Raw genomic sequence first — 256,042 nt, 5'->3', positions numbered from 1 at the left:
TTTCGTTAATTTTTAAAACGGCTGGTTTAACGAGAAAACCAATGGCAAAATCAAATTAAGCGTTCAATTTCGAATATGCCGTGTGATTTTTGGAGAATTTCGAGAGATGTCGTTTTTTGCCGATTTTGACAAAAGTGGGAAGGCTATACCCTTCCCACTTTTTCATTTTTGGCCAAATTTCCAATTTGGCTTAAAATACATGATTTCGATTCAGAATTCAATGAAAATCACGAAAATCTGGTTTATTTTTCTATTGGTCTTATAGTTTTTGAATTAAACGTTAAAAACCATAATTAAGTTGGTGCGCTAACAGCACTGTCTTCGTTAATTTTTAAAACGGCTGGTTTAACGAGAAAACCAATGGCAAAATCAAATTAAGCGTTCAATTTCGAATATGCCGTGTGATTTTTGGAGAATTTCGAGAGATGTCGTTTTTTGCCGATTTTGACAAAAGTGGGAAGGCTATACCCTTCCCACTTTTTCATTTTTGGCCAAATTTCCAATTTGGCTTAAAATACATGATTTCGATTCAGAATTCAATGAAAATCACGAAAATCTGGTTTATTTTTCTATTGGTCTTATAGTTTTTGAATTAAACGTTAAAAACCATAATTAAGTTGGTGCGCTAACAGCACTGTTTTCGTTAATTTTTAAAACGGCTGGTTTAACGAGAAAACCAATGGCTAAATCGAAATCAGCGTTCAATTTCGAATATGCCGTGTGATTTTTGGAGAATTTCGAGAGATGTCGTTTTTTGCCGATTTTGACAAAAGTGGGAAGGCTATACCCTTCCCACTTTTTCATTTTTGGCCAAATTTCCAATTTGGCTTAAAATACATGATTTCGATTCAGAATTCAATGAAAATCACGAAAATCTGGTTTATTTTTCTATTGGTCTTATAGTTTTTGAATTAAACGTTAAAAACCATAATTAAGTTGGTGCGCTAACAGCACTGTTTTCGTTAATTTTTAAAACGGCTGGTTTAACGAGAAAACCAATGGCTAAATCGAAATCAGCGTTCAATTTCGAATATGCCGTGTGATTTTTGGAGAATTTCGAGAGATGTCGTTTTTTGCCGATTTTGACAAAAGTGGGAAGGCTATACCCTTCCCACTTTTTCATTTTTGGCCAAATTTCCAATTTGGCTTAAAATACATGATTTTCATTCAGAATTCAATGAAAATCACGAAAATCTGGTTTCTTTTTCTATTGGTCTTATAGTTTTTGAATTAAACGTTAAAAACCATAATTAAGTTGGTGCGCTAACAGCACTGTTTTCGTTAATTTTTAAAACGGCTGGTTTAACGAGAAAACCAATGGCAAAATCAAATTAAGCGTTCAATTTCGAATATGCCGTGTGATTTTTGGAGAATTTCGAGAGATGTCGTTTTTTGCCGATTTTGACAAAAGTGGGAAGGCTATACCCTTCCCACTTTTTCATTTTTGGCCAAATTTCCAATTTGGCTTAAAATACATGATTTCGATTCAGAATTCAATGAAAATCACGAAAATCTGGTTTATTTTTCTATTGGTCTTATAGTTTTTGAATTAAACGTTAAAAACCATAATTAAGTTGGTGCGCTAACAGCACTGTTTTCGTTAATTTTTAAAACGGCTGGTTTAACGAGAAAACCAATGGCTAAATCGAAATCAGCGTTCAATTTCGAATATGCCGTGTGATTTTTGGAGAATTTCGAGAGATGTCGTTTTTTGCCGATTTTGACAAAAGTGGGAAGGCTATACCCTTCCCACTTTTTCATTTTTGGCCAAATTTCCAATTTGGCTTAAAATACATGATTTCGATTCAGAATTCAATGAAAATCACGAAAATCTGGTTTATTTTTCTATTGGTCTTATAGTTTTTGAATTAAACGTTAAAAACCATAATTAAGTTGGTGCGCTAACAGCACTGTTTTCGTTAATTTTTAAAACGGCTGGTTTAACGAGAAAACCAATGGCTAAATCGAAATCAGCGTTCAATTTCGAATATGCCGTGTGATTTTTGGAGAATTTCGAGAGATGTCGTTTTTTGCCGATTTTGACAAAAGTGGGAAGGCTATACCCTTCCCACTTTTTCATTTTTGGCCAAATTTCCAATTTGGCTTAAAATACATGATTTTCATTCAGAATTCAATGAAAATCACGAAAATCTGGTTTCTTTTTCTATTGGTCTTATAGTTTTTGAATTAAACGTTAAAAACCATAATTAAGTTGGTGCGCTAACAGCACTGTTTTCGTTAATTTTTAAAACGGCTGGTTTAACGAGAAAACCAATGGCAAAATCAAATTAAGCGTTCAATTTCGAATATGCCGTGTGATTTTTGGAGAATTTCGAGAGATGTCGTTTTTTGCCGATTTTGACAAAAGTGGGAAGGCTATACCCTTCCCACTTTTTCATTTTTGGCCAAATTTCCAATTTGGCTTAAAATACATGATTTCGATTCAGAATTCAATGAAAATCACGAAAATCTGGTTTATTTTTCTATTGGTCTTATAGTTTTTGAATTAAACGTTAAAAACCATAATTAAGTTGGTGCGCTAACAGCACTGTTTTCGTTAATTTTTAAAACGGCTGGTTTAACGAGAAAACCAATGGCTAAATCGAAATCAGCGTTCAATTTCGAATATGCCGTGTGATTTTTGGAGAATTTCGAGAGATGTCGTTTTTTGCCGATTTTGACAAAAGTGGGAAGGCTATACCCTTCCCACTTTTTCATTTTTGGCCAAATTTCCAATTTGGCTTAAAATACATGATTTTCATTCAAAATTAAATGAAAATCACGAAAATCTGGTTTATTTTTCTATTGGTCTTATAGTTTTTGAATTAAAGGTTAAAAACCATAATTAAGTTGGTGCGCTAACAGCACTGTTTTCGTTAATTTTTAAAACGGCTGGTTTAACGAGAAAACCAATGGCTAAATCGAAATCAGCGTTCAATTTCGAATATGCCGTGTGATTTTTGGAGAATTTCGAGAGATGTCGTTTTTTGCCGATTTTGACAAAAGTGGGAAGGCTATACCCTTCCCACTTTTTCATTTTTGGCCAAATTTCCAATTTGGCTTAAAATACGTGATTTTCATTCAGAATTCAATGAAAATCACGAAAATCTGGTTTCTTTTTCTATTGGTCTTATAGTTTTTGAATTAAACGTTAAAAACCATAATTAAGTTGGTGCGCTAACAGCACTGTTTTCGTTAATTTTTAAAACGGCTGGTTTAACGAGAAAACCAATGGCAAAATCAAATTAAGCGTTCAATTTCGAATATGCCGTGTGATTTTTGGAGAATTTCGAGAGATGTCGTTTTTTGCCGATTTTGACAAAAGTGGGAAGGCTATACCCTTCCCACTTTTTCATTTTTGGCCAAATTTCCAATTTGGCTTAAAATACATGATTTCGATTCAGAATTCAATGAAAATCACGAAAATCTGGTTTATTTTTCTATTGGTCTTATAGTTTTTGAATTAAACGTTAAAAACCATAATTAAGTTGGTGCGCTAACAGCACTGTTTTCGTTAATTTTTAAAACGGCTGGTTTAACGAGAAAACCAATGGCTAAATCGAAATCAGCGTTCAATTTCGAATATGCCGTGTGATTTTTTGAGAATTTCGAGAGATGTCGTTTTTTGCCGATTTTGACAAAAGTGGGAAGGCTATACCCTTCCCACTTTTTCATTTTTGGCCAAATTTCCAATTTGGCTTAAAATACATGATTTCGATTCAGAATTCAATGAAAATCACGAAAATCTGGTTTATTTTTCTATTGGTCTTATAGTTTTTGAATTAAACGTTAAAAACCATAATTAAGTTGGTGCGCTAACAGCACTGTTTTCGTTAATTTTTAAAACGGCTGGTTTAACGAGAAAACCAATGGCTAAATCGAAATCAGCGTTCAATTTCGAATATGCCGTGTGATTTTTGGAGAATTTCGAGAGATGTCGTTTTTTGCCGATTTTGACAAAAGTGGGAAGGCTATACCCTTCCCACTTTTTCATTTTTGCCCCAAATTTCCAATTTGGCTTAAAATACATGATTTTCATTCAGAATTCAATGAAAATCACGAAAATCTGGTTTTTTTTTCTATTGGTCTTATAGTTTTTGAATTAAACGTTAAAAACCATAATTAAGTTGGTGCGCTAACAGCACTGTTTTCGTTAATTTTTAAAACGGCTGGTTTAACGAGAAAACCAATGGCAAAATCAAATTAAGCGTTCAATTTCGAATATGCCGTGTGATTTTTGGAGAATTTCGAGAGATGTCGTTTTTTGCCGATTTTGACAAAAGTGGGAAGGCTATACCCTTCCCACTTTTTCATTTTTGGCCAAATTTCCAATTTGGCTTAAAATACATGATTTCGATTCAGAATTCAATGAAAATCACGAAAATCTGGTTTATTTTTCTATTGGTCTTATAGTTTTTGAATTAAACGTTAAAAACCATAATTAAGTTGGTGCGCTAACAGCACTGTTTTCGTTAATTTTTAAAACGGCTGGTTTAACGAGAAAACCAATGGCTAAATCGAAATCAGCGTTCAATTTCGAATATGCCGTGTGATTTTTGGAGAATTTCGAGAGATGTCGTTTTTTGCCGATTTTGACAAAAGTGGGAAGGCTATACCCTTCCCACTTTTTCATTTTTGGCCAAATTTCCAATTTGGCTTAAAATACATGATTTCGATTCAGAATTCAATGAAAATCACGAAAATCTGGTTTATTTTTCTATTGGTCTTATAGTTTTTGAATTAAACGTTAAAAACCATAATTAAGTTGGTGCGCTAACAGCACTGTTTTCGTTAATTTTTAAAACGGCTGGTTTAACGAGAAAACCAATGGCTAAATCGAAATCAGCGTTCAATTTCGAATATGCCGTGTGATTTTTGGAGAATTTCGAGAGATGTCGTTTTTTGCCGATTTTGACAAAAGTGGGAAGGCTATACCCTTCCCACTTTTTCATTTTTGGCCAAATTTCCAATTTGGCTTAAAATACATGATTTTCATTCAGAATTCAATGAAAATCACGAAAATCTGGTTTCTTTTTCTATTGGTCTTATAGTTTTTGAATTAAACGTTAAAAACCATAATTAAGTTGGTGCGCTAACAGCACTGTTTTCGTTAATTTTTAAAACGGCTGGTTTAACGAGAAAACCAATGGCAAAATCAAATTAAGCGTTCAATTTCGAATATGCCGTGTGATTTTTGGAGAATTTCGAGAGATGTCGTTTTTTGCCGATTTTGACAAAAGTGGGAAGGCTATACCCTTCCCACTTTTTCATTTTTGGCCAAATTTCCAATTTGGCTTAAAATACATGATTTCGATTCAGAATTCAATGAAAATCACGAAAATCTGGTTTATTTTTCTATTGGTCTTATAGTTTTTGAATTAAACGTTAAAAACCATAATTAAGTTGGTGCGCTAACAGCACTGTTTTCGTTAATTTTTAAAACGGCTGGTTTAACGAGAAAACCAATGGCTAAATCGAAATCAGCGTTCAATTTCGAATATGCCGTGTGATTTTTGGAGAATTTCGAGAGATGTCGTTTTTTGCCGATTTTGACAAAAGTGGGAAGGCTATACCCTTCCCACTTTTTCATTTTTGGCCAAATTTCCAATTTGGCTTAAAATACATGATTTTCATTCAAAATTAAATGAAAATCACGAAAATCTGGTTTATTTTTCTATTGGTCTTATAGTTTTTGAATTAAAGGTTAAAAACCATAATTAAGTTGGTGCGCTAACAGCACTGTTTTCGTTAATTTTTAAAACGGCTGGTTTAACGAGAAAACCAATGGCTAAATCGAAATCAGCGTTCAATTTCGAATATGCCGTGTGATTTTTGGAGAATTTCGAGAGATGTCGTTTTTTGCCGATTTTGACAAAAGTGGGAAGGCTATACCCTTCCCACTTTTTCATTTTTGGCCAAATTTCCAATTTGGCTTAAAATACGTGATTTTCATTCAGAATTCAATGAAAATCACGAAAATCTGGTTTCTTTTTCTATTGGTCTTATAGTTTTTGAATTAAACGTTAAAAACCATAATTAAGTTGGTGCGCTAACAGCACTGTTTTCGTTAATTTTTAAAACGGCTGGTTTAACGAGAAAACCAATGGCAAAATCAAATTAAGCGTTCAATTTCGAATATGCCGTGTGATTTTTGGAGAATTTCGAGAGATGTCGTTTTTTGCCGATTTTGACAAAAGTGGGAAGGCTATACCCTTCCCACTTTTTCATTTTTGGCCAAATTTCCAATTTGGCTTAAAATACATGATTTCGATTCAGAATTCAATGAAAATCACGAAAATCTGGTTTATTTTTCTATTGGTCTTATAGTTTTTGAATTAAACGTTAAAAACCATAATTAAGTTGGTGCGCTAACAGCACTGTTTTCGTTAATTTTTAAAACGGCTGGTTTAACGAGAAAACCAATGGCTAAATCGAAATCAGCGTTCAATTTCGAATATGCCGTGTGATTTTTGGAGAATTTCGAGAGATGTCGTTTTTTGCCGATTTTGACAAAAGTGGGAAGGCTATACCCTTCCCACTTTTTCATTTTTGGCCAAATTTCCAATTTTTCTTAAAATACATGATTTTCATTCAAAATTAAATGAAAATCACGAAAATCTGGTTTATTTTTCTATTGGTCTTATAGGTTTTGAATTAAACGTTAAAAACCATAATTAAGTTGGTGCGCTAACAGCACTGTTTTCGTTAATTTTTTAAACGGCTGGTTTAACGAGAAAACCAATGGCTAAATCGAAATCAGCGTTCAATTTCGAATATGCCGTGTGATTTTTGGAGAATTTCGAGAGATGTCGTTTTTTGCCGATTTTGACAAAAGTGGGAAGGCTATACCCTTCCCACTTTTTCATTTTTGGCCAAATTTCCAATTTGGCTTAAAATACATGATTTTCATTCAGAATTCAATGAAAATCACGAAAATCTGGTTTCTTTTTCTATTGGTCTTATAGTTTTTGAATTAAACGTTACAAACCATAATTAAGTTGGTGCGCTAACAGCACTGTTTTCGTTAATTTTTAAAACGGCTGGTTTAACGAGAAAACCAATGGCTAAATCGAAATCAGCGTTCAATTTCGAATATGCCGTGTGATTTTTGGAGAATTTCGAGAGATGTCGTTTTTTGCCGATTTTGACAAAAGTGGGAAGGCTATACCCTTCCCACTTTTTTCATTTTTGGCCAAATTTCCAATTTTTCTTTAAATACATGATTTTCATTCAAAATTAAATGAAAATCACGAAAATCTGGTTTATTTTTCTATTGGTCTTATAGTTTTTGAATTAAACGTTAAAAACCATAATTAAGTTGGTGCGCTAACAGCACTGTTTTCGTTAATTTTTAAAACGGCTGGTTTAACGAGAAAACCAATGGCTAAATCGAAATCAGCGTTCAATTTCGAATATGCCGTGTGATTTTTGGAGAATTTCGAGAGATGTCGTTTTTTGCCGATTTTGACAAAAGTGGGAAGGCTATACCCTTCCCACTTTTTCATTTTTGGCCAAATTTCCAATTTTGCTTAAAATACATGATTTTCATTCAGAATTCAATGAAAATCACGAAAATATGGTTTATTTTTCTATTGGTCTTATAGTTTTTGAATTAAACGTTAAAAACCATAATTAAGTTGGTGCGCTAACAGCACTGTTTTCGTTAATTTTTAAAACGGCTGGTTTAACGAGAAAACCAATGGCAAAATCAAATTAAGCGTTCAATTTCGAATATGCCGTGTGATTTTTGGAGAATTTCGAGAGATGTCGTTTTTTGCCGATTTTGACAAAAGTGGGAAGGCTATACCCTTCCCACTTTTTCATTTTTGGCCAAATTTCCAATTTTGCTTAAAATACATGATTTCGATTCAGAATTCAATGAAAATCACGAAAATCTGGTTTATTTTTCTATTGGTCTTATAGTTTTTGAATTAAACGTTAAAAACCATAATTAAGTTGGTGCGCTAACAGCACTGTTTTCGTTAATTTTTAAAACGGCTGGTTTAACGAGAAAACCAATGGCTAAATCAAATTAAGCGTTCAATTTCGAATATGCCGTGTGATTTTTGGAGAATTTCGAGAGATGTCGTTTTTTGCCGATTTTGACAAAAGTGGGAAGGCTATACCCTTCCCACTTTTTCATTTTTGGCCAAATTTCCAATTTGGCTTAAAATACATGATTTTGATTCAGAATTCAATGAAAATCACGAAAATCTGGTTTATTTTTCTATTGGTCTTATAGTTTTTGAATTAAACGTTAAAAACCATAATTAAGTTGGTGCGCTAACAGCACTGTTTTCGTTAATTTTTAAAACGGCTGGTTTAACGAGAAAACCAATGGCTAAATCGAAATCAGCGTTCAATTTCGAATATGCCGTGTGATTTTTGGAGAATTTCGAGAGATGTCGTTTTTTGCCGATTTTGACAAAAGTGGGAAGGCTATACCCTTCCCACTTTTTCATTTTTGGCCAAATTTCCAATTTGGCTTAAAATACATGATTTTCATTCAGAATTCAATGAAAATCACGAAAATCTGGTTTCTTTTTCTATTGGTCTTATAGTTTTTGAATTAAACGTTAAAAACCATAATTAAGTTGGTGCGCTAACAGCACTGTTTTCGTTAATTTTTAAAACGGCTGGTTTAACGAGAAAACCAATGGCTAAATCGAAATCAGCGTTCAATTTCGAATATGCCGTGTGATTTTTGGAGAATTTCGAGAGATGTCGTTTTTTGCCGATTTTGACAAAAGTGGGAAGGCTATACCCTTCCCACTTTTTCATTTTTGGCCAAATTTCCAATTTTTCTTTAAATACATGATTTTCATTCAAAATTAAATGAAAATCACGAAAATCTGGTTTATTTTTCTATTGGTCTTATAGTTTTTGAATTAAACGTTAAAAACCATAATTAAGTTGGTGCGCTAACAGCACTGTTTTCGTTAATTTTTAAAACGGCTGGTTTAACGAGAAAACCAATGGCTAAATCGAAATCAGCGTTCAATTTCGAATATGCCGTGTGATTTTTGGAGAATTTCGAGAGATGTCGTTTTTTGCCGATTTTGACAAAAGTGGGAAGGCTATACCCTTCCCACTTTTTCATTTTTGGCCAAATTTCCAATTTTGCTTAAAATACATGATTTTCATTCAGAATTCAATGAAAATCACGAAAATCTGGTTTATTTTTCTATTGGTCTTATAGTTTTTGAATTAAACGTTAAAAACCATAATTAAGTAAAATCAAATTAAGCGTTCAATTTCGAATATGCCGTGTGATTTTTGGAGAATTTCGAGAGATGTCGTTTTTTGCCGATTTTGACAAAAGTGGGAAGGCTATACCCTTCCCACTTTTTCATTTTTGGCCAAATTTCCAATTTTGCTTAAAATACATGATTTCGATTCAGAATTCAATGAAAATCACGAAAATCTGGTTTATTTTTCTATTGGTCTTATAGTTTTTGAATTAAACGTTAAAAACCATAATTAAGTTGGTGCGCTAACAGCACTGTTTTCGTTAATTTTTAAAACGGCTGGTTTAACGAGAAAACCAATGGCTAAATCAAATTAAGCGTTCAATTTCGAATATGCCGTGTGATTTTTGGAGAATTTCGAGAGATGTCGTTTTTGCCGATTTTGACAAAAGTGGGAAGGCTATACCCTTCCCACTTTTTCATTTTTGGCCAAATTTCCAATTTGGCTTAAAATACATGATTTCGATTCAGAATTCAATGAAAATCACGAAAATCTGGTTTATTTTTCTATTGGTCTTATAGTTTTTGAATTAAACGTTAAAAACCATAATTAAGTTGGTGCGCTAACAGCACTGTTTTCGTTAATTTTTAAAACGGCTGGTTTAACGAGAAAACCAATGGCTAAATCGAAATCAGCGTTCAATTTCGAATATGCCGTGTGATTTTTGGAGAATTTCGAGAGATGTCGTTTTTTGCCGATTTTGACAAAAGTGGGAAGGCTATACCCTTCCCACTTTTTCATTTTTGGCCAAATTTCCAATTTTGCTTAAAATACATGATTTTCATTCAAAATTAAATGAAAATCACGAAAATCTGGTTTATTTTTCTATTGGTCTTATAGTTTTTGAATTAAAGGTTAAAAACCATAATTAAGTTGGTGCGCTAACAGCACTGTTTTCGTTAATTTTTAAAACGGCTGGTTTAACGAGAAAACCAATGGCTAAATCGAAATCAGCGTTCAATTTCGAATATGCCGTGTGATTTTTGGAGAATTTCGAGAGATGTCGTTTTTTGCCGATTTTGACAAAAGTGGGAAGGCTATACCCTTCCCACTTTTTCATTTTTGGCCAAATTTCCAATTTGGCTTAAAATACATGATTTTCATTCAGAATTCAATGAAAATCACGAAAATCTGGTTTCTTTTTCTATTGGTCTTATAGTTTTTGAATTAAACGTTAAAAACCATAATTAAGTTGGTGCGCTAACAGCACTGTTTTCGTTAATTTTTAAAACGGCTGGTTTAACGAGAAAACCAATGGCTAAATCGAAATCAGCGTTCAATTTCGAATATGCCGTGTGATTTTTGGAGAATTTCGAGAGATGTCGTTTTTTGCCGATTTTGACAAAAGTGGGAAGGCTATACCCTTCCCACTTTTTCATTTTTGGCCAAATTTCCAATTTTGCTTAAAATACATGATTTCGATTCAGAATTCAATGAAAATCACGAAAATCTGGTTTATTTTTCTATTGGTCTTATAGTTTTTGAATTAAACGTTAAAAACCATAATTAAGTTGGTGCGCTAACAGCACTGTTTTCGTTAATTTTTAAAACGGCTGGTTTAACGAGAAAACCAATGGCTAAATCGAAATCAGCGTTCAATTTCGAATATGCCGTGTGATTTTTGGAGAATTTCGAGAGATGTCGTTTTTTGCCGATTTTGACAAAAGTGGGAAGGCTATACCCTTCCCACTTTTTCATTTTTGGCCAAATTTCCAATTTGGCTTAAAATACATGATTTTCATTCAGAAATCAATGAAAATCACGAAAATCTGGTTTATTTTTCTATTGGTCTTATAGTTTTTGAATTAAACGTTAAAAACCATAATTAAGTTGGTGCGCTAACAGCACTGTTTTCGTTAATTTTTAAAACGGCTGGTTTAACGAGAAAACCAATGGCTAAATCGAAATCAGCGTTCAATTTCGAATATGCCGTGTGATTTTTGGAGAATTTCGAGAGATGTCGTTTTTTGCCGATTTTGACAAAAGTGGGAAGGCTATACCCTTCCCACTTTTTCATTTTTGGCCAAATTTCCAATTTGGCTTAAAATACATGATTTCGATTCAGAATTCAATGAAAATCACGAAAATCTGGTTTATTTTTCTATTGGTCTTATAGTTTTTGAATTAAACGTTAAAAACCATAATTAAGTTGGTGCGCTAACAGCACTGTTTTCGTTAATTTTTAAAACGGCTGGTTTAACGAGAAAACCAATGGCTAAATCAAAATCAGCGTTCAATTTCGAATATGCCGTGTGATTTTTGGAGAATTTCGAGAGATGTCGTTTTTTGCCGATTTTGACAAAAGTGGGAAGGCTATACCCTTCCCACTTTTTCATTTTTGGCCAAATTTCCAATTTGGCTTAAAATACATGATTTCGATTCAGAATTCAATGAAAATCACGAAAATCTGGTTTATTTTTCTATTGGTCTTATAGTTTTTGAATTAAACGTTAAAAACCATAATTAAGTTGGTGCGCTAACAGCACTGTTTTCGTTAATTTTTAAAACGGCTGGTTTAACGAGAAAACCAATGGCTAAATCGAAATCAGCGTTCAATTTCGAATATGCCGTGGTCTGTACTAACCCCGGACAAAGCAAATAATAATAAAAAATACACTTGTCCGGGGTCTGTACTAACCCCGGACAAAGCAAATAAATAAAAAAACACTTGTCCGGGGTGTGCACCAACCCCGGACAAAGCAAAATAATAAAAAATACACTTGACCGGGGTCTGTACTAACCCCGGACAAAGCAAATAAATATAAGAACACTTGTCCGGGGTATGTACCAACCCCGGACAAGGCAAATTAATAAAAAATGCACTTGTCTGGGGTCTGTACTAACCCCGGACAAAGCAAATAAATAAAAAAACACTTGCCCGGGGTGTGCACCAACCTCAGACAAAGCAAAATAATAAAAAATACACTTGTCCGGGGTCTGTACTAACCCCGGACAAAGCAAATAAATAAAAAAACACTTGTCCGGGGTGTGCACCAACCCCGGACCAAGCAAAAGAATAAAAAATACACTTGTCCGGGGTCTGTACTAACCCCGGACAAAGCAAATAAATAAAAAAACACTTGTCCGGGGTGTGCACCAACCCCGTACCAAGCAAAAGAATAAAAAATACACTTGTCCGGGGTCTGTACTAACCCCGGACAAAGCAAATCATTAAAAAAACACTTGTCCGGGGTCTGCACCAACCCCGGACAAAGCAAAATACACTTGTCCGGGGTCTGTACTAACCCCGGACAAAGAAAATAAATAAAAAAATAAAAAAACACTTGTCCGGGGTCTGCACCAACCCCGGACAGGACAAAATAATAAAAAATACACTTGTCCGGGGTCTGTACTAACCCCGGAAAAAGCAAATAAAAAAAAAAACACACACTTGTCCGGGGTTTGCACCAACCCCGGACATGGCAAAATAATAAAAAATAAAAAAATACACTTGTCCGGGGTCTGTACTAACCCCGGACAAAGCAAATATACACTTGTCCGGGGTTTGTACTAACCCCTGACAAAGCAAATAAAAAAAAAAAAAAGAAGTGTTTCTCCAGTTCATCAGTAGGAAGTCTAAACCGTCCTCTTGGGAGGACAAGAATTTCGGCCCATTCCTATATTCTTATAGTTTAGATGGGCCGGCTGTGGCTGAGCCACAGCCACTGGACACCTTTTGTGCAAGAAGAAAAACTAAGTTTAACGTTTACGGGAGGGCAGAAAAGATAAAGAAAGGGTCTTAGGATCTATTTAAGATAAACGGATAAGAAATCAGTGGGAACTGGGCCCTGCAGCCGAAGTTCGTCCACTTGTCTACCTGTCGTTAGATAGGAACCACAAAATCAGACAACACAGAAGGCTAACGGGAGGTCGGGTAGGTTGTGAACCGGGCTTGGCGGGTTGCGCTGTTTGACAACCCTCACGACTCAGATTGAGTGCGAGCCACAGTACCGGGTGCATTACTCAATGACACCCTCACGATTAACCTTTTCACTAGAGCGGTTGGACCAGCCTCTAGCTAGACCGAGAACCGCCAAACGGTTGTAAGGTGGTTTAAGAACTCACTACGAAGGGTTGCTGGTCAGACCAGGCCCGGCATAGCGGTAGCGTTTATCGATTACGCCAAACAGAATATTTGGTTTCCTAAACAGCTAACGGGAGGGCTAAGCTGACTTGGCCAGGATACATCACGTCTCCGTGGTCCATTTTTGCCGCCAGTTAAGCCAAGAACCGCTGAAAGGTCCCCAAATATTAAAGACGTTTAACGAGTACGTGAAACGAGCCTTATTACGTATACGCGCTGGAAGCCGCCGTATCGTCCCCCTGACGATTCACACGGGGCATGGGCGCATTGTATACGGTTGGGGTGCCAGGGCTTACTGGATGCTAGCCTTTAAAACATGCTTACATTTTTGTTGTAGAATTCCGAATGTGGGAAGGTGTAGTCGGCTCGTTGCGAAAGAAACCGGTGCTGTCGGTGCCGTTTAATCGAGAACAGATTAGAGATAGTTAAAAAATATTCTTTGTATTGGAAAACAAAACATATTGGCTTCGTAATTAAGGCCCAAACGGAGGGAAGTCTAGAGATTCTCCGTTTGGGCTGTTTAAAACTAGGGGTGTATTCAGTAAAAGTTGGTTTTGTGGCAGTCTGTTCGGCTAGCTTGATCTCGGGGCGTTTGATTTTAGCGGTGGTTGGCGGTAACTGAGTTTTAACAGGTTGGTTTGTTGTGTTTGACTCTCGAATCCGTTCAGGGGCTGCAATGTCGGTGACCTGTTGTAGTAGGGTGGGTGACGGGAGCCATAAGTATTGCTTTTTCCTAGGCATCGTCCAACCGCTAGGGTAGGGACGTACAATCATGGAAAGTTGCTTGGTTCAGATTGTCTCGTAGTGACTAACGTGGGGCTCGGCAAAGGAATCGAGGTTCCAAACTATCTAAGGACTGCGGAGGCGGCGTAAAATTTCGATAGGATCCATTACCTACGTCGTTGTTGATAACAAAGTGTCGTGGCACACAGGCAAGGTTGATACGTGACAGTGGAATTTGTCCAGTTATACTAATAACGATAGCCATAGTAAATAACAAGGCTTACAAAAATGTTAACAGTTAAAAAAGAGTTAACTTACAAGGGTAGTAGTTCAGGAGGGTCCTTAGACTGTTCCTATGTTGATGACGGCTGGCTGGAGACTGAATCCAGTATGCCGTTTGTGTGCTTTATATACCCCTGCCATAGAGGGGGTGTGGCTTTGTTATTAACAAATCAGCGGGGTTGGTGCAAACCACGGACAAGTGTTATTTTGCTCTGTCCGGGGTTGCCAATTTTGCTTAAAATACATGATTTCGTTTCAGAATTCAATGAAAATCACGAAAATCTGGTTTATTTTTCTATTGGTCATATAGTTTTTGAATTAAACGTTAAAAACCATAATTAAGTTGGTGCGCTAACAGCACTGTTTTCGTTAATTTTGAAAACGGCTGGTTTAACGAGAAAACCAATGGCTAAATCGAAATCAGCGTTCAATTTCGAATATGCCGTGTGATTTTTGGAGAATTTCGAGAGATGTCGTTTTTTGCCGATTTTGACAAAAGTGGGAAGGCTATACCCTTCCCACTTTTTCATTTTTGGCCAAATTTCCAATTTTGCTTAAAATACATGATTTTCATTCAGAATTCAATGAAAATCACGAAAATCTGGTTTATTTTTCTATTGGTCTTATAGTTTTTGAATTAAACGTTAAAAACTATAATTAAGTTGGTGCGCTAACAGCACTGTTTTCGTTAATTTTTAAAACGGCTGGTTTAACGAGAAAACCAATGGCTAAATCGAAATCAGCGTTCATTTTCGAATATGCCGTGTGATTTTTGGAGAATTTCGAGAGATGTCGTTTTTTGCCGATTTTGACAAAAGTGGGAAGGCTATACCCTTCCCACTTTTTCATTTTTGGCCAAATTTCCAATTTGGCTTAAAATACATGATTTTCATTCAGAATTCAATGAAAATCACGAAAATCTGGTTTATTTTTCTATTGGTCTTATAGTTTTTGAATTAAACGTTAAAAACCATAATTAAGTTGGTGCGCTAACAGCACTGTTTTCGTTAATTTTTAAAACGGCTGGTTTAACGAGAAAACCAATGGCAAAATCAAATTAAGCGTTCAATTTCGAATATGCCGTGTGATTTTTGGAGAATTTCGAGAGATGTCGTTTTTTGCCGATTTTGACAAAAGTGGGAAGGCTATACCCTTCCCACTTTTTCATTTTTGGCCAAATTTCCAATTTGGCTTAAAATACATGATTTCGATTCAGAATTCAATGAAAATCACGAAAATCTGGTTTATTTTTCTATTGGTCTTATAGTTTTTGAATTAAACGTTAAAAACCATAATTAAGTTGGTGCGCTAACAGCACTGTTTTCGTTAATTTTTAAAACGGCTGGTTTAACGAGAAAACCAATGGCTAAATCGAAATCAGCGTTCAATTTCGAATATGCCGTGTGATTTTTGGAGAATTTCGAGAGATGTCGTTTTTTGCCGATTTTGACAAAAGTGGGAAGGCTATACCCTTCCCACTTTTTCATTTTTGGCCAAATTTCCAATTTGGCTTAAAATACATGATTTCGATTCAGAATTCAATGAAAATCACGAAAATCTGGTTTATTTTTCTATTGGTCTTATAGTTTTTGAATTAAACGTTAAAAACCATAATTAAGTTGGTGCGCTAACAGCACTGTCTTCGTTAATTTTTAAAACGGCTGGTTTAACGAGAAAACCAATGGCAAAATCAAATTAAGCGTTCAATTTCGAATATGCCGTGTGATTTTTGGAGAATTTCGAGAGATGTCGTTTTTTGCCGATTTTGACAAAAGTGGGAAGGCTATACCCTTCCCACTTTTTCATTTTTGGCCAAATTTCCAATTTGGCTTAAAATACATGATTTCGATTCAGAATTCAATGAAAATCACGAAAATCTGGTTTATTTTTCTATTGGTCTTATAGTTTTTGAATTAAACGTTAAAAACCATAATTAAGTTGGTGCGCTAACAGCACTGTTTTCGTTAATTTTTAAAACGGCTGGTTTAACGAGAAAACCAATGGCTAAATCGAAATCAGCGTTCAATTTCGAATATGCCGTGTGATTTTTGGAGAATTTCGAGAGATGTCGTTTTTTGCCGATTTTGACAAAAGTGGGAAGGCTATACCCTTCCCACTTTTTCATTTTTGGCCAAATTTCCAATTTGGCTTAAAATACATGATTTCGATTCAGAATTCAATGAAAATCACGAAAATCTGGTTTATTTTTCTATTGGTCTTATAGTTTTTGAATTAAACGTTAAAAACCATAATTAAGTTGGTGCGCTAACAGCACTGTTTTCGTTAATTTTTAAAACGGCTGGTTTAACGAGAAAACCAATGGCTAAAATCAAAATAAGCGTTCAATTTCGAATATGCCGTGTGATTTTTGGAGAATTTCGAGAGATGTCGTTTTTTGCCGATTTTGACAAAAGTGGGAAGGCTATACCCTTCCCACTTTTTCATTTTTGGCCAAATTTCCAATTTGGCTTAAAATACATGATTTCGATTCAGAATTCAATGAAAATCACGAAAATCTGGTTTATTTTTCTATTGGTCTTATAGTTTTTGAATTAAACGTTAAAAACCATAATTAAGTTGGTGCGCTAACAGCACTGTCTTCGTTAATTTTTAAAACGGCTGGTTTAACGAGAAAACCAATGGCAAAATCAAATTAAGCGTTCAATTTCGAATATGCCGTGTGATTTTTGGAGAATTTCGAGAGATGTCGTTTTTTGCCGATTTTGACAAAAGTGGGAAGGCTATACCCTTCCCACTTTTTCATTTTTGGCAAAATTTCCAATTTGGCTTAAAATACATGATTTCGATTCAGAATTCAATGAAAATCACGAAAATCTGGTTTATTTTTCTATTGGTCTTATAGTTTTTGAATTAAACGTTAAAAACCATAATTAAGTTGGTGCGCTAACAGCACTGTTTTCGTTAATTTTTAAAACGGCTGGTTTAACGAGAAAACCAATGGCTAAATCGAAATCAGCGTTCAATTTCGAATATGCCGTGTGATTTTTGGAGAATTTCGAGAGATGTCGTTTTTTGCCGATTTTGACAAAAGTGGGAAGGCTATACCCTTCCCACTTTTTCATTTTTGGCCAAATTTCCAATTTGGCTTAAAATACATGATTTCGATTCAGAATTCAATGAAAATCACGAAAATCTGGTTTATTTTTCTATTGGTCTTATAGTTTTTGAATTAAACGTTAAAAACCATAATTAAGTTGGTGCGCTAACAGCACTGTCTTCGTTAATTTTTAAAACGGCTGGTTTAACGAGAAAACCAATGGCAAAATCAAATTAAGCGTTCAATTTCGAATATGCCGTGTGATTTTTGGAGAATTTCGAGAGATGTCGTTTTTTGCCGATTTTGACAAAAGTGGGAAGGCTATACCCTTCCCACTTTTTCATTTTTGGCCAAATTTCCAATTTGGCTTAAAATACATGATTTCGATTCAGAATTCAATGAAAATCACGAAAATCTGGTTTATTTTTCTATTGGTCTTATAGTTTTTGAATTAAACGTTAAAAACCATAATTAAGTTGGTGCGCTAACAGCACTGTTTTCGTTAATTTTTAAAACGGCTGGTTTAACGAGAAAACCAATGGCTAAATCGAAATCAGCGTTCAATTTCGAATATGCCGTGTGATTTTTGGAGAATTTCGAGAGATGTCGTTTTTTGCCGATTTTGACAAAAGTGGGAAGGCTATACCCTTCCCACTTTTTCATTTTTGGCCAAATTTCCAATTTGGCTTAAAATACATGATTTCGATTCAGAATTCAATGAAAATCACGAAAATCTGGTTTATTTTTCTATTGGTCTTATAGTTTTTGAATTAAACGTTAAAAACCATAATTAAGTTGGTGCGCTAACAGCACTGTCTTCGTTAATTTTTAAAACGGCTGGTTTAACGAGAAAACCAATGGCAAAATCAAATTAAGCGTTCAATTTCGAATATGCCGTGTGATTTTTGGAGAATTTCGAGAGATGTCGTTTTTTGCCGATTTTGACAAAAGTGGGAAGGCTATACCCTTCCCACTTTTTCATTTTTGGCCAAATTTCCAATTTGGCTTAAAATACATGATTTCGATTCAGAATTCAATGAAAATCACGAAAATCTGGTTTATTTTTCTATTGGTCTTATAGTTTTTGAATTAAACGTTAAAAACCATAATTAAGTTGGTGCGCTAACAGCACTGTTTTCGTTAATTTTTAAAACGGCTGGTTTAACGAGAAAACCAATGGCTAAATCGAAATCAGCGTTCAATTTCGAATATGCCGTGTGATTTTTGGAGAATTTCGAGAGATGTCGTTTTTTGCCGATTTTGACAAAAGTGGGAAGGCTATACCCTTCCCACTTTTTTTTTTGGCCAAATTTCCAATTTGGCTTAAAATACATGATTTCGATTCAGAATTCAATGAAAATCACGAAAATCTGGTTTATTTTTCTATTGGTCTTATAGTTTTTGAATTAAACGTTAAAAACCATAATTAAGTTGGTGCGCTAACAGCACTGTTCTTCGTTAATTTTTAAAACGGCTGGTTTAACGAGAAAACCAATGGCAAAATCAAATTAAGCGTTCAATTTCGAATATGCCGTGTGATTTTTGGAGAATTTCGAGAGATGTCGTTTTTTGCCGATTTTGACAAAAGTGGGAAGGCTATACCCTTCCCACTTTTTCATTTTTGGCCAAATTTCCAATTTGGCTTAAAATACATGATTTCGATTCAGAATTCAATGAAAATCACGAAAATCTGGTTTATTTTTCTATTGGTCTTATAGTTTTTGAATTAAACGTTAAAAACCATAATTAAGTTGGTGCGCTAACAGCACTGTCTTCGTTAATTTTTAAAACGGCTGGTTTAACGAGAAAACCAATGGCAAAATCAAATTAAGCGTTCAATTTCGAATATGCCGTGTGATTTTTGGAGAATTTCGAGAGATGTCGTTTTTTGCCGATTTTGACAAAAGTGGGAAGGCTATACCCTTCCCACTTTTTCATTTTTGGCCAAATTTCCAATTTGGCTTAAAATACATGATTTCGATTCAGAATTCAATGAAAATCACGAAAATCTGGTTTATTTTTCTATTGGTCTTATAGTTTTTGAATTAAACGTTAAAAACCATAATTAAGTTGGTGCGCTAACAGCACTGTTTTCGTTAATTTTTAAAACGGCTGGTTTAACGAGAAAACCAATGGCTAAATCGAAATCAGCGTTCAATTTCGAATATGCCGTGTGATTTTTGGAGAATTTCGAGAGATGTCGTTTTTTGCCGATTTTGACAAAAGTGGGAAGGCTATACCCTTCCCACTTTTTTCATTTTTGGCCAAATTTCCAATTTGGCTTAAAATACATGATTTCGATTCAGAATTCAATGAAAATCACGAAAATCTGGTTTATTTTTCTATTGGTCTTATAGTTTTTGAATTAAACGTTAAAAACCATAATTAAGTTGGTGCGCTAACAGCACTGTTTTCGTTAATTTTTAAAACGGCTGGTTTAACGAGAAAACCAATGGCTAAATCGAAATCAGCGTTCAATTTCGAATATGCCGTGTGATTTTTGGAGAATTTCGAGAGATGTCGTTTTTTGCCGATTTTGACAAAAGTGGGAAGGCTATACCCTTCCCACTTTTTCATTTTTGGCCAAATTTCCAATTTGGCTTAAAATACATGATTTCGATTCAGAATTCAATGAAAATCACGAAAATCTGGTTTATTTTTCTATTGGTCTTATAGTTTTTGAATTAAACGTTAAAAACCATAATTAAGTTGGTGCGCTAACAGCACTGTTTTCGTTAATTTTTAAAACGGCTGGTTTAACGAGAAAACCAATGGCTAAATCGAAATCAGCGTTCAATTTCGAATATGCCGTGTGATTTTTGGAGAATTTCGAGAGATGTCGTTTTTTGCCGATTTTGACAAAAGTGGGAAGGCTATACCCTTCCCACTTTTTCATTTTTGGCCAAATTTCCAATTTGGCTTAAAATACATGATTTCGATTCAGAATTCAATGAAAATCACGAAAATCTGGTTTATTTTTCTATTGGTCTTATAGTTTTTGAATTAAACGTTAAAAACCATAATTAAGTTGGTGCGCTAACAGCACTGTTTTCGTTAATTTTTAAAACGGCTGGTTTAACGAGAAAACCAATGGCTAAATCGAAATCAGCGTTCAATTTCGAATATGCCGTGTGATTTTTGGAGAATTTCGAGAGATGTCGTTTTTTGCCGATTTTGACAAAAGTGGGAAGGCTATACCCTTCCCACTTTTTCATTTTTGGCCAAATTTCCAATTTGGCTTAAAATACATGATTTCGATTCAGAATTCAATGAAAATCACGAAAATCTGGTTTATTTTTCTATTGGTCTTATAGTTTTTGAATTAAACGTTAAAAACCATAATTAAGTTGGTGCGCTAACAGCACTGTTTTCGTTAATTTTTAAAACGGCTGGTTTAACGAGAAAACCAATGGCTAAATCGAAATCAGCGTTCAATTTCGAATATGCCGTGTGATTTTTGGAGAATTTCGAGAGATGTCGTTTTTTGCCGATTTTGACAAAAGTGGGAAGGCTATACCCTTCCCACTTTTTCATTTTTGGCCAAATTTCCAATTTTGCTTAAAATACATGATTTCGATTCAGAATTCAATGAAAATCACGAAAATCTGGTTTATTTTTCTATTGGTCTTATAGTTTTTGAATTAAACGTTAAAAACCATAATTAAGTTGGTGCGCTAACAGCACTGTTTTCGTTAATTTTTAAAACGGCTGGTTTAACGAGAAAACCAATGGCTAAATCGAAATCAGCGTTCAATTTCGAATATGCCGTGTGATTTTTGGAGAATTTCGAGAGATGTCGTTTTTTGCCGATTTTGACAAAAGTGGGAAGGCTATACCCTTCCCACTTTTTCATTTTTGGCCAAATTTCCAATTTTGCTTAAAATACATGATTTTCATTCAGAATTCAATGAAAATCACGAAAATCTGGTTTATTTTTCTATTGGTCTTATAGTTTTTGAATTAAACGTTAAAAACCATAATTAAGTTGGTGCGCTAACAGCACTGTTTTCGTTAATTTTTAAAACGGCTGGTTTAACGAGAAAACCAATGGCTAAATCGAAATCAGCGTTCAATTTCGAATATGCCGTGTGATTTTTGGAGAATTTCGAGAGATGTCGTTTTTTGCCGATTTTGACAAAAGTGGGAAGGCTATACCCTTCCCACTTTTTCATTTTTGGCCAAATTTCCAATTTGGCTTAAAATACATGATTTTGATTCAGAATTCAATGAAAATCACGAAAATCTGGTTTATTTTTCTATTGGTCTTATAGTTTTTGAATTAAACGTTAAAAACCATAATTAAGTTGGTGCGCTAACAGCACTGTTTTCGTTAATTTTTAAAACGGCTGGTTTAACGAGAAAACCAATGGCTAAATCGAAATCAGCGTTCAATTTCGAATATGCCGTGTGATTTTTGGAGAATTTCGAGAGATGTCGTTTTTTGCCGATTTTGACAAAAGTGGGAAGGCTATACCCTTCCCACTTTTTCATTTTTGGCCAAATTTCCAATTTGGCTTAAAATACATGATTTCGATTCAGAATTCAATGAAAATCACGAAAATCTGGTTTATTTTTCTATTGGTCTTATAGTTTTTGAATTAAACGTTAAAAACCATAATTAAGTTGGTGCGCTAACAGCACTGTTTTCGTTAATTTTTAAAACGGCTGGTTTAACGAGAAAACCAATGGCTAAATCGAAATCAGCGTTCAATTTCGAATATGCCGTGTGATTTTTGGAGAATTTCGAGAGATGTCGTTTTTTGCCGATTTTGACAAAAGTGGGAAGGCTATACCCTTCCCACTTTTTCATTTTTGGCCAAATTTCCAATTTGGCTTAAAATACATGATTTCGATTCAGAATTCAATGAAAATCACGAAAATCTGGTTTATTTTTCTATTGGTCTTATAGTTTTTGAATTAAACGTTAAAAACCATAATTAAGTTGGTGCGCTAACAGCACTGTTTTCGTTAATTTTTAAAACGGCTGGTTTAACGAGAAAACCAATGGCTAAATCGAAATCAGCGTTCAATTTCGAATATGCCGTGTGATTTTTGGAGAATTTCGAGAGATGTCGTTTTTTGCCGATTTTGACAAAAGTGGGAAGGCTATACCCTTCCCACTTTTTCATTTTTGGCCAAATTTCCAATTTTGCTTAAAATACATGATTTCGATTCAGAATTCAATGAAAATCACGAAAATCTGGTTTATTTTTCTATTGGTCTTATAGTTTTTGAATTAAACGTTAAAAACCATAATTAAGTTGGTGCGCTAACAGCACTGTTTTCGTTAATTTTTAAAACGGCTGGTTTAACGAGAAAACCAATGGCTAAATCGAAATCAGCGTTCAATTTCGAATATGCCGTGTGATTTTTGGAGAATTTCGAGAGATGTCGTTTTTTGCCGATTTTGACAAAAGTGGGAAGGCTATACCCTTCCCACTTTTTCATTTTTGGCCAAATTTCCAATTTTGCTTAAAATACATGATTTCGATTCAGAATTCAATGAAAATCACGAAAATCTGGTTTATTTTTCTATTGGTCTTATAGTTTTTGAATTAAACGTTAAAAACCATAATTAAGTTGGTGCGCTAACAGCACTGTTTTCGTTAATTTTTAAAACGGCTGGTTTAACGAGAAAACCAATGGCTAAATCGAAATCAGCGTTCAATTTCGAATATGCCGTGTGATTTTTGGAGAATTTCGAGAGATGTCGTTTTTTGCCGATTTTGACAAAAGTGGGAAGGCTATACCCTTCCCACTTTTTCATTTTTGGCCAAATTTCCAATTTTGCTTAAAATACATGATTTCGATTCAGAATTCAATGAAAATCACGAAAATCTGGTTTATTTTTCTATTGGTCTTATAGTTTTTGAATTAAACGTTAAAAACCATAATTAAGTTGGTGCGCTAACAGCACTGTTTTCGTTAATTTTTAAAACGGCTGGTTTAACGAGAAAACCAATGGCTAAATCGAAATCAGCGTTCAATTTCGAATATGCCGTGTGATTTTTGGAGAATTTCGAGAGATGTCGTTTTTTGCCGATTTTGACAAAAGTGGGAAGGCTATACCCTTCCCACTTTTTCATTTTTGGCCAAATTTCCAATTTTGCTTAAAATACATGATTTTCATTCAGAATTCAATGAAAATCACGAAAATCTGGTTTATTTTTCTATTGGTCTTATAGTTTTTGAATTAAACGTTAAAAACCATAATTAAGTTGGTGCGCTAACAGCACTGTTTTCGTTAATTTTTAAAACGGCTGGTTTAACGAGAAAACCAATGGCTAAATCGAAATCAGCGTTCAATTTCGAATATGCCGTGTGATTTTTGGAGAATTTCGAGAGATGTCGTTTTTTGCCGATTTTGACAAAAGTGGGAAGGCTATACCCTTCCCACTTTTTCATTTTTGGCCAAATTTCCAATTTTGCTTAAAATACATGATTTCGATTCAGAATTCAATGAAAATCACGAAAATCTGGTTTATTTTTCTATTGGTCTTATAGTTTTTGAATTAAACGTTAAAAACCATAATTAAGTTGGTGCGCTAACAGCACTGTTTTCGTTAATTTTTAAAACGGCTGGTTTAACGAGAAAACCAATGGCTAAATCGAAATCAGCGTTCAATTTCGAATATGCCGTGTGATTTTTGGAGAATTTCGAGAGATGTCGTTTTTTGCCGATTTTGACAAAAGTGGGAAGGCTATACCCTTCCCACTTTTTCATTTTTGGCCAAATTTCCAATTTTGCTTAAAATACATGATTTCGATTCAGAATTCAATGAAAATCACGAAAATCTGGTTTATTTTTCTATTGGTCTTATAGTTTTTGAATTAAACGTTAAAAACCATAATTAAGTTGGTGCGCTAACAGCACTGTTTTCGTTAATTTTGAAAACGGCTGGTTTAACGAGAAAACCAATGGCTAAATCGAAATCAGCGTTCAATTTCGAATATGCCGTGTGATTTTTGGAGAATTTCGAGAGATGTCGTTTTTTACCGATTTTGACAAAAGTGGGAAGGCTATACCCTTCCCACTTTTTCATTTTTGGCCAAATTTCCAATTTTGCTTAAAATACATGATTTTCATTCAGAATTCAATGAAAATCACGAAAATCTGGTTTATTTTTCTATTGGTCTTATAGTTTTTTAATTAAACGTTAAAAACCATAATTAAGTTGGTGCGCTAACAGCACTGTTTTCGTTAATTTTGAAAACGGCTGGTTTAACGAGAAAACCAATGGCTAAATCGAAATCAGCGTTCAATTTCGAATATGCCGTGTGATTTTTGGAGAATTTCGAGAGATGTCGTTTTTTGCCGATTTTGACAAAAGTGGGAAGGCTATACCCTTCCCACTTTTTCATTTTTGGCCAAATTTCCAATTTTGCTTAAAATACATGATTTTCATTCAGAATTCAATGAAAATTACGAAAATCTTGTTTTTTTTTCTATTGGTCTTATAGTTTTTGAATTAAACGTTAAAAACCATAATTAAGTTGTTGCTCTAAGGGGCCGCAAAATACGTAACGCAATTTTTGGTCAATTTTTGAATCCCCCCTCCCCCCTTGTAACGGTCCGTAACAAAGTTTACTACCCCCCCTCCTAAAAATACGTAACAAATGTTCTAACCCCCCCTCCAAAACCAGAATCATATAATTGAGAGAAAATGACTGCAATGGAGAAAATACCATTTAGCAGACAACAGTTGTCATGACAACAACAAAAAAAGAAGCTAAACAGCATTTTTTTTTCTTTTTCTGCAGAAATTAAAAGTTCCACGAAATAATTGTTCTGGTACGTAACATTTTATGAAACCCCCTCCCCCCTTATAACAAAGCGTAACAAAACCAACGACCCCTCCCCCCTTTCGCGTTACGTATTTTGTGAATGATCCCTAACAGCACTGTTTTCGTTAATGTTTCTCTTTTTATCTTGAATTCTTGAGGCAATGTATGGACACTGGTAGTTTAACAATAATGGAAATTTGTTTCATGTTACATCATGAGAATTTTTTTTCATGCTTTAGGCGACATTAACATGTGCAGTTAAGTCACCATTAACAATATTCCATTTCAAATTTTTTTTTTTTAACAATACGGTTTTAAAAATTCGCGTGAATTCCGAAGTATGTAATTTTCTAAGGAATTTAACGTAGGAGGTAAGGCTCGCATTGGTCGAGAATGCTATAAATTTACATGACTGTAAAAAAATTAACACCGTGGAAAGCAATGCAACGAAAATTTTATTTCGCATTACAGGTTGCAAGTCTCTAACAACTTTAACTTTTCCATCATTAGATTCTTCACTTCTGAAACGGGGGACTGACTCAAGTTTTTGTTTATTTCATCTGTAATCGCATGTGCTGCTGTTTCGATATCTGATTCAGTTAATTTCATCCGGCTGACGCACACTTGGACGCCGAACTCGTCAATAAGAGCTTCCATCTTTTTCATGTTGGACGTTACACAGCTTACCAGGGTAGAAAATTGCTTTACCTGAATTATTAACTTGGATTTAAGTACTGACTTCCACGAACAGGAAATTTATGGTACATACTCTGTTAACTGAATCGTCATTATCCGTTTCTCCTTTTTTTTTCTTTTTTTTTCTTAACGCGTTGTTGTTCTTTATTATGGCATGAATAGTGGAGACGACCAGCACACACAAACATAATGTCTGTAAATTTAAAGAAATCCATTATTTTTCATCTCTTACTAACAATCAAGCAAATCTTTACCTCTACTGCATTGTAAACTCTTTCAAGTCGGACGTAATTCCTCCAGAAACCCTCGCTGGCAACGGATGATTGGGCAGATTCAACAATGCGGTTGAGGGCATTATCAAGCTGTCGGATTTCATCGTTGCCAATCGGATGACACTGGCCCTTGGAGACTATATCCATCAAAATCAAAATTGGTTCTAGAGAACCGTTCTCAACGTAGGTGTAAAGCCTTGGAGGGGGTGGACTTTGCACGGAGAACTACGAGGAAAAGTTTAAGCGTCAAACCAAATGTAGTGAGGACGCCTTTAATTTCCTTATTACCTGACTATGGCTCATCAACGACTCTGATTTTAATTCAGTTAACAAAATTCCAAGTTCTTGAAGCAATCCAGGTAAAATGCACTTATCTTTCGGGTGTTCTGCTGTTTGATCGTTATTCAAGTTTTCCGTTCTATTTTTCGTTTCTTGAACTTCAATCTGGAAAAGTCAATAGCTTGCTAGCAACTTGTTTAATAAAACTAAAGACAAAGCATCAAATGTTCAACCTGCCAAATCGGCGAAAGCGCAACAGTGGCAATAAGGGCGTGAACAAGACGATTGCGCAGCCGTGCGAATTTCATCTCGTCGTTAAACGTTGTCTTCACGATATCATCGTGCAAATTTCTGTAAGGAATAGCAAGGAGCACAGCGATCAGAGCAAAATATTAAAATGATTTGTTTTGCGGAATACTTGGACGGTGGATCCCAAGAAACGAAGACACCACAATCACGATTGTCGACACACGTTTTCCAATCTGGCTGATCTTTGTCAGGATCGGCGAACATACCTCCCGCCGTCTGCACTAGTTTAGAATGTGAGCTGCTATCAAGGAGCAGATCAAGCAGCATGCGTTCCGTAGTGACTGAGGCGAAATGGGCAGAGCTATCAAGTCGTTGGCAAAATTGGGTGAATTCCGGAATCTTCCCGAAGGAACCAAATTTATAGGCCGAGATCAAGCATTCAGATGTCTGGTCAGCAAGAAAGAACCAGCCTGTTTAAGAACTGACTTTTTATAAATAAAATGAGTGCCAATACTTCTCTGGCGTGTGTGGTGTAAAACCGTAAGGTGCTAGACAAAAGTGGCGAGGCTGTATATGGTAATCCCATCGAAAGCAGAGGTCGACAGAGCAAATGGCCGAGGGAATCCAATTGGATGTATTTAATATCTAACGTCTCGTAACGTTGAAAAGCTGCTCGTCCGTAACCTTTAGAGGCATTGGTTACAAATAATCGAAGTATATAAATTTATCACAACTATCTTGTGCTTACCAGCTAGGGTGTAAACTCTCGTGACGAGCAACTTGAGATGATAATTAGCTGGACTATTAGCAAGGGACGTTTCCAGCAACAACAGGCATTTATCAAGAACATCGGGATCATTATTCCACGTGTCTAACAAAAGGTGGGCCGCCAGTAAGGCATATCCATCATTTGGTCTATTCGTTTAAAAACAAATAAAGTAGCTTCGAAATTATGTAAGATTTAAAAAAATTAAAAGAAATTACCTGATATCCGTCGTCAATAGACCAGCATTTAAAAATTTGGTTCGCAGATAGTGGTCCCATAATTCACGAGACAGGAGAGTTTTCTCCTCTTTACCTAAAAGATCATGTTGCCCGAGAAAGCGGGTGAGTTGAAGTTGCAGCAAATGCCGACAGATTTGCTTAACCTTAAAGAAAAACAATAGTTCCTCTTATCCTTTATGTTATTGCCAACTATTACCGTTTTAGGTGACTGGCGACTGGGGTCGTCCAGGCCGACAGATTGATTAACGCAATCGAGAAACTCAGTAACTTGGTCTGCTGGTAAGCTGCTAATGAACGGTTTAAGATCCTGGAAAGCGCATGGTTTGTCTCCCATAATTTCCACATACTCTTGGGCAAACTCCCTGAAATTGCCTACAAACGAGATACGATAAATTTAAATTCGCAAGAGCCATATTCAACCGAACTTGGTTAAATGGCTAGAAAGAAATACCAAAAACGGCGGAGGCATCAAAGTTTCGCTGTTGAAGTTGCTGCCAAAAATACAGCATTGCCAAGTACGGACCTCTTAAATTATTGGCCGATTTGATTCTTTCTTGCTCCAGCAACGAGAACAAAAACGTTTTAACCCGATCAACTACGGTCACATCTTGGGATGAAATTTCAAACATGGTTTCTGCATAATGGACGTAATAGCTCCATTGATCGGGATTTGAACGTAAAAGCTCTTCAGTATAATCCATCATCTGATCCCAACGTTTCATTTGTTTGAGATATTCTTCTTTTTTAGTTTCGATTATGCCAGAAGCCAGCTTTTCGGAAAGCGGCCCCTGTAGCACTTCTAAGGCTTCATCGTATTTTCTCTGGATAAGGACATTGGTTGGTTACACACATCAGGCAATAAAAGAATGCAACTTAGAAATACCTGTCTCTCCAGAACCATTAAATACAACTGCACCTCAGCTTCAGCTTCTATTTTTTTTTCTTCTACGAACTTTTTAATCATTCTTTCTGCAAGTGGCAAGGTAATCGTAAGGCATACGGTATCGTCACTAACGTAGGCCTAGGAAGGAATAAAATATCCATCATGATCATGAACGTTCTAAGACAAACAGAAAAAGAAATTTACTTGCATAAGGATACTCATAACAGCCCAGAAATAGTAGGGATTTTTTGGTTTGACTTTAAACAAAGCCATAGCTGTTTGTTGCTGTTTACGATAGTCTCCAATACGAACATATCCCATGAAAAGGTGGGACAAAAACTCTTCATTTAATGGGTCTTTTTTCACGGCAGCTTCATAGATCTGGCATGTTAGTTCAGCTGTAATACAAAGTCACAAAATCCATTACAATTTGTGTAAATAAAGAGGTTTGTATTTGTCATTACGCCTATGTGTTTCCCGATAACAAATGGCCATGGCTTGAAGAGTAGCATCTTCACAAGGCTCCTCCAATTGTACATCTTTCAAGATAATCTGAGCTTCTTCTGATTTCCCAAGGCGTACCATTGCAAGTGCTTTTAATACCTAGATTTTTAAAAGTTGACATTTCCAATCAATTCAATGTGAAGTTTTATCAAGAATACTTTTGCACATTGGAGATTTGGTTGCTTCTTCAAAACTTTTTCAGCTTCCTGTAGGGCTTTTTTATTGTTTCCATTATCCAGCCAATCTATTGTGGTTACAAAAATTAAACTGGTAGCGCGGAAGTTTACTCACAGACTGGTTTACTCAAGACAATTACGAATCGAACAGGATCATTTCCCAGAAATGTAAGTATCTGAGGAGGGTCTACAATGATTTAGGAATTAATTACTTTGAGGTTATTTACCGTAAATTGGCCGTAAACGTCTCTCGTTGACGGAATTATCCACCGGTTTCGTTTTTGGAGCCATCTTCGACACCATTATGTGTGTGTGTGTGTCTGTCTGTGTATGTGTGGTTGTGGTGCCGTGGTGTGCAAAGGGCGCGGAACTTGTTCCGCGTAACTTCTTAAGAAACGCGCTAGATTCGATTTTGTTATTTTGCCATTCGTTTTCCGTTATTGGACGTTTTTTTTTAATTCTACGCATGCAACAGTTTCAAAAGACATGTTTTAGAAGGAACAATACTGGAAGAACGTGAAGTTCTAATAGGTTATGGGAAAGTAATCTGGAACTTCTTCATCAACATCTTCAGCACATATATTTGGACGATCGGCCACTAATCTTGCATAAGCAATTAAGCATCCCACTTCATGTTATGTGTGATTAATCTAATGTGGAGGGAATCTGTAAAAACCAGTGCCACAGCCTTTGTTTTCTGGGAGGGGACCATAATAAATAGAAATAAGACTACCTTATAAGAAACAGGTTTAAAAAAGTTGAAGGATACCAGTACAATTGCATTTGCTGGATAAATTGTGAGAGATAGATGAATAAAGCGACGTATTGTTGCTGAACCATTTTTTCGTTTCACTTGAAGATCGCATCTCCGCCTATGGAATATATGGCCATTTTCCACACACGACAAAACAAAGAGCAACCATATCGATCGGTTGATTCAATTCCATCCGTGTCTACAATGCCATCAAATGGACGAAAACAATAACTACATGTAGCTGTTTGCCGTTCAAAGAGAAAACTAAAGTTCGGCAATTGATTTATTTCTTCGCTTGGCAGTTGATTTTGTCATTTCTTCTTATTAGCAATATATTTTGTACGAGCATTTTAGAACCACCAATATGTTTTAAGCCACGCAGGCGCAATCCGTATGCCAAAGATATCCTAATGGGAAATAAAAACTAATAATAATAATAAAAAGAAGAATAACGGCTATCGATAGGCCTATTTTCGATAAACAATTTGTACGAGTGTGCAAGGAATCTGTGGCGCATGTGACGTGGCAATCTCCCGTGATGGAAAAGCGCCCGGGAGGAGGTGGCTAGGAAAATTCAGAATGCAGAACTCAAGAGCCATAAAGACGAGCGAGACTGTATGGATTTTGCTCTTCTTCTTCTTCTATATGAGCATCGATCGATTGCAAAAGAGGTTTCAAGTCATGCGTCCGTACTTCATAGTACTGTGGTAGTAACGTGGTACATAACTGTGTGTGTCTGTCAGTTGCATGCAGGATTGACGATTGGGTCTCTCTTTATATCTATCCCCTTTCTATTGTCACCGTTGTCGTCACGAAAGCAACGGCGATCGATATCAGCAAACGAATAAACAGAATACTCCACCGAATGGTCTTAGATACGATTATTGCATATATACAGTTGGTTGGGTTTGCATTCCCTGCCATCTACATGACGAATGACTTCTCGCGAAAAAGCCAAACAGTCAAACAGTAAACCAAGTTTTGTCAGTGCCTTTCGAATTTAAGAATTTACTTTCCAAGGATTTTGTGTTTTCTTTTTTCCTTTTTTAGGCTTTCTGTTTGTTGGATAGGTTTCATTTGATCTTTTTTGCGTTAGCATAAATATTGTAAGGCTCGAATGATGTAAGGCCCGGGACTGTAAGGCTCGAATGAAAGAATCATACTCGAGGAAGCAACAACATATGTATGAAACTAGAACAAGAAGAGGGAAAACAAAGTGGAAAGAAAGATAATCTTTTTAGTGTTGTTCTTACCTGAAAGATGATTCTAGAGTCGAAGCAGACGATGTTTACAGTATTAGAAAGACATGATGTCGGTTCTTCTGTTTTTTTTTGTTTTTTTTTCTGTATTATTATATTTGTTTAATACCACACACACAGAGCAGGAGAATGGATGAAGTGGCGAAAAACAAAACAACAATAAAATGAAAGAAGAACAAGTATAACTCGGGGACTGGAATCCACAATATGTGGCAGCAGTAGCAGCGTAGGAAGTCAATTGGGATTTGAGTTTTGGAAAAAAATTACCTATTTTAGGGACGACTTTTATTTGTTTACAAAGTGAATGATTAACCGTTTATAATAGGTAGTATGCACTAAATAATCGTCTACTAATGAAAACCCAAAAAGTTTTTAGCCTAAAATGTTGGTGTCATCAACTTGTAGCAGCTTTTACTTGGTAATTTTGTTTTGTTTTGTTTTGTTTTGTTTTTTTTTGGTTTCAAACATAACAAACCCCTTTCTTCCAGTGTGGGGAAATGCATAGATACATTGTCATCATATTTATATAAGTACCGAGCTGATTCAACATCTGACTGGTTCACATGCATGTGTCAACATTATATACTTACAGAAAAAGGGAAGAGAAAGAAAGTAAAAACCATTGAAATCGAGGCTACTGCGTGACGAAAAATGTCCATAAAATACAGGTTTAGCAGCTTTGAGGGACACAAAGTTATAACTAATGTTGTCATTTGGTTTTTAATTTTCTCAGTTGTGTGTGTGTGTGTGTGTGTGAGGGAGACTGGAGAACGAGGAGGCCGATAGATTGTGTGAGACAAAGAAGAATGAAGAGTACGAACAAAAACACCAGTCGACTGAACTAATAGAAATGGACTAGGTAACTGAAAGGAAATGATCAAAGCAGCAGAAGACTTTTTTTTAATAAATCCATTGAATTGGCGCTGTAAAACGAATACTAATTTATCTTGTAGTGACTGGAAATGAAAACCAATAACACACAGAGGATTCAAAATTATAAAATATCGAAGATGAACGAACGTAACATGAAGAGTGACTTGAGGGTTAGGCCCTTTTCGATTTCTGCTTAAGAAGGAAAAAGCCGTTTGTTTTTCTGGCTACTTTACAACAGATTAAAGTTATTGAAGGAAACGAAGAAGACGTAGGTCGTGCCTTTTCTTTGTTGCCTCGGCGTTGTCTGATTCAGGCTGGCGGACATGAAAAGCCTTTTGAGGCTTTTGATTGGACAGGTGGTGGGTTTTTTGTTTTTTTAATTCTTACAATCCAAAGTATCCTCCAATGGTAGAAGCCAAGATGACTCCCAACACGGCCAAACATATCATGATCATAATCTTCTTCTGCAAATATCCGCAACACGCGTAACAACAGAGCAAAACATACACGGACAGGTGTCGAGTATGTTTTGCCACAAAGGTAATAGAAAAAGAACAAGAAAAACAGAGAGAGACAGAGACAGAGAAGATTGGTTAGCTTTTTTTTTTTTTTTTTTTTATATTTGCTGGTTTCTACTGATAATTCTGGAAGCAAAAAGAAAATGAAATACTAAAATTTTTTCTTTGGAACTCCAGTCACGACAAACGAAACAAGGAAAGAAAACGGAAAAATAAAAAGGAGAAAATTAAGAGAAAAGGCAGTTTCCCGAGATATTAGTAGCGTCTGCGTCTTTTTATTAAAGAAAAATTAGAAGAAAAAATTGTCTTTTCAACTATTGGTCTGGTAGTTATCGTCAGTCAATTTGTCGCTGTTTTATACTTAAATGTACAGCAAAAAATGTACACAGGCAAAGGTTAAGATAGAAAGGAAAATAACAGCCAATATCAAGAGAGTGAAAGAAATTCATTTTCTGCTTCCTACTACAAGCCCCTTCTTCTTCTTCTACATAACACACACACACACACAATACATGCGCTCGGAAATAACTCGCTGGGGGCCACACTCATGAAAGAATTTTTGAATCGAAAACGAAATAAAAAAAAAAAGAAAGATATTTCAGTACATTACAGCCTAAATAAAATAGCGATGAAAACTGTGTGCATACACAATGCAGTTCAACTATAGCGAGCGAGAAATAAAATTATAAAAAAAAAAAAAAAAAAATTGAACGAATTGATTTCGCAGAATGTAACAAAAAAGGAATAATAATAATAATTCAGAGGGGAGGGGTGCTTTTATTTCTCGTCGCGTCATAAGTCTTGTTATCCGGTTTTGTAAATGTGTGTTTAATGCTTTTAAGTAATCTTTTTTCTTTTCATTGAAAAAGGAGGCAGACAGCGGAGTTTCCCCCATCAACAGATTCCAGCAGGCCGTTGCATCACACAACTTGTTTGGATTTTCAACCTCAAACAACATTTTTGTTTTGCTAATATTCAACACTTTTTTTTTTGTTTTCAATGGAAAACGCAACGTGGTCTTGTGTGTGGGGATTATATACAAGAAATTTCTAACTAGGAACGGTAACTCCAATGATGATTGCCAAGATGATGACCAACGTGACGCTGACGCAGATGATAATAAATATCTTTTTCTACATGGGAAAAGAATAAATGAATAAACAAAAGAGTTTGAAAACAAAAAACAAAATAATAATAAAATAAATTTAAAAAAACGAACAACAAAAACAAAATGAATAATATTTTAAATGATAGTAATGTAATAAAGCATTCTGCAAATTTCGGCATAGCCCATCTAGCGGCTGCTGTAAAAACTTTTAATCATTTTTGTTGTCGTGACTCTTTAAATATGAAATCTACATAAGTTTCTGAAACATGCCAACTAGAAACGTGAAAAATGGCAAAGTGAAAAAAACTACGTAAAGTACCGTCTAAATAAAGATGAAAAATCGATAAGAAAAATTGAGCAAATGGATGACGACTTACCCGCCTGGCTTTGCTTTGATACTTCAATGCCTTTTTCGTGTCCTGGGTGGCGGTCTGAACGTAGTCGACGGCGTGTTCTACGTTATATTCGATCCGATCGATCATTTCACCCTATACGTTTACAAACGCAACGACACATCGAGATAAATCGCAACGTTTCATACACGTACGCGTAAAGAGTTCGCTGATAGGCTGACCAAAACAAAGAACAAAAGCAACAACAATTCTTGGCACGTAGCCGTCATTTACGAATTGTTGTTGTTCTTGTAGGAAGAGTAATCGTACCTGGTTCTCAACAAGCATGGCCATATCCATAAACATGTCGTGCAGCTCACGGATCGAGTTCTCCAATTTCATAATGTCCGCGTGGCGAGCTTCTATGTCGGCCAGTGTCTGCCGGGCCTGCTGCGTCTCCATAATGATCTAACAACAAGAATAATTTTAAACTGTTTTTCTAGTTTCATAATAGACTTCATTCAATTCTTACGCCTTGAGTGAAAACGGCAGGATTTCCTTGCTCCAACATTTCCTCTAGCTCTTCGTTGGTAGTCGTACGCCCAGCTATGGAAGGAATTTCGGAAAACAATGTCAGTGCAGTTCAACTGCGCCACCGTTTTATAGGGTTTTCTTACTAATTTCAAGTTGGCGTTGAATGCGACCTTTGCATCTTTCACGGTAATCAGTTTGCGTGCGGTTGTATTCGGTCATAACCTCGACGAATTTGCGGGATAAGGTTGAATGCTGCGTTTTGCGTATCCGCAAGTCAGCAGACGATTTGTTCGTTTGTTCTTCATGTTCGATGTTCTGTTCGATAACTGTTTGAATGAAACCAATAATACATCATTTCACCGTAAATTCTTTTTTTCAATTTATTTTTGCTTTACCTTTCAGCTTCGATCGAACTTTATTGGCCGTTTTCTTGATATCGGCCATCAAATCCTCGAGCTCTTGTTTTACCTCTGCACGCCAAAACATTGAATTAGTAACAAGTCCCGGGACCAATACTGATAGGATAATCTTACTTTCATCCGTTTGCGGCGCCGACAGGATGGCACTGTGTTTCTTCTTGACTTCTTCCACATTTGCCTGTATCTTGTCTATATTTTCTCGTATCTCGTTCACCTGTCACAAAGTGCATGACAATCACATCTCATCCAATAATGACTACGAAGATTAAATTCAACAGCCATGTTAAAACGTGGCTGCCTTCTAGGTTTTCTGAATCCGAGCTCTCGATTGTAATACCCATCCATCCCTGCTACTGCCACTTCTTTTTTGTTTGGTCCCCTAATCCCGGTGAGGGTAAAATAAGAAAAAAAAAGAGGAAAACGAGCGCCCAATATCGATTATCGATTACATCATCATCATCGTTCTCCCTCCCCTTTCAGTACTGCCTCCCCCATGGAAAACTAGAGCTGGCCAGCTGAAGAAAGTTTTAAAAAGACGATTGAAAGCCAAAAGAAGATGGAAGGAGTGAGTCCGGACTAAGCAACTGGCTTTCGTTTATTTATTTATTTTTTCCACCCTTCGGTTTCCATTTTTTTTTATTACTTTCCCGTGACTTCAGGTCCTGCTAGCTAAGAGAAAGAGAGTTGGCGGTGCCTCGTCTCGACCCTCTCTCTCTGCCACCATCGATCGATGTGCATGTATGTGACTTTGGGTTCCACACACAACCCACCCTCTCGCCTGTCCACGCGGCGCACGCATTACTACACACACATTCAGAATGAGGAGGAGAACAGCGCGTTTTGGGAGGTGGTGGGCGGGATAGTAGGTCTTTTGTATGTCTGAGTATTGTACGTCGGCACGGTAATGATGGCCTCATATAAACGCGGGTGGAGGATAGCAAAAAGGATGGAGATGAAGTTGGGTGGAGGGACAAGAGCGTTCAAAACAAATCCTGAGACTTTAGGGCGCTTAAATAAGTCTGAATGAAAAGGTCAAATTTGAATGAATGCTTTACTTCCCCTATTTAACTTTGTTTAATCCCTTTCGTCTTTGAATCTTTTGTTCCTTTTTAGATTCCACACTCGGCATTGTAAGGCAAAATGAGGTGAGGGGGGAATTCGGCCCGATTCCAAATTGTCCGCAGACTTTGGGAAGGTTACGAGTTGGCTCACGAGGAGCTGGTGCGTGAGTATGTGTAGGAGGGCGTCACAATTCAGACAAACAGAAAGGAAACGAAAACCACTCGAGAAAGAAAGAGTTAAAAAAATCTTTTTTCTTTCAAAAAGATCTAAAATGGAAACGAGGACGCAAAACGCAAAAGATGAAGGTTTGATAGAGTGACGTTGCATAAGCTTGACGAGGTGGTGGAGGGGATTTCATGCCTTGCGGATGCTGACGCATAGAAAGATTAAGTGTAGGAAAGAGAGAAAAAAAAGGCAGAGCTGAGCTGATCACTGGCGTACATACTTCGTAATGCGATGGAGCGCCCACTCATGCATGACGACTTTCCCAACACCCACCCTTTTTGCTACCGATATCCATTGGCTGAAACAGCAAAATTGGCATGATAAGACGGACTTTTCAGAGCATGGGCATAAAATCGAATTCCATCTCCCGCAAAAGTTCGTCGACCTTCTGACGTCCTCTTTTGCTTTGAAAGCGTTTGTACCAAATTCAGACAACCTAGCCCCTTTCTTCTTGACGAGCAAAAGCTTCACGCCTGATTGATCTTCTTCTTCCGATCAATTACCAAACGCCTGTGCCACCAAAACTACCCCTATAGTAAACTGTTCATCGTCACAACCTTGCAAACTACAGATTCTTTAAGCGATGGCTCTCTTCTTCTTTCTTTTCTGCCTTTTTTTTTTTTTTGTTGACAAGAGGTGCATTGCGCAGTCGTAGATGGAAGGAAGCCTCACTGACGAAAAGTTTGTTTGAAATAATACAGGAAAACTAAGACACAAACGGGAGGAAAAAAGCTTTTCCTACTGTTTTTTGACAGACTGGGACCATAATGCTTGGCTTGATGCAGTTCCATCTGCGATTCATCAACGACCAACAAGGGACGACTCCACCGCGCCTATGTCATTATGCTACTATTGGCCGACTTCCTCCGTCGCTATCAAAAGACACGACTACTAGCATGAATGAGAGCCAATCGTAAACACAATTATGGCTAATGAATTCCACCCTTCCTATTCGTCTCTCATTCTCGTCTACCGGGATACCATCACCCAAAGTTATACGCATTCAGACATTCTGAAACTGGTCAGGTGCATATTTAGCTATGACTCAACTGTTGGCCTTGCTATGTTAATGGAATTGCCTGTTCATTACAAGACTATATAAAAGAAGACATTACATAGCTTCAGGATATGCTTTTGCTAGAAATGTGAAAGGAAATTGTGGTTTACCTCTGCAAAGAAGGCCTCCATGTATCCATCCTGGGCCTCCACAGTGACGGCCACATCATCTGGTCCTGTGTCATCATCTTCGCTTTGAGCCTGATTCGACAAAAATGAAAAAAGAAACAATAAAGTTGCTGCTTACAGTGAAATCATGAAACATGAGTCAACAATATATGCAAGCTTACAGCTTTGAGGGCTGCTAATCTGTCCTTGGTCATTTTGAGGTTGGCCTACAATCCCAACGACAGATTCAAAGAGAGAATTGCACCAAAAAGCACCAAATTGTTAGTGGTAGACGGCGTCGGCTACACACACGGCACTGGCTCACACTCTCTGTGGCAGACACATACACCGAAAATCAATACTCCCTTCGGATGGCAGCGAAGACAGACAAACTAGGAACACACACAACTTGTGAGTTGATGAAGTTAAAAAATGCTCCACGCTTCTTCTTGACTCTTTGCTCACACCTATATGCACGACGATGACAAATTATTGCTAGGTGAAACGTCTGCTATCGTTCGATTAAACAACCAACTAACCCGATAAAACACTGTCTCTACTGGTGTGTGCCGAATCGCGGGAGAAACCGACACGGCCAGTACCTATCGGGCAGTGGGCGGCACTCGTAGTCAGCTTTCCCTTCCCTTCTGTCAAAATCTCCAATATGGCCGCAACAGTTACCGCGTTGCCAACTTTACTAAATGTTTCCAATATTAAGGGAAAAAAAAAAATTTTAAAAAAAAATCCATTCCCATCTTTCTCGACTCTCGAATTATTTTCGAATTTATATATTTTATTATTTTAAAATAAATAGTTGATGTTTATCTGTGGGTGACAGAGATGTAGGAACAAGGGTCCCATTACTCTGCTGATGAAGCCACTATCTCAGAGCTGCATGTATTATGCAAGAAAATACTGAACTGAAATTTCAATCAAGTATAAGGAAAACGTTGTTTCTCACCGAACCTGACGAACTCGCTAGATGGGAATGACTTAAGCACATTAATCGACTGTAAAGGCACCAACCTGTAAATAGATTTTTGTTACGACATAGTTGTTTATAAGGTGACATTAAGCATTTTAATTTGATGCAATTATAAAAAGAAAATTGTGATAAAACAAAAACGTTCAAGACTTCGTGACCGACTACAAGGACTGAAATGCTTTCTTTTACTCATATTTTGACTGTGTGATTTTTCATAAAAATCTTCATATCGGTTTTCAACGTTTTCTTTAGAAGTGGAGTCGTTAATCGATATAACTGCATTATCCTCTTGACCGCTTCAAACTCTACATCAGTGCCTTTCCGCCATCCTGTCAGTGTCTGGCATTTATGGAATACATCATTTTTCCTTGCCGTAGTATTTGATATACTAATCGACAGAGCGACAAAAGTCCTTCGTTTTCCTTCATCTTGTTCGCTAACACGGAATGTTTCAATTTTTCTCTATCAAAAGCATCAGCAGCCTGTCAATGAGCATGACTCACGACCAGCAACGACCTGCGTGATAATCTAAAACTCCCGAGTAGGCGGTGCGACGGCTTATGTACACACGTCTTATCGAGAATGATTCATTCCATCGAAACGTCTCGTAGGGCTTGGAAAAAAAAATTGCATAAAATATGTCTGGTGTAGGATGTTTGCAAAAACATCCGGGATGGGAATTTAGCTTCACAGGTGGCAGACCTTCCAACAAGGCTTCGAGTATTTTTACTCAATAGGTGAATAATTGTTGCTCATTAACCGTTTACCGATGTGAAATGGTTAATTAGTAGAAAATCAGGTTAATAGCTGCTTCACACACGAACTGGTTTAGTCAAAACCTGAACGTGATGAGTGTTTGGTGAACAAAGTTCGAGCTGATCTGACAGAATATTACGGATTTGCTTCTATTGGCTTGGCAACTGGTATCAGATGAATCTATTCTACAATAAATGGGAAGCTTTCAACTTGATTAGAAAAATAATTTAACGATCGATTGAGGGAGGCACTGGTAGATAAAATACTTTGGCTAAATGACGGGGCTAAAATGGAAAACTCTTTATCGTTTTTGGAGGTTAGGAAAAACCCATGCTTTCTCCAGAGACATCTCTGTTTCGTAAGAAATACTAGCTCTATTTCTTACAAAACCAGGTAGGTATCTTGAATATTTATTAAAATAGTGAAAAATAAATAATTTTCCCTACATAATGGCACACAAACAGACTTCCATGTCTTATTTGATCTCATCAAAGGGGAATTACTATAACCAATTTTGTAAAAAAATTCGGCAACAGAGGCTTAGTCACGTGTAGAATTATGGCGCGAGGGTGAAGGGTGAAGGGAAGGGAACTAATGTCGAATTCTCCAAGGTCTTAGTGCTCATTGCAAAACGTGCCAGCCTTCTTCTCCGGAGGTTCCATCATCACTGTCCCGTAAAATGACCGACAAGATTCAACCAATGGCTAGCTCTACTAAGGGTGTGAAACATGCCTTAGAAACAGCCATTTCTAAATTCACTAACGCAACTATCAAAAAAAGAAAAGTGATGGCCGAAATGCAGATCAATCAGTATTTAGCTCCGGGCTTAGAAGATTCACTATTCGGTAAACTCACCGAAGAGGTCATGTTCCACATTCTTCACCGTCTTTCACGTAACCATGCTTTTATTATTTCTGGCATCTTTCCACACACTTTATTTTTTACATATTTGTATTCAGTTAATGATTTAAGTCAAATGTCGATGGCGTCAAAGGCATTTGGTAAAGTTATCTATGCTTACGTTACGGAGGAGCAATTTGCTATGAGAGTCGCTCGCCTGTTGATACAAATCCCTATTTCGAGTGTGATGCTGCTTGAACAGGTACGCAGTCTTCGCACCTCTTTCTTAAACTTTGCCGCTCGAATAAATTAATGGAAAATTGTCTGTGCCAACAGAGCCAATATGTCGGACGGCTACTGAAGCGAGTTAGTTTTCTCTTTACGGTCGACTTTAGGCTAAAATTCTTCCACCAACATATTCAAAAGGTAGACAGTTCATCATATTTTAATTGGACTCTTGTTCATTCAACTCAATTCTAGGTCCAACGGTTGGTTGAGAAAGAATCCGCCAATTCACTCCCAATTGATACACTCCCATTCGTCGGCGCTGTGTTACAGTCATTCATTGCTGGATGGGATGAGGGCGAATGTCTCAAGGTCAGCTTGAAATTGTTGTTAACACATGAACGAAGGCGCATTCCATCATTTTGTTTCTCTTCTTTGATAGGTTTTTACATTCATGAGCGATTGTCTGTTTCTTTATCGTTCGGTAACTTCTTAGCTGAATGTAGCAAAGAAAGTAAAATAACAAGTATTCAAAATTTCAGATTTCACGGTTTGTGTGCGACGCGCCTGGCACAGACTTAGACAACGAGCTTTTTTTACGCCGAAACCTTCGTTACTTGTTTCTAGACAGGTGCGTTACTGATTACGATCGTGCCATTTGGATTGGTTTCATTTCCAACCAGATTGGAACCGCGCAACTGGCCAAGGTCCTTCTTCTCCTCTACTGTCCCATTAACACTCATGGTACGTGTCGCGTAAAAAAAAAATCGATGACGGACTTGAAACAATCAAAACTATTTGCAAATTTCAAGGCCAAATCGACTGGAGCTTTGCCTTTAACGTCCGTGCGTTTCAGCAACACACCAATGTGTTTTTCAAATTGGCCAAAACCATAGGCATTCTACAGTTGATTCCTAATTGGTCTCCTTCCCTCTCACTGGAAGTCCTCGTCTACATTTCTAGTAAAGCGTAACTCCTACATTCTATCTTACGCCCTAAACGATACCCTTGTTTTGTGCTTTTTCCTTCGCAGATGTGCCCAACTGTTGGTTACTGCGCTCTTTCTCATCAGTGCTGTTACCTCTTAGTTCCATCGACATGAATTTGGTAGTCAAATATTTTGAAATCCTTTACAAAAGCGGTCGGGCCTCAACTGCGTCACTTCTGATGGCATTGGCTCTCATGATCTCTCCCCAGTTCATTGGCCACAACTTCAGGGTATGCACAACATGAGGGCTACGCAACATATTTCTAAGTTATTTGGAAAACATAAAATAAAATTATTCATTTACCATGATTTTTCAGAACGAGATCGTCGTTGATCGGTCCTGCGTCCACCAGCTTATCTCCAACATCATCAACGCTCCACGATTGACGCCCGAACGTTACGTCGTCGTCAAGAAACTTTGGGGCGCGGTGCTCACTCTAGCTGACGATTTCGCCGAGACTGCCGTTCAAGGTATTATTTTGCAACCTTATTTTAGTCATGCCATCCCTTGAAAATAGTAGCTAAAAACAAAATCTGTGAAATGGGCGATTAATTTTGAAACACAGATGAAGTTCACGGGGGAAATAATAACGACACAATAGACGATTTCCACGATCTAATGGACGCCTGGAAAGATTTAAGCATTATACTGATGTCCGTCTGATCCCTATCGCATATTTTTCCATCGAAGTGCCACCATAGTTCAACTAACTTCTTAATTTTATATAAATGTTTATCGTTTCAAAAGTTAACGTTCTAAGTTCTTAGAAAAAATGAATATATATTTCTTTCCTGAAATTATCGCTGCTGACGATTCTAACGCTTTTATGCGCCGTCTGCTTTTCAACCAAATGTTGGACGGAAGTCTCGATAAAAGCAAATCAAAAATGATTGAAAAGAAACAGCCATAATCTACAGTCCCAGGCAATGCAATCATCATATTTACACGACACTTATACGTCCTAGAAGATCACACGGGGCGTACATTATTCTGAATTTTTTTGGTAAGTTGTTGCTGAGCTCCCGAACCGTACTGAACCTCCCGGTTACGAGCAGTGACACAGCAGTGAACAGGAACGCTACCCTATCTCTTTTTTTCTTAAAAAACAAACATAAAATCAAGACATGTTTACTATAAGCGCCGTAATCATCTCAATTTTCAACCAGATTTTCCAGCCTGATGCAGTGTTAGGAGGGGTAGTTGGACTCGATATTTCTGGTTCAAGTTAACAAATCCGAAAGCGAGTAACTAAACGATGGATGGATACAAGACAATACGCCTTATAGCGTGCTTTAGCCAAATTCGAAAACTAAATGTTCTAATGTTTCCGCAGATTTTGCATGGTAAGTCGAATGGATTTCCATAGGCTTACGTGTTGGACGCTTTCTTCTCAAATACGGATGGATGAAATCCATAGTTTGAGATAGTCAAAGTCTCGCCTTTTTTTGGTTTTCAAAGTTACGCCAGCTGCACGAAAGGAACACCGAGGTCAAAGGTAATATGAAATTTAAGAAGCAGTCTTATCACAGTTTACCAATGAACGAATGCAACAAGGAGGATGAGCCCAGGGCTATACATTATCACAAGAAGCAGTTATGTGTATACGAAAAGACAGAGGCTGATGTCGTTCAAGTCCAGTAAGCCAGCAACTCTTGTGGTGAACGATTGTTTTCTCTACCGGCTTGAAACATGTTGCTGTGCTACTGTTTTCTGTTGTTTGGTAAGTGCCACAATAAAGACAATTTGTTTCTATTACGTCTTGCATGGACATTTCGAACCACTATTTGTCATTTACAATTAGGTTTGGCGACAAACCAGGTTTGGACAGACACAGTAAACAGGTCTCCATTCCGTGAGGGTATTGAATATCGATACGAATGGGAGGCATCAATCGAAAGTGAATCGGGCGTCAACAATCAAGTAGTCACGTCGACTTGGCTTCGTGGGCAACTTTATGTCATCTCAAAAGTTGAAGATTCCAAATGGCGCTCACTTCTTAAAGTTCGCAACTAGACATTTTTGTCTGAATTGACATTGACACTAAACACTTTTCTGCAGATCAAGAACATTTCGCTGGCTATTCAGCATGGCGATAAGGGCGACAGTACAACTGCGCCCCCTGGCAATACATTTATCGAGTTGACTGAACTGAATGAACAGTTGAGCAAACCATTCCATCTCCTCTACTCAGGATCTAAAGTTGGGAGGATTTGTCTAAATTGTTAATGTTACTAGTTGGTAACCAAACGGTTCAAACCACTCTGCTTTCTTTATTTCAAAAAGGTGGGAGCTGCCGCTTTTCTCGACGATAAAGAACCCCTCTGGTCGACCAACTTCAAGCGTTCGATTTCTTCTATACTGCAAGTTGATCTGTCTGGCATCAACAATAGGATCTATACTGACCATGAGGTGATTCTCGCTTTCATTGTTACAGGTAGTTCACAGCGTAATGTTTTTGTATCGTAGTTATCGCTGTATGGAAAATGTGGCGTCAACTACTACTCTTCTCCGCTCCCTGATAACCAATATAGAGTCACGAAGTATCGCGATTTGGACTCTTGCCCAGAAAAACTCGGTCGATGGAGAACTTTTATCGACATGCCGTCCTGCTCCGGCGGAGAACATCAGGTACAAGGAATTATTTATCTTGGGTTTTCCTCTCTTTTTTTCTCCCCTTGCTGGTGAAAGTATATAAAGCTTTTTCTATGTTACACTATATCATACGGATGTAGACTATAGCAGGACTAACTAGCACGACACGTTACGTAGTAGCACCCAACAGAGGCTATCCAGAGCTCCTAAAAATCGAATCGTCTAGTGTCGTCTGGCTGGATCCGTTTGGAGCCGGCAAGTCATCCATGAAAAGCAAAACCAAGTACAAAGCCCAAGAGTCTAATTAAGAATTTAAATACATAACTTTTGCCTCTGCATAAGTACTGTATGTAAAACTCTTTTACATTTCAAATGTTTGCAGCCTCACGATGCATTTGGAAAAAACACGCCGTTCCTCAGAGTCGCTTAGCCCTTCCAAGTTGTTGTTCAAAGATCAATTGAAGTTTGTCTTTCAACGTGAAAATGACAAGCGGGTGGACCTGAAGGCGGCACAGAATCTCATGTTGCATCCTGAATCACTTATCTATGGCCAAGAGAATCTTCGTCGAAGGACCCAACTTGACTTGATCAATGCTGTAGAATTTTTATCAGCGGAATCCTACACCTCAGAACAGCGGATCAGTTTAGACGTACTGCCTCTGTCCTCAGTCTCCTATCAACTGGGCTCTTTAGATTACATCAACGCAAAAGCCTTGTATAAAGAACTGGCTATCGCTCCCAAAAACGAAAAACTTCATACAGCCAGGTAAAAAATAAATCCCTCTATTACAAACAGAGTACAAAAATCATAACAATCCATAAACAGGAACCTCTTTTTGGATTTGATTCTCCACTCTGGGAGCAATGTCGGTGTTATTCTCATCAGAGATTTGATCCTTGAAGGACAGCTGGATGTATGGACAGCTGCCCGCCTTGTAGCTTACGCCGGTGTCTACGTCAAAGAGCCATCGGAAAAGCTACTGCTAGAATTCTTGCAAATTCTCGATGCAAAAATTTTGGGAGAAGGTGATCAATTGAGCGTCTTTAAAAACGCAGCCATTTTGGCTGTGGCTAGCCTCATTGGGAAAACTTGTTCTGATAGCCCTTCAAGTTGTCGATCCGTTAAAATAGAAGAATGGCAACAAAAATATTACAAAATTGTAGCAGGTGAACCTTTTTACAAATCAAATCAAATAAGTAGCCACTTCTAATAAAGTCGTTGTTCAGCAAGTTCGTCTTCGTTTGCTGAAAGAGCTCTTTACGTGCATGCCTTGCAAAATATTGGCTACGGATCAGTGCTAGATCTTATTTTGGAAATGGCGACGAAGAGGGTGGCCCTTGATGACGAGAGCGCTAATGATTTGAGGGTTTACATTATTAAAGGACTAAATCCTTACAAGAAACAAGCCAAGGTAATCCGTAAATAATTTTGCGTTTTTGAATAAATTAGCTTTTCTCTAGCAACTCTTCTGCTTTTAGGTTTTGAATATTATACTGCGAGTGCTCAGGGACGTCAAGGACAGTTTTAGAGTGCGGATTGCCGCCGCCCAGGTTATCCTCGACGAGTTCGTTAGCGCAGAAATGCTTGAGCAAATGCGACAACTCCTGTCCGACGAAAAAAACAGCCAAGTCCGCAATTACGTAATCTCGGCCATTAAAACTATTGCCAACAGTCACAATCCTTGCAACAGTCTTCTGTAGGCTACCAGCGTCAAGCTTTGTTTAGAATTCACAAGCGACTAATAACGAATTCAATCCCTTTACGTAGGAGAGAACAGGCAAAGCAGCTTGTCAATTCACTGGTTGGCGAAAACATGAGCGAATCGAGTAGTTCGGCTGAGTATGCCTACGATTTTCTGGACAGCGCTTCCTTGTTTGGTAGCCAACTCAATTTAAGGACCATCAGTTCGGAATTCGACGACCTGCCTGGTTACGTGGCCGGCAAAGTTCTCTATTTTGTCAAAGGAGTCACCGTTCAACCCTTTTCGGTAAGAAAAAATATATATACGTAAAACAAGTTATAGTAACATATGATTTCACAATTGATGACTTGTGATTTCAATTAACAAGTTCACAGTGCGGATGTCGGGTATGCGGAAATACATAACAAATCTTTCCAGTTCGACCCTACAAAAGGAAGACTTGGTAATGTCCCGTATTTCCGCCACGATGGATGATTTCAACTTTGCTCCTAGACGGGAATTGGGTGTAAGCAGCTTGGACGTTGTGTTCAAATTACATGGAACGATAGTCATGTTCTATAATTTCGACAAAAACTTCCTCGCATCTGCTTTGGCATGTAAATTCAACAAACAAAGAAAGAAGACAATGAGCGTTCGAAAAAAACTTTTAATATTTGAATTTCTATTCTTTTCAATAGCTGCCACAAACTTGGAATTTCTCCACGACTTGTCTTTTAACATTCAACGCTACGCTACGACTGGCGCTCTACTTTACACCCAACCTAATGGATTAGGATTGCCCGTATCCTTTGTTTTTAGCGCACCGATTCTCATCTCTTTGAAAGGATCCATTAGCAAAACCAAACAGTCTGGAACTGTTGGCCGCCATCTCAACTTCAATTTATAGTACACGTTTTTTTTTGTTTGTTTTTTTTTATTTTTCGTCTGAAGATTGAAAAAAACATAAAAGAAATTTGTCTTTACTACAGCGGAGAGATATACGGAGATCATGGAATTTTGACACACTTTACACCGCTAAACCTGACGCAGGGAGTAATCCGCAACCGTAAAGCCATTTTTAACGTGCCACTCAATCTTGAGGTGTCAGTCGACCCCAAGAAGATGCAAACTGATGTTACCATTGTCAACCCTAAAGGTTTTTTCCTCATGGAAGCATAACTTTTTTTTCTGGTTTACTTTACTCTTTGCAATTTTTTTTTTCTTACAGCAACGAATGCCATTGAGATAAGTTCATTTGCTCGCACAATCCTTACGCTCCGGCCATCAGAGACTTCGTACGAAAAAGTCAGGCGAGCTTGTCCTCAGTGTCTACCCGTAGTCGTAATTTTGAAAAAAGGATCCACTTTAAAAACGGTTTGTTTTGTTGTGATTTTAAACAAGGGAGAGATAGAGGTGAATTCTAATTGATTGTTGGATAGGAAACTATTGCCAATTTAAGTTCAACCCTTTTAGGCACGGAAGCGCATGCTCAGGTGTTCAATTGCGACGGTGAACGTTCTGTAGGAAAACAAATTCAAACCGTCATTGAAGCCCTGAACCCAGTCACAATGAATTATCGGTTGGTTGAAATCGGTTTTGTTACGAATGTAGCAACTATTAATTCAAAAAACTATTAACATAGAGGCAATGCTGCTGGTTGGGCGTATTTGAGTTTCCTTCGACTGCAGCACCACATGTTCATCCAGCCGGAAGGCCGTCACTGCGGATACCGGGGAAGGATCTTCAGATCAAATTACCTTCCGGTTAAAGAGGTACAAGCTAGACTAAAGCAAACTTGCACTAGTGGCAAGTAAACTAACAAATACATCAAATACAGCTGTTCTGCCGGTTCAAAATGAAATCAAACATGAGTGACGATGCGGAAGTTTCATGGCAATCGGGTAAAATGTCGGCAAAGATCGAACTTAATTGGAAAGGGGAAACGGTGGCTTCAGATCGCAAGGGAGAACTAGACCTGACATACGAATACCGGGTTAGTTTCGTTTTTTTTGTTTTTTTTTTTTTTTGTTTTTTTTTAAGTTTGTCTACTCAGTAAAAAGTTAAAAATTTTTTTGTTGTATTTATTTTTTCAGAGTGCAGGATCTAGAAACAATGTCAACGTTCGTGCCTTTGTCGTTCGCTCTCCCCTGCTTAACATCACCAAGGATTTTATGATATGCCTTAAAGCAGATTCCGTCTTCCAGCCGACACCTGCCGACATAATCGACATTTCAGGTTACAATCAGCCCCCCGTTGCTCAAGGATCAATTGAATACGTCATGGGTGACGTCTCATCTTCAAGTCAGGTTGGTATAAACTATTTCATTCTACATCAGTTCTTTAAATTTGTTATTTTTCGTTACTACAGTGTCCAACAGACCAATTTCGTTTCAAAATGGGAATAAAGGCTTCTGCAGGACACTGGGTGATGCAGAGGCGAAACGAGGCAAATATTTGGCCTTACAAGGAATGCGATATAGAAAAAAAAAGTCAGAATTGGGCTCCAGGAATAGTTCCTCAAACGGAAGCCTGCTACCATACCGCCTTAGACTTTACCACCCTTTCAAACTACAATTTTGAGTTCAGATTCGCTGCTGTCCCATTCCAGCTGGAAAAAATGATGGGTAAAATGGGCGATTTAATCAGCTTGTCCCTCTTGCCTTACTGGAAAACCGAACCCAACAGCAACACGGATCAAGTAGGTCAAAGCAAAGAAGTGGGGCGAATTCAGGTCAACGTGACTTTCCTACCGGATAAAATGGATGATGGTGGCCAAATGGTGAACTTGCACTGGGCGACCAATAACGTTATTGAACGATACGAGTACGTCAATCTTCCTTTCGGCAACTTCCTGTTGCCTTCGACGAGCATTCCTCGAACTACGCGAATCGCCTATGAGGGTGATGTTTTCCGTAAGCTATTTTATATCAAATATAAATGGCTTCTCTATAAAAACTGAATCTATCCTTGCTACGTTACAGCCTCTTGTCTTGTAACATCGCAATACATCAGGACGCTGGATAAGGTCAAATTCAACAACTCCTTTTCACCTTGCTACACTTTAATCACAAGTGACTGCGGATCAAATCCCCTTTTTGGAGTTTTTGTTCGGCGCACAGCGGGACTCTATCCTTTGGTAAAACCTCCAAACGTTTTAATAATATTCCGATATCTCCAGAAAAATAAAATATTTGTATAAAAAAAAGGCAACAAAGGTACAAGTTGGCGGACATACCATCGAAATCATGCCGGACGAAAGCGGTCGACGAAAGCAGTTTACCGTTCGAGCTAATGACGTCGAAATGGACGTTACGAATGATTCGTTTACTTTACCAGAGGGACGAGATAAATTCTATGTTTTAAAGTGAGTTATAAAAAGTAAATAGTAAAAGACATGATGCCACTAATCACCCCATCAAACACAGGGTACGCTATCAAGCTCCTATTTACGTGATCTCGTCACCTGGAGCTGGACTTCTGATTCACTACAGCGGGAGTCATGTGGCGGTATTTCCCACCTGGTTCCACAAAAATCAACACTGTGGTCTGTGTGGCAATTTCGACGGAGAGACTGATCGTGAATGGATAAGCCCACAAGGTTGCCCCGTTAACAACGCTACTGTACTAGTTGCCTCCTACACATTGGGACAAACGTGCTACCCGAATCAGGAAAAAATTGCTTGTCCGGAGACTACGTCATAATTCTTTGCGTAAGATTACTACTCCGCTCAAGCCAAACATATTAGATATTAAACGATAAAAAAATTTCAAGGTTTTATTGGCACAAGTTTTGTGAACACTTACCATTGCCAATAACCTATGTCAGTTTCCCCCTCTCTACCAAAAGAACAGAAAATCTTAAGTGGCAGTGGCATAAAAGATTGTGTACAATAATACACTTAGCACTATTCAAGGCCATGTAATTTTTTCCCGTTTTGGAGGATGTGATCCATCTTTGATACAATGCTCACTCATTTGAGATGCACTGCGCTTGATTTTGACTTTATTTAACTGTTTCGCTACATCCATAATACTGCAGGAGGATGAACTTGTTGCGGCACAACCTGAAGTTCTTTGTGCAACAACCTTTTGCCTCAACTGATATCCATTTTGAGAAGAGTTTCTGAAGCCATATAAAGAGCAGTACATCTTAGCAAATGTCACAAGTACTTATTTAAAGGTTGAACTTACAGTTTGGGCAACGATACTGTTGGTTTTCCTGCCTGGGAGTTTTCGATTTCCATTTTAGTTGTCTTATCTTTAAAACAAGACCGTTGTGCCTGTGGCATTGCAACCCTTTTGAACAATTCCACCAATTGTCCCTTTTCATGTGAAATTGTTTCATCAACTTTGACGTGTCTCTGTTTTATTAACATAGGAAATTTACTATGAATTGTAGGTTCCACTTAACCACATTTACCTCTCTTAGAGTAGAAAGCAGTTCGTCTCGTGATAATAATTCTGGATGAAGTAATTTCCACGTATTTTCATGGTCTGTCGAAGACATGCTATCGAGATTCAGAACGGAGTCTATTTATCAGGATTTTAAAGTTCTGCACGTGCCCTTAGGAAAAATTTCTCTGTGTCGTCTGCAGTAGTTAGATGTTTGGTTTTGTTATTGTTTTTCCCTTTTTTTTTCTCATAGTTTTTTTACCAAAGAATGCTGCAGGAAGGAATAACAAATTGTGATTCAGATGCTTTCCGAAGAGTTTTTAAATATTACAAAAAAAAATGTCAAGCTCCTGATTTAGCAGGAGTTATCAATTTTCAAGACGAATCCACTTTTGGGCAAAATGTTAGTGCTTCGCCCGAATTGGCTGGTTATCATTTCAAATTACTAATGTGTCAATTTGTTTTTACTCGGTTTCTAGGGAATCAGAGTCTATTCACCCTGCTCTGGTTATGGTTCGAGTGTAACCGTCGATGATCTAGGACTGAAACCACTAGATGATTGGAACATATTCATAGTTAACAAGCATCCTGGTATGATAATATTTAGACTTCCATCAATTATCATAAAAGTTAAACATTTCTGGCTCTCTCGTGTTTTTATTTAAAAGGGCTATTTTTTATATCCAACCCATTTACAAAAAGTGGAATAGAATACTGGATACAACAGTCATTTGAGAATTATTGTCTGCCACCAAACCCAATTAATATTCAAGAAAATGTTGACATCAGAAATTGTAGTGATGATACCATTCTTCAAAAGCTCAGATGGGCCACCCTTGGATACCACCACAATTGGGATACAAAGGTATTTCAATACTTTTAAGTAAATTTTTAGTAAATCAGAAATTTTTCTGTATAGGAATATGATGAAAACTATAGAGATAAGTTTCCTTGTGATCTAAGTCGGCTTTCCACCATTATAGCTAAATGTGTTGGATTTCAAACCTTTACAGCAGAAGCTGCTATAGTAAATTATTATTCCCTTGATTCATCAATTGGTGGGCATACCGATCATTCAGAAAAAAATCATGATGCCCCACTGATTTCAGTAAGGTTAGTACTATGGCGTAATTTGCAAGGAGAAAGTCATTATTTTCAATCAATTGCCCTAAAATAAAACTTTAACCTTGTTTCTTGGTTTCTGGGATTTTCTAGTTTTGGTCAAACTGCAATTTTTTTGCTTGGCGGAATCGAAAAAAACGTTGTACCAACCCCAATGTTCATCCATAGCGGAGATATTGTCATTATGTCAGGTATTTGTGTGCAAGATACAGTGTCATCGACCGATGAATAACAGTTCGTATTAGGTCCAACAAGACTTTGTTATCATGCCGTACCTAAAATAATCCCGAATGCTGAATTCGCCGTTGATGGTAATTCCTTTAGTTATATCAAGTAAATACTGGTGCACACTTACAGTTATATTTTATTCTTTTTAACCAAGGCCGCTGGTCGACAATCATGTCAAAAATGCGTTTGAATTTAAATGTTCGCCAGGTCAACTTATAAAAGCATTTCACTAAAGTTGGCCCATCTTGTTCGTTGTATTATTGCACTTTCTAAAAGGCCGTATATGAAAGGGAGGGTAATACAATTCTTGAAAAGAAAACAAAAAATCTACTATGTATAGTACGGGTAAACGCCGAGAGAATTACAAAATACCAGACAGTCACTTGCCTACTGCGGAAATATACAACAGCATTTTGTAACAAGACTGCTACGAATTAATTTCCATCCTTAGGCAGGCACGAGATATACGTTAATTGAACACATTATTGGCGTAAGTACGTATTGTACCCACTTGGCTAAGCTAGAAGCAAAAAGACAAAAATCTAATTTACTAACAACTGAATAACTGCTCTATGCTACAGTTATATCTTACATGGCTTATTCAAAGAATTGTTCCAAATTTCAAAGACGATCATTGAATTGAATCGTTTAACGTTCTAGTAAATATCGTTGTCGAGAATTCTCATTAAGCTCATTTATCATAAAACACAGTAAGTAGCTCCTATTCTCTTTTTCAAAATAGGTGGCACTGGTAGTTGCCTCTTTGGGTAAAATTGACAAATGCGACGGCTTTCTGATTAATCCTTTCGCAAAAAATTCGACAAAAAAAATAGTAATAATAATAATATTAGTATAAATATAACTAAAATTAAAACTGGTGTTAACATTCAAACTCCGGCTTTTCCGCAAAACCACTCATCGAAACGAAGATAATCAAAGAACTGGAGCCTTATGACACGCAAAGAGGGAGACGTTACATAGATTTTTCTCTTTTGAGTATACTTGCTCGAGTATGAGGCCTGAGAACGTTGTTGGCAGGAGTGAGTTGTCGACGGTTACTGGCGCATCGTAAATCGAAGCTGACGACGACATTGCTTCGACCGGATAAATCGACTTTCTCTTCTTTCGTTTTTTGACTATTTACGCGACTACTATTCAATCGAACACCCACCATCGAAGAGGTGCCAGACGAAGAAGATGAAGTCAGACAACATGCTTCACGGAGCAACCCTAAATTAGCATTGCGAACGGTGTCGCTAGTTGAGCGATGGGAGCGTGGATAACAACGGCCCGACAGAAAATGTGAACAGGGTGCATTTTTGGAATGCTGACAGAGGACTTCTTCGATTTCCTTTTCACTGCAAACAAATTATACTTGATTGATGATGATCATTAAGCTAGACTTTGTGTGAAAGCCAAACCAACCTTGCAAGTTCAAGAAAGTCGTCGAACACGGGCGAAGACACCACCTTAAGCTCTTTGAGGTCACCTTCACAATCGCCATGGTGATGACTGCTTGATTGTTCATAGCGATCAAGAAATTCGCCCAATTTACTAGCAAGACTAGCCACTCGATCACTACCCGTCAATTTCTTCACAGGGTTCTGTTGAACGAAGAGCGGTTACAACTTCAAGGAGACCATAGCTGTTTTGAATTTTAATCTAATACCTTTGGAGACGGGGAGGCGGAACGGAGTCGCCCAGCAGATCCCAGTCGTTGTAAGAAACGCTCAATCAGATCCAGTTGGTTTACGCAATCTGTAGAATTTTCGAGACAAGGTAACCGTTGTTGAACAAAGCGCAAATAACGCGAAAAACCGCGACGGCTCTGCTCCTGGCTAAAATTGTAGAAACAAAAGGCAAAGGTGTCATAGAACAATGGTAATGATTCATCATACGAGTACGCTAACTACCTCAGGATGTACTGATTTGACAGCTGATCATGGATTTCTTTCTTGATTCTCGTTGGCGAATCATCAACGGTCGGAGCTTTTTTAATTCCCCGAATCATTCCTAATTGTATATGTACATGTATATATATTTTTGTGTTACTCCGCAATCGCTATTTTCATTATCGCACAAAGTACCTGGTCGACGGTTGTCTATGGTAAGCGATTGAAGAACAGCATCTTCGTAAAACGAGGTAGTAGACTCAGCATCAGATTCTTCGTTTAAGGAACGCCAGTTGGGATGTGCCCAATTTGAGCTACTAAAGCGAGCAGAAGTTCCTGCGGCTTGGTTCGATCTTGTCGCTGGTCGAAGCATTTTTTTGGGGACTTTTGGGGGAAGTTTGGCAGAATTTAAAGCAGAGATACTCGTAGCAGTGGAAGGGTTTGAGTCGCAAGACACACTCGATGTGGAATTAGAGGCGGCAATTGCAGCAGCAGCTGCCGCTGATGCAGCCGCCGCGACTGAAGCTACTGTTGTTGAACTGTTTCGATTGTTGCTTATCAAAGGGAAGAGACGATCGTGAACCATTCGATTAAAGCTAACTCCAGGCGAAGCTAGGGCCGGTGACGAACAAAGTGTTTCAATAAAATCGCCATAAAGTGACCATGAATCTTCAGTAGGAAAGATGCGGTTGAAATCGCCACGTCGCTCATAATCGTCACGCAATTGCGTTAATATGCGTGACTCCTCAGCGGTGAGCGTCGACGCGCTACCCGTCAACTTGACGACACGAGATTGGTGGAGGCGTGACCGTGGTCCAGTATCAGCTGATTGTGCCCTCCGATATTGATTGCGTTCCGTGGATGTGGGCGCTGTTTTCGCCCGACCTTGCCTTTGCGAAGCAACTGATCCAGGAGTGGTTGGAGTGGTGGTAGGATCCACTGCAGGAATGCCTACAAGCGTCAATAAATCCGATAACATGGCTGATTTAACGCGCAGATCCAATTGCGAATCACAGCCAAGCGAAGGCGACAAATTCACCTCCAATAACCACGGTTTTAAATCCGCGTCGACGAGAATATCAAAGCCGTACAACTCTACAACAACCGGCAAAAGAATAAGTTGGCGAATGAATTTGGCAAAATCTTTCTAATTATTATAGATTACCAAAGCAATTGTTCCGGTGAGGAACAAACATTTTGCAAGCTGCGACAACTGGAGGCGTAGCTGCCATAATAGCTTTGATGCATACGTCTTCGATCCGGCGCATCAGGCGAGACACATCCTTGCCCTGTTAACACAAATAGCTTGTAACAGATGAACGGCAAACGGAATTATATAGATTTACGGACACACCTGAGCTCGTAGGTATTTCAGAAATCCTGTTAGCGATCGTTTGTGACCGACATCTTCTACACTGGGATCCTCAGAACTGCGAAAAGGCATCAGTTAAGTGTGACTACAGGTAATATACTCCGATGATAAACGTGGAACTTACACAACAAAATCAGAGTGATATTTGTTGATGCTATAGTTACACAGATGAATGCATGGATTATCCAAACTGCTTTGATCAGCCGTATACTTGACTGCAGCAAAACGGACAATTCCGTGACGATAGAGGTAGATGACCAGTGGATCGTACGAAGTGACAGCAACGTAGAGACGTAAATCGCACTACGTAAAACGTTTCCGTAAGTTAAAAACTGAAAGATGAAACGCATAAAGGTTGAAAGCCCTTTACCTTATGGCCATCGACCAGCAACGGATTTGCAATGTACTTGGAAATGAGCACAGATTCCTCCATCGGGACTTCATCAGGCTAGGTAATCACAAGGAAAACGTTACAACCCTATAGCTATAGCCAAAAAGAAGAAAATTTACCTTGCTAACTAAATAAATTCCACGTCCCCTAGACGAGGCTACGGGTTTGACTATCCATGGGCCATGTAATCTGTGATGAGCTGACCAGAAATCCCTGAAAACCAATATTAAGCAACCAACAATTTAGTATTTGACTGAGCCCTGCATTTTGTGCTTTACCGTGCTACCTGTATTCATTTGGCATGATAAAGCTGGGAGGAAGGAAATCAAAGTGCTTGGACCCATGGCAGTGCTGAAGCCTTGCAACATTTTTGTACAACCTGTCCTTTCTTGTCAGTTCATAAGACCTAGGAAAATGGTTTACTCTCTGATACGATCGAAGTGAAGAGAATGTGTGTGGTCTAGGATGGGAGCCGGTCCAAAGTAGGTTGAAGTCATTATTGGTTGCTGATACCTCTGTTAGGCCATGGGAAGATAACAGCGAACTAACTAACCATGTGTCACTTTGAGCAGTTCGAAAAGTTAGATTCAAAGCTTTGCCAACCTTCATATATTTTTTTATAACCATTAGGAATAGCTAAACATCTTCAATCAACAAATCTGTTGGTACCTGGAAAGGTGGCGTCCCTGACAAAACACTTGCCCTAAACTTGGCAACAGGAGGTTTTCTTCCTGACTCTATCTGGATCAACCAGTTCTCTAGTAAGTGTAAATCCTCCCTTTATGAAGAAATAATTCAATAATAAATCGACTTCTCAGCACTCAATTTAGAAAGAAAAAAGAGAGACATAAAAACAAACGTGCCGCTTACCCTGGATCTTCGACTTCGTTATTATTGTTGACAGGAGCTGCAGCAGCCATAATAATTATCAATAACTGACTAAAGCTGGAGACATGTAGGAAACGACTTGATGTACTCAAACTCGATAGGAAACTTCGAAACAAACGAGTTAGAGAGTCTGGTAAAATAATAATCTAAAGAATGAGTTGCAGCAGGGCCATGTTTTCACTCACGACTTGTCCCCGCCTTCGCCTGTCAGAAACTAAAAGGGAAAAGAAATTTTGTACGCTGTTACCATGGTAACGTACATGTTTTAAAAGTCTACCATTTTTAGGGGTATGTTATCGTTGCTGGTAGGAGGTACATATCGGTCCTTTAAACATTGACGATGACTGTGTGGCGAGATGACTATCGACACGAAACCTTGTGGTTCTTTTCCCCTAAATAACCGTTGGGGCTTTTCCTTTTCTGGGGGAGTTCACTCCCTGTGAGCCATGAATTAAACATGTATTTTTATTTATTTATTATTTTTTTTTTTCATTTTCGTTCGTTGGTCACCATAAAACACGATTTCTCTTTGTTTTCGTTAAATCTTATTTTGGACACTCGCAGCATGGTTATGTTGATTGCCATTTCAGGAGGCCACGAATAGATTAAACCGTGTTGAGTAACGCCGTTCTGGTAAGCCATCACGCTTGATGATGGTAATTAAATTACAATAGTTGATCATGAGATTAGATGAGCTTCGACCTACTTTTATGGCGTTGCGTTTCTTACTAACATTCCCTGCTAACATCGACCACAATATTTTATAATGAATGAACAGCAGTCAATAGTACGGGACGGATGTGGTTGGGTGTGCGAAGTAATCGATCGAACGTCGGTCCCCTACATAGTTGGATCGTTACCGTACGAAAAGAACCCTCGCAGTAGAAAAAGAAAGGGAAATAAAAATGACGACATGTAATAGTTTTTTTTAAAATGTCATGCACTATCAGAGACCAAGTACAAGGGTATCACGTATTCTTTGTCGGGGAACTATCGCTGACGACAATTTATGGGGAAGCGTTTGTTTTTCAAAGTAATATTTCATAAGGTACAACACGCATCGCAGAATGACTTTCTTTATTTTTATTTTTAGCAAATAACGACAATAGAACAGTGTATCTCCAATCAAATTCGTACAGTCATAGCCCACGTATAACGACGACGCAAGTAATATATATATGCTATGATGATGAGTAGTTTTTCGTGTGAAAACGAAAGCATAGGCGAAACAATAACACGAGTGCAGCTTGTATAATAATTATTATCACAAAACCAAAACCTTGGCATCGAAACAGGCTCATCCTTTCGAGTTGTGTGGGCACTTCAAGGTGATGGGAAATGTCAACGGGCAAAGCCGAGGAAGACGTGAATCGCCGCGACGAGAAAAAAGAACGACGCGAAATTTCGCATAGTCGCCTTAGAAGCATGGCTACTAATTACCGGTTGGCACTGATTGGGTTTCCAAGGTCGGAGGTAGCCCAAGCTGTCTCGAGCTCTAATGCATACGACATACTGGCTAGGTCGATCGATACCATCGATTTGATCTGAACGCAAACCGTAGCCTACGTCTTTAGAAATGACTGGAGAACTGACCAGATCTGGTTGGCCCGGCTGCTGCGATTCTTTCAACATGGGACGGACCTCAACAGAAAAGTCACCCACGTCTTGTCGCGTTTGCACGTACCAGCTGTACGTGATGGATGAGCCCAAACTCGTCACCTCCCGAAAGACGACATCTTTGACGATGGCGTACTTGGCCTTGTTATTCACGCTGCGACCACACGTCAATGATTCGTCGTCAACGGATGCCAAAGTTTGACCGGCCAGCAAATGCGGTTCTTGGCATAGAGTTTGACTCCAAGGGTTATCGTCTCGTAGATCGATGCCACTCAACCAAAACTGCAAAGGCCTCAGTCGGCAGTCGCAGGCAATTGGATTGCCTTCCATAAAGACTTGGGTGGAATTGTTCTCTATCAACGACATGAATTCGTCGTAAAAGCGCGTCAGGCGATTGGAGCGCAAGTTGACTATTTTGAGCCGAGGCGAAGCAACGATTTCGTCAATAGGAATATCAACCATTAAGTTATGACTTAAATCCAATTGAGTCAAATTAGGCAACGGGCCCAACAAGCCTTTCGTTAAATGCGTTAGTCCATTGTAGGCCAAATCAAGAGATTCCAAGCTGGTCATGTTCGTAAGTACACCTGTGCTTAAAGAAATGCCGGATGATAAAATGTCAATGAAATGTTGATTTCAGTTTAGAACATTGTCTGTACCTTTTCGAATTTCATTCAGCATATTTCCTCTAAGGTTAAGTTGGCGAACTTTTTTTGTTCCGATGAGGATCTCTTTAGACAGAACCGGCATCTGATTGAAGGACAAGTCAATTTCAGACAACCGATATGGGATCCACGGACTCTCAGGAAACGTTTTGGGCGAGATGAACGATATCTGATTGTGTGTCAAGTTGATCTATTTCAAATGTAATTATTCAATCGTCAGTATTATTTATTTTTTTTTTTCTATACGAAATTTGTTTAAATAAAGAAAGCATACCCTTTCAAGAGAGAGGCAATCTTCCAGCAGCGAGTGTGTTTTATTGTCCAGCCTTTCTATGGTGTTATGCGAGAGATCTAGCGTCCTCAACGACACCAGACCGTGAAAAGCTCCCGTGGGTATGGAAGAGATGACGTTGAAGCTCATGTTGAGATGAAGGAGTTGGAGAAGTCCTTCGAAGGCTTTCTCACTGACTTGGCTAATGTTGTTGTGACTCAGACCTAATTGGAAGACAATGGGAAGACGGCCAAACGCACCTCGGTTCAACTCGGTTATGTTGTTGAAATCGAGGAAGATGTACTGAATAGTATTCAAATCGGCGAGTGCTTGATAAGGTATGTTCCGAATCGAGTTATTTCTCAAATCAAGTCTTTGCAAGCTGATGAGATTGGCGAAACTACCCGATTCTAGATTATCGCCAATTTCATTGTTGCTCAGATCCAGTAAGAGCAGTGAGTTCATTACCGGCCAAATGCGGTTGGCCGGGATTTTCGACACACGGTTGTTGGCCAGGTTGAGTTCCAGCAATGAAATAGGCAACGTGAAGATGTTTGAAATGAAATTATGTTCCAGTGAAAGCCAACGGATTGATGAAAGGCGAGTAAATGCGCTTCTAGCTACGTCTTTCACTTGATTGTGACTGAAATCCAGTTCAATCAATGTCGGCATATTACCAATGGATGAGCCACTCAGCGATCCCATGTTGTTATGACTGAGGTTTAAGTACCGCAGAGTAAACAAGTTGGACATTGTCGCGCCATCAATTTCAGTCAGCTGATTGTGCGAAAAATCGACAGTGTGCAGCTCGTACAACTTGGGAAAGGTCCTCTTCGGTACCACCTGCAATTGGTTGTAGCTGACGTTCAATATTGCGATGCCCGTCATGAAGTCAAAAGGAACATGCGAAAGATTGGTGATTTGGTTGAAATCGAGACGTAGCTCGAACGGATACGTGGTGGAATCGAAAGCAGTGCGCGAAAATCCCGTCAGATTGTTGTGCGAAAAGTCTAGCAATGTCATATTGGCGCAGTTGACAAACGCTCCCGCTTCCACTATTTCCAGTTGGTTGTAACTGATGTTGACTTTGGCCAGGTAGATATCTTTGAAAGCCGCTTTCTCGATCTTGGTGATTCGATTATCGGACACATCAATATGTTCGCAAAGGTTTAACTCGTGGAACATTTGAAAGTCGATCTTTTGCAGAAAATTACGTGCCAAATCGATGGTGCCGATACGAGAAACGGCACCAAATGTTCCCCTGCCAATATCGCTAATGTTGTTGTCGTTGAGATAGAGTCGACGAAGGAATCGCATGCCGCGAAAAGAATTCGAATCCAATTTCTGAATTTTATTCCCACTCAAATTGATTACTCGCAACACCTAAAACGAAGAGAACGAGTTTTAAGTAAAGCATCAAATCCAGTAAGGGCAATTGTTTTTATTACCGTGTTGCGTGCAAAGACTCCTCGAGGATATTCAGTCAGTCCGTTGTGTGACACGTTAACGTTGATAAGCTTAGCGAGATCGGAAAAGTAGGTCGGCTGTAATTTCGACAGGAAGTTGTGGCCGACGTCGAGCACTTCCAGGTTGCGAAGAGGTTGGAAAATACCTTTTGGTATTTCCTTTAACTGATTGCCGTGCAAGTCGAGAGTTTTCAACTTGTCGAGGCCAGCAAAAGCCTCTGGCATCAGTTGCGAGATGTTTGGCGTTTATCAAACGCAAGTCTTCCAAATGAAGGCCGGCAAACGCTCGACTAGAAATGTTATCGAGTTTGCTTTGATCCACTCGCAAAACGGTCAAAGACGAGAGTTTCTTTAGACCCTCGGGTATTTCTACCAGCTCCGTCCGCGTGAGGTTAAGCATGACGAGCGTCGAGTTCGATACACCAAGGAAGACGTCATCTTCAATATAATTCAGAGGCGTGTCAATGATGACGAGTCGACGAATCTCGACATTATGGAACAATGGCCCGTACAACCTTGGAAATGTGCAACATCATCACAGAAATGACATCAGCAAAGAGGGACGAATATGAGCGTGAAAAGTACTATACCGAGTGATGCGAGAATGGGAAATAAGTAGCTCATCGATTGGTGCCCCGGCGTTATTGAGTCCAACAGACAATGTAGCCAAATTAGTTCGATTGCAGTGTACCACCTGCGAATATTTTCAACATGATGACATGAAAGGGTTCGTATTAAAACAGCCTGAATTATTTTTCGTACCAGACCAGTATCGGCACCTCGAATGCAGAGGCATGGATAGATAAGCCTTGGTTCTTGCGGACACGGATATTTCGGTCCGGGTGGAATGTAAACGCAATAGGAAACTTGAAGGTGAAGTAAAAACAAAAAGGGTAGCAGGAAGAGGATCCGGGAAGACATTCTTGGTGGTGGTGAGATTTTTCACGAGTCACTTGCTGATTGTGTGAGAATAAAAGACGTCTGTTGCAAGTAGAAAAAGAAAGGTGGGCTGGGCAGAGTCAAGGCCAGCCAAAAGTTCGCCTGTCGCTTTTGTATTCGGAGTATGCCCCGACTATGAGTGGGTGCGTGTGTCTGCGCAAGAATTAAATTAAAGGAAAGGAAAACTCGACTCTTTCACTTTTCACTGGCCGCTTCCACTCCCTGTACACACTCGCATGACTTTCACTCTCTGTGTTAAACTCGGCGATTTCTCTCAGTCAGCTGTTTGAAAGGCAGAAAAACAACTTCAGTTATCCCACGCCATTTTCCTACGTAAACACAAGGGGAAGTCGACCTCACGTGAAATAGGTACCCTCGATATCGAAATAAACCAACTAACGGAGAAATTCTTTGAACGAACGAAATCTTAGTTCGCCAAACAATTGGTACGCGACAAAATTTAGGCCAGTCGGTTAAACGCAAAAGTAGGGCTCTCAAATTATGTCTTAGAATACCAGAGCTTGGTCCGATTATTTTCAGCGATTTCTTTTTGTGATTTGATGCGAGAATTGTCACGGAAGTATCACTGCGATTAAACAAACAAGCTTTGACTGCACTGCGTGAGCGAATGAAGTATACACACACACACAAAACACGTGGAGTCTTGACGAGAGTTGGAGCTCAACTTGGGGATTTCGACGCAAGCTGCTGGTATAGACCTGCCGAATGGATGCCAACCCCGTTAGGCCAATGACCCACTTTCGAAGCCACCCCCTCACCTCCGCAGGCCAACAACACTTGTACCACTTCTTTTGATACCTTCCAGAATCTCTAAAATATAAATAATCCGAAAAAGGGCGTCGGAAGGAGGATGAAAACATTCATTTCAGCAGGGGTGCTAACGCGGCAGCTGGGAAAACGATGACGAAAGCAAAGAAAGAAATTTTCTCCAACGTTAACTGGCAAATTGATGCAGAACGACGCCCATTGCTCGACAATTTTCTAAATAAAGAATCTCGTTATTTGCACATAAAAATACGTACTTGCCGCGCTCCCGTTGAGTCAGCACCAACTGCAATTCTCACTTTCTACGTGATACACTCGTCTTTTTGCCGCATAAACGCCCAACGATTGATCATATCTTCTCATGTAAAGTTGTTCGTAATGAACGGATAAAGGACGGTACTGCCAGCCTCTCCTTTTCCCTAAATCAGCACCATTATACACTGGAAAGTGGGCAAATAAAATTTGGCCGTAGCTCCATGTTGATAAAAACAAGCGTCTCTGTCGAGGTCATTGCAATACAACACACACACACACACCATCACTTTCGTTTAAGTATGCCAGAAACGGCAAATTGGAAGATGAAAAGAAAGGTTGTTTGGTTGTGTGTGTGACTGTCCAAGGTGCCCGCTAGCTTGAAATGGTCATTCAAAGCGTCCTTGGGAAAGGAAACTTTGGAGACGAGGAAATGGAATAAACTCCGGTTATAAGAAGCTTAGCAAATGGTTCCAACGGTAGCTCATACCTGTTGACTACTTAGCTTAAGCTTTGCGAAACGTTAAGGACTCTTCCAAGGCCGGCATTTGGCAATGAAAGTCAAACACGCGCTATAAACCAAAATTGTAGAGTTGTCAGAAGGTTTTAAGTACGTTGTTACCATTACTGCAACAATTTCATTTTCCGACCGGTCAACAGGTGCAAATATGCAACACACAGCCAACAGATTTCCACTTTGACGTGTTGGACGCGAATAAAAACAACATCATTTTCCCTCTGGCATTTTCCGAGCTCGAATAGTTGCTGTGGTTGAAAAAACTTTGGAGTCATTATTCCCTCTGAAATAAACTGTGTACAAAACAGCAATGTCAAAAGAGAGTATCATTCTTTTGTTAAGGCATAATAATATTACCGTCCTTGGAAGCGGAGGAATAACCTGGAGAGGAGAAAAAAAAAAAACGCGTCTGGCGACTTGACTGCACCCCACACGGCAACAACCCAGCATCTTTCGATGCAGATGAGTCAACTACATCCCGGATCCACATTTAGGTTTTGATGTAGCGAAACTTGTTTGTGTTGTTTTTCTATGTAATTATCGCATTGTTTCCAAACATCTCGTCCTTGTCTGCATCTCATTAAATTTTCTATACTTGAAGACGATATTTACGAGATGTTTGGGAACCCTGACGGCCGAAAATTGCAGCATTCAGTCGTCAAATGCGGGACTAAACGAAGAAGAGAAAGCGGTAACGCATTTTCCACTTTTTGTTTCCATCCACTTGCGTTTGTACACGCGGAAATAGGTTAAACCTGCAATAACTTCCGCCATTAAAAAATGGAAAAAAAAAAGCTGTCTGGTTAGGAACAGGAAAAAATGAAACACGTTTCGCTTCAACTTTTTGGGCACTTGATTCAAAAAGATTAGAAAAGGATATACATATTTTGGCCAACCACTGTAACGATTGTTTGACGCGCAGTATGAGCTTTTTCAAGGTACATCTTTGTTGCGATAAGATAGTCATCTTTTTGTGCAAAACCAAAACGATAAAAATTGCAATAGGATTTGGACGTTCTCGTGACCTCGGCGCACAACTAGACTGCATCCTTTTAATACGAGTTCGATGAGGCGGTACGTAATCATTTTTAAACCTTTTCTACAAAATAAAATTTACTCTTAAAAAGTCATTGTTTCAACCTCTAAAAGATTATTCTGTTCGCTCCATTAGTAGCCAAATTTTGAAAAAAACCCAATAATCTGGTTTTCAATCTGCTGAGAGCGGCGTTAGGCAGCAATTGTTTGTAACTTTCACAATCTTGTTTTGGCTACGACCTCCTTCAATTCTCAAAACTTGGCATTGAATCAAATGTCCGTCAATTCTAGAAGGTTGACAAAATATTTTGTTTTTGAGCCAAATTTTAATCGCAGAATAAAGGGCCAGCATAACAGCCCGTCAATAACAGCAATAAGGAAAGAATTATGTGATCCATTTAAGGCTAATTCCAATCTACTGATATTTTAGAAAATTAAAGATAAGTATCACTTGGTCAGTTAGGCTAGGACGGATGTGAGATATTCACGACGGGCAGGCATTTCATCAGCTGGTCGGTTGTACGGTGTCCAGATTGGTTCACCAACAAAGAAACGCTTGGCCTTGATATAGTTCTACAGATAATTCCCAACAAATTACAGAATTATAAACACAAAACCGTTTCATTAAGTTGAATGAACGGGGAATAAGAGAAAACTCAAATGACTCAACAACGAACCAAGGAATCCAGAGTAAAACGATGGTAAATGCCAGCCGGTAAAACGAGTAAATCACCAGCCTCTACTTTGATGCGGATCCAGCTGTCATTTTTGGCGTCTCTCACATCAAAGAAGCCGGATCCGCTCAGTACGAAACGAATTTCTTCGTCAGTATGCAAATGCTCCGAGAAGAAAATCTTCAACTAGATTTTTTTTTTTTTTTTAATTGAAATTACCTTTTGAATAAAATTATGGCAGGGGTGTCATACCTTTTCTTCGTAATTAGGCAACTTCTCGGGCGAAATTTCGATAACGTCCTCGTAGGTATAACCTCTATCTTTCTTGATTTTATCTAGTACACCGTCTTCCTCATAAGAATCGAGGTTTAGCTGAAACGAGTTTAAGAAACAAAACTGAGCTTGAAGTAAATGGAAAAAAAAAAAAAAAAAGAAAAATACTAACCTTCCAGTAAAGGACTCCAGTTAGCGTGACCAGATCTTTCATGTCAACCGGTTGAGGTGGGTTTTTCTGGTGATCTAAACGCTGATCCTCATCAGAGTCGTCCATATACCAGGCACTAACCATCTTGAAAGAAATAACACAAAAAAGGGATTTATTAAATATAAATACATATTTATTTCCATGGCTAGAAGATAAGATCTCTTATAATAGTTTTGAAATTAGTATCCAATTTGCTTTCTAGTTGAAGATACGTTTCCCTAGCAACGACCTGAAACCGGGAACGATTAGTGTGTACGAGTTCTCCATAAAGGTAAGCGCCCATGGCCGGATGCTGCAGTAAAAACTCACGAACCATAGGCAAAAGACGAGTACATTGCTGGGCAACAATCAATTCACAAGCTCGATGGTACGTATCCGCATTAATTAAATGAGGCTCGTAGTGATCAATAAGACGGCGCACGCTTTTTGCGGGTATCAATTTGCTTTCTAGTTCCAGTAACCGATCCAATAAGGCAAGGACTTGATCAGGCATGGCTTGAGAAAAAGGAAATAAAGGTGGACTTCCTCTTGGCCGCTTCCAATATTCGAGATGTTGCGTGACTTGTGCATCAAGAATGTTTATGGTGGAAAATTCAGTTTTCCATTCGGGCAAAGATGAACTGTACAGCCAAATCTGGGCCTGATGACGAATCTCTTCCTTTTGCTGGAACTGGTGACAAAAGAAATCGACGCACTCGGTTGTTGTTATCAAACAACCGTGAAAATGCTCGATGTAGCATTTCAGAGCTACCAGGAGTGGGTCTAAGCCTACAATCTTGACCAATTGGACTAGAAAAAAATAACCTTTTAGATAGGGTATTTGCGAGACTGTTTTGTCACGATGCAATCCATTGATCACAACATTAGTTTCCGAATTCAACGAACTGACACTCTGCAGAAAAAGATCCACATTTTGACAGTCCGACTTTAGAATCTGATAGCGATTGATTGCTTTCAGCTCCATGAGTTCAGTTTGACGGGAAAATTTTGACATCTTCAAGTCGACGACATCCTTAAGAAAAAAAAAAAAAAGGGAATATGAAATAATGCGAGATTATGATAAAAAAATTATCCAAAGAAATTACCTCCATGAACGTTGCAAAGCCTTCACTAATCCACTCTTCATTCCAATTTTTAGGCCCGATATTAATGCCGAACCAAGAATGGCTAATTTCATGACCCAGTCTAGCCAACATTGGGGAATGGCCATAGAGAATGCTGGGCGAGATCAAAATTAATCCAGGAGATGCGAATCCAAGACAAGTCACTGAGGAAGGCATGATTACAAAATCCAGTTTCGGAACAACATGTCTTCCCAAGATGTGAAATATAGCTTCAATCGAAGAAGGAATGTAATCCTTGAACAGCGATGGATCGCAGGAATTGGAATAGAACACTTGACAGGGGATTTTGGGACCACCAAAGTCTGACTGGGCGAAAGGGCAAGGGTAATGCGGATGACGACATTCTATTATTCTATCGTCGGGTGTTCTCAGTTCCAAATGAAAAGGAATCTCCTCACGTTTCCATTTCCCGATTGCAAGGGCAAACGTAGAGAGTGGTAGTAACATCGACGTGTAAAAATAAATGCCCATGCCAGTTGAAAATCCTCTGTCATCCCCAGTTGTAGCTGCACCAAAACCATCAGGCACTTGCAGTAATAACTGCCAGGTAGCCATCAATGTAGGTGCATCTTGATAAGGAAAGAGAGATCTATTGTTGACTAAGCTTCCTGTGGTAAGACAGCAACATTTTCCATCGTCATCAAGAACCCAGGAAATTGAACTACCTTCTGGCTTTGTACGGTAACTGAAACAAAGAACAGCTTTTTTCTTTTGAAGGTTTTCAACTTTGACACACCAACTTCCAAAATTTGGATCCAATGTTTGTCTCTCTTTCTTTGAAGTCCAATACATAAACAATTCATTACTCTTTCGTTTGTCAAAACTATCTAAGAGGGTAGATACTTCTTCCTCATTGGCATTTACTTCTTCAACTGCACCAATGTGTAGATCTTTTAAATCTAAAATTAGCGTTGATCCTGATCCAACTTGTTTGATAAACACATAAACATCACCACTAAAATATCGCTGTTCTATGTCGCAGGTCAATCTCAGCATGTAATGTTCTACTTTGTAATCACTTCCCAAACTGAGCAGTGGAAGATCTAAATTGTCATGGCAGCTCATATCAAAATAATCGTTCTATTCTCTCGTTAACAAAAAGACGAATAGAAAACTCTTATTTACCTTTAAAACTTTTAAATTTTTTAAAATTAAGTTCCCTTCGAACAGCCACCTGCTTCTAAGAAGATTACAGGCGCTCACCCGGACCGTGCTCTATTTTTTAAACACGGCGTCGGCTGCTAGTGAACTGGTTTAGTTCTAAATTAAACTATCAGATGGCGAATAAATCTGTCTGCAAAAAGGAAAGTAGATCAAGAAAATCGTGTTGTTTGGTTTCACAAACTTCCAAACAAAAAGAAGAGAAATTCCGGATGTCGAGTTACGACTTATGGGAATCTCATTGTTTTGCAACCATGCCGCTGTTTGACATTGTTCTGTGAGGAACCATCACTTGTGGGGTCTTCAACAGCTTCGTAGGTACCCGGTTTGGTTTTGGCTTTGTTATTATTTGGATGACGCATGCGACGTGACTACACTTGTTTATCGGAATCAGGTTATCGGGCTTTTTTAGAATAGCGGTATTGAAAGAAATCAGTTTAAGCATTACAGTTGCATCATTCAAGTTTTGTATATTTTTCAGAAGAATGGCAAACAGCAATGGGGAAACTAATCCCCCAGTTCGCCAAAACATTCCTCCATTCTCAGTGAGAGAAGTTTACAAAGCAGGCTGGCTCAAAGGTGTATCGTTCCCAGGTGAAAGGAGAGGAGTCATCTTTGGGAAAAAGTATGAACGTCTTTGGACACTCTTCTGCATCCACGATGATGTTCAACCTTTCCTGGAGTTTTACATCGAACCCAAAGCAACTCCATCACACCAACCCATTTGGGCCACTTCGCTGGCCCACTGCATGCATGTGTCACATTCAATCGCTGTCCAAGGTGACACCTTTGAGTTTGTTGTTACCTGTCGAGAGTGCACTGTTCTTCGGCTGGGTGCTTCATCTCGAGAACAGATGAACGAATGGGTTGACGTTCTCAGAAACCGTCTTCGCGATATTGGTGTGCTCGAACCCAAAGAGAACTTTTATTCTCCCCTCCCTGAAGCTGCCAAACCTCCGCCCAACGCGAGCCATTCATCGACCAGAGATCCCAATTCGCCGCTTCCACTTCCACCAGCCAGCCGAAATGATACACGTTCCGATCAGCAGCAAGTTGCGGACGTTCTTTACGCCGATACCGTTGAATCGCAGGTCCCAACAGTTCAGACAGCTGTCGCCGAAGAGGCAGTAGCGTCACACGTTACTGTCATTTCAGTTAACGAAGACATGTTGGATGATCCAGTATTCATCGTTGACTCGAACGCCGTTCCAGCACCGCCCAGCATGTTTTCGACGCGCGTCCGCATCGCCAGCGCACCCAGTTCATTACGAGAATCCATCGAAATAGAAAATAGCTACGAAGCCATATTTAATTCTACCCCGGCCGTTGCTCCAGCCCCAACGACGCCGCCTATTTCTGCTGCTATTAGCCACCGATTGCACAGTGGTAGACAGCTGCCCGAATTACCTGCCGCAACAGCTGATCACGGGGTGGTCGTCCGAACCCCATCGCATCATCTCCATCCCCTTACGCAGCACATGGTTCACGGGCAACAGCGAACGCGGGATGGATTGAGACGCACGATGAGCATGGGGCAAGAACATCAACATCTTCACCCGATGCCACGATCGATTCCTCCGCCACCGTTACTCTTACAACCGGCGCCTGGCCGCGGGGGGCGAGAGGGGGGTCTTGTTCTTTTACCTAGGCCACCGCCACTCTTTGCTGCTTCAACTCCTCAGCCTTCGAGTTCTCATCATCCGCTCGGTACGCGACACAGCAGTCCTCTGTTCCGCCCGACTCCGTCCAACCATCAACCAAACAGCGCAGCTCTGCAGCCGGTCAACGCCAATCACGGCCCAGGTGCCGAGACGGGCTATTCTTTGAAAGAGAGGCAAGTGGCCCGCCTACGCATGGAAATGCAGCATCCGGCTGGCGTTCGCATTATCCTCAAGAAAAGAGACTGCCTGAATACCATCGCTTTAATCGACGCTCTCGGAACTGTTTGGTATTTTTTTCGCATTTCATCACCTAGTCGTAGTCTCATGTGTGACCTGCTAAATCTTTACAGGGTGGCCGGATGGAGGCAAAAAGAGAAGCCGTTGCTTTACAACGTATTCCACATAGGGGATCAAATAATGCGCGTCAGCCATTGTAATGTCTCGTCTTCTGTTGACGTCAATCGATTGATCAAGAACGAATCGTCCGGCCAGGTAAACCGCATCTTTTTGTTTCAAAAACTACTCGATCGTTAGGCTACTAATGCACAATTGGATTCAAGATTGAGTTTATAGTTCGACGAATACCTTTTGGTCGCGTGTTTCACCTGCGACGCGAGGCCGAAGGTCAAAGTCTTGGGATCGTTACGGAAGCCGGCGGAGGCGCCGAGATCCGCGAAGTCGTAGCGGGTGGATTGGCAGCTCAACAGGGCGTCCCGCCATTAGCCATGAATCCGTTAATGTCGTCCTCTTCTGCGTCATCATCGTCACCAATGTCTTGCTCCTGGACTCTGACGGAAATCAATGGCCGGCCACTGAATCTTTGCTCCAAGGAAGGCGAGGCACGAGATCGGCTCAATGCCGTCGGCAAGGCTGTCAGTGTTCTCATCCAGCCGACGGAATTCGTCAAATTACTCAAGAAACAAATCAAGAGCATCCGAGGCTACAAGGATTACCTCCTCGTTTGAATTGAGAACGACACAGTTATGCTAAACTTTCCCTTGTTTCTCTTCTCGCCAACCGTAAACATTTCCAGCTGACTAATTGTACAACTTACCCATTGTTGATAACCTCCTCTTGTTTTTGTTTGGTTGATTTTTACAGTTTTTGTGCTTTTTTCCCCCTGCCCCGTCTTTTCTGAGATGATATGAAAATGATATTTCCCCCTCCCCCCCTGTCTCTTACAGCTTTTGTGACTGTGATACTTCAAATTTTGTCAAACTGGGATCAAATAAAACGAGAGAAAAAACGACGAAAACAGTCAAAGCTAGAAAGGACAACGAAATGAAAACGTGGGGCCACAGTTGGTGGACGAGCCAGCTGTTCCATAAACCAATTGACTGACGCGCGATCGGAATTGTATATTTGATTGTGTAGTAACATTAAATGAACAAGAGAAGAAGAAGAAACACAAAGTAACAATGAAACAATGCAAATCGGCTATGATGTAAGACACACTGTTGGGAAGGGGGTATAAATTAAGATTAGATATACGTTTTTATAGTAAAATAATGTATAGGGTGTGTTTGTTTCATGTTCTCTGGCATCATCACAGCTTCAATGAATCAGATGGCAACGTACTGTACAATGCATTTTTTTCATATTTTTTTTTTCTCATTTTCACTGGCCTTAATAATTACGATTTTAAGGTAATCATGTGTTGATAGATTGATAGATTAGATATTACATGACGTTCAGACGATTGGCGAAACACCTGCTGATCGATTTCAGGTGACCTAACAAGCCCTGAAAAAAATTCTTTTACTACATCCTGCAGCTCTGTAGATAACTGTCAAGAGTTTCTCAATAATAATTACAGGGATTAATGAATGAGGTACACCCATAATAATGCATTATCATAATTATAAGGTTAAACAGTCAAATAATTAGTTTTGAAGATAAAAGAATGTCAAAATTGTGCACAGCTTTTTTTTGTTTTTTGTTTTTCGTTTTTTGTTTTTTTTGCATCTCTTCAGCGAAAATGGGATTGAAGACATTTTTTTAAAAGTTGAGATCCATCAATTTCCTCGAATTACTTTTTCTTTTTGTTTTTTTCTTTTCTTTTTTTCTGTTGTTTTCTGTTGTTTTCTGTTGTTTTAAAAATGTTTTCGTCCCCGAACGTATTCAGACGTGGCTGTCACACGACGTCGACTCTGGCGGATTACCTGCCCCACTGGTGGACGTCGTCGAAAGCGTCACCGCCAACAAAGGTTTGCTGGATGCTCGACTGGCGGCCGTACAACTTCCTTGGCGGCCATACTTTTGCAAGACGGGCCGTTGATTGTTGGCCGCCACCAGTAGATCCTCTTTGGTCATTCGCTTGATGAGTTGATGTTCGCTGCTGGTGGTCGTACCGGAAGCGGTGCCCGACGTGGTCGTCGTATTGAAGGTGCTCTGTCGGCTCAAGTGGCGCAGCAATCGCTTCCGCCTACCGGCCCACGTGAAGCCAAGAGCCTTGAGGAAAGCTGTGCGGAATTTGGACGACATGACGTTGTACAAAATGGGATTGATGGCCGAATTGAGGTAGAACATGACTCGACAAAAGTTTAGCACGTGATAATACGTCTCTGGACCCATCATTTGAATGTCTTCGTCCGACGTCACGATGAACCACAGCGTAAAGATTTTGAAGGGCAAGAGGCAAATGAAGAAGAAGACGACAACCGTGCCCAGCATAGACACCACCTGGCGGCGAGCCCGCAAGTTTGGGTTGACGTTGTCTGTTCCGGCCGCTACCGACGCCGACGTTTGCACCTTTGGTTTGTGAGTTGCAAATCAACAAATTCGATCACAATCATTTCGATTTAAATCCAACGATGCCTTAGTCACAATTTACGTCCACAATTTAAACTATGAATGAAATCGATTGCGACTTGAAACGAATTTTACGCTAAAAGAAGGCCGTCCTTATTTAGGGAGCCGGCCTTTCCACTGATACGTTCAATGGGTTTGTTTTGTTTACTGAATACGACAGACAATAAGGAAGTCTCTCTCTGTCCATAAATCCGGCTTTAACCTCGAAATGAGAGAGAGAAAGAGAGAAACGAAAGAAAAAAAAAAAAGATGGAACCGACCTGAATGCGGTGATTGGAGGCGGTGCACGGATCGGCGACCAAGTGGCGGGCGATGACGCTGTAGATGAGGATGAGGACAATCAACGGGAACAAGAAAAAGAGGCAGATGGCTGCGATGTAATAGAAAACGGACCAGAATGTGTTGGCTTGCGTCACACAGCCGGCTGATGATCCAGCCGAATCTTCTTCCAAATAATTGGCAATGAACAACATCGGGCTGCACAGTCGGCAAAGCCACCCCCCAACCAAAAGAGAAAAAAATTCATTTTCATTTTTAGTAGTGTCTCTTAATATAATTGTCTGAATAAAAAATTTAAATAAAAGTAGACGTCGGAAGACTAAAACAAAATTCACGTTTTACGTAGAGGACAAATGGCGCAAAAGCTTTCCCCCCTTTTAAATATTTTATTTCTAAAGCGGATTAAACAGAATGAGGCACACACACTGGCCACTCTTAGAGTAGTATGTAGTTTCGTCACGTTTCCGTTGGAATGACCCCTCCCCTGCTGCTGTACGCATCCCAGCTAAAACGTACCATAAGCCCCACACGTAGTCCGTATGCAACCAGCGGGTACGTATAAATGCAGTACAAGAACCGGCAGGGAATCTTTAAAAAGTTTGTGTGCCGTTTCTTTTCATCTTCTTTCTAAACATGCGAAATGCATACACACCGGATTTCACCAGCTTTTCGGTGTAGTGGCCATTTTGTTCCAGTTGTATCTGTTATTGGGCTATTAGGGAATCTGCTGACCAACGGTGGACCGTCTTTGTCAATAAAAACAAATCACTGGAATCATTCGCAAATTCTGAAAGAAAACGTGGCCGACATGAAGAGATGGGCGACAAAGTGGAGATTTAAGAAGAATGAGGCAAAGTGCAGTTGGCACACGTCAACTACTCAACTGTCACGTTTACTTGCACGGCCCGGCAGCCTCGAGCTCTGGGACAGCAAAGTGATTTAACCAAATCAAAGTCTTGCATCTCGCCGAAAAGAAGAAAGGAAAAAGAATTTCGTCTAATGGCCGAGGCACGACGACCATCTCGACGATGCGATGCAATTTCCAACCTCGTTTGACGTCATCTGTCTGTCGAAAAACTCGAGTGGTCCATCCATGCCAGAAAGAGTCAAACAAAGTCGGACTGTTCAGGCACACAGCCATTCAACATCGTTCTTTCCATGTCGCTCCTCTTTTCCTACATGGGCGAAACCCTACGTATCGAAGGCAAACGTCAATCATTTTCTGCACAGTTGTTTCCTTTTTTAAAACTCTTTTTTGAGGGTAAGGCGGGCGTGGCTCACGTTGGCTCATCTATCAAAGGGTTTTACGAGGCAAAAAAGGAATTTTTTTTTTTTTCTGTTTTGTTGTCTGTCCGGCGCCAGTCGCAATAACAAACACGCAACTGAAAATAAAAAGGATCATAGCCAAGCATCTGATGAACTACCGCCACCATCTTTATTGCCTTTTCTTTTTCTTTTTCTTTTGGGTTTGGGATGGAGGCAAGAGAGACTTGATGAGTTGTGTCGGGTTCTGTGTCTCTTGCGCACACACACAAACACAAACACAATGGCGATGGACGAGCTCTTGCGAGTTAATGATCATCATCAAGATAATGATGATGCGTTTCGACCGCCGCTTCAACCGGCGATGTCTAATCATTCATAGACCCCGTTGTGTGAATGAAGTGCTGCTGAGGGCGTCGAGAAAAATATCAACACAACAGACATTCGAAAAAAAGGAGAGAAAGAAAAAGGAAAAAAAGGCGAGTTGGATGCGATGAAAAACGCGATGATGGTCGTCAACACCTACAGACCATTTCAGAGTTATAGAAACGGCACAGGCTTTGTGTGTCTGCGTGTGCACTCACGACCTCAAACCTCTTTCAAGCACTCCCCGAGGAACGGGTCAGAACGTCCCACTAGCCAAAGAAATGGCAACATTTCGATTTTTCTTTATTTTCCCAATAAAAGTAGAGAAATTAATGAGAAATCGACCGAAAACTCAACAGCCCCTGTGTGTGTCTATGCCCTTGGCGGACAGCGGACACGGACTCTTTTCTTAAGGTTTGACCGTAACGCGTTGATGGAAGTGGCGCATTAAAGGCATCGTTGATGATGGACATGAAAATGCCCCAAGGTTTATAGACTTTTCAGCGCTTCGTTTCATTGCAACGATCATTTCAACACGAATCAAAAGTAGCATTTACTAAACACACAGCCTCGCGGTGTTTTTGTTTCATCAAAGGCGTGTGAAAAAAGGAACGTGATGGACGTGCAAATCAACACAAAGTCCGCTCATTATCTTTCCACACTGCTTTGCTTGTTTTTCCCCTGCTAGTTTGTTACCGACATACCTGGAGGTGAGGCATCCCAGTATCCAAATGGCAAGGATGATGAAGAGGGCTCTCATGCGGGTGCAAGTGTAGCCGGCCCTCAACGGTCGAGTGATGACGTAATAGCGCTCGAAAGAGATGGCCAGAATAGTCAACACCGACGCATGGGCCACCGTCAGTTCGACGAACGGCACCAATTTACCTGGACAGCAGCAACAACATAAACAAAACAAAAAAATGAATCAGTTTTGAAAATATTCAATGACGAAAGTAAGACAACGTTTTAAATACTGCCGCCATTTGATGTGCCATAACGAGCTGCCATCAAAAAAATTGTCTAAATATTTGTTTGCAATAAAGGCCGGGCGGCGTTGATTTCGTTGAATTTATTTGCTGATTAAAAAGCCATTCCATTGCCAAATTTAAACTATCGGGTTTTTATGACTCCGCCGTTGTTGTCGCTGTTGTAAAACACGGCGATAAAAACCCTCGGCGTCTATTATTACGGCATCATGTTGGCCATGCCCCTTTCAAGTTGCATCGAGAAAATTTAAAAATAAAAAAAATAAAAAATTCGATTTTAGTTAACACTTTTTGCGATCGATGGCATAGAAAAATGCGTGATTGATTTGTTGGCGAAACACATTTGATAGTCATAAAAAATCTATTCAATGGAAATGTACCCGGATACGATCGTACGGCGATGGTTTTACTTGGAATTCAATTGTTATTTTTAAATTTTTTATTCACGAAACAGAAAAGAGAGAGAGAGACCGATTGAGAAGGATGACGCGTAAAATGCTAATTTCCTTTGCCATAAGACGAAAATTGTTTGAGTTGGACACAGAAAAAAGAAAGAAGAAGAAGAAGAAGAAGAAGAAGAAGAAGAAGAAGAAAAAGATGAAGTGTGCGTGCAGACTAGAAAGGTGGAATTCAGCCATCAAACTGACACGCAAAACACATACCCACATTTTTGTTTGCCTGTTTGCACTCGGTTTCAACCGGACTCGAATGCGCCGGAAAAGAATACAAATAAACAGGATTCATTTCTTATTAGATGACGGAATAATAATAGTAATAATAATAAAACAAAAGGGGGTGGGCTAGGGGATTTCAGTCCACTTTTTGTTCGTCATGCCCATCGAGTTGGAACTAGAAACATCCAACGAGCGCTCAAGAAAAAAAGACGAAAACAAGCGCGGAGGGGGGACAACGTAATTGATTAGATGAGATTCCATAGGAGCCTTGATGGCCACTACTCTACACGCCGCACGACGTTCATTGCATTATTTATAAAAACGTTTTGATTAAAGGAATGTGTGTGCCATATTTCTTTTCCGCGTCATCACAGTTTTGATTACGCCCTTGATGAAGTAGAATTACACGGTGCACCCCACTCGCCTATCACCGAAACTTGGAAAACAAAAACTATTCTCTTTTCTTCAACTCGCTCACTTATAAACGAATAAAGCCAGTCAAGTATAGACCCAAAAAAAAAAAAAGAATAATTTAAAAATAAAACCTTGTTCTGTTATCCACACACGCAGGACGGGTAGATCTAAGTGTATACGGGTCTAATTCGATTTCCAAACGACTCCCGCACGGGGCTGGTCGATGCCATTCTGCAACTCTACTAGCGGCTATACCCCCCGTCAGGGGTGGGGAGAGGCCCAAGGTATGGGGCTTAATGCAATTGCACAAGCTTTTACATATACTAGTAGTGTACTACTTTTTACTTTGCGGGTGTCGTTATTATTACGCACGAGGTAGCAGCCCGCAACTATAGAGGAATGACGATAAAAGTTGACTGCCAAGTTTTATCATCCGCAAGAATGGCGATAGAAAACCGTAGAATAACATTCCATTTTAAAAACAGGGAGAGGAGAAGGAAAAGGTCATTGGCTAGCCAATGCTACCATCGCCATCTTATCGACAACAGAGACTATCTTCTTCTTCTCTGGTCTTCTCCCACCCCTAAAAGCTAAAAGTCATAAATACTCGATGCGAATAGAAAAAGAAAGGTGAGAATTGTCGAGAGATGCCAGTCAATTCTTTTCATGTTCTACAATCTGTGATGGCTGTGTTTTTTTTTTTTTTTTGTTTTTTTTGGCGTGAATGCAAGAGGCCAAACTGGAAATAACCAACAGTCTTTACAGGCTGCTGCAACAACAGGCAACAACGATGCGGCAGTTGCAACTCATGAGATATTCATCGAGGATACACCAAAAGAGGAGCCCATTTCTTTTGTTGTTTTGTTTTGAATTTTGTCTGCTGTTGTTTCGTTTTGAATTGGATTCTTCTACAAAGATACGCCTGAAAAAAAGGGGAAGCAACAATCTTCAAGATGATAGCGTTTCGGTGTAATGTAATATGTTATCTCGTCGTAGTTGAGGACTGATGTGCATTTTCTTGCTCGAGTCCGTCTCGCAATGATCGATCGAAGTTATCATTCAAATTTCCTCATTCAAATAAACGAGATGGGGCAAAAGCAACTCTCGGCGATCTAAGATGCGAGGCGGACAACAAAGAAAATGGGAAAAAATGTTGAGATGAAGTTGGCGGTTCAACAACCTCGGCCAGTGGAAACGGCGAAAAAGGCCGCCCGTCAACTGTTTTCGAGGAGACCATCATTTTCTACATTCAATAACCGATCAGTCAGTCAGTTTATCGAAGCATGCACGACAAATGCCATCTCGTCCTTGGACGTGCGGTGCGCTCCACCAATACACGGCAAAGCTTCAAAAAAGGCGGGCCAAAATGTCACAAAACGCGCAATGATCGATCGCATTTTTCGTTCCTTTTCGTCGTAGTTTTTTTTGGCTTTTTCTCTTAGTGTTTTGTCGTATTGAACAATCAAAATGAAATGAGGGGGGAGGAGATGTTACATCGTTGCTGTTGGTGCAGCCGTGACAGTTGTCTTTGCGCAACATAATTATCAGAGTGTGGCATCGTCTGCAGCTGGACTTGTTCCTTTTGACTCGAATTGTTTGCAATGCATCCGTTTCTATTCAGACAACAACCAAAAAGTGGCAAGTCATGACGTGTGAGCCACACATTCAAATGAATAGTGTCACTTTTTTGTTGTTGTTGTTGTTGCTGTTGTCTGCTCTCGCCGTCGCGAGTGAAAATCCCGCGTGCCACGTATACGTACGTGTGCGCTACTGCAGACGCCGCGACACACCTGGCGCCCCACCTTTTTTCTTTTGTTTTTCTTTCTTTTTCTTTCGGGGGTTTAATTATTTTGTTGTTGTTGTTGAGTTGGCCTTGTGGAGAAAAGACGTTTAGCGTTTGTTTTTGTTCGCAGCAACACAAATCGAACAAGAGAAACAAATGACGGCGGTGTGTTGCGGTGTGCATGTCTATAGAGAGCCACAGACAAATGTTGAACGTTCAAAGCCGACAGCCATAAATCCACTTGTTGTTGTTGTCGCTTAGAAAAGACGCTGAGCAAAACAGGAAAAAAAAAAAACCAAAAAAAAGACAAGAAACACGGAGACGAGAAAAGAACAAGTTGACGTGAAGTAAAATACAGTCGATTACGCAGAGAAAAGAGAAAAGCGAAAAGCGAAAAACGAAAGGGCGTGCGTGAGCCAGCAAAGCCCGAGCCAAAAACGCCATCTGATCGAAACGAGCATGTCATTTGTTTATCTCGTTTTCAAAACTCATTTTTTATGTGTTTCGTTCGGTGTAAGGCGGCGAACCCGCGCGTTCCAAACAAAGCGTTCAACTATTCACGCAATTGTCGTCCGTTTTGTTGCGTCCCTGACTCGACAAAACGCACCTGATTTGCAATCGAATGGCACCCATAAGTCGATGGCCGATAGCCTCTCGTTCGACAGGCTGCGTCGTGTGTCTCTTTCTTTTCATTGCGCACTCCTCTGACGAAGAGACGATTCCGAAATACAAACGACCATTGTCGAGTCGAAACTAAAAAAAAAAACTAGCAACTAAAACGTCGAAAAAAGAAAAGAAATGATAAACAGTTTCAATAACGCGGAAAAGGAACGGACCCAAAATCGTAAAACTTTCGTTCGTGAGAGATGAGGAAATGAAGATGAAATGCCATAAAACGCCATCGGATAAACACGATTCAGCCCGCCCACTTCCTCTCCAGCTCTCCAGCTCTTCAGCTCTCTCTGTGCTATATACTGTACATCAGTATACAAATAATCAAAATAAAAAGCGCATACCAGCATCATAGAAATCTATAGATGTATACGAGAGAGCCCGGCCTTCTACTGTAAATATACACAGACGCACACGCGAGCGGAGCAAATGACGTTGCAGACACACGAAAAGGCTGCCGACCGGTGCGGCTCTAATTGATGTTTCCTTAAAGTTTGCCCCCCATGTTATTTACCTAGTGATGAATAATTGCAACATCATTCAGCGCATGTATATATGCATGCGTCTACAGTAGGACGATTCAGCAGCTGAAAACGACGAGTTTGGCAGCTTGAAACTTGAACGTCAACAGCTGATTAGCACCCGGATCAGCGCAAAACAACTAGCGAACATAACGGCCGTTCATTTAGAAAAAGTGTGTTCAAATTCGGGATGATTGGCATTCGAAAACTACAAAACTACCATCAAGTTGATTCTCGGTCGGGCGGAACAGGTTGCGATGATGACAGTTGGACACCTGGCATTATTCAAATGGAATTCAATGTTTAAAATCATATGCAGCCAATCGCCTCAATTTCGACAGATCCCCTTATTTTGGGGGTTACTTATAAGGCCTTTGATCGCGTTCTATTTTGACTCTCGATGATCGTTTTCTTATTCTTTTTTAAGAGAAATTTTTTTAGAATGACAGTTGAAATATTGGTCGTGTGTTCGTGTGTGTGTCCGTGTGTGTGTGGTCGACGTGAATCTGAAAAATCTACATAGTTACGGCAGCGATGAAAACAAAAGAAACCAGTTTGCATAATCCAATTTCTCTCAGCTCATTGACGATGACAAGCACCAGCCACCAGAACAATCGGCGACTCGTGGGGCTCGTTTCTGCTTCTGGGTGTTTCCTGGTTGACGTTGCCTCTGCGTACAAATTCTCCGCTATTCTTTGGCCAGTCATTTTTTTGTTTTCTTTTTAAAGACTAATGTGAACCTGCGAACCTGCGAACCTGCGATCCTCCCATCTTCCCTCCCCAGAAAAAGAAAGAAAGAAAGAAAAACAGGTACGACGGCTACACACACAACTGCCAAAATAAAGAAGAAGAAGAAGACAACTTTGGTGCTGCTGCTGTTGTTGTTGTTGTTGTTGATGTAATTCTGGCGAAATGAGTGCCATTCGGCTACGTCGACTACCAAACAAAAAAAGACAAGACAAAAGAAGTTTCATTTCAGTTGACTCTTTTTGGAGACCGCCTTTTATTTTACGAGCCAAACAACGACAGTGTCAAATGGCCCTGCTGCCTCTTCTCCCTCTCTTCCCTCTGCGCAAATCAAAATAGGAAAATAGGAACATAGGAAAATAAGGAACAAAAAACCTGCTGCCATCATAACATCATCAAAAAAGAAATGTAATAACGGCGGTAAGGCAATGATTACATCTGGCCCCCAAAGAATCTAATCCTCCATAGTTAACCAAGCCGGTCAATTCAATTTGCAAAGTCCATCCCTGCTGCTCTATTCTCGCTATAGAACACCGTAATAACTGAAATACGATCGTACACGCCACTCATCTGTTTGTGTTTGTGTCTCTCTCTCTTTCTCTCTCAACTGTCTACCAGAGTGGGGGGAGCTATAGAAAAACAGTAGTTTTCTTCTTGTTGCTTTCGTTTCTTTTGGGGGGCCATTTAAAAACCAACTCGTCTCTCCTGTTGGTCGCAATGAATGAAGCCGCCAACGTTTGGCGGCCAGTGTTGCCGGTCGGCTAATGACGTTGGAACACGGCAGGTGGTGGGCGCCGCTCAATTAAATGGACGTAACGCAACGAAAAGAAAGGAAAAGAAAGGAAAAGAAAGGCCACTTACACATGACTTTGCCAAAGATCCAGGTGTCTCGTCGCTCGTAGATCTCGACCAGGACGGTGGGCATGCTGACGCAAAGGACGAGGATGTCGGCCAGGCTCAAATTCAGCAGGAACAGATTGGTCGAATTGCGCAAGTCGCGATTGTTCCAAATGACGACAGGTACGAGGCAATTGCCGACCAGTCCCACCACCAGAATCAAACCGCACGACAACATCATCAACAGACTGACGTAGGCCGGGAAACGTTCGTCGTCCATGACGTCGTCACCGGTCGGCGCCGCGCCCGTCGCCAACGACGACAAATTATTGCCTTCGTAGAGGTGCGGGTTGGGCTGGTGATGGTCTTGGCTGTGGCTGTGGCTGTGGCTGTGGCTGTGGTGGGTCGAGGTGTTGGTCGTCGTCGTCGTCGTCGACATCATGATGCTCACGTTGCCAGACAGCCCGTCAACGTAATCGTCGTCGACCGGATAAGAAGAAGTCGAAGCCAAGAAGAGCGTCGCTTGAAACGAGGCACTCGACGACCACGGCGGATGCGATGACGACGAAACGAGTGGCACCGGCAACATGGTCATCATCAACAGTCTCCATTCGGCCGCCATTGCCTTCAATCACACATGACCTGCCTATTTATTTTTTGGGTTTTGGTTTTGGTTTTGGTTGTTTTTTTTGGGGGGTCGGGGGGAGGGGAAATGGGGTGTTCAAATTAAAACATTAAAAACAAATTTCACAAAGTTGACGTGCGGCTATGGCTAATGTTCAATAAATCATAGAGACAGCGTAATGGATAAATAATGAATCAGAAAACGCGATGCGGGTTGAGGCGCCATTTGCAGTCGGCATCGGGTTAAACTGTCACCCCATTTATCATCGAGTCCTCCTCCCCCCTTCCCATCCGCCGCCCGCCATCCACCCCAAGAAAGGAATTCAATTTCGTCCCTTTCTTTTATTTGACTGTTTTTTGTTTTGTTTTGTTTTGTTTTGTTTTGAAAAATATTCCATTTCCTTAACATTTCATTTATTACGCAATGCGATACGACACCAAAAATTGAAAAGAGAGAAAGAGAAAAATTGGTTAAAAGTAGCCGACGGGAGCCGTGCCTCGTTTCTGATTTGTGTTTCGTCCCGACTGTCTCAACAAATAATAAGCGAACGACCAAAGCGAACGAGGACCGTATCCCAACCCGAAATCTAAACAACAAAGAACAAGACAAAAATTGTGTGTGTGTGTGTGTGTGTGTTGCGATGAATTAACACAGAAACAGAAAGAGAAGAAGATGGCGCCGAAACATGATTGTGCGTGCAGCAAATCAAGTAGCTTTGGGCAACCCACAACGAGAAAGTATAATCCAAAATAAAACCACAAAACAAAACAAAAGAACGAATTGCTTTTGTTTGACAATGCACTGACTCTAGCAAGAACAAAACCAACGTGCATAGATGAATGAATTAAAAAGAAGAAGAAGAAGAAGAAGGAAAATGGAAAGAAGCGCCTCTGAATCAAATCACAAACAAAAGTCGCTGCTTCGCTTTTGATTGGATCTTTCTCCTCCTTTTTGTTCCTGAGCCATTTTGACAATCAACACACCACCACAGACGGAATGGCCCATTGTATTTTGCGTACCATGGGGCAAAGAATCGCAAAGAAAAACATGGCTGGCAAAGAACGAGAACGAGCCACGGCAAAATGAACGAGGACATCCTCTCGCACGACGCTGATCCTCCCAGATGATTCTGATTCGAGTCACCTTCACCTGACTGGTCTGCTCACCGTCATTTTTGGTGGCCGTGGTGCTATCGACTGTGCCACACATTTTACGGCCAACAATGGCCAGGTGAAAATCACACACACAATAATAGCCAACCAGAAAAACACGTCTGCCTGTCTCTGTCCGTCTAAACTCTCTCTCTTTCTCTCTTTCCCTCTTTAGCTCGCATTTCTGAACGAAATGGCGTTCGTCGAGGCCCTGCTCCTACATACCGAACTAGACATAATCAAAGAAAAATATCTAAAAGAAAAAAACCAAAAACAAAGCAAAATAAAAGGCCAATCAACTCTGACTGATTACGGCATCCTGTCCAAAGGCCGAATACTTTTCAGCTGAATTTCGTTTGCTGAAATGGTCAAAGGCGATAACGCCAATAATAAACCCCCCTAAAAAAACAAACAAAAAACAAAATAAGCAGGAAAAGTATCCCGTTCTGGCTATCACTATAAAACTGATATTTAGCACAAAAAAAAAACAAAACATGAAAAAGCGAAATAAAAATTCCGTTTTTTTGCTTTAGTTGTTTTGTTTTTTTGAATGTTTGAAGGGTGGACTCGTTTTTTATTTCCCAAGTTTTCCTGATTTCGTGAAGGCTTTTTTGCAAGTCTAATATACCAATCACAATTCTGGCGATGGCCAAACGCAAAAAGGCCCAAAGAGAAACAGCCAGCCCAAAGTCATCCATCTTTGACGTGGCCGCAGGACGAAAGCGCGTCAGTTGCTGTCGAAATTCCTCTTTTTTTTCACTACTTTTGCATGTTCTCCTTTTTATTTTCTTGGATTTTTTCCTGCTACTCTTCTTATTTATTTCGATGTTTGGACGCTAAACAGACTGGGATTCTTTTATTTTATTTTCCCTTCTCCAGTTGGTTTCTGCAGAATAAACTAAGACTGTGTTAATGCTAATGCTGCCTTCCAAAAAATAGAACAAACAAAAATAAAGAAAATAAAAAAGGGAAAAAAAGAAAAAACCCGTAGCCATTGGTCCCAATCAGCTGATTGGGTAGTAGTATCCTATATAGGGATTTAAAGATTGAAAGATTTAAAGGGACTTGGGAGGCACCACTGAAGGCTCAACGCACACGAAAGAGAGACCAGTTTTTTCTTTGCTGTCTCCAATAAGGTCAAAATGCTGCACACAACTACACCACAACCACCACCGTCTTTTTTTAAAAAAGAGTCTTTTACTCTGTTGGTTTCTAGAGAAAAAGGGAAAGACTGGCCGTCTCCATTGCATTTGTCTACGGAAAGGCCAACACAATTGGAACTGACCGGCCATCAAATAGAAACGGTAGCGCTGCAGTTGCTCAGCTGTGCTACCGTGAACCCCATTCGGGATTAAGTTTCGCATACGCAAGAGAGAAAACACATTCCTGTCTGTTTGACTCTGAATGGCTGTTAAACATTTCCAGCCCAAACGAACAAACAAACAAACAACAAAAAAGAGATAAGAGCAACAAAGATGGGCTCAAAAAGACGAAATAACAAGTCATTGGTATGCGAGCAGAACGATCAGTCAGCTTTTGGGAAAATAATTGCAAACAAAATCTAAATGTATAGATCAAAAAGAAGCAACAAACCAAAAACAAAAACAGAAAACAGGAGAGTTGGAGAGTCGGCGTTTCAAGTTTTGCTGCTCGGCTCGAAAAAGAGAATCTGCGACCGAGTTGCAAAGTCAAAGGACTTTGCTAAGCCTCTCCTCCATGTCGTTTGACTGCGCTGCAACGCACACACAAGCAGAATCCATCATCATAAATCACGAGGCGCTCCAACTTTTCTCTCTTATTTCTCTGTGTGTTTTGTGTCGTGCGCCGCAGTGTCGTCGTCCTCCGAAATCCACTTCCTTGAGGGAGCAGGGTGCGTTAAAAGGAGGGCACAAACAGCCGCCTCTAAGACGCAACGTTATGTGCTCGTAATGCCGATTGTTATTCAAACACACGAGTCGATGCGTTGGTGATCACAGCGCACAAACACGGAGAGAACAGAAGGCCCCATAATGCAGCCTAGACACCTCTCTCTCTCGAGGCTTGGCAAGGATATCGGACTGTGGCCAGCCACGACGCAACGACCAATTCTTCCATAGCTCGTGTCATCTCATCACAGACAACAACATCGTGGGGCAACAAGAGTCGAGACGTTTGCCGCACACAGATCCTAAACGTTCAATGACTTGATCCAAGTTCAAGACACAACGTCCGTTTCGCTCGATTGGAAAACCGCGAGTCTGATTTTGTATGCGCGTCCATCGACTGAGTCACTCGATTCGGGGGAAGAAAAAATCGAAAAGAAACAAACGCAAACCCAAAAACCGGCCGAGTGAGTGAGAAACTGAATAACGACTGACTGACCTCAATAATCTAACACACACACAGACACACACAGACTCTGTCTGACTTTATTGGCCGTGTTTTGGTTGGTGGTTTGGCTTTCAATTATTTTAACGAGGGAGACAGAGAGAGAGAGAGAGAGAAAAGGGGGGAGGGAATGATTCATCCGCGGCCGTGAAAGGAGATCAAAAATGATTCCAGCGTACACTAAAGTCGGCGTGGGTGTTGTGTGTGATGGAATCCCTTTCTCTTTGCAGTGTGCACCGCAATCGTCAGTGGCTTGCACGAAAACTTCCGGCAACTCTTTGGATGATGCAACGTTGTCGAAACATTTTAGTTTTTTGGGGTAGAGGAAAGAAAAAAATTAAAATAAATAAATGAAAAGAAACGGGGGGCCCTCGTCCATCTTAAGCCAAGAAAGTTGGCACCGTTGCCGCGATGAGAGACGACGACACGAAGGCCGAAACGGAGCAACGTCAAAATGAGATCACGTCAAGTCAATTCAAACGAGATGATGATGAACCGTATGCGTACGAAACATTTGTTTTTTTTTCTAAACGTCCTCAAAAGATGCTCCGCCTTGAATATCGAATAGGCAAAAACAACGTTGCCTGTCATTCCATTCTTTCCTTACTTCAAGTCTGCACAAGGCGGAGTTCAAAAGTTTTTTTTTTTTTTTTGGGGGGGTTTAAAATAAATCAAATAAAAAACAAAAATGTTTTTACTATCGGGTTGAATGAAACAAAAATCCGGTTTCGTTCTGACGATATTAGGCCCCCATCTTCTTTTGGCAATATGTACAAGATGCGTACGTGCATCGTGCAGTAGCTAACGCAGCAAAGTCAAACATGAAAGGATATAAAAAAAACAACAGCCAACTTTGCTTTTCCAACCCCTTTTTTTGTTTTTTGTGTTTTTTTTTTTACTGTTCAAAAGCCAAAAGAAAAATGAATAGAAATAAAAAAACGGGGAGGAAAAAGAATGGCGAAGCGGGTGGTCGGCGTAGCGCACTCTAAAGAAAAAAAAACACACAAAAAAACAAAACAGAGAAGAGTGCATTGGCTATTACAACAAACAATAATAGAATTTAAAAGTAAGCGGCGTACAAGCAACAACAACAACAACAACAAAAAATGGAATAAATAAAAAGGTAGAAAAGAAGAAGAAGAAGGGAACCTATTAAGGTTGTGTGAGTGTTCGGGATAGACGTGATGACGTCGAAATGCGCACACTAAACGCAAAGTGAAAATGCACGAGGATCGATGAATCAGACTAGCCGCCTGACCTTAACCCAAAGCGTTTTGGTCAAACGAAAGAAGAAAAGAAAAAGAAAGAAACGCTCGATGGCCGTTATGCAGATGAATAAGACGAGCCATAGGCGTGTAGGGGGGGGCACGGGCCTGATGTCACCGCCTTCTTTTCTATCAACCGAATTAGCATATTCAAAGTAGGACCTCTTTTCTTTTCGTTGCCCCCTCTTTTTCGACATAGATCCATAGCAAGCATTTCGCTTTTTTTGCTTTCTTTCTTGTTTTTGATCGTCGTGTGACAATCCTAACTCGTCTCCCCCTCGCTTCTTTTCGAGCTGTGTGTCTGCTGCGACTATGTCTGCCGTGATCCAGCCGACAGCTTGAACGCATCTAGAAGCTGCGCGATCCACTTCTTTGGCCATCGACCAAAAAATAAATAAATAAATATCAAATAAAATAGAAAAAAATGCTTTTGATTTCTATACGAAGAAGATAAAAAAAAACAAAAAAACTGGGTATCGTCGATGCATCCGACAGAGCCGATCGACAACTTTGGCTGCACTTGACAGAGCGCTACTTTAGACAGACAGACACACACAAAATGTCGTTTTTCTCATCTCTGAAGAGACAAAGAGAGAAAGAGAGAGCAACAACAACAAGAGAGAAATTCAAAGAGACGAGGGCAAAAAAAATGGAGTCGATCGAGACGCGTCTGTGTGTCGACGGCTTCGAATGCACAAAGGTGGACTGCACCAGCGCCGACCTTTTGTTTCTTGTCCTTTTAAAGCAAACGGCCAATGACCAATAAATCGAGATAATGCGAGATAATGACGAGTTGATGGTTGTTTTTGACGACGCATGAATACGTAGACACGCACGCATCAGCAGCACCAGCAGCAGCAGGTGAAATGAAGAGGCGAATGATAAGTGACAACCGTTCATCCATCACGCGTGTCGTGAGTCTCTTCAAACCCGGCCGTCTTTTCTTTTCTTGTCTCTTCATCGATGAGAGACCGCAATCAACTCGGCCAATCCCTTTATGAATAATGACGATAAACCGGATAGTTTCTTCTTTCGGTTCCCAGTGCTAACAATGTGCCATTAACATCAAATCCTGTACGTCGACTCGACATTCGAAAACAAATCAATCAAAAAGAAAGGCAAGAGTCTCGGGTCAGTTCATCGAGTCGATGCCGTTTCTATTGGATTCCCCCCCCCCATTTCTTCTCGAATCTCGAAAACGTTGGGAAGAGAAAACCAAACAAAACAGCAAAGGAAACTGGTGCCTCTTTAAAACGAAACGGCATTTGTCTCGTCCGGATGTTCAAAGAAATAATCGGGGAGGCGTTGAACAAGACGAGAACCGGATGGCAAAGGCCAAAAAGAAAAAGAAAAAACAAAATGTGTCGTCCAGTCTAGTCATTCCAGATGCGGTGCATCTCATCGTTCCTCTTTCCCTATCCCCCCCACTTTTTTGTTGTTTTCTTTTTTAGACGTAACGCGTCCAGACAAAATCACGAACATCAACACGTCCGTTTTATTTGGTAAAAGTCTTTTTTTCTCTCTTTTCTTGCCCGTCCGCTTCTACCCATATAGAGAGGCAAAGACAACAGAGAGAGTTTGAGACACGGGAAAAAACTATAACCGAACCAGGTGTCTCTTTCTTTCCATTTCTTTTTGTTTGGTTTCCTTCTTTTCTTGTTTTGCCCCTCTCCGAGAAAGAAGAGAGAAAGAGACGCTGCCCGATGGATCGAATCGAGACAGACACAGTCCCTTGTATTAGCATTTCTTTTTGCTTTTCTTTTTCCGGCTATTACGTGAGTTGTTGGTGAGGAAAAACGTTACGCATCGTCTTATTATCCATTGCATTTGGATGCGTCCATGTTGGATAGAAGGAAAAATTCGGCAAAAAAATAAATAAAATAAAATAAAATAAATTTTAAAAAATAAAATAAAAGGGAAATCCAAACGGGACGATAGACAAACACAGACAGAGTAACAAGATCCTATGTAAACCGACCGTGTTTTTGTACGTGCTGCCGTCCCGCTTAGGAAATAAACCCAATAGGAGAATTAAAAGAAAGAGGAAAAAAGGAGAGGAACAAAAAAATTGGCCAAGAAGAAGAAGAAGAAGAAGAAGAGGCAACAAGATATTCGACTCAAAGCGATGGACCAAGAAATCCTTCTGCCGTCGTTGAAAGGCCAACAAAAAGCACGTCATCGTCAAGAGCGAATTCACCGTGCCGATTCCTTATGGCCGGCCAATGACCAGACGCACCGAATGGGGGGATGATGGATCCGTCGGCCTATTTTCTCACGGCAGTGTCGAAATTATTTGAGAGAAAAGGAAAAGAAAAAAAAAGGACGAGGAAATCGTCCATCATCAACGCGGACGACAAGCCATCGACGGGCACGCAAAACAGCTTCTATTCCTCGACACCCGATGTTTGCTCGTTGCGTGCCTCCATCGTTCGCCGCTAAAGACGCGCGCAAAACGGACGACAAGCAAAAATAATAAGAGACCATATCTCCGTGTCGGGTCCCGTCGCACGGCGTTCCAGCAGCGAATGCGCATCCCGTCCCCTAGGCTGCCATCAGGCCGTTCTTTTAGGGGGGGAAACAAACAACCGAACCTCAGGTCAAGTGAATTATTGAGATGAGGCCTACACAACGCTGACTAGCCCGGGCCAGTCACGTAACCATGGCGATTGAGTTACGAGCCTGACTCGATTTGCAAAAGAGTTGACCTATCGATTGCGCGCGTCCCAAACAAACGACAGTCGATGTCGGTCCGACTTTTGCTTAATGGCATTCACAAAACTGTTTTGAGACGTGCAACTTTTGTTGGCATTCTTTTATTTATGAACGTCGGTCGTGTCGCTTGAAAGGTGCGCCATCGTTCCAGTCCCTATTCGACGACGGATGGGCCTATCGCGTGTAGTTCCGAAGACTCGAAAACTCATTTTTTCTTTAGATGATCGGCGTACGTAGCCCAGAAAAAGCGCAATTTCAACAATGGGCCCAGGAAGCAAATGATTGTCGTCGCTTCATTTTCCTTTTGCAGCGAGCGATTGCGCAATCACCAAAGACAATAATCGAAAAGAAACGGATGCTAATTCAGGGGCGAGGCCAACGAAGGCAATGAGAATTGCATAGAAAAGCCGAAAACGAGAGAAATCTACTCAGGAGGGTTTGAGCGCGTTATAGATGCGACCACTTGCACCGTATCAAACAAGAACAAACATCGACCAGTCGATTTCTTATTGAAGGGTTTTTCTTTCTTTCTTTCTTCAACTGTTTCAACGAGCCACCGGCCAAATGAAAGGAAAAAGAAACAAAAAAACTAATCTGTTGAAATTGCGGTTTTTTTGAAAACTTTCACTTTGATTGATCCATTGGCCGCCCATCGCACCCGCCGAAAAGACCCCCCCAAAAAAAAAAAGTTGTTTGCTGCCGACGCAATTCTTCGACTGGTAATACTCGTCTTCCTTCCGTTTCCTGTTTATCTCTCTCTTTTTCATTTTGTGTGGGGGTTGTTTTCTTTTCGCATCCCCCGATTTCCACCAAACGACACACACACACACACACACGTTTTTCTAAAGCCGTTAATTACGCAATTCTCTCGACTAAACATTAACAAAAAAATCAAACAATAAATAAAAATAGATTAAGTGATTCAACATTGGCGACATCCATCGTCGCCTGCAATCACAACTGTCAAAATGCGTCCCCACCTGAAGATGGACCAAATGGCCGACACTTTTCAATTTCTGGTTTTTCTTCGATGCCACAATCCGAAATGTTTTTGGTTTGTTTTCTTTTGTTTGTTTTTTTTTGAATGGAGGGAGGGAGGCGTGAGACGAGAAATGAAAGAAAAATAGGAGAAGAAGCAAAAACAAAAATGTGTGCTTTTGTTAGAGAAAGAGAGAGAAGAGCAGGTCAGACTTTGGAGACTGGCCGGAGCTGACTGAGCTTTCCCCTCTCTGTGTACAACACCTATAGGCAACAGCCAACGCCAACCGTAGCGTGTAGAAACTATACACGCGTGCAAAAGGCAGTGAAGAAAGGGTCCCCCCCTCCCCATACAGCCCAATGTTTCCACTGCGCCCTCTACACGCATAAAGGCACACAAGGAAACGGGAGAATGAGAGAGAGAGAGAGAGAGAACATGTTTAGCGTATCGGCGCGCGCTTTTTCACGTGAGAAACGATTCAGTCCTTTTTTGGAGGGGGGCTTTGCAATTTTGTACTTTTGGTCGTTTGCTTTTATTACAACAACAACAACAACAACAGCAACAACGACGACGACCTATAGTGTGCTTACAGTGTTGTCGTTCTTGTGGAATGGCGTGGCAAACATGTTTATTTGACTCGACGTCATTTGAGGAATCCAATCCACATAGAAAGAAGAAGAAGAAGAAGAAGAAAACAACAAAAATTGGGGGCAAAAAAAGAAAGAAAGAAAGAAAAAAATTAAATGTCAAGAATTTGAGAATTGCGGGAATGTTGGCCCGTTCAAATAGACGCGCGTGTGCGCGACGCATCATTGGACGTTTGCCGATCGAGAAATCTCATTCACCTGTCGACCGCGTGTGTTGATGCCCGGTTGATGCGTCTCATGTCTTGCCTATACATACACCCAACATTTTCCGTCCTTTTTCTCCAAAAGTTTTGACAGGCAGGTCGCGTCATTAACTAGAAAATATGAGATTTTCCTACTTTTTTTCTTTTCTTTTCTTTTCTTTTGCCAGTTTTATTTTTGAAATTTAGAAATGTAGAAGAGATGGACGTTCAACATAGCAGTAAAAGAAATTAAAAAAACGAAACAAGGACAACGATACCAAAAAGGAAAACAAATAACCTCGGAGTCCCCCTTCCTTTTCTTTTCTTTATTTTGACTATACAGAGATGATGTTCTAAGAACTACAGTGGAACCAAACAAGTAAGTAAGTAAGAAAAAAATAAAAAATAAAATAAAAAAAAATAAAAAGAGGGGGGCCAATGTGGACGCGTGCGCGCTTCAATCTTGAAGCAGTGCATCGTGACGTTAACAAGAGGAAAACTAAAGAAAAAAAGAGATGGCTGTGCATTCAAAACACATCGTTGGGGCTTGTCTTTTCGTTAATCGAACCCTCTACTGATATACAACATTAAAAATAAAAATAAACTTAACAAGAACAAACAAAAAATGAAGACAAATTTGCCTCATTGACGTCACAAAGAGTTTCGTCTTGTTGCAATGATGGACGCATTAGAATTAAGGAAAAGAGCACGGGCCATTATTCTGATGCGTTCCCCTTGCAACTAAAGTGCGTTATCTGTTTGCTGTTGTCTATATATCGCTCGGCCATGCTGAATGCGCAATTACTCGCTATAGCCCTACAAATCTTAAACGTCGCGCCAGTGGCGCCGTTCCATTCGACTCGCTCACGACGTTGCCAAATTGGAAAAAAAGAAAAAACAAAAAAATGAAAGCAAACCGAAAGAAAAAGACGAGCCCCAAAGTCCCGAACGCCGAAGAGTCCTATAAATAATCCGGCGTGGCTCTCAAGTGACGGGCACAGAAGCCACCAGAGTGGCACCAGAGTGGCACCAGAGTCCCGGCCGAGCCAGAAAGAGACAATGGGCGCCACACAATCAGCCCGTCGCATTTATTTTTGCGCATTTTTCGCCACTTGTAGTACATAACTCTTGCGTCGCTTAACAGATGAACCCAACGTCTATACATAGCAACACGCCGGTTCACACGATCCGCCCTTAACTGAGTGGCTACATTTTTTGGCGAAACAATTCGAATTCGTTCGTTTTGGCAAAGGCCAATGCATTCGTTTTTTTTCTTCTTCTTCCAAAGTATCAAATAGACGTTTAGCGTCGATTAACGCAGCCATTGACGTCGGCCATCGGCGTCCTTTTTTTGCCTTTCAACACAACACATGTCTGCTCTTACGTATACCTCTCGTTGAATTTGTCCTCCTTTTTTATGATTATTATTTTTGTATTTTTGTATTTTTGTATTTTTATGGCCTATTAAATGATTCATCAGCACCACTCAGCGTGTCCAATCTATTTGTACGCGACCAAATCATAATTTCATTTTCTTTTTCTTTTCTCGAATTCGAGAGGCGAGGAAAACGCAACATTTCAAATGGATTGGAGGACCAACGACCAACGACAGGAGAAAACGATGAATGACGATATGCCCATGTTAGGCATAACGAGCAGAAGACAAGGGGGAAAAAAAAAAGAAAAAATTTAAAAATCCCTCCGTCGTCTTGAAATGTGTAAACAAGCGATGATGCCGGGACGGCCCGTCACCGTTCATCCGCCTCCAACCCCGCCCAATGCGTGAAATTTCGTGAGGGTTGCGGCGGACTGGCACAGGGTGGACATTAAGAAGTGAGCAAAAACCAAAATGATAATAAATAAAACTGAAAAGAAAGGCCAACTATTTTGGAAAGTGTAGCGTCGTGGCCGTCATCTTTGATTCGCCGCGCCCAAGGCGAAATGACCCGAGACGGGCCTGTAACGATTTCCGTCCACACAAATGTGTGTTGCTTATTCTTTTGCTGCAGCTGCAACTGCAACTGCATAACCACCACAACAACAAACAAAAAAACGAATAAACAAAATCAAAAATAAAAGGAAAGGTCCTGACAAAAGTCACGCGGGTCTGAAAATAAAAACACGTTACGCCATCGCCATAAGCATCAGCAAGAAAAGAGCTGGAAATGGTTCGTGTGTGTCCTCGCTGTGAAAAGGCAAAAGGAAGAGCAAAAGGAAGAGCAAAAGAATCGAAACGAATCCGCAATGAGAAGAAACGAGCGACGCCATTCCGCCAGTGTGTCTGTCTGTGTGTGTACGTGTGTGTGTAAGTGGAGGCCCGTTCGTTTTCACCGAAATAGTTTTGCAAAGACGAACGAGTCAAAAATGAAATAAAAAATGCGCTGATGGTAGTCGATGTCCGTTTGTCCGTCGACACGCACTTGCAGCCAATGGGCGTCGGCCAAAAGTCCAAACAATTTCATTGTCTCTTTCGCTATTTCGCTATTTCGCTATTTCCAATTGGAAAATGGACGCGAAATACACACACAGATCAAGGGAGATCAAGGGAGATAAAGAGAGACAGAGACACAGAGAATAGGTCATATGAATAAATCAAACACAAACATGTCGTCGTTTTTGCCAAAGAATGCGGCGTCACCGACCCTCACCGATTGCAAACATCCAACCCCCGAAACGAGGAGGCATTTTTAGAGCCGATGTGCTTGGCCTATTTGCATCGCTTCATCATCATTTGATGGCTAGGCGACATTTGTTTGTTTGTTTCTTTTTTCTTCGTCGTTCTTTTGCCTTTCTTTTCTTTCGCTCCGTCACTTCCAATTAGACGCAACGCGCGCCAAAAATTCACTATTTCAAAACTCGGTCAAAAGTAATGCGCACTGAGCACCGACTTTGACATCAACGCAAACCAAACGATCATTGAAGAGAGGCCCCCCCTTTTCATGGCGTCTCTTTCCACGTCTTTCAATGTCGCTCTTAACAAGGCGTTGCATTGTTTCCTTTCTTTTTCCCTTCTAATGCGCCCGCCTATACTTTGCGAAAAGCATCAACGATAATGAAAAAGAGACAAGAGCGCCTCATTGTTTCCCATCTGGCGCCGTTTACCTTGAACGCCAATCAATCACACCTCGTCCTTGCCATTTCTCGCTAAGCCAAGCCGACGTGATTTGTCCATTGCATTCCATCGTTTTCCTGTTGCCTCTTTTATTGACCACCATCTGCGACGTCTCGATTCGTCCCTAATTGAATTATTATTTCTCATTGACCGATTGACGCATGGCGGCTCATCTTTGGAAACGCATCATGCAACCTTTTGTTGCTCATTGCTCATTGCTCATTGCTCATTGCTCGTTGCTCGTTGCAGAGCGGAGCACAGGAACGGACGGAAAGAGAAACACAAACGGACCAAGCTGTTATCCAGTTTGTTAGCCGGGTTTTTCTCAAAGAAAAACAAAACAAACAAACAAATGCAAAAAGAATAATAAAGGAAAAAAGAAAAAAAAAAAGACAATCACATAAAAGTAAAAGAAGAAACCAAAGGGAAATTGGTTGTGCACAGCAACAGAGACGAATGGACTTGTCTCTCGATGAAGCCAAAACGCTTAGTCAGTCACCTCTACGCGAAAGGGCCAACAAAATATTTAAAAAAAGAAATAAGAAATAAGAAGAAAACAAAAGAAAAAAAAAGGAGATTACGACCAACAGAATTGCACGTCTCTGACTCGCATCCAAAAGCCGCAATTCGACGACAGTTACAAATTTTGAATTTCTTAACATGCAAAAAGTCGACTAATTAATTACATGGCAGCCAGTAAGGACTGAGCCAGCGTCCCGTCCCGTCCCGTCCTGTCCTACACACGCACGCACGCACGCACACGCACACCGAAAATAAAAGGGGGGAAATCAGCAAATAGGAAACGACATTTTCGCAAAGAGAAATGAACGGGATTTGATTGGCGATGGCGAGTCGACAGGCACATACGCGCAAGGACATAACCGTAGGCGGAATGCATTCCGCATTCCGTTGAACGTTCGCTGTTGCCGCCCGGCCATTCGACCACTCGGCCTCTTATTAAACGGGAACGACAACAAAAACATGAGGAAAAAGAAAGAAATATTTTGGCTCGTGGCCGGTTATCGAAAACAAAAAAATAAACAAGAACCAGAAAAAAATGTCATCACTGGACGCCATTGGTAATGGAACTCTAATCGATTGGCAACATCAAAAATCGAAAATGCATTCGATTTTTGGAGGAGGCAATCTCTCGATCAGCACGTCCGAGAAAGAGAAAAAACAAATCAAAAGAAAGAAATTAAAGTGACAAGATCTTTCGATTTGTGCGTCCGTTCGCGAGTTGCTCATTTGTTTTGTTTCACAACAGGACGACGACGACGACGACATTGAACGGCGCCCGGCTATTCCACAATCGCGCGTCCGCGTGCGATGATTGTGAAAAAGCAGAGAAAGACACAAAATATCGTCTCGAGTTATCCACTGAAAATGGCCGAAAAAACCAAAAAAAAGAAGAAGGGAAGCGGAATTCAATAACAAATGAGCAGATGAAACAAGAGAAAGTTTTCCTTTTTCCACGTCAGGTGCGCCCAAAACCGTAGAGGGTCAACCGCTAAATTGTCCTTTCCTCTCCATTCTATTAAATTGCGCTTAAACAACAGCAAAAACATCAACAAGGTGATATTTGATCTACAGTCGACTTTTTGGGAGCTTCTATTTGAAAGTTGATAAAAATACCCCGTCGATCTTTTCGTTTCTCTCTGGGACAAACAAGACGGCCATTTTTTGCGTCGTCTCTTTTTTTAGCAATCGGTTGCGCCGTGACGACTGATGCTAGGACGCGAGACAAAAACAAAAAATCACCTGCCCAACCACGTCCGATGAGCGGAGAAAAGAAAGAAATGTCCGCATTTGGAGCGGATACATGTCCGATAATAACGCAACACGGCCAGAGTCAACTGCCAATAGGATATTGAATGTGATGTGACGCAAACGAGAGAGAAGAGAGAGAGAGCGAGTTATTATTATACGTCGCCTAGCGGATGTTGCACACCCACAGTTCAACACAGTCAAACACAATCACCAAATTGAGGATAGCCTCCGAAGTGACCCAAACAAAACAAAAAAAATGGCCAAAGTGAGTGCGTAATCGATCCACTTTGAACAAGTTGCCTTGCCTTTTCTTTTGGCAAATGGGCTTTGTGATTGGCGCGAGTCTCCTCTCTTTGGCGTCCATTTCACAGAGGATGGTCAAATAGTCAAATAGTCCAATAGTCAAATAGTCAAATAGTCAAAGTCTATGGATGGTCAACGAAGAAGACAAAGAGAGACTCATCCTGTTGTTTATCAGTGGCGAAACGGGCCAAGCACGCGGCCAATTCCATCTCCTCTTGCACCAAACAAGACGACATTTGGGTTTCACAAAAAGGAAAAGAAGGCGCCAGTCGACGTCGTCGCCACAAAAACTAGACATTGCCTACATTAACGCTCATTGCCCAATGCATTTTCTCTGAAATTCTTCATCCAGCCATTTTTTTAAATGTTGTTTTGCGTTTAATTAACAACCGAAGCCTTGAATCTGATCTGCTCGTCATCGCATTGGACCCAACATTGCACCAAAATGCAGCCAGTGGCAGTTCAATCGCCATCCGGTTCAATAGGAAACCTCAACCGGACAAGATTCTACTCAGTCGGCGTAACGCACCTAACAAACATCGGCATCTGTTGTCCACCCCCAAACCCCCCGCCTAATGGACGCAGCCGCCCTTCTATTACGCAAACGAATGAAGGGTCACGTCCAAGACGATGAAAAACAACCAAACAAAACAAAAATCGCCCCCCCTACCCCCTCCCCCCTCCAAAATCTGTGAAAACAAATATCAAATATTAGATACACAAAGTGTGTGCGTGTGTATGTGTGTACACTGAAAAGAACCAAAGTAAAAGAATACCAAATGGATTGTTGACCCAGCTGCCACACACACATACACACACACACAGTCACTTGCTATGTGTGTTTGATTGGCGGCCGTAAAGAAACGACCACTGAGGGAGTGCTGTGAACGACAAGACGAAAAAGAGAGAGAGAGAGAAAAAGGGGCAATCTTGATCTACGTGGTTATATTGGGGACGACATGCAGCACAGCAGCAGCCAATGGTACCACTACTGTGTATACATTCCGTAATAGTGTCGCTGGCTTCTTCTTCTCCTTTCAGTTCTTATTTCTTTTTGGGATTCCCTGTTCTTTATCCCCCCCAACGCGCCCTAACTACCACCACTTAACTTTGCCTGTGTTTGCAGACATCAAACAAGCGCGACAGATTCAAATTTCCCGCGCGCGTGACTCATCCTGCAAACGTGCATACGTACGTACGTACGTCCGAATGACCGAACGAACGAACGAACGAACGTACACAGACACACACAAGTTATTAAAGTTCAGCCAGCTTATACAAAACTCTTCATCTTGCTTCTTTTTCTCCCCCCCACCCCCGTTTCGGTGAATAAATATATTCGTCTTAAGACTGGCCGTCTTCCGTTTGCTTCATCCTATCTATCCATCCCAGACGCAGAGAAAAGAGACAGACGATCGTTTGGCTAGTCTCGTACATAAACTTGTGCCCCGCCAACTTCAAGATGAAAGAAGAAAAACAAAAAGCGGGGCAAAGAATACAAAAATGCAGTGCATCCGGTGCTGCAGAGAATGGATGCTGATGGTCTAATAGAAAACAATACATAACTCGTCTACTACGGTCTCTCCTCCTCCCCCCCTTCACCATCCCCATTAAACACATCATAGGCCTTTTTTTTGTTTTGTTCCATTCTTTTTGTTTTTAAAAAAGAAAGAAAGAAAGAAAGAAAAGGAAAGGCCTTTTGCTCTTGTTTTTGGCCGATCAACGCAAAAAAGGAAGGAAAGAATTTACACAGCGACTTGACAAATGGAAATGCATCTGTCAGGTTGTCGTGCGTATTGCGTCATGATCGATTGACAAGGCCGGAAGGCGGACTAAAAGGCAGGGAGGAAACGTCAGTCTCTTTTGTTTGTTTTTCGTTTTGCTTGTCAAATTACCTGTTTTGCATCATTTCAACTTTCAACTCGCTAACAGAGGAAACCGAGAGTGCCAGAGGATAAGAGAAAATGAAGGGCGGCAACTGAATCCACCGTCAATTTGCCTCTTCTCCGCCCCACTTTCCAGCCGACCTTTCGGGCCGTATTGTTTGAAAAAAATAAATAAATAAAAAAAAAGGCTAACGAGAATGGCAAACTATAGTGGAAAATGTGCGAGCCGAAAAACAAGTCAAAGTGGGAAGGAACAAAATATTTAAAAAAAAAAGACAAAAAAAGTGAAGCGAAGAGAGAAAAAAGCACCTGTCAAAACAAGCATAAATCGACGCCGCCTTTTGCTGCTGGAAAAAATGGCGCTGCCCCTGCCCCTGCAAACGGCAGCAGATGCGCAAAGCAGTAAACAGTGTGCGCTATTTTTATGTGACCTTTGTCCTTTCTCTTCTTCGTTTGTGTGTTTTTTTCCCCTTCACTTTGACGCGATTCCGTTCCGACTTTCCCGATCGCTCTCGACTGCTCCTATTACACTACGCCTATTTATAGAATGCCATTGCCGACCGAACCTCATCGCAACACCGTCGAATCGATCTAAGACGAGACCGGCCTACTCAAATAGACAAACGCGTACAAAAGAACTAGTCAAAAAACCAGTAAACAACAAACATCGGGAGACGATCATTGGTCCGTATTACGTCCTATTGTTTGTCTTTCATCAACGTGGATCAATCCCATCGGAAGCGTCGTCCGCGTTCGATATAAGCGACACCACCTCATCCGAGTTGGCGCCAACCTAAATGCGACGCGCCCCGATATCATAATAAACGAAAAAACACGAAATGGCCAATTTCTACGGGACAACTGGTGGTGGCCGTGGCCGAAGCCGATGGGGAGCGAAAACGGAGGTTGATGAATGACCACGACGACATGAGAGACCTCTCTCGTCAAGCATTTCGGGAAGCTCTTTGTCACTTCTTACTGCCACTGCCGCTGCTGCTACTCTTCTAGTAGTACGAAACGTAGAGAGTCGCAATAGAAAGACAAGACAAGACAAGACAAAAGAAAACGAGTCTCTATCCTAAATCGATTGGGGAAATGGCAGAAAGTTTGTGCCATTATCGGCCGAGGGAGAAGAAACTCGCACGAGATTCGCTTATTGATGAATTGCCCGCCATTTGATCCTTCCGATGTTGTTTCCACCCCGGGAGTCTCTTCTCTTCTCTTCTCTTCTCCTCTCTTCTCTCCCTCTCTCTCTCTCGGGTCGACAATAAAACAAATAAAAAGAGCAACGCCTCTACGATTATAGTCGACAACGACGAGTTATTGGTTTCATTTCATCAAACACGAAATTCATCGCAAAAAAAATAAAAATAAATAAATAAATAAATAAATAAAAAGAAAAGGAAAAAGATGGAACCTTATCAGCTGGCAACCAGACGTTTGCCGCGCTGCGCAGGAAATGACACCCCTATATATATAAATCTATTTATTTAAACATTTTTCTTTCATTTTTCTTTTTTAAAGAAAGAAAGAAAGAAAGAAAGAATATAATAACGGCCATTTGGCAGCACCAACTGAAATAAATGACGAAAACGTAATAAGCGTCTTCTCAAAGATCAAAAAATGGTTTGAACCGATTCAAGCTGGACATTCACGAATAAAAGCAGAGAAAAAAGGAACAAATGCTGGCCGGAGATTGCCAATCTCCGGCAATGAGAAGGACTAAGAATGTTGTCTGTGTGTCTGTGTTTGGTTGCACTGCACACACACTAGCCATTCAGTGGGAGGGGAGGAAAGATGAAGGCCGGAAGCGGATACTTTTAGCATAATGAAACTCGATTCTATGACCCCATTCCAACTCCCGTTTTTTTTCGTTCTCTTTTTTTCTTTTCGCTCTCTGTCTGTATGTTGCGAGGAAGGCAAAGTTTGCGTATAAAGGTCGTTGTCGTCTGATGAAACTTTGCCTAAGTGATTGGTGGAGCATAACCCAACACGAGACGGACAAAGCGCAAGTTTTCTTTCTTTCTTTATTCCACCCCAGAAATAAAAAGATCGGAGGGGAAAAAAAGAGAATAATGAAACAAGTGGGACACAATCATATTGTCTCGCTGTTACGCAATCCAACAAGAAACGCAGCACCAAAAAAACAAAAAAAGAAGAAACTACACCAGTGACTAATATCACAGTTACATTTTGTTTTATCAGCACTGCCCTGCACCCAACTTTTTTCCCTTCAAAAAAAGAAAAAAGAAAAAAGAAAGCTACATCAGAGTGTTGTCTTTGAATAGTTCCATCATATTTTTTACTTTTTTTAAATTCTCTTTAAGAAGAAGCCCCGATGCCGTGAACAACTCCCGTTAGATTCAGTCAAACCGCGGACGGTGCGTCTCTGTACGCGACTAGTATTAGGCCGATCAGTGGCCGGGAACGAACGAACGAACGCCCAACCACCACCACCACCACCACCTTAGGCCGATGAAGCCAACGCGGCCTCCACATCTACACAACTCGTCTCCATAAGACGATGCTAGTGATCACTGGAGCTCAACCTCCCAGTGACGTGGGGGTTTGTATTTTTGTTCTGATGTTGCAACCGTTGCACAAGCAGAAAGAAAGAGAAGAACTCCCCGGAAAAGATCGATACACGATGAACATTTCCATAATTTGGTCGTTTAAAAACAACAAGAAAAGCAAGTCGGATCAGTGAACATTGGCCGCAACGATATGGCGGATAAAGTTCATTGAATCAAAAATGACATTTGCCAAACGGGGCGGCAGTTGAATAGAAACGAATAAAAACGAATGGAAACAACGAAAAAAGTCGGCGGATGAGCAGGTGGGCTGTAGCACCCCCCACTCGTCGTCGGTTGGATGATCTGGATACAAACTAAACAGACACACAAAAAAAAGGGATGCTACATAACAAGTGGCAGTCGATGTTCAGACAAAGGATCGTCCGGACCAGTTCTACATTTTGGCCGTGTCATCAAACGCTTCAGCACAGTGGCACAGTGGCAAAGCGGTAGAAGCAATCCAAACCCCAAGTCCAATGGATGGATGAATCATGAAGCCAATTCGATATGCCAATCAAGTGACGACGACGACGACGCTGATGACCTTTGTGTTGCCAACGTTCATCGTCTTCTCGTTGTTTCTCGACAGAGTGGCAGCCGAATTTTACATCGGAGAGTATCACACGTCAGTGGATTATCCGGCCGGCTGGAATCGCATCAAAGAAGCAAATCCCATTTCTCGTGTCGACGAAAACGACGGCCGGTGAGTGAGACAATGTTTCCCTCCTTTATGAGTAGCATAGAGTGGCGCACAGTGGCACAGAGTAGCGAAGACATGCAAACGACATCAAGCAGTTAGTTAGTTGGTGACCAACGTGCGCCAACGTCAAAGGCAGCTGGGGCAAAAAAAGAAAACAAAACAAAAACGCCGTCTATTCAAAGAATTTTTCTGTTGATAAAACATGTCGTTTGCTGCTGGAATGGCGAGACACGTTTCTCCAAAACGTCCACGGGACAAGAATCAAAATGGGCGCCAATGTGACGAATCGGTTTTCTTTTGACGTTCAACTCAAATGTTGTCGACGCATTACAAGACGATTCCCTGCGCTTGAATAACCGCATTACAAATGCACGGATGAAAAGAGTCGAGAAAATTATTCATTTTTTTCTTTTTTTATTATTATTATTATTTGAGAGAGAGAGAGAGAGAAAAAACAACATCCTTGACCGACATTGAGGTTTTTCTTTTCTTTTTTTCCTCTCTTTTTCACGTGTTTCACGTGTTTCACGTGGACCTAATTTCGATAAAAGCAAATGCCGTCAATGATGTGGTATTTGACACCTGGGATTGACCTCGGTGGCTGCGTCATGATGGCTTACCATCAAAAAGTCTAGTCAGTCCTTAATTGAACGCATCGACTAGATTGCCCCCCTCCCCCAAAATAGAAATTGAAAAAAGAAAGAAAGAAAGAAAGAAAGAAAAAGAAAAAGATAAATTAAGCCCAGGTTGTGGGTACGCGTTCTGGTTTCACGAGCATGTGGATGTTATTTCCTATCGGGACACCTACACACACAAACACACTCTTTAAAAAAAAAAAAAAAGTGGAATAACGACATCATCATCCTTGAAACTCAGTTTCCACCCTGTTGGTCCGTTTGATTGATTCACTCGAGATGTTGCTTGTTTTGTTTTGAATTCCCCCCCTGATGGTGCCAGGTCTGGTACTAATATTAGTGACAACGATGACGACGATGACGACGACTCGACTTCCGCGTCGTTTCAATCTTCATTCAAGGCTCCACTTTGACGTCGAAGCTCAATCAAAATCCTATTACCGTTGCTGCATTTAGTTGCAATACATTTGACTTGTTTGACGTCCCTTACTGTATACTGTCTCTAATCGCGAAATGTAATCCCGTAACGCAGGATTGATGGCAGCAGCAGCTACAACGACAACGACGACAACGACGACGACGACGAAGAGAGTAACGAATTGTTCGTGGCCAGATCAAACAAACGCAGCCGCAATCATCAGCAACGCTCAAGTTCGGTGACGGTGACGGAAGGACGCAGTTTGAGAACGTTCAACCCACTGACGCCGGGCGGAACCATCTACCTGGCCTTCATCTTCCTGATCCCGTTGACGGTGGGCAAAACCAACCTGGGCCGCGGCAAATCGTCTTCCCTGTCAAAGGGCAACCGTCTGCTGGAGCGTTTGATTCACAAAGTGCAGCAAGACCAGCAGAGCCTTTACAGCGAAATGGGCTACGTCGACGGCAATCTCATGTTGCGCAGGGGCTGGCGCGACTTGCGTGACACCCTGGCCAAAAAATTGCTTCTCCTTCCGTGGCGGCGTCGGCGTCGGCAGCGACGACAACAACAACAACAACAAGACATCGACAACAGCAGCCACAGTAAGAATAGAAGAAAGAAAAAGAAATGCAAGTCCTGGAAATCACCACAACGACCATTATAGCTACTTGTCTGCCCCTGACCCTTACGAATATTCTTTTCTTTCTTGGCTTTTATTTATTATTTGCTGTATTTTTTTTCCAACGAAATGCACATGACGCAAACATGTGTTGTTGAACTGCGGCTGTTTGCGAAATGTTGTGTCTGAATAAGAGCTGTTTTCTGTATCGTTACCGAGAAGAACATGGGTGGAGGGTGGATGCTATGCTATTTCTGTTTTTTAAAAATAACAATAATAAAAAAAAACACATCAATAAATAAAAAGAAAAAAAAAAAAACACACAAAAATGCTGAACAAATAGACGACTTGGCTAGCTGTCTAACGGTGAAGCAACGACTGGCGTGGACGACTCAAACTTGCCGTTTACAAATGTTGAGCGGCGGCCGTTAAACGGAACGAGCCAACCAACCGACAGCGAGCCTCGCACCTCGTAACTTTTCTCAATGGCACAAAACGGTTTCAACTTGATCGCTATAGCGTGGCAAACGAGCGCTCGATCAACAGCGAAATCTTTTTCTTTTTTTTCTTCTTCTTTTTCTTTTTCTTTTTCTTTTTCTTTTTAAAGATATACGTTCAGTAGATACGCAAGAAGTTTGGCTTGGCTCGACTGACTTCCAACAAGTCATTTCGATAACAACTTTGACGCCGGAAAATTCAATACAAAGTTTCAGATGCCATCTAGTTGCCGATGATGAAAACGATTCGGGAAAACATCCAACAGATTCCCGTCACGTCCGTCCGTAAAAACGCACAGAGACCACAACATTCCAGTCCTTTCTCGCAGTACTTTTAATTCACAGAGCCTCCCCCCACCAAAAAAAAACTTTAAAAAAAGAGAGAACGCGTGACCAGCGACCTCAATTGCATAGTTATCAACACTTTGCCAGTCAAGTTGCTTGCAGACACCGTTTTTTCTTTTCTTTCCCCTTTTTCTTTTAGCAATCGTTAGCAACAATCTTACACAGGTAGACGTCGTGCAGTCAGCAAGAGACAAGAGACAAGAGACGAGTGACTAGTCGACTGCTATCAGAGAAATAGGAATTTGAGAAAGAATGCGATTCGTTCAATTTCGGCTTCTAGATGACTCACAAGAGACGATTCGTGTCGGCGTTTACGACAAGGACAATGGCAACGTGCTGGACCTCAGCAATGCGTTGCAGCAACCCAACGCTGGACCCATCAACATGGTGAATGCCTTGGCCAAATTAGGTAGCCGAGGTGTCATGGACACAGCGGCCAGAAGGTATTATCAGCATTTTCGAAAAACAAAGTGTAGTGCTCCATTTAAAAAACAACCCATTTCCATATAATAACCATTTGAGAAAAAGAAAAGAGAAATAGCTCAAACAAAACAAAATGACATTTGCCTAGTTTGGAAACGCAACTGAATCAACATTTGGACAAGTCTAAATATCAACTTTTGGCCCCCATCACGTCCCCCGATAAGGTCGCCTGCATCGGGATGAACTACAAAGATCACTGCCAAGAACAAGGCGCCCCAATACCTTTAGAGCCTCTCGTTTTCAGCAAATTCCCTAGCTGCATCATTGGCCCGTTCGACAACATCCCCTACCCTGCTGGTTTGTCCGAGGTACTGTACAACAACAATTACAACTCATCCCCCATTGGGAAAGAAACTGACGGCTTCAATTGTTTTGTTTGATACGATGGAAAAAAACAAACAAACAAAAGGAACTCGACTGGGAAGCCGAGCTGGCCGTGGTGATCGGCAAAAAAGGAAAGAATATCGACGCCTCTTTGGCAAAGGATTACATATTCGGTTACACAGTTGCTCACGATGTGACGGCGCGTGATTGGCAGCTGAAGAAGAACGGCGGTCAATGGCTTCTCGGAAAAGCTATGGACGGTTTTTGTCCTATTGGACCGTGCATCCTGACAGCCGATCAAGTGCCCGATCCTCATCGACTCGCCATTTCGTGTAGAGTCAATGGACAAGTTAAACAAAACAGCACGACCGCCCAACTTGTTCACGGAGTCTACGACTGCGTCGCTTGGCTTTCCAAGTACTCAGACCTCCCAGAAAAAACAGTTTTATTACAAACTCTCAAATTTTAAATTTTTTTTTTTTTACAATCGCTAATGTATTCCTAGGTTTTGTACGTTACTGCCCGGCGACATTATCCTGACTGGAACGCCTCCAGGTGTCGGCGTATTTGCCAAACCTCCTCAGTTCTTAAAAGTGCGTATCCCCTTTCTTTTTATTGATAATAAAGCCTCGACACTAATGCGTTGATCTGCAGAGTGGCGACGTCGTCGAATGCGAGGTCGAAAACATTGGAATCATACGAAACTCAGTCATATGAAGTCAACCCATCCAACGTTTTTGGTAGATCAACAGAGCATTCAAAACAAGTTTAGTACCGAAAGCCCATTTAGGTGTTGGGCTCAATAAAAGAAAAAATACAGCAATGAAAAGTAGCGTTTATGGTCCTGCCGTCGATTGATTACTGTCAGAATTACGAATAAAATCCGACACTTGTGCCAAATGATCCGCCACAATCCATCTGGCGGACACCAACAAAACTAGCAATGAAAACATTGGGCTAAACGTCGTCTGCTGTAGGGGTCGGCTTGTGACGTTCAGTTCTATTCCAATTAAAATTTTGGAATTGCTTCCATCGTGAAAAACAAAGAACTGCCTAGCCGAATACCCTGACAATCGAGTTAAATATGCGCTTCATACAGTTCAGACTTTTGAATGATTTGGCAAAAGCGACCCGGATTGGACTGCAGAAAACGAGCGGCGGAATAGTGGACCTCAGCAAAGCTTTTCCAAGTAGCAGTTCGTTGAAAGATGCCTTGACCAAATTAGGACCAAAGGCCTTGGTCGAAAGAGCCAGACAATAGTATGAATTATTCAAGTAACGTTTAGCAACAACAAATTGAAAAGGTAACACAAATCTTTTTCAAAGTTCATCAAGTGAAGAAAAAGAGATTAGCCACTGCGAGATAATGGCTCCAATCACAGCACCCAGCAAAGTTGCATGTGTTGGATTGAATTACAGAGATCATTGCGAAGAAACAGGAAAGCCAGTGCCACCAGAGCCAATTTTCTTTAGCAAGTTCCCCAGCTGCATAACTGGCCCTTTTGATGACATCCCTTACCCAGAAGTGACAAAGGTAATAACACAGCATTTTCCCCCAACCAACAATTCACCAATCCCAAAGTTGGGTTGTCATGTAAAAAGGAATTAGACTGGGAAGCTGAGCTGGCTGTAGTCATTGGGAAACGAGGCAAAAATATCGATGCAACTTCGGCCCACGATTATATTTTCGGATTCACGGTGGCACATGATGTGACAGCCCGAGATTGGCAGTTCACAAGAAACGGCGGTCAATGGCTTCTCGGAAAAGCTATGGACGGGTTCTGTCCTATCGGGCCCGGCATCGTTACGCCTGACGAAATTGCTGATCCCCATAACTTAGCAATTTCGTGCAGGGTCAACGGCCAACTTAAACAAAACAGTTCGACCGCTCAACTTGTTCACGGAGTCTACGATTGCGTCGCCTGGCTCTCAAAGTATTACAACCCTCTACCGATTCTCACAAAATTGCCTCGACATAATCAAAATGTTTTCCAAGGTTTTGCACGTTGCAGCCCGGTGATATTATTCTAACTGGAACCCCACCTGGAGTTGGTGCCTTTGCCAAACCACCTCTGTTTCTCAAGGTTTTCCACGCAATCCATCAAAGTCATATTCAAAGCGACAACATATTTTTCTTTTGTTCCTTTTTTTTTTTTTAGAAGGGTGACGTGGTGGAATGCGAAGTGGAAAAAATCGGCATCATTCGTAACCAAGTCGTGTGATTTTATTCAAATCTGAGAACGTCAAAAAAAGATGACCAAAAGAACGTTGGAAATAAATTATGCTTAGAACCGGTCTGCAAGAAGCAATTTCACCGATAAAAATTTAGCCGTACTAATAGTAAAAGCAACGGTTAAATAAAAAAAAAATAAAAAAGGGAGAACCATTTAGCATAGTTTGTTTCGTTTTGTTTTTGCTCGGTAGCCAAGATTTGTTTGCTCACTACGAATTTGAATTTCATTTACATATTAAAGAAGCAAAATGTAATCTGTGCCACCTATCGGCCGGCGAAGACAGAATATAGAAAAACAACTTTTCGTCTTCTGCATGTGTAGAAAAATAAAAAATTTACTTCTCATGGAAAACCAAAGTTAAACATCAGCAGAAAAGCAAGTGCAAGAGACATTCATGAGAAGCGATTCAACGATTGAAAACAAGAATTTTTTTTCCCGCAGCGAATTTAAAGATTAGCTTCAATTCCTTAAAATGCGATTCGTTCAGTTCAGGTTCCTCAAAGATACGATCAAAGCAACAAGAATTGGCCTTCAAAAAAAGAGTGGTGGTATAGTGGATCTCAGTGATGCACTACCCAATTGTCATTCTATGGTAGACGCTTTGACGAAATTAGGCGGAAATGGCCTGATTGAAATAGCAAGAAAAAAGTAGGTCTTCTTCCAAAGTTACAAGTAAACAAAGTTAAAATTTGAATGATACAAAAAATATTGTTCTAGTTTAGCAAATAAAGAGACCAGCAGCAGCAAGTGCCAATTGCTAGCTCCCATCACATCACCAGACAAGATTTTCTGCATTGGCCTGAATTACAAAGATACATGTAAAGAATTGGGATTCACACCCCCAGAGGAACCTCTAGTTTTCTCCAAGTTCTCCAGTTCAATAACTGGCCCTTTTGACAACATAGATCATCCAGATATCTCAAAGGTTGGTTAAAACATCAAAAATAATGAATGTTTACAACTTTTGACCTAAACAAGAAAGGCTCAAATATCCTTTCACTGATTCTTTTGGATAACTTTATTTAGGAGGTATTTTGGGAAGCAGAACTAGCTGTTGTAATAGGGAAAAAAGGGAAAAATCTTGACGCCACAACAGCAAAAGATTGCGTCTTCGGTTATACAGTTGCAAACGATATTACTGCACTCGATTGGCACAAAAAAAACGGTGGTCAGTGGCTTTTAGGCAAAACAATGGACGGCTTTTGTCCAATTGGACCAAGCATTTTGACAGCTGACAAGATTGCTGATCCACACAAGCTGGCCATTTCATGCCGTGTCAACGGTCAAATCAAGCAAACTAGCAACACTCATCAGTTAATACATGGAGTTTACGGCTGCATCGCCTTTTTGTCCAAGTATTCAAAAGAAAAATCAATATTTATTCGGCATCTCGTTCACTTTTCCTGAATCGACAGGTTTTGCACCCTTCTTCCTGGTGATATCGTCCTAACTGGAACACCCCCTGGATGCGGTGGATTTACAAACCCTCCCCAATTCCTAAAGGTAATTCTCGTCCATTTCCGTGTAAAAAATGTTTGTTATAGTTTGTTTTGTTTTTTACCTCGACAAACTTTAAAGAAAGGGGACGTCGTAGAATGCGAAGTTGAACAATTAGGGATCATCCGAAACCAAATTGTTTAAGACCTGCCTACCTTCGTTGTCTAGTATTCAAATATACCAATTTCAGAATCGTGTCTCATCCTCGTTGATTCATCAATATACTTGAACGTTGAGTATGTAGACTCAAGGAGCAAGAAATCACGATAAAATGAAGAACGGTGCACCAAACGTCATTGAGAGTTCGTCAACAAAACGTGTGTGAAAATGGTCGATCTAGAAATACAAAATGCTGCGTCGTCAACAGGCCTAGACGTCTTGAAAATGTAAACGAACGTAAACATGTTCGATTACATTTGGATGAAAATAGTGTTGATACTCGCGAAGGACCTGTTATATTGGAGCGTAGCTAGAACACAACAAACCATCAAAAATGTTTTTTAAAGCGGCTGTGAGTGTTTTACTCTCCCTTTAAAGTTGACAGAAGTTCACCTCCCTCCCGCAATTCTTTGATAATATCCAAGCCACCAACGAGGCTGCCCTTGACGTAGACTTGAGGGTAAGTGGGCCAGTTGGAAAATGTTTTTAAACCCTGCCTTACTTCCTCGTCAGTCAAGATGTCAAAAGTTTCGTACGGCAACCTACACCATATACGATGGTATATTCGATGCCTCAAAAAGAGAAATTTAAAAGAGGCTGGACTTACTTGGTTTCGTTGAGAATCTCGATTAATTGGCGGGAGAATCCACATTTGGGAACGTTGCGGTCGCCTTTAACGAAGACCATCAGTGGTGCCTTATGGGTCAGCTGCTTCAAACTGAAAATGATTTATATTTAATCGAAGACCAAAGAGAAATTCTTAAGACTAGATTACCGTTCTTCCAAAGTACCAGCTTTCTGCGTATTCTTGGGCAACATTTCTGCCAAATCCCCACTTGCGGCCATTTCCTTCATAATGTCTAGCCCACCAATCAATTCGCCATTGATGTAAAGCTGTGCACATGATTCAACATTTTTTGTTAAATGCTTGCACATATTCTATTTAATATGTATCTATACCTGAGGATATGTAGGCCAGTTGGAGTATGTCTTTAAATCTTGTCTTACTTTCTCATCAGTGAAAATGTCAAAAGTACCAAATTCAGCTTTAAGTTCTTTCAGCAAAGCTATAGCTTGCCTACTAAATCCTATTGAATAAAAAAAACTATGTACATATAATCTCTCCAATAGCTGGAAACTGGTTAGCATACCACACTGGGGATTTTCAGCATTCCCTTTCATGAACAACATGACTTGTGCTTGGTTAATCAACTTCTTCAGAATTTCGTCAGAGCTTCCAGTAGTCGCCTTGGCAGTTACAGCAACCTCCACGGGCTTGACATCTCCAAGCAGGACAGGTGCAGAAGCAGCCTCAAGAGTTTGTGCTTTAGCATTCTTTTATAGAATTAAAAGTATAGTAAATATCATGGCAAATAGATTTAGTGATTCTTTGTGTCTTACATTATTTTTAACCATCTGGGTTAGTTTGGCTGCATTAGCACCATCAAGGCGATCAACTAATTTTCCCGAGAGATAGAAGAGGAATGTTGGTACAGCTGAAATCTTGCATTGCATAGAAATTTTGGGGAAAGTTTCAGCAGGGATTTTAGTAAACAAGACCCCCTGAAAAAACAACCATAAGAATTATGTGTATGCAAATAAATCATTTGGTAGCCACATTTAACCTTAAGTTCTTGTTCTTTCGACAAGGCTTCTAGAACTTCGTTCATCGGTTGGCATTCTGAAGCCCAATCGGCAAAAAAATGAATCACCACGAGTTTGGGATTTTTCCTGTGGAATCAACGAAAATCAATGTTTCAAAAATCAATATCATTGCACATTAAAAAGCACTTATTGTTATCTTACACAAACGTATCAAATTGCTCTTGAGAAGTTAATTCCACAACTCCAGTATCAGCCATCGTTTACGTGACTTGCAAGACGGACGTCTCGACTGTAAAAGCGCGCGAATAAGACTGGTCGATCTATATCTTGCCGAGAGGAAATCGGGCAGACGAAAGAAAATTTGGCGCCTATCGCGCCTAAACAATTAGCATAATCATGTATAACGTAATGTAAGGGAAATTGCAGTCGACCTACTGCCAATGATTTAATGGGTTTCCTTTTACAAATTACAATATTCTCAAAATAAAATTTTAATTGCATTCAATAGTCGTACTTTTCAGAGCCTGAAAGAGCTTATTATTTTGATTAGATGATATAATTAAGACCTTGGTTTTTTTATTTAAAAAAACAAACTGTGACCAGTCCATCGTTTCCAAATTCCAACACTTACTGAAGTGTCCAAGTGTGTCCTGGAATTTTTTCCAGTGATACTCAATTTATCCAGAAATTCCATAACCCATTCAGACACGGTTCAGCACGTGGGTTAACCTACGTAAACCTAGGATAAAACATAACGAAAGTCATTTTTCATTGAACCAACGTCGGGTTTCACCGTCGTTGCCGTCTCAGGATACAAAATCTCTGAAATACTCTTCTTTCTATCTGTAGATTATTTATTTTGACAATACTATGAAATGAGGTACAATTTCACACAAATTTTGTGGCTATTGACAGGAGTTTTGTGAAATCAATTTGTTTAGCTACACTCCTTTCTTTAAGGATCTTTCTGAGGATGGATGGCACTGGCACATGAATTCTTGTTCCAATCGGTGTACCTGGATTTTTAAATGAGCTTGAACATTTTTATGTCTTATAAATATGACTAAAGGACAATACCATTATCTTCAATCAAAACTATGTTGTTGCTGTCAAATTTTGGAACCAATGGTGCTTGCTTCTGCTTCACACCAACAATAACAGCCTTTTTCTTTTGGCCCTTGATAGCCACCAAAACCTTATCTCCTACAAAAAAGAATTCAATTAATAGTAGGCGAATAAAAACTATAAAACATAGTGTTCATACCAATAGTCCCAATGCCAGTTTTGTTATAGACGTGAATGCATTTTGGAGGCCTGCCTTCAAGCATAGCTTCCTTGCCAATAGTGCTATTATCTACCACACGAAGTCTCGTGAGTAATTGGATTTGGTTCAGGGGTTGACACTGGTGAAACGACCTAGAAAAAGGAACTGAAAACTGTAAAATCCGTGCTAAATTCTGCATCTGGAAAGTCATTTTTCCCCTAAAGTAGCATAAACGAGGCGGTCTGAATGTTTCCAGCAGATATGCTGTCTGCTGTATCTATCATCTAGCCTAGCGCCTCAAAAGATTCACGTTGCCTGATTCCCGTCCAATATCCAAAAAACTTAACTTCATTCTTCGTGTGATGATATAAATAATGAGACGTATTTAATAAGAAATCCTATGGAAACAATGAAAATTACCATTTTGCGTTTGTTATTTTCAGTTTCCAGGATTTCTTTTACTGGTTTATGATTTTCAGTTCTCAGACAACAAGGCGAATGGCGTGTTGTACACTATTTAGCGTGCGCTTATTTACGCTATTTAGTTTATTCGTTTTCTGTTCAAACGTTTTCGATTGAAATACGTACACACACGAAAAATGTACGAATTTCTTTTGTTGATTGTTACTGTGGCTTTCTTAATGTACAAGTTCGTCGAACAAGGTGGATACAAAAAATGTGGACCATCTGGGAAAAGTGTATTGATCACTGGTTGCGACTCTGGCATAGGACTATCGATGGCCATCACTGCTGAAAAGTTGGGCTTTCACGTCATAGCGACTTGCTTGGATCTCAAAGGATATGGGGCTAACTACATGCAACAAAATAATCCAAATATTTTCCTCGTTCAGATGGATGTTACCAAGCCAGCCGAGATTGAAAATGTTCTGCAAACAGTTAATGAAAATCTACAGAATACCCAAACAGCTCTATGGGCTCTCATAAATAATGCTGGTGTCTTGGTCTATGGGCACTTCGATTGGCAGTTGGATTATCAAATAGAATCTCAGGTTCAAGTTAATTTTCTGGGTATCTTGAGAGTCACAAAGGCATTTCTACCACTGATTCGACGAGCTAAAGGCGAGTGTGTGCTGGTGAGGGTTTACTTAATTCCATACTAATACTAATGTAACATTAATTTCCCAAAATAACTTATTTTTACACTTACTATATTCATTTCCTCACCCAATCTCAGCAGTGAGAACATAATATCCAGCCTACTAAGAATGATCCCATCAAAGCATCTATGAATTGGCATTTTTACCATTTTCCAGGTAGAATCATCAACATCACAAGCGCCAACGGCAACTGGTGCCTACCGGGTTTGTCCGTCTATTGCGGTACGAAACATGCAGTAGAAGGATTTTCTAATACTCTCCGGATTGAAATGAGGCCTTGGAACATCAAAGTTATACTCATTAATCCTGGTGCGTGAGAAAAGATCTCGGCATATTTCGTTTTAGTTCACGTGAATCATTCGCACTGTTTGATTTATTAGGTAACTTGCCCGGTAGTACTCGAATTTTGTCGGCACAGGCGCAACATGCAGAAGCCATGAAAAATCATTTTGACGAGGAGCAAAAGCAAATGTATGGCGAATATTTCGATCTTTTCCAGCACCACTTGCAAACTAATTTTGCGGCTCCAAATCTTAATAGGGTAAATCAAGTTTAGTAGCTTGTGTTATTTATAAAAGTGTAGATAGCTTAGCTGTATGTTACCACATTTAATGTAGGATCAGCCGCTGAACGACGCACGGTTAAATAAAATGCTGGAGTCTTCGCTTTTGTTGGAAAATCCACGTCCTTACTACGCGGATATAGACCTTGGATTTCGAATGTTTATGTTAGTAACAAAATTCTTACCGACCTATTATGGCGACCGTCTGATTTTGAAGATGTGGGGTGACCATGTTGAATACAAATTGATCTGAGAATGTAATAGTATAGAAGATTTTTCTTTAGGTAACTGACGTTTTGTCCGTCAAATGAAGTTTATTATTAAGAGCAGTGGGAAATACCAGCAAAAACACAATTCAAGAATGATTAGACAGTCAAAAACATTTCGCTGACGCCGTAGGGCAAAGAAAATCGAACAACCTAAGTGGCAAAGAAAATTTTGATCAAATAACTCAAACGCACGTAGAACTGTCGGTAATACAAAAAAAAACTCATTAGGACTTGTAGCTAAACAGTTGGGATTGTCCTCGCCATAGTTTGAGACGATCATGAAGAAATAAGCGAACGGATCATCCTACAGAAAACAATAATAATAATTTGATTGATCAACAGGATGAAGTGAGGCTTAGAATTTTTTGCATACCCATAGAGGTAGAAGAAGAAAGATAATAAGTAGAATGCCAACTTAATCCAGCCTTCCCGTTGACATTTGGATAGTACATCTTGATTCATGATGTTTGTTGGGTCATATAAACCAGCCCCAGTCATCACAGGTCTATTTAAGTACCTGAAGAATAATAAAACAAGATTCCATATTAGCCTAGATTGCGTTTTTAATGACTATCAACTGCACAAAATACCGATGGATGTGGTAGGCGATCAAGGGAATATTGAACATGAGTGTGAACCACTCTCCAGCAAAGAGAAACATCAAATTGAAGAATATATGGATGAAATATTCAGGTAAAACTAGCTGTATAGTTTTAAAACAAATAAAAAGAGGAAATAATGAAGTTTGGATTATCACAGAAGATCAGGATTGAATTTCTCACCGGGTTCAAACTGCTGCACTGATCAATTGGATTTTTGTAATCTGTTTTTAACTCATCGAAAGCAATTATCTGTAATAGGGGGAAGAAAAAACAACAACAATAGTTTATATTTATGGATGAATAGTAAAAGCGGAAACGAAAACCGGCCATGAAAGCGGTCTAATTGCAGTGAATGGTTGCAACAAAAGATGAATTTTTCTCTCACGTGAAATATAGAAAAAAAGATGAGGAAAGCATCGAGGACGAGAGCACAGATGTACGAAAAAGCCGCAAAAGTGAACGCCATGGTGTAGACAACAAATCGTGACGAGAAAACTTTTCCTCAACGGGCAAAAGTATTTTTGAGGAGCAGACGTTCCGTTCGTCAACAATAGTCCAAACAACGTTGCCATTAAAGATAAGAACGACGAAACGTTCTGAGAATTCGGAAGCAAAATGCGACTTTGGACTCGACAAACGAATTTTGATTGAAATTATTGGCTGAAAAAACATTAGAAATCAACTTTTTCTCCTCGATTTACGGCAGCAAAACGAACACGTTAAAAAGACAAACGAAAAAGAAAGAGGAGAAGAACGGCACGACGCACACACACAACCACTGATTGTAGAAACGCATCCCCGTGACGCGCCCCGCAGTGCCCGGGTTCTTCATTTCGATTCTATTCAAGCCTAAATAAAGTACGGCACATTCTTACGTACGTAATAACATGCCGGGCATTTTACGCCTTCGCATGACAATAGAGCAATTTGAGAAAAAAAGTAGAATGCCGCTGTCCGATTAGGCGCTTTCATTTTTCGTCCAATACTGGCCGATGTTTTCTAGTTTTTATGCGGTTTTTATCGTTTTCCAATATTTTTGTGATTTGTCTACGGTTTATTACGAAGCCATTCGTGAAGTTTACGAGTATTAAATGGAGGTGTGTAATTGATTGGAGGCGAAAAGGAATAAATGAAGGGCTTTAACTTTAGAAAGAAAAGAAATCAAACTAATGATAATTGTAGAGCCATATCAATTACGAGTGCCTCGTTATCTACAAAGGGGGAAAAAAATAAATGGTAAATGAGAGAGGGAAATAATGAGAGTAGAGTCAAAGTCATAAAATGTATCCAAGTTCATGCCGGTCACTAATAATCAGCGGCAAAGTACAAGTCTATAGTTAAAAGTGCCGAAATCGCCTTTCTCTGCTTAGTTTTAAGTTGCACCCCGTTTGTCGTCACAATTACATATCTAACTTGTCTCGAACCTCTTGTTACATACAAGACTCTCTCACTTGGAGGTCGTGCAGTTAACCTTTTCTCTTTCAACCCGCTCAACAACTAAAAAGAAAAGGAATATTATATATAGACCTATAGAGCTTTTCTTGCGAATGAAGTAGCTGCGGGTTTCGTTATTGGCTACGATTAAATGACAAGTCGAAAAGGGCCACATCGTCCTACGTTTCGAAAGGTAATTTTTGAATCTCGGTAGCGGATGTGAAAGTGGGCGATGCTGAAAGACAGTATTTAATACAAAATTAGTTTTCGACACGATTCGGGGCTGAAACATTATTAACTCTTTTTCGTCGTTTCGTAGACGTAATTAGAATTGTTTTTTGTTGTGCTGCTTTATCCTACTACTTGTGCCTCTCTAACGATTGGCAGAAGAGAATCGCTTAAATCGTCAGCTGCCGCAATTTAAATAGAGCAGTGCAATGGATATTTTGACTCGTCGATATTTTATTTTAAAAGATGAAAGTAGACGTGCCGAACTGGAACAATTAGACTAATCGATAATCGTTTTGTGACCCCCAAATGTACGTTCACCTGTAAATTCAGAGCAACGACAGTTATGATGTAACGAGTCCCTCAGTTGAACTGTTGAAAAAAATTAAAATCCGCGCTCCATTTCCCTTTTTGGGGAATAACAAGGGCAATCATGAAAAATAGTTAAGTTAAACAACTATAGTCACATCGTCGGTATCAATGTCTGGCTGAACACAATGGCAGCATCGCCTGTTCACCGGCTATGATAATCAGCAGACACGCGTTATCACGAAAAATATTTTAGTGGAGAGAGAGCCCGAGTACGAAAGAAGACGGACTGCATAGCCTTTAACTCGACAAAGGCTATGCAAACTTATTCAAGATATATACACAGCATCGTACATATTCTCGTGTCACGAACGAGAAAGTCACGACAACACGGCCAAGACGAAAAATCACGAACGACGCTCTCTCACTCGACTGAAGCTTAATAACTGTAGGCCACAGCCTTACAATGTAGAGCAAAACGATGGAGCATGCTCTCTATAACTATAAAATATAAGCCTCTTTTTCCTTCCATATTTTTACGTATTGTTCAGACACAAAATCGACTGTTTGCCTTCAAAAAAGATCCATTGTGTTACGTCTCTTTTTCGATATAGAAATAAGTAGATTTTTTAAAAAAAGAAAATGCTGTTTTTCCTCCCTTTTTCCCCTTTGTAATGCGATAAGAGAATGAAGATTCAAAGTATATAAATCGATAATGGCTTTTACGTCGCGTGCGTGCCGAATGAAAAATAAGGAATGGGGAAAAAAACGATGTTGTTTTCGAGATGATTGCCGGTTGCAATATGATTATAATGTATAATTAAGGGGAAATTAAAGCTATATTACAGTCGATCTATCGTCTTGTTATGTATATATAGCCAATGTGTGTAAAATGGCTGCGCAATCGAGCTCATTACGACTATTATAGACAGGACACGGCAAGCGAGTGAATCAAACGAGCGAATGAGGCTGTATCTATAAAAATGGAGATAGGCGGGCAGCCACCGATGAAAATTAATAACATGGATATGATGATTGTAAAATAGACACAACAAGTTGCAGCACATAGACCGAACTGCGCAGTTTCACCGATGCAAGATCAGACCAAAAACGGGGAAGGCTTTGAAGCGGAAATTGAAACGAAAGTTTGGTCAAATGTTGAGCAAGTATTGACGAAAATGACGGTGGGCAAGATCAGCCAATCAAGACAGGAAAAAGTTGACAATAAGATTGCGCGTTATGAATTGTTGGATTGTCCCATTGTTGCGCTCAGTTCGTACAATGCAAACAAACTGAAATTGCGTCTAATTCAATGCCAACTTACATTCCCTTTCACTCGACTTGGCATCTTGATTTGAATACAACGCTTCTGATATCTTGTGTCATCTTTGCTGTTCATCAGAAACAATGACCGCCTCGCTTTCGATATGATTACGGAATTGCGGCTAATTAAACAAGCGACGGATTGAATCTGCCAACAACACGCAATCGCTATCAGACACATATTTTTGGCACGAAAATGAAGGCCAGAAAACGATCGTTTTCGCAGGTGACCCGAAATTTCTCTTCGTCTACATATTTTTTCTCTTATCTAACGTATTACACAAAATATATCGTGCGCATTTCTCCCCCCCCCCGAAAACATCCCGCATGTGTGGCTCCTCACGCCGTACTCTTTCATCCGAGATGCCGTGTACTCCTACACGGTTTAGTGGGCCCTCATCAGCGACGGGATTCTTGCACTGATAAAACTGTCTGGCAAAGAGATGCAACGTTTCAAGAAAATTGCGCGTTTGTACATTATATTATGGATGTGATCATTATCATGACCTTACTTTCCCTTTGCACTCGTTTTAAACTTCTCTCACACGCGGCCTAAAATGATGAGAGAGAGAGGCGGGTAAAATCTATAGACTCTCGCCCACCCACTGTTCATTACGCGATACCACCAACACCACTAGTAGCCTAAAGATGAGCAACGTAACCAGAGAGAGACTGTCTACACATCTTGCTTGCGCGCACACACACACACACTCTCTCCACTAGTATATAAGGCACACGTCGAAAGACAATTTTTGCACAGAAACCATTTCAGCTACCGACGCGCAACTGCTCTCTTACATTTTCTTCGTCTTTCTCTCCATTTTCGTCGCAATCTCTCCAACAAAAGAAAAAGCAAATCAACTCGCTATCGCATTTTAATTATTTAACTGCAATGAAGGTATGATTTTCGTCAATCACTTTCAAAAGATTGAATTTAACGTAAATGTTTCAACAGATTTCCGCACTCGTTTTGGCCATTGGTTTGGTGGCCATAGTCAACGCTCAGTTAATCGACTACGATCAACTAGCCGGCGGTTTTGGTCTGCGCAAATTGACCAAAAAGATCGAACGTTCTACCAACAATTATCAGAACCAACCAATTCAGCAGCCATCCGCTGGTAATTACCAACAGCCACAAATCGGCGGAGGTTATCAACCACAAGCGTCGGCCATCACCTCGTCCTATCAACAACCGAATGCCGCGGGAGGAGGTTATCAACCATCGGCCAGCAACGGTTACAGCAACCAACAGCAAAATAAGGAGCCAGCAGCGGCGACTTACCAGAATGAAAAATCTGCGACCGGAACGTATGGATCGAGCAACGCGTACGACTCTGCAAAGGTAAAATTGCCAATTGAATTATTCGACATCTTGACGATTAAACTGCAAAAAACTCGTGCGTAATGTTGTTTTGATTGGTGCGCACACACAAAAACAGAAGGAAAAGGGAATGCCTTACGATTTCTCTTGGGCGGTGAAGGACGAGCCAACCAACAACGACTACGCCCATCAGGAAAAGAGCGACGGTTATGTTGTGACTGGATCCTATCGCATTTTGCTTCCGGATGGACGTACGCAAATCGTTACCTATCGGGTAGAAGGGGACAGTGGATTCGTCGCCAAAGTTAAATACGAAGGAGAAGCCAAACCTTACGTAGCCCCAGCTAAAAGCAATTACGGCTCTTCATCGTCCGGCTACCAACAGCAAGGATCGACAGCTGGATCTGCCGGCTACAATCAGGCAACGACCTCTTCATCCAACTACGCAAACCAACAACAAGCAACTGCCTACGGAGGAGCTGCTGGACAATCAGGAATTGGTCAATCGTCACAAGGATCATCCAGTTACAATAATGTGCCGAAACCAACGACTGATGTTTACGCACCTCCCAGCAGTTCACCGGCGCAACAACAGGCCACCACCAACTACGGACAGCAGCAATCAGCAGGTGGAAACAGTTATGGATCTTCTTATGATGGCAGCAAATCCACTGGAGGACCAGCTTATGGCGCAGCTGCTGCCGGACAGAATAGTTACGGGTCCTCCTCTCAGGCATCCCAGCCACAAGCTGCTGCTTACAGCGGAAATATCCAGAAACCGGCTCAAAGTTATTTAACTCCTCCACTTCCCACGGCTGCTGCTGGATCACCTGCTGGTTATGGAGCTAATGGGCAACCATCCAGTTACGGCTCTCCCCAAGCATCAGCAGCCTCTTACGAACAGATTAAACCCTCTGACAGCTACTTGCCTCCTCCTCCTCCTCCACCGGCTGCTGCTGCTGCTTCTTACCCATCTTCGGCTGGACAAGCCAACTACGGAGGTACGACGCAACAAACTTCTTCGTCAGGTTATGGATCTTCATCCACTTCCCAAGTTTCATCGTCGTCGTCTGCGTACGAGAATGTGCAGAAGCCGTCCGAAGATTACTTGCCGCCGCCGCCGCCTCCTCCTTCGACCTATCAGTCTGCTCCCGCTGCTGGACAACAATCTTCTTCAACTAGTTACGGTTCGTCTGCTTCCCAGGGATCCGCAGCTCCTCTATCTACAAAGAACAGAATAAGCCATCCGACAGTTATTTACCTCCTCCTGCCTCCACAGTAACTGCTGCCTACTCTTCACCTGCTACTGGACCATCCAATTACGCAGCTACCGGACAACAATCTTCTTCCCAGGGACCCGCCATTTCCTATGAACAGAATAAACCTTCAGACAGTTACTTACCTCCTCCTGCTAGTCCCACTGCTGGACAACAATCTTCCTCGTCCAGCTACGGTTCGTCTTCTTCCCCCCAACAACAGCCGGCCAACAGTTACTTACCTCCTCCACCCGTTTCTACTGCTAACGCGGTTTATTCATCCGGTGCTGCTGGATCATCTAATTACGGAACTCCTGCGACACAACAATCTTCTTCATCAGGATACGGATCTTCTCAAGCATCTGCAGTTTCCTACGAAGAGCCTGCGGCTGCTGTTTATCAGGCACCTGCTGGACAAGGATCATCCAACTATGGATCTGTAGCGCAATCATCTTCAGGATCAGGCTCTTCACAAGCTCCAACAGTTTCCTACGAAGAGCCTTCCAACAGTTACCTACCTCCTCCTCCTCCTGCTCCAGCTGCTTCTTATTCAGCTGGATCATCCAACTACGGGGCTTCATCCCAGCAATCTCCTCCATCAGGTTACGGCTCAGCGACTGCAACATACGACACGAATAACGTACAGAAACCTGCCGACAGTTATCTACCACCAACTGCCACTTACCCACCAGCTGGAGCATCGACCCATTACGCTGCAGCCCAGCAGCCAGGTTACGAAAGTTCATCGACCGCCTACGAGAACAAACCGTCGGAAAATTATATGCCTCCAACCGCAGTTTTCCAACAATCGCCGTCCAGTGCGTCCGCATATGGAACTTCAAGTTACCAAAAGCCAATTTCTTCCAGCCCAGCAGCCGACAGTTACAGCAACAGGAAAGGATCTGTGGATGAGACCTCTTACAGCATCGGGGAGGGTCAATTGTTTCACGGTGATTACCGCCAACAGCAACAGAAAGTAGCATCGTCAACGGCTTCGTACGGTGAGGATAGGTCGACTTTCTTCTTTGGAAACAATAATCAACGTTCTGCTTCATCGTACGCCGCAGGTGAAAACAATGTTGGTGCTGCCAAATATCCAGCTGCTAACGCTCTGGGAGCCAGCACAAGGGCAAATAGTCGAGCTCGATCTGTCGTCTATTCTCCTGTAGGATGGCGTTTGTATTAAGATTGAATTTTTTTTTTTTTCACGTGAAAAAGCAAGACAAACAAGAAATGCCAATCGCCATTCGGGATGACAAAACTCAATCCCATTCTTTGATAAAGCTTATTCATTTCTAAACAGTAGATTATAACAAGGCTTATTAATTCGAACTTTTATGCTAATCGAATAGTTTACCCATTTTCCATCATTTAATCATCGAGTACTTTTGCTGACAAATTCACTCAATTACATGTATACGTAAAAACTGTCGAAATATAAATACACAAGTGCTCAGCATTTTATCTATAAAAATAACGCAAGTTTTCGTCCATTACATTCTCAGTTATGAGACGATAGAAGCTAAAATTGATAATAACGAGGATCAAATGAACGTGATGCTAAAGATATCAAAACGGAATTACCGATTAACTTACTCTGATGTCATAGGATCAGTGTGTTGTGCTGACTTGCATCCAGCTGATTATAGTTGCTGCATCTGAGTCATCAGGTAGTAAAATCTGTCGAATACAAAAACACTTGAAAATGTAAGGCTGAAAAACACGAATAAACCAATTCTTTTATGATAATTGCTATTATGACCTTTTCATGAAACTGCAAGTAAAAAACAATCAGATAACAAGAATGAGAACAGAGTTGTTTCAACTTGCCTTTTTATGCAGTTTAATCTCGACCTTCCGGCAACTCATCCATATCATCCTCTCGTCCATTCGTGAATAGCTGTGTTTTCACTACCTCGTCTATTTTTGTAACAGTAAACGGTAGCTAATCAAAGAACTGTATAAATTCCAGTTACGACAAAACAAGTCTAGAAAAAAAAAAATCTATAAAAATACCTCCATAAATTGCGGTCGAGCTGGCGATGGAACGGGTAACGCAACACGATGGGAAAAAAGTTGGCAAAAGAAACGAAAAAAGGATTGACGTGCCCATGAATCGTCTGATTGGAACTCGGGGAAAGTCGTGCTGGATGGGTCCAACCCGTTTTCTCTTCCAACAACGACGTCCCTGTAATCGTCGCTCTAAAAAATAAATAAATAACACGATCTTTATTAAGCAAAGGGAAAAAAAAGACAAAAAATGGACTGAAATGTGATGTTCAGCTGATCTGAAATGAACAAGACGGGACATCATCTTCAGCCCATGCAATGCAACTAGAACGGCCATTACAAAGCGGAACGCAAAATTAATTATGATGCAAGACCATGGTGGTTAGTCACGACTATACGAGGCTCGTGGAACTAAAAATAGAAAAGCCTATGATGTTTCATAACGTTTGGTCGTCTTTTACTTTTCTAGTAATCACGTGTCGCTCGATATTACAAAAAATGGCGATGGGTGGCGATGCGTAAATCAACCACACAATGTGAGGTCTTGAAAAGCAAACAACAAACGGTGAAAGTGATAACAAAACGTGCAACCGATGCTTACCAGCTATCTAGGTAGGATTTTTCGTGTCCAGCCGGAACGAGCATTTCGTTTCCCGGTCCATCAGAAATATTTCAACGGGAAGACTGCGGACAAATTAAGATGATCCATTTGAATATTCATTGGTGGCTTTAAATGATTTCCTTTTTTTTAAATAACAAGTAAATAGGGTGTCGTTTAAAGATGGGCGGCCGTGAAAGAATGTCCTTCAAGTCCCTTTAGGTTCGTTAAAAAAATGTTTGACAAGTGGGACATTCGTGATGAATGATAAAGAATTAAATAACAATGAGGGGTGATGGACCACGTTAACTTGTTCTGGTCGACTAGCCCACATGTTAAGATGAAACGTTAAAGATGACTGGGCAAACATTTGCTGAGCTTAATTCCATGGACTGACTCCACATATTCAAAAATGGAACGAGATAATCTAGTTAAACTGCATACAAGTAGAAAACAATCAAATGGCAAACGTCTCGTAACCCACATTTTCCCTCCAAAAAGAAAAAAGGAAAGTTGTTCGGCAGTAGACCCAATAAATTTCATGGATGACTACGATTTCGACAGCAAAAGAAGATGAGAAGCAAGTTTATAGAATTTCCCCAGCTATTGTTTGTTGTATCAACACAAGAAACACGAAACAATTAGAGACACGAAAGCTACGAGACGTGCTGATACACATGTCTAAACGTACAGTGAAATGAGTCGACAAACGTGACGATGTAATACAGCCGACATTCGCTGCAGCTGCTTGTGTTCTTTACCCAATCAAGTTTGCCGTCTAACAACATTTACGTGCAGTCAATTGACGTACAGTAGTTTGTCCTTAACTTTTAAATCATTTACGAGTTCCTGGAGAGAACTTGTTGATCGACAAGAAGTGTGCCAACTGCTAAAGTAATAAGAAGATCTAACTATTTCACAGCTATTTAGATTGTAAATCAACTTAATCTCCGACAATGTCTCAGAACAAGTTGAATATTTAAACGATCGCACTCACCTTTTGGCCTGTTGTAAAAATCTTCCATTCCACGTGAGAATCTTTCTCTTCGCCGCCCGTACGTTGACAATCAGCTATTCATTTAATTTAGTTACAATCCCTAAAAGCCCGTGAATTTCCTAAGCCATAAACCGCAGATAGGTCACGAAAACACGACCAAGGATCTCACGATTAGCCGTTGCTTATTGTGCCCTAGTCAAAGTACAGTAATGGCGATAAGCTGAACGTAATACGGCAAGCAGAAAACCGCATGTCGACAGCATAAAGAAACAAATTCAAGTCGAGAAGACACGATCACGTTTCTCATCTTCTTCTACCCTTCCCTATCGTCCCAAGTTGATGCTAATTGGTCCTTTCCAAATCGTGCAAATAGATATCCCCTCCCTTCTAAACAAAAGAAAAACATCTTCGAAAGTGGTAGCCCCTCTCATTTGAATTTGCGGGGATGGAACTGATTTGTTTTGTTTTACACATCTGTTGGAGGAGGGGGCAGGAAAAAGCCCGGCAAATTGACAATGACGTTGGGGTAAAATAACGAAAAACGATCAAGGCCATACACTGTTGCATTTTTCTATTATCCCTTTTTATTAAATGCACCCATCCTTCAATAGTTCAATCAGAGTCATAGATGGATCCCCTCTATGACTCTGGTTCAATGTAATTTCACAACTCATTAACTTATTTCTTTTCATGGCATCGTGTAAAAACAAGAACGCACAAAATAAAGAATCAAAATAATTTGAAAATATCAAGTCCTAACTATTGGTGTCCTCCCAAAGAAGATTCTTGTAGAGAAAAATTAAAAAAAAATGTGTCACTGGTGTCCTTCGCCTGTCACAATTTCATCGTGCATCTCTTGACGATGTGCTGCTTCCACCAATTCTTCCATCGTGTAATGAGTATAACTCCCATCGCCTTGTGAATCCTGGCGTCTTGTCAATCTCAGACCATTCTCGTAGTGATCAACAGCATCCAAATGGACGTCGGAATCTTGCTGGATAAAATCGCTCATATTGTCGAGCTCACGTTGGGCAAACATGGCGTTGAGAAGCTCCCACAGGCAACTATCACGAGGGAAATCATTGTCTACTAAATTGACGAGGTAGTAAGTCTCAGAGATTCGAGTCAAAAGATCACGTGAAGTCGACCCTTCCGGATACAGTTTGCCCCACTGTTCTCGCCACAGAGCAAAAGCTTCGTCTTTCCACACTTTGAACGAAACGGGATCGACCACCGTCGGCTGCAGGACTTCACGTCCAGGGAAAACGCCCCACGTCACAGCCACTGGTCTATGTCTGTGACAATTGGTATAATCAGCTGAGCCCTGATTAATAGCAAACAATAAAATGTATCTTAGTTTGAATATAAAGAGACAATGCAAAGATCAAGATCAATCATACGTTGCTGTTGATGATGTGGAAATTGACCCTAGGAAAACTGGGCAACACTTTCAAGAGAGCCTGGACATTGGCTTGGCACGTGAAAAATTCGAGATAAGCTTTTTGATAAACGTAACCGCCTCTGGGTCCCCATCCGACGACCGGATCGTCACTAGGAGCTCCATTCACATTTGGCTAATTAAAACAAAAGCCAATGCAGATTTAATAATAAAAGCTGATGACGGTGTACGACAAGATAAGTCAAACCTGAGAATTGATAGTCAACACTCCTTTTTTGTTGAACTCTGATAATTTCTCTTGAAGTAGTGATGTCTCTGAACTCAGCTCTTCATCGTTCCATGCGATTTTGGTGATTTTGACGCCACATTTGTTGGGCTGTCCTGACAGGTAGCAATGGAAAACATCCCAGACATCTTGCTCTGAACACAACTCCTCTCCCCACATGCGCAACAGATCATTTTTGGAGCTCTTACTCTATTGATTTTTGATTGAAAAAGTAAATGGAAATTACGAGAAAAATCAGCATCAGAAATACCTTCAAATAAAAGAGATAATAATCCTTGAGTTCACCGAATGCAGGTGAATCAGATTTACCCCAACGTCCGTTAGGAAACTCGTCCCAGTGGCGGGTCCGGTAGATATAGGCTTTCGGTCTTGAGGACCAAAAAATGGGACGCACAGTTTCTGTGGATCGTTTGGCGTTGGCGGCTCTGCGCCAAGGTAAGGGCCGTCTAGGTTCCGTCACCCAAAGACCCAACTGTTTCAAAATGGTTGTTGTTGCCACTTCTCTGTTGAGCGTGTAGAAATGAACGCCGGGCGCTAAGCCGGCATTAAACAATTCGCGAATGAGACTGACGGCCTGTTGGACGCCGTAATTTCGGATAGCCTCGTCGTTGTCTTTGAGGGGCGCTACAATGTTTATTATTTCTTCAGGCACTTCTAATTTAGAAAGTTTGGCTATTTGACGGAGTGAATCGTACGACTGGATGGGCATCACTCCAGGAATGATGGGCACGTTGATACCCAATGCTCTGCAGTCACGCACAAATTTGATGAACGTTTCGGCGCGAAAGAATAATTGAGTGATGATGAAATCAGCTCCTGCATCCACCTGTTATTTAAAATAATGAATAGGGAAAGGCGTTAAACAATATCGAGCCGATAATACCTTCTCTTTCAAGTGTAGTAAATCGGCTTCGTACGAAGTAGCATCCGGATGACCAGTGGGATATCCAGCCACGCAAATGCTAAAATCGTCGCCAAAGAGATTGCGAATCAGCCGCACTAGATCGACTGCATATTTCAACCCATTTTCCGGTGGATGCCAATCTTGACCGATTGGTGGATCTGCGTTAGCACGGGGCAGTTGTGTTTAAATAAATTTAGTTATCACATTTTGGCTCTTGGGGGAACATCGAACGCCATCTGGCGTCAGAATTTACCACCAACGAGACAAAGAACAAAACATTACCTCCCCTAAGGGCTAGAATGCTCCTGATGCCCATTTCTCTTGCCCGGTTAAGGTGCTTGATAACATCTTCCCGACTAAGGTTACAGCACGTTAAGTGCAACATTGTTTCCAGGCCGCAATAGTTGAGCGCAGCACTGGCAATGGTCATTGACGAGGTCTCGGTATCGCCACCCGGGTTGCCAGCTGGATGCCACGTGACATCGCAAAACAAAGGGCAAGCTAACCTCAGTCGTTCGAATCTTTTAAAACAAATTATGTCGTGATTACGTTTGTCTTTCTAAATGGATTCCAAACACTGGACACACCTTGCTAATAGATTAACGGCACCCTCTTTTGTTCTAGGAGGGAAAAATTCCAACGAGAAAAATTTTTCGCCACTTTCGATGCGCAAACGAATCTTTTCTGCCAAAGATTTGTTACCGGAAGTGTAATCAAAATCCGTCGGGCTTTGACATCGCTCATCGCGATTGGGGGTGTCTTCACCCGAAACGCTTGTCGAGCTGCTGCACAGACCACCGTCCGAGTTGTAATCGATTTTCGGTTTCATTTCCTTAAACTTCTTCTGGATCTTTCCTCACCCCCTGCCACGACCCACCTGTTGTTGACAAACTAGGGGCAAAAAAGTTGAATGTGACGAACGAATTCGTCAACTATCATCAATGCACACAACTGACCTTCTCGCTGAAGAGGACGGCAATCGAGTAGAAAGAAACAAGCATGGACACCAGCGTTTTATTGTCACTGGCCCCTACTAAAAAACAAATCATCGCGACATCTGACGGTCATTGTAGTAAACACTTCCGAAGATTCTAGAAATATCTGACAAAGTATTATTTTTTTAAATAATATTTTCAAAATAATTTAGAAAAATTAAGTGAAATCGTAACTTGAAACTAAAAATTTCTTTTAAAATGAAATGTGATTGTTAGCTTGCTGTTGTCAACGAAGCAGACGACAATTTTACGTAATCTTAACGTTGGAAACAGTTAAGCAAGTGCAGATAAGATAGAAAACTGTAAAAATCGAGTCCAACAGCTCCTGAGCTCATAGTCGGCAAGCTTAAAGGTGAAGGAAATAGCTGTAAGATTATCAATCCTCAATAGACCCTAAAATTCCTGAATTTTTTCCGCCATGCCAAAGAAGAATCAAACAATGGACCTGGCGAAACTCGCTGTCAATCTGGTAACCAAATGGCCAACTAAACAGGTAACAACAACAAGTAGCTGTATTTATTTTGTTCAGCTTTTTAAATTCTTACATGCAGGTACTCATATTAATAGGTTAAGCAATTTTATAGCCTAATAAGCTGTAAAATATAGGAGTTTAATTTGTTTTGTTTGATTCTGAATTGTAGCAAGTGACGCTTGGATCCTTCTGGCAAGAGCAAACAAGTGTTATTTTTTTCATGCGACGGTTTGGATGAATGTTCTGTCGGCTGGCAGCGCAGGAGTTGAGTTTACTCAGTCCTCGCCTCAGCCAAGAGAATGTTCGTCTAGTTGGGATAGGACTGGAAGAATTGGGGGTGGAAGAATTTGTAGAAAAGAAGTTTTGGGCTGGAGGTAAAATAATTATTATGTTATCAATGGGTTTATGATTGAATTGTAGCTTTGTTTCTTTTACAGAATTGTACATAGATGAAAAAAAAAAGTCTTTTAATGACTTGGGATACAAACGTTTTTCCATTTGGAGCTTACCCGGTCTTTTGTTGAGTCGAATTGCTCGCAGCCAAGCAGCCAAGGTAAATTTTCATTCATTCCACTAGCTTGGCCACAGACCATTGCCATCCACTAGCTTGGCCATGAATCCTAAAATCTTTGTTTTCTTTTTTGTTTATAGGGTAAGGAGAGAGGAGTAGGAGGAGATCTACGCGGAGATGGTTACCAAAATGGAGGTTTATTAGTCGTGGGCAAGGGAGGCAAAGTACTTTATTCTTTCGTTCAAGAGAATCCTGCCGATCACGCCGCCAACGAAGACATCCTCAAGGTTTGTTCAATTTTGCTTTTCTTGCTGTTGGCTAAGAGTGACGGGAATGGAAACAAGATGGCGCTCAATGTGCCGTTCGAAAACGATCGTCTTTTTAAGTTTAGAGAGGCAAATGGGTGTTAAATTTCATGTCCTCTGGTCTTCGCAAAAAATGGGCGTGTGTATAAAACCATTAATCTGAGCTGTTGAAGAGAAACGGCGAAACCAAGTGTGATCGGTAAACAAGCTTCTATCTTTGCTGTGGACACGATCCATACAATACAATAGCTTGACAGAAGAGTGAAATTCTGAAAAGTAAGTAATTAATAGTAGAATTATTGAGTGTCAAGAAGACGAAAAACAGTAGCATCATCTTAACGATAGGAGATGACGTATGGTGGGGCAAGAATCTCTTTCAAATCACACGACTATTAATGTTGTCTGCCGACCCGAGTCTAGTCTAGTCTGGTCGTATTGCATTACTCTTTGTAAGGAATGCCCGTCCTTCTGTCGTGAACCCATTGACTAGGTCGAGTGCTCTCGTTTATTAGAACGAGTAGGATAGGAGTCCAATGTCTGGTTTCTACGTATTTGATTGCCTCGTGATGTTGGGGTGTGAGAACGATCGTGGGCTAATCGAGGCTTCTCTCGGCTCTGTCTGAAACTGTTGGGAACGAATATCTTTTGCTTTGAATGGATTCTTTATTGAATAACAAACTGTTTGTGTATTGTTGACGACAGGCCTTGAATTTGAGCGTGGCTGGTGGTGAACAAGCGGCTTCTTCTCCGTCTGCTGCGAACTGCGCTGACGGAGATGTTTGCAGCGTGAAACCAAAATCACCGGCTTCTGAATAGAATGACCCACATTTAAACCGAAACAAAAAGTCTATTCAACTTTATTTTCTTCATTTGTAATACCGCGGCTGTTGGGTAATAATCGTCGAGCCTTGACCCGAAGTTTTTTTTCCTATCTTCTGTCTACCCAATTTATTCTCGTTTTGATTTCGATTCGGACAGCATTTGTCGTCGGTATTGTGTGTGTTTTGTCTGGCCGAATCGAGGGGTTTATTTTAATCGTCTCAATTGAGAGTTTAGATGAGGGGCGCCAAGCGAAAAGCACCGAGTTGTTCTTTATTCAAGTGATTCGTGATGGTCTTAATGACACCTCCTCATTCATTTATGATGTCTGAAAAAGTGCTTTGCACTGGACGGGAGGTTGAAATGTAGAGTCGACGTGTTTTGTGTGCGATTGCGTGAACAAAACTAGTTGATATTCTGACCTGAAACGTTTGCCCAAATATTGCGCCCGAGTTTTTGTTTGCGTGTCCAACTGTTTTTCGTTTTTCCTAATAAATGAAATTGTCTATACCAAAGATTTTCGATGGCCGCGTCATAATTTCTATTAATAAATAACAAACAGGTGGCGAAGTTGTCGTGGATTGACTACACCCACTGATTTGACCGATAGAAACGGACCGTGTCGATAAATAATGTTGATTTATTTCAGTCGGATGGGACTTGTACGGCTGCTGCCATCATTTGCTGCGATTGGGGTGTTTGCTTGGTCCATCAGACCATCACCAAGCAAACGGTAGGAAAAAGAAATTTGTTTTTTTCCACGGAAAAAATACGCAAGTTTTGAAGGCAAAGAGCTTAGGGAGACGTGGATGGCTGTTTAAGAAATCCAGTTTTGGAACGCGCGATCTTGTTGGGGCACATCGCAGTTCAACATCAAACATTTGTGCCTCGTATGAGCGTGTTGTGTCGTTGTTCAATTATTATTAGAACAGCCATACATGGATGGCAGTGTTTATTGACGACGAGTGCCAAGAGCGAGAAGGAGCCAAGAAAGAAGACATCGGCCATCCAAGTGGACGGACGACCTTGCCGAGTTTGTGTTGTTTCTCGCAAGATGCGGAGTTGGCTGGCGTGGATGAGTTACATGACCGACCTTGCCGTTGGACGGAATTCCAGCCCCATCACGTTTGATTCTCTCTGAACAGTGACGCTTGACGTGTCGCCACTTTTTTTTTTCTCCTCTTCTCTTTTTTTTTGCCCTTTTCTATGTTTGTGTAGTAGCTAATAATCGTTTCCTACCCTTGACTTTGTTTCGACATTGTTTTTTTTTTTTTGTTGTTGTTCTCTTTTGGGGGTCACGCTGTGTGCCGTGCCAATGTTTCTTCACTCTCGCGCAAAAAGAGGACGTTCGAGAGGCAACCAGCCAAATGATTCGGACTTGCACAATTTGCCACTGCGCGTTTCGCAAAGGTGATGGACTTGTCCTTTATTGTTCCATCCACTTGGCGACCGTGCATATCATCATGGATCTCTAGTGAGGGTGCAGCCCTTCTGTTCTCTTCGTCTTTGCTGCAAGGGCGTTTCTGCTTGTTTGTTTGTGCGTTTGAACGACATGATTAAGCGAAAGGCAAACGCAATCTTCTAATACTAAATATATTTCCCCCCTTCTCGTTGGGTTTGTTTTCCTTTTTCAAATCTCCAGCCTCCCCCCCAACGCCCAAATATATCCATTGCTCGATCAAGTGGGTTGACAAAGTCAATAAATGCACGAGAGAAACACTTTTCTGCAATCTACTTTCATTTTTTTGCTCGTCAGTCGGCAACAAAAAATTGGCAATTTCAATGGCATTGGCACACATAGACAGAACGAAGCAGACAAGTAGCTCATTGACACGTTTCATGGACGTGCGCGTCATCGAAATTGAGTCGCGCGTCTAAGGCGAAACAAACAACGAACAAAAACGTGAGTGCACCGATATTTCAAACAAAAAAGAAAAAAAATTGTTTTTGGGTCATTTGAAAGTGTCGATCAAAACACGGGAAATGTGTGTTACAATTTCACGGAAAAAAAAACAAACAAAATTATCTATTTATAATAACGGTGAACGTTGATGCGAAGAGGAAACGAGAGAAACAATAAAACATTGGGATGATCATATGCTGACAAATTACGTATCAATCAATAACTGGGTATCACAATGCAGTTCAAACAAGGCGCGTCTTTTTTCTATGACGACAAATGGATTGTGTTGGTCATCTCTTTCGCAAGGCTGCCGACGATAAGAAGCGGTGATGACGTCATTCGATGGAGACGCCCAGTTGACGATGCACACACGCACGATACAAACTTGGTTTTCTCTTTCCTGTTCTTGTGCCTTCTCAAACTCCTTTTAACCTTTTAGTTTTTAGCTTTTTGTTTAGTTTTTTTGTTTTGTTTTTTTTTGTTTTTTCAGTTACATCATAGATGAACATGTCACAGTCTTGTTATCACATCCGCATTATGGCAACCCGGAAACGAACAGCAGACGCAAATGAATTTGGGGAAACGTACAACAACATAAAAAAACAAACGAGAATTGTGCGGCTCGACTATTTCTAGGCCAAGAGCAAGTCGCTGCTTTTTTTTTTTTTTTTTCGTTGAAGGAGAGAACATGAAAATGATTTTATAAAAAAATGCGACATTAGTGAAGCGACTCGCACACAGTTATGTAAGCAAAATTGGTCTCGCAGGTGACGGGCGGCGACTGGATGTTGGGCTGCAGCCCGGCGAAAGAGAAGCGCAGCAAGACGAAAGGACAAACGACGAGGCAGACGTCCTTGCCTGAAGCTGCTGGCCAACAATTGGGCATACACAAAAGCAGAAAAGGTTATCAGCCTTTGTTTCTTTCGTTGTCAGCGTTCGTCTTCTTCGTGTCTTGAACGTGAACGATGTCGACGCGCCTTATTGGCGTTGAGAGAAAAACCGTTTTGCTGGCCGGGCCTCTTCATCCTCGTGTCGCAACTGGTTTCTCTTTCCTTCTTCTTCGTTTCCAATCCCAAACATGTCGGTATCCATCAACTGATGTGTGTCCATTTGTCCAACGACAGAACAGAAAGCAGAACCAGTTTCAAAGACGAACCCCCAAAATAGAAATTAGTTTTTTTTTTTTTTTTTATTTTTTTTTGGGAGGAGGCAGGTGTCGACGACTTTGGCGACAAAATTATATATATTTTAATTATTATTTTTTTTTTTTACTTTTTTTTTCTTTTTACTATAAAAAAGGAAAAAAAAAAAGAAAAAAGAAAGTTTAACGGGTCTACCGACCGTCCAAAAGAAACAGGTTCGGTTGCTATGTACACACGTAAGAAGAAGACAACGCTCAACAAAAAAAAAAAAATGAATAATAATTAATTAAAAAAAAAAAAAAAAAAAAAGGAAGAAATTTAAGAACATCCGCATCGATCGACGACCATGCCGGGCAAATTGCCGTGGATAATATTAAATTCGTTGTCAAAGTAGAGCATTGAAATGGGCGACATTTTGCGCGGGGCGCAACAAGGTCCAGCCGTGCCGGCCGGGTTGGCTTGTTGCACGATGTGCGTGTGCGGATATTTCTGCAAAAAGACGTAGGGACATTCGCCCGAGCAATAATTGGCCTCGTATTTCTTGGGCGCGATGATCCAATCCCATCCGAATTCGACGAAATCCACCGTCAGCGGGTAGCGGCAGCAGCGCGTCTCGGACGACGTTTCGTCGCAATTCAAACCGATCGTCCGTTTCGTCCGATGTTTGCGTCCGTCCGTCGTCACCACTTCAACGAAAGGCATCTACATTCGAACGATCGCATTCAATTAAATTGACGTCGAAAAATGCAATTCATTTGGCATTGGCAATCAATCAGCTTTTGGCTCCAAAATTCATTCATTCACACTCAAAAAAAATGAACGTACCAGTGCCCCGTCGGCGCTGACGTGATCGTTGACGATAAACGGAAGCGATTTACTCGCGCCGCTGCTGGCCGACGAGGCGGCCGTCGGCGTCGTGGCGGCCGCCGGTGCTGCAGCTGCTCCGTTGGCGTTGAAGGTGGGCGGCGGCGGTGCGTGTTGGTCGCCACTGACGGCGTGAACGACCAGTCCGAGATTGTCTTCGGGCCATCGGAACCAGTCGGCCACGACTTTGCGCACTTCGAACGAAACCCAACCGCCACTTTGCGCCTGACTCTGCTGTTTGCCGGCGCTGGCCGGCACCTTGTCTACCAACTCCAAGAGCGGGGGCAAGGCGACGCGGGTCATCCGCACCGGATTCAAGACGGGCGACTCGCCTTCGGGCACTCGCACCACTTTGTAAATGTGAATCCAAACTGTGCTGGCGTTGGCGCTGGCCGATTTGCTGATGACTTGCGCCTGTTGGTGGTGGTGGTGGTGGTGGTGGCGCTGATGGCCGTGATTGCCGGACGACGGTGGCTGCTGATTTTGAATGTAGAGCCAAAGATGGGCTTTATCGACTTTGCTGCTTCGAGTCACTTTGTCGGAGAATTTGAAATAAATCGATTCCATGCCTTTGGTGGTGGTCGATTCGGTCCGTTTCAGCGCCTGTCTCACCTGCGGCACTAAATCCCATTTTTTTTTGTTTTTTTCGAAGAAAAAAGAAAAAGAAAAGAAATCAGAAATGAAATCATCAAGTTTTGTTCGCCTAATGTGTTGCGTGTGCAATACAATACAAAGAATTTGACCAAAGAGGAAAGGAGGGATATCAAGTTTGTTCTTGGAAATTGGCTAATTTCGAATGGCGATTTAGAAAATTGACGTTAGATTGGCCCACTCTATTTAAAATTTTCTTTCAACCCAAAGTTTTGGTGGGGTGGGTATTTTCTTCAAAGTCGATTGGCCATTTCCTCATCATCCATCACTGGGGCTACCGTCTCCTATTCACAGAGACTCGCAAGGCAATGGCCAGACTATTAGATAACATCGTTCTCAGCCACCGCCGACGCAAAACAAAAACCAAAACAAAAACAAAAACAAAAGATAAGCGCTTTAAGGCTTTAAATCTCACTTCTTTTTAGTTCACGAATAAACAGAGAAAATTGATAAATCAATGTGAAAAGATTTGATCTTCTCACATCGAGAGTAATGGCCATTGATGGGACTCGAATGGACTGGATGGTGATATTCGATCGCTGATTGGACGACTGAATCAACCAACAACGTACAGGCCAACAAACATCAGCCTGTTGGGGTCAAATGTCGATCGATTGGCTGACAAATCGCGTCTCGCATTGATTCAACCAACTGATTCTTAGACATTTTCTAAATCTAGTAGGGGGAAAGGATTTAAACAAAAAAACACAAAAAAAAAAAAAACTTACAGAGTTGCGAGAAGGCGATGACCTTTTCGGTTCGGGCGTGAAAATCGTCATCTTCTTCGTCGTAAACGGGTCCCGTTTGAAAGGCCTGGTCGCTTTGCTGGTGCTGATGATGAGCGTGATGATGGACGCCGGCTGGATGCCGTCCGGGCGGAGCATCGCCTTGCATGCCGTAAAGGTCGAGCAAATGATCGAGCGGCGGAATGCGCGGAGGCAAACGGCCCGTCATATTCGGCGCTCGTTGCATCCCCAACTTGCTGAGAATCTGGTCCTTGATCACTTCCAAATTGCGACGACGCAATTCTTCGCGCTGGATGCACGACGTGCAGTTGGACGCCATGTAAGTGCCCGGCTCGGGCAACACGCCCATCAAAGGCGAAGCGTCGGACACGTTGACGTCGTTGCTGCCCGTCTCCGCGTTGTCGTCCGTTTCGTAGTCGATGAGATTATCGTCACTGGCCGACGCCATGTCTTGCACGTAATCTTGATTGTTGTTGTTGTTGTTGTTGTTGTTGTTGTTGTTGGATGCCATCGGGTCGTCGACGCGATGGTGATGCCGGTGAGCGTGTGCCGCCCATTTGCCTCCGTCGCCGTTCTTCATGTGGGCCGCGTGAGCTGATCCACCGGCCACTTGTTGTGGCCAGCAAACGGCCATCAGCAAGACGTGCAACACCAGCGATTGCAACAAGAATTTTCGTCGTTGGTCAGCCATTTCTTTTTCCAGTGTCCCCCTCTTTTTTTGTGTCTTGTGATTCTGCAATGAAAAGATGAATTTTCTTGTTGTTTGTTTTCTGTTGTTGGACGTCAACTTTGGCGAACCGATGCACTGGCACCAAACAAGTTATTTTAAAAAAGAAAACCCCCGCTCTCGGCTGAGAAAAGAGAGAGAGAGAGATGGATGCCGAGAGACGACTGCGGGCAGGATATGAAACGTTTAGAGAATGGCCAGATCCGCGCGGCCAGACGGACGGATGTGATGACGGCGTTTTCGGAGCAAGTCGACACCAACAAGAAATGAGTAATAATTTAAAAAAAAAAGAAAAGAAAAGAACAGACTGAATGCGCTTCTTTCTCAACTAGTTTTGAACGCAATGGGTTTGACGTTTGTAAAGCGGACGAGCAGACAAGGGGGGAACCAACAAAACAAAAAATTCACTTTTGCATTTCCTGTATAGAGTAGACGGGAAGGCGGGCGAATAGGACGGCCACACTTGATTCGCTTATTTGTCCAACAGATTGTTTTTCCTTTCTGTTTCTTTAAATATGTATATAGTTGTGTTGTGTGTGTAGTATATGTGGGAATTTCAACAACAAAAAATGGCTAATGTTGGCAAAGAGGTTTGATGTGCAGATTAGGCGGGGGAGAGATTTAGAGAGAGAATGACGCGGAGAGAAAATGGAAGCTGGGCAAAAGAGTGGGGGAGGGGAACTCGTCTGCAACTCGACCGATTCTAGACTGGACTGGCCGACGGTCCGTTTCTCGCTGTCGTTTATATACACACCACTGGCACTAGCGAGCAGCAGCGGCAGCATCACGTCAACTCTACACACACACACACTCACACACACTCACACACACACACGCACACAAGAGTGAGAGGCACAATGTGTGTGTGTGTGTTAGATGCGTAGCCGGCATGGGCACGCTGTTGCAATTGCAGTGTGTATGCATGTAATCTATTCGAGAACGGGGTGTGCTCGTCACCTGTTTTTTAGTTTGTTTTTGTTTTCATTTCTTGTTTACTAATCATTTCCCATCAAAGTCGATGGTCTTTTGTGCCTTCTTTTCGCATCACGTAGACACGTACACGTACATGAAAGAGGAGAATGCGTAGGGCGACGGCCGAGGCCTAGATACATGTACAGCCCAGTATATTTTTACCGCATTGATTTTGTATCGGATATTGTTGGCCTTCCAAAAGATAAGATAAGCGAGAAGGAGCTTGTCTGAGGCCCTGGCACATGATGGATCCGTCCTCATCTCTGACGACACCCGACCTCCTCTTTCACTGCACGGAAATGCAGTCGAATCGCGTCGCTCTTTTAGTTGGAACCAGCGCAACGAAAATCGAGCCATCGGCCAGCCGATGGGAAATGGTAGGCCGGCTCGGCAACGAGACTCGGTTCGCAGCACCGACGACGATGGCAAAGAGGAAATGAAAATGCACTCGAAAAGATAACACGTCATTGGGTCGTGTACACGTGGCTCCTTTGCCCTGGCCATAGTCTTTCGCATCGATGGGTTCAACAAATATTTGTACTCGACACACGCCGTACAATCAGTCGTCATACACTTGTATATGGGTATGTTTTGCCTTTCCTTTGTTTCCGTTTCGCCTAGTGGGACGAGGCCTATCGAGGCCACAGCTGCAATCGGACAAGCTGAGCCAAAGTGCAACTAGAGAGAGACACATGTACGTAGTCTGACGAAAAGGAGGCAATCACCTGTCGTGTCCTGCGCGCAACACGACGACCATCGTCGGCACTAACAATGAGACGCCCTATTCAAGCTTCTTGATCTTTGATTACTAATGCGTACAGGCAACGGTCAAACGCGACAGCTGGCAGGATATATCGAGTTCCGTCTTTTTATTCTTAAATGCACCGGCCGCCAACGGGAGCGGATACGACGCTGCACCCCCCCGTTTCGCCTTGCGACCGCGTCCATCCAAACATGCGCATTTGAAACGCACGATCAGCACACATTGTACACGGAATGGATTAAATGGCCTACCTGCTGGACGTAGTGTGCGGATGAACCGGATTCGCGCCCTATGGACTAGAGAGTCCGGCGGATAAAGGCGATGGCCACGTGATCCTCGTTCAGCCGAGAACAGAATTTGTTTCAACTTCAGATTTCAATTCATTGTCGTCGTCGGCCAATTGGTGGACGCTGATGCACTCACTACGCAGACACAAAAACACGTCCACGCGAGTTAAACGAGCTGAAGTGGTTCAAAGAAATCATACTTGATCATCACGGCCGATTGAATTCGTCTGGGCAATGGCTAATTGGCTGGGTGAAGCGATTCGACCCGTCTCTGACGTCTCCTGTGACAAAACTGGCACATCACCTTCGAAATAGAATCGGCTCGTCTTCGAACGGTACACGGATGTTTACTACACTTGCTGATTCTCTCTACACGTCTGTGTTGCGGTGGCGCGACACGGGACGCACATGCACGTCTATCAAATGAAACAAAGAAGCACTTTTTAGAAAATATTTGACAATCAAACAACGAAACGATGTTGGATCACTTTGCAACACACTTAAATATAACTAACGAAGAGGAGGGAATAAATAAGGGGAGAAAAAAAAAAAAAAAAGAAAAACAAAGTCAACAAGTTGATTGACCGCCGTGGCGCGCTCTCCGTCCGTCCGCCAGCCGATTTGCAGACCAACTAAATTGTCTGCCCCAGACAACAACGAGCCTATATAGCCGTGACGTGCTGGAACGTCCCGGTTCTAACCCTCCCCTGTAGACATATAGGCTGTGGCTGCATCAAGCCCCATCGGCCAGCCCATCAACTAGCCAATCAGCCAGCCCACAAAATAGATATAGGCTCACTTAATGCGTACGTATAGATGTAAATACAAGAGGAGAGAAAGAGGCTAACCCCCTCCTGTTTGGCTGGATGTTGAGCGGTAGCAACAGCAACACCAAAAAAAAAAAAAAAAAGGCAACTATTGGTTCATACGGTCATCATGGTCTTCCTACCTGCTTCATTTTTTATTTTTATAATCTCTACATTTTGATTGTTGTCTCTCTGCACCTCGTATTGAGATACGCATAGGTGTAGCCACTTTAAAATTATCTACCGAGTGCTGCACGTCGAATTTTTTTTTTTTAAACACCCCCCACCCCACAAAAAAAAAGAAGGTGTAGCTGCTGTTTGGTGTGTGACAGCAGGTATTCCTCGGCTCGGCAGGAGGTCGATTTATAAATATACCAAAATAACAAAACACAAAAAAAAAAAAAAATCAAAAGAGGCAACAATTTCACTCGGCACCATGTGGCCGTCACTCTTTACGTAGAGACTCGCCTTAACAAAACAAAAAAAAAAATATCTCTCCCTCGAAGAAAAAGGAAACTGTGTCTTCATTGTCTTTGTTCTTGTGGATATCATCTACTCGTTTCAACGACCGGGCAATAGCAACTAGAGACAAGAGAGAAAGGCAGAAGAACACAAAGAAAAAAGAGAGAGACCCCAAGATATGGCGAGGAGGTACATTTTGGTCGAGAAAAGAAAAGAGAAAGAATTGAGGCGCCTAACAACCTATAAAAAAAAAAGAAAAAGAAAAAGAAAAAACAAGAAAGATTCATCTTTTCTCTCTTTTTCTATATGTTGTATAAACTAAATAGATATAAAATAAATAGAAGGGGAGTTGTTGCTGTTGCCGGGTCGTTTAAAGGTCATCACCTGAGTCTGTTCTTGCTGCTCGGCCTACAGCAACAGTTCCTTTTCTTTCTCTCCTTTTTCCTCCTTTGTTGACTGGCTATTCGATCTTTGGTGTGCCAACGTGACGATACCATCTTTTCACACCATTATAGTCCACTTCAAATCATTCAGTTGTAAAACAATCATTCGACAAATGAATCGTGCAAGAGACAATTTCTTGATTGATTGTTGCAAACTGGCAAGGGATGGAACGTACATCATTAATATTCGTTTGCATCCCCGCTGTACAACCCATACACCGTATCAAAACGTTGACGTAATGCCTTTAGCAATGCGACTTAACTAAGATACCTAAATTACAAACGACAGAGTAAGGCAATAAATATTTACCAATGCTAGACCTGTGCAGAGGGAAGAGAAACACCAGGAAATGGTGTTGTAGCGGCAGCCAATGATTGAAGCACGATTTCTTGCCCAGCAACGTCACCCACGAACGTACACCCATCAACTTTGCTGCTGCTGCTGCTGCTGCCTCCTTCGTCTTGTTGCCAAGGGAAATCCTGACTAGTTTCTTCTCCTCGCAGCATGGCAAACGACCCAAACAAAATCGAACCAACATTTCGACCCCGCATTTCAATAGGCAACGGCCGCTCATGTGCACTCCACACTAAAAAGAAAAAAAAAAACAAAAACAAAACACAGGCCGAACCAGATGATGGGTAAGCATTTGGCTCTTATATCATACGTGGTCTCTACTAGCGTTTGTCTTTCCCCAACCAGGAAACGGACATTATTGTGTTACGCTGCAGTAAAAAAATTCTTATATAGGCATAATATAGAAGCCTTGCTAAATTGTTATAAAGCTCTTAAATGTGATGTTGGCTTCCAGTTCTCCCAGACCAATTGCAATTGATAGGAAGAACAGGAAAGGCACGAAAGGAACAGACAGCATCCGTTATAGCGAGGCTTGTGCACGCGCACCCCCAAGGCTATACGCCTATCCCTATGTCTGCTTCCCTGTATTTTTATAGTGGACGTGTCATGGTCGTATACAGCCCTCTGTATGTATGCACATCAGGGCGAGAGAAGGAGAGAGAGAGAGAGAGACGGACCAATTACTCCGTTGGATGAACCCAAAAGTTATACACATTTGGGCTATTTTAAAAATGCTGCCAGCTAAAGAGCAGTGGAAATGCAACGTCCAACCCCATAACAACTACTTCATGAATACATTTTTATCTGTAACTCTTTTATCAAACAAATTTCGTTGGTGGTATTGTTTCGTGTCAATAATAGGTAAAGAAAAAAATCAAAAGTTTACTGCACACAATCAGTTGATGAATTTGGTTAACCAAATTTCGACTAACAAGAGCCAAATAAAACGGAAAAAATGAAACAAGTTTATTAGCATAGACGTATGATATAAGAATGCAAGGGCGGTTCTCGATGCGATTGCGTAAAATATGTATATATAGCGTAATCATTGGAGTTGATCTTGAAATTCTCCAAACAAAGTGGGACGCAGTCAGCGACAGGTGGTTCTTTTGCATTCCTTTATGCAAGTCTGATTTTTTGATTTGTTGCTGCCACACCATGTGCAGTTAGATGTGGATATAGAAAGCAGACGGTTTTTATTTGCATCGACACCATCGTCGTTGGATTTTATTTTCTGGTGGAATTCATTATCCACGTGGCTGCCTTTTGTTCAAGACACCTTCTTATTTGTCGTCCTATATTATATGCGACGTCATGTTGAAATTTCCAAGTTTTCCTTTTAATTTCTTTTTTTTTTCTGTTTCGCCTTTCCAACACCGTATTGAAATGTTCCAATCAGATAGGAATGCAAGTAAAAAAAATATATATGAATAACTGGTCTAGTCGTCAACCTTGTTGTCTCGGGCATCGACAGCAGTTATTTTTAACCGCAAGTGAGAAACATGCTGTGACGCGTTATATGTATTTACATAGTTTCCCCTCATTTGCATTTATTCAAATGATTATGTATTCGGCTATTTTTAGATCCTGCATTATCATTCCATCATTTCAATCTATCATATAACTCGATTCCCTTTTTTGGTTGCAAGAGGAGAGAGGCGATCAGACCGGCAGTCGCCATGACACTCGAAGGGCATCGTTGACAAACGTCCTTTTCTTTTTGAAAACTATGCACACACATTTTCTACGTAAATGTGCAATTGATTCAATTCATATATGGCTGTGCCCAAATGATTTTACGGCTATTCGTTTTTGATTTTTTTTTTTTTTTAACCAACATTAACTTTACCCACTTCCTGTTTTTCGTTTGACTTCTTCGTTCCTAAAGGCCACATTATTTCTGTAATGGTCTGTAATGGTCTGGTCATGTAGATAGTAAAAAAAAAAAAAAATAAGATGGTCAACAAAATATTCATTATCGATATGCTCTCCTCAAATTTTAGGCAAACTTTATCACATTTTGCCACACGTGCACAATCCCAATAATTCGGTGTGCATATTCATGCGACGAAATTCATCCTTTTAGTTTTTAGGTTGGTAATCCTTCACAAAGAGGCAGGGTAAGAAACGAAAAAAAAAAAAGTAGTAAAGGCCTTGGAAAATCATGAAAAGAAAAACATATTTTTGCATAGTGTTCCCTGGAGAATCCTTTTTGAAACGTCAATTCAACAACAAATGAGATTCAAGGACAACGATTTTCAGAAAAGTTCAAGACGGGAGGCAGGGTACGCAAATTCAAAGGCAAAAAAAAAAATTATGCAAATCATCAACGTCACTAAAAAAATTAAACATGCACATTACACAATCGACAAAAAACTAGGGGGACACATGTTTCAGTCAAATGTACATGTGAGATAATAACTCAAAATTGGTTTTTGAGAAAAAGAGGTAAAGAGCCAAGACGCGAGAGGCCCGGGTTCGATTCCCGTCACAGTTTATTTGTTTTTTTTTCTCCCGAATTCTTACAACAATCACCAAAACAACTACTAAAGGCCTAAATGGGAACTTGTGTGTTTACGAATGATTGTTTACACAAGGATAACAGTACGCTAATCACGTATTGGTCGGGACTTTCATTTATCCCAGCACTTTCAACTAGCGACATGGTGGACGAATTATTTCATTTCATTCATTTAATAATTTTTTGTTTTCGTTGAATGTGGAAGAATCAACACACAAATCAACTGAATCAAATAATAATGACATATTGAAAAGAACGTTGTACTGGCGACAAACGGGGGCATCGTTTGAAAAACGACCAACGCCTTGATTGTAACAAGACGGCAGTTAGCTAGTACGTGATGTAGAAAACTGGCCCAGACAACATTTCGTGATGGCCTCGCTGAGTACACGAAGCATGCGGTGTATAGCTTGTATCAAATCAATAACTAAAAATATAATCGACGTGGACAATCCAGTTTTCTAAATATACATGAAAGATTGCAGAACATGCGAAACGAGATCAGCTGCTGTCACCTGTCGATGGCTTTTGCCGATAAACACATAGACCACATGACATATCCAACACCTTTCCTTCTTTACAGTCTATATTTATAGACGTATAAATGTAAATAAAAACTGGTTTCGCAAACTGCGACAGCGTTTTTCTCTATAGGATCAACCGAATGGTGCATGACAAATGATGTGTGTGTACAGCATGTGCTATTTTCCACGTGATATCATTGACAGCCATCAGTAGCACAATTTCTATTTTTATATCCGTCATGCTACATAATACATCATATAGCCTGCATATATATATAAATCTATTATTCTCTCTTTCTCGGAGAAAAGAATGAACAAAACTTGTCACAAAACATGGAGTGAAAAAAAAAAAAAAAGAACGAATAAAACTGGTTCCATTTCTTGACGTATATAGGTGTGACAGACAGCAACATTGAAATTGGTGAGGCAGGCAATTTCGCGCGCAGTTCTAGCCTCACGCGGACGGGTGTTGCAGCCACACGTTTGCCTCGCAGTTGTGCAGCATGAAGAAAAAGGGGCGACATTTGTAACATTGTACACATTCTTTCCGTATAATATCGCGCTCTCTTCATCGAATCCGATCTGATGTTTGCCCATGTATAGCAACCACAATTTTCCAATTTTAACATACATATTCGCGCCTTTTTCATACGTTGCCATATCTGTATACTATACAAATATGAATCTTCATATATTTCTATTATTATTATATACGTATATAATCATTCATTTTTGGGGCTGCCCTTTTCTCCCCACACCAAATGTGTAGATGTCTATGCGCATACTTTGTCATTGCAGACTTTTGATCGATAGTTTTAGCTGCAAACGCAGACATATGTGCTGCACATTCATCGACGAGATTAAACAGCATTTTATAAGAAAGAGAAAAAAAGACAAGAAAAAAGAAAAAAAGAAACTTGGAGAGAACTCCAAACCGCTTTTTCTAGCTCTGAACGTACATCGCGAAAAAGACAAGTCTTTTTTTTTTGTTGGCTATTCCAGTTCACTTCGTATTCGAATTTGTGCTTTTATTCGGAATTCGCTCACTTCTCGCCAAACGACAGCTCTCTCTCTCTCTTGTTGCTACACAGTGCACGTCTCTGTCTTAGTTTTATTTCTTCTCCAGTGTGATGTAATAAGAAGTGTAAGGCTAAAACAGGTTGTCCACGTCTTCAAAAATGCACATGTCTGTCACATCTATACCTATACAGCAGTACAGGATCAGCAAACAAAAGAGCTTCACGCAAGCAAGTGAACAATGTTTTAGTACCTTTTTGCTTTTTCCTCATTTCCTCTTCAACAGGTTGTTGAAGAGTAAACGATCGTGGATTATGCATTCTCGCGTCTCTCTTCCTAACTGCCTTTCTCACACGTTTTTCACTTGGACGTTGCTTTGTGATGTACGTACACGGGATGATTTCGCATTGGACAACAACAAAAACGTAAATTTTAATTTCCGTTTAATCGTTCGTGCATGCCTGTCCCTCTTTGGGTGACCGGTCATCCGATTTCGAAAAACATCGACTTGGCTTGGCTTGAGTGCACGATTAATCGGTAGATGGCACTAAAATTAGAATGTAACATTTAATTGTTTGTGTTGAAATCCTTTTTGTAAATGCAGGAACCGGAGTCTTTCTATGCTGATGACAATGCCGATTTTTTAGGAAAAATTCTCAGATAAAAGGTCCACACTTTGCTTACCCTAATGCAATTTTAGAACACATTTGAGAAGAGCAGAGCCATCTGTTGATTTGAACAACAGCTTTGTTGTCAGTTATAGTCATGAAATGCAGTCGACGACATGCAGCCAGTCGAAATGGAAAAATATAAAAGAATTCCTCATATTAAACAGGCCAAAATTTCGTTTTATTTCTATTGCAGAGTAAATGAAAGACATTTGCAATATAATGGAACAGTAAAGTGAACAAGAATAAAGGAGATGCAGTAATGAATCAGCAGCCAAAAACATGGATATATTGATAATAAAACCACGATTGGTAATAGTACACGGTAAGGACAAGTCAAAAAGTGGAATCGAACTCTAATAGCTCATTGCTTTTATCTTTTTCATTGATTAACGATATTTTGGCACCTATACAAAGCTCAAAAAAGCCCTTTAATTAATACAATTAAGTTTTATTAAAAAGAAGAAAAAACAAACAAAAATGGCGGTCTATAATGTGTAAAAGGAAAGAAAAGACATTGACAGCCAAATGAAATGGAATCAAACAGTCGGCAGAGGCTCAGCAACAAATGCATCGTACATCATTCACAAATCAATTCTATCGGTATGACAAGACGCAAGATTACTTTTGTAGAGGCTGTACAAAACTAATGCAACAATAAGGAATGCAAGTTAAGTATCGTTTGGAATCGAATAATGGAGCACGGTCGAAAAATGAAACCACTGGTCAGCAGGCGGGATGGTTATAGGCGCACAATCAATCAACGGCAGTGTTGCTCGAATTCTACGCTAAAACACAACCTAATCGATAATAAATATATGCTGTTGGTATCAATCAAACGCAAAAACAAACGGCGATCGTAATCAAAGAAAAGACCAATCTGCCAATGAAATTGAAAAACAATAAAAAAAAAGAAAAGCCTCGAGTGATCAGTTGAATCCGACGGCCAACCAATGCAGTAGAAATTACATAGAACTCCTTACTCCCCCTCAATTCTACTCGGATGGCGGATCAAGGGCAGCCGCATTCATCGACCACCATTTTAGGCAAGTCTCTTTTGATAATATTCATGTCGGGGCCGAAATAAATAAGCGACATGCTGGAAAATTTGGTAGGTGCGCAGCAAGGTTGCAAATAGTTGGCAAACAATCGCTGCTGTCGTTGCTGTTCAGACGCCTGCATTTTCTTTTTCTTCTTAGTCTTTGATGGACTGATGGCCAGTGCTGGCAATTGCTTGCGCACTTGGTCAAGAACGTGCGAATGGTAACTGAGGAACGATTCGGGCGCTCTTCCGGCTGCCCCACTGCCGCAATCGCCTCGGCAATAGTTGGCGTAGTATCCGCTAGGTGCAATGATCCAATCGTCCCATCCGAGTGCCCTGAAACTGACGAAGAATCTTTGCTTGCAACAGGCTGACGTCGTCGGTCCACAATCCAGCGGAGTGCGTCGCCTCAGTCGACGCGAACTGCTCGAATCGGTGTGGATGACGATGAACGGCCGAAGTTGTTCCGCCTTTTTGCCCTCGTCTTCCAGTTGTTGCCGGATTCTGCCTTCCTCTTCTTCTTCCCGCTCTTCTTCTTCTTTTTCTTCTTCTTCCTTGTCCAGCACAAGTCGCCTCCTGCGCTTCTTGCGTTTCTTCTTCTTCTTCTTCTTCTTGTTGCTGTTGTTGCTGTTGTTGTTGTTGTTGACCGTCTCCTGTTGGCGAGTGTTGTCCTCCGGCCGGACAGGCGCAACCGATGGCCGTTGGGTGAACAGAACGGGCTGGACGGTGGAACCGCAACCGGAACAGTCGATCAGCAAACGCAATTTGTTGTTGTTGTTGTTGCTGTTGACGGACGATGGTGACGAAGTGCTAAACCATTGCTGGACGCCCTCGGTGATGTTGATTTTCATCCATCCGCTGTGTTGGATGGTCACCTTTTGCGAAGCCAATAACAATTCGTTCCAATCCTGCGTCAGATACAGTGGCAAGTAAAATTTGCTATTAATGATCATTCAGTGTTTTTCTCTTTTCTTAGTTTGCTTGTCTTTTTGCATTCGTTTTCAGTTAAGGAAAGAGAGCAGAAAAAGTGGCGAAAGGGAATGACCTTGTTTGTGGCGTTGGCTAGAGACCCGCGAACATCTGACGGAAGAAGCCTGAAGACGTAGAGCGTCGGTGACCTACTGGTCCGTTGCTGTTGGTGGCCTGGCTGGTGACGCTGGTTCGCACTTTTCGGCATGTGCGACGACGATGATGTTAAACTGGTGCCATTCATTTGGACGTGCAGCCATAAAGTGGCCGATTTCACTCGCAGACTTGGCTCGGGGGCCGTTTCCTGGACTCGGGAAAATTCGGCCAACACCTGGCCGTTAAGTCTCGGACCTGTTTGCAAATGAAACCCTTTTTACAGTTAACGCTCTCTCTTTTTCTATTGATGGCCACATTATGCGTTAAAAATAGTAATCGATCAAGCTCAAAGTAGATGAAGCCTACACTATATACCGTACGTGAAAGGCTGTATACATGTAGTGATGGCATCTCTACTATAGGCCATGATTCGCGATTTGATTGAAATCGCCTGTAGAGCTGGGCTGTAGATCAACTAAAATCCCTACCCTTCCCAAACCAACAACAACAACGAAAACGAAAACAACAACAAAATCTATAGATCAAATGAAGAGATTAAAAAAAGGAAAAGAGAAATGAAGTCAATGGATGTAGCCATATAGAACATGGTGGACATGGTGGAACAGCTGATCTCACGTCACGTCTAGCCCGCAGTCTAGACGATGCCAGCCTTTTTTCTCCGTCACGATTGCGAGCAAAAAGTCAGGAAAAAGAAAGTGACAGACAACAATGCGCTTATCAGACAGTATATAGTAGCCTAGACTACGTCTGGCGCATTTCTTCTTCTTCTTGAGACGCTGGTCTAGGATATCCAACTGGTCGAATATTGCGCGATCGTCCATCGAGTCAACGACACGTCCGATTGAAAGCCAAAACGAACACCAGAAGAAGTGAAAAGAAGAGAAAATCGAGATCCACTAGTGGCATTTCGCTGTAACGACGAGCCCAAACGACTAGACAAAACAATAGACAAAACAATTGCCAAACGAATTGCCAAAGGAATTGCCAAACGAATTGCCAAAGGAATTGCCAAAAGGGCGGGGTAGGTCGTGTTGGGCTTCTACATGATGCGTCTACACTGATTAGACGACGTCCATAAATTGATAGTCTTCTTTGTATTTTGATCGAATCCCGTTTAAAAAACGAGTCGGTTACACCCAACTGGATGACCCTTTTCTTTTTCGCGTTCAACATTTTGGCTCTTGATCCATCCTTTTCTTTTTCTTCTATTTTATTTCGTGTGTGTGCCGTCATTCGCAGACAGAGGGCCAGACAGCCAGAGAGACACAAAACGAGAGGCGAGAGCCAAGCCTTTTTCTCTGTAGATTTTTGTTTTGTTTTTTGGGTTTTTTTTAAATTATTATTATTATTTTTTAGTGGCCCCGACGCCATATCGCCCATATGAAATAATCAATTATCCTCGTATCGACAACAAAATTGCCCGTATTGTTGGTGGAGCTTCCTTTTTTTTGTGTTACATTTACTAACACAACTACAAGGAAATTTAAAGTTGCGAATGAAAATCTATATAGTCTAGAAGCGAGTTCATCTGTGTCATGTTGCAATAAGATCTAACGTCCTCTTTTTTGCGACGTCAGCATACACACACATACACACACACAAAAGGCGTGTGTATGTGTGTATGTGTGAGACTGGAAAATAAAAAAAAAAAAAGAGAGAAAGAGGCCAGCCCGGCACCGCGCCCAACCAGATAGAGAGACACACGCAACGGCAATCCTTGATGTGCCCTTTCTCTCCTCTCCATCGGGGCAGCACCAGCACCAGCCAAGCAGCAGGGAAGCAACGAGAATTAGAAAAAAAAAGAGGAAAAATTCCCGTCTTTTTTTTTCCTTTTTTATTTTTTCTTGGGTCGGGAGTGGGGAGGGGGGTTAGGTTTTATGTGCGGCGTCGTTATTGGCATTTAGCCAGATTCCTCTTTTCGACATTGGTTTGCTTCTCTATAGTCATCGCCAACTTTTCCCTCTGTGCACTGCCCTCCCCTCTCCCTCTCCGCTTCCTCCATCGTGATCTGGTCTGTATAGCGCGCGGTCATTGGGTCCTAATTCCATAATGATGGGCACGCGCAAAATCTCAGCGTGAATATACTTTGCACCGATTTGAAACGAATCCAAGCCACTAGGCATCAAGCAACGAAAGAGCCCTCCATCCCCACCCAAAAAATAAAGAGAAAAAGAAAAAGAAAAAGAAAAAGGCCAAAAATAGCTCTGACGACGTACAAGACAAGTCAACAAAGTCTCACAAAGTCTCACCTGGTTCGCCGAAAGCGATGATTTCTGACGTCTTGCCGTAGAAATCGTCATCGACGATGACGTTGTCCACGCTGGCAGCATCGGCTTGCGAATGATGCAAATGATGACGCTGCCTATTGTTGTTGCTAGTGGAAGACGAAGACGAGGGACGGTGAGGAGCACGGGTCACAACAGACGACTCTTCGGCCCGCAAGAGCGTCTCCAAAATGAAGTCCCTCGGCGGGATAACAGACGAAGATAAATTCGGTTTGGAATTGAGACCCAATTTGATGAGAATTTGCCGTTTGATCGACTCCAAACGAGCCAAATCGCCAGCCATCGACTGCTGCTGGGCCAGCGAAACGACCGTCTTGGCGTCTGCTGCTCGTTCGCCTTCCAGTTGGTCCTCTTCTTTTTGTTGGATGGTGGCTGGCAATCGGCAAGACGGGCAATGACTTTGCGCCCTGCCACCCGTTCTCTTCCAGTTCGTTTCATTAGCGGCAAGAGTGGGGGACGAACGATGGCTGAACAACACCGGCACTTGACTACGACGATGCGTGGAAACACTGGACAGATTGACTGATGACGAGACATGGCGAACGTCACCAGACGAAGCGCTCGATGGCTGTGAACTGCACATCGTCGACGAGAAGGAGAACAAGAACAACAGGCTGGCGATGATCAAAGAGTTGGCGGTGTTGGCCGTTTTCAATGTCGTCCTTGTGTGATGAGCTGAGACGGGCCGACAAGCAGTGAGCCACTGGACTGAAACCACAATCATCGTCGCTTCACTTTTGATCTGCTCCTTTGACCGATGGTGACGAATCGGAAAGAGCCGGAAGAGGATCACGGCCGGCCGGCGTACGTCGTCGTCTGCTTGTTCTTCCGAGACAAGCGAGGCGGAGGCACGGCGACAAGTCTATGGCCGTCTCTGTCGAAAATGCGCGGAACGTGACCAACATTCGACACACCAAAATCACCAAACCCACTCGATTGATTGGTGATTGGCTTCGCTTTCTAATCCATTTCTTTTTTTCCTGCCCGCTTCTTGTATTTTCTCGGAAGAAATGAAACGTTGAAAATGTCAGTTTGTCAACACTTTGGCTAAAAAATGACGAAGAGGAAGAAGAAAAGGGGAAAAAAATAAATAAAATAAAAGCAAAAAACAACACACACACACACACACACACACACAAATACGAATGCAAAGATAGCAAGAATGTCAATGATGATGGTGGACGGAGAGTAGACGGACGTTGACTGCTGGGCTAATAACTTTCGAGACAGTCGACTGTCTCGCAATGAAGGCCACACCACTCCACTATACCACCACCGACTTGCTAGTGGCTGCTGCTCTGAACGAATTCTTGTGACTCTACCCAGACTCTCCTCCTTTTCCTTCTTCTTCTTCTTCTTCTTCTTCTTTTACTCCTCCTTTTCTTTTTCTTCTTCTTCTTCTTCTTCTTCTTCTTCTCCATTTTCTTCTTCTTCTCGAGATCTCCGTGGCCAGCCAGCAGCACTGCCAGCACATATAGGCTCGTGCGCGACCCCGTTACTATATTCTTACTACTACTACAACAACAACAACAACAACAACAACAGCACCAGCAGCGACAACAACATAATTTTTTTTATAGAGAGGGAGGGAAAAGAACGAGAGAGACTGAGAAAGGATGGGAAAAGACGGACTGTACATGGCGGGCACATCTATATGCAATTCTGTGGCGATATATTGTGGCCGAGCCTTTAAGGAAGAGAGAGGAAAAAAACTAGAAATAAATAAAACAAAAATGAGGAAAGAGAAAAGGGTAGGACAGAAAAGACCTCGCCCAGTCAGCTCGTTTCTCTCTTCTTCTTCCTTATTCTCTTGCTTTTCTTCCTTTCTTGCCCTTTTTTCCTTGTTTTTCTTCATCTTTATTCCTCAATCGGGAATCTTTGATCTCTCAACTACCCTCTCTCTATCGTCTTCTTTTTATTTTCTTTACGTTCCTCTTTATTGTGTCGTCGCCGTCGTTCCTTCCCAGCCAAAGACCAGCAGCGATTTCTTTCCATCATGTCTGCCCGAGTCGCGACGACCTATCTTCGAATTAACACCCATTTTGTTTTCAATTTCAGCTTCTATCCGAAATCTTGGTCTTCCATGAACATTTTCGAAATGTCCTCCTAATTCACTTGCGCATGTTTAAAATCGAATCGATAAAGCTCATGCAATATGCATATAGTAGGTTAGTCTAGGTCTACACATCATTCCGTTTGAAAATAGCGGAAAATAGTCGAATGTTCTTCGCCACTCATTATGTTATATAGGTCTACGTACGCCGTGATGATGGACCCATCCACTACGACTCAATAAAGACCCTACTTTCCCCTTTCCAAAGGGATTGAAAATAAAATAAAAAAACAAACAAACAAAACAACAAAAACTAAAATACAATAACACGTGGAAATAAAACAACGGAGACCGAAACAGAAGAAATAATCTGTTCGATAGTATTGATTCAGCAGCATTACGTACCCGAACCGACCCAAGCCAAGAAAGAAAAATGGCCAAAAAACAAAAACAAATGAAATCAAAAATCAAATCAAATAACGGTAAAACCAAGAAGAGGAAATCAGAGACTGGCCAGTGCCAAGTAGATATGCATCAACTAATGAAGAAAGTGGTGGTCAACTTTAATTCCATCCACCTACACAATGGATCGTCGCAAACGAAATCATTTTAGAAAGAAAACGCCAAGTCTAGGAGAAACATAATGGCCAACTCTCCTTTTTTCTGCAGTCGGTGTAGACCAAAAGAAATGGTCGGCATTGATTTTGACGATTTGCCATATCAACATACCCAAAAGCGAGTTTTTTTTGGCAACAACAAACACTCACGTAGACACAAACAAATAGTGATATGGGGACATGGGAGGGGGTTAGACGCCCGTTCGTCTGCAGACCCGTCTACAAAGATAAGACATTTATATTTATATCTATCTTTTTTTATTTTGGGGCCAGCCAGCAATAAATCATCTAAAAAGCTCTCCAGCTGCGTAAATGTACGCTGCACCCCATACTCGGCCAGACGCCACATAGAAGAGAAATCCTCTACAGCACATCGACGTGTACACTCAAATACTAATCTCTTCCGTTTTCCGGACTCCTTTTATTTTATTTTTTTTCCATTTTGGTGCAAATTATTCAAAGGTTTAGTAGCGCGATCGCTGTCACACATTAACAGTTTACCATGTTTTTGCTATTTCATTATCAAAACAAAAATTATATACCCTGTTTGTTTTTTTTTATTATTATTTATTTATTTATTTATGTTTTTTTCTTACATTGACTGGCGGCAAATTTGTGTAGTAAACAATTTTTACAAGCACCTCCTTGTTGAGTGGGGAATTCCCGGGTTCTATTTAAAATTTTATTAATTTGATTTAAACATTTTCATCGATATTGTACAATTTTTCGCTAGTAGATGGCGTATAGTCTATTTACTGTTCAACAGATGGCAACCCTCTCAACAGCAGCGTGTACGAACAGAAACGCATTTTTCCCCGGCTTTTCTTAAAACCCCTTTTTGGTACGGTTAAATTTCTGTGTTTGTTGGATTTCGTCTATTTCAATCGGTAATACTGGTAGTATTTGCTCACACAAAACAGAAGCACGATCCAGTTTACTCTGATAAAAAATGGACGCCGACCTGTACGACGAATTCGGTAATTACATTGGACCCGAGCTCGAATCGGATGAGGAGGAAAACGAAGGTGATGAAGCCGATCGTGACGATGAGGCCGAAGATTACGGTGACAATGATTCCGAAGAAGCCATGGATCAAACGGTGGCTGATGGTGAACCGCAAATGGCAATTGTCTTGCATGAAGACAAGAAATATTACCCATCAGCATTAGAGGTTTATGGTCCTGGTGTTGAGACATTGGTTCAAGAAGAAGATGCCCAACCCTTGACTGAACCTATCATAGCACCTGTAAAACGCAGGAAGTTTCAGGTACGCAAACATTATACTTGTTAAAAAATATGTGCTGATTGATCCTTTTTTTCCCCTAGGTTGCCGAGCAAGAACTACCTGAAACCACCTACAATATGGAATTTTTGGCTGACCTCATGGACTCTGCCGAGTTGATACGCTCAGTGGCTCTAGTCGGACATTTGCACCATGGCAAAACTTCCTTCATGGACTGCCTGCTCATGCAAACACATCCTGATCTTCAGACAGGCAGACCAGGCAGTGGGGAGGAGAAACCTGTTAGGTACACAGACACTCTCTTTACCGAACAAGAAAGGGGGGTTTCAATCAAAGCTACACCAATTACAGTGGTCATGCCAGACTTGAATGAGAAATCATTCCTTCTCAATATGTTTGATACACCTGGTAAAATAAGATTTTTTAGGCCAGAAGGAAGTAAAGGAAAACTACGTATTCTTTATTCTTGTCAGGTCATGTCAACTTCTCAGATGAAGTTACGGCGGCTCTTAGACTTTGCGATGGTATCGTCCTTTTTGTCGACGCGGTCGAAGGTGTCATGCTGAACACAGAGCGCATTTTGAAACATGCCGTCCAGGTAACTACGCCTAAGTTATCCCTTTCCGTAATACTGTTGTTAATACCTTTCTCACCGTGTAGGAGAAAATGGCCATCACAGTATGCATCAACAAAATTGATCGACTCATTTTGGAACTGAAGTTGCCACCCCAGGATGCGTATTACAAGCTGCGCTACATTATTGAAGAGATCAACGGTCTTTTAGGCCTATACAGTGACGAAGAAAATCCCAAGATCGTATCACCCTTGTTGGGCAATGTTTGCTTCGCTTCGGCTCAGTTCTCAGTCTGTTTCACCCTCAAATCGTTCGCTAAACTCTACAGTGACACGTATGTACAGGGCGCTCACCGTTCGCTTGATTTCCCTTTCAAAGAAGTGACGCCAGTTATGAAATTGTCTTTCTCTTCTTTAAAAAAAAAAATAGCTATGGCTCAGATATCAACGACCACGAGTTAGCCCGTCGTCTCTGGGGCGATATTTACTTCAACAGCAAGACCAGAAAGTTTACGAAAAAACCGCCGCACAGCTCTGCCCAACGAAGTTTCATCGAGTTCATTCTTGAGCCATTGTATAAAATCTTTGCCCAGGTACGAACGAACAATGTCATATAAGGGATTGATGTTTAGGTTGCGAAAACCTTTAAACAGTAAAATAATAACTTCAGGTCGTCGGAGATTTGGACACGAGTTTGCCACAACTGCTGGATGAGCTTGGCATTCGCTTGACGGTCGAGGAACAAAGGCTAAACACCCGCCCACTTTTGAGACTAGTCTGTAGTCGCTATTTGGGCACGTTTAGTGGTGAGCTCAAAATCCGCTTCATTCCAATTACACAGTTGCACGATTGAGAATGCAAATTTTATTTTTATTTTTTTTTTTACAGGTTTTGTTGACATGTGCGTAAAACATATTCCGTCACCGGTTGTTGCTGCCCGCACTAAAGTAGAGCACATTTACACGGGCCCGCTGGAATCAATCCTTGGTGAAGACATGGTCAACTGTGATCCAAATGGTCAGCTGGTAGTCCACACGACCAAACAGTACCCCACAGAGGATTGCACCGGATTTTACGTGCTGGGTCGTGTCCTGAGTGGTACTCTGCATGCTCATCAGAACGTCCGTCTTCTGGGCGAGAACTACTCGCTCAGCGACGAAGAAGACTCGCGATTATTAACGATCGGTCGCTTATGGATCTATGAGGCTCGTTACAAGATCGAAGTGAACAGAGTGACTGCTGGCAGTTGGGTTCTGATTGAAGGCATTGACGCGTCGGTGGTCAAAACGTCGACTATTGTCCAAGCTAGCATCGACGAGGACTTGTACATTTGCCGACCTTTGAAATTCAACACCCAGTCCATCATCAAAATAGCCGTTGAACCGGTGAATCCCAGCGAATTGCCGAAAATGTTGGACGGTCTTCGAAAGGTCAACAAATCATATCCGTTGCTCTCCACACGAGTGGAAGAATCGGGTGAGCACGTGATCCTCGGCACCGGTGAACTCTACCTTGACTGCGTCATGCACGATCTCAGGAAAATGTACTCTGAAATCGACATCAAAGGTATGTGTCTGCTTGCCCAAAATGATGTTTCGAATTTCTTATTCATGAAGTAATTGTTGCTTTAGTTGCTGATCCGGTGGTCTCATTTTGTGAAACGGTTGTCGAAACGTCTTCGCTAAAATGTTTCGCCGAAACACCAAACAAGAAAAATAAAATTACGATGATTGCTGAGCCTCTTGAAAAAGGATTGGCAGAAGACATAGAAAATGGCGTTGTTCAAATCAACTGGAACAAGTACGTTTTCTTTTTTTGACTTTTTATCAATTAGTCAACAACTAAACTTCACGTTATCAATGTTAGAAAGAAATTGAGCGAATTTTTCCAAAATAAGTACGACTGGGATTTGTTGGCAGCTCGTTCCATTTGGGCTTTTGGTCCTGATTCCACTGGACCCAACATCCTCGTCGATGACACATTGCCGTCTGAAGTGAATAAGAGTTTGCTCAATACGGTCAAAGATTCCATAGTTCAAGGCTTCCAGTGGGGAACGCGAGAAGGCCCATTATGCGAAGAACCCATAAGGTACTTGACATATTTTCAATCTGTTTTTTTTTTTTTTGCTTGGCGATTTAAGGCAAATAACCGAATGCTTGTTGCCAACTTGCAATAAATAACAACAGGAATGCCAAATTCAAGATCTTGGACGCCGTTATTGCAGATGAACCGGTTCACCGCGGAGGTGGACAAATCATCCCAACATCCCGTCGTGTTGCCTATTCGGCTTTCTTGATGGCCACACCTCGGTTAATGGAACCCTATCTTTTTGTTGAAGTTCAAGCACCAGCCGATTGTGTTTCGGCCGTTTACAGCGTCCTGGCTAGAAGAAGGGGTCACGTCACCCAAGATGCACCTGTACCTGGTTCACCTCTTTACATCATTAAGGTGATTTTCACTTGCAATAATAATTTTTATTTGCACATTATCTGATCGTCACATCATTACCATTTTAGGCTTTCATACCGGCCATTGATTCGTTTGGCTTCGAGACTGATTTGCGGACCCATACACAAGGGCAGGCATTTTGTCTGTCCGTCTTTCACCACTGGCAGATTGTTCCTGGCGATCCTCTGGACAAGAGCATCGTGCTGCGGCCGTTAGAGCCTCAGCCAGCGACACATTTGGCCCGTGAATTTATGGTGAAAACGCGTCGCCGTAAGGGTCTTAGTGAGGACGTATCCATCAACAAATTCTTCGATGATCCCATGTTGCTCGAACTTGCCAGACAAGATGTGACACTCACCTATCCATTTTGATGAAGACATTTCCGGAATGTAAGTGACCATGAATCCATTGGGTGTCATTGAAGTGCAGCACACTGGTAAATGACTAAAAAGTATAGGCCTAATCAAATAACGTGGGATGGCCCCAGGTGTTGTAGTGCTCTCCCCTTTTAATTTTCAAATAAAAACAAAGTGTTCGATAACTTTTTTAGCTTTTTCGTAAAAAAAAAAAAAAAGAAATCGGTAAAAAAGTGGCACTTGAAAAGTTTTAAATTGTCATGAAACGAAAATACCATCCCAAAAAATCATATTTTTTTGTAAAACATTCGCTAGGATAAAAAAAAAAGAAAGTCTCGTAAGACTATGAAGGACGGGGAATGGGGCCGTGAAAATCGATCGTGGGGCAGTGCATTTGGAATTCTCGGAAAATTATTTTGGCCAAGGTAAAGCTTTCCAGAAGGAGGCGACACCACTGACCACGCCAACGACACTATTCGTGACTGGATTTTCATCGCCTCTTGCCCGTGTAGAAGGAATAGGACTTGTCCTTGGCTTGTTACTTTCTTCAACCGTTTCCACTACGGGAAGCTGACCAACCTAAAACGCAAAACAAAATCGTATTGAAGTAAAACTTGAAAATAAAAAAAATACGTTAGTGGCTAACAAAGAAAAGGTGGGAAATTGACTGACCGATTCCCAATCCGCCTGAATATCACAATCGTCCTCACCGTCAGAAGACGAGCCTGAAATTGGACAACCCTCTTCGTCGCCAGCTTCCTCGAACAACCACAATTCCGGATGAAATTCGAATGGGCCAGACCTGTACAGGGCAAGTAAACAAAAGACAAATAAAGGTGGAAGAGGAAGTCAAATTAAGGTCAAGTAAAACAAACAAACACAAACATCTTTCACACCTTCCTAGATCGCAAATGTTGGGATCCAGGAGCGTGGAAAGTCGTGCAAGGGGGTTTGCGTGCCGGAGGTGGATGGGGGCCACTCCTTGGGATGTGCACAGGTAAAGAACATTGGCGTGGAGACGGGCGATCCTTCCGGCAAAAAGTTTTATGTCCAAATCGCTGCTGATGAAATCTGAGTGACCCACTTTTTTGGGCAAACGGATACCAAAGTAGAAGGCCAGCAGATTGCAAACCTGTGTGACGTGTGACAAGGCCACTTTAAAGTGGGAAAGTCTCTGCGGGTCGCCATCTTTTTTGGTTTGTTCAACTTCAGAAATCATACGGGGATTATTTGAATTCAAACATTTGGAAGATAGGACTCTAAAGTTTTGTTTAATGCATACCACAAAACAGGTAAGCCGCCACGTCTCCTGTGCACGGCAGTTCGGCACCAGCAATTCTGTAACGACCGTTGTGACCGGAGTCTGCGTAAATCCACTGGCCGCGGATATAAGCTGTATGGCTGGCATCGTCTAGCTCGTTTTTAACAGTAGCCATACTTTCGCTGTCATCCTCTCTTCAGTCCATAACAACGACAATTTTTGATACTAAAAACTTTTATCTAAATTTTAAAAAACTGCAAATTACCCATTCACATTCAGGCCTTCACAAGTTATAGGAAATATTGTCTTCAACAGCAGCTTAACATTTTCTTGTATGATTTCTTTTAGCAGTGGTTTGTCCATCTCTAGTTGCTGCCTGATTGCTGTATTGTATTCTGGATCTTGCATTAATTCTTGGGCAGCACTATTTAAAGAGATCATTTTTTGGGAATTGACTTTCTTTGCTCTCAGCTCATTCAAAACTGGTTGCTCTAGAAATAAAGTGTTTTAACAACAGAAAAAATTTCCAGAAAATAGGGCACATGAAAAGGTTGCTAGCTGTGCAAAGAAATTACTTGTTTCTAAGGACTTCTGGACTTCCTCTTTCCATTTTTTTAGTAGCTGGATTCTTTCCCTGGTATTTCTTATTTCTTGATACTTCAAAACAAAAATTTGAATTGCAAAAACTTGAACGACTCAAGTATGAAGTGTGTAATATTTACCATAATTTCAAGTCTTCTTTTTTTTGCCATTACTCCTTGGGAAAGACTAAGCAGCTCTTGTATTTCACCCTTGACCTTGAGCAATGCCATTTTCTTTTCAATAAACCTAATAGACAACACTTAAAGACTTGCAACAACAGGAGAACTATGTCAGTGTTTCGACCGATATTAACCTTTGTGAGCTGTCCCTCTGCACACAATGAGAAGGGTAGAAGTCTCCGTTTCGGATACAGTCGGAACAAAAAAAATATTTCTTTGCATTCCGACAGAGTGGGCATCTGTCAGCTATTTCGTTTTTATCCAATAACTCGTCTTCGGAGGATGACAAAGGAAAATCAGATGGAGCAATATCAGAATCGTCCGACATTGCAGACGCAATTCTGTTTATTTATCACGAAGCTTTTGTAAGATTACTCCAGGTGGCGTGTTTGTTCCGTCCCCCCACCCTTTTTTTTTTGTTACTTTAATTTGTTTCCATAAAAATTTCTTTATGAAATTGAACATAAAAAATAAATTTTGAAATGGTACAGAACGTACTATAAACAATACCTTGCGAACGGCTAGGGATTCGGATTTCGGAACTGCAATTAGTGCGTTAACGTACATTTGAAAATAATGGCAACATCCTTCTTTTTCGAAACGAGCACTTTCAAACCAAACGGCTGATCGAATGATCCTCGTCTATGACAGTTGAGGTAACGTTGAATCTTTACTATTGCCCATATTACAAATTTTAACCTAAGGTTGATTTGATCACTAAGTAGCATTAAGCAATGGGAAACATTGCAAGTTATTTTTCCGAGAAAATAGCGTTGGAAGGGCACGTTTTTGGCCAAACCAGCCAAGGAAAATCTATCGAATGTAGTAATGAAACACCAACACGTTGTGCCAAAATGGTGCCAGGGAATCAGTTATTTGATCCTAGATCGCCAACTTTTGCCATTGATCGTACACCAATTGTGGTGAGTGTTTTTTTCTCTACATTGAATATTAAAAATAACTTGAAGACTTTTTTATTGCATTTAATTTTCAGTTTGAAGTGGAAAGTGAAGATGAGAGACCAGAGGACCCAAGATCACCATCATTTGGAATAACTCGTACCCCAGTGATCCCTGTTTATGTGGATGTCAATATGAAAGCTGTATATGAAAAAGAGAGAGAAGACTTAATCCAGGTGCTTGATTTTGCTGATTTGGACTGCCTTTCTCTCTCCAACATAGAAGAAGATGGCTCAGTGATTAGTGAAGAACCTCCTACTGCCTCTGCTACAGTTGATGACACAGTTGCTGTTGTCATTGATGCTACCCCATCATTAACAGAAGAAATTTATGATTTTTCCTCTTTTGTCATCACATCGTCTAGTACACCAAGGTCAAGTCCAGTGAAGCCTTCGAGTAAACCCAAACGCCCGGTCAGCATCAATAATGTAGTCACTGTTGATGAAAACTGTTTTGGGAAAAGCAACAGTCCCATGAATGGGGGTAATTCCTTGTTGGCTCGGCCTCGAGTTCCGTTTGGTGATGTCAACCGACCGGTATTGGCTTCGCCTCGACTGCAGTTGCAAAACAAACAAAGGCGTGTTGTGCGAACCGAAATCCTCCAACATCAACAACGGTATAGCAACAAAAACGACTAAAATTTTAACTCAGAAACAAAACTTCTTTTATTTTCAACCCCTTTCTGATCGCAGCGTGTAGAATATGCACAATAATAAATCGAATACAAATTTTAATTCCATCGTTTATATATTTGAACTATCCACAAGGTGATTCCTACACACCGTCACGAAGTTTGGTTTTCCAACTTAAGACAATTTAAACAAGATTCCCTTGTCTCCCATTTCGGCGTTGAATCCCTTGGCATATTTGTTGCCTGGTGCCTAAAGCGGATTGAAAACAGTCAGTAATTTAATTATTTGTTAAGTTTGCAAAGCAATCTTAAATTAACACATTACCTCTTCCATGACGGTTTCGAGGATTTTGTTATCTGTACCACTAATGACAATCTCAGGGCACCTAACCGGTGGTACGTTCAGGTGAGCGAGAAGATAGTGCTGAGAGTGGGTAAAACTGATAATGAAAAAAGCAAACAAAAACACATCCATAACGATTATGCGTAAAATGCGAGAATCATCAATATGTAAACTTACACTTGACGATTATTGTTCCAATCCCACTTATCATAACACCTCCAGTCCTTCATCTTTGCATCATAGACACCATACTGGTCGAAATTTACACGTTCAATGTCTTCAACGACGATTTCAGTATTTGCTGCCTTCGTCCAATCGTAAACTAAAACTTCGGCATGTGTGCTATTTCAGCAAAAAAAAAAAATGTTTTTAAGGTCAAATAGGAATTTTGAGTATCTGCAAAGTATATGTCAGGTATACCTTATATCCTTCAGGAAGTCTTTTTTGTAGGAATCGACCAAGCTTTGAAGGTATTCCGGAGTGGCCATTTTCGAATCCTTTTCGTATGGTCTATTCCTAGCCTCAATTTTGCGTTTTGTTTCAGCAATGGGGACGTCCAGATAGATGACCAAATGAGGGCGCCAAAGGGCGAATAGTGCATTGTTTCTGACACTATGATAATAGTTGTATACTGTGTAAAACACGAGATAAAATTATCTTTAATTATTCGCCGGTTAAAATGGAACGCACACAATTTTTTACCATTTTTACTGACGATGCCTACTTCTGCCATGGCAGTGATGTAAACCAAATCACTGTAGGGAGAACGATCCATGACAACTCCTTGACCTGTATTCAAAATATGGGCAAGGGCTTCCAAATAGCATTTGTAACGAAGAGCAAGTTTCGACAACTGGAAACGAGCAGCTTTGGAGCCATTTAGTCGCATAGGATCCTTGAGAAAATCATTCTCATCATAGCTTTTACAAGATTCTGGTAATTGGTCGTCCAATTGTCGTACATCATATCCATAGTCATTAATGTAGTTTTCAGCTACTGTGGGTGATGGAAAATATGCCATGCCCAAATCATCAGCCAATTCTTTGGCTAAAACGCCTTTCCCAGCTGCCGGTGGACCTTCAACAACAATCAATTTTGAATTCTCATCTAATCGGCTAGTGGTGGGATCAAACAAAGCACGAAAAAAGTTGTATCGTTTCTCCTTATACGGGAATGGAGGAGGTTTGTCCACAGGAGGCAATCCTTCTCTCATAACTTTGCTGGTTATACAGCGATTTGCAACGGTGATGACACATTGCTGTTGTTTCTTTGTAACAAATATAACACTTCCACATAATTTTGGTGAAGATACTCGGCAGCTGCTGAAGAAGACCATCTTTCAATTCGATGAAATATAATTTCTTGGAGACCAAGGTCAAACACTGCAAAACAAATACATATATAATAGTTGGGAAATGGATTTAACCACTAATTATTTAAAACGAAATACAACATAAAATGAAATGCAAAATATAAAAAAATAACAGTACAAAACTGGACCCAATTCTTTTGGAAGTGTGGAACCCAGTGAAAAATAATAATTTAAAACATTTAAAGTAACGAATTTGAAGGCCTAGCACACAATAGGCTTAAGGCTGCTACCTTCGTAGAAACAAACAGTTCTTAATGTAATTACGCTATCATAACAATATTGGAGGATATTTTACCAGACGGCCATGTAAGATGTCTCTTCACTGCCGACAACGTTGCCTTTGGTAAAACGATAGGAATTTTCATTTACCAATACCAATTACCATAATTTAGAAAAAGTGTGAAATCACACATTTAAAAAAATTTCATAAAAAAAACTATCCTAAAAAAAGGAATTCATGGAAGTTATGAACCAAACCAAAACCGATTGGCTGTGCATGAGAGGAGAATTGGTTTCAGTCTTTTAGACAGATTCCAATATGGCGACAGTCCGCACGCAAATCAACTTTTGCCGTCGATTACTGTTTTGTAATAGGTTTTCCAAGGTCGCTTTCCCATCATTCTGTTCTCAGGCCACAGATCTTAAGGTGAATAACAAATGAAGTTTCAGCATTGAATTTTTCAGATTAGTAATACATGTATACTTGTCCTATTATTAGAAAGGTAAAGGCCTTATATTGGGAGGCTATTCTTCAAATAATAGCAAAAACGACGTCGATTCCACGAAAGATTTCATTTGGACAGAAGCGGCAAAAAATTTCAACGATCAAGTGGCTAATCGCTTAAAGGATGCGTTGAACTGGTAAGCCGATCCGGTGTTAAAGAATAATCTGGAATGTCATCCTTAGTTGTGCACTCGAGCTAATCTGACCTGAAATTCTTTTTTATGGTACAACAATCAGAGTGGCTGACTTGTTTGTGATGTCTTTCAGGTCAGATGAGCTGTGAATGTGGCAGCTTGAAATATTGAAAGCCTGAAGATGGCAGCCCGTGGGGTTAAAAGGGGTCCCCAATCTCTACTGTTTGGGGGTGTAAAAGACACCTATGAAGATAGAGATAGTGATCTTCTCTGCCCCGTCTGCTTGGATTTGATGTCAGAGCCTTATGTGACTACATGTGGACACAGCTTTTGTCATGGATGCATTATCAGGAGCCTGGAGTTAGCCAGCAAGTGTCCTAAATGTGGCGGGCCGCTCGACAACAGTGGTCGCAACCCATCCGTTTTCCCCAATGTAACCCTGAATGCCTTAATAGCCAAGGAGAAGAAGAGAGTCGCTGGTAGTCAAGATGGAAATCTCTTATTGAAAGATTTCACTACATTGCTAGACAAACGGGAATGGCATCCATCAGAACTCACCCGTATGCAAGAAGTTCTGCTACGTAAGCAATGCGACGTTGATGCCGAACGCAAGTTGACTGAGGCGAAACTACTTGGTGAATTCCTGGAACAACTCAAAGCTAAAAAAAACAATGAGTTGAGGAATGTCCAACAAGAGCTAGAAGTACTGGACACAGACTTGCAAACGGCGCAAACCCTGTATCCCGGCAACGAGTTGGCAAAAGAGAAGGAAGAAAATAATGAAGAGAAAATGCAATTTAATGAAACGGCTTTCAATTCCACCCTCGCTCCTACTCCTTTGAGCATCGCTCAGCGCCGAGTGCGAATGCACCAACATTTTGAGGATTTGGAAGAGAAATACTGGGCTTTGCGGAATAATCGTTTCAATGGGGATGGCAAGAAAAGGGAAAGTTTACTTGATTTTCAATCTAATTTGAATCAACTCACCCGATGGAGTAAACTGAGACCTCTTGCTAACTTGAGTTACGGAAGCGAACTCCTCAATACTGCTCATATTGTTAGTTCGATCGAGTTCGACCGAGATGCAGACTTCTTTGCTATCGCTGGAGTCACGAAACGAATCAAAGTGTACGACTATGCGGTGGTGGTCCGTGATGCAGTAGATCTCCATTATCCCGTCATGGAGATGGTTGCCGGCTCTAAAATATCATGCATTTCATGGAGTGCATATCATAAATCGGTGCTAGCCAGTTCCGACTACGAAGGCAGCGTGTCTGTTTGGGATGCGTCCGTCGGCACGCGTTTAAGAGCTTTTCAAGAGCACGAGAAACGTTGCTGGAGCGTCGATTTCAATCGCATGGACAGTCACTTAATGGCTAGTGGCAGCGATGATTCTCGTGTCAAAATTTGGAGTTTGAACGCAGAACACTCTGTGGCTACACTGGAGGCTAAAGCGAATGTTTGCTGCGTCAAATTCAACCCATATTCACGCTACTGTTTAGCCTACGGCGCAGCCGATCATTGCGTCCATTACGTCGACCTACGTCAGCCTAAGGAACCGCTCCGGGTCTTCAAAGGCCATCGTAAGGCTGTCTCCTATGTCAAGTTTCTAAGCGATCGAGAACTCGTATCAGCCAGCACAGATAGCCAATTGAAATTGTGGTCAGTGGAGGACAACGTCTCATATCGTTCATTCCGTGGACATACGAATGAGAAGAACTTTGTTGGTCTATCAACAACGGACGGCAGCAAAGACGATCGACGCGATTTGATTGCGTGCGGTTCGGAAAACAATGCCCTTTATCTTTATTCAAAGGGTTTGAGCCAGCCTCTACTTCACTATCGTTTCGACGTGGTTAAAAGTGCTTTGCTGGTCGATAAAGAACGCGCCGAACAAGAGGAAAGTGCCGAGTTTGTTTCGGCCGTGTGCTGGAAACCTGACTCGAACGTTATTGTCGCTGCCAACAGCCAAGGAACGATCAAGATTCTCGAACTGGTTTAGGATCATTTTTTTTTTGTTGCGAAATTCCGCCATCGATCGATCGCCATGACTTTGTTTTCATTTGTCCATTTTACAGAATGAGCTGTGACTTGTGTATGTGTTCTGCCAAAAAGTGATTCCCGTATTGTGCCTCCTCTTGATCAAGCATTTTCATGTTACAATACAGTTCTGACTCTTTTTTGACTACTTAGATTTAGACTCATATTTTTTTTTATTCGCCAACTTTTATTTCCTTATCCCTTTTCCTCTGTTCCATCCCGATGCAGGAGCGGAGTTCCAAAGAAGGGCAAAGCCAGAGTGCTGTATGGACTCGATCGCGAATTTCCAGCTGTGGCCGTCGTCAATTTGGGTCCGAATCCTTCAGACAATGCAGCCATCTTTCAAAAAGATAATGTTTTGGAAGAAAGAGATACGGCCAGAGAAAATCTAAGATGCGGCATTGCAGGCATTTCTTTTATTCATTTCTTTTTTCTTTGATTTTCATGTAATAATTGAATTGATGTCTTCAGCTGGTTTGATAGCTCTGCGTGATGTTGGTGTGGATGTCGTTTCCGTTGATCCGTGTGGTGACCCCGAGTGCGCCGCCGAAAGTGCTTCTCTGACTCGCTGGCAGTTTCAAGATTTGAAAAGCGCCGACAAACGCAAGCCCGATGTTGAATTAGTTTTACACGGAAGCGATGAATTCGGGTTAGATTCCGTATCTTTCTTTCGTTGAGAATGTTTTTATTTTTCATTTTACTATAGAGAAGCCAAGTGGGAGACTGGTTTGACAAAAGCCGCTGGGCAGAATTTGGCCAGGTGGTTGATGGAAATGCCATCCAATCATATGACACCTACCATTTTTGCCCGTCATGCAGTCGATTTGCTCAGTCGTGCAGGAGGCAATGGAGTAGCAATTAGTGCAGAAGCTCACGATGAGGCATGGGCTTCCGATCAAGGGATGAATTCTTTTTTAGCTGTCGCTCAAGGGTCCAGAGAGCCCCCTGTCTTTCTCGAAATCACCTACAATAATTTACCAGGCAAAGAGAAGCCGATCGTCATCGTTGGTAATTATATCATTAGATCAAAGTCTCATCAGTCAACTGTCTTTTAAATTTTTGCAGGCAAAGGAGTCACGTTCGATACAGGTGGTATTAGCATCAAACCAGCAGCCAATATGGATAAAATGCGTGGAGATATGGGTGGCGCTGCTTGCACGCTTGCCACAATTTTGACAGCTGCTAAGCTCAAACTACCTCTGTACATCAAAGGTCTGCCATATCGTTACGAATGAGTTTATCGGTTGTTTCCTACTACCTTGGAAGTAAAAACGTATAGGGTTAGTTCCGTTGACTGAGAACATGCCTGGTGGCAAGGCCATCAAACCTGGCGATGTCGTGAGGGCGATGAATGGCAAAACGATCCAAATCGATAATACGGACGCGGAAGGTCGACTTATTCTGGCCGATGCCCTCGCCTATGCCCAACAACAGTATCAGCCAAATCTCGTATTGGATGTTGCCACTCTGACAGGTGCCGTTGGTATGTGTTACGTTCCCTTATTCACAAGATTCATTTCTTTTGTTGACATGTGTAGGTGCAATCAATGTTGCTCTTGGTAGCTCAGCAGCTGGAGTTTTCACCAACTCTAACGCCTTATGGCACCTGGTTCACCAGTCTGCTTTCATCACAGGTGATAGGGTATGGCGAATGCCTTTGTGGAAGCATTTTCAAGCCGCACTAGGTAAAACTTCCTTCAATTTCATTGGCAAAGCTAATCATCGAAGAGGCTGAAGGTTTTCATTATGTAAACCAGAATCACAGCTAGCGGATTTAAATAACGTCGGCAAAACTGGAGCTGGAGGTTCATGCAGTGCTGCAGCTTTCCTTAAGGTAACTTTTTCGATCCATTACTTTTTTCGAATTATTATATGAACAACGTACATTTATTTTCTACCGAACAGGAATTCACAGAAGCTCCTCATTGGATGCATCTTGATATCGCAGGCGTTGGGGGAGTGGTCGATGGCTCTGATGTGCCTTACTTGGCTAAAGGTATGAATTGGGAAAAAGAAAATTGATTTCTTATTTGACAATAAAAATCCTTTAGGAATGACGGGAAGACCCACACGTACGTTGATTGAAGTTCTAAGCCGCATTAGTCAGAGTGAGGATTTCCAAAAGATGTTTTAAATTCACTTTGATACAGTATTCAGGAAATAAACGCGAGAAATTTTCTTTACATCTTGTAAAGCTATCGATGCTGAAATGGCATTGTATTGCCTGGTTGCTGCTGTAGTGGAGCAGGTACTCCTTCACTGAGGATGGGGGTTCCATTGGCCACAGGTCCAGGTTGTGGTTCACCCAACATATTTAACCATATTGAAATTTTCTCATAATGCTTTTTGATAAGTTCATCTTTCCTAGCCAACTCCTGTTTGAGTTCTGTGCAATCCTGGAGAACCTTAATTTAGTATAATGTGGCAAAATGGTGACAGTTGATTGTACCTCTTTGACAAGCTGTTCTGGTTTCAGAACAGATATTTGCATGCGCCTTTGAAGGAAAAATGTTTCCATTTGCTTGGCTACTTCAATGAACTTTGCAACGTTCTGTTCGGCATCCGTACGTAATTCTTCTTTATTATCCTGGGTGTGTGATAAGCCATCTTCCTTGGTGAAACCGCTGATGATACCCTAAGTTGGGTTGAATATTAAAAAGCTACAGGTTTTTTTTTTCTCCTATCCAAAAAGCACTTACTTGGAATGCTTCTTCAAAGTCATCGACAAGGTTTGTATTATGAGATAACAAATTTGAGTGAGAGTCAGACGCCATCGTTGTTTACTTTTGATTCTTGTACGACGTTGCCACTGAAATCTTAAGAGGAACTACTTTGGCACTGCCATCTAGAATCATACTGGGATACTGCTATCGCTGTCTGCCCAAGTAAGGGGCAGGGTGCAGAGATTCTCAATGCGACAGTTTTCGTAACTTCTCCATACTAAACAACCATCTTTGTGGTAATTTAGTAATGTCCGTCGAAGAAACTCAGTACAGGGACAACACAAATATTGTCGAATAATTACAATTGTTAACCTAGCTTTACATTTCTTTATCTGAGAAAATTCTGGACGTTCTCTGCAGTAGTAAAGATGGAGAATTCGGCACTTGGCGATATGAAAGTTTTAACGATAGCTTCATTCTGAATAACGTGGTTGGGCATGGGAGGACTCCGGTAATACGTGCTTCCATCAAAAGCAAATTTACTTCGTATTTCTTACAAACAGGTAGGATGTTTAATAATCGTGGCCAAGCGTCTGAAGGAATTACTTAGTTTGCCCAACTGTTGATGACTTTCTGGTCAAAACTCAAAAGAACGCGAGAACAAATGAACGAACCCTCAATACAAATTTAAAAATTAAAATAAAATAAGTGTGAAAGAGAAAATTTCAAACCTTTTTTTAGTAACACAACTTCTTAGTGTTAACTAATCAAGAAATATTTGTTTTTTCAATGATTTTTTTTTTGTTTTTTTTTGTTTAATTTGTTGAAAGTAGATTTACACCCTGGTTAGAAAAGAATATGATCATCCATGGAGATTATTCATCAAGACTGCCTATGTATTGAAGGTGAATGCGTAAATGTAAGGTTTCGTTAATCCTTGAACGCTAATGCAAATTTTCGCCAGGGAACTTTTCGCTTTTACAGAACTAATCCATGACTCGCTCACGCGACATGAGAGGTTTTCAAAGAAGACCAATAGGCCGGTTCGGGAGAAGACGACAAAGAGAAAGGTGGAAATCCACGGTACTTGCTTTTACCACTAAGGGCGAAAGAATGGAGTCATTAGGGTCATAATACTCTCATACACGAATCGTCAGAGGTGATAAAAGGAAACCGTCAACGATGTTCCAAGCATCATTTCTCTGTTTTCCAGCCTCGACAACACTCCAATAGTTGTGCGCCTACGTATCTCATCTTTTATTTATCATGGCTACCACGTAAACTAGAAAAAACATACCGCCATTCAAGAACTGAGCGAAAGTAGCTCCACAGGTAACAGTTTTTGTTATTTAAAATTCAATAAGCAATGGACAAAACTAGCCGTATTTCTCAAAATTAGCTTTTCTTCTGTGAAATCTATGTTGATATTTAATAGAAGCATTAAGTATAGAAATGGTGACAATAAGTAAACTAAATATCTTACAGAAAAATAGGTTTGTTGCGTTAGATCCTTTATCAGTTGACCTGGGCAACCAGTGTTATATAAAATGCCATGAAAACGTGGGGTGTGTTGGGAAGAAATAATGAAAAGAGAAACGTGGTACTAAAGACGCCGATAATTCCTGCCCACAATGAAAAGAAAGAAAGTACAAAGTTGTTGACCTTATATCTATAAACGGCGACGTTTTCTCTTCTTTTATCTCTTTAGTGATTTGGATTATTTGCGTGACATCAACTTCATGGACCATGTTATGTACCGGACTCGTTCGCGGATGGTAATTCTTAACAATGCAACTTTCTACTTTCATTGTCTCACTGTTTGTGTACCTTGTCGTGTTCCTTTACAAACTGGTGTTCACTTAACGCAATTACAGGAGTTCGTCAGCTATACCGCAGCTGACGTCACCGAATAATGGAACGCTGTATCGAACAAAATGAGGCTGTTTTACTAAGTATAGATAAATATAATTCTCTCTTTGATTATTTCACTTTATTTTAATTGAAACAAATCTAAAAATTCCTCTTAGCATCATTGCCACCACTGTGCGCCATTTTTGGAAGCTTGCTGATTGCATTTCCTATGGGATTATATGGTCGTCGGATGACATTGGCCACCCACTCAATACCTTAGGTCCTCGGGTTTTACCTTACGGGATTTTCTTATTACCTCCATTCGGTCTTAGTTCTCTTCGTTGGCCGTGTCGTCACTGGCTTGATAACGGGAGCATCATCATCCACTTTTCAGATTTATGTAACTGAATTTTACTATAAATCACCGTTTCCTTTAAGAGATAATCGAGTGTTAAATGGTTGATTATAGGTGAGCGAATGCTCCTCGCCAAGGGTGCGGAGAGCCTTGGGCTCATTAACATCGACTTTTATCTCATTTGGTATCTTAATCGCCTACGTAGTCGGAAAGCTTGTCGAATGGCAAATTATGTGTTTCGTCATTGGATCCCTGCCAATTGTCTTGGGCTTAGCAATGGTAAACCAAACACTATTTTGCCTTTGAAGTGTTATTTTGCATCGATATCGAATGCGTTAAGCCTTTAGTTTATACTCTTGCTCATCCTCTTTGACCTTGTTCTGTGTTTTCAACACCTGTTACAGCTTTTGATACCGGAAACACCTTCCTGGCTTGTTTCTCAAAATCGGGAACCTCAGGCCAAGGACGCACTTCAGCAACTTCGTGGCGAGTAACTCGTTTACTTACGTTGACGTTCCTTTTTTTACCTTAAATTGACTGTTCCTCTTTTGTAAGGTGCCATGTTGTTTGCAGCAGATATACAAATATCGAGTCAGAATTCCAGCGCATCAAAACCAAAGCCAGCTATGCCAAAATACTGACTAGAGATCTTTTGATAAAACCACTAGGATCTACTGATTTCTGTGACGCTCATGTTCGTCCAACAATTCAGTGGTATAAACGCCATTGTCTTTTATTCTGCAAGCGTTTTCCAGGAGGCAGGTAGTAACTTGGATCGTTTTTCAGCCAGCATAATAATTGGCGTTGTGCAAATCATTTTTACGATAATGTCTGTTTGTTTTTTTTGTAAGCCTTACCGTTACCATGTTTTCTGTTAAACCATATTTTTTTTTTCTTTTTCAAAAATAAAAACTGCAGTTTTCATCTTATTTTCCATAGGTGGACCGCATTAGACGTCGCATATTACTGATGATCTCCGGAGTGTGCATGGCAGTTTCGCTTAGTGGATTGAGTGCCTTTATTTATCTGAAAAGTGCCTGGGAAGAGTTACTATCTGTTGTCGATGAAAGCACCTTGGCAGAGTCATCTGTATTTGAGGAATTAGGCTGGCTCCCTTGGCTTTGCCTCATGTCTTTCATCATTGCATACTCCATCGGATTCGACGCTATACCTCAGCTAGTAATGGGCGAGCTATTTCCTCTGGAATACCGTCATCGATTGGGTACCATCTCCGCCATTTAACCTGTGCTGCACTTTTATAGTAGTATGAACTTTTCCTGAGATGGCCGCCACCATGGGGCTAGGCAGTGTTTACGGTCTTTATGCAGCTAGTTGTCTGATGGCTGTCGTATTTGTTATATTTTGTCTACCAGAAACTAAAGGTAAAACATTGGAAGAAATCAGTCAATTCTTTGGTCAGGCAACAGTATAAAAGAAATAACACATTCTGCAGGGATTCTAATTAAACCCGAAGGGGATCCCCATATCGTTCTTAATAAGCCAACGCCAAAAAGTAAAATGCCTACTCAATCAGTTAAAAAAAATCCGCCATTTCAACGTGTTCAAATCATTCAAATTTCAAATTACATTATGTACTTTTTTTTCCTAAACACAAACTTAAGCGTCCTGTGATCTCATCAACTATTTGATTTGAAGTATGTCTGTATAATTTAGCAGGTTGAAAAATACTTATTGGATTTTTAAATAAATACTGCATTTTCTGTTTTTGGTTTTTTTGTTTTGTTTTGTTTTGTTTTGTTTTGTTTTGTTTTGTTTATTTCCAAAGAGTTGATGCAGTCTAATCCGTCATTATGCAGTCTAATCCGTCATTATTAAGTGGTTTGACAACAAAATACAACCATATTTATGTCGGTCTTCGTCCACTAAACAAAAGCTCCCGAGCCAACCGCTACCATTGAAGACTGAAATTACTGTCTTCCGAGTTCTAGGTTTAAGTTCAAACCTCCTGATGACTAACGTTTTCACTTGCAACTTCCAGATAAAGTGACTCCGATTCAATCGGTGGAAGTAGCTTGGATTAAAATATGTTTAGGGTAACTTGAAATCAACAAGAACTTTCCAGTGTTAAATTAAAATGAGAGTGACTCATATAAAATGGAGCCAATGAAGTTATAATACATTGCGCGGAACGTTAAATTCCATCGACTGCATTAACATTTTAAGCTGTTTTTCAACACGTGGTTGGAAGCTAATCTTCGTAATGAGTGAAGAGCTCCTCGTATCCCTGCTAATGTCAAAGCACCGTAGATTTTTCTGAAAACTGTCCATCATCGAAATAAACCGCAATAATAAGTCATTCTTGAAATGGACATACAGTTATTTATACTATGCCTGAGCCTATATTTTTGACAGCACTCATAGAATTGCTTTCTGTCAGAGTGCTTCGTTCTTATAACATCTATATCGTTAATTGTTACTGGCAGGTAAATCCTACATTCCATTAGATTGCATATATTTTTTATTATAACTATGCTTAGAAGTTACATCTCTAGTGCTATTTTTCCCCAACCAGAATAAATGTAGACTCGATTGTATAGTAATGTAATATAGTTTGAATAGGATGGAGGAAAATGCTTCCTGGAAAGCTGAATTTAAGACATTTTCTATGTTAGTTTTGTTTATTATCCATAAATTTATTACGTTGAATATTTGTATGTAAGGCTGACAGTCTGCTGTAAGGCTTGCAGTCATTCAGATCAATTAAGTTGGCATAACAACACTTGCCTATGGCTATACAATAGTAAGTGAAATTTTCACCTTTTAATTTCTGTTATAATAATGCATGAATCTATCAGGTTTTCTTAAATAATGCCTTGTTTTTTGTTACTGATATCTTTGATTTCATTTTCTAGAGCAATACTATGTGTCCACTAGCTTTGGATGGATGTCGAAATTGGATGATCAAGCAGAATGCCATTACTTTGTAAACGATTGCTCTTCATAGGGATATGGTAACTAGTCCTGTGGTGTAAGGATTCTTCTTTTAACCTTGAAGTATATTTTAAAAATTACCTAAAACATTTAAGGATGACACGTCAAAGCAACTGTCGATAAGACTGAGTACGAATTCGCAAAGTACACGATAAGTTGCTCGCGTGATCATGGCCGATTTTCAAGGATGCAGGCCTGATGCAAACTGAAGAGCAAATAGTCGAAAAAGCAAGTAGAGTGCAGTTTCTTGCGGGGAAAGAAGAGTGACTGAGATTCCCTTAGCTATGGAATACTAAAAGGAGGTGATAAAAGCGAATGGCTTCTGACAGTTGAATAATTATCGAAATTGAATCGGACTTGAAAAGTGCGACAAAAAGTTGCATCGAAGCCACCTTGACGGATTTCCTTTATTATTCCTATTGACTCACAAGGCATGATGCGCTACAGCGTCCATCGATAAGATTGAGCAATTTTCGCAGGGTTCTCGAAATGGCTGTGACACCCTGTCCTGTATTCAAGGATAAAGGCCTTATGCAACCTTTGTAGAGGAAAAGTAAAAAGCAAGTAAAGTACGGTTGCTTATGGAGGAGGTTTAGAAGTGACTAGCTTCACTTTAATGATGCAAGAGCGGAGTCGATAAAAGCCAACGTTCACGGACGGCTGAAAAATCATTCACTGTTTGACTCTGGCTGCGAGAAGTACGCAAGACGTTGCTCGTTAGCACTATTGTCAGCATTAGCCGGGAAGGAAATTGCATTGGAAACAGTTATGAAAACCCGCAAGAATTTACCGCCATTCAAGAATTGGCAAAAAGTGGCTCCTCAAGTAAGTTACACGTGAAATCAGTAAACCGTGTCTTAATTTTATGTGTTTTAGTCCCTCTATCTAGTAGCCTTATTTCCGCATTACGCACCCTCACGTACAAGTTCTAATAGACTTAAGATAAGCTTGTTTTTGGAGTGCTTCCTTTTCTCTAGGCAAATTTGCCCTAGACGTGAATGTGCTCCGCCTTAATAGACAGGTGGTTGAATTCTTTAGAAATAATTCAAAATATTATCATTGCGGTAGGCAAGAGGCAGAAAAGGTTGAACATTAATCGGAATAGATTCGAGAAAGTCTGAAAGGCAAAGAAATCTATGATTTAATAAATGAATAAGAAATGGAAAAAAAGAACAATTAGAAAGTAGCTGGAATTTTTGTATGTAATTGTTGTCCCTTTTGTATTGTCTTTGAAACTCAGATTGTTTGTGCGACATCGGCATCGTGGGCCATGCTTTGTACAGGTCTCGTTCGCGGATGGTAAACTACAGCATTTAGAATTAGATTTATTTTATCTTATCTTTTTTTCTTTTACAAAATTGTTTGTCTTAACGTGGTGATAGGAGCTCGTCAGCTATCCCACAACTGACGGCGCAGAATAATGAAACATTGTACCTCGAACAAGAAGAAGCTGCTTGGATAAGTAATGACAAACATTGAAACTCCAATGTGCCCTAAATATAGGCTTAACTATTCTAAATATCATGTATTTGGCATTCAGCAGTCATTGTCTTCAAGATTAAAATTTGTCTTTGTTAATTAACAGCTTCATTGCCACCACTGTGCGCCATTTTTGGAAGCTTGCTGATTGCATTTCCTATGGAAATGTATGGTCGTCGGATGACACTTGCTACCATCTCAATACCCTATATCCTTGGATTTTACCTTATGGGATTGTCCTATTATGTGAAGTCGACATCGCTTCTCTTCATTGGTCGTGTTATCACTGGCTTATTAACTGGAGCTTCAACGCCTACTTCACAGATTTATGTAAAGTTATCGGTTTATGCTTTTTCCCAACTTTGACAGTTTATCCACTGAATTATTACAGGTGAGTGAATGCTCCTCACCGAGGATAAGGGGAGCTCTGGGTTCTTTTACGGCCACATTTCTTTCATTGGGTATTGTGATCGCCTACATCGTCGGAGCCTTTGTCGAGTGGCAAACTCTCTGTTTTCTAATAGGATCACTGCCAATCGTCTTGGGTCTAGCCATGGTAAAAATTACCATTACCTTTCAAAGTGTTGCCAATTTCGGTCATAAGGCTCAAATCTCATATATTCTAATATGTAATCAATGGTGAACTTTGATTTATTTTTCTGCTTAATTGAAAGCTTTTCATGCCAGAGACACCCTCCTGGCTTGTTGCCCACAACCAGGAACCACAGGCCAAGGTCGCGCTTCAGAAACTACGCGGAAAGTGGGTCGTCCACTTAGATAGAGTCCATTGGATTCACCCAACTTAATCTTTTTAACTTATCTCTTAACTTATTTTGGTACTTACGTCAAATTTCAGGTATACTGACATTGAACCAGAATTGCAGCGCATGAAAACCAATGGTAACTCACAGATGTTAGATGTTAGCTACGCCAACATAATGACAAGCAGCCACTTGATGAAGCCGCTGTTCATCTCGATGGCGCTAATGTTCTTCCAACAGTTTAGTGGCATTAATGCCATTGTCTTTTATTCGGCCAGCATTTTTCAGGAAGCTGGTAGTAGCGTGGACCGATTTATGTCCAGCATTATGATTGGCATTGTGCAATTAGTTTTCACCATGATATCAGCCCTATTGGTAAGTTAGCAATAAGTTTGCCGAAGCTATTGTGCGTTCCATGTCATTTTTGTCAAAATAAATGTTATCTTCAGGTGGACCGATCTGGACGTCGATTGTTATTGATGATTTCTGGAACTTTTATGGCAATTTCACTCATTGGACTGAGTGTTTTTGTTTATCTGAAAAACGCATGGGAAGAGATAACTGTCGTCGATGAAAGTAACTCGTCAGGGTCGTTTGTCATCTCGGAGTTGGGTTGGCTCCCTTTACTTTGCCTCGTGTCTTTCATCATTGCATACTCTATTGGTTTCGGCGCTGTACCTCAGCTAATAATGGGCGAACTGTTTCCACTGGAATACCGTCATCGATTGGGTACCATCTCTGCATCATTCGGTCTGAGCTGCACATTCATAGTAGTACGAACTTTTCCTGAGATGGCAGCGACGATGGGAATCGGCAGTGTCTACGGTCTCTATGCAGCTTGTTGTCTGACAGCTGTTTTGTTTGTTGCATTTTGTTTGCCAGAAACTAAAGGCAAGACATTGGAAGAAATCAACCGATTTTTTGGTCATCCATTAAAAGATACAGCAAGTCAAACTTGCTCGCCTCTACCTGAAAAATCCATCCCAGTCTTCGAATAATTGTTAAGAATTATATTAGTTACATTCTTACAAAGTTTTAGCTCTTTTTTCTAGTAATAGAATTTTAAAAATTACGTTATTTGTTTTGCAATTGTAACTTCACATGTCTTCGTTGCTATGATGCTTTTACGTGATGTTATGGTCATTGGTTATCAATGTGAATAAACAAGATCGCTGCTTATAATGATCATGAATTATTAAGCGTTCTTAGCTACATAAATTTTTGTTTATTCCGCTTTGATGGCATCTATGTAAAACAATTGAGTTCATGCTGATGCTTCACGCTCTCACAGAATAATTGTCGTCTGCTTGATCATCACCATATTTCTTAAACGGACAATGGAAAAGCCTCGTGGTTTTAGTGTGTCTTGTACAATACAATTTCTGTTCTACTAGAATTTACCGCGCAGTTGAAAAAGATGCAAGTGTCTAAATTCTTCAATTCAATCAACTTTACTTGCCTGGAACATTCCATTTCAACTGGTAAGTGAGACTGATTACAAACAAGTGGTTGCTTGGCAGTTGGATTTGGTTGGATAGCCAGCATTGTTAGTTGTTACAGCTGGTTTGAATTGAAAGTTGTCTTCTTGGCTTAATTGCGCAACAATTTCTTATTATTACGATCTAAATCCATATAGATTTAAGAATTTCACATCTCAGCCAAGTAAGTTCGTTAAGCTATTCCCAAGCCCTTTTTTTTACACCGAGTGAGCTACTAGTGACGTAATCAAAAACTTAAAGCCCTGTGGTGAGATAGTCATCTTGTCATGGCCCTGTACAGACTACAGACGGAAGTTGAATAACTACTGCATGCATAGGTTGCCTACCAATAGATTACGCCTTTAGTTATAAACATTCGATTTTAATGCCTATCGGTATTGTATTTTTTTCATTTGCCATAATATCGAATCGACTGAAAAAATCAGGGATCTTACTAACTACCAAATGCATACAGAACGGAACGAATGCATATTATTTCATCCGCTAGATGGTATGCGCTCTACGCACTCTGAAAAGCAATGCAGTAATGGCGGTAATGGAGGACGAACGAGCTCTGAGTGTGGTCGGAGTATGTGGTTACAACGCTTGGAGTTCTAATTGGAATTTTTGTTTGGGTTCCTCTTTAAAATTAAGTTAGAAAGCAGTGGTTTATTAAGAAAAAAAAAACAAAAAACAATCCATCTTTTGTTTTCCATTACAATTTTCCTTACATAGCTATTGTTCTTTGTCACTGAATCCTCTGTTACGATCTGGTCTCGAAAGTCCAAAGAAAAAGAAGAAAACGTCGAGAGCGAGACGACCGCGGCTTCCAGGAAACCAACGACGAACTGACGTGGAGAGAAGAAGAGAGGAAGAAAAAGGAGAGGCATGAGAGTAGAGAGTGGAGCGAGGAGAGCTACGGAGGTTAAGCCCGGATCTTTAGCAAATTGTATGGCGAGTGAGGGATTTTAAAGGTGTTATTCTTGTTCCCTATTACTTTAATCCAGCTGTGTCCGTAAATCAACGGAATAAAATCAAGGTAATAATTGTTCGAATTACAGCGTCTGGTTGTTTTGTAGTCTTGAGCGTTCGTATTTTAATTCTCGTAATGAAATCCAAATGTCCTGGTCGTAACACCTCTTTGTCCTCTATGGCATTTTTCTCAAATTCTACTAAGGACAACATTGTCAGTGATGAATGCTCAAGAAGTTGGTATTATTCAATATGTTTCAAATGGAAAAGGGTTTTCGGCTGTTTGGAAATCCTCAGATTTTCAGGTAATAACAGTTAAATTTCTTGCGAGGTGATTGTAAAGATTGAGAGACTCATCTTTTTCTCTATCTTTTGCTATGAATAATACTTTGTAATAATGCTGTTGAATATCATTGTCTTTGCAGGTCAATGAAATCAGTTTGGATGGAAAAGAAATCCACTTAACTGATAGAACACTGCCAGATATTATGGTTTTTCCAAAAAAAAATATCAAAGAGTTTCCTTCTCCATATGAACAAAATCAACTTTTAACTGCTGATCAATGGAATGAAATTGATGGAATGATAAAGAATGAACTGCCTCTAACGATTAAAATTGATGTTTGTGGCAAAAGAAAAGACGAGCGACAGAGTCTAGCCAGGGTTCTATCCGTGAAATATGAAGGGCTTAGCTTCAAAACTGTCTGTAACGTTCTACAAATCTCCAAGCGTGAAAATGTAAGGCCAAGAATTCGGGAACCTCCGCCTTCTACCTTGTATACACAGTTTGTTTTGTACAAGGAAAATCTTAGCACGGCGACAGCCCTAGCGAAATTGTATCGTAGCAGAAAACCAAGGTAATTGTATTACTTTCTTAAAAGTATGCAGTTGTAAATTTCTCGTTTAACGGTAGAAACTTTTACCTAAAGCTTAAGGCCAAAATTTTGGACTGCCGGCGACCTACCAAAAAGAGCAAACACAAGTCAGCTGGTAACTGCATTCGACTGGAGTCCTCTACATGTTGCAAGTGGCTTGCGATCAAATGTTATTATTGGGAACTACAAATTTACCGATAAACCACTTGTGCCAGGTCATCGCATTGTAAGGCAATCGTCAATAACATTTTGAATTCCTGCCTTATTAGTTTGTGTCTAATTAGGGCAGCCATTACACGATTGCGCTCCGGCAGGTGATGGGAGATGCCAGTGTAATCAAAGCAAATTTGGAGTCGTTGAAAATAAACGGCTTCATTAATTATTATGATGTCGAATGTTTTGGAAGGAGCCGTGAAGCACCTTTGCATTTAATTGGCAAATGCTTACTTAAAAAGAACTGGCAGGAAGTGAGTAAATAATTGGTTACTAGATGACACAACAAAACAAATTATTTATGAATTACTGTATTGCTTTAGGTCATCAATCTTATGTTAGAACCCTCTGCTATTGATCCGGGTGATGTAACTGGCGAGGAGTATGCAGCACTTGTGAAATACAAAGTATCGAGGAATGCTTGGCTGGCCTTAGAAAATGTACCGTCCGGGGAAAGTACCTCAATCGAGTGTAAACTCCTCTATGATATGAAGAACCGAAGAAAGAACGTCAACCGCCTGATTAGATCCGTACTGTATCCTAGGCCGGTTGTATTATGATAAAAGATAACGGATATTTGTTACCGTAACAGATTCCACGCAGCAAGCTACGTATTTACGTACGTGCCTATTTGCGTTTTCTATGGAACATGATTGCGTCAGAACGTATTGCCAAATTTGGTTTGGAGCCAATAATAGGAGACTTGGTCTACGCTTATCACCCAGAAAATGGCAGTACAGAAAAGTCTCAGCGAAAAATTATTTTGCTTGACGAAGGCAATATTCGAAATTACACCATCAGTGATGTTATGCTACCACTCCCGGGGATTGATGGCACTTACCCGCTTAACGAAGTAGCAAATTACAATACCAACTTTTTACTGAAGGATGGATTGTTGGAGAGCGATTTGAAACGTGCCGTCAAGTACAGATCAGCAATCTAATGTTACACAAAAATTTCTATATATTCATCTACATTTTTAAAATTTTATTTAAAGGGATTACAGCGTCGACGTCGAATACCGACCCGTCGTGGCGAAGCCCTTCGACATTGTTTGGTACTTTATACGTTATAGTAATCCCTCGGAGACACTAGTTTGGTCGGACATGGATCGGATGAGGAAAAAGGAAAAGCCTAATCTTATTGAAAGTATATTCAGTTTTATAATAATGCTATATAAGCCAGTCTTGGGCTAGTTTAGTGTTTGATAGAGACCAAATTGATTTTATTTGTTTTTTTTTTTTTTTTTTTTACTTAATGAATCGCAACATGAACAAATGTACACATTAGATGGTGCTTTCCTTGGACTAGTGATCGAATTCGACCTACTTTCTTCAGTGTATGCTACGATGGCCCTGAGGGAAATCACGAAAATGGATACGATTTTCGATTTCGTGACACCAAATGTGCCCGGTAACGAAACATTAAAGGCAGATTTGATTTCAAGAGATCGTAAGTCCTCCGCGGAACCCAAGGCTAAGCGAATCAAGTTAATGGATACAGTTGAAAAATCCATACCAGGCGTCTAGGCTCGTGTTCACCTGAGAATTCAAACGTCAGCATTTGATCTTCTAAAAGAATTCGATTAATTTCAATTCAGTTGGCTTTCATGGTACATATAGAAGTAATCGTTTCTCATTTGCTGTTTCGGTCCAAAACGGCTTGTTCATTTTTGCATTCGTTTTAGAGAATATATCTATAGTTTTTCTTTTTCAGTTTGCATGCTTAGTTAACCAAATTTTCGGTAATTTTCTTCCAACTTTTAGGCAACCGGTTCAACGAAATGGTAACATATTTTTAGTCGTTAAGGAAACAGAAATTTGAAATCCGCTTTTTTAGAATGCTTTCCATGATGAGATTATGGAAGATTCAATTGCAACAACTTTTAGTTGTTGCTCAGCATGATAGAAATAGCTTAATATTTCTATTCTTTTCTACATATTTTCACCTTGAAGAATTTGGCCATTTAGGCAGCCTTGGACTATTATATATCATGTTGTTTTTAGCGAGTGAAATCATGCAATTAAAGAAGCCAAAAAACCAACTACGAACCGCCCAAAACGATGGAAGTATTTCAAAGTAATTATTTTTTGTATATGTAAAAAAAATTGTACATTTAATTTTTGTGTAAAACTTAATTATTGATTTCTGCATACTCATCTTTTAGATCTTAAGTTGACGCTCAATAGCTGTTTGCTCTGCATAAAAGTCGAATACCAAAGGATCAATGCGTCGGAATTGCCTGTTCATCCACATTCGATGAAAATTTTACTCATGAATGTTTCATGGAAGTAGCTAACCAATTGGAAAAATCGCATTGGTAAATCTTATCCTTCTCATAAGTTTCTAACGAAGGTGGCCAAAAAGACTTAAATGTTCAGTTGGAAACAAACGAATCGTCGGGAGCGTATGAGAGGCCATTTGACGGCCATTTCGATTGAACTTTTAACAACCTCTTGCAGTTCTATCATCATTCAAAGCTTTAATGAGTTATTATTTTAAAAAAGTAGGTTAAGGTCTTTTACCCATTCGCTATTTTTTTTTCCGGCTGGTATTCCATTATATGGCTAACGGGCACGGATCTTAGTAGTTCTTGTAAGCAAAAAGGATCTGAGCCATAGCCAAGTAATAGGGATTGCATCAAAAGAGGGTCGGGGTAATTGATTCAATGGTTTGGGGGCCTTTATAATGATCTCATATGTGTGTTGCATTAAGTTTTAAAAAGTTCATTTATTTTAACAGGCGCTAAAGTGTCCCATGTTGTAGCTGGATTTACGGGCGGACTGTTTAGCTAGACGGGAAAAGGTACTTTTATGATTTTCAAATCCATGTGGCATGCATGTGGCTTGTATGATGAATTTATCACGATTTGATTTATATTGTCTAGTCACAATTTGGAACGTCAGCATCGCAGCAAACTGAAACTAAAAGGAAATTCACCGACGAAAATTCCTTAAAAAAAGAATGCGGATTCATTATTTTAAAAGCCTTTCATCGGCAAGGTAATTGTTTTATCTTCTATTTTGTTTACTCTTGGTTGGCATAATGAAATTCGCTTGTATTTACTAACTTTCACATCTTTCTATTTTTAACTTAGCACTTGAAATACAACTACGGAAACAAGCCCTCTTTATGTATGACGAATGTTGAGAGGGTTCCCGAGAAGGATCTGTGGCATTTCTTTGCAACGCGTGCTAAGTGAGTGCTACATTCCGCCTGCGTCAGTTGAGCGAGGGAATGACACTGTCGAAGGAAATATCAAAGGTAAAATTCATCTATTGATGCGTGGATATTATGACTATAAATTCTTTTTACATCCGACTGTTTACCAAAGATGGTCCTGGTCCAGACAGGTATGCAGTGTTCTTCAGGGATTTACAGTTATGCTTGAACAACTTTTGAATGTTGCTGTGTAGTGCCACACTGACCGGAAACTCTGAGAATGCAACTTCAATTTACAGGAGAATATTCAAGTGAAGAAGCTTAAGATGTTGCTATTTCACGCAATGTCCCTGTATGGTATTATACTTTTGTTTTTGATGTAGCAGTTTGGCAGTAACAGATTGTATTCTCTTGTAAGGGACCATCACCTACTTGTATATAACAATGCAAATCTGACCGTGAGAATGAGTCGTAGCCCAGCATAACACCTCTATACCAAGTAAATATTTTCATTTAATCTCACACTAATAGCATACTGATTTCTTTCATCTTGATCTAGATACACCTAGAAAACAGAGAGAAGAACTCAACATCATCAATGGCCAATGACGATGGCATCCTACAGCCAGCTTCGTTAAAGGGAAACACCTGCAGCGCAGGTACCGTGGTTTTTTCTATTGAGTTATTTGGTTAGATGGATAGCTGTTATCCATTGTCCTTCTGCGTTGCCCTCCTAGCTTCAAGTCCGGCTTAGTGGCATTAACAGGAAATGCTTTGTTAGCAACGTTTACGTATAGATAAGGTGATTTGGTCTTGGTTGTGTACATTCCCGTTTGATGGCGTTCGTCATCTAGGCAGTTGGGCTCATTTGGGTCATGAACCCTGAGAACGCGATTTGTATTGTGAAATCTAGGGATAGCACGGGTTCACAAAGGATGACCGTGGAAACTCGAAAAATTCCGCATAATTTCAGCTTATGGTAGCAGAATGTACGAATCAGGAACGAAGGACGGGTGAACTGATTTGACCAACGAACAATGTTTTAAATGTAGAATCAAATTATTATTCTCCGCAACCGGTTTATTTGCTTAAACCTCTTACATGTACATGAATACTGTGTTAATAACCCGCAATCACCAAAGAAAAGAAGCCACGATTGGCTAGATAAGTCTCCCAAAATATTCATGCACCTGTCGTGAATGGTTAGAGCGGTAAGAATTTGGGAAAGTCGATTCCTGCCAAACTACTGCATGGTACTGGCTTGTTTAACAAACTGAGGTGGCCAAGAACCGAATTATCCGTACCGAAAAGTAGAAGAGAAAGAAAAATGTTCATCAGAGATCAGTTTTGTAGGTTAATTAGAAAGTATTTGGCTAATTATTAAGTTGCCATCCCGAGACAATGAATTCCAATGATGAACAAAGTCGAACGAATTATTCTAATAATAATGATTTTAAAAATGTGCAAAAAAAAAAAAGAATGTGATACGTACTCGTCAGGAACTCGGAAGGCTTTCGGTTGAATACGGGTGATTGAACCGTCGCTGTTGTCGCAAATAATTTTAGCCAAAGACACTTTTTCGATTTCGGCCAATTGATCTGAAAAGAATAAAAGGAAAAACAACGTTGAGTTTTACGAACTGGATGTAGCAAGTGTCGTATCGTTGCAAGTCCACGTCTTGAGATCGTGTTTGGAAAAAGAAAAGGTTTCGGTTACTTGAAGTTAAGGCGTATGGTTGGCCAATGTTAGATGTGTAGAAGAAACGATCAGCCCGTCGTAAATTCAAAAATTGCAATGCAAAAAGACCGGCAAACGTGGGTCCCAGCGCAGCGTTGGGTAAAGGCGTTTCAACGACTCCGCCGATGAACAAGTCTATGTCATAGGGGTGATTGTAAACGGACGCGAGTGCACTGACCACCTGCATGAAAAGCAAAATGACGTTATGAATCGGAAAGTCCACTGCCGATGATAAGAACTCGTATGCCAATGAAAGCAGTTAATACTTCAACTGGCATTTTATGCAGCAAATGATCAAATTGAATTGGTTGTGTTTGTAATCCGTAATTCGAATTCAATAAATGTGACATCCAGAAGTATGAAACTAAACCGTGATCTCTTCCTCGTTGAATATTTAATGAGATCAAATCAAGTCCAAGTGTTTGTCCTTTTGGCCTGTAAAAATTTTAACGATTTGAGTTACCTTTAATTGAATTAATTGTAAAGTAACACGTAATAGGAATAATAACTTGAAGAGTTGACTAGTGATGTCGTCGGCCATACAGTTGTCAACTGCCATGGCAGGAACTTGTAGGAGACCTCGTAGCGCATCGTCCATGAAATTTGGTTGGTGCATCCTGAAAGGTTCGTCAAACGAGTCGGACAGTGTGTAGCTGTCTTTGCTGTGTTGTCCACTCTTGTCAAACAATCTAATGTGGTGATATTGGTTTAGTCTGAACTTCTTGTTCCTTGACATGCAGTTGTCACTACCTGATGAAGCTTCTCAACTGAGAGTGACCCATACGGAAAGCGGCTGTAGAAAATTCCGTGGCAATGGCTGGATCGGTATATGGGCTGTACGGAAACTCCCCACTCGTGACCTGGGCCGCCCTTTCCGGACCTAATTGAAAAAAATAACGTGGTTTACACGAAAGTAAGTGAAAAGCTATGAATTTTCAAAATACCAATCATGACGGGCAAGTATTCATTGTAGATGATGTGCTGCATTTCTGCGATGACGATCCGTCGGGCGTGTTGATAGTAGAACTCGGGCGTTTGAAACGGCGCAACGATGTGCAAGTTATCCACGATGCGATTGTGCTCACGAACCCAAATCGTGTGCATCAGAGTAAGTAAGGGCTGCTCGTTAACCCTACCATCGCCTGGTGAATTGAAAATGATCTTATAATGCAATGCAAGTAGATTATCGTAAAAATCGACTACTAACCTGCATCAAAGCATATGGCCGTACAAGTTCCACCCGTAGGAATGGGAGCATTGCAACAATTAGGTTTCAGGGGTAGCATCTGGCGATCGCCATTAAAGGAAACCTTCATCCGACCGTTGCCATTGGGGTCTCGCAATTTCTGTGCCGTGGCTTCGTCACTGCCGTAGACGTTTGAAGCGTCAATCCAATGCGTTAGACTGTTCACCTAGAATAAAAATTGGACATTTTTATCTGCAGAGATCGTCGAACGAGGAAGCCAAGCCAGGATTAGACAAAAAGATGGGGTAAGAAATGGACATACATGATGCCTTTGCGTCGGTGTGTTGCCGTTGAGATCTTTACCGAAAATGGAACGAATAAAATTCATACAAGTGACTCGACCTCTGCCCGATGGATCATATTTCTTATCTCCTCTAGGAATGGCGATTGGAGAACATTCAGGATGAGGTGGAGTAACGTCAAATCCCGTTTGTTCCTGTGAGCAGCAGTGGAATTCAGTTCCATCACCTGTTAGATGAAATTCATTTCATTTCAATGGGAACCGTACAAAGCCATCAGAGTGCGGAATACTAATAATGTACGACTGATGAAAACCACAGGGAAACTTACTTCTTGTGAACGTTGGGGTAAGAGTGAGGTCGTGATCGAGAAACTGTCCCCATTGCATCGTGAGTAGAGTCACGCTGGGATCGGGCACAGTGTCGTTCACCGTAATAGAGGTGGAGAGGAAGCGAGGGTTTGGTAATGGGTGCCCGAACACAGAGGTACGGAATTTGGACACATCTATGTAAGCCAATTAGATCAAACAAAGTCCGTCACAAGAACAAATTCACTAGAAAAATTTATGACTGGAATTCAGATGACTTTTTAGTACTAACTGTCTGCGTAAATGTTGTAGCTTGTAAGTCGCCGAAAGATTGTTCCAGCTTGTCCGTATCTGGGTTGGTAATTGCTGTTACACGAACCGTCTATGGTGCGGAATTTGGAATTGAAGTCACACGGCGATAGGGGAGGAAGTTCAGCCTGTCTATCTGTGACATTGGATGACGTAGCCAATCTACTAACCGACCCAATTTTTCCTGCCGGAATTGCCAATCTATTTAAGAAAGACATGGTTCAAGATATCAAATTAACGAATTAACTTTTTTATAGGGAAACAAAAAAATTTGGAAAAGGAATTATGAACTGACCTGTCGCTCAAGTATTGTCGAGCCACGTAATCAACAGCGGCTTCTTTGGATTGAGCCATAGCTGCGGGATTGTGTCGTACGAAAGCGAAACGTGCCGAATACTTGGCAGCAGGCGACAACAAGGTACCACCATTTTTGTCAGAAGTGCCTTGAAGCATGAATCGATTTTCATCCTCTTTAGCTATACGCTGTTCCAGCTGCTTCCATTCTTCTACGTATTGCTGGCCAAATCGTAAAGCTTCTTCAATTTGCTCCGTCGGAATGCTGGCCACCATTTCTTCGGCCTCTTGTTCTTCTTTCTTGGCGGCAGCGGCAAGAGCATCGAAACGTTCGATGAGGGTCGCCAAATAATTTCTGTCTAATTCTGTTCATTAAAAATTAATTAATTTGAATTTCTGCTAATTGTGTAGGGAGTCAAGTGTAAGCAAGACTATAAGAATTTTTTACCTTCATTGTTGTTTGATCGCACATCAAGCTCCGGCTCCTTCACTTCGCTCGCAACCTGGTGGTAAGTAAAAAATTAAATTTGTTTCTTTCATTTCAATCTTGGGTGAAGTATTTCTACGAGACTATATTCATCCAACTTGCCAAAGTCTTTACACGTTTATTATGGGCACTTGTATTTTCGAATTGAGGTTTGGTGCTTACCGATTGGCTCGTCAAAGAATTTGCGAGCATCAATATAATTAAAATGTGGCATGGACAGCGGCCTGCGAGAATCGGTCGAAGCATTTTCACGTTTTTCGACGACGTTACTGCCTATTTCACCGTTGCAGGATGTGTGGCAGTTTGAACGATTCACTATCATTCATAGAGGTGAATATATATAGCCCACTTCCTAGCCATTTCATGTCGGTACCTAATCACGCAGAGCAGGAACGCACCAAATTCCAATTAAAAATAAAACAGCTGTATCTATTGAGTTAGGGCTGCTGGTTGTTTGAATTTGTGTGGCCAAATCTATTTCTCTGTTGGGACTCGATTAATTTGATCAAACATTGGGCTGCGAGGCAGTGTTAAGGCCTCCAGTCACGTACTCCACATGCAGTTTACTTAATGCGTTTGGCGATATTGTCAATATTTACACTGCATCTGTTGCTCACTGCAAAGGGTGGCATCCTTAAACATGGTAATTTCACCCGACTGACCCTCACCTTCAACTCACACAGAAAGTCTAATTTTTCTTTTAGCAGCTAAACTAATCAGTCAACACCAACCACCATTCAGGCAATATTGACAGACTGAGCAGATGGTCGCTCACAGATAGACAAGGTGTAATTTGGTGCAACTGATGTGTTTGTAAACCAGTCCTCCACGAGCAATATCCCAACAGGTCAATGTGACACAGTACGAATATTAGATGTGCTATGATCCGCTGGCAGATATTTAATTTTCAAATGCACTAGGAAACTGCACATGAAGAACTTGGCCAGTAGCATAAACATCGCCTCGCAGCCCAATATTTGAATAAATTAATTGAGTACCAACAGACCACCACTATCCGCTCAGTCTGTTAATGTTGCCTGAATATTGACTTTCTGTAACAGATGCATTGCATTCATTGACAATATCGTCAACACGCATTAAGTAAACTGCATGTGGAGTACGTGACTGGAGGCATTAACACTGCCTCGCAGCCCAATGTTTGATCAAATTAATCGAGTCCCAACAGAGAAATAGATTTGGCCACACACATTCAAACAACCAGCAGCCCTAACTCAATAGATACAGCTGTTTTATTTTTAATTGGAATTTGGTGCGTTCCTGCTCTGCGTGATTAGGTACCGACATGAAATGGCTAGGAAGTGGGCTATATATATTCACCTCTATGAATGATAGTGAATCGTTCAAACTGCCACACATCCTGCAACGGTGAAATAGGCAGTAACGTCGTCGAAAAACGTGAAAATGCTTCGACCGATTCTCGCAGGCCGCTGTCCATGCCACATTTTAATTATATTGATGCTCGCAAATTCTTTGACGAGCCAATCGGTAAGCACCAAACCTCAATTCGAAAATACAAGTGCCCATAATAAACGTGTAAAGACTTTGGCAAGTTGGATGAATATAGTCTCGTAGAAATACTTCACCCAAGATTGAAATGAAAGAAACAAATTTAATTTTTTACTTACCACCAGGTTGCGAGCGAAGTGAAGGAGCCGGAGCTTGATGTGCGATCAAACAACAATGAAGGTAAAAAATTCTTATAGTCTTGCTTACACTTGACTCCCTACACAATTAGCAGAAATTCAAATTAATTAATTTTTAATGAACAGAATTAGACAGAAATTATTTGGCGACCCTCATCGAACGTTTCGATGCTCTTGCCGCTGCCGCCAAGAAAGAAGAACAAGAGGCCGAAGAAATGGTGGCCAGCATTCCGACGGAGCAAATAGAAGAAGCTTTACGATTTGGCCAGCAATACGTAGAAGAATGGAAGCAGCTGGAACAGCGTATAGCTAAAGAGGATGAAAATCGATTCATGCTTCAAGGCACTTCTGACAAAAATGGTGGTACCTTGTTGTCGCCTGCTGCCAAGTATTCGGCACGTTTCGCTTTCATACGACACAATCCCGCTGCTATGGCTCAATCCAAAGAAGCCGCTGTTGATTACGTGGCTCGACAATACTTGAGCGACAGGTCAGTTCATAATTCCTTTTCCAAATTTTTTGGTTTCCCTATAAAAAAGTTAATTCGTAAATTTGATATCTTGAACCATGTCTTTCTTAAATAGATTGGCAATTCCGGCAGGAAAAATTGGGTCGGTTAGTAGATTGGCTACGTCATCCAATGCCACAGATAGACAGGCTGAACTTCCTCCCCTATCGCCGTGTGACTTCAATTCCAAATTCCGCACCGTAGACGGTTCGTGTAACAGCAATTACCAACCCAGATTCGGACAAGCTGGAACAATCTTTCAGCGACTCCTGGATTTCAACATTTACGCAGACAGTGAGTACATATTGTAGTTTCTTACAAAAAAATCTATAGAAATCGTCTGTATTTAATGTGTGATGGAAATGATTAGATGTTGCCCGATTTCGAGTTAGTGTGAACGGTCAACCACTACCCAGCCCGCGACTCATCTCGACAACGATTGTCCTGAACGACACTGTGCCTGACCCCAGCGTGACTTTACTCACGATGCAATGGGGACAGTTTCTCGATCACGACCTTACCCTTACGCCGACGTTTACCAAGAGTACGTACGAAGAATATTACAGCAGCTTTGTAACTGTACGTTTGAGATCACAAAATGTATCTTGCACAAACTAGGTGACGGATCTGCTGTTGAGTGTTGTTCACGAGCACAGATAGGCAGGGACTTATTTCCTCCCCCTCATCCTGAGTGTGCTGCGATCATGGTTCCTACCAACGACCCCAAATACAATCCAGATCCCAGTTCAGCCAGCGTGACTTGTATGAATTTTGTTCGCTCTACGTTCGGCAAAGATCTTAGCGGCAACATACCACGAACACGACAACACGTAAGTTCATTCCTCATCCAAATACTTTAAACCAGGCACCTGTGAGAGAAGCATTTCGTTAAAAGTTCTGGTTGCTCTTTATCCAATGTCTTTAGAAGAAAACAAACATCTAAACGTATACCTTTTGATACAGGTTAACGCCCTAACGCATTGGATCGATGGTTCAAATGTCTATGGCAGTTCTGCAAGTCATGCGGCAGCCCTGCGAGATCTATCGTCGTTTAATGGCAAATTAAAAGTGAGCTTCATCAACGGTCGCCAATTTTTGCCACCCGGTCCAAATTGCTGTCCGGGAGGCGCTGGGGCTGTTTGGCCAAACGTTTGTACTTCGACATGCTTCGATGCAGGTCAGCCCTGTTTTTCTTCCATTCATTTAGTTTTTCTTTCTCTTCTGGGTGACTTCAATTTATTGTCATGTTACCGTTTCCATGCAGGCGATGAAAGAGTTAACGAACAGCCATTGCTAACTGTCATGCACACGATTTGGGTTCGTGAGCACAACCGTATCGCAGATGCTCTTTATCGAGTGGCTCCTGGTCAATCGTCTGAATTCTATTACCAGCAAGCCCGACGTTTCGTCATTGCGGAAATGCAACACATTATTTATAACGAATACTTGCCTGTTATGATTGGTATGATACAAACAAGACTTGTGCGACAGCCATCGCGATCGTTCCCATACTAAGCTCTGCTGTGTACTTGTGTCACAGGTCCAGAATTGGCTGCTCAAGTGAATTCTCCAGAGTATTACTACTTGTCCCATTTGAACCCTGCCATTTTCACCGAATTTTCGACAGCCGCTTTTCGCATGGGCCATTCTCAGTTGAGGAGTTTTATCAGGTAAAACGATCCCTACCGAAACGGTTTTTCTTGTATCCATGCCCACGGCATTCTTTTTGCCTAATAGGTTGTTCCAGAGTGATGGAAGGAGAGACGACGATCAGAGCTTTTTACTGTCAAATGCATTCAATGAACCCCAGAGAATTCTGAGTCGTACTTTTTTGGACAATTCTCTGCGTGGCATGTTACAGACTCCTGCCCAAGCTGTGGATCACTGCTTTGCGGATGACATTACCAGCCAACTTTTCAAGTAACTTGTTGTTGCAATATGGCTACATGCTTCATTTTTCTTCATGATGTTATACTAAACTTACGATTCATGACGGGGGAAAAATTCAGACCAGCCGGCCAAAGACTGGGATTTGATTTGATTTCGTTGAATATTCAACGTGGAAGAGACCACGGCTTGCCTCCTTACGTCTGGATGTTATACTATTTAACAGGCAATTACTTACAACAGTCTCTACCGTTCACGTTTGACCAACTTGTACCCCGAATTCCCCTGGAGGTGAGCCTTGCTGTTTTTGCCTTTATGTTTTCTTGATCCAGCTATAACGTCAAAAATCTTTCATACCAATGTGCAGGTGGTTTCTGCAATGAAAAACGTGTATGCCCATCCACGTGACATTGACCTATTCGTTGGTGGTGTCAGCGAGAAACCTTTGCCAAAAGCTGTACTTGGGCCAACCTTTGCAAGCATGTTTGCTCTGCAATTCGTGAACTTGAGACGGGCAGATCGTTTTTTCTACTCTTTTAATCTACCCTTTCGTAAATTTTTCATTTTCCCATTGACATTTAAATGAAGTGGATAGAAATTAACTCCTACTTTTTCGTGCCAATTTTAATCATTTCGTATCTATCTAGATCAATTTGCCGAAATTCAAAAAGTATCCCTTGCTAAAATCATTTGCGACAACAGCGATGGTACAATCACCAACATTCAGCCGAAAGCCTTTCGAGTTCCCGATAAGTACGTTCATGGTTTTTCTCTTTTATTTATTTACTCATTAATGCTCTTGCCTTGGCATAGTAGATGCCCTTCTTTTCACAGCAAACGATTCATTTAGTCGCTTAATCTCAGTCCAGTTCGTGACTAATTAATAATTTTCTCAATTTTTTTTTAAATCTTATGACTCATCGATCGCCTCACCCGGATGAATTTCGTTCGTCCTTCACAGTTTTCTCAACAAACCAGTACCGTGTGGGAATTTGCCAGGGATCGACTTTACCAAACTGCTGCCTTTATAGTCGTTTTACAGGAAACTGCGAGGAAATATATTTTCGGGGAAATATCCTTCTCATCAGTTTTTCTTGGTGGTGGCTTGGTTTAGTATGTTACAAAAGTCGGTTTTAACGAATAAACAACCACAAAATGGTGCTGGTGAATTAGATTCGACCCGCTTCCTGTCTTTTTACAAATAGAAGAAAAACTCGAAATTGAACCAAATCCTGTAGAGCAAAATAAAAACGTCTATCTGCGGACAAGTTTCTTTTTTATTTGAATCCGGTATAACGGTTGAAAAGGCTCATTTACTGCAATAACCTGGCGTATTCCATCATCAACATAGATTTTCTTACTGCTTCCCAAGCTTTGATGGAAAAAGAAAACCTTTAATCAATAAAGAAACACTATTAAACTACATTTTAATTAACTACAATAATGAATCTTAATTGTACCAGGATTTTTCAGTGAGGCCGGTGGGACCAAATGAATGTCTGGGAAGAGCCAGCAACTTTGCTTTTAAAGACGGAATGGTTTCCTCGTAGCTTGTCCATTGATCGTTGGCGGCTGTCCAGTCGACTAGTGAAACAAAATTGGCTTCGTCATCAGTTTTCTGCAAATCACCAAACTGTTCGCTTGATATTTGGAGTCGTGATTTTTTAAATGCCATTTTATAGAATTTGTGAGTTTGTTTCAGCATCTCAGGGACAAGATCGCTCGGTTGAGCCCGATTGTAAATCGTCACCAAATGAGGCATATGATCAGCAACAGTATCGTCATTGGCCAAATTAGGTTTTAGCATTTCAGCCGTTTGGAGTAACCTGTCAGGATCAGCAATGAGTTTTCACCTTTAAATTAGTCGCACGGCCAAAATAATGGAAAAAAAAAGAAAACTTAAAACCTGATGAGGTTGGGATCTCCCAGAGAATCTTGTACAACAATAAGAATGTGGCATATGCAGTAGAGGAATGACAATAACTGCAACGATTCTACCTCCACCAATGTTCCAACACAGGATGATTCCAACTTTGGATGAATCTCCTTATATCCATCTCTGAGAAGAAAGATAATAGTAGAATTTCACAATAAACTTGCAATAAAATTTTCTACTTGTTGTAATTTGTGGCAATTTCCCTTTCTGCAATTGCTGCAGAAAGTAAGGGTTGGCAGTCTAACCAGATGATTCGATCTCCAGTTACAAAGGCATCCAGTCCTATTGTTCCAGTTAAGCCTTCCATTTGGAGACTTGATGTTGCAACTGAGAACACTGTTTGCTTTACAAATGTCCTACAACTATAGAGGCAGAAAATCAAAAACCATCTTTAATAATAATAATAAATTGTCCCATACTTTGAAGATGCTAGATGAGAAAGGACAGATGATTTGCCAGACCACTGTAGACCAACACAACCTATGACTAGAAACTCACAATTGTCGGTAAGAAAATCATGGAGAGAGTCCTGAAATATCAAATCCTTGCTGAGAAATTTGACTGGCGTCGCCATACTAAGCACAGCTGTATTGTCTGAAACATCTTTTCTTGCATGAACCTTGAATGCATCTCTGGATAAATTTTCACCACTAGCCAATGGTCCTGAAGGTTTCACCTGTTGGACGGGGGATAAGCTTCGAGTGTCGTTGGCTCTTGTTTTCAAAAGGATTGTAGGAGGTGCAGCATCGACATTAGCAGCTGGTCTACTTTTACCGCGATAGCCTGAATTATATCCCGAGCGATCTCTTTCATCCCGTGTTGGTCTGTACAAGGATTGTTTGCCTCCATCTCTTCGACTTTTCCCTCGAGAAGTTGAACTCGCTTCCGGCTGCGACATGTTGTTTATTTTTATTTTTTTGACGGAATCAGCAAGTTTGAAGCGAGTAGTTACTATGGTTCTCGTTAGGGCGAATGACATCTAGCGGTCAAAAGACAAGGAACTCTAAAGTTGTCTGCTGTTCCATCTCTCTTTCTTTTAGTGCCTCCTTCACAGTACACATCCGCTTCATTCGCATACGGTGATCGTACCACGGAGCCAGCTCATTTGTTCCGTGTTCTTTTAGCTGTGAAACTGTACAATAGTTTGTGTCTGTGTAGTCTGTTCCATACGAGTGCCGAAGAAAGGCCATATGCATTAATGAAGGCAAGTCGAGGGGACATTCTGCCAAAAATTTTGGCTTATCCTAGTCATGTCGTCGTCGTCCTCTTTCACTCTATTTAATTACTAGTTCACTATTCTGCTTCGACGAGCTGAGATATTGTCGACCGTCTCTTTGCATATCATCAGTATATATTCCAAGCACTGGCGCTTGGAAGCCTGAAGCGACTATGACCTCGATCCGTTGTGGCCGCTAATGTTGCAGCGCCAGGTAACTAACAAAAAGAAAAGCTCCCGGAGGTACGAAAGGCTTGAAAGAGCCAAAGGGAGAGCCCATACCCATTGTTAAGCCTTGTTGTTGTTACTGTCTGTGCTATTCTTTTCCCTTGTATCTTCTTTTCAATTCAAAACATGAAGGAGAGAAAATAGTTTGGCAATGAGTACTTGGATGAGGTTCAATAAGCAAAGTTTCGTAGCTGTTGTTTTGTTCCCTCTTCCTAGTGATGGCCGAATGACGTCATCCGAGGAAATTGTCGGTAGTGCCAAATAACGTTTGCAGCAACATGTTGTGTTTTGTTCGTTATTCCTCGTGTCACATGACTTGCTCCGTTAGATCCATCCTATCGACCTACGACGAAGAAGAAGACTGCCGTTATAACCGTCGAAATAATGTAACCGACGCTTTTTCTCCCTTTTATTTTGGTGTTTTCAAAAGCGAAAATGACCATATGGCGCATTACATCCTTGTCAGCTGTTCGATAGATTTATATCACCACCAACCCGTTAAATTGCACTTTTTTTTTCTTACCATTTGAATTCATTTGCAGTCCAACCCGTTTCTTTTTTTTACGTTCTCTGCGTAGCTTCCATTGTGCCAAGAGGCGTATTCAGATTCGATTCAAAGTTGATATCATAAAAATTCAGGGGAAAAAAAGGTGTCAATGGTCTTCGTACAATAGGCTGAAAACGGAAATTATAATAAATACCACGTGATATAAAGAGAAGGTGTGAGCAACAAGTTGCCAAACCCGATCGCCTACCCCACCTCCAAAGTTCTCTCTGCTCCGGAGTTCTCCACTGGAAAACGCTGCTGACATTCCACAAGTGTTTTGTTTTGTTTTTTCTCTCTGTTTTTGGGTTTCGTGGGAATTCTATCCATAATTTTTTCCGTTTTCATTCACGCCCCCGACTTGAATCCCGTAACTGGTACTATTCAATTTTGGCGCATGTGTGTTTCTGTTTTTTTGGCCCGCATCTAATGATGAGAGAGGTGAGGTTCTATAATTTTTTCCATTCCATTCTGCTCGTTGCCTGTTGTACACGACTGGAAACCACCAACGGGTGTTATGTGGAACAACGGTTGTTGTATATGTTTACAAGTCCATAGTAGCTGCTGCAGAGTGTGTCTTTATTATTCATACTGAAGGTTCCAAGTCTCCCCAAGAGTTGTCCACACAGTTCTCTGTGAAGGGTGCGTACCTGCCCACCCTTTTGCACTACCATGATTAGTGTGGAATCCATTCAATGGTATCCCAGTGATCTATTTCACTAAAGTGCTACAGTTTAATTCTAGCTGCTTGAAAGAAGAAAGCAGTATTTAACATGTCTTTCTTTCAAAATAGATACTGCAAAATCCCGTAATGGCATGATTATTTTCGTGAACTACATGGTTCAACAGATAAGTTTGTGTAAACAATGCTCTCAGCTTGGCTTAACAGGCAATCGTAATGGAGTAGTTCAAATTCCTTAGATAAGTTTATCAGCTTTAAGTAAACAGAGAAAATAAATGTGTGTGTAGGTGGTGGTAATCAGCTATGTTGCCTTCGTTTTCCTCATACATCTCCATCCGCTGTCAAAGCACCCACCTGAAATGTGTATTTTACTGTTGTGTCATCAACACTAGGTGCAGTCCTGCAAGAGAACCAGGACCAATGGCCCCCATGGAGTCTCAAGGCTGGAGGAAGAAAAGCACAGTAACAGTCCTCTATAGTTACTCTTATCCAGTGTCAAACTCCACTGGCACCAGCAGTCAGGATGGTGAAAACGAAGTGTCGATGCAGGAAGGAGAACGACTGATTCTACTGGAGAAGAGTAACACAGATTGGTGGCAAGTGCGAAGACCAGGAGATAAGAGTCAACCCTTTTATGCCCCTGCAAACTATCTGCAAGAAGATGGGATAAGCAAGGCCAAAAAAGCTATTCCGTCTTCCCAGTCTTCCTTCAGCAGTGGCGAATCTCTGGCTTCGACGTACGGCCATAATGCCATCAATCCATCTGGTCACAATAAATTGAATGTCAATCGACGTCACATTGGCCTTTCATCGGCAACTTCCGCTTCAGTCACGCACTTGAACGAGAGCCGCAGTGACGATTGCTTGCAATTAACTTCTCGGCAACAACCATCTGACAAGTCATCTTCCAGCGTTAAATGGTCCATCCGGCAAGCGGCAAACTCCGAGCTTCGTAAACAGCGATCTACCTCGATGGACGCCATCATGTTTCTTGAGCTTTTGGAGAATGAAATAAAAGACATGCCTGGCGGAGGTGGAGCTAGTGGAGATGTAACGAAAAAAGGCAAAAATCACAACAGCGAAAATATGCACAACAGGAGCAGTAGTAGCATCGGCAGGCAATTGAAAAGCGAGTCTTTGGTCGACAGATTCAAGAAGCCGCGAATCTCAAAAGATCTGTGGGAACGACGAAAATCTTGGGCTGTAGAAGAGTCAACTCCTCCCCCATCTGTTCACTTGATGGGACAGTCCTCACGCCATCATCGTCATCCTCTGAAGGAAGAAGAAACAGCCAACATCAATCCGAAACATCATCACCAGCGCCGCTCAATGCAGTCGCTGTTGGCGGCTCCGCCACTGCCACCGCGTCTTTCTGCCCAGCAAGAAAATCAGTCGAGCTTCGGCAGACTGCGAGATAAAACGTCGACGAGTGTAAACCAACGGGAGTGCAGTGATGCAGGTGACGCTGATAAGAATATTGATAAGGCCCCAGCTCTACCGCCCAAAAGGAATCCCAATCAAGGCGCAGTTAACGTTTCATCAGTCGTGTCAGTGTCACCAGCTCGTCCTGCCAAAGTGGACAATTACTCTCGAGTGATACCTCTGCGATCTGCTGCTTCCGCTGGAGGATCAATCAATCACAACATTAGTGTCGTGTCGAAGGCAACCAATTCCAATGCAGCTAATAACGAAACTATTTTGAATCGTTCTTCCCCTCCATCTTCGTCGCCTCTTGTGAGTCACAATCGCCTCTTATCAGAGTCGTTAGAGAAGTTGGCACAGCAAATTCAGACGCCCCTCTCTTATCCCCACCCTATTCCTCCACCGCGTCGTTCCTCATCCGAATCCATGGAACGATCTGCTGGGAATATGGGCCAGTCCAGTAGCAGTTCATCGTCTCCTCCTCGACTGCCCCCCAAAAATACCAAACCTCCTGTGGCTAAACCAACACCAACTGTTAATACAACCCCCACTAATACTACAAATGCGACCGTGACTACTACGCAACAACACAAACAAACAGCGAACAAGTAAAACATATTATTACAGTTGATTCCGATCATCACGAGTTGTCGTTTCACGTGACCCTGACTTTTTCCCCCTCCTTTAGATTGAGCAATTCAGCATTCAATACCAAAAACGAGGTCAAGGATAATTACGTCAATTTGTTGAGACCTGTGACTATGATCGATACGTTGGACGACATTCAAAGCGACGAATCTGGCATCAATATGAGTTTCAATAATCCGCTCTTTAACGAAAAGGAGGTGAACAACATCGCATCTTTCTTTTAATTCAATTTCATTCCCCTTAATCACCATTTAACTTTGTTTTTTAATGAAAGGACGTGCAAGAAAAAGGATCGCAGGAACAATTGGGATCGAGTGTGGACCTTGAGAGTTCGATTGACGATGCCGTCAGCTTGAAAGCAGTCAAGATATCACGCGGATCCGAATCTAATTTATCTGGCAGCGAGTTGGAAGCCTCATCCACTGAAGATATTTTGAGTTCGAAAGACTCGCTCAATTCCATCCCGTCAGTCAGGGTAAAATCAGTTGCTGTCTTATTATAGTTTAAACATCATTTTCATGCATTGTTTTTTAATGCAGAGTGATCACTCGAGATCGAAAATGAATAACAACAATAACAATAATAATACGAGTAGTCTAACGAAGCCACCGCCTGATTCCCCGGGTCCTCGGCAACGGCCCAGACGAGAACTGTTTGAAAACTGGTCTGAATATGTGGACCAGACATCTGGCCGGCCGTTTTATTACAATAACGAAAACCGGGCCAAGAGTTGGAAACCACCAAGGAGGATAGGAACCAGTCCTATCACTAGGGTGAGTTTTTTTTTTTTGTTTTTTTTTTTAATAATTATTGTTTCAGTTTTTTTTTGGTTTTTTTTTTAATTCTTCTCCATCTCATCCATATGCGAATCGTATCTAGTTTTCTTGCTTCCTGCCGAGTTTTAAATTCGGCTCACATTTCTCATTTGTTTTGGATAGGGAATTTCCATTGAGGAAGAGAAATTTAACGATGGTGATCAACTGTCTAGCAGTGTCGAGTCTCATCATTCATCGACCACTAGCCATCAATCACGTCTGGCGTCTAAAGCAGTAATGGAGGCTCAAGCGGCAAACCGCACCTTACTGGCTGTCCCACCCGGATGGATAGAATCTACAGATCCGTCCACTGACGAAGTCGTCTACATCAACGCCGGCACAGGAGCAAGGGTATAAACACTGATCTCATTGCATCTTTACCATAGCGTACACGTATGCAGCCATTCGAGATATCCTGCGTTTTTATCGGCATGTACATCCCGGGTTTCTGCGTGCGATAACAATTGAATCCAATTTGCAGCCAACGTCAACCACACTCTGTTTTTCTTTTTGCCGAAATAGGAAGTTTTTCGTTTCGTCAGCGGAATTCGGTTCAATTTCCTTAACCAAAAAGGAAATGGAAATCTGTGGTCTGCTGACAAAGCATTTTGTTGAGAATAGGCCTCGCTAGTCAAAAGATTGAGGTTTTTTCAATTCTGTTGTTCCAAAAATATTAGTTTAGTTCTCTCTTAGTGAATGGACACTCGTCGACGTGCATGTCTGTGTAGTTGCGCAGAGGCGCCCGTCCACCATTGGTTACGTTCCATCCGATACCAAACGGCCAGTGAAGATGTTCACTTGTCGATGGAGGGGCGACAATTGATTGGAAGTCAATTCCTCCAATCAAGCCGAGCCGATGATGACATGACTAGAACCTGGTTACAGTCATTGTGTCCCTGTCTTCACCGTGCAAACGCATCGACCGACGAACACGATCAACGTTCGCATTTGGTGGCAAACCAGTCTAGTAGTTTTGCACATTTAGATGGCTTGCCCGACATTCCTCTCGGCGAGACTCATCATCAAGTTTTGGCTGGCCAGGAACTCGAACAAGTCTCAACAACTTCGGATATAACTTGTGTGGACGTACTGGCTTCGCCTGTTATAAACGATATCATTGGAAAATTAGTAGACGTTGTCAGTGTATCGCCAGATTTGGTCTCACAGCGCAGGAAAAGAAACCAACCTCGACAACCAACTCTTCCTCGCATTTCTGAAGTAGCCGATAGCCGTGATTCGACATGGGCTGAAAATGTGAAATTTGCACGACAAACTTGGATTCATTTTTCCGAATGTTGTGAGATTGAATTTTGTCAACCGCTTGATGCTCTAGCGACGAGCCACAATCGCCGCCCTCGTAGTCTATTTTCGGAATCTGGTGATGTCGATGACGAGACGCCTTTACACGCATCTTGGCAGCATCGGCGGCATTCTTGGCCGTTTGTGACTTCACCCTGTCGTTCCAGTTCTCAGTCGAGCAACCGATCGAATATTTTCCTGTCAGCCACAATAGAAGAAACTCCCGTTGCCCACATCCTTTTTCATAACAGTCAATCGGAGACGCTGGAGCCGGAGCACGTCCTGACATGCGCCAATGGCTGTGAAGCGTATTCCTGGAACGATGCACTTATCTGGCAAAACCGACTATCGCATTCTGATAATCTAGCAGAGGTGTCCTTAAAACCAATCGATGCATTTGACCTACAAACAGAAAATGGCGAATTTTTCATTTGTGTTTTTTTTTTTTTTTCCCCGTTTTTCGCGCATAATTTAAGAATCGAATTTTTTTCGAACTCCTAATTATTCCGATTTCTATTTGGTGGGTCATCTTTTAGTGGTATACATCACTGGACAGCGAGGGTCGTGTCTATTTCTATGAAGAGGACAGCAACGAGTCGCTGTGGGCCCTTCCTCAGATCACGTCCGTTCCTGGTTTGACTTTGTCTCCCGATACTGAACCGGTAATTGAATTATTCTCATTAAACAAGATTGATTGATTGATTGATTTGGAACGCTGTAATTGGACTCGTCCTTCATGTCAATCATAACATAGCAGGTCATTCAGCAAGGCGTCTTTTATCCGGAAGGCAGTAAACTCAGTCCAAAAATGAACGAACAACAACTGCCAGTTGTCCCTGTTTCAACATCCAAATGGGATTTAGTCCGTCAAAGGACGTCGAAAGCGGACCGTAATAGCAAAACTCGATCAATGGTCTTGACGAATTTCAGGTAAACAGATCAAGCAGTTTTTTTTTTGCCAGTTGCAGTTAACTTCATTTCCTTTCTCTTACTTAATTTTTTAAATCTCGGATTTGGACCATTAGCGGCTGTGTCGAGGACATTGCCGTCGAGAATATGAGTGGGGAGGCTAGTCGAGTGACGTTGTTAGCGCCCAGCAAAACGGCTTCACTACCTCGCAATATTCAGCCACAATGGCCTAATTTGCATGGGGGTAGCATCGTAAGTGATTACCTGACAAACTTTGATATCGTAAGTTTCAACTCGACTTTTCTTTTCTTTTCCGCTTTTATTTTGTTGTCACTTGTTGGGTTGTTTTTTTAAAGGTGGGGTTGGAGACCATGGTAGGGGGGAGTATTTTTATGATTGCATCGGTGTTTGTACCGTCCAGTTGCGGCGATTAAGTTAAACGTAGCGTAGCTTGCAGTCATGCCATATCTTTCCTACCCTCGAAAAACGGTCGTCGATAAAAAAATTATTTTTGATATTTATGATTTTGATAGGATGCTTTTTGCTTTTAGTAACATATCTAACCTATCGATTTGCACTTTTGATGGGGAAGCTGCGCTTCTAATTGGCTTTTGTGTTTCATCTATTCTGTTTTACGCAGACATCTGCTGTGTTTGCCACTAATCTCGTCACATGCTTATTTAGCTTTTATTTTAAAAAAGAAACACTCTTGGACAAATCGAATAATCATGTTATCTTTACTTTAAAAAACGAAACAAAAACAGAGAGTTCTTCAACAAGGTGTGTTACACAAAACGAAATTGACAGAGAATGGCAAGAAAATACGCAAAAATTGGACTTCCTCGTGGGTAGTCTTGACGGACTTATTCCTTTTCCTCTTTAAAGAATCCACGTAAGTTATTTGTATTTCCAAGCGCTTTACATGAAATTGAAAGCTAATTTCATCTTTTAGCACGAAAATGTCTGCCGCTGCTGGTGGATCGCCGACGGGAACCAACAAACCGGAATTGTGTGTAGATTTGAACGGAGCGACCATCGAATGGGCAGCCGTCAAATCCAGCCGTAAAGGTGTTTTCCAAGTTTCGACCCTTCTCGGCGTCCAGCTCCTATTACAAGACGAAGATGAGACCAACGCTGTTGTTTGGTTTAACGAGATCAAACGTGCCATTCTGCGCTTGCCGTGTGGCACTAAAGGTAATATCCCTATGTGACCATTGAACGACGACACAATTTAAAATCATGTTTTTTGTTTTGTTTTTCCCCACATTGCCGCTATCCAGAAACAACAAATCATTATCCATCGCCATTCCCATCGCCCTTGATTAACACTAGACCCCAAAAATTGTCCTTAGAAAGCAAAAATTTCTCGCCGGAGTTCAGGCACAAACGCAATGACTCGGCAAATTTTCTCAGTCCACCATCTCCTGATGTACCGCAGAGTTTCAGCAACAATAGCAGTTTGGTGAAGCAAGGCAGTAAGAAAAACCGGCTGGGACGGACCAAATCCACGAAAGTGCCTTTCCTGGGTAGTACGGAGGATTTGACGGCAGTTGGTCCAGGAGCCAGCCCGGAAAGACAAAAAAATTTGAGAGACAAATTGCGCAAATTTTTTGTGCGCAGACCCACGGTCGACACGTTGGTCCGAAAAGGCATCTGGAAGGACGAGCCGGTGTTTGGCTGCCATCTGTCGGCACTCTGTCATGCAGATGAGTCCACTGTGCCCAAATTTGTCCAGCAAGTGATTCAACTGATCGAGAGCAAACTGGAGAACATGAAAGCAGACGGAATTTATCGAGCTAGCGGAAATCTTTCACAAATTCAAAAGATTCGTTGCCAGGTAATTCAGGAAAAACAAATTCTCTTCATTTGAATTCTTTTGCATTTTCAAATTTGCTTTCCCCCGTAAACAGGTCGACCAGTACAACTGGGCCATCTTGGAAATCGAAGACGATGTTCATGTATTGACGGGTTGCTTGAAACTCTTCTTCCGTGAACTCAAGGAGCCTCTTATTCCGTGCCCTCTTTTTGAGAGAGCTTTGCAGGCTACGAATTATCAGGGACCTAATCCGGAACGAATACGGCGATATCGAGGTACATTAGGAAAATGAAATGAAATCAATTTAGTTCCAGTGGTACATAATGTGAATGATCTAGAAATCATCGAATCATTGCCTACGGAGAATTATGATACGTTGCAGTACCTTTTGCGCCATTTGCTCAAAATTACGGAATACCGCGAGCATAACCGCATGCACATTTCAAATTTGGCCATCGTCTTCGGACCAACTTTGATGTGGGCGGCCACTGTGTCCAACAACTTGGCGCTCGATATGATGCAACAGAATCTTGTAGTCGAAGCCTTACTCAACAACTACCACAACATTTTCAACAGGTGATTTGTTTTGGTATCCAAGCGGATTCAACATTTAAAAAGTTCGAATAACTTCACTTGGGTCTGATTGCTTAAGATGACTGGAAATGGTCTCTTTCTTTCTCTTGTGGCTTCCATGCCAATATAGGCCAATTAGATAGACTGGCTATTTGTAACTATACGCGCACACGTATCATTATTTCCAATCGCGGCCTTCCTTTCCATTGACAGTTCGAAAGTGTATTAGTCAGACTGTCTTGTATTAACATGTTTAAAAATGCTGTATCGTATGAGATGAGGGATGTGTTTTGTGGATTCCACTTGATGGATTTATTTGCTGCACATTTTATTTTGTCAGCGTATCTTTACCCTTTCTATTCCCCAAGTACAGTTGTTATTATCATAATGTTATCCTATTGTTCCAACGTCGATTGCTGTCCATAGTAGAAAAAGAAAAGAAAAATTCGAATTAGAAAAGTATACTTGTTCGTACGGAGAATTAAATAAGCGATTGCGTGTTTTTTTTTCCGGGTGGGTCACAATTTATTAGTATTGAAATCCTATTTACCATTTGTGCATATCTTTCTCTTGATTTTGCCTTCTTATTTTCTCCTGCCACCATACACCCACACATTCCCGGTTTAGATTGACCTATTGTTTTTCCTTGGCAATAGAGTATGGATTAACAACTGTTTTGGAACACTTTGACGGTTAATGTTGACTTGTCGTTTATTCGTCATGTTTTCTGGATCATTCAGTTGCTGGCAAGTTTACCTATTGTTGACAGTGAAAGAGAGAAATCACACATTCTCAGTTGTGTCATGCTAGAATAAAAATTAAAATAAATCAAATTGCAACGTCCGGCAAGTCCCTCTTAGTTTAATTTTTTAAAACCGGGAAGTACGGTGAACGCCGTTTCACCCACCTTTTTTTTTTTTAGACAACTTTTGTTCGGTAGGAGACAGAGTCTCTTGGGCTAGTTGCCAATAGCCTTTGGCCGCGAATGTTGCTGAACCCAGCAAGTTTTACTCTATGCGACAAGCGGACTCCCACGCCAGCGACGTTCGGATTTACTAATTTTTTAAACTAAAGTATTCTTAAGTTGATAGGATAAACCCTTTCCTTTTTGTAAACCAAGAAGAAATGAACAACTTTGAACTGTAAAACGAAAAAAAGATAGTAATTGCAGGTTGCAGCAGTGGCGTTTGTCTCCAAAAGGCGCTTTGGAACCTGTTGAACACCATAGATGGCCGTAGAATCGCGAGGCACATAACGTTATCAAGTAAGACAGCACACAAGACACAACGTGTCATGGTTATTTAATTTCCTCAAAATTGGGTAAATAGGTTCGAATAATCATTGTAAAAGCACACCTGGAGTATCAGGTTGTTGGTAGTTGTATCTCTTAGATTTTGTTCCATCCAGCCATTTGAAATGTTAAGGTGTTCATCTTTGGAAAAATGAGTTTGTTGAAAACATTTTTTGTTCATAATGCATTTTTTGAAATAACTATGGTTTAGCGGATTTCATTTTCTTATTAGCTGCCAGCAAAGTATTTCTTTGGTAAATGTTTATGAATCACACCTGTTTAGGTTACAAGTTTTACCATTTTTTGCTTAGGTGTCTATGTTTGTGATTGCCCAAACATTCAACGGGAAAGATACAGCAGGAGAATTCAAGCTGTTTCAATTAAAGGAAGCCCATTGTAAATTCAGCTATGCAGTTGTCCAACTATTTTTTTGGTAATAACAAACATGCTGCATTTGATTTGTATCTACAGCTGAAACTAAATGCAATTTCTTTCACAGGTGTAACACATTGTGCTTGTGGCATTTTCAAGTTGTCAGTTACCATAGCGTGATTTCATGTTGTGCAAAACTGTTAAGCAAACCATATAATTGGGAAGTGACCATAAAGTCATTCTAATGGGCGACAGCTACTAAGAGCATGGTCTCATGGAAAATAACAATTCATTTGGTTTACGTTTTGATTTGCAAAAGGTTTAAGACATCAACATTACTATAAAACTGATTTCAGGCCAAATGCCTATATACATTTCTCCTTATTTCTTTTAAAGGATTTTAGCCATATCAGAAAGAAACGCCTCTACTGAAGATCAAGAAACCTTTTAACATAAATTATTTTGTGTTTGGATTTCACTTAGAAATTCTCCCAGAACCTTTTCAAGTAAAAACCTGTAGAAGGATTGCACACATTAATATTTAGTGTAAGTACCATAACCAAAAATGTTTTGTATTGATTTGTTTGTTTTGTTTTTTTAGGCTAATAATCATAATAAATCAAGAATGAGGTTTCAGAATGAGGATGGATCTATTTATGCAGACGTTTGGAAAAACGATTGGAAATACCTATGAAATGAATAACATTAGCTCGCGTTATGGTATTTGTTATACATAAATTAAAGTGCATATCTGGGCTCCCTTGTTTTCTGTGGCCCCGTTTCCCCTTGACTCATAATAAGCCCGTAGGGGGTCATGCCCCTACTGTACGGTATATATAAAAACAACATATATCGAGGTTTGGAGGGCTCTGGCCGGAAAGGGGACGTGGGGGTCCTCATGGTTCGATGAAATGCTTATGGAGGGCTATGTCGCTACCCACAAATCCGAATTAAAGGTTAATCGCTCCTGTAAAAATGTTCCAAATCTTCAGCTCTTCTTCCGGCTTCTCTTAGCCAAGCGCTGGGTAATCTCCCCGGTGAGTCAATTGAGGCAGTGTCTCCCCCTGCCTTGGTTGACAGCAATTTTTGAAATGGTTACTTAACCTTTTAAAAGTTGCAAAATATTTTTTCATGTGGAGAATTGTCAATAAAAATTTTGTTTTACATTAATTTTGAAAAACTTGTCTTTCATACTTTCTTTGTGTTTACATTCTGTACAATTATGACCTTTAAGGATTGGACTCTTAACACTGATGAGATGGCCACTGATGTGCAGTTCTTGTACTAAGATTTCCAGAGTGACTTTGAATTTTTAGCCCTGGAGTTGGTAATTTGCTATTATACGTACTTGAATCTCATACTTACGAGAGTTTTATTTACCTGCAGAATGATCTTGTATACAATGTTTGTATATATCAGTTTATCAACTGTATTTTAATTGCTTTCACGGATTATAACTCATTCGGGTATCGATCCCTAAACGTTCAGCGTGCATTGCCGATGCTCAACCGTTGAGCCATGAGTTACATTAAATTTTGCACTAATATTAGAAACAAGAAAAGATAATATTGTAAAGGCAATTTTTAAAGGCTCGTAAAACTATATGCTAACCTGAATAACCTGCATTCAAGGTTCGTAGCTTTGTGGCAGAACATTGGTGTACGGATTCAAAGGTCTCGGGTTCAAATCCCGGCTGAAGATAACAAATTGAATGAAAACGTATATTGTAATTCAGTTGCGGTTCTATTAGATGGATTTACATCTTAATAAGAAATTATCTTGAATTACGCTGCAAATATTAATCTAAGTCCAAATTTGTTGAAATCAATTAACAAGAAAATATTGAATAAATCTTAACATATGTTATGGCTCAGTGGTAGAGCATCGGCATGGAACGTCGAAAGTTTAGAGTTCAAATCCTAAAAGAGTTGAAAATTTACAATAATTGGTAACATTTTCAGTAGAACAGTATGTGTGAGATCTCTCTGCAGGGAATGCCAATGGTTAAAGTCCGTTGCAAAGAGTTCAAGTAACAAAATACGCATTCACGCCGATATATCAAAATGAACATTTTATTAAAATTTGTTATGGGATATTATATTAAACATTGCCAAAATATCCGTCCCATTACTTCGTAATGGGGAAAGTTTCTCGACCCGACTGGCGACGTGGAAGGTAGACACCTGGGAAGGTTGGAAGACCATGACACCAGGAACCCGCAGGGAATTGAACCGCGGACCTTGGTGTTGCGAGGCAGATGCGATACCTTTCTGGCAACCCCCCCTATATCCCCCCCAATTAGTATTTGATCCCCTATGTACAAATTTGCACAGTTCCCTTAATGTATCGAAGACTTAGATATCTATCAAATATATCTCATAGCTCAATAGTAAAGCGCTGGACTGGAATGCTGTATACCTTGGTTTCAAATCCCTCCCTGGTGTAGTGGAACGCAGTGTCTATGATAGATTATATGTAGTGTTATAAAATTTCCGAGCATGCAATCGATGGTTAAGAAATCCCAAATGTGACGTTATATTTTAATTGTTTTTTATTAATAAACAATAAATTGAGTAGTGTATCATAGTATTATCATGGTATGTGTTCAACTATACGTTCTTCATCTGAGTTATAATGTTCCAGTATATGCGAGCAATAGCACCGTTGTAGAATAGGACTTTAGAGATCTCTAGTTTAGACACTCTAACTTTACTTTGAGATTTTATATCTCATAACTCAGAATTATTTTTGAAGACATTGGAATTATGCGAACGTTTTATTTTCCACGTGGAATTTGTTTTTACGTAGGCATATAACTTAACTCTTTAGGGAATCGAACCCTAAATCTTCGGCATAGCGTTCCGATGCTCTACCATTGAGCCATAAGTCATACATTTTTCGTATCAACTTTTACCAGGAGCTCAAAGTTAACTGGTTCACACTTGTAATAGTAATTTAAAGTAGCACAAGTAAATTACCAAAACGCTTTTAAACAATCAGTGTTAACATCAATAAAGTGAATTAAGAAACATAGTGTACCTTTTACCTCTGATAATATTTGATCCACAAACATCCAACACCACAATCCAATGTTCACCAATTAAGCCATGATTCGTACTTAAACGTTTCTTTAATTTATAATTTCTCCACTTATAATTTATTAAAGTAGTTTATGTAAACGATATAAAGCATTCGACATAGTTATTATATTATTATACAAATGTTATATAAGTCTTTTGAATACCTCCTGGTAATTTAAAAATGCCCTGTTTACACTTGAGATTATATTGTAACATAGTCTATGATAAATTATTCACTTCAGCACGCGCAACACTATTTTGTGTTTTATTGGTAAACTTATGACTTATAATGTTGATTAATTGTTGACGATATATGATATTTTTACTGTTAACTAGAAAGAATATACCAACTATTTTAATAGATAATTACGATTGAGAATCTTTCAACTCTCAAGGAGGTGGGCAGCAACATTTGATGTCATATCCACTAGTCTACAAAATGGTAGCTTTCCTCTTTTTATATCCAGTACGAACAAAATGTTCTAATATATAATTTGGATGAAAATCCTACAACACCATCTAGTAAATATTTTGTTAGTAAAATTTTATCGGTTTTTACTTATTTTCCTAATGAATTAGTATTTTTTGTTAGAAAGTTTTTTTTCTCATTGATTCAAACTATTCGTGTAGTTAATTCAGCATATTCAACTCTGAACACCCAATCAATGACACCCTTATGATTTTTGTCCATTTGGTTTTACTGAAATCGCGGTGTTATTTTATTTTAGTCAGATTAAGCTAGGAGCCCTCATCTGACCGCTTTCGAACATTCCTTCTTCATGCGAAACTAGGGGCGAGAACCCCTAAAGTTAAGTCGGACTTATTTAGTTTAAGAGGTTATATTCCACGGCCGTGAATGCCAATTGACAAACCATTTCGGAATTGTTATGACAAGTTTTATAGGCATCAGCGCGAGATCCATAAGGAAAACGAACTCAGTTAAATCCGGTCTCTAAGTACCTGTAATAATTTCAGATATAATTATATTGAATATTAGACAAAATTATACATGTAAAAAAAAAGGGTTGATACCTTGTCCGAGAAGATTATCTAAAGTTAGATTTAAGGCTTTAGTCGTTCTCACTTTGACAAAGGTATCGACGACAATTCCGACGTTTTTCTTACGGATTAAAAGAACGACATAACGTCGAAGCTTGGCAGCCATGCACGTCGGTGGAAACATAGTAGAAAGGCAAACTTGCTTTAACAATCTAAAACAATTCGTCACACCAAATTTGATCGTTGGTATGAAAAAGAAATGAGAAGCCACTGTCTGTGAGAGAAAACGGTCAAAGAACAAGAAATATAAACCGTAGAATTTGAGATGTGACAGGACGACGTATCAATTAATCTCGTATCAAAATTTTGCTCATCTCAAGATTCTGAAACATCCAGAAAAGTATCTCAAATTACCCGAAGAATGACTCCCGAGTTGCTGTGAACTAGTGACGCCCTGCTCAGATTGGTCTTCAGGCAGGAAACTGTTATCGATATAAATGCCCTGCATTTGCAACCAATTATCACTTGTAGAAACGCTTCATGGAAAAGGACAGTACAAATGGCGAAAAAAACTGCACCGCTTACCAGCATGAGCACGGGCTTTCCACATCATGTATTCAATACATTGCTCCTCGCGTTTCTGCAATGTGAAACCTCTTGCAATCCGTAGGTGTCGAAGTAGATACGCAACATTTTTCGTCCTGTAATTATACACCAGCCGTTAAACAATGTTTCGCATTTAATGGAAAGGAATCTAACATACCGTTTTCAGTCAAAACATGGAACTGTACTCGGTAAAAACGACGTTCACGGCGTTCAGCGGAGAGATGTCACGCGAAGAATTTGCGACGAAACGCAACCTTTTCTGCGCTGTCACTATGGGTCAGTAATACCATTTCCCCAATCCAAAGCCTTTAAATAATTGACACTCCATTTTTACTTAGATCTCGAATTGTCGATCTTCGCGAACCCTGTTCTCTCCACCGTTCCACCTTTACAAAAGTAAACAAAATAATTAAATATGTGCGTTTTTCTTTTGTTTTCTAATATGACATAATTATTTCAGACATTATAAATAATGCTATGAAATAATTTTAATAGTAAAATTTGATTAAAACAGAATTGGTTACCCAATTTCTTGTTGAGTAATTGCATGCATAACAATGTAACGGCATTGGAAGACCGCAAGCAAAGATTGCGGGGTTGTATAGTAGGGCATCTACCACGTTAACTGAATTGGGACCTGTTCAAAAGAAATGTAAAATACATTCTTAGCTCAACTATTCATTAACTTGACCCTGATCATATATATACATTTCCATGTTTCCAAAAGTTGAGGGTACTAACACGTTAAGCAGAAAAGCCAACTAAATGATTCTGATTTGTTTTTGGTTTCAATCTTTACCTTTGTGAAATTATAATCGCAATATAGCCTTTTTCAAGCAGAACGGCAGCTGGGGTCGTGAGGGCTAGAATATCACTTTCAAACGTTTGTCTCTGACTCGTCCAAGCAATAATCTAAAATATAAATATTTTATATCGATCACCCCATGGGTTTGTAGGTGGGTGTCTGCCTGGGAATCAGAAGACTGTGGAAACAATCTCTACATTGTAATAATAATTGATTTAACGTAATATGTAATGTTTTTTTTTTTATATTTTACCAATTTACCATCAGGATAAGCCGACTACCTGATATTGTGTTGACCACGTGTGATTAAGTATCCAAGAATCCACTAGGTTGGTCATCGGCTCATCACCTGAACTAAAACATTCTAATCAGGGACTTGAGTCTTAGTGTAAATCAATAATGAAGGAGTCATATTCTTTGTGTAATAGAAATGCAAGATACACACCTGAAATAAGTCCACTGTAACAGACTCGATACAATCAACAAAATCATAGCCAGTGATACAAAAGCCACAACCTGAAAATAAACAAGAATTTATATAGGATTGCAAGTCATTAAACTAATGAAAACACTCTTCTATGCAATACTACCTAAATCAGTACACCAGAAACTGAAAAGAGGAGCTTCACTTTTAGCTACCTCCTTCTGTCATCATGGCACTAGGCTGCCTCAATATGAAGTGTTGGCCCAACATATTTTCAAATAATTCATATTTAAACACCACAGGAGAACCAAGAATTACAGATCACATAGCACATGCAACTGCTTTTACAATGGTGGATCAACCTTAAAATAACACATTCTATTCACACTTCCATAATATATCAATATTTAATAGAAAGCTATCCACATTCATCCTGCTTGTTAGCAGTTAAAAAACCCATTCAATAAGACAATAACAAAGAAAATTTCTCCCCATGCAAGTAACTACACTTAACATTACAATTCAATTTTGATTAATATACGATCTCAAACACAGTAGCCCCCCTACCATGACAACATGACTACACACTCGTTCTAAAGTCACTAATCAATTAATAGTCGTGAGTAGTCAAGTAATCTGTCAAGTGACTATCCCCAGCTAAATCCGAAAATTTTAATACATATTAATCCTAATAAAACCCAACAAAAGCATACCAAAATATACTGTCGACTTCCACACAGATAATATTCCCCTGTTAACATAGGATACTTACATACCGGGGGTCACGAATCGAAAGAAAAATGTCTCACAGTAGTACTCTTTATATAAGCTCTCCTGATCCAAGCACTATCGACGGCAGTGTCATCGCGTGGTAGAAAAGTACAGCTTGTTTCGCCACCTGTTGGGTATTTAAAGATAGCTTAGATAGGTATATAATGACTTGTAGGCTAGTAGCAATTTATTGAATCCGGGCTACCGCTGAAATTACATGCAAGTTTTTTTATATTCTTGAATCAGATACGTATGTAAATTTATAGATTATCAAGTGTAGTTACTCAAGTACATGACGTGGTTAAAATCTATACTTGACAAGTTATTATACCCGCATGTGGTTGTCTAGATGATCACGTTCCTATAGAAATTTGCTTAATAACATACTACTGCACTGTTCTTCATTTGTTTTACAAAATAAACTATTTCTACCTTAAATTTGGAAGTAGATTAACGGAGGCCATGGTAAATGACTTCTCATGTTTGTGAATTGAAACCACTCTACATTAAACTACAACATGAGCTCCATTTATGTTATATGTAGTTTAAATTACGTTATTTGGTTGTGTTAAGAGTCTTCTATGTGCATACTGGATTTAGGTACAGTATGTTGTGCAACATCTGGGACCAATACTTGCTAATGAAGCATCTTGCGGCTGTGCTATATTTTGTCAACTGAACCTTTAACAATTCAAAGGTACCATTAAGCATTTGCAATTTTCAACACATGATGACTTAATATTACTTTGAGAAAGGGTAATGGTTTAGTTGATCTTTAGGAATCCATTTTTTATGATTTTATCATTTTTGGTAGACCACCTGTAGATATGCATGAAAAATTTAACATCTATGGTAAAAACTTGCTATGAGTATATAAAAATTTAAAAACAAACATTTTGAATGTCCTGGGCATTGAGCCCCTTCAACATATTATGCCTTTGCCTAACCTTTAAACCATGAGTGATAAATCGTTTCTCTATTTTTCATAGCAAAATAAAGGTAACATGCTTTAACTTGCAATAATGTTATGTGGTCTGGGGTAAATTATAGCTTACTATGTTAATTTCCCAAAAAATTCAATGAGATGGATTAGTTAAATACAAGACAATTGTTATATCTAGTAGGGGTTAAATTTTACATTCACATGTGAAAAATGTAAGGTGAACGTTAACTTTGTATCCTTCTTTATGCACATGACTTTCAAGTTACCGTTTCACATTTCAAATGCATTTACTATGTAAAATAATAGCAAGTGGGATATACCTTATAACCAGAACTGTCTACAACCATGACTTCAAATGTCTCATGATAACATTTCATCCTTGATTTGTACCTCAGCCACCAAACTTTAGTTGATTATCCTGGATGAAATCAAATTGGTTAGCCACCAGCTTTCTTTCTGATCTACTTGGTTTATCTTTATCATAGCTAAATTTTTGTAAGCTTTATTACATGATTTCATCCACAGATGAATTCTAATTCTAGGAATTTCGGATGTGTCACGTAGAATTTAGCAGTTCCAAACACAATGTGTTTAATTGAAAACTAAAACCTAACAAATTTCAGAATATCTTAAGTAATTATCCCCAATAATATATATACTTTGAAACCTCTTCAGCTTGTGTTTTCTCAGTCTCTGAATCTTTGGCTTAGTCAGGTGGACTTTTAACTACAGATAACTGGTCAGCATTTCATGGTTTACAATGAACAAAATATTTAAGAAGATGACATCAGTTGGGTAAGTTAAAAATTATTTTAATACGTATACGTTCACCTATGTGGCCACTTACAATGTGGGTCGCCATCGACGGTTGTTTGCTAGATGCATCGATTGCTAGGCCAATTTAGAACGCCAATTAGTTAGGTCTATTCAAACCCCTCCAATTGTCAATTGTGTCCATTAGATGGCATTTAGCAACCATGGCAGATCGGAATATCAACACTATTTTTTCCTATTCGTAAACTTGGCATCGCTACACCGCATCCATTAATTGCCTAATTACACGACCTCGTGTGTGACGCGTAGATCCTTTTCAGATCTTTCATTTTTACATGGAATGGAGCCTCAGGTAAATAGCACTGTGTAATCTGAAGTCGTTTTGTTTGCATAGTCTCTGAGAATTAAAGTAAAGTTCTGTTTGATTGTCTGAAAATTCACTTAGCACTAATAACATCAAAGTGGGTTAGCAAATCTTTCACCGTCAGGCTGAGGTTGCTCATAGGCATGAACATACGAGATGCTATTTCGGTTAATTCCGCAACAAACTTTTGAAAATGATTATTAGGTTAGCACCAAAAAGCAACATAAAATGATCTAGAAAAATGTCGAATTTTTTAGTTTTGTTAAGTGAATTCAAGAAGTTGAAAATTGAGCTTAGCATTTTCAGTTAGAAAATCATCTGTTCATTTGGTAAATTGACAAATCATTATTCTACTTGTTAACTATTTTTCTTGCAGTTCTATTGTAGAAAAGCAGGTATTTGATGCATTTTTATGGTTTTGGTCTACGGAGGATTTAGCTGTTTTCCTAAATTTTCATGGTGTCATCTGTTGAAAACTGCATGTTCAACACAAATGGCTTAAAGCTTTTGCCTTATTCTTTAAAATTTTGTGCAAAAGAAACAAATTTTTAAAGCACTATTTCATTAGATGTAGGGCCTATGGCATATTCAAATGTAATTTATTTGCAGGTGCAGGGTACAATTAAGAATTTACAAGTCATTATGTTTTAGGATTCAAATTTCAAATTGCTTTAATTTCAAATGATTCCTGTTGCTTATTCCACATTCTGGTGGTGTAAGTTGAAATATTGGTTAATCTTGGGGAAAATAATTTTTTTACAGCTTTTTGTAACCTCTAGAAATAGATTTTTCTATTGTCTTTTGATGGCCATTTAAGTTATTTCAATTATTAAAATAGGTATCATACAAACATCACACAAAAATTATGATGAAGACTGAAAACAATCAGCACTGGAAAAGAGGTGATTTACCATTTTGTTTGTTTAAAACATTTATTGTTAAGAGAATTCTGCTAATCTTTTATTTAATTGGTCACTGAACTTTAGGTAATAAAATGTGAGAAACATCTCAGTACATCTCTGAGCTAAATTAGCATTTATCCGCTCGGTTCCGTTGAACATTGCGAATAAGTTCTTGAAATGTCGCCACTACGACACGCGTTGGAAGTCAAAGGTGAGTCTTCTTACATGTGGGTTCGATCCGTTAACAATTCTTGAATTTCCATTACAATCATTAGATTTTCCAAACTGAAACATCTTGTTTTCTTCGGTCGGCAGTATTGAGGGAGGAGTATAAGCTGCGCCAAATGCTAATGCAACTACCAATTAGGTAACAACCCGTTAGTTTCCATACTGTTGTAGGTCTAAGATCACGGTCATTCATGAGTTCGATTAGAATGAAAATCCGAATAAATGTAATATGTTAAATCAGTAAAAGTCCAGAAAATAATTTATTCTCTGAAAATAGTTGTGATATGGGTTTCAACCCAAAAAGCTTAATACGAGTACACAACTTTTGTTTGCGCCTCCAGCTGTTATAAAAATAGATCTGTTGTTCCCAAAAGAAATGCTGATGAAAAGCGGCATTTTATTCTTGATCTTGAAAGAAAAAAATCCCAATATGTACTGTCATTGGCTTATCCTTTTCGATCCTTTTGCACAACGCCCAGAAAAAAATTTAAAGTGGTCCTTTATGGCTTCAGTTAACAGCTGGTCTACATTCGTCCGTTTTTTGTTTCGTTTTTGGGCCTTACACGCCTATCAAGAATGCAAGCGGAAACTGTTATTTTTTGTTTGATTTGGTCTTGTTTCTTTGTCATATTTGTTATGTTTATCGGTTTTATTCTCTGAGCCCCGCATTCGACTATGAACAACCAAACCTTTTTACGCAAAACAAATCTTTAGAAACTTATGTTTTCTCGAATTCAATCGGAAACTAAATTCTGTTTTAATTGTTTAATTCTTTGCAGAATAGGAGGACTTAGAGCGCCGAATCAGCCAAAAGCGACTGCGACTGCTAATCTATGTTTCATTCTGGCCAGTAAGGTAATGAGCAATCACCATATTCATTTAGATATTTTTTTTTTAATGAATGGCCTCTTCCTCCATTTTTTGCTCTGATGTCTTGATGTCTATTTTCGCCAGCTTCTCAATCAGGTGGTGAGCTTTCAAATCTGCGTAGGCGTTCCTAGCTCCCACTCGATGACGGTATCGCCCATGGCGTCATCGAATCTTGTTCGTTGCCAAGCACATGCTAAGGTGATGGGTTGGATTTGCTCAACCAGTGTGGGCACCTGTAATGTGCAAAGCGCTGGATGGATCTTCTCCCATCAGAACTGAAGAGGCGAATAGCCCGAAGGTAGCTAATACATAATGTTTATTGTGTTGTGGGCAGAAAAAACTTGTTAGGCATACCCTAATAAGGAGATGAGACTAGGGTTCATACTTTTCGTGAAATTTGTGGAAAGGAGAAGGCGGGCTAACAACGACTAATGCCCATTTAGGGGGAATTTCTTTTTACCTATTGGAATTTAATGGACTGACCAATTGTCTGTTATTCCGGCATTACTAAGGTATCACCACTTTCTTTTGCATTGGTTAGTAGCTCACATCCATTCGTTCTCTGGAGATAATTATCTGAGATTTCCAATGCGATTTAATCGGTCAGATTCGCGACGATGAAATCATTTCTTTTTTTTTTTTTTTCATTGTGGTTAAATTGGCAGCAACAGCAAAATAGTGAGGGGGATCAATTTGCGCCCGAAACAATGTGCACCACTCTAATATGAAGGTCAGACGTAAAAAAGAATAATTAAAAAAAGTAAATAACAAAAGCTGGTAGGATGAAAGGAACGTGACGTTTGCTGGTCACGATCTTTCAGCTTCGTCGCTTAAGGCCACCAGAGTTGAACGTCCTTGACTTCCATCTCACCCACTTGCTGTCTAGCGTCTTCTGCTTTCAGTTTTCACCTGAACCACTTGCTTGTTGCGCAACCTGTTATTTCCATCAGATCAGGCTGACTGTTAGCCGGGGCTTTGATTGGGTCTGAAATGATCGAACTCGTCTTCTGAATGTCTGTTTAAATTCTCTGGTTAGTTCACCGTTGGGTTGTCTCACGTTTGCAATTTTTGCAATTTTTTTCGCGTTTTATCGTTTCTCAAATTATTTATGTCGGCATCGAGAACGGAGGTCGTATAAGCTCATGACCCACTTTTCCTCTCGCGTTCTCTTATTGACGCTGAGTGTGCAGCAATAACGTTCACACTTGTACATTCACGTTCTCTGGCCCCTCTGGAAAAAAAAAAAATGACAGCAGAAATGCGTGTCGGTTTGGATGCTGTTGGGGAAATATCCATTGATTGTGAAAAGATAAAAAAAAAAAAGTGGGTCGTCATCGCAGACATTCAGAGTTTCAACAACCCGTTTTGACTTGTGCGCGACGCCTGTTGCAGTCCAAACCTTTTTGATTGACGCTCATCGTCTAAAAACATTGTCAGTATCCGCGAATGGACCTTGACCAACTCCTATCGAACACTGCGCGTAGCTGTTCGTTCGTGATCCAGTAAATGTCCCTATACGATTGCTACGAATCACCTTGATTGATCGATCGTCCACTCGTTTTTATCGCCTCGTAGACGACTGACAATTTCACTTTGGCTCTAGTTCGGTGTACCCAGAAACCGTCGCGTTTCCATTCCCATTTTCGGTTTCTTTTTTCCTCCCGCTCTTTCAAAGTATAAATTACAGCGTCCTCCAAATATGGAACGTTGCATGCCGCACCGTCAAAAGCTGGATAGCAGTAAATGGAATTGGAATGAAAAGTCGGGATGATCCTTTAAGTTGAGTAAGGCTCCTTTTTTTGGTTGAAATTGATTGCGACAACATTAAAGAGCCAATTACGTTTTCTTGCAATAATAATTATGTGGCATCCCAATAGATCCAGTTTTTGTTTTTCCTATCTTCACCCAAATACGTGACTTACAAGGCTGCCAGACATTTTCAATGACGTGCTTGCATTGCAAAGCACCATTGATCACAAGTTGCCTTTAGTTCACCTTTTTCTCTGTTATTTAGGACAGCATCGTCGCCCCTGCAAACTCGTTACGTGTTTCGATGAGTCAACGAAGAAGTATCGACGACGAGGAGGACTATATACGACAACGTGTTTGGAAAAGGAAAAAGGCCCATAAACATCCAAGTATAGCCGCCTCCGCTATGGATCTCGGTTACGCTGTGAGGCAGGGGTGGGGGGGGATAACCGCCATGGAGCGTGAATCACGACTACAAGAATGCATGAATGGACGAGATGCATTAGAAAATGTATTTTTCTTCTTGGAGATTCAGACACAACGAGATCTCCACTTGGCTGATGACGGTACAAACATAACTTTTATGACGACCGGCGGTATCTTATTAACACTAACCAAAGGCGTTAGTTTATCGACAATTTTAGGAATTTCCCCAAAAGATGATTGAGAAACACAACACCAAATAAGCGCATCTCACCTTCTTTTTCTTCCTTAGACCCACACTATGACTTGAAATTGTTACTCAATCTCCGATGCTGTTTTCCGCCCATGTAGAGAGGTATGCGTGCCTCTTGGAAATCGACGTCTAGAAAAAGGATAAGAAACCTAGTGGCGGGTTGGCAGTTGGTCTTTCGTCCTCGTCCCGTCCGGAGCAGCACGCGCTCACGTTGTTTGGGATTTGAAATCTTTCGTCGTCGATACATCTCGTCGTTGATCCACCAGGGAAAGCGCAGCTGTGGCAGACAACTGTTGCCAATACGTCCATCAGCCCATAGTGTCGTTCATTTTGGGCAGCAACTGGCCGTGTGGACGTGCTACCGTCACTGCCCTCGTACCTTAGCAAGGCGCTGGATATTTTCATTTGATCCTGCAGTTCGGCAACTAGATCAACAGGTACAACTTTCATGCAATCTTAATTACATTGCGTCATTGCGTGTTTGCATTTAATGGACTTAAAGGCTATCACTTTAAAGTTCCGTAGCGAGATAGAGAAAAAAACAAAACAAACTTAGTCGATATTTGTTGCGTTACGAGAGAGAGAGAGAGAGAGAGAGCGATACGGTGCCTATGGCAGTGCAGACCATCTTTGGTCATAGCCTTGGACTCGAGTTGCTCCCGTCTCTTCGTCTGATAGGCAGCACCAGGAGACAGAGAGAGAGAGAGAGTGGGAAAGCTGTACATTCTGCACGGCCTTGCTTCTATATACGACGTATTGGTTGTGCCTGTTGTAGACTCCCGTTTTCGTTTTTAGTCTCCGCTCGAGACAATTATGAATGGGATTGTTTTCGAGGGAGATTGTCTCTCCGTCGTCTTGGTTGATGTATACTTGAAGATGAGCCCAATTGAATGCTCTGCTCATGCCTCATTGTAATCTTTTGATTACTACAAACAAGACGCCTCCCTTTTTCGTTTTTCACGCAAGTCACTTTGACCCAACCCCATCTGGTTTAAAATTAGATTGCGTGCCATCGCATCTCTCAACGACTTCCAGCCTCCATCGACGCCGTATTTTCTCCCTTCACCAACAGTTTCCTGGTTTTTCGCTTCGACGGTGCGACGACCCTATTTTCCAACCCTCGACACGAAAATTCCACCAAAATCGTCAATAACTCAATTTTTAAATAAATTCCCCAAAACTCCCACCGGCTCTTTGGACGTTTATGAATTCTCTGCCGTCGAAGCATTTGTCTTAATCTGAATGTTGAAATAGTGGTGGTGAGATCTTTCGTCCGTTCACAACTCGAAAATGGTCATACATTCATGCATGTATAGGCATACACAGGTGTAGTACATTGGGGAGACGCTTCCCACATACGGTCCATGAACGTGATGGATGCCCAAGGCCAGCCGTCAGCGTGTTCGACCCTACCTTATTTCATTACTCATTTCAATGCAAGAAATGAGGTTTTGACTGAAATATAGTACCCTCCTCCATATGTGTAGGGGATTATGGGCGGTTGCGTTCCTTTGTAACTGTTGACGTAGTATGAATAACTACATGGCTTAATACGCTGAACCGTTTCTAAAATCTGGCGTCGGCAACACTGACCCCGGCGTAGTTGATGTATTATTAATTATTATGTCTGACGATTCAAATGATGTGCTATTGAGCTAAATGCGATTGAATTGCGTGTCATTTTTGAAATGAATGAATGAACCGGGTCGTTGAAGTGATTGAAACTGAACTTGGTGTGCGTGCGGGCACTTAGGGAACCAATGCTAATAATCACGGTCAGCATTTTGATGAATAACTCGGAACGTTTTGCGTTTACATGGAGTAGCACAACCGATGTGCGTTGCGGTGGGTGGCTGACGGTGCGACGCTCCAATGATCGTTTCCATCACGTCTTCCGCATTCATTTTGTAAAAAGCTTTTGTCGAACGATTGCAAGTCGCTTTCTACTATTTATACCTACCGTTCCCACCGTACCGTACCGTACCTACCATTTCAACAGTATCACATCGATCGTTTCAAGAATTCGCCATCTTTTTTTGTTTGTTCTAATCGTCTAATTCTTTCGTGCAATTAGTTGAAGCACGGAGGCAAAACCAAACAATGTCGGGAGATGTTCGTCACCATTATTCGTCTGCGTCGATGAGCATCAACAGTAGCCGCCATCAGCAGCAATCGTGGAATCAAAGTCAGCAGCAGCAGCAGCAGCAACAACATTATTCAACAGAATTCGAACACGAAGAAGTGGACGACGAAGGAGAGGAGGAAGATGATCATCATCGAACACAACTCCACCAGCCATTGTATCCGGCTTCTGAATGGGATCAAAAGTTAGGTCTGACTCTTGTCTATTTTTCTTCTGGAAATAGTCTACGCATTTTGACCGTGTTTTCCCAAGTTGTTGAAATTGTATTTGCCTTTCACCCCGTCCACGTACTCGCATCATTCGCCTTTTCATTACGTTCCTACAATTTCTTGATTTCACTGAATGCCGTCATTAACTTTTCTCCCATTCCTTTTAAATTTATCGTTGCAAAAAGAGAAGAAAACGAGGGCGATTTCGCATTTTTTTTTTTTTAGTCTCCTTTTAAAAATTGCATTTTTATTTGATTTTAGCCTCGTTCAATCCAACCGATGACATTTTTCTTTGTTTACCCTTACCTCCATTGCAGTAGAAAAGCGGCGCTTCTTTTATCTGTATTTTTGGTTGGGATTTTGTTTCCCCGCTCGGTTGGGGTGCTGATGCACGTACAGGCGACCCTCTACCCAAGTCGTGATCTATTCTTGGAATTTGTGTCGGTCTCTTTTGTTCGGTTCACCTTTTCATTTGACTTTCTACGACCGCCATTCCCCCTCCCCCACTCTCTCTTTTTTTCCTTTTTTTTTTAAATCCTGCCTTCATTAGTTTGGCTTTTGTTTTATTTTTACTGGCCTCTTTTTGCTTTCATTTGCAGTCCCCTATTGCTATCCGTTTTCCTTTTATGTTAAGTATGTTAAGTATGTTAAGTATTACAGCCATTAAAAACTACTTGATTGAAATAGTTGTCTAATTTTCTCGTGTTCTACTTTTCAGATCGGATGCTGGATGAACTCCAACTGAGCATATCGCCTCAACGGAAAGCGGGAACGACGCGGATAGAAGCAGCCGGCGGGAAAGATGCGTCGTCGTCGTTGTCGTCCTCCTACATTCTTACTTCCGGCTCCCATCAACAATCGTCGAGGCAAACTGTCAGTTCTAGTAGCACAAGCCAAGAACATCGTCGAACAGCATCTGGCTGCCGTATGTTTGATAGTTCTTCTGTCGCATCCAATCCTTCGGTGGATATGGGTCCAGTCTCATCCGTCAGAGATGCCAGATCACAATCACCCGAACAACGCATTGCCCTAAAATCGACTGGGGGATCTTACAACGTAAATCTCTTCCTGTCGTGCAATGGTCCTTTCCGTACGTATATTGACATCCGTTTTCGTTGGAAATAGGAAGGAGCATTCAGCAATGGTTTGTCGAGAGGTGGCAGCATGAGCAGCGTTCGCTCTCAAAGTTCCCAGCAACGGCAATACTCCGAGTATCATTTGGCCAATAGAAGACACGATGACAGTTCTTTCGCCGCTGGAATGCCCTCGGCCACATCAGCCGATGACGAGCCATTCGGTGATGATTTCCAGGCAATTCCTTCATCTGTTTCAGAGGTAAAGGCTCTAACATTGTACCTCATCGTATCAGTTGCACATTTGTCATTTGTATGGACAGAGAGCCAGGGCGTGGAGTAGTCGAGGAGTGGCGTACAATTTCGCCTCGGAAACTACCACCAATAACAATCAAATCGGTCCGGCAACCGAAGTGGAAACGACCGTCAAAAAGACTCAGGTTGCTCGATCATCTTCTACTGGACAACAACCGCTGGGATATGGACCAGATGAAATCGATTCTGCTCTCAGTGATCTTATGCGAGTCAGTCAAATGGCCACAAGATCGGCTCAGCCCGAAAGGGACAACGAACAAACCAGTCGGACGGCCCAATCTCATCATCATCATCATCAACAGTTGTCTACCCAGCAGGTTCATTCATCAAACCCAGTCGTCATGCAGTCGGGAACGACTGAAAGTAGCACGTTTAGCAGCAGCAGTAGCAGCAGCAGCAGCAGTAGACAGCAATTTTATAGTTACAGCAGCAACGCGAAAGCATCCGAATCTAATGAAACGCCAGTTCATTACGCCACGCCAGATAATCGACTAAAATCAGTGTCGTCGATCAGTTCGTCAAGTTTGTCTTCGACTGTTCACCATGCTCACGTTATTGATTATTCTCGAATTAGCCAAAAACAAATCAGAGCTGCTGGAATTCAATCAATGTCGCACCACCAACTCAATAGTCCGATATGCAATTTTCCGGTATGTATTCGCTTTTGTATTCTTAACGATTATTCAAGTTAAGCTGATTTAAATTAACATTCATTTTTCGTAGGATCACGAAGATTTTCCGTTGTATAATCTTCGGATTATTCCAGAATCATCGGGGCTATTGTGCAATGTGGCCAAGCATCCCCAACCGATGTGCAATGTAGAGAAACATCCCAATTTCCCGTTGTATGCGGGTTCGCCTCCGTGCCCACCGGGATCGCAGGATACGCATCCGATCTGCAACATCAAAATTCATCCTGCCTTGCAGTGCAACTTTCCCCGTCACCCAGATTACCCTGGTTTTACGACAGGCTGTTCTCTAGCGGACAAAGAAACCATTTGCAATGTTCCGTCGCATCCTATCTGCAACTCGGATAAAGAACGCCATCCGCACGACCGAAACCCGCAACCATCCAAGTGCAATATTCCAGGCCATCCAGAGTATCCGGATTACATGTCACTCACTGAGCCGCAGACGGAACCGTTTTGCGATGTCCCTGGCCATCCTTTTGGATTGTGCAATATCCAAACACATCCGCAGTATCCAGACATGATGGGCCCTGAAGACCGAGAAGCCGCTCCTTACTGTTTCATTCCTTCCCATCCGGAGCTATTATGCAATATTGGTAAAATATGCTATGGTTTCATAATTGCCTTTTTGTCTATTCATATCGGGATTTTAGCTCATCATCCAGACTATCCAGGCTACATGACCGAAGCTGAAATGCCTTCGGAACCTATCTGCAATGTTCCCAGGCATCCCTTCATCACGCAGGGTGTTGTTAAAAGAAATCCACCGATCCCTAATCAACAGGATCCTTTTTCCAGTCCTTATGCCGTACCGACTACACTTAAACCAAAAATGTATCAACGAGGCATAGGCGGTTCTCCTTTGCCGACCATTAGACGCCCTGAAATAGATCCTGGGCTGCAGTCGCCACCCAAGAAACTGGATGATTTAATGGATACCTTTAACGGGGGTCCGTACCAGGTACATAATTGACAGAACGTTCAATCTTAAAAGTTATTCATCCTGCAATTGCCCTTTGCAGCCATACACGTCAACTCCGCGCATTGGACCTGATCCTACGCCTTTTACGGCTCCATCGGTGGAGTCCAATGGAACAACGCCGATACCCAAACAACCCTTGTTTGCCGAGACGCCCAAAAAGCCAGCCATTAACGGCGCTAGCGCTCCACCTGTTTATTATCCACCCGAAACGAACGAAATGTTTGCTAAAACGAGCCCTGAAGCGCCGCTCTTAATGGTAACGAATTTTCTTATTTATTTGTTTAGTTTATACTTTATCCATCCGTTTTTTTTCATTTCGTTTTTATTCGTGCCAATAGCAACAGTCGCAATCGCATTCGATGTCAATGGGAGGAGGATCCAAAGGAAAAATGAAATATTCTGCCAAGTATTCTGCTGGAGGATCAGAGTCGGATACTAAATTTAAAGCTGGAGCTGGAGGTGCTGCTGTTATTCCCATCTGCCTGCCTGTCTGCTGCGCCATGCCGTGTGTCATCATGTGAAAAACTCAGCATTCAATGGAACCCATATAATTAGACTATTCCAAAAGTTTGAAGCTCAAAAAATGAGAAGAAAGGTATTTGATAACAAGGATTTTTGAAATGTTTCTGATTTTGCAACATACTCTCTACCAACGACATTTTCTTTCATTATTGCCATTTCATAAGCGGCTGAAAGATTGGCTGAATTTTCTTAAGTTTGTTAGTGAAATCTGACGTAATATGCAAATATGATGTTGTAAGGCGGTGAACGATTGATTATGTTAACATTATTTTAATCTTACAGGTGAACAAGTCTGTTGAGGTGTTAAGCATAGAAGTTTTTTATTGAAACTGAAATGTTACGGTTTGCATGTGACAAATGAATAAAATAGCACCATATTCCTAATCCTTCTGCTGGCGTCTATCTGCATTCATTTTACCAATATGCAAACGGCAACATCTCTAAATTAAAGGCGGGAAAGCGTAAACCATGGCGCGAAATTCCCTTGTTAACGTCGTTAACCCTGGACCTGGGTAAGGGTAAGAGTAATAAAGGGTAAGAACAAGAACGAACGCCATTTTAGAATTCTCTCATCGCCAACTAGCACGTTGTTCATTTGCTGCCTGACACGCTCATGGAAGACGACGTGGATCCCAGAATGACATCGGTTATTGAAATCTTCGGTGGAATAAACGCCAAAGATTTTCCTCATGGGTATTATTCTAAATTTTGATCTACTCAAACATAGCAGGTTTTCAACTGTAATGTGGAAAAAAACAAAAGGTTTGCAGTAGTTTTCTGTCATATCAAGGAAAATGAATGTAGCTGTTTGAACACTTAATCATTTTCCACAATAACTATCAAGTTGACGACAGGTTTTACTTTATTCGAATTATGTTCCCAGCCTTAGAACTGTGACTGGCAATGATTTACATTTTACAAAGTGGCTCATTTCTTGAAGACATTTTGTGGCATCTTGATGAGCTTGGTTCTTTTGTAAAAACCCAAGGTATTTAGCCGCTACTGGAAATGATCATGCATTTCAATCACATCAGAAAGTGAAGTTGATTTCTGGAGATATGAAGAATGGAGTTTTCGTAGAGTGTAACACTCCTCGTCATGTTGATATTGTGAAGTTAATAGAATGGATGAACAAATGGCAAATGCAACATTCATCGAGTATAAAGTATTGCATAAAATTAATGTGAAAACTACTCTAATCTTTCTATTCTATTTGTTGCAGTGTGCTAAATTTCCTGCCTTCATAACGACATATGGGCAAATTTTGATGGCTTTGCAAATAGTTCATGTTAAGATTTTCTTTTGAAATTCAAGATATTTGACCATTTTTGGTTATTGTTTGCCACCAAATTCAAATGATAATTTTTTTGGGGTGAATGGTCTTTTACATCCACTGGTAATTTTTGGTGGCCATCACGAGTCCATGACTGTTTAACTGAAACAGAATTTTTCCAATTTTGTGACCTTATGTTTAATGTACCAGCTTAGATGATAGCCACATTGAAATGTAATAAGGTACAACTTCCTGTTCAATATGGACCTTAAGTTTCTATAACTTTCTGTGAAGGTGTTACATTTACAAGATACAAGTTCTTCTTATTACTCATTTTCAGTCTACGATGCGGCCCAGTACTATAACTAAAGGTTCATGAAAATGATTCTGCGGAAGCGTTTGACCAAATGTGGTTGCAGCGTAATTATGCTGTAGGTAATAAATTCATGCAGTGTTCAGAATCCTGTATTCTAGCAGCATCTTTTATTTTTTTCACTCCCTTTGTTTTAGAGGCAGGAGTAAACGGATTATCGTCACAATGATGAATGATACATCCGGGTTCTACGAGATTTTTAGGAGATATTGATGAATTCAATGGAACAACCATTCGGATGGCGTTCAGCAGACAAGGTAAGCGGATCTTTACTACGTTTTTTTCGGGTTGTTTTTCGTTTTATTTTTTTTTTTTCTTGCTACATCTTCTCCGTCCTTTTTTGCGATTAGTGGCTTTTAATGTTTTGGCTTATTGCCGGGTTCGTTAAGTGGATGGCGATGACGACAAAATCATGACGTCATAGAGTTTGTGTTACCATTATAAGCTGCGGAAGTCCCTCCTTCGTACTCTTTCTGGTTTTCGTTTGCATTTGTACACCTGCAGTACGTGCGTGATGTTGCCCCGAGTTTGATCTTACTTTATAAGGAGTTGGCAAAGGAAAAAGAAAAGGAACGGTCTAGGCGCCAATAACTTTATAGCAAGATGCAAGCGTCCTGGCAACGGAACGCTGCTCTGTGTTGCTTCGTGGAAGTAAACAGATAGACGTTGCCTTTTATGGACAGAGAAGCAAGACATTGCAAAGATTATCGAATAATCTTTAGTAGGAGGGACGAGAGCGGCAAGACCATCCAAATTGGGCATGCCGAAGTAATGATAGACGGGACATATTTGGAGTGCTATTCCCTCTCCGGGCAGTTGCATTGCGCGTCCATTAAGAGATGGGTGCGTTGACAATTGTTGCTCGAATAGACGACGCCATTTAATTAGTGTCGCCTCCCTTGGCTCGAAGAGAGGGGAGGGAATAGCACCCTATTCTGATGGTACGAAATCATAAATGGGCACATTGAAGTCTGTATAGGGTTTGGCCTGTTTTTGTTGTTTTTTTTTTTTTCTTTTAAGAAGTTGAAAGTCTGGTGGGCGTCGACTGAAAACGCCTTTTTATTCGATATACAAACTCGTATTTCTTCTTTGCTTTTTTATATTTGTCTTTTATATTTCAAGTTGGAATACTAAATTTTGTCTTGTCGTTTTCACGAAATGATTATGCTAAATGGTATCAACACTGCGCTTTGATTCCTCCTCGGATTAAATTGGCTTGTTGCAACTTTTTGAGGCGAAAAACAAAGTAGGCTTAATAGCACGACATTCGGGGGAAAGGGGGGGGGAGGACTGAAAGAGAAAAGATGATGCTGGGTCACGATTTCCTTGATGTTGTTTTATCCTTGTCGAGTTGTCGTCCAACATTTGAGGCCACACGCATTCCGAGGGAAATAGGTAAACAGGAGAACGTCCTTCACTTTCCATTTTCGGTGGCACACCTGTTGATGGCTTTTTTCTGTTTCGTCTTATCTCCCCCTTTTCTACTTGATTCTATCGCGTTGAAAACAGTTGACTGTCTGAGCTACCAAATAATTTTCGTTATTCGGCATTTGAGCATCGGTTTGCCGTTTCGTCGCTCCCTGTTCAATGTTTCTCACGTGGAAACGTTTTCTTGAGTAAAAGCGAATCGTGATTGGTTCGTGGCCTCTTTCCTTTGCATTCCACAGCAACTGCTAATAGCTTTCATTTTTTGTTTGGTTTATCACGTTGACTGGGCGTTGTTGGTAGTGACAGTATAAAAGAGATTCTTCGTATTCACGCGATGTTGCAAGGGCGACTCGTCTTCACGACAGCCTTGCCACCTTTTTGATTTTTGTTTTTTTGATTCGGCACTTGACGGGAGAAGACGGACCTTGGCCGCCATATCCTGCCGTTTGCTTCTCTTGACTTGTTTAATATGCCGAGCTCATTTCCATTTAGCTATAGTAATTTCAATGAATCACTCGATGTTTGCAACTAAGCAGCCAGCCGTCTCTTGACATTTGAACTGGCCGATTTTTTTCTTTTTCTTTTTCTTTTCTTTTCAATAAGCAAATCAAACTGCAATAGTAACGAGCTGTCGCGGCATCAGTCGTGCGCCAAACCACACAAATTCTCCACTTGACTGGGAATTCAGAGAGAGATCCGTCTGTCGTTTATCGACGCCCTATAGTCTCAGGAAAATGGTCATTTCGTTGATCGTCTTCTATTTTCAGTAGCAGCCGTAGGTTTCCGTTGGAAGAAACGACGAGCCAAGTTTTTCTTCAGCTCGTTTTCTCACCTTTGTTTATAGGGTCCATGCAACTCTATTTACCCATTTTGAGGTCATTTGTGTAGGATGTGTGGCCAGCCCCGCCAGCATGGCAAACTTCCAATTTAGCGCCCCAACTTCCACATTGCAAGGATGACGATGAGTCAACTTTTTCTTATTCCCCGGTTTCGTTTGAAAGGCTACGGTGCTCAATCGCAGTATGGGCTCGAGGGTTGGTTGGCTGTTGGTTCACGAGCGCTTTCTATCTATAGCCGCTTGATGCCGTGCTCTTATTCTTTTCTTACGACCGTGTCGATGAAAAAGGAATTCCGACCCGATGAAGTAGATGAAAAGCAAACACGTAGCACAGACGGACTTGCGCTTCACGTTCGATAATTCTCGCCCTGGTGTAAGTAGGTGAATCACGACGTTGACGAGGCGTTGCCAGCATTTTTTGGAATAGCCTCGAGATTCATCTGACTTTCGCGCCGTTTGATAATTATAACCGACTAGTACTACGACCTGGACTCGCTTGTTTCTAGATAACAATAGCGTCAGCATTTTTTTTTTTTCTTTTTCTAAGGAGCACACGGACGTTTTGACCACACCCTGTTTCTCTGCTGTTTGTGTAGTTGGCAAATGTGTTGAATTATGCAAAGCTGCTTTGTCTACATGGCTATCGTTTTGACGTCGAGTCCGTTGTTTTATTTTAGCGTGTTTTCAAGTGTTTAAAGTTTGTGCGCTTAAAATGGACATCCTCGTAGAATCTGCCCATTTCTCTTGTTTGTTCCGGTCTGTTTTTCATTCGACCCTCTAGTACAACGTCCAGCGCATTTTCGTCGTCTCGTTTGCAAACAAGTTGGAAGAGGATGTTTAATAGATGGGCTTGGTGGTGGTGCACGTTGGTTCGCTTCGACTTGTGCGTTCTCGACGGCTTTCGTCCACTTCCATCTGTGGTTAATGGCACTGAGCAGCGATGATCGGACTTGCAGATGAGGGGGCGCGGAAATTGACTTGCGCCAAACATAAGAATAATCATAATTTCTTTAAAAATCTACTATTCACTCTTCGGATTGGTGTAGTTGCTCAATCAGTTTTCGAGGAATAAGGGTCTTGAATGTTTTCGATTCATCTTTCACCTCTTGATATTACCATATTATTTTTCATGTTCTAGTGTCATTTCCTTTTCATTTGTGTTGTTCGCTCCTAAAGTAGATGCAGTAGGCTAGACGACGATGTACGTCCAGAGAAAGGAGGAGTCTAACGTTGAGACTGCAGTCGTAGTTGGTCCGTCGTCCTCGCTGGCAGCAGTGAACACGCACCTCTGACCGAATCTTTTTTCTTTGCTTCGCTCACTTGTGGAAGTTTCACCCTTCGATACTTTTTCAAACGTTGGTTCACTGGAGCAGCCAACTGTTGCCAACATCGTTGTCCGTCTAGTGTCTCGTCCTATTGCGTCGACGTCGTAGCTGGTGATAGGCAAGGCGATTGGATTAAACGGCGATAACGTCATCGTCTCACCTGTTTTTTTGTTTTTGCTTTTTTGTCGTCCAGACCACTTTTTGGTAACCCACTCCAGCAGGTATATCGAGCATTTTTTTATTTCGAATCTACCCCAAGTCGAATGTTCATTTCCTGCTTGAATTTTGGTCTGATTTTTCATTTGGTTTGACGAAGGAAGTGAACAGTGTTGGTTAAGAAAATGAGCGAGCGGTGCGCAGTGCAGGCCATCTTTGGTCATAGCCTTGGACTCTTGTGCGCGTCTCTGGCAGCAAAAGCCAAAAGATCGCGGCCACACGTAAATGAAGGAAAAGAGAAAGTGAAAATATTTAACAGAGTTAGATATTCGTTTTTTACACTGTACTTTCATTACCGTATCGCGGTAGGATCAAAGCACAACAAGGGACGCCAAAACTGCATTGGATAGAGCTGATCATCATTTTCTTTTATGCTGCAGCACACGTTTTCTTAAATCTTCGGCTTTTTTTTTTTGTCTAAAGTCGCCTTGGAAATTTCGTTTCAAGTGTTCTTTCTAGTCCTATAGCTGCTAGGTTTTGAGATTTGGAAGATGAGTGTCAGTATTCAACAATGGATCGGGTTATGTAACTGAGTAGGAAGGCTGTTGCTCCGCCCTTATTATTATTTTCATTCCCTTTTTTTAAAAAAATTTGTGTTTAGTGTTTGGCTCTACGGCAGAATAGTAATTCGTTGGTGTGCGTGTTTTGGTGGCCGTAGATTGCATCCACACACACAAAAAAACCAGAAACGAATGAATAAGACGCCTTGATGCATCACCTGGTTTAAAATTAGATCGCGTCAGACTCTCAGCAGCCGTTTGCTCGGTTGCCCATTACAACACAACACCAGGCTGTTGCGTGGCCCGTTTCGAAACGCCCCATCTCTTTTTATTTTACATTTTTTGCTGCATCGCTATGAGAATAGAAATGCTGCAGATCTCCCTCTGTTTAGCTTCACAGGCTATTTTTTTTTTTTAATTCTTTGGTTTTATCTCTCTGTTATCTTCGGTTGTATTGCATTATTCGATGGTTTAATTTCCCATTTCTTTCTTCGGGAGAACAAAGACAAAAAATTGGCTATTGATCAAGATAGTCTAAAATCGCCATAGATTGGGCAAGGCACGAAATACAGGGAGGGCATCATCGTGGAGACATGCTGAACTGCCTTATTAGTGTGTTTAGAATTATTCCGTCCACCGTATAAAGCAGCAAAGCAACACCTCACTATAGTTGCGATCGAATCTTTTTCTCGTTTTCCATTTGACTTTAAAGGGTAGGTGGGTGGGAAATGTGCAACGATAAGGTCAACAGAGTAAACGACGAATAAACATGGACTTTTTTTTTTGCTGTTTTGCGAACAAGAATTCCAGTACACGAAAGCAAAATGGATGCAAGAAGAGTACATTTGGTAGAAGGTCCAAGGTCTCTTTCACAATCGAGTCTTTTGACTTGTCCCTTTCTTTCTGTTTTCGAAGGCTGGATAGCCAACAATACGGCGGGACCCGTAACGTATTCCAGTCACATCATGACATTAACCAATTGCTTTCCTTGAAAAGTAACGAAATACTATGGACATTCATTGCCAAATCGAACGAAATCGCATTTGGTGTGTCTTTGTTTGTATATATGGCGTGCGTTTTTGTGTGGCTGGCAAACAGGCGTCCGCTTTTGGCTTCGTTGTTTGGCAGACTCGCTCTGTCAGCCAGATTCGAAATGTTGACCTTTAGTTTTCCTGGTATTCGTTTAAAAAAAAAAAAAAATTACTCTTTGAAATGTAAAAGCTAATCATAAAAGTAATGTTGAAATGATAACGCAAAATCATTTCAATATTGGTCTGAATGAACGGCAACTGTGTTGGAAAATGTTGAAAGAAGGGAATGTTTATTAACCACCGAACATGGATGTCCTCTCTCTCTCTCTCTCTCTCTCTCCATAATGTCTCTTCAGATATTGTTCGATTGGTGTGCAATTGAGAGCAAAGACGCACAACGAGGCCGGACGTGAGAGATGGCCTCCTCTTCGGGCGACGTCCAGTCGCACCATCGCCATCAGTTTTCCAAAACAACGACAACAATGACGAGCATGAGCAACAATAGTCGACAGTCAACTGGACATCACGCCAGCCACCAACATTCGACTGGCAACGATTCTCTTGCTATTGAGGAACAAAACTCTTCACTAGAGCCTCATCATCCAGTGTATCCCGTCTCTGAATGGGACACGAAATTAGGTAGGAGCCACTCTGTAACAGTAGCAAGTGCTGCAAGTGCTGCAAAGAGCGAACAACTTTCCACCAGCCGACTATTCGCCACAGCTTTTTGTTTGGTTTTGGTTTTGGTTTTTCTTTTTTTTTTTTTCTTTTTTTTAGAGAGTGACCTTATTCTTGGTTTGACCCTTTAGTTCATTTCTGGTGTTTCTTCTCCCCCTTTTTTTCTCTTTTTACTTTGGTGATGCACACACTTTTGGATCCTCGTCAACTTCATTCCAAACCCATCTCTCACCTGTTTGGATTTACTTCTATTGTCCTATTGTCGTTGACTTGTTTTGTGGTGGTTTTTCTCTCTTTTCCGGTGTGGCAATTTCCTGATTCTCGGAAACAACGGATCTGGGATTTGAAATGACCGTAAGAATGGTGCCTTGATACCACTAGCTGAGCTGAGTGACATTTGGTGATGTAAGATCACATGTATTGGCTATTGGGGTACCTCTTCCTTTGCCGTTCCGGTCCTGACCTTTTTGCCTGACTCGTTTTGGATGTGCAATTCATCCACTTTTCTTGTCCTCGACTTCTGTCGGCGTCGACACTTCGTTTAGTGTTTGTTGTCTTAGACTTCTGCCTCTGCTTCTAGCGCGTGTTTCTTACTCGTGCGAAGGAGCTACCCGTCTTCTATTTCCGTCCATTTTCGCCTCCTTCTGTTCAGTTGCCAGACTCTTTGACGTTGGTCTATACATTGCCGTTGTAATGGGCCCTTTTCTGCTGCCCCCCGCACTTTTAGATCGGATGCTGGATGAGCTGCAACGGAGTATATCACCGCAAAGGAAAACGGAAGCATCGAGGATAGAGGAGAGAGGAAGAAACGAAACGCCGGTGTGCGTGACTTCCGTCCATCACCAGTCGTCGAGCAAAACGATCAGCACCAGCGGCGCCAACCAGCAACTAGCCGAACAAGCAATTTCGCAGACGTCCGTCGCGCGTCGTCTGTTTGACACTGCGTCCGTTTCAGATCCAGCGGCGCATTCTTCGTCTGTCAGGCCAGCCAGATCCCAGTCACCAGAACTGCTTCTGCCCGTAGAAGGACGCACGGATTCTTACGCCGTAATTGCCCCTCTTTTGTATTTATCAAAACATTAATTGCTTCAAGTAGACGATTGAAAACTCGTTCCTAATGCAAAAGGACGGTCCATTTGGCAAGGCTTTGTCTGGGAGTGGGAGTGGGAGCATCGGCAGGGCTCGCTCGAGTTCGCAACAACGCGAATACCGCCAATATCACACGTCGACTAAAACCCACGGCGACGGCTCTCTTCTTGTCGGCATGCCGGCTTCCGCAGATGACGCCGACGCCCATCAGGCACCACCGCCATCCGTTTCCGATGTAAATACAGCGCACTCTTCGGCCTTTGTTTGTTGCCTAACTCTGTCCATCTTTTCTTCGTGTAGAGAGCAAAAGCTTGGAGCAGCCGAGGAGTGACGTACAGTTTCAAGGAGGAGGTGACTAGCAGCAGCAGCAGCAACAGCAAGGGTGCAGGCGCTGGCGCTGGAAATGGAACTGGAACTGGAACAGAGAGCACAGCGGGCGTGGTAGAAACTACCGTCAAAAAAAGCCAAGTCGTCAAATCGTCTACCACCGGCCAGCAAGACAAGAAAACGGCATCCTCTGGTCCAGATCAAGTGGATTCGTCCCTCAACAATGTCGTCGTCGATATCGGCAATCAAATGATTCCCGATTGCATCGATTTGCTAGCCAGCAGCAAGAAAGAAAAGGCAAAGAAATCCGTCCGTCTTGCTGAGGGCAACCAGTCGTCTACTCAGCAAGTGGCGTCGGGCTCTTCCAGCCAATTCTACAGTTACAACGCCAGCAGCAGCAGCAGCAGCAGCAGCAGCAGCAAGAAACAAGTGGTCGCCAGCAGTAGTGGTAGTGCGATGGTGGCCGATTCCACCGTTGATTACAGTCGAATCAGCAAAAGGCAGATCGGCGCTGCCACCGCAACCCTGAACCAAAAGCAGCTCGACAGTCCCATCTGCAATTTCGCGGTATTTCATTCGTTTGATTCCATGTTGTACGACCACATCTGATGATTGTTTCTTTCTTTTGAACATGTCGACGTGTTAGGATCACGACGACTTTCCCAAACACAACGTGCGGATTATTCCGGAATCGGCGGGACTCTTGTGCAACGTGGCTTCGCATCCCCATCCGATGTGCAACATAGAGAGGCATCCCAATTTCCCGTTGTACGCGGCTTCGCCTCCGTGCCCACCTGGATCGCAGGATGCGCAACCTGTTTGCAACATCAAAGTCCATCCCGCCCTACTTTGCAACTATCCACATCATCCGGATCATCCCGCTTTTGCCGCCGCTTGCTCTCCGTCGGAAACCATCTGCAACGTTCCGTCGCACCCCGAATTGTTGTGCAATTTACCCAAACATGCCGACTATCCGAAACACGCCTCACGCTGTCCGCCACCTGAGATCGAGCCCATCTGCAACATGGATCTGCCCAAGGGTCATCCGCGCGTCGTCTGCAATTTCATTCGCCATCCCCACTATCCGAAATATTGCAACGCCAAGCTGACTGGGCAGCAAGCGAACACTGTCTGCAACGTGCCGGCTCATCGATTGGACAAGTGCAATGTACCCGAGCATCCCGATTTTCCTGATTTCAAGGCCAGCAAACCACCTGTCGCCGTAGAGGGCAACATGAACACCGCGACTCCGAACGACGATCTGCCGTTGTGCACAGTTCCCGGACATCCGATGCTCATCTGCAACGTGACGGTAAAAATTCGATCGAACATCAAGTGTTTTATTGTTTTTTCTACTTGACTCTGTTTAATTATTCTATCTGTCCTTAATTTTTCAATCACTCGAAACCAAAAAGCAACATCCGGACTATCCGAAATTCACCCATCCCGAATTGCCCGAGTTCTCCGAGGCTGTGGCCGGACTGGTTTGCACCGTACCCAGTCATCCACACGACCCGATCCCGTTGCCGTCGAAATGCAACATCCCTGGCCATCCTGGATATCCCGATTTCATGTCACTAACCGAACCACAGACGGAGCCGTTTTGTGACGTTTCTGGCCACCCTTTCGGTCTGTGCAACATCCAGACGCATCCGCAATACCCTGAATTGATGGACCCCGTGGATCGAGATGCCGCTCCTTATTGTTTCATACCATCCCATCCGGAGCTGCTGTGCAACATTGGTTCAAAACTTGTTTCATTCATTTTCGTGCCATGTTGGCGTCTTTTTTTAACCGAAAAAAAAAAACACATTTGTCTGTCGTTTAGCTCACCATCCCGACTTCCCTGGCTACACAACGGAAGGTGAAGTGCCATCCGAACCGATTTGCAACGTGCCCAGACACCCACCGATTCCCATCGTGGAAATTCATGTCCCGTCTCCTACTCCGTCGCCCGTGGCGGCTAGGTCGCCTTCTCCGCCCGTTCGCGATCCTGGTCCGGTCATCTGCAATATCCCGTTTCATCCTCAGTACCCTGCTCTAATGGGCGATAGTAGCCCGCTTTCGCTGCCCGTCTGCTCCGTTCCCGGACATCCTCCACTTCTTTGCAATGCAAGTCATTTGATTAGACGATGCCTGCGTCATCGATACGCTGTCCATCTTCAGTGTGCGCGTTGGTTTGAACTTTGAAATCTAATGGAACAGGTGCCGAAACATCCCAACTTCCCAGAGCACGTTGGCCACATCGGACTCAAATCGCCACCGCAGTGCAACATACCCGGCCATCCTCAGCTGTTGTGCAATTTGCCCTATCACCCCGACTACCCTCGGCTGGCGGGCGATTGTCCGTCGGAGCCTTACTGCAACCTGCCAACTCACCCGCTGACCAACAAGCCGAAACTTTATCAGGCAGGCACAGGTTCTCCTTTGCCCAACCGAAGGCAGGGGACACCCGATCCCGGACTTCAAGCTCCGCCCAAGAAACTGGACGACCTTATGGCTACCTTCAATGGTGGACCGCCTCTCGTACGATTGACATTCATTGATTTATTTTTAGTCGCGTTCTCTTTTGTTCACGGTTGTCGATGACATCGTCGTATTTCAGCCGTTGACGTCGACTCCGCGCGGTGATCCGCAGGCAATTGTGTTTTCGCCTTCGCCTGCTGTGCAACTTCCGCCCAAGTCTAAGGAACCGGTGGACGGCGAGACGGAGCCGTTGATAGAGAAAGAAGCACCGAAACGACCTACGACCAAAGGGACTAGCGGACCACCTGTCTACTACCCTCCCGATCACAAAATGTTTACGAAAAGAGACGTGCCGATTCTGGTACGTACACCTAGTGTCAGACACCGTGTTTTCCCTTGGGCCTCAATTCGATATTTGATATTTAATTTTCCATCGGTCAAACAGTCACGGACTTTGGAGAAAAAGTCGAAAACGATGGGAGGTCGATCCAAAGGCAAAATGAAATTCGCTGCCAAGCATTCGGCTAAGGCATCCGAATCGGAATCGAGTGCCAAAGGTGCGTACGGTGGCGCCGCCGTCATCCCCATCTGTTTGCCCGTTTGCTGCGCCATGCCGTGTGTTATCATGTGAAGGTTGGCGACAACAGGCGATTGCAACGACTGTGACGACCAGCGTTTAAGCCCATCAGCTCAACGGCCGCATTCATCGCGAAAAGAACATTTTCCTTTTTACGGTCGTAATCGATTCGGCAGATCGATTCGTTTGTCTTTAACAATGAGTTCATTTGTTGCCCACAAAACTGACCCAGTGATTTAAAAAAACAAAACAAAAAAAGCAAATATTATACTCCCGGTGGATGTCGATGGCTTGTCTAGTAAGCTTCATAGCATTCGATATGGGTCATTGACAATTTCAACATGTTTTGCTTTAATTGACCCCTTTCATCCGCTTGAACTGTGTACGTTTCACGTCTGTCGTTTCATTGCGTATTGATTCGTTAAAATCAGTCACATCAAATACTGCCATGAATCGATGCTGCACTGCATTTCAGATGCAGATGGCTGCTGCTTTTTGTAACAAACCCCGTCGTCGTGACGGTGCCATTCGTTTTATCGAAAACAACAAATAACGTGTCCATTGGCCTAGTCCTTCTGCTGTAATGCGTTCATCACATAATAAATCGCCATATATAACCCAAACTTCCAATGTTTGTTAATTTTTTTCTTTTCTTACAGTATTTTTTTGGTGTTTTGTTTTTTGTTGTTTTTTTTGGTTTTTTTTTGTGGAAGTGGGAGTGGGAGTGGGGCTGGCACTTCAAAAGTGAATATTTGCCGGCACCCTACTTACCTCTGTAGACTACCATAAACTACCAACGAGATCCATAGATTTAACAAATACATCTTCTCTCTTACGCGCAAAATATTTCTCGTTTTTCTTTCATTCTTCTTTTGTTTTTGGTTTTTTAACTGTCCCATAAGAGACTCTTGTTTCTGATCACGAGGATTCTGTACGAGCCAAACGCTGTAAAGAATATTTCGATGATGAGGGAGCTTTGGTCATCACCTCATCTTACACAGACAGAGATAACTCGACGATTTCATCTCAGTTTTTACATCAACTCGCAAAACCAATTGAACAACCTTCATTCAAGAGGTTGGGAGGCGCTAGATGGCGTCAAAAACAGCAGACGATCTGTAATGTAACTGTGCGTGTTAGATCCGAGAGATCATACATAAACAACGCCTTTCGATTTACTTCTAGCGAACTAAGTGGACATCCAAGAATGACGTACAGATTTATGTCGTCCACCGCGAGGACTATCCATCAGTCTCGATCATTATGGGCTACCCAAACAAAAAGTGCATTGTTTCATAGTCATTTACCTGAAGGTTTACTGGCAATTAAGCAGGCCCAGTTATCTGTAGTGTCTGCTTTACCGGCCAATCGAAGTTATTTGCATACTTCAACGAGCATTTGGTCAGAAAATAGAAATGAAAGTGAACAGCCCATTGCCCAACTGCCCCAATTGATGAACAACCCACCACATATCGTCTGGTCTAATATGATTATAGATTAATACAAGTACCTTTTGTTCATGAAAACATTTTTTTTACATTACAGGCCAAGCTTTTTTAAAAGTGTCAGCAATCTGATGTCATCATTTTTGATTATTAAACCCTATTTCGACAACGATTTTAGTTTAAAAGAGTTTGTTCGTGGAACCAAACAAGCCCTTCTTGTCATTGCCAATGCTCTTGCTGTGGGGGATCTTGATGGCTTAAAAGAACTCTTAGACAGAGAGGCTTTTTCTGAAATCAAAGAAAACATACGCAGGTTCGACAGCAAGCAGCTGGCTGAATTAGCTGTGCCCAATCCAGAAGATGTATATCTGACATTTCCTTACCAGGTGGGCATCATCATGAATGATAACGCAAAAGGTATTTCTTACATTCTCTGCATCGGCCCCCAAAACTGTACCAATCTTTGTGATTGTTTAGGTGTTCAAGAACGGTTTGTGGAAATCACAGTATGTTTCCATATCTTAAGAGGTCTTAGCGAACTGATCAAAACAGGGGATTTTCAACCTGGACCAAGTTCTTTTCAAACTCATCGTGATAAAATCGTTATCTGTAACTATCGATTTATTCGCGAGTTTACTAAGGGTGTTGAAGGTCAATGGACAGTTAACTTGGTTCACCATTTTAACCTGTCAAATGATAGCTAGTCTATAGCTCATGTTTGCGGTTCATCGTATTTTTCTAATTTTTTCGTGTCCAGTCAACAGAAAAATGAAAGGTTTACCGAAAAAATGTATTAAATGAAATCGATAGTCGTTTCACCGCTTTTGTTTTTCTCTTTAAAACCGTTCTTTTAGGCACACCTAGAATACAAGTGCCAAGAATACATTGGAAGAGTGACTTGAAAAAGAGCGAGATGCACAGTTAAAATTGAAAAATGCGAGGGGCTGCGCCTAACCCGTCTTGTATTTGGTTTCGATGGCTGCCCAGTCAGCGGCGTGGTTCGTCTTCATGAAATTGATGATTCGGTTTGAATTCTCGACTTGTTTGGGCGTGCACCCACTGCATCCCTCATTCAGCACACGGGGAAGCATAGCTACAACAAAATGGCATTGTGATGTAGAAAATAGCTGTAAAAGCAGAAGCAGTTGGCTGTAAAAGATATTTACCTTTCAAATCTCTGCCATTTTGTTCGCATCTTCCACGATCCAAGGTGCAATCAATGTAGCGCCTGACAAGCTTTTCGTTTTTCAAAACGTTGTCCACATCGACGTTTTCAAGAGCGGGGCCAGATTGGGCAGAAACGACAGCGGCCAGGGCAGCCAAAGCGACGAAGGCGACGATTGTTGAGTTCATTCTCTTTCTGTGTTCAAAGAAAGACTGCAGTGATTTAACAACGAACGTAGCGTGTTTTTATCCTCGTCAGCTGGGAGGAGACTGGGACACAACATATGTGAAATGGGGAGACGAAGAGAAAGTGTGTTGTCATTGAAAATAACCCACAGAGCAAAGGTAAGAAGGGAAAAAGAGAAAGTGGGGGTACACCTGCACTTTCACCACCTCCTTTCATCCTCTCTCTCTCTCTCTCTCTCTCTCTCTCTTTCTCTGTCGCCCTGCGTCCCTTCCTCCCTCATTCTGGTCATATCCATGTCAAAATACTTTTTCTAGCGTGTGTGCACAGGTAGCAAGTATGAGGGGTGAAGAAGAGATTTTGATCACATAGTCTTAAGATAAACCCCTCCTTTAAAAAAGGCTTTGGCTTACCTGATTGTTTGTTTGTTGGCAGCGACTATCTTCTTGTTGACTGCAGGACACTAGATGCTGATTTAGGTGGCGTCGGTCCCTTTTATACTCGGCCCATGTCAACTATGCATCGCTCGTTGCTTGCCTCTCTTCTCGTTCACTCCTATCACGCTTGGTTTCTCTCCTTGTTTTCTCTCGCGAAGAAATCGTGGACGCGTTGCAACGCGTGTTTTTATCATTTCGCCCATGTTTTATATGACACAATCCGCACGTGACTCAAAGGCAATGCCATTTTACAACCATCGCCGTGAAATTTCGTAAACTTGCCTTTTCTTTTATGCAAGGATGAGTGCAAACATTAAACCATAGCACTGGAAGTTTCATGTTGGCCCGAGTTTCCCTTTTTTTTTCTTTCTTTTTTTTTTTGTATTTATCTATCGGTTATGTTCAACTTGGACTTGTTTGAAACAAGAAAAGTAACATAAACTTTGCATCGCCAACAACTGGATACCACCAATTTAGTTATCAGAAATATGTTCACTTGTTGTTAGGCAATGAAAAGCGAAAAACTGAGTCGATGTTCTTCTCCCTGGGCCTGTTACTTATGCTTTTTACTTTTAGTTTTAAGCAGTCGACGATAACAGGCCGGGACCCCGGGAGCATACTGGTGAGTGGTGTCGACATGGATGTTAATTCAACGGAGGGATGCTGTAGTTAAAGGCACCAAAACAACTGCAATTAACCTATTTTTATTTTATTTTTTTACATCTCCGGATGGGTTCGACCCAGCTCTTAATTTTTAAATCTCCCTATTCTTGAATCCTTCATTTGACCTTGGCACAAATTCAAAACTTTTAAAAAATAATTCGTCGTTTTTTACTCCCATTTTCATAAGTGCTCTTCTCGGTAGAGAACCGCGGAAACACGTTCATTTTCCGTAGAAGTTATGCATTGAGCGACAGACAGCCATCTTGATTATGCAAATCGGAAATACCGCAGGGATTTACCCTGAAAAGTCCACGGCAGCAATGAACATTCAATGACATTTTGGCTTGTTAAAATTTGAAAAGGCCTATGCGACGTAACTATGCTTGCTTTACTCATTTCTGCGCCAGCGTAAATATCGCAGAATGGTTGCTGGTTTTGTGCACAAACTCAACAGGAGAAAAAAATAGTAACTCATTATCTGTAGTTCCAAATGGCTGTTTTTACGGACGTGAGTTACAAAGCAACAGTGCATAGCTTTTATTGCTCTTTTTTAGCCTTGGATTGATTCACCGTGTGTTTCGAAGTTAGCAATTTTCACATCAGGCGAAACTTTTATCTTGAGGCGCCATTGTCTTAAGTTGTCGAACCGAGTCTTCTCTTTCTGCCGCTGTTCATCAAGTGACGGAATCTGTTTTCCTTTTAGCGTTAGGATGAGTTTGCTATTCTCACGGTGTCTCGTAACGGTTATGCAACAAGGGGAAAAACCCATTTTAAATCCTTGAATCTCTACTATTCGTATAGACGGCAAGTGGCAACAAAGCAGCCTTGTAGTAGTAATGGAGGTTGGGCACGGTTGATCGTCCCACGATGCTTCTGTCATATAAAACTTCCAAATTTGCTCATAACATATTTAGGCAGAAAAAATCTGTAACCGAGGATTTCCTTAATTATTAAGTGCTTTTACAAACGGTCTGGCTTTTGTTTTATTAGAAAAACCATTTTCTGTTGTTAGAAATGGCCATGAACTCACCAATTTAGTAAGATATTGCCACAGAAGATTAAAAATGGAAAGTCCCAATCACTAGGGTATTGAGTCCTGTGGCCAATCGTATTTCACATCTCACAAGCGTATTCTGGTTTTTCCTGCAGCAAATTATTTAAAAAAAAAAAAAAAATGGAAAAAAGCAGTGCTGTCAAAATCTATTGCGATTTAAATCGCAAATGATTTAAATCAAAATAAAAATCATTTTTTCGTGATTTTGATAGATCATTTTAAAATTTTGTGATTTTTTTTTATTTATGCAAAAATAAACCATTTTTTGAAATAAAAATCACCGTTTTATTTTATCTTTAAATAAACAGCTTTGGCAATCGTCATCGTTCTTTTAAAAATATCACGATCTAGGTGCGAACCGTGCCTTTTGCTTGTAGTTTTGCTTAAACAATGTAAACGGGGGATTTGCTCTTGCTGTAAATATTTTGCAAAAAATAGAAGAACATAATGACGAATGTGAGGATGAAATCTACAGACGCACACAAAGTGGTAGTTTACCCCGGGCATCACGTTGAGGGGGCATCACAAACGCATGATCTATAAACTGGAGGAACTGTCGTCTGCTAAACCTTGGGAAAATTTTGGGGCATCCGCTAGGGGCGCTGACGTCCCGGATTAGTCATCATTTTGCCGCGGAAACCATGGAGAGTGACAGCTGAGTGGTCTCAGTTCATAGTTTAATCATCGAAAAAATCGGTTTTAAGCTAAAATAATTACAAATTAATTCATGTTGTTTATCTATTTTTCAATATCCCATGTAATCAGCTCTAGTTTATTTGTTTTCATTCGATGTAAGTGACACTATTTGCATGATATGGGAATCCCCAAGTCTTATGCAGTGCTATTATCTCTTAATCTAATATTTTAACATTTCCTTGCAATAGGACAAAGAAGATGCCGAACCGTTGTTATGTCCCCGGTAATGTGTATGTAAATTTGGTTTCCCAGATTACCCAAAATATCTTGGTAAATTTACCATGTTTAGTGCACCTAAGGATGGAAAGTTATTGAAGCGTTGGAATGAATTCATCCCCAGGAAGGGAACTTTGAAACCTTCTTCCAAAGTATTTTCACATCATTTTGCAAGTGACGATGTTTTCAAACAAACAATGCCTTCATAAGAGACTCCTTTGACCAGATCATCGCTGCAGTTTCGAAAAATGGGTGGTGGGGGGGGGGGGGTTTCACAAAATTTGTTGTTCTGAACACAATAAACAAACGGTCCCTTTCTTGATTTTTGAATACGTAGAAATAAGGTATCACATCGAAGCTGAGCAGTACAAAAAATATCATTCAGGAGTTGAAAACAAAGCATCAAAAGTTACATAAATTGTCATTGATGGTAGTTTAAATAAAAAGCCGGAGACTGATCATGAAATAAATGATAAAGCGTTGAATTATTTTTTATTATTACATTATATTAGGTTATTCTTCCTAAAGTCGTATTCCGCACATCTCGTTTGCTTTAAATAAAACAAAACCCTAAAAGTAAGTAGATTTTGTACTAAAGGCTATGCCTTACGCGGTAAAATCGGCAAAATGATGACTAACCCGGGTAGTCAGCGCCCCTAGCGGATGCCCCAAGCTTTAGCAGACGCCAAAGCAAGCAGACGACAGTTCTTCGACCTCCAGTTTATAGATCATGACAAGAGTAAGACACATGGAATTTTTCTCACAAAGTGGTAAAAATGATAACAAAAAAAATAGAAATGAAACATCTACCCAGGGCATCACAAATGTTTTATGCGTGCCTGGGAATCAACGAAGAGATTTCCAATGTTCGAAATTCAAAGTTACACTGGTATACGATAACCTTTAATGGATTGCTCAATACAATTATTTGCTATGCCAGCAAATATATGTTCATTTGCAAATTGCAAGCAAAACCAATAAGCGTGATCTTATTTTTATTTCAAAAACGATTTAAATCGCGATTTGAATCGCTTTTTTTATGATTTTGATTTATGATTTAAATTACGATTTAAATCAATTCTAGAAAATGATTTGATTTAAGATTTGTATTTTGGCAATTTTTGTGAAATTATTTGATTTAGATTTAAATCTTTTTTTCATTTGATTTTGACAACGCTGAAAACAAAAAAATAAAGAAAAGAGAAAAAAGTAAATGGTTGCATGAGCATGTATCGGCCACCTCGAATAGTACGCATTCTAGTGGAATCGCTTGGTAACTAGAGAGTTGTAGTTGTCTGGCGCGCTTAAAACACCTAGTACGTTTACGGCCTGCAAATATAGTTAAGTTGCTTTTAATCCGAAGTTGAACAAAAGAAAATTTACGTTGCTCTGATCGCTGCGTAATTTTGGAAAAGGTGAACAAAGAACTGTTACATTAAACCACACAAAGTCTACAAACAACAACGTTTAGAATCGGAACCGAATGTACGTAATTTCTGGTTGTCACTCCAAACGAGGGCCGTTTTTTTCTTTAAACGTATTGATGAGAGAATGGCGTAGTTGTTATCAGTATCTAGAAATCTGCAAACACCCCCTTTTTTTGCTATCTCCATTATATCCTTTGAGTATTTCTTGTATTTCTTGTATTTTTATATACTACCATACACAGTCTGTGGTTGGACACTAGACCTGAAGGTTGGTGGTTATTTATTTTCTCCTGTGGTTCTAGAGGTTTGTCAGTTGTCTACTTGTAAATCCCCAATTCTACTATGTAAAGTTGACATAACAGCAATCAATAATGATTCCCAATTTTTCTAGTTTCCACAATGAAGATCCTGTTCTGTATTATGCTTGCCATTGTCATGGTAACTTCACATGCTAAGAAAATGAAATCAAACAAATATTTCAATCCATTGTCTGATGAGTTCATCAGTCATATCAATTCTATGAAATCAACGTGGAAGGTGTGATCAACCTGAAAAAAATCTTATTTAAGTAAATATAAATCATCAATGTGATGCTTTACCATTTTCAGGCAGGACGTAATTTTGACAAAAGCTTTCCTTTGGGGGCTCTTACCCAAATGATGGGTGTGCATCCAGATTCTAACTTATACATGCCTCCTGTGAAAAATGTGAGTCAGCTTTACAGTAATCAGGCTATTCCAGATTCATTTGATGCTCGAGAACAATGGCCAAACTGCCCAACCATTCAAGAAATCCGTGATCAAGGATCTTGTGGATCTTGTTGGGTAAGTTCATACAGGAGAAGTACAGCATGACATTTTCAACATGAGGTTTTTGTGTTTGCATTCCAGGCCTTTGGGGCTGTAGAGGCCATGTCAGATCGGATATGCATTCATTCCAAGGGCAAGGTTAATGCCCACATTTCTGCTGAAAATTTAGTTAGTTGCTGCTACACTTGTGGTTTTGGCTGCAATGGGGGCTTTCCTGGAGCTGCTTGGAGCCATTGGGTAAAGAAAGGCATTGTTACTGGAGGCAATTACAATTCAAGCCAAGTAAGTTGTCAGTAATTTATTTGAAAACACAAGTGGAAGTGTAAGGTAACTGGATTTGTGGTTTTATAGGGATGTCAGCCATACATAATTCCTGCATGTGAGCATCACACAACTGGTGATCGACCACCTTGCACGGAAGGAGGCGGTACCCCAAAATGCCTTAAAACCTGCGTCGAAGGTTATACAGTCGACTACTCACAAGACCTTCATTATGGTTTGCTTAGCTACTTTCTCATACTTTATTAGATTTCAAGTTACATGGAGCTATCATGAAATAGGTGCTTCTTCCTACTCGGTTCACAAACGCGTAGAAGATATACAGTTGGAGATTATGAATAACGGACCTGTGGAAGGTGCTCTGACCGTCTACGAGGATTTCCCTATTTATAAATCAGGTATACAGGACTGTATAAATTAAATCATTGAATAGAAATATAATGTTACTTTTTTCTTATGTCTGAAGGTGTTTACCAACATTTGCATGGAAAAGCACTCGGTGGTCACGCAATCCGTATTCTTGGTTGGGGTGTTGAAGAAGGTACTCCCTATTGGCTTATTGCCAACAGTTGGAATAGTGACTGGGGTGATAATGGTTACATCAAAATCTTACGTGGTAAAGATCACTGTGGCATAGAAAGTCAAATCACAGCTGGCTTGCCAAAACTCTGAATTTCTTCGTCAATTGTCGATACTTTTATGGGCTGAATTCCCGTGGTGTTCTCTAGGATCTTTGTTTCCATGGCATTCTTCCTTTTGTGTTCTATTCATTAAATTGGACTTGAATTAAACTTAGAAGTTTTGAACAAAAATAAATCCGTTTAGTTGAAAGATACTTGCTGGCCACTGGGAGTGGATACAGCCATTGTTATATTTTGTTACCAGGTTAAAGGCCCATTCGTTTACTGCCTGTTGCTTTCTATTTCCCCTACCAGTCATCGATAGGGCTCGGCCCCGATTACCTGAACCCCAAAAAACCGCACAGATCTACCCGAAAAATGGCCGACGTTCATAGACGGAAGCTGCTGCTGCTCTCTCGGACATGTCCGTTTGCTCGCATATATTGGAAAACTCTGCCAAAATAAAAATAACCAATATACAGTTGCGATATTAATCCCTGCTCGTGCTGCTGTTACTCCAGGCCAATATGTACGAAAACAAGCTGATGTACAATTAGCTTAAAAGACTTCGAGACGCGCTTATATTTCCTTGTTCACGTTTACTTAGCTGTCGTTGCCAGGTCGTATAATCTGTAGAATAGCATGTGCATCGACGAGATTTTCTTTCTAAAGTACAGCGATCCAAGAAAAGAGAATTACATCGTAAATTATAAATGGCCTTTATACATTTCCGATGGAGCTCGATGCTATGCCTGATAGGCTTAGATGTCAAACAAAAAACATGCGACACTTTTCGGTTAAAAAAAAAAAAGGAAGTTGCATTCACACCCTTCCATCAGCAGAAGTCGAATTTCTTGTTGGACGCATTGGCGATAAAAGGAAGTGGCAAAAAGAAAACTTGTATATAAATTCGACTTGACTATTTTATTACCAGGCATTCATAGAGCATTCGACAAGACCGAGATACGGGCTTTACTGTACAATCGATGCGATGCTGTTGTTATCAACTTGGAATAAATATGAAAGAATGGTATCAAGACTTACCAGTGATCAGCATGCCACAATTGAAGATGAGAGTAGTGGTGTTTAATCGATATGGAATAAAGACTAATAGCCTAAAGCCATTGATTTGGTATGGCTGAAAAGAATGAAATGAAAGGGACCTGGGACGTGATCATTGTATTTAAAATGTTGATTTTGCATTTAGTACAGCAGCTACCTGATACATTTTCCTCAAATTTGACGTGACAATTAACAAGTTGTTTCAGTAGTCGAATTTTATTGAAAAAGAATTATTGGATAGCAGAGTCGTAGCTCGCCGCATTGGTATCGCATTGGACTGCGATGCCAAGGGTAAGCTGGCCCTGGGATCAAATCCGGTGGGCCCGAGTTCCCGACGACTGGGCCTTAAACAAGAAACCCTGGCGATCAGGGGCTTCTTTCAACAACTTTTAGTTAAGTTGGTTTTGTCTAAAATTTAATTTTAAGAATTTTGAACCGAGCCAGCGATTTTTTGGTGCAAAATCCATTTCTTAAGGAAAGTTTTTGCTTGTTCAGGGGTCGCCTACTATTTTCCAGGGTGAGCCTCGGGAAATAAGTCCGTATTTGTCTTTTTTCTTGATTTGCGTAAATTTCCTTAATTTCTTTTTCCCAAAAATACTGTAAATTTCCGCAATTTCCCTTTTTTCCCGCGATTTTTACTATCACCCACCGGATAAACCAAGAGAAAATGGAATCAAATGAAAGAAGAATGGAAAAATGGAATAATATCAAGCCACATTTATTGTAAAAAATCGGGGTAGCCGGGCAGAATAAATATAATCGGGGTGTTATCGGGGCAATCGGGTCGAAATACTCGATCCATTAGGTTTTACTATAAATTGATTAGTTGCAGTTATCGGGTAGCGCGTACCCCGATTTAGTCCCGAAAGCCCCACCCTGATGCCCCGAAATGTGAACCCCGATTGGCCAAAAAGCGCCTCGATATGCTCGTGGTTGATCCCTTGTTGTTATATCTTAGTAGTTTAATGATAGTGATCAGATGCAACGCCAAATTTAGTCTATTTTTCCTCAAAAGACAGCAAACGTCAAATTCTAGATTTTTCGTAGCCCCATTATCAAGTATTTACGTCGTCTGCTATATTAAATATCTAGCGACTACAGTGATGCCATATAGCTACACAACAAAGGAACGCTAACAAATAATGGCGTTTTGTAGTGATCGGCCCCGATTAGCCCAAATCGGGTTAACTGCCCCGCCCATCCCAGAAAAGGGCAATCGGGGCTGAATCGAGGTGCTACTTCGTCAGCACGGGGCGGAGCAAAAATCGAGGTTAACCCGCTCACCCCGACGCCATTTGCAAAAATGGCGCCTGAATTCAAACTACGAATTTGGGTCGGGATTTTTATCGGGGCAACCGGGGAGAACTCCCCGTTTTTCATCATAATAATTGATTTCGACTCGATCGATTATGTTTTTACGTCGATTGATTGAATACCATCGGGGTTGCATCCCCGATTAGGCACCCCGATACAATCCCGATTGAGATCGGGATTAAAAAATTTTCACCCCGAGCCCCGAACGTCCCGCCCTAAGACCCGAATTTCGAAACCCGATTAGGATCGGGGCCGATCCCTATTTCTACCTCTTTTCCGCTTTTTCTCAAGCGGTGAACCTCGAGAAATAGAGTCGGTGACCTCTCGGTTGTTCCAGAGTTACCACTTGCCTCATGGTTCATTAATGTGATGGAATTTGGATGCTTTTATTAGCTGTTGATTATTAAATTATAAAATTATTGTGATGTGCTTACGGTTGAGGAGTTAAAGCGGAGGTTGTCAACTCGAAAAAAAAATTTCACCAATATTTTTAAGCAAAAAATGTGAAAAATAAAAAAATATATTAAAAAAATATATATATATATATTTGAAAAATGAAAAATCCGCAATAGTTGCACTTATTATATGGAAATTCTTATAGGGGTAGCGCTTGGCCCCGCGCCAATCGGGGATCTTTTTAGTCGATCCGGTGCGGGGATAATCTTAATCGGGGAAGTGATTTCGGTGCTCGGTGTGGTGAATTCGGTGCTCTGTGCCTTCCCCGATTTCAATCCCCGATTCCAATCCCCGATTTCAATCCCCGATTCCAATCTCCGATTTCACTCCGCGATTAGAAAAGTTAAGAAAACGGTTTTGTATGGGTGGCATAACTTTGAATCAAAATGAAAGAATACACCATAACTATGTAATGAAATTTGAATTACAAATAAAAAATATTCATTCAGTATACTTTTTTACTTAAACGTCTTTACTATTCTTCTTATACCAACCTGTCTTTAAGGGATGTAATAAGTCCAAACGTGCAACAATAAATGTTTAAGTTCACTCCGAAAATTAAAATGTGATTATATTTCATTATTTCTGTATGACAATCGTATTACTGTGTAACATGAAACTCATAAATATAACAAGGGCAATAGAGCAGTAAAACATCCTACGTTGCACGTTCTCAAAAAATGCGAAAATCTCATTTGTGTCCAAGTTGGTCTGCTGCGGCTGCAGCGTCTTATGGAGAAACCAACTTCTTCATGTTAAAAAATAAGTTTTCATAAATATTATTAAGATTTCCCCCCTTTTTCCATAATGATTTCCCATTTTTAGGAGGAGGGGCTCGGTTGTGTTGCAATAAGGATAATTGTAAACGCGGCAGCGGGTGCGAAGCGCCCGTCTGCCGCAAGACGTCACCGTTGATTTTTTTCGTTCAGGTAAATCGTGAATCTGACTCGAGGGCTTGATCGGGAAGGAGGAGAGGAGCTCGGCGTGCAAATATTTTCATCGGGCGGCTATCGGTTGCGGAGTTATAGCTAATTTGCATATTTAGCCGTATTTGCTAACTTTGGAACCGTCCATGCTAGAGCAACGGGAATGGTCTAGATCGACGCAGAATGTCAAAATTAGTGAGATTCTATGCATTTCATTCGATGAACTCTGAATATTCGTCGGCAATAGCCATGTTTCTATGATGAGAACTTGTGAATGCTGCAATGTGTTCTTCAACTTTTGAACCGTTCATCCTAGGACAACGGGAGCGGTCTAGAAAGTTGCAGAATTTGTTAGATAATACGTTCCGATGTATTTCGTAAAGATATTAACCGCAGTTTTGGCGTAGTAACGAGTTTTCTCTCGGAAATTCGCAGTGAAATTTTTCGTTCAGGTAGTTCACAATTCCAACACCAGGGTAGTGTGGGGCCCATAGAGAAGAGCTTGCCACATAAATATTTCCTCGAAGCGACTTGTAATAGAGCCACAAAATCGATTTTTCTGAAAATTCCGGAGTCAAAATTTTCATTCAGGTAAATCGTAAATTTGACGTTAGGAAAATGTGGGGCACATAGGGAGGAGCTTGCCACATAAATATTTCCTCGGGGCGACTTGTAATTGAGCCACAAAATCGATTTTTCTGAAAATTCCGGAGTCAAAATTTTCATTCAGGTAAATCGCAAATTTGACGTTAGAATAATGTGAAGCACATAGGGAGGAGCTTGCCACATAAATATTTCCTCGGGGCGACTTGTAATTGAGCCACAAAATCGACTTTCCTGAAAATTCCGGAGTCAAAATTTTCATTCAGGTAAATCGCAAATTTGACGTTAGGAGAATGTGGGGCACATAGGGAGGAGCTTGCCACATAAATATTTCCTCGGGGCGAATTGTAATTGAGCCACAAAATCGACTTTCCTGAAAATTCCGGAGTCAAAATTTTCATTCAGGTAAATCGGAAATCTGACAGCACCGCACGGTCGGGAAAGCAAAAAGCAGTTCGGCACATAAATATTTCAATCGTGCGGCTTGCGGTTGAGGAGTTAAAGCGAATTTTCAATTTGAGCCGCATTTGCCAACTTTTGAACCGTACATGCTAGATCAATGGGAATGGTCTAGATCGACGCAGAATCTCAAAATTAGTCGAAATCTATGCATTTCAATATTTAAATATCAAAGATTCGTGAGAAATCAACATTTTACTACAGTGAGAACTTAGGAAACCTTATGCAAAATAGCTAACTTTTGAACCATAAATCGTAGAGCAACAGGAATGGTCTAGATCGACGCAGAATATCAAAATTAGTCGAAATAACATCATTTTCAAACTTGTTTGTGTAAAATTTTGGAGAAAAAGAGATAAAACCGATAAATGTGATTTTTAGGAGGAGGGGCTCGGTTGTGTTGCAATAAGGATAATTGTAAACGCGGCAGCGGGCGCGAAGCGCCCGTCTGCCGCAAGACGTCACCGTTGATTTTTTTCGTTCAGGTAAATCGTGAATCTGACTCGAGGGCTTGATCGGGAAGGAGGAGAGGAGCTCGGCGTGCAAATATTTTCATCGGGCGGCTATCGGTTGCGGAGTTATAGCTAATTTGCATATTTAGCCGTATTTGCTAACTTTGGAACCGTCCATGCTAGAGCAACGGGAATGGTCTAGATCGACGCAGAATGTCAAAATTAGTGAGATTCTATGCATTTCATTCGATGAACTCTGAATATTCGTCGGCAATAGCCATGTTTCTATGATGAGAACTTGTGAATGCTGCAATGTGTTCTTCAACTTTTGAACCGTTCATCCTAGGACAACGGGAGCGGTCTAGAAAGTTGCAGAATTTGTTAGATAATACGTTCCGATGTATTTCGTAAAGATATTAACCGCAGTTTTGGCGTAGTAACGAGTTTTCTCTCGGAAATTCGCAGTGAAATTTTTCGTTCAGGTAGTTCACAATTCCAACACCAGGGTAGTGTGGGGCCCATAGAGAAGAGCTTGCCACATAAATATTTCCTCGAAGCGACTTGTAATAGAGCCACAAAATCGATTTTTCTGAAAATTCCGGAGTCAAAATTTTCATTCAGGTAAATCGTAAATTTGACGTTAGGAATAATGTGGGGCACATAGGGAGGAGCTTGCCACATAAATATTTCCTCGGGGCGACTTGTAATTGAGCCACAAAATCGATTTTTCTGAAAATTCCGGAGTCAAAATTTTCATTCAGGTAAATCGCAAATTTGACGTTAGGAGAATGTGGGGCACATAGGGAGGAGCTTGCCACATAAATATTTCCTCGGGGCGAATTGTAATTGAGCCACAAAATCGACTTTCCTGAAAATTCCGGAGTCAAAATTTTCATTCAGGTAAATCGGAAATCTGACAGCACCGCACGGTCGGGAAAGCAAAAAGCAGTTCGGCACATAAATATTTCAATCGTGCGGCTTGCGGTTGAGGAGTTAAAGCGAATTTTCAATTTGAGCCGCATTTGCCAACTTTTGAACCGTACATGCTAGATCAATGGGAATGGTCTAGATCGACGCAGAATCTCAAAATTAGTCGAAATCTATGCATTTCAATATTTAAATATCAAAGATTCGTGAGAAATCAACATTTTACTACAGTGAGAACTTAGGAAACCTTATGCAAAATAGCTAACTTTTGAACCATAAATCGTAGAGCAACAGGAATGGTCTAGATCGACGCAGAATATCAAAATTAGTCGAAATAACATCATTTTCAAACTTGTTTGTGTAAAATTTTGGAGAAAAAGAGATAAAACCGATAAATGTGATTTTTAGGAGGAGGGGCTCGGTTGTGTTGCAATAAGGATAATTGTAAACGCGGCAGCGGGCGCGAAGCGCCCGTCTGCCGCAAGACGTCACCGTTGATTTTTTTCGTTCAGGTAAATCGTGAATCTGACTCGAGGGCTTGATCGGGAAGGAGGAGAGGAGCTCGGCGTGCAAATATTTTTCATCGGGCGGCTATCGGTTGCGGAGTTATAGCTAATTTGCATATTTAGCCGTATTTGCTAACTTTGGAACCGTCCATGCTAGAGCAACGGGAATGGTCTAGATCGACGCAGAATGTCAAAATTAGTGAGATTCTATGCATTTCATTCGATGAACTCTGAATATTCGTCGGCAATAGCCATGTTTCTATGATGAGAACTTGTGAATGCTGCAATGTGTTCTTCAACTTTTGAACCGTTCATCCTAGGACAACGGGAGCGGTCTAGAAAGTTGCAGAATTTGTTAGATAATACGTTCCGATGTATTTCGTAAAGATATTAACCGCAGTTTTGGCGTAGTAACGAGTTTTCTCTCGGAAATTCGCAGTGAAATTTTTCGTTCAGGTAGTTCACAATTCCAACACCAGGGTAGTGTGGGGCCCATAGAGAAGAGCTTGCCACATAAATATTTCCTCGAAGCGACTTGTAATAGAGCCACAAAATCGATTTTTCTGAAAATTCCGGAGTCAAAATTTTCATTCAGGTAAATCGTAAATTTGACGTTAGGAAAATGTGGGGCACATAGGGAGGAGCTTGCCACATAAATATTTCCTCGGGGCGACTTGTAATTGAGCCACAAAATCGATTTTTCTGAAAATTCCGGAGTCAAAATTTTCATTCAGGTAAATCGCAAATTTGACGTTAGAATAATGTGAAGCACATAGGGAGGAGCTTGCCACATAAATATTTCCTCGGGGCGACTTGTAATTGAGCCACAAAATCGACTTTCCTGAAAATTCCGGAGTCAAAATTTTCATTCAGGTAAATCGCAAATTTGACGTTAGGAGAATGTGGGGCACATAGGGAGGAGCTTGCCACATAAATATTTCCTCGGGGCGAATTGTAATTGAGCCACAAAATCGACTTTCCTGAAAATTCCGGAGTCAAAATTTTCATTCAGGTAAATCGGAAATCTGACAGCACCGCACGGTCGGGAAAGCAAAAAGCAGTTCGGCACATAAATATTTCAATCGTGCGGCTTGCGGTTGAGGAGTTAAAGCGAATTTTCAATTTGAGCCGCATTTGCCAACTTTTGAACCGTACATGCTAGATCAATGGGAATGGTCTAGATCGACGCAGAATCTCAAAATTAGTCGAAATCTATGCATTTCAATATTTAAATATCAAAGATTCGTGAGAAATCAACATTTTACTACAGTGAGAACTTAGGAAACCTTATGCAAAATAGCTAACTTTTGAACCATAAATCGTAGAGCAACAGGAATGGTCTAGATCGACGCAGAATATCAAAATTAGTCGAAATAACATCATTTTCAAACTTGTTTGTGTAAAATTTTGGAGAAAAAGAGATAAAACCGATAAATGTGATTTTTAGGAGGAGGGGCTCGGTTGTGTTGCAATAAGGATAATTGTAAACGCGGCAGCGGGCGCGAAGCGCCCGTCTGCCGCAAGACGTCACCGTTGATTTTTTTCGTTCAGGTAAATCGTGAATCTGACTCGAGGGCTTGATCGGGAAGGAGGAGAGGAGCTCGGCGTGCAAATATTTTCATCGGGCGGCTATCGGTTGCGGAGTTATAGCTAATTTGCATATTTAGCCGTATTTGCTAACTTTGGAACCGTCCATGCTAGAGCAACGGGAATGGTCTAGATCGACGCAGAATGTCAAAATTAGTGAGATTCTATGCATTTCATTCGATGAACTCTGAATATTCGTCGGCAATAGCCATGTTTCTATGATGAGAACTTGTGAATGCTGCAATGTGTTCTTCAACTTTTGAACCGTTCATCCTAGGACAACGGGAGCGGTCTAGAAAGTTGCAGAATTTGTTAGATAATACGTTCCGATGTATTTCGTAAAGATATTAACCGCAGTTTTGGCGTAGTAACGAGTTTTCTCTCGGAAATTCGCAGTGAAATTTTTCGTTCAGGTAGTTCACAATTCCAACACCAGGGTAGTGTGGGGCCCATAGAGAAGAGCTTGCCACATAAATATTTCCTCGAAGCGACTTGTAATAGAGCCACAAAATCGATTTTTCTGAAAATTCCGGAGTCAAAATTTTCATTCAGGTAAATCGTAAATTTGACGTTAGGAAAATGTGGGGCACATAGGGAGGAGCTTGCCACATAAATATTTCCTCGGGGCGACTTGTAATTGAGCCACAAAATCGATTTTTCTGAAAATTCCGGAGTCAAAATTTTCATTCAGGTAAATCGCAAATTTGACGTTAGAATAATGTGAAGCACATAGGGAGGAGCTTGCCACATAAATATTTCCTCGGGGCGACTTGTAATTGAGCCACAAAATCGACTTTTCCTGAAAATTCCGGAGTCAAAATTTTCATTCAGGTAAATCGCAAATTTGACGTTAGGAGAATGTGGGGCACATAGGGAGGAGCTTGCCACATAAATATTTCCTCGGGGCGAATTGTAATTGAGCCACAAAATCGACTTTCCTGAAAATTCCGGAGTCAAAATTTTCATTCAGGTAAATCGGAAATCTGACAGCACCGCACGGTCGGGAAAGCAAAAAGCAGTTCGGCACATAAATATTTCAATCGTGCGGCTTGCGGTTGAGGAGTTAAAGCGAATTTTCAATTTGAGCCGCATTTGCCAACTTTTGAACCGTACATGCTAGATCAATGGGAATGGTCTAGATCGACGCAGAATCTCAAAATTAGTCGAAATCTATGCATTTCAATATTTAAATATCAAAGATTCGTGAGAAATCAACATTTTACTACAGTGAGAACTTAGGAAACCTTATGCAAAATAGCTAACTTTTGAACCATAAATCGTAGAGCAACAGGAATGGTCTAGATCGACGCAGAATATCAAAATTAGTCGAAATAACATCATTTTCAAACTTGTTTGTGTAAAATTTTGGAGAAAAAGAGATAAAACCGATAAATGTGATTTTTAGGAGGAGGGGCTCGGTTGTGTTGCAATAAGGATAATTGTAAACGCGGCAGCGGGCGCGAAGCGCCCGTCTGCCGCAAGACGTCACCGTTGATTTTTTTCGTTCAGGTAAATCGTGAATCTGACTCGAGGGCTTGATCGGGAAGGAGGAGAGGAGCTCGGCGTGCAAATATTTTCATCGGGCGGCTATCGGTTGCGGAGTTATAGCTAATTTGCATATTTAGCCGTATTTGCTAACTTTGGAACCGTCCATGCTAGAGCAACGGGAATGGTCTAGATCGACGCAGAATGTCAAAATTAGTGAGATTCTATGCATTTCATTCGATGAACTCTGAATATTCGTCGGCAATAGCCATGTTTCTATGATGAGAACTTGTGAATGCTGCAATGTGTTCTTCAACTTTTGAACCGTTCATCCTAGGACAACGGGAGCGGTCTAGAAAGTTGCAGAATTTGTTAGATAATACGTTCCGATGTATTTCGTAAAGATATTAACCGCAGTTTTGGCGTAGTAACGAGTTTTCTCTCGGAAATTCGCAGTGAAATTTTTCGTTCAGGTAGTTCACAATTCCAACACCAGGGTAGTGTGGGGCCCATAGAGAAGAGCTTGCCACATAAATATTTCCTCGAAGCGACTTGTAATAGAGCCACAAAATCGATTTTTCTGAAAATTCCGGAGTCAAAATTTTCATTCAGGTAAATCGTAAATTTGACGTTAGGAAAATGTGGGGCACATAGGGAGGAGCTTGCCACATAAATATTTCCTCGGGGCGACTTGTAATTGAGCCACAAAATCGATTTTTCTGAAAATTCCGGAGTCAAAATTTTCATTCAGGTAAATCGCAAATTTGACGTTAGAATAATGTGAAGCACATAGGGAGGAGCTTGCCACATAAATATTTCCTCGGGGCGACTTGTAATTGAGCCACAAAATCGACTTTTCTGAAAATTCCGGAGTCAAAATTTTCATTCAGGTAAATCGCAAATTTGACGTTAGGAGAATGTGGGGCACATAGGGAGGAGCTTGCCACATAAATATTTCCTCGGGGCGAATTGTAATTGAGCCACAAAATCGACTTTCCTGAAAATTCCGGAGTCAAAATTTTCATTCAGGTAAATCGGAAATCTGACAGCACCGCACGGTCGGGAAAGCAAAAAGCAGTTCGGCACATAAATATTTCAATCGTGCGGCTTGCGGTTGAGGAGTTAAAGCGAATTTTCAATTTGAGCCGCATTTGCCAACTTTTGAACCGTACATGCTAGATCAATGGGAATGGTCTAGATCGACGCAGAATCTCAAAATTAGTCGAAATCTATGCATTTCAATATTTAAATATCAAAGATTCGTGAGAAATCAACATTTTACTACAGTGAGAACTTAGGAAACCTTATGCAAAATAGCTAACTTTTGAACCATAAATCGTAGAGCAACAGGAATGGTCTAGATCGACGCAGAATATCAAAATTAGTCGAAATAACATCATTTTCAAACTTGTTTGTGTAAAATTTTGGAGAAAAAGAGATAAAACCGATAAATGTGATTTTTAGGAGGAGGGGCTCGGTTGTGTTGCAATAAGGATAATTGTAAACGCGGCAGCGGGCGCGAAGCGCCCGTCTGCCGCAAGACGTCACCGTTGATTTTTTTCGTTCAGGTAAATCGTGAATCTGACTCGAGGGCTTGATCGGGAAGGAGGAGAGGAGCTCGGCGTGCAAATATTTTCATCGGGCGGCTATCGGTTGCGGAGTTATAGCTAATTTGCATATTTAGCCGTATTTGCTAACTTTGGAACCGTCCATGCTAGAGCAACGGGAATGGTCTAGATCGACGCAGAATGTCAAAATTAGTGAGATTCTATGCATTTCATTCGATGAACTCTGAATATTCGTCGGCAATAGCCATGTTTCTATGATGAGAACTTGTGAATGCTGCAATGTGTTCTTCAACTTTTGAACCGTTCATCCTAGGACAACGGGAGCGGTCTAGAAAGTTGCAGAATTTGTTAGATAATACGTTCCGATGTATTTCGTAAAGATATTAACCGCAGTTTTGGCGTAGTAACGAGTTTTCTCTCGGAAATTCGCAGTGAAATTTTTCGTTCAGGTAGTTCACAATTCCAACACCAGGGTAGTGTGGGGCCCATAGAGAAGAGCTTGCCACATAAATATTTCCTCGAAGCGACTTGTAATAGAGCCACAAAATCGATTTTTCTGAAAATTCCGGAGTCAAAATTTTCATTCAGGTAAATCGTAAATTTGACGTTAGGAAAATGTGGGGCACATAGGGAGGAGCTTGCCACATAAATATTTCCTCGGGGCGACTTGTAATTGAGCCACAAAATCGATTTTTCTGAAAATTCCGGAGTCAAAATTTTCATTCAGGTAAATCGCAAATTTGACGTTAGAATAATGTGAAGCACATAGGGAGGAGCTTGCCACATAAATATTTCCTCGGGGCGACTTGTAATTGAGCCACAAAATCGACTTTCTGAAAATTCCGGAGTCAAAATTTTCATTCAGGTAAATCGCAAATTTGACGTTAGGAGAATGTGGGGCACATAGGGAGGAGCTTGCCACATAAATATTTCCTCGGGGCGAATTGTAATTGAGCCACAAAATCGACTTTCCTGAAAATTCCGGAGTCAAAATTTTCATTCAGGTAAATCGGAAATCTGACAGCACCGCACGGTCGGGAAAGCAAAAAGCAGTTCGGCACATAAATATTTCAATCGTGCGGCTTGCGGTTGAGGAGTTAAAGCGAATTTTCAATTTGAGCCGCATTTGCCAACTTTTGAACCGTACATGCTAGATCAATGGGAATGGTCTAGATCGACGCAGAATCTCAAAATTAGTCGAAATCTATGCATTTCAATATTTAAATATCAAAGATTCGTGAGAAATCAACATTTTACTACAGTGAGAACTTAGGAAACCTTATGCAAAATAGCTAACTTTTGAACCATAAATCGTAGAGCAACAGGAATGGTCTAGATCGACGCAGAATATCAAAATTAGTCGAAATAACATCATTTTCAAACTTGTTTGTGTAAAATTTTGGAGAAAAAGAGATAAAACCGATAAATGTGATTTTTAGGAGGAGGGGCTCGGTTGTGTTGCAATAAGGATAATTGTAAACGCGGCAGCGGGCGCGAAGCGCGCCGTCTGCCGCAAGACGTCACCGTTGATTTTTTTCGTTCAGGTAAATCGTGAATCTGACTCGAGGGCTTGATCGGGAAGGAGGAGAGGAGCTCGGCGTGCAAATATTTTCATCGGGCGGCTATCGGTTGCGGAGTTATAGCTAATTTGCATATTTAGCCGTATTTGCTAACTTTGGAACCGTCCATGCTAGAGCAACGGGAATGGTCTAGATCGACGCAGAATGTCAAAATTAGTGAGATTCTATGCATTTCATTCGATGAACTCTGAATATTCGTCGGCAATAGCCATGTTTCTATGATGAGAACTTGTGAATGCTGCAATGTGTTCTTCAACTTTTGAACCGTTCATCCTAGGACAACGGGAGCGGTCTAGAAAGATGCAGAATTTGTTAGATAATACGTTCCGATGTATTTCGTAAAGATATTAACCGCAGTTTTGGCGTAGTAACGAGTTTTCTCTCGGAAATTCGCAGTGAAATTTTTCGTTCAGGTAGTTCACAATTCCAACACCAGGGTAGTGTGGGGCCCATAGAGAAGAGCTTGCCACATAAATATTTCCTCGAAGCGACTTGTAATAGAGCCACAAAATCGATTTTTCTGAAAATTCCGGAGTCAAAATTTTCATTCAGGTAAATCGTAAATTTGACGTTAGGAAAATGTGGGGCACATAGGGAGGAGCTTGCCACATAAATATTTCCTCGGGGCGACTTGTAATTGAGCCACAAAATCGATTTTTCTGAAAATTCCGGAGTCAAAATTTTCATTCAGGTAAATCGCAAATTTGACGTTAGGAGAATGTGGGGCACATAGGGAGGAGCTTGCCACATAAATATTTCCTCGGGGCGAATTGTAATTGAGCCACAAAATCGACTTTCCTGAAAATTCCGGAGTCAAAATTTTCATTCAGGTAAATCGGAAATCTGACAGCACCGCACGGTCGGGAAAGCAAAAAGCAGTTCGGCACATAAATATTTCAATCGTGCGGCTTGCGGTTGAGGAGTTAAAGCGAATTTTCAATTTGAGCCGCATTTGCCAACTTTTGAACCGTACATGCTAGATCAATG

At 40.8% G+C, this 256,042-nt stretch overlaps 41 protein-coding genes, 8 long non-coding RNA genes and 1 pseudogene across 122 annotated transcripts; 28 read left to right on the top strand and 22 right to left on the bottom strand.

Annotated features, from left to right (window-relative positions):
* Nucleotides 1-13,755: 13,755 nt before the first annotated feature.
* Nucleotides 13,756-14,425, bottom strand: LOC123476017. Its single transcript, XR_006651584.1, has 2 exons — nucleotides 14,375-14,425; nucleotides 13,756-14,304 (listed from the first exon to the last, which is right to left on the bottom strand). It is a non-coding gene; the product is annotated as an uncharacterized LOC123476017 (long non-coding RNA).
* An 11,191-nt stretch (nucleotides 14,426-25,616) lies between these two features.
* On the bottom strand, nucleotides 25,617-29,633 carry LOC116930460 (N-alpha-acetyltransferase 25, NatB auxiliary subunit). The gene is made up of 16 exons (XM_032937868.2): nucleotides 29,473-29,633; nucleotides 29,228-29,313; nucleotides 29,030-29,168; nucleotides 28,770-28,963; nucleotides 28,566-28,703; nucleotides 28,134-28,503; nucleotides 27,879-28,054; nucleotides 27,662-27,825; nucleotides 27,426-27,592; nucleotides 27,192-27,361; nucleotides 26,847-27,124; nucleotides 26,662-26,779; nucleotides 26,438-26,593; nucleotides 26,132-26,374; nucleotides 25,951-26,070; nucleotides 25,617-25,889 (listed from the first exon to the last, which is right to left on the bottom strand). The coding sequence occupies exons 1-16, from the start codon at nucleotides 29,546-29,548 to the stop codon at nucleotides 25,647-25,649; spliced, it is 2,838 nt and encodes a 945-aa protein (XP_032793759.1). The 5' UTR covers nucleotides 29,549-29,633; the 3' UTR covers nucleotides 25,617-25,646.
* Nucleotides 29,634-31,333: 1,700 nt separating this feature from the next.
* LOC116930462 (syntaxin-1A) lies at nucleotides 31,334-38,189 on the bottom strand. Of its 2 annotated transcripts, XM_032937870.2 has the most exons (10): nucleotides 38,033-38,189; nucleotides 37,676-37,960; nucleotides 37,497-37,586; nucleotides 35,157-35,256; nucleotides 35,019-35,093; nucleotides 34,767-34,949; nucleotides 34,622-34,695; nucleotides 34,420-34,557; nucleotides 34,135-34,245; nucleotides 33,076-33,782 (listed from the first exon to the last, which is right to left on the bottom strand). In XM_032937870.2, exons 2-10 carry the CDS (start codon nucleotides 37,706-37,708, stop codon nucleotides 33,699-33,701), a joined length of 888 nt encoding a protein of 295 aa, XP_032793761.1. In that variant the 5' UTR covers nucleotides 37,709-37,960; nucleotides 38,033-38,189; the 3' UTR covers nucleotides 33,076-33,698. The 2 variants fall into 2 exon arrangements, with proteins under 2 accessions (XP_045035299.1, XP_032793761.1); XM_045179364.1 differs by lacking the exon at nucleotides 33,076-33,782 and adding an exon at nucleotides 31,334-32,595 and having other exon boundaries at nucleotides 37,676-38,167.
* Nucleotides 31,535-33,355, top strand: LOC116930465. Its single transcript, XR_004398445.2, has 2 exons — nucleotides 31,535-31,676; nucleotides 31,747-33,355. It is a non-coding gene; the product is annotated as an uncharacterized LOC116930465 (long non-coding RNA).
* An 824-nt stretch (nucleotides 38,190-39,013) lies between the features above and the next one.
* LOC123476015 (F-box only protein 47-like) lies at nucleotides 39,014-42,085 on the top strand. Of its 2 annotated transcripts, XM_045179360.1 has the most exons (10): nucleotides 39,016-40,127; nucleotides 40,194-40,336; nucleotides 40,411-40,500; nucleotides 40,555-40,671; nucleotides 40,742-40,783; nucleotides 40,842-41,043; nucleotides 41,112-41,261; nucleotides 41,333-41,517; nucleotides 41,605-41,758; nucleotides 41,854-42,085. In XM_045179360.1, the coding sequence occupies exons 1-10, from the start codon at nucleotides 39,914-39,916 to the stop codon at nucleotides 41,949-41,951; spliced, it is 1,395 nt and encodes a 464-aa protein (XP_045035295.1). In that variant the 5' UTR covers nucleotides 39,016-39,913; the 3' UTR covers nucleotides 41,952-42,085. The 2 variants fall into 2 exon arrangements, with proteins under 2 accessions (XP_045035296.1, XP_045035295.1); XM_045179361.1 differs by lacking the exon at nucleotides 40,411-40,500 and having other exon boundaries at nucleotides 39,014-40,127.
* Nucleotides 42,086-42,861: 776 nt separating this feature from the next.
* On the top strand, nucleotides 42,862-49,475 carry LOC116930459 (vitellogenin-6). The gene is made up of 23 exons (XM_045179346.1): nucleotides 42,862-43,008; nucleotides 43,090-43,289; nucleotides 43,347-43,487; nucleotides 43,572-43,697; nucleotides 43,755-43,916; nucleotides 44,021-44,163; nucleotides 44,263-44,646; nucleotides 44,707-45,047; nucleotides 45,108-45,292; nucleotides 45,360-45,577; nucleotides 45,649-45,868; nucleotides 45,951-46,179; nucleotides 46,261-46,468; nucleotides 46,552-46,718; nucleotides 46,791-46,936; nucleotides 47,002-47,141; nucleotides 47,205-47,334; nucleotides 47,400-47,555; nucleotides 47,656-47,868; nucleotides 47,931-48,474; nucleotides 48,544-48,698; nucleotides 48,769-48,926; nucleotides 48,988-49,475. The coding sequence occupies exons 1-23, from the start codon at nucleotides 42,978-42,980 to the stop codon at nucleotides 49,262-49,264; spliced, it is 4,674 nt and encodes a 1,557-aa protein (XP_045035281.1). The 5' UTR covers nucleotides 42,862-42,977; the 3' UTR covers nucleotides 49,265-49,475.
* Nucleotides 49,324-50,124, bottom strand: LOC116930464. The gene is made up of 3 exons (XM_032937872.2): nucleotides 49,983-50,124; nucleotides 49,754-49,923; nucleotides 49,324-49,685 (listed from the first exon to the last, which is right to left on the bottom strand). Exons 1-3 carry the CDS (start codon nucleotides 50,067-50,069, stop codon nucleotides 49,472-49,474), a joined length of 471 nt encoding a protein of 156 aa, XP_032793763.1. The 5' UTR covers nucleotides 50,070-50,124; the 3' UTR covers nucleotides 49,324-49,471.
* Nucleotides 50,125-50,220: 96 nt separating this feature from the next.
* On the top strand, nucleotides 50,221-51,617 carry LOC116930463 (nucleic acid dioxygenase ALKBH1). Its single transcript, XM_032937871.2, has 7 exons — nucleotides 50,221-50,357; nucleotides 50,434-50,545; nucleotides 50,623-50,819; nucleotides 50,874-51,067; nucleotides 51,170-51,267; nucleotides 51,322-51,387; nucleotides 51,459-51,617. The coding sequence occupies exons 1-7, from the start codon at nucleotides 50,223-50,225 to the stop codon at nucleotides 51,521-51,523; spliced, it is 867 nt and encodes a 288-aa protein (XP_032793762.2). The 5' UTR covers nucleotides 50,221-50,222; the 3' UTR covers nucleotides 51,524-51,617.
* LOC116930461 (tubulin polyglutamylase TTLL5) lies at nucleotides 51,535-56,273 on the bottom strand. Its single transcript, XM_032937869.2, has 14 exons — nucleotides 56,125-56,273; nucleotides 55,830-56,061; nucleotides 55,629-55,737; nucleotides 55,246-55,562; nucleotides 55,079-55,172; nucleotides 54,939-55,016; nucleotides 54,693-54,871; nucleotides 54,551-54,626; nucleotides 54,362-54,485; nucleotides 53,392-54,291; nucleotides 53,218-53,317; nucleotides 52,974-53,142; nucleotides 52,730-52,908; nucleotides 51,535-52,662 (listed from the first exon to the last, which is right to left on the bottom strand). The coding sequence occupies exons 2-14, from the start codon at nucleotides 55,877-55,879 to the stop codon at nucleotides 52,278-52,280; spliced, it is 2,760 nt and encodes a 919-aa protein (XP_032793760.2). The 5' UTR covers nucleotides 55,880-56,061; nucleotides 56,125-56,273; the 3' UTR covers nucleotides 51,535-52,277.
* A 634-nt stretch (nucleotides 56,274-56,907) lies between these two features.
* Nucleotides 56,908-63,556, bottom strand: LOC116931206 (toll-like receptor 3). Its single transcript, XM_045179347.1, is given in 8 exon segments — nucleotides 56,908-58,051; nucleotides 58,124-58,319; nucleotides 58,404-59,783; nucleotides 59,849-60,106; nucleotides 60,108-60,381; nucleotides 60,457-60,560; nucleotides 60,629-62,653; nucleotides 62,718-63,556. Coding segments are annotated over 7 exon segments (3,234 nt in total). The 5' UTR covers nucleotides 60,788-62,653; nucleotides 62,718-63,556; the 3' UTR covers nucleotides 56,908-57,188.
* A 145-nt stretch (nucleotides 63,557-63,701) lies between these two features.
* LOC116931218 (1,2-dihydroxy-3-keto-5-methylthiopentene dioxygenase) lies at nucleotides 63,702-66,945 on the bottom strand. The gene is made up of 5 exons (XM_032938762.2): nucleotides 66,803-66,945; nucleotides 64,515-64,637; nucleotides 64,322-64,441; nucleotides 64,073-64,255; nucleotides 63,702-63,968 (listed from the first exon to the last, which is right to left on the bottom strand). The coding sequence occupies exons 2-5, from the start codon at nucleotides 64,635-64,637 to the stop codon at nucleotides 63,855-63,857; spliced, it is 540 nt and encodes a 179-aa protein (XP_032794653.2). The 5' UTR covers nucleotides 66,803-66,945; the 3' UTR covers nucleotides 63,702-63,854.
* LOC116931210 (aminopeptidase O-like) lies at nucleotides 64,649-66,796 on the bottom strand. 5 transcript variants are annotated; one of them, XM_045179352.1, is made up of 4 exons: nucleotides 66,542-66,796; nucleotides 66,343-66,451; nucleotides 65,639-66,285; nucleotides 64,649-65,565 (listed from the first exon to the last, which is right to left on the bottom strand). In XM_045179352.1, exons 1-4 carry the CDS (start codon nucleotides 66,740-66,742, stop codon nucleotides 64,699-64,701), a joined length of 1,824 nt encoding a protein of 607 aa, XP_045035287.1. In that variant the 5' UTR covers nucleotides 66,743-66,796; the 3' UTR covers nucleotides 64,649-64,698. The 5 variants fall into 5 exon arrangements, with proteins under 5 accessions (XP_045035287.1, XP_045035284.1, XP_045035286.1 ...); XM_045179349.1 differs by having other exon boundaries at nucleotides 66,343-66,796; XM_045179351.1 differs by having other exon boundaries at nucleotides 65,639-66,246; nucleotides 66,343-66,796.
* Nucleotides 66,946-66,983: 38 nt separating the features above from the next.
* On the top strand, nucleotides 66,984-69,756 carry LOC116931208. 7 transcript variants are annotated; one of them, XM_032938734.2, is made up of 4 exons: nucleotides 66,984-67,152; nucleotides 67,323-68,786; nucleotides 68,850-68,991; nucleotides 69,060-69,756. In XM_032938734.2, the coding sequence occupies exons 2-4, from the start codon at nucleotides 67,324-67,326 to the stop codon at nucleotides 69,462-69,464; spliced, it is 2,010 nt and encodes a 669-aa protein (XP_032794625.2). In that variant the 5' UTR covers nucleotides 66,984-67,152; nucleotide 67,323; the 3' UTR covers nucleotides 69,465-69,756. The 7 variants fall into 7 exon arrangements, with proteins under 7 accessions (XP_032794625.2, XP_032794624.2, XP_032794630.1 ...); XM_032938733.2 differs by having other exon boundaries at nucleotides 67,320-68,786; XM_032938739.2 differs by having other exon boundaries at nucleotides 66,984-67,156.
* Nucleotides 69,757-69,842: 86 nt separating this feature from the next.
* Nucleotides 69,843-109,313, bottom strand: LOC116931212 (glutaredoxin-3). 7 transcript variants are annotated; one of them, XM_032938753.2, is made up of 8 exons: nucleotides 109,142-109,312; nucleotides 108,961-109,066; nucleotides 108,737-108,898; nucleotides 108,487-108,670; nucleotides 108,296-108,423; nucleotides 108,111-108,229; nucleotides 107,943-108,053; nucleotides 80,336-80,498 (listed from the first exon to the last, which is right to left on the bottom strand). In XM_032938753.2, exons 1-8 carry the CDS (start codon nucleotides 109,195-109,197, stop codon nucleotides 80,480-80,482), a joined length of 885 nt encoding a protein of 294 aa, XP_032794644.1. In that variant the 5' UTR covers nucleotides 109,198-109,312; the 3' UTR covers nucleotides 80,336-80,479. The 7 variants fall into 7 exon arrangements, with proteins under 7 accessions (XP_032794636.2, XP_032794635.2, XP_032794639.2 ...); XM_032938752.2 differs by lacking the exon at nucleotides 80,336-80,498 and adding an exon at nucleotides 101,993-102,050 and having other exon boundaries at nucleotides 109,142-109,313; XM_032938751.2 differs by lacking the exon at nucleotides 80,336-80,498 and adding an exon at nucleotides 107,613-107,877.
* LOC116931217 lies at nucleotides 99,785-102,042 on the top strand. Its single transcript, XM_032938761.2, has 2 exons — nucleotides 99,785-100,127; nucleotides 101,292-102,042. The coding sequence occupies exons 1-2, from the start codon at nucleotides 99,916-99,918 to the stop codon at nucleotides 101,839-101,841; spliced, it is 762 nt and encodes a 253-aa protein (XP_032794652.2). The 5' UTR covers nucleotides 99,785-99,915; the 3' UTR covers nucleotides 101,842-102,042.
* On the top strand, nucleotides 102,579-104,277 carry LOC116931214 (fumarylacetoacetate hydrolase domain-containing protein 2). Its single transcript, XM_032938757.2, has 5 exons — nucleotides 102,579-103,081; nucleotides 103,210-103,429; nucleotides 103,531-103,862; nucleotides 103,951-104,038; nucleotides 104,100-104,277. Exons 1-5 carry the CDS (start codon nucleotides 102,891-102,893, stop codon nucleotides 104,160-104,162), a joined length of 894 nt encoding a protein of 297 aa, XP_032794648.1. The 5' UTR covers nucleotides 102,579-102,890; the 3' UTR covers nucleotides 104,163-104,277.
* LOC116931215 (fumarylacetoacetate hydrolase domain-containing protein 2) lies at nucleotides 104,407-105,835 on the top strand. Its single transcript, XM_032938758.2, has 5 exons — nucleotides 104,407-104,705; nucleotides 104,772-104,979; nucleotides 105,048-105,379; nucleotides 105,442-105,529; nucleotides 105,605-105,835. Exons 1-5 carry the CDS (start codon nucleotides 104,530-104,532, stop codon nucleotides 105,665-105,667), a joined length of 867 nt encoding a protein of 288 aa, XP_032794649.2. The 5' UTR covers nucleotides 104,407-104,529; the 3' UTR covers nucleotides 105,668-105,835.
* On the top strand, nucleotides 106,011-107,373 carry LOC116931216 (fumarylacetoacetate hydrolase domain-containing protein 2). The gene is made up of 5 exons (XM_032938760.2): nucleotides 106,011-106,327; nucleotides 106,397-106,604; nucleotides 106,706-107,034; nucleotides 107,095-107,182; nucleotides 107,258-107,373. Exons 1-5 carry the CDS (start codon nucleotides 106,152-106,154, stop codon nucleotides 107,318-107,320), a joined length of 864 nt encoding a protein of 287 aa, XP_032794651.2. The 5' UTR covers nucleotides 106,011-106,151; the 3' UTR covers nucleotides 107,321-107,373.
* Nucleotides 109,314-109,776: 463 nt separating the features above from the next.
* LOC116931220 (39S ribosomal protein L14, mitochondrial) lies at nucleotides 109,777-110,491 on the bottom strand. Its single transcript, XM_032938766.2, has 3 exons — nucleotides 110,205-110,491; nucleotides 110,018-110,143; nucleotides 109,777-109,956 (listed from the first exon to the last, which is right to left on the bottom strand). Exons 1-3 carry the CDS (start codon nucleotides 110,413-110,415, stop codon nucleotides 109,829-109,831), a joined length of 465 nt encoding a protein of 154 aa, XP_032794657.2. The 5' UTR covers nucleotides 110,416-110,491; the 3' UTR covers nucleotides 109,777-109,828.
* Nucleotides 110,492-110,677: 186 nt separating this feature from the next.
* On the top strand, nucleotides 110,678-112,701 carry LOC116931213 (D-beta-hydroxybutyrate dehydrogenase, mitochondrial). 3 transcript variants are annotated; one of them, XM_032938756.2, is made up of 5 exons: nucleotides 110,678-111,284; nucleotides 111,479-111,631; nucleotides 111,703-111,863; nucleotides 111,940-112,103; nucleotides 112,169-112,701. In XM_032938756.2, exons 1-5 carry the CDS (start codon nucleotides 110,804-110,806, stop codon nucleotides 112,170-112,172), a joined length of 963 nt encoding a protein of 320 aa, XP_032794647.2. In that variant the 5' UTR covers nucleotides 110,678-110,803; the 3' UTR covers nucleotides 112,173-112,701. The 3 variants fall into 3 exon arrangements, with proteins under 3 accessions (XP_032794647.2, XP_045035298.1, XP_032794645.2); XM_045179363.1 differs by having other exon boundaries at nucleotides 111,940-112,108; XM_032938754.2 differs by lacking the exon at nucleotides 112,169-112,701 and having other exon boundaries at nucleotides 111,940-112,145.
* Nucleotides 112,164-113,317, bottom strand: LOC116931221 (protein cornichon). Its single transcript, XM_032938767.2, has 5 exons — nucleotides 113,141-113,317; nucleotides 112,936-113,004; nucleotides 112,744-112,856; nucleotides 112,527-112,670; nucleotides 112,164-112,457 (listed from the first exon to the last, which is right to left on the bottom strand). The coding sequence occupies exons 1-5, from the start codon at nucleotides 113,219-113,221 to the stop codon at nucleotides 112,430-112,432; spliced, it is 435 nt and encodes a 144-aa protein (XP_032794658.1). The 5' UTR covers nucleotides 113,222-113,317; the 3' UTR covers nucleotides 112,164-112,429.
* Nucleotides 113,318-116,790: 3,473 nt separating this feature from the next.
* Nucleotides 116,791-120,085, top strand: LOC116931207 (pro-resilin). Its single transcript, XM_032938731.2, is given in 4 exon segments — nucleotides 116,791-116,947; nucleotides 117,005-117,391; nucleotides 117,489-118,595; nucleotides 118,598-120,085. Coding segments are annotated over 4 exon segments (2,715 nt in total). The 5' UTR covers nucleotides 116,791-116,941; the 3' UTR covers nucleotides 119,813-120,085.
* Nucleotides 120,086-122,787: 2,702 nt separating this feature from the next.
* On the bottom strand, nucleotides 122,788-125,935 carry LOC116931209 (methylenetetrahydrofolate reductase). The gene is made up of 8 exons (XM_032938741.2): nucleotides 125,777-125,935; nucleotides 125,408-125,711; nucleotides 125,103-125,341; nucleotides 124,800-124,978; nucleotides 124,167-124,742; nucleotides 123,878-124,105; nucleotides 123,632-123,805; nucleotides 122,788-123,555 (listed from the first exon to the last, which is right to left on the bottom strand). The coding sequence occupies exons 2-8, from the start codon at nucleotides 125,647-125,649 to the stop codon at nucleotides 123,046-123,048; spliced, it is 2,148 nt and encodes a 715-aa protein (XP_032794632.1). The 5' UTR covers nucleotides 125,650-125,711; nucleotides 125,777-125,935; the 3' UTR covers nucleotides 122,788-123,045.
* A 77-nt stretch (nucleotides 125,936-126,012) lies between these two features.
* Nucleotides 126,013-128,437, top strand: LOC116931219 (prostamide/prostaglandin F synthase). Of its 2 annotated transcripts, none has more exons than XM_032938763.2 (6): nucleotides 126,013-126,167; nucleotides 126,246-126,308; nucleotides 126,457-126,661; nucleotides 126,725-126,840; nucleotides 126,939-127,085; nucleotides 127,806-128,437. In XM_032938763.2, the coding sequence occupies exons 3-6, from the start codon at nucleotides 126,526-126,528 to the stop codon at nucleotides 127,917-127,919; spliced, it is 513 nt and encodes a 170-aa protein (XP_032794654.1). In that variant the 5' UTR covers nucleotides 126,013-126,167; nucleotides 126,246-126,308; nucleotides 126,457-126,525; the 3' UTR covers nucleotides 127,920-128,437. The 2 variants fall into 2 exon arrangements, with proteins under 2 accessions (XP_032794654.1, XP_032794656.1); XM_032938765.2 differs by having other exon boundaries at nucleotides 126,032-126,167; nucleotides 126,243-126,308.
* A 1,205-nt stretch (nucleotides 128,438-129,642) lies between these two features.
* On the bottom strand, nucleotides 129,643-138,294 carry LOC116931211 (growth/differentiation factor 8). Of its 3 annotated transcripts, none has more exons than XM_045179356.1 (5): nucleotides 137,999-138,294; nucleotides 135,942-136,393; nucleotides 133,211-133,961; nucleotides 131,793-132,451; nucleotides 129,643-131,669 (listed from the first exon to the last, which is right to left on the bottom strand). In XM_045179356.1, exons 3-5 carry the CDS (start codon nucleotides 133,917-133,919, stop codon nucleotides 131,286-131,288), a joined length of 1,752 nt encoding a protein of 583 aa, XP_045035291.1. In that variant the 5' UTR covers nucleotides 133,920-133,961; nucleotides 135,942-136,393; nucleotides 137,999-138,294; the 3' UTR covers nucleotides 129,643-131,285. The 3 variants fall into 3 exon arrangements, with proteins under 3 accessions (XP_045035291.1, XP_045035292.1, XP_045035293.1); XM_045179357.1 differs by lacking the exon at nucleotides 137,999-138,294 and having other exon boundaries at nucleotides 135,942-136,112; nucleotides 136,178-136,526; XM_045179358.1 differs by lacking the exon at nucleotides 137,999-138,294 and having other exon boundaries at nucleotides 133,211-134,119; nucleotides 135,942-136,527.
* A 4,638-nt stretch (nucleotides 138,295-142,932) lies between these two features.
* On the bottom strand, nucleotides 142,933-147,910 carry LOC116931223 (histone-lysine N-methyltransferase, H3 lysine-79 specific). Its single transcript, XM_032938772.2, has 3 exons — nucleotides 147,151-147,910; nucleotides 144,861-145,135; nucleotides 142,933-144,723 (listed from the first exon to the last, which is right to left on the bottom strand). Exons 1-3 carry the CDS (start codon nucleotides 147,908-147,910, stop codon nucleotides 143,785-143,787), a joined length of 1,974 nt encoding a protein of 657 aa, XP_032794663.2. The 3' UTR covers nucleotides 142,933-143,784.
* Nucleotides 147,911-150,540: 2,630 nt separating this feature from the next.
* On the top strand, nucleotides 150,541-154,661 carry LOC116931222 (116 kDa U5 small nuclear ribonucleoprotein component). Of its 3 annotated transcripts, none has more exons than XM_032938769.2 (12): nucleotides 150,541-150,697; nucleotides 150,777-151,123; nucleotides 151,183-151,507; nucleotides 151,573-151,697; nucleotides 151,760-152,007; nucleotides 152,103-152,265; nucleotides 152,343-152,478; nucleotides 152,561-153,238; nucleotides 153,304-153,472; nucleotides 153,539-153,760; nucleotides 153,859-154,120; nucleotides 154,189-154,661. In XM_032938769.2, exons 2-12 carry the CDS (start codon nucleotides 150,806-150,808, stop codon nucleotides 154,489-154,491), a joined length of 2,949 nt encoding a protein of 982 aa, XP_032794660.1. In that variant the 5' UTR covers nucleotides 150,541-150,697; nucleotides 150,777-150,805; the 3' UTR covers nucleotides 154,492-154,661. The 3 variants fall into 3 exon arrangements, with proteins under 3 accessions (XP_032794660.1, XP_032794661.1, XP_045035283.1); XM_032938770.2 differs by having other exon boundaries at nucleotides 150,589-150,697; nucleotides 150,757-151,123; XM_045179348.1 differs by having other exon boundaries at nucleotides 150,645-151,123.
* A 49-nt stretch (nucleotides 154,662-154,710) lies between these two features.
* Nucleotides 154,711-156,861, bottom strand: LOC116931225 (beclin 1-associated autophagy-related key regulator). 2 transcript variants are annotated; one of them, XM_032938774.2, is made up of 8 exons: nucleotides 156,633-156,860; nucleotides 156,460-156,565; nucleotides 156,313-156,394; nucleotides 156,003-156,228; nucleotides 155,759-155,931; nucleotides 155,373-155,682; nucleotides 155,149-155,278; nucleotides 154,711-155,055 (listed from the first exon to the last, which is right to left on the bottom strand). In XM_032938774.2, exons 1-8 carry the CDS (start codon nucleotides 156,824-156,826, stop codon nucleotides 154,888-154,890), a joined length of 1,389 nt encoding a protein of 462 aa, XP_032794665.2. In that variant the 5' UTR covers nucleotides 156,827-156,860; the 3' UTR covers nucleotides 154,711-154,887. The 2 variants fall into 2 exon arrangements, with proteins under 2 accessions (XP_032794665.2, XP_045035297.1); XM_045179362.1 differs by having other exon boundaries at nucleotides 154,888-155,055; nucleotides 155,377-155,682; nucleotides 156,633-156,861.
* Nucleotides 156,862-157,017: 156 nt separating this feature from the next.
* Nucleotides 157,018-158,196, top strand: LOC116931228. Its single transcript, XM_032938778.2, has 3 exons — nucleotides 157,018-157,154; nucleotides 157,224-157,421; nucleotides 157,493-158,196. Exons 2-3 carry the CDS (start codon nucleotides 157,233-157,235, stop codon nucleotides 158,093-158,095), a joined length of 792 nt encoding a protein of 263 aa, XP_032794669.2. The 5' UTR covers nucleotides 157,018-157,154; nucleotides 157,224-157,232; the 3' UTR covers nucleotides 158,096-158,196.
* Nucleotides 158,186-160,240, bottom strand: LOC116931226 (NADH dehydrogenase [ubiquinone] 1 alpha subcomplex subunit 10, mitochondrial). 2 transcript variants are annotated; one of them, XM_032938775.2, is made up of 6 exons: nucleotides 160,099-160,240; nucleotides 159,134-159,813; nucleotides 158,852-159,062; nucleotides 158,609-158,773; nucleotides 158,414-158,528; nucleotides 158,186-158,338 (listed from the first exon to the last, which is right to left on the bottom strand). In XM_032938775.2, exons 2-6 carry the CDS (start codon nucleotides 159,765-159,767, stop codon nucleotides 158,264-158,266), a joined length of 1,200 nt encoding a protein of 399 aa, XP_032794666.2. In that variant the 5' UTR covers nucleotides 159,768-159,813; nucleotides 160,099-160,240; the 3' UTR covers nucleotides 158,186-158,263. The 2 variants fall into 2 exon arrangements, with proteins under 2 accessions (XP_032794666.2, XP_032794668.2); XM_032938777.2 differs by having other exon boundaries at nucleotides 160,034-160,138.
* Nucleotides 160,241-160,291: 51 nt separating this feature from the next.
* On the top strand, nucleotides 160,292-164,884 carry LOC116931224 (E3 ubiquitin-protein ligase COP1). 3 transcript variants are annotated; one of them, XM_032938773.2, is made up of 11 exons: nucleotides 160,292-160,449; nucleotides 160,522-160,664; nucleotides 162,930-163,108; nucleotides 163,173-163,350; nucleotides 163,408-163,709; nucleotides 163,767-163,913; nucleotides 163,981-164,175; nucleotides 164,240-164,386; nucleotides 164,459-164,535; nucleotides 164,607-164,697; nucleotides 164,753-164,884. In XM_032938773.2, the coding sequence occupies exons 1-11, from the start codon at nucleotides 160,342-160,344 to the stop codon at nucleotides 164,833-164,835; spliced, it is 1,650 nt and encodes a 549-aa protein (XP_032794664.1). In that variant the 5' UTR covers nucleotides 160,292-160,341; the 3' UTR covers nucleotides 164,836-164,884. The 3 variants fall into 3 exon arrangements, with proteins under 3 accessions (XP_032794664.1, XP_045035289.1, XP_045035288.1); XM_045179354.1 differs by lacking the exons at nucleotides 160,292-160,449; nucleotides 162,930-163,108; nucleotides 163,173-163,350; ... (5 more) ...; nucleotides 164,607-164,697; nucleotides 164,753-164,884 and adding an exon at nucleotides 160,765-162,853; XM_045179353.1 differs by lacking the exons at nucleotides 160,292-160,449; nucleotides 162,930-163,108; nucleotides 163,173-163,350; ... (5 more) ...; nucleotides 164,607-164,697; nucleotides 164,753-164,884 and adding an exon at nucleotides 160,795-162,853 and having other exon boundaries at nucleotides 160,525-160,664.
* On the bottom strand, nucleotides 164,570-165,541 carry LOC116931229 (mediator of RNA polymerase II transcription subunit 28). 2 transcript variants are annotated; one of them, XR_006651582.1, is made up of 4 exons: nucleotides 165,401-165,541; nucleotides 165,151-165,336; nucleotides 164,778-165,097; nucleotides 164,570-164,691 (listed from the first exon to the last, which is right to left on the bottom strand). XR_006651582.1 is itself a non-coding variant. In XM_045179365.1 (3 exons), the coding sequence occupies exons 1-3, from the start codon at nucleotides 165,473-165,475 to the stop codon at nucleotides 164,897-164,899; spliced, it is 462 nt and encodes a 153-aa protein (XP_045035300.1). In that variant the 5' UTR covers nucleotides 165,476-165,541; the 3' UTR covers nucleotides 164,570-164,896. The 2 variants fall into 2 exon arrangements, 1 of the variants encoding a protein (XP_045035300.1); XM_045179365.1 differs by having other exon boundaries at nucleotides 164,570-165,097.
* A 239-nt stretch (nucleotides 165,542-165,780) lies between these two features.
* Nucleotides 165,781-168,694, top strand: LOC116931227 (annotated as a pseudogene).
* A 124-nt stretch (nucleotides 168,695-168,818) lies between these two features.
* On the top strand, nucleotides 168,819-169,295 carry LOC116931231. The gene is made up of 2 exons (XR_004398838.2): nucleotides 168,819-168,952; nucleotides 169,024-169,295. It is a non-coding gene; the product is annotated as an uncharacterized LOC116931231 (long non-coding RNA).
* A 444-nt stretch (nucleotides 169,296-169,739) lies between these two features.
* LOC116931237 (facilitated trehalose transporter Tret1) lies at nucleotides 169,740-173,944 on the top strand. 3 transcript variants are annotated; one of them, XM_032938802.2, is made up of 11 exons: nucleotides 169,740-170,014; nucleotides 170,252-170,331; nucleotides 170,444-170,542; nucleotides 170,618-171,347; nucleotides 171,763-171,821; nucleotides 171,905-171,984; nucleotides 172,108-172,331; nucleotides 172,393-172,557; nucleotides 172,676-172,761; nucleotides 172,858-173,137; nucleotides 173,212-173,944. In XM_032938802.2, exons 4-11 carry the CDS (start codon nucleotides 171,291-171,293, stop codon nucleotides 173,758-173,760), a joined length of 1,500 nt encoding a protein of 499 aa, XP_032794693.2. In that variant the 5' UTR covers nucleotides 169,740-170,014; nucleotides 170,252-170,331; nucleotides 170,444-170,542; nucleotides 170,618-171,290; the 3' UTR covers nucleotides 173,761-173,944. The 3 variants fall into 3 exon arrangements, with proteins under 3 accessions (XP_032794693.2, XP_032794691.2, XP_045035294.1); XM_032938800.2 differs by having other exon boundaries at nucleotides 170,444-171,347; XM_045179359.1 differs by lacking the exons at nucleotides 169,740-170,014; nucleotides 170,252-170,331; nucleotides 170,444-170,542; nucleotides 170,618-171,347; nucleotides 171,763-171,821 and having other exon boundaries at nucleotides 171,919-172,047.
* LOC116931240 lies at nucleotides 173,939-174,537 on the bottom strand. The gene is made up of 2 exons (XR_004398843.2): nucleotides 174,164-174,537; nucleotides 173,939-174,087 (listed from the first exon to the last, which is right to left on the bottom strand). It is a non-coding gene; the product is annotated as an uncharacterized LOC116931240 (long non-coding RNA).
* On the top strand, nucleotides 174,088-178,014 carry LOC116931235 (pseudouridylate synthase 7 homolog). 6 transcript variants are annotated; one of them, XM_032938796.2, is made up of 10 exons: nucleotides 174,088-174,243; nucleotides 175,024-175,279; nucleotides 175,418-175,517; nucleotides 175,638-176,068; nucleotides 176,141-176,312; nucleotides 176,371-176,553; nucleotides 176,623-176,829; nucleotides 176,892-177,223; nucleotides 177,297-177,448; nucleotides 177,590-178,014. In XM_032938796.2, exons 3-10 carry the CDS (start codon nucleotides 175,434-175,436, stop codon nucleotides 177,826-177,828), a joined length of 1,800 nt encoding a protein of 599 aa, XP_032794687.2. In that variant the 5' UTR covers nucleotides 174,088-174,243; nucleotides 175,024-175,279; nucleotides 175,418-175,433; the 3' UTR covers nucleotides 177,829-178,014. The 6 variants fall into 6 exon arrangements, with proteins under 6 accessions (XP_032794687.2, XP_032794685.2, XP_032794690.2 ...); XM_032938794.2 differs by having other exon boundaries at nucleotides 174,976-175,279; XM_032938795.2 differs by lacking the exon at nucleotides 174,088-174,243 and adding an exon at nucleotides 174,775-174,893 and having other exon boundaries at nucleotides 174,976-175,279.
* A 1,610-nt stretch (nucleotides 178,015-179,624) lies between these two features.
* LOC123476016 lies at nucleotides 179,625-180,979 on the top strand. Its single transcript, XR_006651583.1, has 4 exons — nucleotides 179,625-179,652; nucleotides 179,716-179,813; nucleotides 179,880-179,960; nucleotides 180,021-180,979. It is a non-coding gene; the product is annotated as an uncharacterized LOC123476016 (long non-coding RNA).
* On the bottom strand, nucleotides 180,521-184,405 carry LOC116931234 (peroxidase). The gene is made up of 14 exons (XM_032938789.2): nucleotides 184,244-184,405; nucleotides 184,043-184,097; nucleotides 183,596-183,959; nucleotides 183,284-183,501; nucleotides 183,015-183,188; nucleotides 182,707-182,912; nucleotides 182,406-182,610; nucleotides 182,143-182,340; nucleotides 181,949-182,078; nucleotides 181,708-181,887; nucleotides 181,465-181,633; nucleotides 181,178-181,379; nucleotides 180,954-181,059; nucleotides 180,521-180,734 (listed from the first exon to the last, which is right to left on the bottom strand). The coding sequence occupies exons 1-14, from the start codon at nucleotides 184,325-184,327 to the stop codon at nucleotides 180,665-180,667; spliced, it is 2,361 nt and encodes a 786-aa protein (XP_032794680.2). The 5' UTR covers nucleotides 184,328-184,405; the 3' UTR covers nucleotides 180,521-180,664.
* A 1,020-nt stretch (nucleotides 184,406-185,425) lies between these two features.
* LOC116931233 (chorion peroxidase) lies at nucleotides 185,426-189,314 on the top strand. Its single transcript, XM_032938788.2, has 14 exons — nucleotides 185,426-185,587; nucleotides 185,734-185,788; nucleotides 185,872-186,235; nucleotides 186,330-186,547; nucleotides 186,624-186,797; nucleotides 186,872-187,083; nucleotides 187,217-187,430; nucleotides 187,518-187,715; nucleotides 187,794-187,923; nucleotides 187,991-188,173; nucleotides 188,263-188,431; nucleotides 188,508-188,691; nucleotides 188,788-188,893; nucleotides 189,102-189,314. Exons 1-14 carry the CDS (start codon nucleotides 185,504-185,506, stop codon nucleotides 189,169-189,171), a joined length of 2,361 nt encoding a protein of 786 aa, XP_032794679.1. The 5' UTR covers nucleotides 185,426-185,503; the 3' UTR covers nucleotides 189,172-189,314.
* Nucleotides 189,315-189,399: 85 nt separating this feature from the next.
* On the bottom strand, nucleotides 189,400-191,034 carry LOC116931238 (protein SMG9). Its single transcript, XM_032938805.2, has 5 exons — nucleotides 190,496-191,034; nucleotides 190,256-190,438; nucleotides 190,047-190,199; nucleotides 189,601-189,966; nucleotides 189,400-189,532 (listed from the first exon to the last, which is right to left on the bottom strand). Exons 1-5 carry the CDS (start codon nucleotides 190,972-190,974, stop codon nucleotides 189,454-189,456), a joined length of 1,260 nt encoding a protein of 419 aa, XP_032794696.2. The 5' UTR covers nucleotides 190,975-191,034; the 3' UTR covers nucleotides 189,400-189,453.
* Nucleotides 191,035-191,136: 102 nt separating this feature from the next.
* Nucleotides 191,137-201,071, top strand: LOC116931232 (rho GTPase-activating protein 12). 7 transcript variants are annotated; one of them, XM_032938787.2, is made up of 14 exons: nucleotides 191,137-191,280; nucleotides 193,139-194,776; nucleotides 194,857-195,013; nucleotides 195,091-195,291; nucleotides 195,356-195,589; nucleotides 195,755-195,982; nucleotides 197,467-197,592; nucleotides 197,685-197,860; nucleotides 197,956-198,121; nucleotides 198,604-198,731; nucleotides 198,792-199,033; nucleotides 199,120-199,676; nucleotides 199,750-199,930; nucleotides 199,994-201,071. In XM_032938787.2, the coding sequence occupies exons 2-14, from the start codon at nucleotides 193,167-193,169 to the stop codon at nucleotides 200,233-200,235; spliced, it is 4,248 nt and encodes a 1,415-aa protein (XP_032794678.2). In that variant the 5' UTR covers nucleotides 191,137-191,280; nucleotides 193,139-193,166; the 3' UTR covers nucleotides 200,236-201,071. The 7 variants fall into 7 exon arrangements, with proteins under 7 accessions (XP_032794678.2, XP_032794676.2, XP_032794674.2 ...); XM_032938785.2 differs by having other exon boundaries at nucleotides 191,137-191,506; XM_032938783.2 differs by lacking the exon at nucleotides 191,137-191,280 and adding an exon at nucleotides 191,593-191,906.
* Nucleotides 201,072-201,297: 226 nt separating this feature from the next.
* On the top strand, nucleotides 201,298-202,530 carry LOC116931239. Of its 3 annotated transcripts, none has more exons than XR_004398842.2 (5): nucleotides 201,298-201,548; nucleotides 201,607-201,773; nucleotides 201,831-201,952; nucleotides 202,019-202,210; nucleotides 202,288-202,530. It is a non-coding gene; the product is annotated as an uncharacterized LOC116931239 (long non-coding RNA). The 3 variants fall into 3 exon arrangements; XR_004398840.2 differs by lacking the exon at nucleotides 201,298-201,548 and having other exon boundaries at nucleotides 201,555-201,773; nucleotides 202,288-202,397; nucleotides 202,493-202,530; XR_004398839.2 differs by lacking the exon at nucleotides 201,298-201,548 and having other exon boundaries at nucleotides 201,555-201,773.
* A 3,049-nt stretch (nucleotides 202,531-205,579) lies between these two features.
* Nucleotides 205,580-210,467, bottom strand: LOC116930402. Of its 21 annotated transcripts, none has more exons than XR_006651504.1 (18): nucleotides 210,345-210,467; nucleotides 210,187-210,255; nucleotides 210,029-210,128; nucleotides 209,840-209,937; nucleotides 209,322-209,395; nucleotides 209,009-209,257; nucleotides 208,908-208,937; nucleotides 207,972-208,703; nucleotides 207,827-207,897; nucleotides 207,663-207,745; nucleotides 207,376-207,488; nucleotides 207,101-207,213; nucleotides 206,911-206,962; nucleotides 206,734-206,846; nucleotides 206,556-206,671; nucleotides 206,385-206,472; nucleotides 206,004-206,244; nucleotides 205,580-205,931 (listed from the first exon to the last, which is right to left on the bottom strand). It is a non-coding gene; the product is annotated as an uncharacterized LOC116930402 (long non-coding RNA). The 21 variants fall into 21 exon arrangements; XR_006651496.1 differs by having other exon boundaries at nucleotides 206,734-206,962; nucleotides 207,972-208,167; nucleotides 208,519-208,703; nucleotides 210,345-210,465; XR_006651498.1 differs by having other exon boundaries at nucleotides 206,734-206,962; nucleotides 207,972-208,167; nucleotides 208,578-208,703; nucleotides 210,345-210,464.
* On the top strand, nucleotides 209,177-209,592 carry LOC123475982. The gene is made up of 2 exons (XR_006651508.1): nucleotides 209,177-209,273; nucleotides 209,356-209,592. It is a non-coding gene; the product is annotated as an uncharacterized LOC123475982 (long non-coding RNA).
* Nucleotides 210,468-210,582: 115 nt separating the features above from the next.
* Nucleotides 210,583-221,399, top strand: LOC116930398. The gene is made up of 16 exons (XM_032937818.2): nucleotides 210,583-210,645; nucleotides 211,496-211,559; nucleotides 211,644-211,770; nucleotides 211,835-211,926; nucleotides 212,567-212,642; nucleotides 212,742-212,955; nucleotides 214,672-214,972; nucleotides 215,122-215,519; nucleotides 217,157-217,414; nucleotides 218,153-218,490; nucleotides 218,560-218,769; nucleotides 218,831-219,472; nucleotides 219,546-220,107; nucleotides 220,165-220,472; nucleotides 220,534-220,749; nucleotides 220,832-221,399. Exons 9-16 carry the CDS (start codon nucleotides 217,183-217,185, stop codon nucleotides 221,012-221,014), a joined length of 2,691 nt encoding a protein of 896 aa, XP_032793709.2. The 5' UTR covers nucleotides 210,583-210,645; nucleotides 211,496-211,559; nucleotides 211,644-211,770; nucleotides 211,835-211,926; nucleotides 212,567-212,642; nucleotides 212,742-212,955; nucleotides 214,672-214,972; nucleotides 215,122-215,519; nucleotides 217,157-217,182; the 3' UTR covers nucleotides 221,015-221,399.
* Nucleotides 221,400-221,559: 160 nt separating this feature from the next.
* LOC116930397 (formin-like protein 20) lies at nucleotides 221,560-233,759 on the top strand. 5 transcript variants are annotated; one of them, XM_045179248.1, is made up of 14 exons: nucleotides 221,560-221,708; nucleotides 222,004-222,173; nucleotides 222,238-222,530; nucleotides 222,629-222,719; nucleotides 222,799-222,918; nucleotides 229,405-229,724; nucleotides 229,804-230,001; nucleotides 230,067-230,660; nucleotides 230,740-231,405; nucleotides 231,509-231,836; nucleotides 231,922-232,205; nucleotides 232,299-232,619; nucleotides 232,699-232,920; nucleotides 233,005-233,759. In XM_045179248.1, the coding sequence occupies exons 5-14, from the start codon at nucleotides 222,834-222,836 to the stop codon at nucleotides 233,188-233,190; spliced, it is 3,204 nt and encodes a 1,067-aa protein (XP_045035183.1). In that variant the 5' UTR covers nucleotides 221,560-221,708; nucleotides 222,004-222,173; nucleotides 222,238-222,530; nucleotides 222,629-222,719; nucleotides 222,799-222,833; the 3' UTR covers nucleotides 233,191-233,759. The 5 variants fall into 5 exon arrangements, with proteins under 5 accessions (XP_045035183.1, XP_045035181.1, XP_045035182.1 ...); XM_045179246.1 differs by lacking the exons at nucleotides 221,560-221,708; nucleotides 222,004-222,173; nucleotides 222,238-222,530; nucleotides 222,629-222,719 and adding an exon at nucleotides 228,356-228,638 and having other exon boundaries at nucleotides 222,801-222,918; XM_045179247.1 differs by lacking the exons at nucleotides 221,560-221,708; nucleotides 222,004-222,173; nucleotides 222,238-222,530; nucleotides 222,629-222,719; nucleotides 222,799-222,918 and adding exons at nucleotides 225,582-226,473; nucleotides 228,356-228,638 and having other exon boundaries at nucleotides 229,822-230,001.
* Nucleotides 233,760-234,250: 491 nt separating this feature from the next.
* Nucleotides 234,251-235,399, top strand: LOC116930400. Its single transcript, XM_032937821.2, has 3 exons — nucleotides 234,251-234,615; nucleotides 234,682-234,998; nucleotides 235,059-235,399. Exons 1-3 carry the CDS (start codon nucleotides 234,344-234,346, stop codon nucleotides 235,283-235,285), a joined length of 816 nt encoding a protein of 271 aa, XP_032793712.2. The 5' UTR covers nucleotides 234,251-234,343; the 3' UTR covers nucleotides 235,286-235,399.
* On the bottom strand, nucleotides 235,358-236,498 carry LOC116930401 (ejaculatory bulb-specific protein 3). Its single transcript, XM_032937822.2, has 3 exons — nucleotides 236,343-236,498; nucleotides 235,748-235,941; nucleotides 235,358-235,674 (listed from the first exon to the last, which is right to left on the bottom strand). The coding sequence occupies exons 2-3, from the start codon at nucleotides 235,932-235,934 to the stop codon at nucleotides 235,532-235,534; spliced, it is 330 nt and encodes a 109-aa protein (XP_032793713.1). The 5' UTR covers nucleotides 235,935-235,941; nucleotides 236,343-236,498; the 3' UTR covers nucleotides 235,358-235,531.
* A 3,770-nt stretch (nucleotides 236,499-240,268) lies between these two features.
* Nucleotides 240,269-242,341, top strand: LOC116930399 (cathepsin B). 5 transcript variants are annotated; one of them, XM_045179250.1, is made up of 7 exons: nucleotides 240,269-240,410; nucleotides 240,814-240,959; nucleotides 241,031-241,246; nucleotides 241,313-241,513; nucleotides 241,583-241,727; nucleotides 241,792-241,908; nucleotides 241,977-242,341. In XM_045179250.1, the coding sequence occupies exons 2-7, from the start codon at nucleotides 240,822-240,824 to the stop codon at nucleotides 242,180-242,182; spliced, it is 1,023 nt and encodes a 340-aa protein (XP_045035185.1). In that variant the 5' UTR covers nucleotides 240,269-240,410; nucleotides 240,814-240,821; the 3' UTR covers nucleotides 242,183-242,341. The 5 variants fall into 5 exon arrangements, with proteins under 5 accessions (XP_045035185.1, XP_045035186.1, XP_032793711.2 ...); XM_045179251.1 differs by having other exon boundaries at nucleotides 240,317-240,335; XM_032937820.2 differs by having other exon boundaries at nucleotides 240,342-240,480.
* The last annotated feature ends 13,701 nt before the right edge of the window (nucleotides 242,342-256,042 follow it).

This window comes from Daphnia magna, linkage group LG9 (genome assembly GCF_020631705.1).
Source record: "Daphnia magna isolate NIES linkage group LG9, ASM2063170v1.1, whole genome shotgun sequence".
NCBI lineage: Eukaryota > Metazoa > Arthropoda > Branchiopoda > Diplostraca > Daphniidae > Daphnia > Daphnia magna.
Note: the sequence above shows the minus strand (reverse complement) of the source record. Positions and strands in the feature narration are given on the sequence as shown.

Coding starts and splice junctions, on each gene's coding strand:
- LOC116930460 (XM_032937868.2), bottom strand. CDS start 29,548: ATGGTGTCGAAGATGGCTCCAAAAACGAAACCGGTGGATAATTCCGTC. Junction 28,704..28,769: donor TTATGAGTATCCTTATGCAA/GTAAATTTCTTT, acceptor ATTCCTTCCTAG/GCCTACGTTAGTGACGATAC. Junction 27,826..27,878: donor GTCGCCAGTCACCTAAAACG/GTAATAGTTGGC, acceptor TTTTTCTTTAAG/GTTAAGCAAATCTGTCGGCA.
- LOC116930462 (XM_032937870.2), bottom strand. CDS start 37,708: ATGACCAAGGACAGATTAGCAGCCCTCAAAGCT. Junction 34,558..34,621: donor CTGCCGTTTTCACTCAAGGC/GTAAGAATTGAA, acceptor TCTTGTTGTTAG/ATCATTATGGAGACGCAGCA. Junction 33,783..34,134: donor ATCAAAGCAAAGCCAGGCGG/GTAAGTCGTCAT, acceptor TTTCCCATGTAG/AAAAAGATATTTATTATCAT.
- LOC123476015 (XM_045179360.1), top strand. CDS start 39,914: ATGACCGACAAGATTCAACCAATGGCTAGCTCTACTAAGGGTGTGAAA. Junction 40,672..40,741: donor ATGAGGGCGAATGTCTCAAG/GTCAGCTTGAAA, acceptor CTTCTTTGATAG/GTTTTTACATTCATGAGCGA. Junction 40,784..40,841: donor GTCTGTTTCTTTATCGTTCG/GTAACTTCTTAG, acceptor TCAAAATTTCAG/ATTTCACGGTTTGTGTGCGA.
- LOC116930459 (XM_045179346.1), top strand. CDS start 42,978: ATGTTGCTGTGCTACTGTTTTCTGTTGTTTG. Junction 44,647..44,706: donor GAAAAACTTCATACAGCCAG/GTAAAAAATAAA, acceptor ATCCATAAACAG/GAACCTCTTTTTGGATTTGA. Junction 46,937..47,001: donor AAGGATCCACTTTAAAAACG/GTTTGTTTTGTT, acceptor ATTGTTGGATAG/GAAACTATTGCCAATTTAAG.
- LOC116930464 (XM_032937872.2), bottom strand. CDS start 50,069: ATGTCTTCGACAGACCATGAAAATACGTGGAAATTACTTCATCCAGAA. Junction 49,924..49,982: donor TGCTTTCTACTCTAAGAGAG/GTAAATGTGGTT, acceptor TTAATAAAACAG/AGACACGTCAAAGTTGATGA. Junction 49,686..49,753: donor ACAGTATCGTTGCCCAAACT/GTAAGTTCAACC, acceptor ATATGGCTTCAG/AAACTCTTCTCAAAATGGAT.
- LOC116930463 (XM_032937871.2), top strand. CDS start 50,223: ATGCTGCAGGAAGGAATAACAAATTGTGATTCAGATGCTTTCCGAAGA. Junction 50,820..50,873: donor ACCACAATTGGGATACAAAG/GTATTTCAATAC, acceptor TTTTCTGTATAG/GAATATGATGAAAACTATAG. Junction 51,268..51,321: donor AGATATTGTCATTATGTCAG/GTATTTGTGTGC, acceptor AGTTCGTATTAG/GTCCAACAAGACTTTGTTAT.
- LOC116930461 (XM_032937869.2), bottom strand. CDS start 55,879: ATGGCTGCTGCAGCTCCTGTCAACAATAATAACGAAGTCGAAGATCCA. Junction 53,143..53,217: donor TCAAATCAGTACATCCTGAG/GTAGTTAGCGTA, acceptor CTACAATTTTAG/CCAGGAGCAGAGCCGTCGCG. Junction 52,909..52,973: donor CCGCCTCCCCGTCTCCAAAG/GTATTAGATTAA, acceptor TTCGTTCAACAG/AACCCTGTGAAGAAATTGAC.
- LOC116931218 (XM_032938762.2), bottom strand. CDS start 64,637: ATGGTTAGTGCCTGGTATATGGACGACTCTGATGAGGATCAGCGTTTA. Junction 64,442..64,514: donor CTGGAGTCCTTTACTGGAAG/GTTAGTATTTTT, acceptor AACTCGTTTCAG/CTAAACCTCGATTCTTATGA. Junction 64,256..64,321: donor TGCCTAATTACGAAGAAAAG/GTATGACACCCC, acceptor AAAAAAATCTAG/TTGAAGATTTTCTTCTCGGA.
- LOC116931210 (XM_032938742.2), bottom strand. CDS start 66,742: ATGAGCTGCCATGACAATTTAGATCTTCCACTGCTCAGTTTGGGAAGT. Junction 65,566..65,638: donor GCTTTGCAACGTTCATGGAG/GTAATTTCTTTG, acceptor TTTTTTCTTAAG/GATGTCGTCGACTTGAAGAT.
- LOC116931208 (XM_032938734.2), top strand. CDS start 67,324: ATGGCAAACAGCAATGGGGAAACTAATCCCCCAGTTCGCCAAAACATT. Junction 68,787..68,849: donor GACGCTCTCGGAACTGTTTG/GTATTTTTTTCG, acceptor AAATCTTTACAG/GGTGGCCGGATGGAGGCAAA. Junction 68,992..69,059: donor AGAACGAATCGTCCGGCCAG/GTAAACCGCATC, acceptor ATTGGATTCAAG/ATTGAGTTTATAGTTCGACG.
- LOC116931212 (XM_032938745.2), bottom strand. CDS start 80,474: ATGGCGGCCGAATGGAGACTGTTGATGATGACCATGTTGCCGGTGCCA. Junction 74,104..79,876: donor GATCTTTGGCAAAGTCATGT/GTAAGTGGCCTT, acceptor GCTGCTGTCCAG/GTAAATTGGTGCCGTTCGTC. Junction 71,788..73,922: donor CTGGGATGCCTCACCTCCAG/GTATGTCGGTAA, acceptor CCGACTGTGCAG/CCCGATGTTGTTCATTGCCA.
- LOC116931217 (XM_032938761.2), top strand. CDS start 99,916: ATGAAGCCAATTCGATATGCCAATCAAGTGACGACGACGACGACGCTG. Junction 100,128..101,291: donor GTCGACGAAAACGACGGCCG/GTGAGTGAGACA, acceptor CCCGTAACGCAG/GATTGATGGCAGCAGCAGCT.
- LOC116931214 (XM_032938757.2), top strand. CDS start 102,891: ATGCGATTCGTTCAATTTCGGCTTCTAGATGACTCACAAGAGACGATT. Junction 103,082..103,209: donor ATGGACACAGCGGCCAGAAG/GTATTATCAGCA, acceptor ACATTTGCCTAG/TTTGGAAACGCAACTGAATC. Junction 104,039..104,099: donor AACCTCCTCAGTTCTTAAAA/GTGCGTATCCCC, acceptor GTTGATCTGCAG/AGTGGCGACGTCGTCGAATG.
- LOC116931215 (XM_032938758.2), top strand. CDS start 104,530: ATGCGCTTCATACAGTTCAGACTTTTGAATGATTTGGCAAAAGCGACC. Junction 104,980..105,047: donor CTTACCCAGAAGTGACAAAG/GTAATAACACAG, acceptor TCATGTAAAAAG/GAATTAGACTGGGAAGCTGA. Junction 105,530..105,604: donor AACCACCTCTGTTTCTCAAG/GTTTTCCACGCA, acceptor TTTTTTTTTTAG/AAGGGTGACGTGGTGGAATG.
- LOC116931216 (XM_032938760.2), top strand. CDS start 106,152: ATGCGATTCGTTCAGTTCAGGTTCCTCAAAGATACGATCAAAGCAACA. Junction 107,035..107,094: donor TGCATCGCCTTTTTGTCCAA/GTATTCAAAAGA, acceptor CTGAATCGACAG/GTTTTGCACCCTTCTTCCTG. Junction 107,183..107,257: donor ACCCTCCCCAATTCCTAAAG/GTAATTCTCGTC, acceptor CAAACTTTAAAG/AAAGGGGACGTCGTAGAATG.
- LOC116931220 (XM_032938766.2), bottom strand. CDS start 110,415: ATGACTTTCCAGATGCAGAATTTAGCACGGATTTTACAGTTTTCAGTT. Junction 110,144..110,204: donor AACTGGCATTGGGACTATTG/GTATGAACACTA, acceptor TCTTTTTTGTAG/GAGATAAGGTTTTGGTGGCT. Junction 109,957..110,017: donor AGTTTTGATTGAAGATAATG/GTATTGTCCTTT, acceptor TTAAAAATCCAG/GTACACCGATTGGAACAAGA.
- LOC116931213 (XM_032938754.2), top strand. CDS start 110,804: ATGTACGAATTTCTTTTGTTGATTGTTACTGTGGCTTTCTTAATGTAC. Junction 111,632..111,702: donor AGTTATACTCATTAATCCTG/GTGCGTGAGAAA, acceptor TTGATTTATTAG/GTAACTTGCCCGGTAGTACT. Junction 111,864..111,939: donor CGGCTCCAAATCTTAATAGG/GTAAATCAAGTT, acceptor CATTTAATGTAG/GATCAGCCGCTGAACGACGC.
- LOC116931221 (XM_032938767.2), bottom strand. CDS start 113,221: ATGGCGTTCACTTTTGCGGCTTTTTCGTACATCTGTGCTCTCGTCCTC. Junction 113,005..113,140: donor TCTTTTTTTCTATATTTCAC/GTGAGAGAAAAA, acceptor CCCCTATTACAG/ATAATTGCTTTCGATGAGTT. Junction 112,458..112,526: donor TTCTTCTTCTACCTCTATGG/GTATGCAAAAAA, acceptor TGTTTTCTGTAG/GATGATCCGTTCGCTTATTT.
- LOC116931209 (XM_032938741.2), bottom strand. CDS start 125,649: ATGAAACCGAAAATCGATTACAACTCGGACGGTGGTCTGTGCAGCAGC. Junction 124,106..124,166: donor ATTATCTCTTTTATTTGAAG/GTATTTCTGATG, acceptor AAAAATCAATAG/AGTAAGAGCTCCAAAAATGA. Junction 123,556..123,631: donor TCCACATCATCAACAGCAAC/GTATGATTGATC, acceptor GCTATTAATCAG/GGCTCAGCTGATTATACCAA.
- LOC116931219 (XM_032938763.2), top strand. CDS start 126,526: ATGTTCTGTCGGCTGGCAGCGCAGGAGTTGAGTTTACTCAGTCCTCGC. Junction 126,662..126,724: donor AAAGAAGTTTTGGGCTGGAG/GTAAAATAATTA, acceptor TTTCTTTTACAG/AATTGTACATAGATGAAAAA. Junction 126,841..126,938: donor CTCGCAGCCAAGCAGCCAAG/GTAAATTTTCAT, acceptor TTTTGTTTATAG/GGTAAGGAGAGAGGAGTAGG.
- LOC116931211 (XM_045179356.1), bottom strand. CDS start 133,919: ATGGCTGACCAACGACGAAAATTCTTGTTGCAATCGCTGGTGTTGCAC. Junction 132,452..133,210: donor CATCGCCTTCTCGCAACTCT/GTAAGTTTTTTT, acceptor AATGGGATTTAG/TGCCGCAGGTGAGACAGGCG. Junction 131,670..131,792: donor TCAGCGCCGACGGGGCACTG/GTACGTTCATTT, acceptor GTTCGAATGTAG/ATGCCTTTCGTTGAAGTGGT.
- LOC116931223 (XM_032938772.2), bottom strand. CDS start 147,910: ATGATTGTGGTTTCAGTCCAGTGGCTCACTGCTTGTCGGCCCGTCTCA. Junction 145,136..147,150: donor CATCGCTTTCGGCGAACCAG/GTGAGACTTTGT, acceptor ATTTGCAAACAG/GTCCGAGACTTAACGGCCAG. Junction 144,724..144,860: donor TAGCCAACGCCACAAACAAG/GTCATTCCCTTT, acceptor TATCTGACGCAG/GATTGGAACGAATTGTTATT.
- LOC116931222 (XM_032938769.2), top strand. CDS start 150,806: ATGGACGCCGACCTGTACGACGAATTCGGTAATTACATTGGACCCGAG. Junction 151,508..151,572: donor CAATATGTTTGATACACCTG/GTAAAATAAGAT, acceptor TATTCTTGTCAG/GTCATGTCAACTTCTCAGAT. Junction 153,473..153,538: donor GTTCAAATCAACTGGAACAA/GTACGTTTTCTT, acceptor TATCAATGTTAG/AAAGAAATTGAGCGAATTTT.
- LOC116931225 (XM_032938774.2), bottom strand. CDS start 156,826: ATGTCGGACGATTCTGATATTGCTCCATCTGATTTTCCTTTGTCATCC. Junction 155,683..155,758: donor GGCGGCTTACCTGTTTTGTG/GTATGCATTAAA, acceptor TGATTTCTGAAG/TTGAACAAACCAAAAAAGAT. Junction 155,279..155,372: donor AACATTTGCGATCTAGGAAG/GTGTGAAAGATG, acceptor TGCCCTGTACAG/GTCTGGCCCATTCGAATTTC.
- LOC116931228 (XM_032938778.2), top strand. CDS start 157,233: ATGGGAAACATTGCAAGTTATTTTTCCGAGAAAATAGCGTTGGAAGGG. Junction 157,422..157,492: donor TTGATCGTACACCAATTGTG/GTGAGTGTTTTT, acceptor TTTAATTTTCAG/TTTGAAGTGGAAAGTGAAGA.
- LOC116931226 (XM_032938775.2), bottom strand. CDS start 159,767: ATGGTCTTCTTCAGCAGCTGCCGAGTATCTTCACCAAAATTATGTGGA. Junction 159,063..159,133: donor AGGCATCGTCAGTAAAAATG/GTAAAAAATTGT, acceptor TGTTTTACACAG/TATACAACTATTATCATAGT. Junction 158,774..158,851: donor GACTTCCTGAAGGATATAAG/GTATACCTGACA, acceptor TTGCTGAAATAG/CACACATGCCGAAGTTTTAG.
- LOC116931224 (XM_045179354.1), top strand. CDS start 160,843: ATGGCAGCCCGTGGGGTTAAAAGGGGTCCCCAATCTCTACTGTTTGGG.
- LOC116931229 (XM_045179365.1), bottom strand. CDS start 165,475: ATGGCGTCTGACTCTCACTCAAATTTGTTATCTCATAATACAAACCTT. Junction 165,337..165,400: donor ACTTTGAAGAAGCATTCCAA/GTAAGTGCTTTT, acceptor AACCCAACTTAG/GGTATCATCAGCGGTTTCAC. Junction 165,098..165,150: donor CAGAACAGCTTGTCAAAGAG/GTACAATCAACT, acceptor AAGGTTCTCCAG/GATTGCACAGAACTCAAACA.
- LOC116931237 (XM_032938802.2), top strand. CDS start 171,291: ATGAAAACCCGCAAGAATTTACCGCCATTCAAGAATTGGCAAAAAGTG. Junction 171,822..171,904: donor ACAGGTCTCGTTCGCGGATG/GTAAACTACAGC, acceptor ACGTGGTGATAG/GAGCTCGTCAGCTATCCCAC. Junction 171,985..172,107: donor AGAAGAAGCTGCTTGGATAA/GTAATGACAAAC, acceptor GTTAATTAACAG/CTTCATTGCCACCACTGTGC.
- LOC116931235 (XM_032938796.2), top strand. CDS start 175,434: ATGAATGCTCAAGAAGTTGGTATTATTCAATATGTTTCAAATGGAAAA. Junction 176,313..176,370: donor TTGTGCCAGGTCATCGCATT/GTAAGGCAATCG, acceptor GTGTCTAATTAG/GGCAGCCATTACACGATTGC. Junction 176,554..176,622: donor TTAAAAAGAACTGGCAGGAA/GTGAGTAAATAA, acceptor GTATTGCTTTAG/GTCATCAATCTTATGTTAGA.
- LOC116931234 (XM_032938789.2), bottom strand. CDS start 184,327: ATGCTTCGACCGATTCTCGCAGGCCGCTGTCCATGCCACATTTTAATT. Junction 181,634..181,707: donor ATCACTAGTCAACTCTTCAA/GTTATTATTCCT, acceptor AAATTTTTACAG/GCCAAAAGGACAAACACTTG. Junction 180,735..180,953: donor GCCTTCCGAGTTCCTGACGA/GTACGTATCACA, acceptor TGGCCACCTCAG/TTTGTTAAACAAGCCAGTAC.
- LOC116931233 (XM_032938788.2), top strand. CDS start 185,504: ATGCTTCGACCGATTCTCGCAGGCCGCTGTCCATGCCACATTTTAATT. Junction 187,084..187,216: donor TACCACGAACACGACAACAC/GTAAGTTCATTC, acceptor CTTTTGATACAG/GTTAACGCCCTAACGCATTG. Junction 187,924..187,990: donor CAGTTGAGGAGTTTTATCAG/GTAAAACGATCC, acceptor TTTGCCTAATAG/GTTGTTCCAGAGTGATGGAA.
- LOC116931238 (XM_032938805.2), bottom strand. CDS start 190,974: ATGTCGCAGCCGGAAGCGAGTTCAACTTCTCGAGGGAAAAGTCGAAGA. Junction 189,967..190,046: donor GGAGATCCCAACCTCATCAG/GTTTTAAGTTTT, acceptor TGATCCTGACAG/GTTACTCCAAACGGCTGAAA. Junction 189,533..189,600: donor GGCCTCACTGAAAAATCCTG/GTACAATTAAGA, acceptor TATTGATTAAAG/GTTTTCTTTTTCCATCAAAG.
- LOC116931232 (XM_032938780.2), top strand. CDS start 192,737: ATGATTAGTGTGGAATCCATTCAATG. Junction 192,763..193,138: donor AGTGTGGAATCCATTCAATG/GTATCCCAGTGA, acceptor CATCAACACTAG/GTGCAGTCCTGCAAGAGAAC. Junction 198,732..198,791: donor TTCCTCTTTAAAGAATCCAC/GTAAGTTATTTG, acceptor TTCATCTTTTAG/CACGAAAATGTCTGCCGCTG.
- LOC116930398 (XM_032937818.2), top strand. CDS start 217,183: ATGTCGGGAGATGTTCGTCACCATTATTCGTCTGCGTCGATGAGCATC. Junction 219,473..219,545: donor GTCCGATATGCAATTTTCCG/GTATGTATTCGC, acceptor CATTTTTCGTAG/GATCACGAAGATTTTCCGTT. Junction 220,473..220,533: donor TTAACGGGGGTCCGTACCAG/GTACATAATTGA, acceptor TGCCCTTTGCAG/CCATACACGTCAACTCCGCG.
- LOC116930397 (XM_045179246.1), top strand. CDS start 228,416: ATGGCCTCCTCTTCGGGCGACGTCCAGTCGCACCATCGCCATCAGTTT. Junction 230,661..230,739: donor GTCCCATCTGCAATTTCGCG/GTATTTCATTCG, acceptor TCGACGTGTTAG/GATCACGACGACTTTCCCAA. Junction 232,206..232,298: donor ATCCTCCACTTCTTTGCAAT/GCAAGTCATTTG, acceptor CTAATGGAACAG/GTGCCGAAACATCCCAACTT.
- LOC116930400 (XM_032937821.2), top strand. CDS start 234,344: ATGACGTACAGATTTATGTCGTCCACCGCGAGGACTATCCATCAGTCT. Junction 234,616..234,681: donor AACCCACCACATATCGTCTG/GTCTAATATGAT, acceptor TTTACATTACAG/GCCAAGCTTTTTTAAAAGTG. Junction 234,999..235,058: donor CATGAATGATAACGCAAAAG/GTATTTCTTACA, acceptor GTGATTGTTTAG/GTGTTCAAGAACGGTTTGTG.
- LOC116930401 (XM_032937822.2), bottom strand. CDS start 235,934: ATGAACTCAACAATCGTCGCCTTCGTCGCTTTGGCTGCCCTGGCCGCT. Junction 235,675..235,747: donor AAATGGCAGAGATTTGAAAG/GTAAATATCTTT, acceptor ATTTTGTTGTAG/CTATGCTTCCCCGTGTGCTG.
- LOC116930399 (XM_045179250.1), top strand. CDS start 240,822: ATGAAGATCCTGTTCTGTATTATGCTTGCCATTGTCATGGTAACTTCA. Junction 240,960..241,030: donor CTATGAAATCAACGTGGAAG/GTGTGATCAACC, acceptor TACCATTTTCAG/GCAGGACGTAATTTTGACAA. Junction 241,514..241,582: donor GCAATTACAATTCAAGCCAA/GTAAGTTGTCAG, acceptor GTGGTTTTATAG/GGATGTCAGCCATACATAAT.